This window comes from Manis javanica, chromosome 10 (genome assembly GCF_040802235.1).
Source record: "Manis javanica isolate MJ-LG chromosome 10, MJ_LKY, whole genome shotgun sequence".
Taxonomy (NCBI): Eukaryota; Metazoa; Chordata; class Mammalia; order Pholidota; family Manidae; genus Manis; species Manis javanica.
In genome coordinates, this window is record NC_133165.1 from 22,044,125 (window position 1) to 22,307,977 (window position 263,853).

The 263,853-nt window shown below is 40.2% G+C and overlaps 3 protein-coding genes and 1 pseudogene across 37 annotated transcripts; 2 read left to right on the forward strand and 2 right to left on the reverse strand.

The window, feature by feature from the left end:
- Positions 1 to 20,449: 20,449 nt before the first annotated feature.
- On the reverse strand, positions 20,450 to 177,920 carry LOC140843999 (eukaryotic peptide chain release factor GTP-binding subunit ERF3A-like). Of its 35 annotated transcripts, XR_012122025.1 has the most exons (9): positions 176,959 to 177,920; positions 175,683 to 175,784; positions 172,755 to 172,795; positions 172,578 to 172,653; positions 157,265 to 157,303; positions 157,104 to 157,145; positions 156,178 to 156,404; positions 155,144 to 155,177; positions 133,202 to 136,726 (listed from the first exon to the last, which is right to left on the reverse strand). XR_012122025.1 is itself a non-coding variant. In XM_073214848.1 (5 exons), exons 1-4 carry the CDS (start codon positions 177,286 to 177,288, stop codon positions 155,145 to 155,147), a joined length of 444 nt encoding a protein of 147 aa, XP_073070949.1. In that variant the 5' UTR covers positions 177,289 to 177,920; the 3' UTR covers positions 20,450 to 20,627; position 155,144. The 35 variants fall into 35 exon arrangements, 9 of the variants coding, with proteins under 9 accessions (XP_073070949.1, XP_073070944.1, XP_073070947.1 ...); XR_012122028.1 differs by lacking the exons at positions 133,202 to 136,726; positions 156,178 to 156,404 and adding an exon at positions 133,045 to 133,194; XR_012122026.1 differs by lacking the exon at positions 172,755 to 172,795.
- A 6,570-nt stretch (positions 177,921 to 184,490) lies between these two features.
- On the forward strand, positions 184,491 to 201,078 carry LOC140843839 (nuclear envelope pore membrane protein POM 121-like). Its single transcript, XM_073214250.1, has 10 exons — positions 184,491 to 186,903; positions 188,294 to 188,503; positions 188,825 to 188,965; positions 190,605 to 190,685; positions 192,249 to 192,420; positions 195,405 to 195,490; positions 196,077 to 196,147; positions 196,632 to 196,747; positions 196,875 to 196,977; positions 200,723 to 201,078. The coding sequence occupies exons 1-10, from the start codon at positions 186,707 to 186,709 to the stop codon at positions 201,076 to 201,078; spliced, it is 1,533 nt and encodes a 510-aa protein (XP_073070351.1). The 5' UTR covers positions 184,491 to 186,706.
- LOC140843681 (putative nuclear envelope pore membrane protein POM 121B) lies at positions 197,412 to 199,298 on the forward strand (annotated as a pseudogene).
- Positions 201,079 to 227,141: 26,063 nt separating the features above from the next.
- LOC140843840 (uncharacterized) lies at positions 227,142 to 255,089 on the reverse strand. The gene is made up of 4 exons (XM_073214252.1): positions 255,075 to 255,089; positions 253,543 to 254,467; positions 249,141 to 249,216; positions 227,142 to 227,435 (listed from the first exon to the last, which is right to left on the reverse strand). The coding sequence occupies exons 1-4, from the start codon at positions 255,087 to 255,089 to the stop codon at positions 227,321 to 227,323; spliced, it is 1,131 nt and encodes a 376-aa protein (XP_073070353.1). The 3' UTR covers positions 227,142 to 227,320.
- Between the last annotated feature and the right edge of the window lie 8,764 nt (positions 255,090 to 263,853).

Consider the following 263,853-nt stretch of genomic DNA (forward strand, 5'->3'; position numbering starts at 1 on the left):
TGATCAAAATATATTTTCCATATATTGGAAATCATTCATGGCTACTGGCTCATAGTTCCCAAAACCCTTGGAATTTCCTAAGTGCTGAGAGTGGTAAAGATGACTTACAGAAAGCACCTGAGGATGGGGGCTAGTGGTCAGTGGAGCCAGCCTTGTGATTAGGAGGTTGAAACTTCCAGTCCCATCCTGGAAACTTGGGGAAGGGGAGAGGGGGCTGGAGATTGAGTTCAGCCTCCAGTAGTCGATGATTTAATCAATCATACCTGTGTAGTGAAGCCTCTATAAAAATCCGAAAGGATGGAGTTCAGAGAGCTTCCGAGTTGGTGAACACGTAGAGGTGTTAGGTGACTGGGGTGCCTGGAGAGGGTATGGTAACTCTTTCCCTTTCCCCATCCCCTGCCCTATTCACGTCTTCCATCTGGCTGTTCCTGAGCTACATACTCTTATAACAAACTGGTAATCTAGCAAGTAAAATGTTTCCCTGAGTTCTGTGAGGTGTTCTAGCAAATTAATCAAACACATGGAGGAGGTCCTGGGAACCTCTGATTTATAGCCATTTGGTCCTAAGTATAAATAACATTCTGGACTTTCGACTGGCATATAAAGTTCAAGGAGGAAGTTATGGAAGCCTCTGATCTATAGCCGATTGATCAGAAGTGCAGGTAACAACCTGTGACAGGCATCCAGATGGCCAAGGGAGAGAGTGGGAGTGTCATAGAGGATGAAACCCTTACTGATGCTATCAATGGGTAGATAGTGTCTTAACTGAGTTAAATTTTCACACACCCTGAGAATTACTTGTTGATGTGGGGAAGGCTCCAACACATAAACACATTGGAAATGGGTGCAGGTACCTCTTACCGATATACCCCAAAGCACAATAAAGTAGATGTTAACATTTGTCATTACTGTTTCATGCAAAGACATAAAATTTGGCAGGTACAGTAAATTTCATCTTCCATCCCTACCCACTTCCTCAGTCCCTACAGAGAAATACTCACCTGAAATCAGTATATTTCAATCTGGTATATGTTTTGGTCACTTGGAAGATATATGCACACATTTATACCAATTGTGTTATTGTTTTTGTGGTTTAAAATGTTAAAAGATGGTATAATGTAAATACTACCTTGCAATTTCTTTTTAGAATTCAAAAATATATTTTTAAGATTTGTCTATACAGAATGCGGAATTAGCTCATTTATTTTAATTATTCTTTATTACTCAGCACTTTGTTAAAAGCATATGTTTAAATTGTTCTTTTACATATTCCTCTACAGAGGAATAATTATGTGGCTTCCATTTTGCCCCTATTATAAACAGTCACGCAATTAGCGTGCTTAAATACATTTCCTTGAACAATGATCCCTATGAACCCAGGAATGTAAATTACTAAATAATAAGGGATATGCAATTTTATAACCTTATTACATATTGTCAGATTACTTTCCAAGTGAATTGCACCCCATTGCTCTATTCCAGCAATGCAGGAGAGATTCTTTTCCCTGCAGTTTCATCAACACTTAGTGTTTTCAAATTTCCGAACTATTCCTGATCATACAGTTTTCACGGTATCTCGTAATTTTAATTTGCATTTCCTGGCTATTAGTGAAGTTGGTGAAGTTGACACTATGTTCACATTGACATAGTGTCAGTTCGATTATCTTAGTCCATAAATTACCTTTCCATATTTTTTGCTCATTTTGTTTCTGACAAGGGTTATTTTTCCTTTTTCACTTAATACATTTGTAGGAGATTTATATTCCCTAAACATTGAACTTTTATCAAGTATACGTGTTACAAGTATTTTTTCCCCAGGCTTTCCTTTGTTTTTCATTTGGTTGATGGTTGTTTTTGTTTGGATGATTGTTTAACAATATAAAATTTAAAATTCAATGTTATCAAATTTAATTGCTTTATCTGATGTCATAAAGATGTCTTCTATATTATATTGCAGTAATATTAACATTTACATCTTTAATCCACTTGGAATTTAATATATTGGTATGAGTTAGAATCTAATTAAAATTTTTCCCGTATAGATTGCAATTGTATTATATTTAATTTCTTATTTAATTTGGGCAAGATGCCATCTTTACAATTTTGAGTATTCTGATCCATGTTATAATCTCTCCATTTATTTGCCTTTTTTTAATTCCTTCCAATAATATTTTATACTTATTCCCATAGAGAATTTGCATTTCTTTGTTTTCATTAATTCCCAGAAATCTTACACTTTGGGATGATTTTAATGTTATTTTGATTAAGTGGTACTTCCTCATTATTTTATTGTGGTAAAATAATGCTATTGATTTCAGAAATTTTTCTCAGTTCCATCAAACTTGATTAACTATATTGTCCATAAATTATGAATGATTATGGGTGGGTTCCACTTCCATTTCAGTTTTCTATTACTATCTTGTACTAAATGGGATTTTCAGTACAAATGTATAGAGACATCCTGCTTCTAATTTTAAAGGTAATGCCTCCAGAAATCCAACTATAAGTATATTTTCTATGTATATTAGAATCACTGATCTTTATTTTACCAAAAAATGAAAAAAGAAAAGTCAATGCTTAGAAGAATGTATACATAGAATTATTCCACTCTAATGAACTTTGAGAATCTTATGGAAAAATCCATATGGTGTGTGTAAGTGCAAATAGAAAAGAAAACTCAGATAAGAAATGTATTTCTTTTCATGTTTTATTGTGCCACGAGATAATGCAGTCCTGACTCTGGAATCTGATCTGTCACACTGAACTCTATAAAGTGATCGGACACCATTATGACCTGTCGATGAGACCCAGTGGACACAGGGCCATGATTTACCTTCAGTGCGTAGCCATAGATAATTAGGAAAACCCTGGAAAAGAGCACTTTTGGAAGGATTTGATGAAGAAATGTTATGTTAGATAAATAAAAGGTAAGAATGAACACACCTTTTTAAATAAAATAATATATTTGATGGTTCTCCTATGACCCCAAATTTTATAATCATCTGTTTGGCATTTAACCTTTATATGTACGATTAAGTAAGCAGACCTCATACCTCAGTATTCCCTTGTAAGAGGAGAATATAGTGATATGAGGTAATTGAATTTTGTTCTGACCCTCTTTGGCCTCCGTGCAGAAGCAATTTGTGAATTATTTAGGAAAAAAGGAAAAGGATATTTGCCTCCAGAGAAAAATGCTGGGTGCAAAGAATTCAGTTCAGTGGCGCTGTGTCTTAGAATACATCTGCTTTCCCAGCTTGAAATGAAAATTGAAATGGAAATTTCTATTCATCCTTATGCATTAACAAGATCCCTTCCTTTCACTACCATGCTTCATATGTCCCAAACTAGATCAACAGCAGATCTAAAACTTTACAAATCATGCTGAACCAATAAAAGAAAGTAATTCCATTGTAAATAAATTTGACATGAACATTTGGGATTCTCAAACCAAAACCAAAGCAAATTAAGAGCCGTGTAGATGTTAATCTTAACATTTTTGTTGAGTTATACCTCTTTATATTTATACGACTTTTAAAAAGATCTATAGCTTATAGGCATAAGAATAGAGATGAAATTAGTTTTTAAAAATTGCTTTTTTTCTGGTCTCTTTTCTTTGGTTTTTAAGTACTTTTTTATGGTGTGATTACATAACTTACCATCTGAAAGAGTAAGAAAAAAATGCCGATATTATCATTGAGATTTAAAATAAATCTCAAATATGTCTAAAAACCACTGTTCTCCAAAGATTACAGATACACGGCTTTTTATAGCCATCAACAGTATTGGCATGTATGTGACAGCCGAAGGATCAGAATGAAAATGATTTAATAAAGAAACTCCAAACTAATGTAAAAAATGAAATTGCAGCCAGGCTGTCACCGCCTTAGAGAGTTGAGGGGCCAGCACGAAGCATTTTATTTCTAAAGCTTTGATTGGCCTGCCAACATGCATTTGTTCTGTCACCCTCAGGACCCTTCTGTTAGCACTGAAGTGGCAGGTAGCTCTTGATTGATGAGTGTTTGTGTCCATTTTATTATTTGTTGCATATTTCTTCCCTGACATATTTAACTAAAAAAAAAATTCATTTAACAGCTCTCACAATTAGGTGCGTCAACCCGTATGAGAATTGCATTTTGGTGTGTTTAGGACACTGCAGCAAAAACAAACATACCCACACACACCACGCAGCTCCCTTGGAGGTAAGAAACATAACGCCAACTCCATAACATGATTAATATATTCCTTTTGAAGAAAGGGGGAACAAAGAATTTAATAATAAAAATAACAAATTGTAAAGAAATCAGACTCCACAAAAACATTCTGAAATTGTTTCCATTTCTTTGGTAGTGTGCTATCTTGCTATTTCCTCGTCATAATTTATATTTGCAAAAGGCAAAGGAACCTCAAGACTTTCAATGGCAGCATTTGATTCTCTAAATGTTAGTGAGCGGTGTTTAGACACCACAGTGACTTCATAACCAGCGATAGGTATTCTTATTTCACGAGCTATTATAAGTTTGTACCTTGTTAATGCCATAAGCCAGACATTGCCAGCTCAGGGTACAGGTTGCAGCATATATATTGGCTTCAACCTGGTCTTTATCGTGTTGCTTGGCTGAATAAAATGCATGAGAAATATACTCTTCCTCAATTTCACTGCCCTGTAGTGATGGAACAGTATTTGTGTTAGGATTCTTTATGTTTCAGTTAAAAGGAAAGCAACTTAAACTGGCTTAAATGATACACTTAAAGGGGTGGGTTTTGCTTGTTCTTGGCTTTAATAACCAGAAGATCTGGGGGTTGGGTAGAAATCAGGATTGTCTTGCTTTAGCTGCTCAGGGTGTTGTCGCTCCGTGTGCCTCATTCAGGTTCAGCCACATCTTCAAACAGGCTTCTCTCCTGGTTGCAAAATGACTGCAGGGATTTAAACTTCACATTCTCCCACCCCATTGTCAAGAATTAGACACAAGGCTACCTTCTTTCTCAGAATCCACCAGAAAACTTCATTGTCCTAATTGAGTTAGATGTTCTTTCTTGAGCCAGTATAAAAGAGCATGGTTAACAGTCACCGAATGCGAACAAAACGAATTCAAGTGGATGGTAAGGCTTGTGAGTTAAGAATTAGTGTGTTGATGAGCATAATGAAGGAATTTTTGTGGGAATTGAATTAATTAGTATTTAAAGCCTCCCTGCAGGAAATCATATTTTAAAGAGACACTAGGAATACAGGAAATAAGCAGGATGAACTAAGGAGGGGGAAATTGGGGGTGTGTGTATATGTACTCACTTTTGCTTCCATATCTTTGTGCATACAGCTATAATGTGCTTAAAAATAACTTCCTCAAGTGTTTATTCTAAGCCTTATGCCAGCCTCTTTATAAGTATTACTTCATATCCTACAACAAGCCTGTCTGAAATTAGATATCATCTTTATTTTGTAGATGTGGAAACTGGGTTTCAGAGAGATGCAGTTTCTTTTCTAAATATCATTGGTAGAAAGTGGTGGAGGATCATTTGAATTCATCTCTTCTAATTTCAAGTCCATGGTTGTAACGGCTACATTATTATTGTACTCATGTTTTTTAGTTTATAAGTCAGTCTCTTATTCCTGTGAACTCCCTAAGGGCAGGGGTGCTCTCTGCTTTATTCACTACCATATTCTTAGTGCCTAAAATAAAGCTTGGCTTATAGTAGATGCTGAATTAACATTTAAACATTGTCGAATAAAGGACTAGAAGGTTTTGGCCAGCTTCAGGATTTGATTCTGGACTTGAAATATGGCACCAACTTTCATTTGCTATATGATTTACTATGATGTTCTGTGCCCCCTGTCTTCTCATTTTAAAAATTAGGGCAATTTATAGTACAGATATCATTGTCTTATTTTGGGCTCCTGAGATGACTAAATAAGACCTGTAAATTGGTCAATATGCCATTTGCTGAGAAAACCACTTACTGAATATTAACTATTGTTCTTTGTCGTCACCCTTATCAGAATCTTTTTCATCATCATGATCAGGACAAAGGGGCTTATTTGTGTGTCTTCTGAGGGATGCCATTTTCATGACAAATTTTTGAAGTGTAAGATCGTCCTTGATAGCATCAATAGTCTGTATCAATTGGATAAGTACGCCTAAGGAGAATATTTCTCTTACTCCTTAAGAACTTTCCTCATCAGAAGCCATTTAAAATTCTGTCTAATGAGGGCTTTTCCAGTAGCAACACAAAGAACTTAAGGATGCCTTTGATATCCAAATATAATATTTTAAATGCTGACTAGTAGGCCCAGGTAGCTGAGATAAATCGAATTAAATGTGATCTTAACCCAAAGTTTTTTTTCAGGCATTAAAATTTTTCCCTCTTCCCTGGGAAATTCAATTCTATTCACAACTATTTGTTGGATACATTTATATTGTGGACTATCTACACGTATATATATTTAGAACATGTTTGATTTGTTACCTTTGACACTCTGCAATATGGACAAATAAAGCCAAAGATTGGTGCTGAACACTTGAAAATCTATTTTTGCTGAGAGAGTTATGACATATATTTTTGTCATTTAACTTTCATAAAATTCCCAGTGGTACTACATTGGCAGGAAATAAGACTTTAAAAAACGGTGTTTCTATATCAAACAAAAATTTGTTGAGCTATGCTTTAAAGACCAGAACTGAGCTTCAAAGGAAAAACTTTTATTATTGGAAATAAAAATGGTAATCTATAGACAATCTTACACTGGCTGCAAAGAATGCTGTGACATTTCAGACATATGTACAACTTCCAACTCCATAATGAGTATATATATTTTGAGTCTATTTATATACAGTTCATTTGAAGGGCAAAAATGAGAAATTATGAACAAATGGTGGGGGTCCAAAACTGATGTCAGTTCAGTAATAATTTTATGCATTACTTAATACAATAATTGTAATACAACCCCCCACTGGGATGTCTGAACCTCTTTCTAGAATGTTACATAAAAACTCAGTGCTAAAAGACAATGGGAAAACTAATATAAAATGGAAAGAAGACATTTATTCCCCCCAAAAATCAGACTAGGAAATACTTCAAAGGCTGAAGGGCAGTGTTCACTGACCTGAATTTGCTGATCTGTGGAAGAGCTAAATCTGAGACAACATAGAAAATAGTCTGGACTGAGCATCGTCTACAAAGCTGGCTGGTTAAATGGCTTTGCTGTTATGTCACAAGGCAGAATGTCAAGGGTGACCCTCTGTTCTCAAAAGTGTTCTTTACCTCAAAGGCCCCTCAGAAAATGCCTGTGTGCTTTCTGGCATGAGTGGCCTGGAAAGGACCAAGGTCTCCCAGAGGCCTAAGACCAATCTGGTATCTTGACATCCCTCAAAATGAAGATGACCTTAAGCAATGTGTTGCATTGCCCTTAACACAATCCCAGCTACTGTGGATTTGGAGGGTTCATTTGAGCCTATTTCATGTCGTACTCATAATCCTGAAATTTAGCCGAATTCTATTTATTCTATAAATATTTACTGTCTATCTCCCATGACTGAGATTTTTGCCAGAGTTGGGTGTGCATGACAACAAACACAAACATGGTCTCTACCTTCATGAAACTCACAGTCAAATGGAAAAAGCAGGCATTGCATAAACAACCAAATAGATTAAAATTATAATTATGTTTCATAAGTGCTTTTATGAAAGAAATATGATAAATGAGGAAGATGCCTCTATCTCCTCCCCTCACATGAAGGACCTCTCATGCTGAGATTCTTTGGCAATCTGAAAGATCCCATTTTGAACTGCATATAGAAGATCTTTACTTCTGTATATTTAGTCTGCCTTTTACTGTCCACGTAAACAGTTTTGACTCTCCAAAGTTTACCTCTGAGGATGTGTGATTTGCTTTTTGTTAAAACCTGCTGCTAGTCCTGGCAAATGTCTGCTTTTCCAGAAGAAATAGAATTCAGCGACATCACCAGATAATTCTCTCCTATCTGCATTTATATTTATTCCGAAGTGCTGAAGATGTGGATTATATGTCATATATCTTTACATCCTTCCCAGCACAGAGCTGAATGCTTGTCAATAGGTGGTACTGATAGGTGCTGGCAGGATGTGGAGGAGACATTAAATATTCTATTTTATATGAAATGATGGCTTAAGAAAAGAAACATTAACAAGTATTTAGAGGAAGGGATTTGACTTCATATTCTTGGCATAACTCAGGAAAATCGCATTTGTATAAATGTTAAAATACTTAGAACATTTAAAAGGTGTCTATTAATGCAGTTTCAAGTGCCTGTTGATGACATTTGAATTCACGTGGACTATCACTGCAGAAGAGTTTAAGGAGTTACTGTTGAGATATGCTAATTGGAAAATGACTAGACAAAGAAAACCTTTCCTGTTCTTGTATCATGTAGAACTTGGACTTTTACCATTTTTCAAGCATAGCTTTCATTTCTTGAAATGGAAAATAATGTGCTTAATAATATAAATCTCCTTATACTGAGGCCACCTGGAGAAGTCTTGCTGGTCTGTCTGGATTCCTGATTCTCACTGCTTCAGCTGGAATGCTCTCCAGCTTTCATCTTGTCCGACCCACTCATAAATCTTGAATTTTATCCATGGGCAAATCACAGGCCCCGTGCAATGTTCCAGGCAGTCACCCAAGATCCCCTCATGCTCTGCTGAGCTCTGACTCCCCTCCATTTCCCGCTTACCCTCAGTTTAAGGTACTGCCATCTCAACAGGCTAGTCCTGGCAAATGACTGCTTTTCCAGAAGAAATGGAATCAGCAACGTCACCAGATAATCCTCTCCTATCTGCATTTATATTCATTCCAAAGTGCTGAAGATGTGGATTATATGTCATATATCTTTACGTCCTTCCCAGCACAGAGCTGAATGCTTGTCAATAGGCGGTACTGATAGGTGCTGCTGGGATGTGGAGGGGACATTAAATACTCTATTTTATATGAAATGATGGCTTAAGAAAAGAAAAATTAACAAGTATTTAGAGGAAGGGATTTGACTTCATATTGACCCCACCTGAAGTCACTAGCACCTCTCACATACGGATTGTGTTTCTTTTCTCAAGTCCAACTTGACACACCCACTTAGAGAGCACAATCTAGTTACTATGCGAGGCAAATAAATGCCAGCAGTGACCTCAGCCACGAGAATATGATCTGTGCTTCTCAGCTGTCTGCTGGCCTAACCTCACACCCAGCTCCTGCCAGAAAAAGATTAGCCTATCAATCCTAAATCCTTACCTCACCCCATGGCTTACTGAAATGAATATCCCCTGATTCCTGCTGGCCTTTTGCTGCTTTTGTCTCTTGCCAGCCTGGACATTCCTCAACTGGCTCAGTGAGCAGTCTGCCCTCTGTCCTGCTGCTTGGGGCTCTGACGTGCTGTATCTGCTCCTAGGTCTGTGTTTGCCTTGACGTTGGTATCTCTGAGGTACCTGACTCTTTGCTATGATCTGATTCTCATATTTCTCTCCTGTGGTCCCTCCCTTGACTTTTCCAGGTTTGATGACCAGCTTGTCCATGTTCTCAGCTGATACTTACAGGGCTGGCAGGGCAAAATAATTAGCATTGTTAAATAAGGGTGGGTACTGGGACTTCTGGTGCCTAAAAATTATGATTGGATTTATTAAATTATTATCGTATTTCCTAAGAAACTAAGTGTGCTCTTTAAACCATATGCGTTTAAAGGTATAAAAACTCCTCCTGGTTTAGAGCCAAACTCCATTAGTGGTGATTAATCATGATAAGAGCCCAGATGAAATGAAAACACTGTTTAGACTTCAAGGTGGGGAAACAAATCTCCCCGGATCACCCAGCAGAACTCCTCTGCAGGTATTTTTTTTTTTTTTTTTTTTGAGAGGGCATCTCTCATATTTATTGATCAAATGGTTGTTAACAACAATAAAATTCAGTATAGGGGGGTCAATGCTCAATGTACAATCATTAATCCATCTCAAGCCTAATTCTCGTCAGTCTCCAATCTTCTGAAGCATAACGAACAAGTTCTTACATGGTGAATGAATTCTTACAGAGTGAATAAATTCTTACATGGTGAACAGTACAAGGGCATTCATCACAGAAACTTTCGGTTTTGATCATGCAATATGACCTATAAACCATCAGGTCAAATATGAATATTCATTTGATTTTTGTACTTGATTTATATGTTGATCCCACATTTCTCCTATTATTATTATTATTTTTATTTTTAATAAAATGCTGAAGTGGTAGGTAGATGCAAGATAAAGGTAGAAAACATAGTTTAGTGCTGTAAGAAGGCAAATATAGATGATCAGATGATCAGGTGTGTGCCTACGGACTAAGTATTAATCCAGGCTAGACAAGGGCAGCAAGACATCCACGGATGCAGAAGATTTCTCTCAAAGCAGGGGGGGTGAGGTTCTGAGCCTCACCTCTGTTGATCCCCAAATTCTCACCTGATGGCCCCCCTGCGACTGTGCCTGTCTTAGGTTGTTCCTCCCTTGAGGAATCTTACCCGTCTCTGGCTAACCAGTCATCTTCCGGGGCCATACAGGGAAATGTAAAGTTGGTAAGTGAGAGAGAAGCCATATTGTTTGCAAAGGTTAGCTTTTTACTTCTTTGCAGATTTATGCCCTGTGGCTTCTATGCCCAGCACTTGTCTCGAGGTATCTTTACCACCTGGAGGAATTATGATACTCGGTAAATTCGATATGAGGCACGAATTCTATTTAAGGTTTGTAATTAGGAAGGAAGAAGAAAAGCTATAGATGTAGCATATGAAGGAAACTTGGGAGGATTGATTATTTCTTTGACATATCTTCTTGTATAGTACCTTAAGTATGTATAGGTTTTAAACTACTAACTAATTTGCACACACATATTAACATAATAGGAATACGGTGACATAAACAAAGCAAATCTATAATTACCAGCCATCTCCAGTGAAGCCAAGAAAACCATTTAGGCACCCTAGGCATTTGTGAAAATTTATCTATGATATGATGGATATTGTCCAACTGTACTTGAACCATCAGACAAATTAAAGCAGCCCATTTCTGGGATCTGTTCACATCCCATATGTTCTTTTAACCATAGATAGTCTATAGTCATGAGATTTTGGGGTGCTACAACTTGCACCCCTCCCAACTCCTGGTTGAGTTCCAACAGTACAGATCCAGTCAAATTCGTTGTCTCACTGTATGCACATGCCAGCCTAGACATCTCCCTCCTCCTTCTTATGGCAAGTCCAGGAGACAGTGGGCTGGATGCAGCCACAACCGCAGCATCGTCCGGATCCCTGTGGAGGCTTTTTGATGATCATCCCCCGGCACGAGTCCTCCAGAGAGTGCTGATGCCGGAAGCTCCTCCTCATATCGTATCTTAGTTCATTTTCTGGGTATCCAAGCTAGGCCTTGATCTTCTGCGTAGAAACAAACAGACCCTTTGCCCACACTTTGACATGCCCTCTATACCACTGTGCAGAACTCATTGGAGGTCAGCACACAGTAACTCCTTTTTTTTTTTTTTTTTTTAATTAAGAGAAAGGAATATTATCAGAAAAGAGTACCTCCATAGCTGATCATCTGACACCCTTTAAGTGATCAACATTAAGGATATTTAAAGCATGCGTTGATCTTTGATTTACCAATAGTTTTATCCTGTTAAGGAGTAATCCCCCTTTTCTTTCTTTCTTTCTTTTTTTTTTTTTTAAATTTTTAATCTACACTTACCTGAAGAATACTATGTTTACTATGCTCTCCCCTATATCAGGTCCCCCCTAACAACCACATTACGGTTACTGTCCATCAGCTTAGCAAAATGTGGTAGAGTCACTACTTGTCCTCTCTGTGTTGTGCAGCCCACCCTCCCCTTTCTCCCTCCCCCCCATGCATGCTAATCTTAATACCCCCCTTCTTCTTCCCCCCCCTAATCCCTCCCTGCCCACCCATCCTCCCCAGTTCCTTTCCCTTTGGTACCTGTTAGTCCATTTTTGGGTTCTGTAATTCTGCTGCTATTTTGTTCCTTCAGTTTTTCCTTTGTTCCTATACTCCTCAGATGAGTGAAATCATTTGGTATTTCTCTTTCTCCGCTTGGCTTATTTCACTGAGCATAATACTCTCCAGCTCCATCCATGTTGCTGCAAATGGTTGGATTTTTCCACTTCTTATGGCTGAGTAGTATTCCATTGTGTATATGTACCACATCTTCTTTATCCATTCATCTACAGATGGACATTTAGGTTGCTTCCAATTCTTGGCTATTGTAAATAATGCTGCGATAAACATAGGAGTGCATCTGTCTTTCTCAAACTTGATTGCTGCGTTCTTAGGGTAAATTCCTAGGAGTGGAATTCCTGGGTCAAATGGTAGGTCTGTTTTGAGCATTTTGATGCACCTCCATACTGCTTTCCACAATGGTTGAACTAATTTACATTCCCACCAGCAGTGTAGGAGGGTTCCCCTTTCTCCACAGCCTCGCCAACATTTGTTGTTGTTTGTCTTTTGGATGGCAGCTATCCTTACTGGTGTGAGGTGATACCTCATTGTAGTTTTAATTTGCATTTCTCTGATAATTAGCGATGTGGAGCATCTTTTCATGTGTCTCTTGGCCATCTGTATTTCTTTTTTGGAGAACTGTCTGTTCAGTTCCTCTGCCCATTTTTTAATTGGGTTATTTGTTTTTTGTTTGTTGAGGCGTGTGAGCTCTTTATATATTCTGGACGTCAAGCCTTTATCAGATCTGTCATTTTCAAATATATTCTCCCATACTGTAGGGTTCCTTTTTGTTCTATTGATGGTGTCTTTCGCTGTACAGAAGCTTTTCAGCTTAATGTAGTCCCACTTGCTCATTTTTGCTGTTGTTTTCCTTGCCCGGGGAGATATGTTCAAGAAGAGATCACTCATGTTTATATCTAAGAGGTTTTTGCCTATGTTTTTTTCCAAGAGTTTAATGGTTTCGTGACTTACATTCAGGTCTTTGATCCATTTTGAGTTTACCTTTGTATATGGGGTTAGACAATGGTCCAGTTTCATTCTCCTACATGTAGCTGTCCAGTTTTGCCAGCACCATCTGTTGAAGAGACTGTCATTTTGCCATTGTATGTCCATGGCTCCTTTATCAAATATTAATTGACCATATATGTTTGGGTTAATTTCTGGGGTCTCTAATCTGTTCCACTGGTCTGTGGCTCTGTTCTTGTGCCAGTACCAAATTGTCTTGATTACTATGGCTTTGTAGTAGAGCTTGAAGTTGGGGAGTGAGATCCCCCCTACTTTATTCTTCTTTTTCAGGATTGCTTTGGCTATTCGGGGTCTTTGGTGTTTCCATATGAATTTTTGAATTATTTGTTCCAATTCATTGAAGAATGTTGCTGGTAATTTGAGAGGGATTGCATCAAATTTGTATATTGCTTTCGGCAGGATGGCCATTTTGACGATATTAATTCTTCCTAGCCATGAGCATGGGATGAGTTTCCATTTATTAGTGTCCCCTTTAATTTCTCTTAAGAGTGACTTGTAGTTTTCAGAGTATAAGTCTTTCACTTCCTTGGTTAGGTTTATTCCTAGGTATTTTATTCTTTTTGATGCAATGGTGAATGGAATTGTTTTCCTGATTTCTCTTTCTATTGATTCGTTGTTAGTGTATAGGAAAGCTACAGATTTCTGTGTGTTGATTTTGTATCCTGCAACTTTGCTGTATTCCGATATCAGTTCTAGTAGTTTTGGAGTGGAGTCTTTAGGGTTTTTTATGTACAGTATCATATCATCTGCAAATAGTGACAGTTTAACTTCTTCTTTACCAATCTGGATTCCTTGTATTTCTTTGTTTTGTCTGATTGCCGTGGCTAGGACCTCCAGTACTATGTTAAATAACAGTGGGGAGAGTGGGCATCCCTGTCTGGTTCCCGATCTCAGTGGAAATGCTTTCAGCTTCTCGCTGTTCAGTATAATGCTGGTTGTGGGTTTATCATATATGGCCTTTATTATGTTGAGGTACTTGCCCTCTATTCCCATTTTGCTGAGAGTTTTTATCATGAATGGATGTTGAATTTTGTCAAATGCTTTTTCAGCATCTATGGAGATGATCATGTGGTTTTTGTCTTTCTTTTTGTTGATGTGGTGGATGATGTTGATGGATTTTCGAATGTTGTACCATCCTTGCATCCCTGGGATGAACCCCACTTGGTCATGGTGTATGATCCTTTTGATATACTGTTGAATTCTGTTTGCTAATATTTTATTGAGTATTTTTGTCCTCTGCAGGTATTTTAAGCTAAACAAGAGCACAGGGGTAATGTTTTGAAAATTATTGATGTACTTTTTTATTTTGCCTTTCAGGGTACAAAACCATTGTCTTAGTTTGCCTGTGGCAACAATATGCCTGGGAGAGATTAGGATTTGTTACAAGTCCTAATGCAAAGTGAAAGTGCCCAAAAAATAAAGATGAGAAAAGAATAAAAAAGTATGTTATTTTAAAAAAAGGCTCTTAGGGGTTGAGGTTAGTATTGGCAGTTTCCTCCTCTAAGATCAATTAAACTTTAGCAATTTTAGGAAGAAAGTTGCATTAGATTTATATTCCCCATATTAGCAAATAAAGAACTCATCCCGGAGTAGCCAGTTTCAGGGCTCTCCTGTAACTTGACCTACAGAACATAAACTTGCCCTCTACAAAGTCTCGGCCCATAACTTAACCTACAGAACATAAACTTGCCCTCTATGAAGTCTCAGCCTAGTGGATTTTGGAAAGAAGAGAGAAAGAGAGAGAGAAAGGAAAGTAAGCAACTAGTTGTGGATTCACATTTTCCTTTCTCTGGGATTTGGCCCAGAAGTACATACGTAAATAAACCTAAGTTGTCAACTTTTGCAGATCTTACATTTTTTACATTTCTTTGGCTTTTCCCGTTTCTCTGTTTCAGTAGCTTTCTAACGGGTGTCTTTTCTTCATGACTGTCTGTTCTAATCCTTTCCGTGCATGACTTCTAGATTGAACTTCTTAAATGAGGGGCCTGATCCTATCTATTACCCACTTCTCAAAACCATTCAGTAGTTTATCATTAGCTACTAAATTATATGAAAACCTCCCAGTCCTACATACAGGCTCGCAAAAATATGACTATTTACCTTTACTGTTTTATCGTCCCTTCATCTCTGCAAATGCCCCGTGGAATGGCCGGGAGTACTTTTTCAGTAAGGTGGTGCTGGCTTCTAAGTCCTGGTGCCATTTCTTTTGCCTGGAATGTCATCATTTCTGCTTTACTCTTTCCTCCTCCTCAAGTTCCTTATGTGTAAATTCAGTCTAAACACCACAGTACCTGATCTTTTGTAATGTATACGATAGATGCTTGTAAATATCTGTGAAATTAAATATCCAGTGTGGAAGTGGTATAGGGCTCATATCTGATGAAATCTAAGAGGGAAACGAGTGATTATCCTCTGGGTATAAAGGAGAAAGGCTCACAGGAAAAGTAGAAGTATGTTTTTCTAGAATGGAAAAACAGTAAAAACAAGTTCTGAAGATCCCTCTTGTGACTCTGGGGAGGGCACTGGCAGTGATGCTAGAGAAAAATGTAACAATGTGGATGCCCTGATACTTGCCATGAGCCTCTAAGGTCTGCAATGGTGATGGACCAACAGCGTATACGTACTAGCACCAGGAAGGCAGGGCACAGAGGAGATTTTAATGTAGACATTAAGAAGGCGGTTTCCTTAATTGCTACAACTTTTCTTATCTTCGCAAATTTCAAAAGAACAATTGTTTGCACAATCATCTGCTGTCAGAGAAGTGGAAAAAGACAATTTTCTGTCATTTTCTGTTAGTTACTGATATGATAAATGTGTTTTTGTGGGTGAAGCTTATCAATATATTTCTGTTCTATCAAAATACTGTAAGTGATACAAAGAGGATACAGACTTTATTAGGCTGATGTGCATTGCAAGTATCTAAGGACCAAGTAACTTCCTGAGCTGAAATGAATTTGGAGTTTATTGGCAGGGAGGGAGAGAGAGGAATATGTCTTTAGGTTTGACTGAAGTTAACACTTTTCATGTTTAAATGCTGCAAAATTTACAGTCAAAAGTTGTAAAAAGAATAGTTTTTGCATGGCTTATGGCTGGTCAGTTATTCAGGATTCACAAGGTAGGGAAATAGGTAAGAATCAAAGGCCAGGAAGACACTGAGGACCCTCTGTCAGGCGTGTTTTAATTCTGTTAAGGGGCTAGCAAGGCTTTCAGTCGTGTATCTGAAGGAAAGCCTCCCACCTCTTGATTAGAACAGCAATAAACAGCATTAGATCATTCACCGTTTAGTCATATGGAAAGTCTGTTAGCCAGTGGAATTCTTCTAAGGGTGGTTATCAGCATTTCTTGAGAAAAAAATAATTTGATTAGCCTGTGGAAGTAAAGTGTTGAGACCATAAGTACATACTGATGAAAAAAAATACAATTGCTAAATTATTGCGAAAAGGACACAGAAGTGAGCTTGCAGACACTGTAGAAGAGGAAGGAATGGAGGAAAATAGAATGAGGAGAACATCGAGACTGGTGTCTGAGTGAGGGAAAGGCCAACAGGATTCATAATGGCAGTATGTCCAGGAAGATAATTTCACATATAGAAGTACTGACATTAATTTTCAGGTTGCTGTGGAGTAGAGGGTATAAATGCCTTCCATTGAGTCTTTTATGGAGCCATCAGTTAACTGATCACTTATTTATTTATGTGAGTATTGTCTTTTAGGGTAACTCGGCGAGGCACTGAATTTTAAACCAAAGTTAACACAAAGGTAGCACAGACTGCTCCAAGAATGAGAAGATGAGAAATCAGCTGACATCTGGGATACAGGATTTTTAAAAGTCTGCGTCTTTTGGACCAGTGAGAGAACACACAGAGTTGACAAACACGGAAGTCCTTCTTGCAATTCAAACACGATACCCTCTTCTTTTTGTTGTACAATTTAACACTGCAGACATATTCTTAATTCCATCTCTTTGTCCCTTTCTGTTCTTATTTTGGTGCAAACTAGACCGGACTGAGTAGACCATCAATATGAATCATTTATTCAGTCAAAAATAGTAGGTATTCAGTAAACAATCTCTCATCCACACCCCTGACTCCCTTCAGTAAAAGTTCTTAGACCCCTCTGCTCCTATGATACTCGACATACCTTTGATTATAATATTTATCTTAGTGTTTTACAATAATTTGTTTTCAGTTCTACCTCATACTAGATTATGGGCCTCTCCGACATTATTTACATTTTTATTTACAGCAACTGCATTGCAGAACTAAACTGTTGGTCACTAAACTTTCTTGTGGCCATGAGTAGAAGCCTAATACCCAGAAAACACCAAACATAGCTACATATAATCAGGACTTTTCAGAAAACATGTTGAATGGATGGATGAGTAAATATTTTCTATTCCTAGCCATTCTCTGAACAATAATCTTAGTGCCTGTAATTTACTAGTCTGCCTATGGACTTGATGCATCATTTTGTTTTCTTTTCTTTTGACATCTGCTTTATATAACTTACTTGTGCATTTGTGTGTGAGGCTATGTTTGCATCTCTTCTTTCTCTATTCCTCCCCGAATCCCGCACCCCACCCCACCCCATATTGTAAATTCTTTCATGAGAGGAACTATGTCTTAGTCATTTATTTTCAACTCACCAGAATATCACATTATAACATTAATAATTTTAATTGGATTCTTATCAGAAGCATTCATTTTTCAATAACAAATGTCTCTTTAATTGGTGGAAGGAGAGATTGATTTTGGGTTTTGAACCAGGGAGAAATACCCTTGATTGTACATACAATGTTTTATCCTTTTCTGTTTTCAAGACTTCGTACCATCTTGGGCATATAATGGCACACTCAGAAATACTTTCCAAACCATTAAATTTGATTTCCCAGATGAATAAATTATTTTTGAGTAGTGCTTGAAAACTGAAGGTTTTGACTTATTTGGCATCTGGATTTGTCTGACAGATAATTTAAAGAGTCTCATAATTATAAAATATGATCGTTTATTGAGACAGATGTACACATGGTGCACCTTTTGAAATTAAATAAAAAGTGCCTGAGTCTAACGTCTGTGTTGAAGGCATTCATCACAGCAAGTCTCCCAGAAACTATTTGACACTTTCCTTAACTTCTACTTGAAATAATCTTTCACCATGCTTGCTCTATAAAGGTTAACTATTTGCTTTCAGAGATATATCTTAGATATTTGGTTTTATTTCACAATCCTGAATGTCCTTTACAGCCACGGTTTATTAGGGTAGATTATATATTGTATTAGTATTCATACTAAACTGATATTCAGGTAGTATTCAGACTAAGAGACTGCAATATACAAGAGCTTAAATTCTGAGTTTATTTTCCTTTGTATGTCCAGAATAAGCAGCTGAAGCTGGTTGGGGTGGCTATACTTTTCTATGTCATTCAGGGACCTAGTTTCACTCTTCTTATTTCTCCGTCATCCCCTAGAAAGTTGTTCATGTCCACTTTGTCAAGGCTGGATCATGGTCCACAATGGAACCGAAATAATTGAAAAAAGGAAGTCCAGAGCAAACATCTTTGTTTTTAAGGAGATTACCAGAAGTTACATAAGTTTCTCTCCCATCCTATTAACCAAACTTAGACACAGCACTATGCTTAGCTGCAAGAAAAACTGGGTATAAATATGTAAGCTGGGTGAACAAGTGACTAAGTAAAACCATGAAGATTCTATCATAAAAAGGAAAATGTAGGGGGGACAGATATTGGTGAAGAGTCTGAAGTTCCTCTGGTTACCTTCCATAAGTACCTTCTTCCTCCATGTAGACAATATTCTTTTCTTTCCTAAATGGGTAGCCAAGTGCCTTTAAGTTATTCTATCCATGTAAACATTGAGGCTAAACTGCATGTTGCATTTTCCTCTTTGTCAAGTTTGAACTTGGCCCTTTGCAACCTAGTAACTTATAAACTGATCCAAAAGGGATGTGTCCCTGACAACCAGTACACAGTGGTAGGCTGAGACAGAAGAACCACCATGGTAAGCAAAATAGGAAGAATGGGGACAGTTACTGCTCCATAGACATGACAACAGTTTGGTACGCCATAATTCTAAGGTAGTCATCTGGCACGGGGGTAAATTGCTCCACTGGTCTCTTTTCCTGATCTCTGAGTAGAACTCTCTGATCCACTTCGGAGTCCCCTGCTGCTTCTCTCTCAAGTCGAACTGGGTCCTTTTCTATCCATTACCTTCCTCTGCCACAGCTGAAGTCAGCACTGGCAGTGTGTCCTCCATGAGCACGTGCTTCAGAGACGGTCACTTTGGCGCGCATGTGGCTTCTTTGGCAATACCGTTCCCTCAAAAACTTAATAAGCTTCCAGCCTACTTGCTTGCAATACAACTCATGTACAAGTCACCATATTCAGAATTATTCTATCCATAGTTCTGAAGCCTCCGAGATCTTATTTACTGCATCCCTGCTTGAATCCACCCTCTCACTCTCATTTAAATACTGGTTCATTTAAGATTATCCAAAAATACAATCTTCAAGGAGGGAGTTAATCTGAACTTTGGGGGTATTCCCAGTGTTTGACTAGAAAGTCTTACTGGGAGAATTTAAAGAAAGGCTTTGAAGGACAGACTTAACTTCTGCTGTCTGGAGCACAAAAGCAGTTGACTTCTTGCCCTGTGAGGACATGTACTTTTCAGCAAAGTACATGGAATGCCACAGGCAGAAAGTGTCTCTATTACAAGCTCTCTCTCCTTTATTATCTACTTGTAAACTGGCCTCTTCACTCATAAGCTCCTTTCTTCCAGGGCTTTTCTAAAAGAAGCTAGGAGCCACCATCACTTACCAATATTCTGAATTTTCTAGAGAAAAATCTCAGCAAGTATGCTGTCCACCTTCCAGGTTCTCACAGCTTGTGTCTTAGTTTGGGCAGTTATAGCCAGAAATCATGGACTGGGCTGCTTAAATAACAAACATTTATTTCTAACAGTTCCGGAGGCTGGAAATCCATGATCCAGGGTTCCAAATGGTCTGACTCTGGTGAGAGCTCTCTTTCCAAATTGTAGACAGGTGTCTTCTTGTATCCTCACATGGCAGGGAGGGGTCATCTTTCTCATGCTTCCTCTTGTAAGGGCACTAATTCAATTCATACGGACTCCATCCTCATGAAATCAGAACCTCCCAAGGCCTTACCTCAAATACCACCACACTGGGAAATGATGGCTTCAATATAGGGGGACATGAATATTTAGTCCATAGTAAGTTGCATTTTTTCCTGTTGGTTTTCTTGGAATAAAATAGGTCACTAGCTTCCCAAGATTCAATATCTGTTTCCTCATCCATCTAATTGCTAAATTAATAAATACTTTTAGTATTTATTGTTGTAGCTTCTCTCATCCCTTACCAAATTTTTATGTGAGATAAGGTACAAGATACATCTCTATAATAAGTGAAGCAAAACTACAGTTATTTTAATTAAGACTGAAAGTTGTTTTCCCATATGCTATCCGACCAGAGAGTTCGTGGCTGGTAGAGTTAGTCTGCGACGGAAAATCACTCATGGATGTGAGTTTGCTCACAGGATGATATGCTGGGATGTCCCACCGTCGCCTCGGACATTGTTCTCTTCTGCAGAGAGGGAGTCAGAGAGAAGAGGAAGTTGAGAGTCAGTGACTTCATCTCCGAGGCGATGACCCTGAAGTTGCTAGTATCACTTGTGCTCACACCCTAATTGACCCCAGACTTAATCGCATGGCCACACACAGCTGCTCTGAAGGATGGGAAATGAGGTCTGCAGCTGGGTGTGCCGGCCTCGTTCAGGCTAAAGATAACAGGGTTTTATTACTTAAAAAAAGAAAGAAAAGAAAAATGAATTCTTGAGGGCAGTTAGCATACGATACTAATTTATAAAGAAAGCTTCATTGGACTCAATTCCAAAGCTTATTATCTATTACTAAAGATTGATTTTGTACTTCTGTGTTTCAGAATTGAAGCATTAGTAACAAATACCTCTTGGTGGTTACTAAGTGGGACATAGGAAAATTTTCCATCTTCTTGGAATGACGTCAAAAGCAATCAAGTAAAGAATTCTTAAAATTTACAGGAAATAGTTCTATCATAGCAATAACAAACACATTTTATCTACTAATTCTTAAAAGCATCCAATTTTTCTAGGAATACAATATCTGCTAGCTGATTTTGACTTTTTTTTTCCTAAGCCATTTATTTTGATCACTGCACATTTTATACTATTTTTTAATATATTCTCTACAAAATTCTCAATTGACTGCAAAAATGATTAACAGTAGGCTCCCCTGCTGTTCAACTCAGTCATTCATGACTTCACCAGATGGTTTTGCTTTTTGGGCCAATGATTTTTTTTTTCATATTTTTCCTCATCCCCTGGATACAGCCAAGATCCAAAATATGACACTCATTTTTAATTTCATAACTAAAATATAAAATATTATGCAGATACACCTTTCATTTTCTGCATATATAAACCTAATGATCAGAATGTTTGCTGTTAGTTGTGGGCAAGGTAATTTTAAAGTGTGCCTATTTTCATCAATTACTCCACACACTCCTGTTTATTCTTGTTATCTAAAATTTCAACTGCTATTAGTTTTTACATTTTATAATCTTCCCTTTGGTTATCCTATTACTTTTATGGATTTGCTTTATTTAAAGAAGTTTATTTAATGTGTTAGTCAAAGTCTGCTGAGAAAGCATGTCAGCTGTTATTCCTCTAATTATTTCTGATCTGTTTAAATAGTACATAGTCTGAGATACAGTTAAACTAAGACAGAGAAAGTAAACTGCCTGCAAATTTCTTCCATATTGTGATCTAGTTATGTCAGACTATTTCACAGAAAAAACATGAACCTTTTAACTGTTTCATTGGTCAAAAACATTTTAAGAAGTTGTTATCATCTTAGCATATATGGTCTTAGCAAAGATCGTATACTTTAATATTTTACTTTATTAATTGTTAATTTCTTATAATAGCAAAACATTCAAAGATTTTACACTATATTAGGTAAGCCTTTAACCTGAAGTCTTTTGCTCACTAGTGACCTCGAAAAGGTAAGTTTCAGTTATGAATCTGAAAGATTTTTCTGATACAGAAAACAATTTTGAAACTTGGTAAAAGCAAGTTTTCAATTATTTGTATTTTCATCAAAATAGAGAAATTTAGCTTCAGTACAAATGGAAATCACTTAGGTCAACTTTGACAATTTACAGATATAGAATCTGTGACTCCAATAGTTTAGATACCTTGTTTAGAGTCCCACCCTCAGCTGGGGTAAGGGAAGTCCGTACAGATTCATGGTCCTTGTGCATCCAATATCCATGCAGTGGTTTTTTTTTTTCCTTTGCCACATCTTTAGTTTCAAAATGTGAATTTTAGTTGCCTACATTGAATAATTGTCAGTAATCCCTATTATCTAGAGGTTAAATATATGAAATATGTATCATTCTCAAGCAACAGAAAATATTTGCTTTCATTAATCACTAATTTGCAAGAAAAGTTACTCTAAATGTGAGTTTGAAATGATTGCCTTGATTTTATCATCCAAAAAATAAGATTGATTTAAATGGCTATTTGGAAAAAGCAACTTTTACATGCTATTTTTTTAAAGTAAGTTTTCTTTGCTTTTTTAGTCACTGGTCTTATGCCTCCATATGCCTTTTCAATAAAGGGAGCAGACCAGAACTTACTACATACATTCCAGAATATATTTTCTTTAAAGGCAAGGATCTTGTGCATCTTGTACTATCATATATTTAGTGCATAACTAGGGATCTGACACAAAGTAGATAATGAATAATTGTGAATAATGAATACACACATACATATGTACACGTATTTATGAATGTGTTTATATATATGCATAGGTGCACATATAATAGTACACACACATACGTTATTTTTATAATGACCTATAAAATCTGTTGGTCTATTTAAAAAGTCATTAATTGCCTTCTGTTAAAATCATTGGTGACATTTATACAGTCTTAAAGTGGGAAGGGTTACTTGGAAAAGTGTGAAGGGAAGGAGAATAAGGTGTTGTGGTGAGAAGGAAAACGGCATAGACTGATCATGTGACTGCCAATAATTTGCTGTTGCTACATCATAAAATGCCAGCAATAAGAGGTAAGAGAAAAGGCTGGAGATCTTATAGGAAGCAGTTTACAAGCATTCTACCATCCAACGTAGCAGAGTTTTAGATGAAAGTTTTCCTTGATTCAGTCTCTCAATGTGTGTGTGTTTGTGTGTGCGTGTGTGTGCATTATAATATAAACATACACACACACACACACACACACACACACATATACATAAAGATACTGAGGTCTTACTCTATGCTGGGCACTGCTTGTGGTGTTTTGGCCAACAGAGCCAACATGATCCTTGCATAGAACTCATTATTATCTAATGTTTGGTTTGCTTTAGCAAAATGTTTTATATACACAAATTAGTTCTGTGATCCAGTTATTGTTTTTAATTCTTTTGAGTTCTTATAAGTATTTCCTGCAAGAACTGGGGGAAAATTCAGAATTTTGTGAAAATTAAGGATTGGTTCAGAGAAGGCTCCCTGTTTCCTTTGTGTGCCTTGCTCTCTCCAATGCCGGTAGGAAGGCTGGAAAGCTTTCACACTGACTGTCAGATAGTCTATCACTGGAGGTCTTCTGGACCAAAGACAGGCTGAGGCTGCTGTTACGGACTGAACTGTGTGCCACTCAGATTTTACATGTCGACATCCTAATCTCCAGTACCTCAGAATGGGACTATATTTAGGCATACAGTCTGTAAATAGCCAATTAAATTTAAAGATGGTCGTTGACATGGCCCTAACCCAGTATGACTGGTGCCCAAGAGAAGAAGAGATTCGAGCAGACACAGGCTCAGCAGGGATCATATGAGGGCGTAATGAGAAGACAGCCAGCCTCATGCTGAGGGATTGGCCTTGGAAGAAATACCTCCACAGACACTTTGATCTTGCACTTTTAGCCTCCAGAACTGTGAGAAAGTAAATTTCTCTCGTTTAAACTACCCAGCCTATGGCACTTTGTTATGGAAGCCTTAGCAAACCAATACAGCTTCCGAGGACACTGACATGGCATCTCTGTGCTGAATTCCAGTATGATCTCAGAGAACTGGGTTCTAAGAAGGCCAACGTCTCCCAATTTTTTTTCTTTTAATCTACAGCAGCCACAAAATGTTTCTCATAATGTGATGTCAATAGAGAGCAACTTCATAATGGGGCTTTAATTACTGTGGGTTAATTTAAAGCTCACTCATTAGCTTCAGCATCAGAAAGTTTTATGACATTAGGGTTTATCAGATTCGTCATGCTGTTTGGGTCTGGCCAGTTCTTTCTTGGGGGCATGTTCTGTGTATTGTAAGATGCTTAGCAGCATCCCTGGCCTTTACCCTCTAGATATCAGTGGCACTCCTCCAGTTTGGGAACAAAAAATGTTTCCAGAAATTGCTAAATGTCACCTTCTAGGCAGGATCACCCTTGCATGAGAGTCAGTGCTTCGGCCCGACTATCTAGACAGCGCTCTTTACCCATGTTCATTGGATGAGATTATTGGAAGAAGGTCACCGAAGTGCAACTGCATGAAAGAATCACTTCCCCTGTCTGCATGTAAACTAGTTTTGCCGATACCAAGGGTTCACTTTCTTTTTTTCTGACACTTTATTATTTGTTGAAAAATAGTCTAATTACAGTTCTTCTCCTCTCAGAGTCATAGTTCTAATTATTAGTCACATTGACCTTTTCTGTTAAATAAAAAGAAACAAATGTTACATCATAAACCATAAAAGCACTGGCATTAAATGCTAGTTGCAAAGAAGTCCATTCATTATATGCTCCCAAATTAGAATGGAACATCTTTGCAAGGACTTCATTTGAATATGTTAGAGATTCTCCCTATAAGATTTCTTTATTTTTAATGGAGGAGACAGCAGGATTTCATGACCAAAAGACTCTTTATGAAAAACTTAAATCAAACTTTATTTATTGCTTAATAAGTAGACTCCTGTGGAATTGGCATGCATACTCAAATCCTTTCTGACTTAAAATCTGTAAAAGTCAAATCATTCAAGTCATTTTGTGGAGTGGAGTGCACAGTGTAGACAGTTTTCTGACCACACTCATCAAAGCTGTGTCTGTGTTCTATTGGAGAGCTTGTGAACTGAAGGGGCTGAATGTCAGCCTGAGTTTCCTTAGTTTGATATTTGAATATTTTTGATGTGTCATATCTGGCTGCGGTGTTTCCTTGATGAAGGAGCTCAAATGTAAACTCTATTTCTTTGCTGACCAAATAGGTTTGTGTAGTAAAACAGCTATTACTTTATTTTAATTACTTTTCAAGAAACTCCTCTAGAATCCTTGTAGAGATTGTCTCCGATTGAAGATGAGTGACGCTCACATTGACTCTTCTGTGCATCTTCACATTGAATGATTTTCATTATTAAAATATATACATTTTCATTTAGGTGTTTTCAGTATAGGCTTTCAAGATCTGGGTTCAAAATAATTGATGATGGAAAAACTGTACTCTTTTTATGGAATAAAAGCTAATTAAGAAATCCAGAGGGAAATTTGAATGATTATCAGAATATAACAAGTTTGAGTTTAAAGTCTGCAAAGTTTGTGAAGAGTGTGTTAGTGAACCAACTCTCATACGGTGAGCAAATATTATGTCTGTGATCAGTAATTCCAGTGTCGAGTTAGTTTGAAAGGGCATAGAACACATGGTCCATAACAGAATCATTCTTTGTTGCAGATGAAATCAATCCAGCTGATTGGTTCCCAGTGTTTTCAAGAATAGTATACCCTTTAAGAAAAATGACAAATTCACTTTCCCATTATATTTATTCATGCATTTAGCAATGCATATTCATTAAGTAATTACAGTGAACTAGGTAGTCTTGTAGGTTTGGGATATAGTAGTGGACAAAAAAGTTCCTGCCCTCATGGAGTTTGCATGCTGCTGGAAGAAAAAGTGAATAAACAAAAAGAAAAAAAATTTTATTCAGTATTGTTATAGGTCCTCTATAAAATATTAAAGCAATGTAAGAGTGCTAGTGAGTACCTGGGTGTATGGTGGTCAGGGAAGATGTTTGTCTTAGTTTGGTTTGGTTCCATCTGTCAAGAACAGCCTGGAAGGGGCATCCTGGTTTAAAAGATTTATTGGAGGGAACGGGAGGTGTTCTCAGGAGAAGGGAGTGAGGCAAGCAGGGCAGAGCTGGGTGAAAAGCTCAGGAAGACCGTGATCTTGAGGGGAGGGTGCAGGTAGGCCTCAGGAAGCTCTGGAGCACATTGTCCCACAGAGCTGGTTGTCCCCTGATGTAGGGTGTGGGCTCTGTAGCCTGTGTCAGCTGATGGCTGACCGACGTGGGAGGGCATGGCCTAGGGGAAAGGGTCTGTTCCATTCCATTTGGCTGGGGTCTGTTATCTGGTTAAAGAAGGGGTAACTGGGGGCTCTCATGCAGCCAACACTAGCAGCAGCTGGGGATGGATGCACCAGCCTGATAAAGGGATCTGAGTGCCACGCACATATCTTAGAAGAAAAAAGATCACATGGGAGAAAGATAACTAAATCAGTCCCTGGAGAGAGAACAATGACTGCAGAGACCCTAGGGTGGAATTTTGCCAAAGACCCTGAAACTAGAGCTTGTTGGCATGAGGAATAACACCATGTCCAGTACAACTAGAATCACATGACCGAGGAAGGCTGGGAAGTGATGAGGAATTTAGAGGTGAGAGCAGATCATGTGGGAACTTGTAGACCATTGAGTCAGATGGGAAGTCTGGAGTTTTCTGAACAAAATGCATGATCTGGATTTAGTGTTTAAATGGTCACTTTAGTTGCTTTAGGGAAGACTAGACTCTAGAGAATGAGGATGGAAACTGCAGCATCAATACCTGACCTTTAGCATCCCTTTATTGAGCAACCACATGCTATAAAGAAGCTATTGTGAATTTATTAATGATTTTACATGTGATAATTATAATTGCATTCTTACAGATTTGTAGGTACTATGTATAAGCAGAGGTGGTATTCAAAATACTTAGGAAGCAGAATTACAGAGGTTCCAACCACAGTAGAAAAGTTGCATTTTAGTCCAATGTGTAGACAAGACACAGTATTTCTTTGTTCATTTATAGGCATTGCTTGGTAAACAGATTGTAGATTCCTTGGTAATATAATCTCTTGCCTTCTCAAATGCTCAAGGTTTTAATACAAAATGGTAATTTTTGGTCTCTTCTGAGAAAAGGGAACTCACCTTGGGTCAAGTGGGGTTCCCATATTCTATGATGAGAAATAGAGCTTGTTGAAAATGCCAGATATAGAATACATAGGAAGGCCTTAAATTAGAAAGTAAAAGTTTTTATAATCAGCAGGTAGGGATCTACAAATTGAAATCTGAGAGCTGAGCCTAAGGACCCATTTCCCTCTTAGGTCCTTTCTTTGTGGAAGCTGTGCTCCTGTAGACCTGCATGTAATATGTTAACTACTTGTTTCTTCTGTCTATTATGTAAGATTTCGTTCTTTCCAAGAATGGGGATCACATCTGTTTTTTTTATTGTTGTTGCATATTCAGAGTAGAGCACAGTGCCTAGCATTCCATACACACAGTCTGGATACCTGAGGATTGTACTAATAGGATACCAAATTAGATGACGGGATTGACGATGTAAAATGTGGATTTGGTTTGAAGACAAATGTTCTATGGGTCAAATCGGGGAAAAGAGCCTACTCCTCTAAACAACAATAGCTCATTGAAATAAACCAGGGGGAGAAAGACAAATACCATATGATTTCACTTATTTGTGGAATATAAATACAAAGAAAAACAGAAGGAACAAAACAGCAGTAGACTGATAGACACTGAGAAGGGACTGGTGCTTTCCATGGGGAGGGGTTACAGAGGGTGGGTGGGTGTGGAGGGTGAGGGGTATAAAGGGGCACAAAATTCTCAGTTGTAATGTAGGCTGGTCACGGGGATAGTACCGCATGGAGAATACAGCCGATGATTCCGCAACATCTTGCTATGTTGATAGGTAGTAGCTGTAGTACTGGATTTAATAATATGGGTAACTGTTGAATCACAGTTGTATACTTGAAACTAATTTAAGGTTGTATAGCAATAAAAAAAAAGGCAAATCTTTTCCCATTCCAGTAAATAACACTACTGTTTACTAGACTGCCCATGGAAGGAAAGGTGGTATTTTTTATTTACCTGACCTATCCACTTCCAATTCATCAGCAAGTCATGTTGAATCAGCCTTCAAAATACACAAGCCTGAACTTTCTTGCTAATTCTGCCTCTAAATCCTAATCCAAGTCATCCTTATGTTATGCCCCAAATTTCATCTAACTGGTCTTCCTTGACCCAGTCTTTTTGCCCTAGAATCTGTGCTCTACAAAGTAACTACGGTAACCTTTCAAAATGAAAACTTAGTTTGACTCAGTTATCCTGTAAAAGCTCTTCAAAAGCTTCTCTCATCATACTTAAAACAAAAAAATCTAATATCCTAATGATTGATGGCTTTGTAATCTTTATAATTATAACCTCACCAAGTTTGCCTTCAACTCTTCTCCCTTTTATGAATTCCGTTCTGTGCACACTGCCCTGCTCACTGTTTCCTGAGAAGCCCAGTCTTGTTCCTGCCTCGGAGTTTGCATTCCTTGCTGCTTAGGGTGTTTTTCCTCCGTGAAGTTGCATTGCTCATGTTAATAAGATTTCTACTTTGAGAGCCTTTCGTCACAGGAGCCTTTCCTGTCCACCCTCCCTGCAATAGCAACCAAACATTGCTTCCTATACCCTTTCCTTGCTTTATTTCTTCTTCATATTCCCAACAGATTTTGTATCATGTATTTTTTTGTCTAATAGGAGAGTAATGTCACTTACTTCCCATTAGAATGAAAGTCCACTAAGAGGAAATATTTTGATTCTTTTATTTAGAGTTTAATCATCAGAGTCTAGAATAGTGCTTGTTAACTGTCATACTCCAAAATATTTGCTTTCACTGTTAGCCTATTAGGGCTTAAAACTTCACAGATTCTTTCAATGCTCCGTCCTGAGGAACAGTAATCTGGTTTTCTCTGAGGGCTATTTCTGTCCTTTAAGACCCTAACTTCTATGTAACTGTTTTTTTTGTGTGTGTTTCTGTGTGGCGGGGGTGAGCATGTGTGTGTGTGTGTTAAGTTTAAAGCTGTTTATTTCCCCACAGGTGCATCTACAGTCAGTTTAGAAATATATATCCTGAGTAGTCTCTAAAGAATGCAAGTTACTTTCAATCCTCCAACCATTGAATAATGCACACCATTGGTAAAAGAAGAGTCATACACCACTGTGCATGTTAGTACAGAGTAGCTGTGTCAACTGCTACATGACAGTCAGTTGAAGGACAGACTAAGGGAAGCTGAGTTACACATTTCAGGGATAGAGTTTGCTGGGTACCACATTAAATATTTTATGTTACAGAAACTGCTTTGTCTAGTTTTCCTAATTCTATAATTTACTTATAGTAACTGAGCATGGACAGGAACGGGGATAGACTGCAATGGGTTAAAGACAACACATATTGCTTCCAAATGATTAGAGTGTCTCAGACAGAATTTTATATTAGTTTCAGTCTCTTTATTATATCCACAGGCACCTACATTCTTTTCATTAAAGAGCCTAGAGAGTCTAAATATAAATGTTCATTTCAGAATTTACAAAAAATATACATGATAGCTTCATCAAACATTTTTCTTTATTTCCATTTTTTTATTGTTAGAGGGATATCATGATTAGTAATGCATTTTATTATATTTCTTGGAACAAAGTTTAGGAGTTATTAGTAATAATATCCTATTTGAAATTTGTGGAATGTTTCCTTTTCTACCAACTTAAAGAGATTAAGGTATTGTTCTTTTAAAAAATCATTGACTGTACAAAAGATGTCAAATATTTCATAACAAAATAATTATAATTTACTTGCACAGAAGTAAAAAATTATGAAAAATAATGCTCTGCTTTTTGTAGACTGTATTAGACAATGGATGAAGAAAGCTTAATAATGACCTCTTTTGTTTGTGATGGAATCTCTTTTTATTTATTATGAACAGTTTTATTGAGGGAGAGTTCACATACCATGCAGTTTACCCATTTAAAATATATAATTTAATGATTTTTAGAATAGTCACAGAGTTGTACAACCAGGATTCATCAATTTTAGATCATTTTCTTCCTTCCCCCAAATACTCTATTGTACAAATCATTCAGCATCCGCCGGCTGCCTGCTGTTTTGCTCAACCACCCCCAACCTTCCTTAGCAACCACTAATCTGCTCTTTGCCTGTTCTACATGGTTCATGTAAATGGAGTCATGAATTTGTGGTCTTTGTGACTCAATTCTTTCAGTTAATATAATGTTTTCATGGTTCATTCATAATCATATTGTGAATCGGTACTTTGTTCCTTTTCATTGACAAATAATACTCTGTCGTATGGATGTACGGCACTTGATTTATTTAACTACTGATGGGCATTTGTGTTACCCCTAGTTTTCATGAATATGCTGCTGTGAACATTCATGTACAAGTTTTTGGGTGAACATGTTTACATGTTTCTGGAGTATATAGCAAAGGGATTACTGGGTCCTGTGGTCATTCTGTCTGAAGCTAATGATGTTTTCATATGCTTTTTGACCTATTCTTATTTCAGTGCTAGCTTTTCTGCCTTGCAATATGCTTTCACCTATTGCTATTGTATTATTTCTATCCTTCAGTAATCTTGGAAACCACATATTTAAATTTGTTATAAGTATGTATAAACTAAAATGATTGTGAGCCTATATGGACTTGTTGCATAGACTTTCCCAGATATTTATAGCCTGCCCAGAGACCAGTTTTGCTTATATTTCACTTAACTCTTTCCAGACAGATTTCTAGATATTGAAACTTCATGTCATTATTTGTATGATTTAACTACAGATTTGAAAAATTTATTGATAATCTCTTTATATAAATTTAAGCAGTTTATCCTGGATTTTCTCCACTTATATGTGCAGTTCTCTAATAACAAAACAATAAGTCTAAGAGGGAAGCTATTTCATACTAATAAAGATGATTGCACACATTAGAGGAATAGAGTTACACTTATTTTAAAAGAGTTGGCTGAATCAAGTTAATAACACCTTTGAGTTACTTAGACTTGATTTTAACAATGAAGTTATAAAATGAAAATATGATTCAAGCTACTGGGTTCATGAGGGCAGGAGTTGCTGATTTTCTCGATGACATTTAATTATAACTAATATCTGGAGCTTGGAGGAGGTACATTTATCTTTAATTAGAGATGCTTCTAATGACTCTGCTGTCATTTTCTGAAAGGAATATATGGGGTAGTTCAGGCTCTTAGCAACAAATATGTGCTTCTAATCTGTATATATATGAGATTTGACTTTTGCCATTTGAAAAGATATTTTAGATGTGGTACACATACACAATGGAATATTATTCAGCTATAAAAAAGAAGAAACCCTGCCCTTTGCAACAACATGGATGGACCTAGAGGGTACATGCTAAGCAAAATAAGCCAGGTGAAGAAGGACAAATACCATATGATTCCACTTATTTGTAGAATATAAACACAAAACAAAAATGATCAAAATAGCAGTAGACTCATAGACACTGAGAAGTGACTGGTGATTACCATGGGGAGGGGTTGCCTTGGGTATGTGGGGAGGGTGAGTGGGTTTTAAAAGGGTACAAAAGTTCTCAATCATGTAAATACAAGTTGCTCATAGGGATGGTAGTATAGCATGGAGAAAATAGCCAAAGATTCTGTAACATTTTCCTATGTTGCTAGGTAGTAACCACACTAGTGGGGGGTGAGGATTTAATAGTATGGGTAACTGTTGAACAAGTGTGTTGTATATTTGAAACCAGTATAAGACTGTATATCAACAATAGTTCAATAATAAAAAATAAATTTTAATATAATCATAATCATGGGTAAAAATTCCTTTCTTACCATATTTGATTCATATAATTCAAGTATTTTAAAACATTTCCTCTTGTGTACAGTACAAGGACTATGTTGTATGTTAGCTTTTTGTTAATTTTATTGAGTTATTCTCAGCAATAAGGGCCAATTCCTATGTCTTCCATTGGTGCTATGGAGCGTTATGACCCAGGTTTCAAAACTTCATCAATCTTCTCACTCATTCATGAGGACAAATGTATACAAAGAAAATTTTACTACAGAGACTAAAATTATAAAACATTTTTTCCCCAGAGTAACAGGCAAAATTTGTGCCAACAATTTTTTTCGTAATAAAAATTTTTACTTGATTTCTTTCCCTCCTGTCCTTAAAGGCTACCACCACTGAAGACATCCTCACAGACTTGGCTGATTGGCTTAGATGCATTCTTATGACACAGCTCCCCAAACCCAGTAATTAAACACAATTTAGCCTTGCAATATAGGTTATCCCTAATGTTTTCTTTGATTTTTATATGCTGTGGTGACTGTTCATGGTGGGAAGCTAAAAACATGCATCTGGTTAGATTGCGGGCTTTTATAAATTCAACCTGACTTGGCCCGTTGTGGCAAGCTAAGATGAATTTTTGTACAGTATCTGTTGGTATAACTCTGATTTCACCCATTGTTATTCTTTTTCTATAGATTTTTCATTCAGAGAATGGTGGAAGTATAGTTGTGGGAATGAACATACCAGATTTTGCAAGGTTGGGTGTTGCTGAGCAACAACAACAACTAGCTCTTTAGAGTTTCTTCATGTCTTGTGAAGAGGCATTGGTGACATTTGTTCTAGATATTTTTTTCCAAGGAAATTTATGTAGCAACCAGCCTTGGAAGACAAAGATTGTATTTCCTTCTGGAGGAGAGGACTGCCTTTTTTTTCTTTCCTATACAAGATTATATAATGTCTTTCTCTGGGCAAAGATTGGGCAGATTTGCTAGGGTCCCCTTTCAAAGATTATGGTTCCTGAAGCCCTGAGTTTCTGAGCTGCTACACATGAGTAACGTCTACCTGCATTGCTGCTCCTCATCCCTGTGGGACATGGGGGCAAAGGAACACAATGCAAACATGAAGCTGATGCTGCCTGCTGTTTGCTGTGGGTAATAAAGTCCTCTCTTTCTGACCCAGGAATCTTATATCTTCTGCCAGCACCTGTGTAACTGTGGCAGGCTGTGTAAATCTCACACCCTTCACAGTTCTTGGAAACCATGTGAGTTTTGAGGCTTTGTGCAGTCCTTCTCCAACACGGTTATGTGGGAGAATTAAACCCTTGTGCCCAATATATTTATTGTATGCAATGAACTATCTTTTCTCCTATGCATGTGGAATGGTATTATGTAAAATCGGAAAATTGAGAAAACAGTCAATCAAATTACCTTCTACAGGGCTTAATTTTCTTATGGAATCCAGTTGAGGACAGTCGTATATCCCAAAGGTAAATGTTTGACTTCACATCTTCTCTATTTGGCACTGTGAACATCTTTGGGCAGCACAAGATTGGAGATGGTTATTCAGATGGTAATAAGAAATATGATATTTTTCTTGTTGAGTCTGGCTAAAGGTTTATCAGTTTGTTTTTATCCTTTTCAAGAACCAGCTCTTATATTTCCTTCCTTGTCCTGACTTCGAGATTTCTTTGTTCTTTTTCTAGTTTGTTTATGTGTAGGGTTAGATAGTTTATTTGACATTTCTTTTGTTTCTTGAGGTAAGCTTGTATCATTATAAACTTCCCTTTTAGGAGTACTTTTGCTGCATCCCAAAGATTTTGAACTATTGTTTTTCTATTTTCATTATCCTCCAAGTATTTTTTTATTTCTTCTTTGATTTCATTGCTGATACATTAATTATTTAGTAGCATGGTGTTCAGTCTCCTCATGTCTGTGTTTTTGCTTTGTTTTTCTAGTTTATTTCTTGTAATTCGTTTCCAGTTTCAGACTGTTGTGGTCAGAAAAGATGCTTGGTATGATTTCAATCTTAAATTTATTGAAACTTGTTTTGTAGCCTAACACGTGATCTATCCTGGAGAATGTTCTGTGTGCACTTGGAAAGACTGTGTATTCTGCTGTTTTGGGGTGTAATGTTCTGCACATACCTGTTAAGTCCATTTGGTCTAATGTGTCATTCAAAGCTACTGTTTTGTTATTGGTTTTCTGTCTGGATGATCTCCCCATTGATTTAAGGGGGGTGCTAAACCCCCAGTTTTTGTATTACTGTCAATTTCTTTCTTTTTCATCTATTAATATTTGTCTTATAAAGGTGCTCCTCTGTTAGGTGTATAGATATTTATAATTATTATATCTTCATGCTGGATTGAGCCCTTAATTATTGTTTAAGATAAATGTTTTGACCCTTCATTATTTCAGGAAAATTCATGCCCTGGTAGAATCACACTTTAAAATTCAAACAAGAGCACATTGCAGTCTTTCGTTTTCATGAAACATTTTGGAATTATCTATTTCAAAAGGGTTTTCTCTTTGAAAATATAAAAGGCTGATTATTCCTTTTATTAATGAACCTAGATACATTAGGATTCTGACACCAAGGATAGACTGAAATTTTATTGGTTTAGATTTTGAATTTACATACAATGCCCTCAAGTAAGGGGAGGAAATATATTGAGCCACTGAACTACCCCTAAGAATGAGGACAAAGTTATGATGATGTTCTTTAAACAGTGGGATCAAATTCAGGGAAGGAAACTTGTTTTCTGTTCATTCTGAATATTCATAAAGTACCAAATACAACCTTAACTTTCTTCTTTCTATTTGTTAGTAGTCAAGAGATAATTTTTCTACTTCTCCCTTTTTGGAAGCTTCATTTTTTCTTCCCATATCACTTTTTGGTTAATTTATAATAAGCTTAGCTGAACTAAGTAAACATTTCAATAACTTTCAGCTAAACCTTGATGCCATAGTCAATTAACTGCGTGACTTATACAAGACCATAAACTGAAAACCAACTTGGACATATATCATCATTCTAACATCCTCTTTGTTTATTTTAATAATTGCTACCTTGCAGAGAATTTGGTTGTTAAAGGGGAAGGAGGAAGAAAAGTTTATAGATAACATACTTATAAACTCTACATAAATGACATAAGCAGTAAAAAAGGAAAAGACAATTACACTTGGATACAGAAAACATAAATATTAAAACCAACTCCATGACCGGGAGGCTGTGTGAACCTGAGCAACTCACTTAAACTTACTGGCCCCCAAAGTCTTCATCTGTGAAGTAATTTACTCTTGGGGTTATTCTTAGTATTAAATAAGAAGGTACATGTAAACAAACACCCTTTTAGAAAAGTATGGCTTTCACTCTAAAGAGGATATTAGTTTGAATTAATGCAGTTTTATCTTACCATTTTCTTATCTTTTTCATCAAAAAAGATCTCACAAATACTGCAGTAGGTTGATTAAAATCTCTAATTTGGACAAGGAAGGTTTCTAGGAAAATATGGACAATAGTCATGCTGATCTTATGGAGAAATATTCTTAAGATATTTTGTTTTCCTCCATAAGTGTATTTTGTTAGTCTCTTATTAGGCTGAAACTTCCTTGAGAATAGAGATATATCTTTAGTAATCTGACTTTATATGGCATGCTGAGAAATTTGTATAGAATTATGGAAACAGATCACTAACAACAAGGCATTATAGTGCCATTGAGAAATAATACCAGGGAAATTCATTATGGAAAATTATGTTAGATAAACATATTTTAATTAGGCATTAACTTTTAGACTGATAATAGCAGAAACACACTTAGATTAAATGAAATACAAGAGTATCTCATAATATCTTAAAGAACTATCACAGACTGAAAAGCAAGATGTTTTGTTGGCCTGATGATCAGGGTGAGTAACTGGAAGTCCAAGAGTAACCAAGGCGAGTATTCTTTCCATGTCCCTCTGTCTCCTATTTTTAACTTTTTGTGTATAGGTCTATTTCCTCTTTTTGTACAAAGGGGAAATGTGACCTCACCACAGGTGTTATTTGTAATTCAGGTTGACAGCAGTGGAATATAAACATGAGCAACTTTTTCCTGAATGCATCACCTCAGACAAGGGAAACAATAAAAAAATGAACAAATGGAGCTACATCATGTTAAAAACTTCTGTACAGCAAAGAACACCATCAGCATATCAAAAAGGCATCCTACAGTATGGAAGAATATATTTGTAAATGGCATGTCCAACAAGGAGTTAAAATCTAACATATATAAAGAACTCACATGCCTCAACACCCCAAAACCAAATAACCATATTAAAAATGGGTGGAAGATATGAACAGACACTTCTCCATAAGAAGAAATTCAGATGGCCTACAGGCCCATGAAAAGACGTTCCACATCACTAATTATCAGGGAAATGCAAATTAAAACCACAATGAGATATTAACTCACACCAGTTAGGATGGCCAACATAGAAAAGACTAGGAACAACAAATGCTGGTGAGGATGCAGAGAAACTGAAATCCTCCTACGCTGCTGGTGGGAATGTAAACCATGTGGAAAGCACTATGGAGGTTCCTCAAAAAACTAAAAATAGAAATACCATTTAACCCAGCAACTCCATTCCTAGGGATTTACCCAAAGAAAACAACTCAGATTCAAAAAGACATATGTACCCCTTTGTTTATCACAGTCCTATTTACAGTAGCCAAGATATGGAAGCAACCTAAGTGTCCATCAGTAAATGAATGGATAAAGAGGCATACATCACACAATGGAATACTATTAAGCCATAAGAAAGTCACAAATCCTACCATTTGCAACAACATAGATGGAGCTAGAGGGTATTATGCTCAGTGAAATAAGTCAGGGAGAGAAAGACAAATGCCAAATGATATTCCTCATTTGTAGAGTATAACAACGAAGCAAAACTGAAGGAACAAAATAGCAGCAGACTCACTCCAAGAAGGGACTTGTGGTTGGTTACCAAAGGGTAGGGGTGGGGAGGGCGGGTGGGGAGGGAGGGAGAAGGGGATTTTGGGGTATCATGATTGGCATACATAGTGTGCGTGGGGTAACAGGGAAGACAGTGTAGCCCAGAGAAGACAATTAGGGACTCTCTCGCATCTTACTACACCGATGGACAGTGACTCCAATGAGGTATTGGGGGGGGGACTTGATAATAAAGGTGAATGTGATAACCACATTGTTTTTCTTGTGAAACCTTCATGAGAGTGTATATCAATGATACCTTAATAAAAAAATAAAAACAACAACAACCTCTGTTGGCGAATGCCTCTTACCTCTCTCTTCAGCATTTTGCAGCCATAGCTCTGACATCATAAGGAAAGGGAAGGACAGTCCCCTCATCCAGAAAATGTACACCAAAGTCGATTTTTGATTTCTGATAGAATAAATCTATTTATTTCAGGGAAATAATTTTTCCATGGCTTCTGTTAGGCAAGAGTAAATATTGTTGTTTGTTGTTGGCCTACAGAGGTACAAAACATAATGGTATTTGCGCTTTGTAAATGTTTAGTCCTTACCACTTCCATGAATTTTATTTCCTTCTTGCAAAAGCAAATAATACTTAGTTTTGTGATTGCTTGAATAATATTCTCCTCATCTTAATTAATCTACCTAACCCTGCACATTGCAAATTTAGATTTTTGGGTTCTTAAGTGGAATATATAAATTAAAAAAATCAGGAAAAAACAAACAAAAGTGAGTGCTCCACACTGATTTATGTCACTGGTTTATCAATTTTATTTTTTCTTCTTCTTCTATATCCAACTCTTTATCTTGCTAACTCTTTATCTTGCTTATATCTAACAACATTCCTTTATGTTTATCAAAATAAAATATGCACATATTAAAAATAAATCAAATATTTCAAAGGGCTTACATGTCAGTTGGTGATAAATGCTGTGGGGGAAAAAAATGAAGAATAATGGGGTTGGTTTGGAGTGCCAGAAGTTGGGGTGGGTTTGATCAGTTTAATCTAAATTTTAAAAATCAATTAATATAAACTTTGCTTAATATAGCAGATCGAACAGAAACTTAATCTTCCCTCTCTTTGTTCTGAATGCATGGAAGGGTGAACATGCCCCTGCTCATGTGTACAAGGGGTCATCAGTTAAACATGTGCTCAAAAACAAGAGAAGTATGTCCATAGGACAAAGAAGAAAGGAACTCAGTAGTTTAAAGTACAAGGGGTCTGTATGGTCGATAGGAAGTAAAAATATGACTCAGGAATTGAAAGAACCTCAAAGCCTGGTCAGAAATAAGAGTAAGAATAAAAAATAAGAGCAGAGGTAGAGGTTTGTATTGTGCACACCTGGGATTTGGGGAGGAATCAGAGGCAGCAGCCCAGGACGGGGAGCTCAGCCTGTGTCTGCACGGAACTACCACCCACTGTGTCGTTACCAGTTCCACTGAAGCGAGGGACCCAGGCACATGGGAACCACAGAACAGAGAAGACTTGCATGAAGAAGTCCCACATGATGAGCATTTTGACAAAATGCGAAGCACACCAAAAAGCTAACCATTATGTGAAGGTCTTCAGAGACACTAAATAGGATCATCAAAGCTTGCAAAAATAAACAGTGAAACTATATAAAAGGCATTAAAGGAAATATGTATACAGTTCTTAAAGAAATAAAATGTCCCTGCAGTACTAACAAGGAGTTACAAAACAAGGACAGGCAGATGCATGAAATAATGAATTATATAAATTTTGAAAAGGAAAAATATTCTCTTTTGGGGAGAAGATCACTCGGGGAGATGAATAGTAAGCCCGTCAATTGAAGAGAAATGGTGTATTTAAAGATACAACAAAGCCAACCACAGGAACAGCATAAAGAGATGCAGAAACGAGAAGTTAAGAAACGGAAGATAGACTGATAAGCTCTAATATACACTTCATAGGCATTTTAAACAGGTAACTTTTAGGGGGAAAAAAAGAGAAAATAGTTGAAGAAATCATTGTTTCCAGAAACAAAAAAACATACAACTCTTCAGATTGAAAATATTCACTGAGCTGAGCAGGATAAATTTAAAAATGCGCACACTGAGAGAAAACAAGGATAACTGTATACCATCAATGATAATGAGAAAATCTTAAGCAAGGGAATATTTAGCTTACTTATAAAGGAAGATTAAGTTGACAGAAGCCTTATCCACAAAAATACATGCATGAAAACAAAGAGCTGGAGGAAAATAACTGTCAACCTGGAATTCAGTTCCCAATTAAGCCATCACCCAGGAGTGACAGTCAATAAAGATACACAAAGACTAAAAGCATTTATTTCCTGCAGACCATAACTGAAGAACTGCCAGAAGGGTTACTACAGTATGAGGGAAATGCATGTAGCAACAGTATAAAAATACATTAATAAAAAAGTCAAGCCTAAATATTTCCTGTAGGAGGAAAGGCAGTAATATATGAACAGTTTGAGATAGAAATTGCAGACTCTAGTTAACAATCGAATGTTCAGACAAAGGTTAAATTGTGTTAAGGTCCGTGCCTTTTTTGGGTAGGGAGGCAGGAGATAATCACTAATTTTAGGTATTGTTTACAAACTCTGTGAAGAGAAGTATGTTGTAATGTTAAGAACTAATTAAAAGAATAGAAATTACATTTTTTAAACTGTTACAAATGATAACAACTCAAGAAAAGAAGGAAAAGTGTGATAGATTATTAGAAATAGCTTGAAATATAATCACAGTAAGTGTAAAACTCACGTCTTCAAAACTCACGTCTTACAAGACTCTCAGAGCAACTCACATGATTGCATACTATTCAGCAGTTGAATGAATTTGATGTGTATCCCTCTGGATGAATCTCAAGAACACCGGTGAGAGAGAAAAAGGAAGTGTCCTTATTTTCCAACGTGATGCCATTATGCAAAGAACTCACACACACAAGAATGCTTTATGCAGTCTGTGTGGCTACAACTCCTGTTTCTTCTCATGCCCATTAGCACATGGACGACTGGTGAATAAGAAAATAATGCGGATGTTGCATTAATGAGTAAGTGATTTTTCCTTAACAAATTAATATTTTGTCCTACTTTCTGACAGTGGCTGAGTCCAAGTACAGTCAAAGCCCTCTAGCTGGACAGGAATTTAGTGCAGTATTTTACCTGATACCATTTTACTCCACGTTCTTCTCTCGGTCTGATTTTCTCAGTCACATCTTCCTCATTTCTTTGCCCAGTTCCTATTTCTTTTTAAAGCACCATCTCCAGGTAGCCCCCTAAAGCACATGCAATGCACATTTTCTGAATTCTCAATATCAAAATACATCTATATTCTATTTTGAATAAATTTTCTGCTACCACACAGAAGAATGTAGCAGGAAGACATGCGAACTCTCCTGGAAAGACTATATTCTTGGATTCCATTCATCCTCTATGGAAATTTTCCATTCTATTACTACAGTGCAGCATATGGCATCTAGAATTTACAAAAAGGCCCACACTCTCTTTTGTTGTACTGCAGGGCAGGGCAGGATATGAACTGTATATGTTCAGTTGATGACAGATGAAGTCTCATGGAGTAAAATTGCCTAAGTATAATTTTCCCAGTAATTGTTATTCATCCTAGACATTATGTTCTGTTTGCCTTCAAGTTGTAGCCACTCCTTTAAGACAGATCACCATTTCCCAGAAGACCTACCGAAAGACCTTATCTTCATCAAGGCACTTGCAAACTCCAGGGCTATCATAGAAAGTAAGGGCCCTTTCTTTTGGAGCCTAAGCTTACTCTTTGACTTCAAGCAAACATTTTTCCTTGAAGTTACTTGGGTTAACCTCAGCCACTATTCTCTGTACTTGCCTCATGATAACTTATTATTTTGCTTCTGATATTAGCACTCATGTGTTCTAAGTTCCTGTCAAGTTCATTCCATTTACTCCTCAGTAAGTTGTTTAGACAATTACTTATTCTTAGCCTGATATTAGGATAGCTATTGAATTAATGAGGCTTCAGATATGTTGCAGAAATGAATATCCCAGAAAAGGCAGTGGCTTATGACAAAAAAGGTTTATTTCTCCTTCCTGCTCCACGTCCTTTCTGGGTTAGTGGCAGTTCTACTCCAAGGCTGTGCTGCACACATTGTCTTTACCCTGGACCCAAAATAAAAGAGGAGCCTTGATCTGAGACATTGTGACTTCATGTTTGAGGAAAAATTGAATATAATAGAACCTTGCAATTGCTGTTAAAATTTCTTCTTGAGATGGACCATATCACTTGTGATTTCATTCTCATTTCACTGGCCAAGCCAAGTCACAATACTTGGTGTCCAAAGTTGGTAATGGATGATTCACAGGGAGCAAGCCACAAATATTTTGAATGATTCAGTTCTTTTCAGCTATTGACAATTCTATGGCTGCATTTCTGTTCAATTTCTCTTATTCAACCAATATTTCAGTAACATGTGAGTCACCTATGCCTTTCCTGTCTTCTCACCTGTCTTCTCATTTCAGTAACCCAAAAAGTCCTTCTAACTGACCTTCTGAGTTATTTTCGTATATGCTTCCTCTTCTTGAACTTTAGCACACCGACCTGGTCAGGCCCATGTCATCTCTGTCTTAGACAATCACTCTCATCTCTCAGCTGGCCCTCCTTCCATCAGTCCTGTGCCCCTTCACGTCCATGTTCCCTGCGCCCGCACACCGATCGTGACATCTCCTGCTGAATGAATGAGCCCTTGGGGTTTATGGGGACGTTCACGACGGGAGCCCTATTTCCTGGGTAGTCTTCTTGCGTCTCACTCTATGAACAGCCTCCTGCGCTGCCTCCCCACCATTTATTCATCTGTATAACTCCTACTCATTTTTGGAGACATTTCCAGCATCCATTGGAGAGCCCTTTTTAAGCTCCCATGCTCTCAGGGGTCCTGTAATGTACTGTGCTGCATGTATATTTGTGATTTTTTTTATATCCCCGTCTTCCTCACTGAATTGTAAACTCTGTAGAGTCAGGATCTAATTTTTACTCAGCTTAACGGACAGCAATTGCATCTTAATAATCTTTGTGCTCTTGCACTTAAAGTACCTGCACATAGTAGATGCCTAAAAATTTTGCTTCATAAATAAATGATCATAAGCCAAAAAAAGATATTCCCTTTTTCAAATACGAAAAACCTATAATAATTTTAGAGGAAGGACTTATTTTTTACCTGGATTGAACCAGGTATAATAAACATAGTGACTTCTTTCTCTAGGTTTTGGAAATGGAGAAGTAAGATATATAACAGCATTAGTAGTTTCTTTGGTATTTTCCCTAGTAAACAAAGGTATAACCCACAGATTTAAATATATTCCATACAGATTTGCCTATATGTGGAAATTCCCCATAAAATTTGTTTACTAATGTCCTAAGCATCTCTCTTGGTGCTCAAGAATCAAATACGTAATATGTCATGGTTAAAATACTCTTAACACAGACATAATCACAGGAGCCAGTGGTGAGAAAATAGTTATAAAGTTACAGATAATGTAGAATCTGTCTCTGGTGTACAAACTGCATCTTATGTCTGTTCTTCTATTCAAAGGTATACAGAAAACGGCAAGGACAGGTCTTCCAAAAATGTTGTACTGTTCCAATTCTGAACAGTAAGCATTCTTACATAGATGGCTTCCTGTTTTCTCTGGAGAAAGCATTTTCCTAGCAGTTATGTTGCACAATTATTTCGTTATCTGGCATGCATCAAAAACTTAAGAACAAAGACAAAAGTTTAAAAGTATTACAAAAATGTCCAATTGGAAGTACATAAACCTTTTATATAAATTTACATTTTGAAAGTATTAGTAATATACCAAAGATGAAAAGAATCCTTAAATTACAGTATATGTATTACTGTGGCTAAAATATTAGTTTGGGTCAGATTTAATAAAAAAAAATAAAAGATATGACTTCATGGGCAAAAATATTCTTATTTTTGTCAGTTATTTGTCTCTTTATCTGTACTAGTATATCTTTAACGATGCTCAGTTCCTCGGTACAACAGCAAGTAGACTGGGATACACGACTAACAGTCCAGAGACATTATTTCATTTACTTAATAAAAATTTGTTCAGCTTCTACTATATGGTAGGCTTTGTTATAAATGATGGTGATACAGCAGTGAGTGAGTAAAGTCTCTGTCCTATGGCTTATATTCTAGCGGAGGGAATCATACAATAACAACATAACATTTGTCAGACTGTGATAGGTGGTGTAAAGAAAAATAAAAGGGTAAGAAGATAGTGGTGGGCAGACTTCTCTGAAAGGCAGACATTTACACATACATGTGAATGAAGTGAGGAATGAGTCATAGTGGTACTGGGGAGCGGAGCTTTCAAGGTTGAAGGCACAGGGTACAGGATGGTCCTGCAATAGGAGCCTGCTTTGTGGTTCTTGTGTGGCTTGCGAATGCAAAGAAGGTAGAAGGAGTCAGGTCTTGAGGGTTTTGTAGACCGTGACAAGGACTTTAGATTTTATTCTGAGCGGCATAGGTAAGCGATGGAAAGATTTGAGAAAAAAAAATCTTTGCAAAGGCATGCCATGGGCACTTGTGTAGAAAATACACTATCAAGAGACGTTTGTATTGGTCCACACAGGCTAAGAAATAGAACTTTATCAGCATTCCAGAAATCTTTCACATGGCCCCTTTCTGCACTCAAAAAGTGGTCAAACTTTTAAATTCCTTTAATAAATTAAAGTTAACTTTTATTGATTCAATACCTGAGTATTTTTAAGGAATTAGGTAAAAGAGCAGCATATGAAACTGGCCTAGATAACATTTAAAAATTGTAACTAAAACAAATTAAAATTAATTTTATTGACACAATACCTGAGTATTTTTAAGGAATTAGGTAAAAGAGTGGCATATGAGACTGGCCTGAATAACACTTAAACGTTTCTATTATAGTTGGTGGTGTTGACTAAAACTAGAAGTTATATCAAAATATCTAAATGTTAAAGAGTATTTTCACATGGGAGATTTTTACATATGTAGTACACATTATGGAGGATATTATTGCTAATAATCGTATGGTAGTTTCTCCACTGCATAATATCTTTCAGACCCTCATTCTGGTTTAAGTATCTAATTGGATTTCTCCTCATGAAGCTTATAAAGTACAAATAAAGGTGTGTATTTGTTCTGAGTGAGTAATGGGCAATTTGATTTTCGTATGCAGTGTATTGTGTTCCTTATAATGTCAGTCATTATTCTATTTGATGTGTATAGCATTCTCAGATTGATATGTTTAAAATTAATGAGGCATTTGTCCTCCCTGTGAAGAAACTAATAAGGAAATTTTATCCCAATGAATTATGTAGACAGAATTAGAACAAATCAATTTTATTTTAGAGTAGATATTTTCTCAATTTAAAGGCATCCTAACTATTACTATGAATTGATGTGATGTTTTGAAAAAAAAAAAAACGGTGGGTAATTTCAGATCACAACCAAATAAATATGCTGAGAATGTTAGCAGCAAGATTTCATTCCTGTATCTTAAATTTAACAACAGTTTTCCTCCCAGTTTTTTCCTCCAAATGGATAATTCACTGAACGTTTTTACACTTACTGAGTGTCTTCTATGTGCCAGACTAGGTGAATATTCATTCAAAGGTCAGTAAGTATCTAGTTTGTTCTCAAGTCATAATTTATCCAAGAAAAATGTTGTATATACAGCTAAGAGGTGTTATAGCTAGTAAGGTTTGCCGCTAGCCAGTATAGCAACTTTGTGTGAGTTAGAAGGAACCCCACTTCTTCTGTGTTGGGTAAACTAGAACAGGCTCTTTCTTTTGGCAAAGATAGTCCTATCACTAGGTGTGTCAGAAAACTGATGGCATCTTTCAGCATAAAAAATGGTGCCCTCTGCTTCTCCCTCTGCTTTTCCCCCCCACCCTGGATGACGCAGCCCTGTGCCAGAACACAGGCTTGGCAAGCAGACTACTGGTTGGATCTATGCTGTCATTCTCTGCCCTGGGTACAACTGTAGATGACAGCCCTGTCATCAGTGGTTCTCACAGTGGAAACCCTAAACAGGCAATTATGCTAGGTAGTATTTTGGGAAGATTCTCCACATGTTAGGATATTTGAGTAATAAACATGAGAACTAGGAGGTAATTTCTGAACACCGTTGAAGAGAGAGGAAATTTCAGTAAGAAGGTAAAAGATGGAAACATGCCATTTTCACATTTTGAATAGTGGTAAGAAATTTGATAGGGCTGGAGTAAAAGATTCATAGTTGGGAGTGATAGGAATTATGCCTGGAAATAGTCTTCTGCTGATTATGAAGAGCTTAGAATGTACTGATAAACTTGGACTAAACAAAGGAGTTTTGGATTGTTTTTGGAGAAAAATTAGGTATTGATAGAAAGAATTGATAATTGAGTTATCAAAACATTCCATTTAGCACCACATATAAATAAAATAGAATTAAGACAGTGTAGCTGATAACTGATAACTGCTTTGACTTGCAATATGGCATACAGGGCCACTTATGGTGAAGATTGGAACATGTCATGAAGTTTAAATAACACCATTTAAAGTGTGAATCCATTGACTAATTTCAAATTTTCATAAGGATATTTCTCTAAAAAGGTCTATTTTATTATCATTGTCAAAGTAACATGTAACATGAAAAAATAAGCAGGTTATATGAATGAAGAATATGTGAATATAAAAACCAATGAATTATAAAGTCCTATAAAACTTTGAGAAAATGTCACCCTTAGATGGGCTAGTACATACTTAACTGAAGTTGCTGCACATATATGTTGGCTACATAATAGTTCTCATGCCAGTTTAGTCTACATAGATGCTTCTTAAAGAAAGATTATTTACTTATACTAGAAAAGGGTTGACTTTTGATAGTTATGGTAACTTTATAATCACAGACAATTTGATTTTTCTTAAATTCTTCTGTTTAGTACCATGCTATTTTACTTTTGATTGTTCTAGTACAAATTTATCTTCCACATTTTCACTCTCAAATTCTTAAAGTTTATTTTAAAATATGTGTTAAAGGTGAAAACATTGTGGGCTCAGATCGAAGTAGAACTAACTCATCGAGTATGTGATCCCACTCAAAATTTTCATCCGAAAAAACGTCCTCAAAAATAATAATGATAAATGATCTTAAGATATTTGTATTCCCCAGTATTCCAATATGAGTACTCATTCATTCTTTGTTGTCTTCTTTTCCTCTGTTTTCTGACTTTCAAAATAAATTCACTGTAAGGGAAGACCTTGGGATGATATTTTTCCCAATTACTTATTGTGCATCAAGCAGAATACTGAACATGTAGATCATTAAAGAAAGGTTTTAATTAATTTTGTCATAAAAATAAATATTTTAAAAAATGCAATTGAATAATATGGGAAAATTGGAGGTTTTCCTAAATCTTTCTCACCTCTGGGTATGTTCACTATTAGCTTTGGGGTATATTCCTTCATGTAATTTGCTATATATGCTATATGTATATACATATACAAATAAAATAGGAAGATTTGATTAGCTTTAAGATTGTTACTGCTCAAGTATTCGTTAATACTGATGTCTATAATAGACCCTGAAGCTCGACAGGGTTTTGTCTTGATTTGCAGGTTCAGAAACCATAGATATTTCCTAAATTAAGTCACATTGTATTCTGGATATGTTTCAGGCAAATTTTTGAGGTTCATTTAATCTGAGGTTCCTTGTGCTTAAAATTCTGAGATTATCAGCATATGTTTTGTTCTGTGAGTGATGAAACATTTGATTTAAATAAATGAATCTGTTGAAAAATTAGAAGGTAAATTGGAGAAGTATGAAATGGAGCCAAGGTGGTAGATTAAGAGATGTGTCTAGGGACAGGAAAAGTTCTCTAACAACACAGCCAAATTGTGTATATCATTCATTTCTGCTCAGACTGTACACAGATAGTTTTTGCTGAGAGTAAGTCTGAAGACCTAATAACAGTCTACTACAGATATCCCCCACTTCTCAAAAAGTTTGCATTAGACTACTTCACTTTGTCACTTTTACAAAAGACCTATATTAACGACCTGTTTTTACTAACTGAAATCTGAGGAGCATTTTCACTCTTACTAAAACAAATGTGACTGTACTAATGTAGGTTTTGCTAAAAGCAAAGTGATATATATGCAATTGGGAAAGAAGTCGAACACTCTTTGCTTTACATCATTTCCTCTTAAGAAAATTTTCACAGGAATGTTCTACTTTTGGATAGCAGGGGAAACCTGTAGCCCACAGTGGTCATGACCCAGGCCCTCTTTTCATCTCAAATGCATATTTTAAAAGATAATGAATTTGGCTAGATTCTTAGTTATTATCCAGTATAGAGTGCTTCCGTTAGAGCCCTTTTGCCACTCAGCCTCCTAGATCTCTGCACTTCCTCTGAATGCTGTTTTTGGGATGGGATCCATCATTGATCCAATCAACCATGTCCGTAGTCAAGGACCATTGTAGCACATTGTATAGTGAATGTGCATAATGAAATTCTCAAAATACATCTGGGATATGGGAGCATTTTAGGGACTTTTGGATAGGGGCAGCATAATTAATAGGCTCTATTTGTGGCCTTGCATTAGAAGATATTAACATGAGAGTGCAGATAATGCGGCCTCTTGATAAATTGAGTCACTGGCCCAACATCTTGCCCCCTCCAATATCCACGCTTTTTGCTATTTTATTTTTTAGGTAGAAGTCAATGTTTTAATAGATAACATTAGCATAATCATCTTTATATCAATGCAGTAATAAAATATAATGTTTATATAGAGGAAGGGACCTACAATGGGAAAAAATGCCAAAGGCTCATGAAAGTCAACATTTGGCCCTGTCATAAGCAGACGTCTGGGCTCAGGTAACCACGCTTTTATGCAGGCATATGGGGCACAAGTGGGTGTTCAAACTTCCTTCAGCCCCAGATCTCTCCCGATCATCTTCAGGACCCATTTCAACTGCTTTATTGCCCTTGCACAGTCACTCAGAATTTGATGCCAAAGGCAGTGTGCTTCTCTGGGGAAGCAAGCCCAAAGCCTTTTATCAGATTCTTAGAGGAACCCTAACCGAGATAGCATACCTGCTCAGCATCGCCATGTTGAAGTGAGAGACTCCATCATGACATAGGTGGTGCAGGAGATGATGTGACATGACTCAGGGAGGCTCTGTGATGATGCCAGAGACACTTAGTGGCATAGAGTTGTGCCCTGATGATGCAGAGAGGCTCTGTATGATGCTAGAAGTCTCATGGTAATGCAAAGAGATGCAGTGATGACATAAAAGGACTGTGGTCACCCAAAAGGTGCATAATGACTTGGAGAACTTTGCCACACGGGGCTTGCTTTCCACTTTCCTGCTGGGTCTCCAGACGGTGGGATTTGGATATTTGGATTATTTGGATACAGCCCCAACCTCTCAGGACTTGGCTCAAGGCTCTCTATGATCTAATCCACTGATGCCTTCTCTTTTGTGCTTAGGTACTCCTCCCCACAGAGGAGTTTTGAAAAACTATGTACCTTTGAAAAGCTATGTACCTGCTCACACACTTAAGTTGACATCTAAAACATGTTTTCTCATAAGTATAAATAGTTGCAAAGGAGGAAATTTCCTGCTGTTGTCAAAGCTATTTTTGCCTGTGCAGTATAAATAAAATTGACCATTTTGAGATGTAAGGTTCAGTGACATTAAGTGCATTCACAGTGTTGTGCAACCATAACCACCTTTCATCTTCCGTACTGCCCTTTGTTATCTGACCTCACAGATCCTTCCTGTAAAGTGCACCTCACCTCCTGACTTTGGGCCTGTACCATGATTTCCTTTGGCTAACAGCAAGCGGGCAGAAGTGGTAATGTGCTGGTTCCCAGACTAGGACTTGAAGGCATCGCATGTTTGTTTGCCCTCTTGCACCTGTGCTGTGGATGTGAAGAGAACAGTATCAAGGACAATGAGAGATGTGAAGTGGATCTGAATCTGACCTTCAGTTTACAGCCGCCCAACTAAGCCCAGGCTAAGTTAGCTGAGCACCAACTGATGTACTTGTGAATGGCCAAAGAAATATTTCCTTTTATATAACACAGAGACTTTTGTGGTTGTTATACAGCAATCTACGGCTTATACAGGCCTAAGCTTGGTCTGTGCAGTGCAGAGGGAGAGAACAGTGAACACCATGCTGTTTCTTGAGACACTTTCAATCCCTGGGTTCCCAGACATCGTATCTCTGGTACATTGTTCTGTTTCTCTGGCTGTTAACCTCAGTTTTCATTCTTGGCATTGAAATGCCACAGTGATTAATTTTTGTAGGTTTTCAGACTAACCTATTCATGCAAGAGACTCCACTTGGTCATATTTCATTATCTTTTTTTGAAAAAAATTGAGTTCATAAATATATTCTCCTTAGGATTTTTGCATCTATGTTCCTCAGATATGCTGGTCTGTAATTTTCCATTCTCATGCTAGTAAGATTTGAAATTAGTATTATGCTAATCTTATAAAATGAATGGAAAATTATCTCTGTTTTCTGAAGAAGTTTGTGTAAAAAGAGTTACATTTCTTCCTGAAAGATTTGAAAGAATTCACCAGTAAAGCTAAGTGGTCCCAGAGTTTCATTTTTGAGCAAGGTTTTATTCATGTATTCATTTTTTTTAACAGGCCTAAAACTAATCAGAATGTCTATTCTTATGCCAGGCATAATACTTTACAATTCTCCTTTTTTTCAAAAGCATCAAACTTATTGTTATACATTTGCTCAAAATATTTTATCTTTTAAACGATTAAGGGTCTATGGTGGTTACATTTTTTTATTCCTGAAATTGGTAATTTGTATTTTCTTTCTTTTTGCTTTGATCAGCTTTTGCTAGGGATCATCAATTTCCTTATTCATTTCAAAGAAATTATTTTTGGATCTGTTGTGTCTATTATATATCTGCATTCTATTTTATTGACTTCTGTTCTTATATGATTATTTTCTTTGAGCTCCTTTGTCTTTAATTTGCTAATCTCTCCTAACTTCTTGAAATGAAAGTCATAAGTAATTTATTTTCAGATTGTCCTATGATGTCCTGAAAGTGATGTTTTTTGGGTTTGTCTGTGTTTGTGTTCTGGCCATTGCAGAATGAGCCTTCCCCCGCCGGGATCTACCGTCTTCCCTCCCAGCGCTCGTCCTTTCTACACAATGTGCCCGTCTCAGTGACTGACAACACCAGTCACCTTCCTGTAAAAATCCAGAAACCTGTAAGCATCCTTGAATCATTCTGTTTTTTCTTCAGTTGCCACAACACATTAATTATGCAAACTAGTCTCTTCTAACTCCTAAATGTATCATTAATCCATTCACTTCTGTTTCTCCTCCTAAATATCCCTCATATCCATTCACTTTTCTTTAATTCTGTTTTACCAAAATTATTGAAATAGATTTGAATCTGTTTTCTCCACTTCCAGTTTTTCCTCCCTTTTATCTCTTTTAGGTATGATATGCTAGAGTGATTGTTTCTAATTAAAAAAAAATGGTCCTTCAATGGATTTTACTTTCTTTTAGTATATTAAAATAGAAATGAAGTCAAAATCTCTTCTATACGCTCTGAAGTTCTTGCATGACTTTGTTTCTTCCTGCTTTACCAGTCTCCTCGCTTGTCATGCTTTCATTTATTGTCTGTTCTTCAGGTAGAATACCCTTCACTCTTCAAATATGCCACCACTCTGCTTCATGAATCTTGTCACTCACACAGCCACTGTCTATATTAACGTGTTTTTCTTACATTTGTGAAGGGCAAAACCGAAAATCACTTTTTAAAAAAGCCCTTCTTTGATTCTCCAAACCTAGAACAGGTACTGCAGAATATGTTCTCAAATAATTTAATGTTTCTTCTGCCTAACACTTTTCCAAATTATCAATAAGGATTTGATGTAAAATTTTTCTACCTTTTCTAAAATGTGCATTTGATGAAAGAAGCAATCACATTTGAATTGTTACTCATTACGTTCCTAGTTTGCAGGCACAGCTTTGAACATAATATTATCCAATAGGTATCAAAGTTTTGATATTACTGGACCTATCAGAATCTTGCCTGTTCTGATGGACAAAAGATTTTGGAAAAGGAATGAAAATGTAAGTGAAATGATTCTGAGAGATTTATCAGGGGACATTCTTTGTATTATATTATATATAATATAAATACTATAGTGTTTATTATAATCACTGCATTATAATAAATATAATATTTGTATACAATATAAATAACATTGTCACCATAGTCACTTAAACTTGAGTTTAAGCAAAGGACTTCCCTAATTTCCTCTTCTCAGTGTCTTAGTTGTCATTCACAGTTTCTGTATGCCCATTATTCGCAAACCCTCCTTCTAGAACAGCTTCCTGATTTTCCCCTACATTCCACCGCTCTCATTTTGAGGCTTGGGGGTATAAACTGATCTCAATATACAGAAATTTATTGTATACTTTATACACAATAAATATTATTATACAAATATAATTTGTGTCATAAATTGCAATACACATCTATTATAATCATCACATTGTTATAATTTATATTATACTTACAATATAAATTGTTATATAATCATTGTATTATAAATACTAATTGAATAAGCATTGATAATAGATAAGTATAGTGAAAAGTAATGCCCAAATACTGACATTGAGTATTCATGATATACTTGGCACTCTTTTAAGTATATTACATATGTCACCTCATTTACCTACAGTAACCCCACAAGATAGTGACCAATTTTATAAATGAGAACACTGAGGCTCAGAACTGTATCAAGGCTACAATTACCAGTAATCATCAGAGGTGGTGTTTGAATTCCATATACCTTGCTCCACAGCCTCACTATTAATCACTAGGCTATATGCCCTTGAAGCACATGTTCCCCCTTAGGATCACAAATAGAAATACAAATCAATTGGTGGTTCACTGTTTTTTCTTTTCATTTTTCACGTTTATCAAATCTAGTAAAATGGCACCCTCTCTCCATGATTATGGTTTAGTTCCTGACGTTTAAAAATACTTAATTCTGTTGAAAGTATAGAGTTAAAAGTCAAAAATACATCTTGATTTAACCCAAAGATACTCTGAAAGAGCCAGCACTCTCATTGCAAGTGTGTTAAACAGCACAGGGAGAATTTTAAGTTTACATTTGGAGAGATATCTAGGCTTCAGACATGCCTGACTAGAAGCACTCAGGTGATGTCATTAGGACTCAATCGCTCTTTCTCTTTTGTGTTTTTATGGAAGCTCCTCCATATGGTGGCAAGATGGTTTCCAAAATGGTTTGCCTACAGCCCACTACCTTAGCAATCAGAAGGAAGGAACAACCATATCTTTTCCAATGATTCAAGCAAAAGGTTCTTACTGCTCTTACTTGGGTCACCTGTCCATCTGTAAACCAATCACTGTAGTTATGGTAATGAAGTAGTTTGATTGCATACATATGAATCATATGTACATCATCGGAATCATAGGTGAGATCAGTTTATACCCCCAAACCCCAAAATGAGAGTGGTGGAATGTAGGGGAAAATCAGGAAGCTGTTCTAGAATGAGGGTTTGTGAATAATGAGCATACAGAAACTGTAAATGACAACTAAAGATGCTGAGAAGAGGAAATTAGGGAAGTCCTTTGCTTAAACTCAAGTTTAAGTGACTGTGGCGACAATGCTATTTATAAGCTTAGAAATGGTAGTCCTAAAGAGAGCGAAGGTGACTGTCTCACACTGCAGTTTAACTCATGGCATTGATTACCTCTTGGAACCTAAAACTCTTTTTCAATAAATATAGTTATCTCCACTGAATACCAGTAATCCCTTCCTGAAAATCAGATTTTCTACATGCAAACACTAAGCAAGAGCCTCTTTCTCATTATTGTTAGGTGGAAAAAACAATGCATTTCATAAAAACTCCCACTGACAAATTTTCTAAAATGTAACTAAAAAATAGAGAAATGCCCATAAGTAAAAGATTATCACCTACAATGTAAGAAACTTAAAATATGATGTTCTAACTACCAGATAGAAGTTTAAAAGTACTTTATACATGACATACATGATGCTATCCCCTCCATTGGCACTTTTCCAAAATTTCACTTGATTCTGACCATCTAATACTTCTATTTTGAATGTAACTGAAGATTTTTCCTCAGTTTTTGTTAAGAATATTGTATTGAGTTTTGGGGACGAGAATTCACAATTTTTTTTCCCATCATATAAACGTTGGCTGAAGATGTTGCTTTCAGAGATGATTACCTTCTATGAAATTTGGTTTGCAGGGTTGTGTGTGTGTGTGTTCTGTATATTATAATATTTGACATTTAAAAAAATCCTTCCTGGCTGAGGAGATATTGGCCCTCCTGGGGCTAGCTAATAACCAATGAATAAATGAAACAGCCCTGTGTTTGTACCCTGAATTACTTCTTTACTTCTCACACACCAAGCCAATACCTCCCCTGTCATAAATCATCCCAGGGCCAGGTACCAGGAAACTAACCACCACTCCTTTAGCCCACATCCTGCCAGGATCACTCAAACTAGCTAATCCTAAACTTCTGCCCTGTCTTTCCCATGGAAACCCCAATAAAGACTGTACTACACTTCCCCTCATTCCTGTCTCCTGCTTCCTGACCACCCTAGTGATTTCCCCGCTGACCCTGTGGCATGTGGTGACTCTCTAGTCTGGGACCTATGAGTATAGTAACTTCCCACCAAGCCTTGTTCTCGTCTCCTGCTGTGGTGGTACTGACTTTATCATACCATATGCAGCATGGACATTTTTCAAACATAGGAATAGAGACACGAAGAAGCACTTTGCTAAGCACATGTTACCTGGAGAGATTTCTGCAGGGTTCTTATAAGTGTGCTTGTTTTGGAAACTTGAGAGGAGCCATTGTAGGAAAAAGACATGGCAACATAGAATAATGTATAGATACTGGCTGTATACTACTTGAGGCTTGAGATAATGCTTGGCAAAAACAGTGACAAAATATATATAACTCAAATACTAAAGTTTCAGAGTAAAAAAATGGACAGTATCTACTTTTTTCACAACTCTCCTAAACAATGTATAATACTTTGAAAATGAGCAGCCCTTGTTTAAGCCAAAATGTTAGAATAAGCAATTTAAGTATGGAGGGAAAGCAACTCGATATGTAAAAGTTTATCATATTAGGGTAAAAGTAAGAAAGTGTTACCAAAAACTACTAAAAAAAAAACTTTTTGTATTTATGAGCAATTGCACTTCTGCAATCCTTACGTGAGGAAAAGTGGTCATAGCCTGGCAAACTTGTCAGAAGGTAGCTGTGAAAAACAGTAGTGAAATGTTCAGATGGGAGCAGGTAGCTGAGTGAAGAAAGCAAAAAACCACACTTTAAACCACTTTAATAATAAAATAAGCAATTTTTTTTTACTGATACGTCTTTTTTTCACCTCAAGTGTCTCACTAAGGAAAGAGAGACACTTATAAGGTCTAACAGAAAGCATGAGAGGAGAATAATTACTTTTTTAGTATGCTGTGAGGAAAGAAGATGAGGTTTATTGTCACACAAGCCTGTACTTTTTTAATTTCCAGAGACCCAGGAAAGAAATTATTAGGGAGATGATGATGGCAATGTCATAAGTTCTATGAGACTTGGTCTCTTCATTGGTAAAATTATGTAATATCCCAGACATCATAGGGCTGCTGTGAATTTTAAATCAGATTTAAATTGGACAGCCTATGACTTTTATTAACATCAGCTCTACCATATCTTACTTATTTTAAAAATTAACTGTAAGCAGTCTTTACGTAACAACCAAAGAGATAAGGAGCTAAATTACTGTTCACACCCGTAGTTTGAAGGCTCTTCTCTTGCCGTTTTAGGTTTGTTTGTGTTTTCTATATCCATAGAAGGTAGGGGGAAGAAATATCAAACCTTTTTTCTAGACTTTCCTGAGAAATGAGTCCGTGCTTGGAGGATGTCACTGTTCACCCAGAGACATCCTCTGAAGTTGTTCTGGGATCGTAGGCAATTTCTCGATTGACAGGCTAATAAATTCAGCTTTAGATAGAGATTATTTTAGTGATCTCAGTTCATTCGTCAACCATAGCACTTTAGTATACATTTAGGACAACTCCATAAATGATAATCACATGAATATCTGAATATACTTCAGTTTTAGGCTCTGTGGGTAAAATTGCAATATTTCCAGAATCTCTCTCCTGGCCTTAGTGCATCTCCGTATCAGTAGGTTTTTCCAAGGGGTGGATAGAAATAGTCCATCTCCGTATCAGTATGTAATTACATTGGTGAGAGAGGGCACGTCTGGACCAGAGAGGCTGAGAGGGTCTCTTCTTTTGCAATCGGGTGGAGAGAGATATGGGACCATTGCCCCAGGGTTCTCCCCCTGGAGTTACAGGCTCTCTGAATGGTAACGTTCTAATTCTGTAAGGGGACTGTTAGAATCCAACAAGTGAATTTCATATATTCCGCCCACCCTCTAAATTCAGTGAGAATTGCTTTATTGCTTTATTCTCTACCTTAGGACAGATAGACAAGAGCATTTTATTTTATACGTGTCTGACTTCATTTGGCATTAGTGTAATCTCCAAGTTTCCACTTTATTTGGTCATCCATAAAATTGTTTATTCTGTGCTTTTTAACTAGAAACTTTGGAATTTTGGAGATTCTGAAGTTGTCTTTGCCCCCTGTTTTCTAGGATTTAGCAGCTTCCATATACCCAGTTCCTCTGTGATACATGGTTCCTGGCTCACAGTTCCTAAAACCCTTGGAATTTCCTGTGATAGGAACTGTAAAGGGCCTTTTTATTATGTTAATAATGTGACCTTCGGAAAGCCCTTTGGTAACTTAAAGACAGAGGGGATGGTTTCCAAGGGGACCAGCCTTGTGATTAGTGTTGAACTTCAGGGAGAGGAGAGGGGCTGGAGATGGATGGCCAATAATTTAATCAATCTTGCCTACGTAGTGAACCCTCCATAAACACCGACAAGGACAGGCAGAGTTCAAATGCTCCTGGGTTGATGACACGTGGTGACTTGGGGAGAGTCTCAGGCTTAGAGAGAACTTGGAAGCCCTGTGCCCCTTCCCCATATCTTGCCCTTTGTATCTCTTCCACCACACTGTGCCTGACTTACATCCTTTTATATAGTAAACTGGTAATCTTATCTGGAGATGGGCTGTTGGCCTAGTTTTGAGAAAGAATTAAAAAACAGATGCAGAAAAGCCACTGGACATTAAGAGTTTATTTGGAGATTTAGAGTTGAAAGAAGGTACATGCCCAGGGATTTGGGGCACAGGCAGACCCAGAGGGGGTCATGCAGGGAACAATAAGGAGCCTTTTTTATATGAAGGGAGATGCATATTCATTAAACAGGCATGACTTCAAAAGGAACAGGTGGATATTCCTGTAGTCTGGGCTTGCTCCACCTTCACATGGAGGAGGGGGAAATATTTTTACCATATTTGGTTCTCCTTGGAGCTGTCATGGTGTAGGGAGGAATGAATTTTACGATGTTAGTGAATGTTTATGTATTTGGAGGTGAAGTCAGGGCTATCTTCTTCTCCATGTTGGAACCAGCCAGGTTTGGTGGTCTGTTCCCACACTGGAGCAGCTTCTATAGAAGGTGTCGAATGTAAGCAAGTATCTGACTAAATTCCCCCTCCCCTCTCCCTGCTTTTGTCTGGCTATCTACCTACTCTAACAATCTAGTGAGGAAACAGAGTCTCTGAGTTCTGTGAGCCAGTCTAGCAAATTAACTACCAAGGAGGGGGTCTTGGGAATGTCTGATTTATAGCCATTTGGTTAGAAGTATAGGTTAACCGCCCAGGCTTGCAACTGGCTTCTGAAGTGGGGGAGAAGGGGTACTGACCCCTTAACCTATAGAACCTAATGCCATCTTTGGGTGGACAGTGTTAGAATTGAATTGTATTTTCAGACACTGTGTATCATCTAAGAATTGTTCATTGGTATGAGAATCCCTCTGTAACTCCAGGGGGAAAATCCCAGGGCAAAATACCTTTGAAACTGAAATCAGTCAAAGGGAGAAATAAAGTTAAGAAACCCGTTTATTTCTTACAAGCAGTTGTCCCATATCTCTCTTGACCAGGCTGTAGCGGAAGAGAGCTCCACACAACCTCTCTGGTCCAGATAAGCCCTTGCATGCCCTTGTAATTACCTATTGATACGTGGGTGGACCACTCCTCTGCACCCCTTGAAATGCCTATTGATATGCAGATGCACTAAAGCCAGGCAAGAGATTCTGGAAATATTACAATCTTACCCACACCCCCTTACACCCACCACACCCATAAGCCCGTACACTCATACTGTAAACCAGGAACTGAAAAGAGCCTCCTCATTATTTGGTTTCCGTTTGTACCTTCTGAACTGCCAGGATTCCTCATGGTGTTGCTATATCCAAGGCTAAACTCTGAAACAGAGACCCCTAATGCAAATGCTTTACCTCTTAGTGGAGAACACACTTCAGTGATCACAGGAAAGTACGGCAAAGGGAGCACTCAGTACATAAAGAAAAGCTGATAGTGAGGTCACATAGCCGTATCTTAACAGCAGCCTTTTGTAGAAACTGCTTCCAGGAACCAAGAGCAGAGTGGAATTCAGACTGAGAGAGAACTCCAGGCTGGTTGCCCCTAAATCATCTGCCCATTGACTTATTCTGTCAATAACTTATAATTTACCCCAATAAAGATTTTTTCCTCAGATAAAGTTAAGTAAATGTCATAATGTTCTTCCTCTCTTTTGTTTTTTTCTTCTCTCTCTCTCTCTCTCTCTCTCTCTTCTTCTTCTTCTTGGTTCAATTTTTTTTTTATACAAGCAGGCCAACTCCTTAACAACTAACAGTAGGTTTCTAATACGAGATTTGGAAAGGGACGTGAACCAATGGTAAAGAGAGTGAAAGGGGAGAAAGAAAACAGAAATTCTGTAGCTCCCCTCACTAACTGACCTTCTCTTTTGGCAGTAACTCACAGCAATGCTCAGAAAATGTATATGGGTAGGAAGTTTAATTTTCTTTAGAATAAATACAAAATTACATCTCACACAGATCTGGTAATTTTTTTTTCTACTTGTGGCCTGCAGATAAAATAACACATTGTAGTTGTAGAGATGTTTCATTTGAAGAAGATGAACAAGGATCTGTACCTAGAAGTCTTTTCCGTAATCCATAATGAAAGTATTCAGTTTCCTAAGGTTGTTTTTATTCTTTCATCTCACCAAAAGACAACATCCTTATTTAGTTTTTTCAGGTTTCCTGGTAGGAGATTTAAAGCTTTATGTGAGCAAGTCAATACTTTCCTTTGAACGTCTTACTGGTAAGCCTTCCTTTATGAGACACATGATTAGGCCTGAATTTCAACAAAAAAAGATTCATCAAACCCATCTTTGGGTTTCTTTCATTTGAAACACTGAGATTTTATATAACATTAGTATAGTAAAGGTTTTTCTTCTTCATAAAAGTCACCTGGATGTAATATAACTTCTCTGCATTCTTTCAGTTTACTTTTGTAAAAAAAGGTACTTGCCTAATGAAAAGAAAAAAATACCCTGAATTCTGTTCTAATGATTTAACTTTTATCAACTCTCTTGGTCTTTTACAAACATTCTAAGATAAATTAATTGGTGAGTCATTAATATAAAAAAATGCTTAACCTCTGGTAGGCTAAATGAATATTTAAATTAAACATTTTAATTCAAAAAAATAAAATTGTCTATCTTGGCTAATTCGTTTAAATTCAATTTAACTTTTGGTTAGTTTCATTACTTGTGAGATGCAGATAATAGTCTCACAGTCTGTGGACTGTCATTACATTGGTGTAACTCCGGGGGAGTCGGGTGGCCCTCCACCCCTGTTAACACCTATTGATACAGAGGTGGATTAAGTCCAGGTGAGAGATTCTGGAAATAATGCAATTTTATTCACAATTGGTTTCAATTATTTCTTTTCAAGATTATGGCATAGGTTTTCTTTATTTTTCATGAACAAAAACTATGCACTACATACACACTATGCATGTATTTAGTATATCATTTGTTTCTGCAGAAAATATTTAATACTTCTTTGAGGTTTCATCATTTCCCTTTTTTTGACTGCTCCTGGTTCAGCAAATTTTAGTAAATCTTGGGGGTCAATATGTTACTTGGTCATGTTTCACTGTACAACAGGACCATGAGCTTTCTCCTCACCAAGCTTGCTTTTCTTTGTATGTACCTCTGTAAGTTTGGGTATTTGGGTATACTAATGTGACAGTGTTTGTCCGAGAGGTCATGGAGGGGATGTGAGGACAGGTTGACCGGTGAGCTGGACGCAGGCAATCAGACGCTTCCTTGGCACCTCCCCTGTTCTTGGAATGTGTGTTCTGCCCAGCATCCCCATGGCCAGAGCTATTACAGTGAAAAAAACACGAGATAGTAATGATGCCGGGGTTCTTGTTCATGTAGCCGAAGAATGAGCTTCACAAACACTCAAGGTAGGAGAGCAAGGTACAGGCTTTTATTTAGAGATAAAGGAAAGGACAGAGCTCCTAGCTCATGCCAGGAGGGGACAAGAGAGTCCCTAGTGGTGCATTGTCTAGGGGGTTTTATAGGCAGTTGAGGATTTTTTGAGAACATGAAAAAACTTAGGGGTGGGGACTTGTTAAGTGGTCCCTGAATATTAAAATTTAACTTAACTGTAAGGAATTTCCTGCCTTGATATCTCTCTGGGACACCAGCGCCTTGGTCTGGGTACACATCAAAAGGCTGCCTGCCCAGCCCCCAAGGTGGGCTGAGGTATTGTCTACTTGCTAAAGAATCTTGCCTCTTGAACTTCCTGGGTGTTAAAACACAATCTTTTCTTTAATATGGAATTCTTCCTGCCTTTAACCATGCCGTCTACAGCTGGGTCTGCAGGCTAAGTTAGTTGCTCAGTTTGCAGAATCACCTCCTTAGATATGAAGGAGGAAAGACAGCACATAGGCCTGGGCCTTTTAGTATGCTGAAGTGAATCTTACACTGGGTTAGAAATGATTAGCATCATAAAACATGTGCTACTCTTCTTTATCCGGGGAACATTAACTGATTTCACTTAAGAATGATTCTAGAGCTTAATGTTTACAATAGAGTTTTAGCAGGGGGGTTTCTTTGCATGTAGTTTCTCTGACTGCAAATATCCCGCCCTGCGCCCTCCGGAGGCCCTCACCCTACTCTGACTACATCCATGGTCCCTGTCTCAGTAACATGCTGTTTAAACCATCTGTACTGTACATGTGACTTACTGCTATTAGAGCCTCTGTATAAACTTTGAAGATTCTGGTGGGCAGATTTGGAGATCTACTTGTTTGTCTTGCAGCCACTGAAGACAAGCCTCATGTGCAAGTTCCTGTAAGTCTGGGGAGAGGAAATCCTGGGGCAAAATACCTCTAAAACCGAAATCAGTCAAAGGGAGAAATAAAGTTCAAAATCTGTTTATTGCTTACAAACTGCAGTCCTGGCCTTTCTCTCTTTCCTGCTCCAGCAGAAGCAAAACTGGCCCTCCCCTCACCTCTCTGGTACAGATAAGCCCCCCTTGCCCAGGTAATTACCCATTCATATGGAGATGGACTTCTCTCCACTCCTAAGGAATGATGCAAATGCACTAAAGCCATACTTCTTTCCACCTCTGACCGCCTATTGATATGCAGATGTATTAAAGCCAGGCAAGATCTTCTGGAAATGTTACAATTTTACCCACAGTTCCCTTTCTTATTAAAACTGACACCTACCAATCTGGAGTGATCTGCCTCTCTCTTTGATCTCTCCTTGCCCTCTGTGTACAGAGGCCAATTTCAGATTTCACCCGGCAAACTCAGTTTTTTTTCTCAGTATTTCTCAGTATTTGCTCACTTAGATAGATAGTAAGCAAATCTGAACCTAATCAATACTGGAGAATGAGATAAATCTTTTTTGATGACTGGCTAAAGTTAATGATAACAACTCATTAATTAAAATGTTATATAAAGGGTACTCAATAAGTGAAGGGCCCCCACCAGTAAGATGGCAAACTTCCGGCTTCTCTTCGGGGTCCTCGGTTCCCGCCAGCGCCACCTGAAGCCCAATCACCTCTCGCCCCCCTCCCAATCCCAGCACCTAGCCAACAGCCACCAGCCCCGTAGAAGTAACACCACAATCACCCTATGCCCCTTCCTATATAACCCAGCACCTTTCCCTAATAAAGCGGAACTCTCCGGTGAATTGCTGCTGTGTGTCGCTCCTTTCCTTTCAATAAGGATGATCATAAATAATATAACAGGAGAAAAATACAAAAGTTTAATATGGAGATACTAAGAAGTTAAGACTCAAATGTGGTTTATTTATGTTTCATTAACATCCAATAAGGCAGTCTCTGTAGAAAGGGTTTTTCTTTTTATATGTCATTAAAATTAATTTTATTGTCAAGATGTCTTTGATATGACCACTGAGAGAATTCCTTCTTCTGTGACCTATTCATGAAAGCTACTGACAATTTTCTTTTGTATTGTTCCATCCCAGTTTCTCATAGAGAATTTCAGTGTACTGCTTATTTAAAAAATAATTTATTTTTTAATGAACTCTTTAAAGAATTACTTACTTATAGAAAAATTGTGGAGATAATAAAGAGAGTTACATTACAACACACCCCAGTTTTCCTAATTGTTAGCATCTTGCTTCCATATGGTACATGTTACAGTTAATGCACAGATATTAATACAGTATTATTAAGGTCGTACCTTATTCAGATTGCCTTACTTTTTACCTAACATCCTCTTGATGTTCCAATATCCTATCCAAGATGCCATATTGCATTTGGTTGTCATGTCTCCTTAATCTCTTCTTGACAGTTACAGGCTCTTAAGACATTTTTCAATTCTTTCTTTTTAAAAAAATGTTTTAATGACCTTGATAGTTTAATGACTAGTGGTTGGATATTCTGTAGAATGTCCTTAATTTGAGTTTGTGATATTTTTCTCATAATTTCTCTAGGGTTTATGTCTTCTTGAGAGGAAGACCATAGAGCTAAAACTGCATTGTCATCCCATTATATCCAGGATACATATTATCTGTGTGACTTACCACTGTTGGTATCACCCTTGGTCAGTTGGCTAAGGCAGTGTTTGCCAAGGTTCTCTCTAAGGTTGCTCCTTCTCCCCAGCCCCTTTTCAATGTCTCCTCTTTGGGTAGAAGTCGCTGTGTGCAGCACATGCTTAGAATGGGGATTTATGCTCCACCTCCTGGAGGGTGCAATGTGCACATAAATTATTTGGAATTCTTCTGCACTAAGATTTATCTCTCCTCCCTCGCTTGTCTTGATTATATCAGTTGTTTCTATCACTCTGAAATCATGTGTATCATTTTATACTTCAGTTATTGAATACTACTTAATTTAATCTGTTAGCAGATTGTTTTCAGCTTTGGCCATTGGGAGCTCTTTCCGTGGGCTCCTGTGTCTCTCTGACATACCCCCGTCATTGTGTGTGTGTGGTTTTTTTTTTTTTTTGTAAACTCCCTTTCTGGCCCTATCAGTTGTTGTGGGCCCACCTGGTGTATCTGTTGCTCCTAGTCCTGACTTCCGCTGCTGTCCAGGGAGCCCTGGTGCCTTGTTCTGAAGACTGATATTAGAAACCATGCTCTACCTGCTACTCAGAGTATGATCATTGCTAGTGGTTGTAGTTCTTTCTAGGCCTTTCAGCTGAAATAGCACAGAAATATATGTGTGTGTACTAATGCTTTATATATGTATATCTACAAATATTTAAGTGTAACTATATGTCTCATACTCATGGTATCTCCAACACCAATCCATTACCACATACATCCTTTTAGCCTCTTCCCCTTTATCTGTAAGATAGTCATCAAGCAGTGAGAAACCTGGCTCTAACATCTGCCATCTATTTGCTTAACCACTCAATACCAGGAAACAGGTATGGCAGTAACAGAATGGTTAATGTCTGCTACACTGGGAAATGACTTTATTGAGTATAGCTTAGTACTTATGTACTGTTTCCTTTGCCATTAGTTGTACAGACTCCACTTTTCAGCACCTTGAACTCCACTCCCTAGTTGGATATTTTTTTCATACATTGGTAATACAAGTATTTTGTCACATTCTGCATTCCATCCTTGGATCCTCCAACCTCCTAAATTATGTTTCTAAAAATTTCCATGTATTTTTTGTTTTGATAAAAACATAATGTTATGTGACAAAAAAAAAGATTGTGATTTAGAACAGCATGGCAAAAACCTCTTCCCCAAATCACATAAAACATGAAAGTACAGCAAATACAACCAAACCTGAAAATGACCTGCCGAGCCGAGTACCTACATCTGGAGAAGAAGAGAAGACCCTACAGAAAAGGGTGAAGTGGCACAGCTGTGATCCGGCAGGACCCAAATCCTCTCCCCACCCCAGCCCACGGGCGGAAGGGAGAGGCAGGAGCAGGGAGGGAGTCGAAGCCCAGGACTACTGAACACCTGGCCCTGGAGATCTGCTCCAGGAACACGAACCCACATTACACAGTCCCTGGTGATTGGTGGGGCTGGACCACAGAGAAAGGTGTGAAGAGCAGGCATGCTCTACCGGCCCCTCTGAAAAAAAGCAAAGTGGGCAGTTTAAAAGACTTCCCAGCAGCAAGAGGGGCAAGGATCACACAGTGCACTCTGCCTGGAGAAAGGTCGGCTGGACAGTACTTCCCCAGCCCGCCCTCACTCCAAAATGTTGGGAGCCCTCAGGAGGTTTAGATGCTCCACCCCCCTCACTGGCAGCACAGCCCCGAGGCTCCCGACTGCAGCATACATCCTACTGACCTGCAGTGGAACCATACGTTACCCCTGGGGAGGCAGAGGGAGGACCCCAGCTTTTTCAACCCCAGTTTGGGCCCACCAGGGAACAAGCCCTGGGAGCTCTTTCTTCCTGGCAGGCATTTGTCCGGCTCGCCAGCAGTCCCTGCCATAGCAGCAGGCTGGACAGAGGGTGGCTCTGCCCACAGCAATCCAGCGATGCCACGTGAAGTCTCCTCCCTGCACAAGTGGCTCACTTGACCAGGATGTGGAGGCAGATGTTGCAGCCAAGGAAACACAGGGAGACCCTTTGAGATTTCTTGGCCCTGTTTTGGCCACAGAATTACTGTGGGAGCCAGTCCTGGGAACTCAACCCTAATGGCAGGCACCTGTTCCACTCACCTGCAGCCCCTGCCATTGCTGCAGGCCAGGTGTGGGCAGCTCTGCCCACAGCAACTTCACTGGTGCAGCTCTGAGTATTCTTCCTGCATGGGAGATCAGCAGAAGGCCCACACAGCCCGCATGAAACCAGATCACTACAAGCCAGACAGAAAGGTGCCCTGCCCACTGCATGTGGCAGCTGGGAATCCTACCCAGGAAATGGAGCTTCTGGGCACTAGAGGGTGCCTTCTTCATAAAGCTCTTACTCCATAGGAAACCCTGAATAAATGAAGAGGCAGAGGAATTTGGTCCAAACAAAACTACGGGAGCAGAAAGAGGGCTGAGTGAAACTGAAGTCACCAAACTTCTTGACGAAGGCTTCAAAGTAAAAGTCATGCACGTGCTCACAGACCTACAGAAAAATATTCAAGATCTCAGGGAGAACCTCCATGAAAAAGATACAAGACTTCCAAAAATTCAGTCAGAACTGAAGAATACTGTATCTGAAATGAAAAATGCAATGGAGGGAATTAATAGCAGATTTACAAAAGTTGAAGAAGTTGTAAGTGATTTGGAAATTAGAGAGCAAGAAGACAATGAAGCCAAAAAACAGAGAGAGAAAAGGATGTGTAGGAATGAAAGAATAATAAGAGCTGTAATATAGAAACCCCACCAGGCTATCAGCAGAATTTTCAGCAGAAGCTTTACAAACCAGAAGGGAATGGCATGATAGGTTTAATGTATTGGAACAGAAGGGCCTCCAACCAAGAATACTCTACCTGGCAAGTTTATCACTTAAATTTGAAGCAATGATTAAACAATTTTCAGATAAAGAAAGGATGAAGAAATTCACTACCACTAAGGCAGCCCTACAGGATATATTGAAGAGACTGACTGCTCTGGGTGGAAATGTCCCTAAGGCTAAATAGCTGTTGCCAGAGAAAATAAACTCACAGTAAAGGTAGTAGACCAATTGATTATGAAGCAAGTACAAAATTAAATCAACCACTCACAAAGTCAGTCAAGGGATACACAGGAAGTGCATAATATGGCACTAATACATAAAGTGTGCATGAGGAAGAGGAAGAAGAGGGGGGGAAGTACTTTTAGATTGTGTTTGAAATAGAGTAATCAGTGGTCTAAGATAGTTAGATAGAAAGGTAGCTGCCCTTGAACCTTTGTAACCACAAATATAAAGCCTACAATGGCAATGAATACATATCTATTGATAATCACCTTAAATGTAAATGACTGAATGTACCAGTCAAAGGCACGAGTGGTGGAATGGATACAAACAACAAGACCCATCTATATGCTGCCTGCAAAAGACTCATTTCAGACTCAAAGACATATACAGACTAAAAGTGAAGGGACAGAAACAGATATTCCATGCGAATAATAGGGAGAAAAAAGCAGGAGCAGCATTACTTATATCAGACAAAATAGATTTCAAAACAAAGAAAGTAACAAGAGACAAAGAAGGGCATTGCATAATAATAAAGGGGTCAGTCCAAAAAGAGGATATAACCATTATAAATGTATGTGCAGCGAAGTAGAAGCACCTAAATATGTAAAACAAATACTAACAGACTTAAAGGGGGAAACAGACTGCACAAATTCATTTTAGGAGACTTTAAGACACCACTCACACCAACAGACAGATAAAACAGACAGAAAATGAGTAAGGAAACTAAGGCACTGAGCAATACATTAGAAAAGACGGAACTAAGAGTTATATACAGAATATTCCACCCAGAAGCAGCAGGATACACATTCGTCTCAAGTGTACATGGAACATTGTCCAGAATAAATCATATACTCGGCCACAAAAAGAGCCTCAGGAAATTGAAAAAGACTGAAATTGTATCAAGCAGCTTCTCATACCACAATGGTACAAAACTAGAACTAAATTACAAAAAGAAAACAAAAAAGCCTACAAACTCATGGAGGCATAACAACATGCTCCTAAATAATCAGTGGATCAGTGACCAAACTAAAACAGAGATGAAGCAATATATGGAGACAAATGAAACAATTTAACAGCCCAAAACCTGTGGTGTGCAGTGAATGCGGTTCTAAGAGGAAAGTACATAGCAATACAGGCCTACCTTAAGAAACAAGAACAATCCCAAATAAATAGTCTAAACTCACAATTAAAGAAACAAGAAAAAGAACAAATGATGCCAAAAGTCCGTAGAAGGAGGGACATAATAAAGATTAGAGCAGAAATAAATAAAATTGAGAAGAATAAAACAATAGAAACAATCAATGAAACCAGGATCTGGTTCTTTGAGAAGATAAACAAAATACATAAACCCCTAGCCAGACTTATCAGAACAAAAGAGAGAGTACATACATAAATAGAATCAGAAATGTAAAAGGAACAACAATTGTCATCACAGAAATACAAAGAATTATTAGAGAATACTATTAAATATTATATTCAATAAATTGGACAACCTAGAAGAAATGGACAAATTTCTAGAAAAATACAACCTTCCAAGACTGACCCATGAAGAAACAAAAAATCTGAACAGATCAATTTCCAGCAATGAAATTAAATTGGTAATCAAAAAACTACCCAAGAACAAAACCTCTGTACCAGATGGCTTCATTGCTGAATTTCATCAAAAATTTAAAGCAGAGCTAATTCCCATACTTCTCAAAATATTCCAGAAAATGGAAGAGGAGGGAATACTTCCAAATTTATCCTATAAGGCCAGCATCACTCTAATACCAAAATCAGCAGAGGCAAAAATCCTCAACAAAATATTAGTAAACCAAATTTGAAATTACATCAAAAAGGTCATCCATCATGATTAAGTGGGATTTATTCCAGGGATGCAAGGATGGTACAATATTCATAAGTTATTCTGTATGACATACACACCAACAAAAAGAAGGACAAATTCACATGATCATCTCAATAGATGCTGAAAAAGCAATTGATAAAATTCAACATCCATTCATGATAAGAACTCTTAACAAGATTGGTATAGAGGGCAAGTACCTCAACATAATAAAGGCCATATATGATAAATCCACAACCAACATCATACTTAACAGCAAAAAGCTGAGAGCTTTTCCTCTAAGATAGGGAACAAGGCAAGGATGCCAACTCTCCCACTTTTCTTCAACATAGTACTGGAAGCCCTAGCCATGGCAATCAGGCAACACAAAGAAATAAAAGTCATCCAAACTGGTAAAGAAGATGTTAAAATGTCCCTGTTTGCAGATGACATAATATTATACATAGAAAATCCTAAAGCTCCACCAAAAAACTGTTAGAACTAATAACTGAATTCAGCAAGTTAGCAGAATACAATATTAATACACAGAAATATGTCGTATTCCTATATACTAACAACAAATTAGCAGAAAGAGAAACCAGGTAAACAACTCCATTTATGATTATATCAAAAAGAATAAAATACCAGGAATAAACCTAACTAATGAGGTGAAAGACCTTTTCTCTGAGAACTACAAGACACTCATGAGAGAAATTAAAGAAGACACCAATAAATGGAAATCTATCCCATGCTCAGGGACAGGAAGAATTCATATTGTCAAAATGGCCACCCTGCCTAAAGCAATCTATAGATTCAAGGCAATCCCCATCAAAATACCAACAGCATTCTTCAATGAACTAGAACAAATAGTTCTAAAATTCATATGGAACCACAAAACATCCCAAGGAGCCAAAGCAATCATGAGAAGAAAGAACAAATCTAGGGTGAATATGCTCCCTGACTTCAAGCTGTATTACAATGCCACAGTAATCAAAACAATTTGGTACTGGCACAAGAACAGACCCATAGATCTATGGAACAGAATAGAGAGCCCAGATAGAAACCCACACATATATGGCCAATTAATATACAATAAAGGAGCTATGAGTATACAATGGGGAAAAGGCAGCCTCTTCAACAAATGGTGTTGGTGAAATTGGACAGCTACATGTAAGAGAGTGAAACAATTATTGTCTAACTCCATACACAAAGGTAAACTTTAAATGGATCAAAGACCGGAATGTAAGTCATGAGACTATAAAACTCATAGAAGAAAACATAGGCACAATTCTCTTGAATGTAAATATGAGCAACTTTTTTCTGACCATATCTCCTCCGACAAGGGAAACAAAAGCAAAAATGAACAAATAGGACTACATCAAACTAAAAAGCTTCTGTACAGCAAAGACACTATCAGAAGAACAAAAAGGCATACAGTATGGGAGAATATATTTGTAAAGTACTTATCTGATAAGGGGTTAATATCCAAAATATATAAAGAAGTCATATGTCTCAACACCCCAAAAACAGATAACCCAATTAAGAAATGGGTAGAGGGCTTGAACAGATACTTCTCCAAAGAAGAATTACAGATGGCCAATAGGCACATGAAAATATGCTCCACATCACTAATCATCAGGGAAATGCAAATCAAAACCACAATGAGATATCATCTGACACCAATTAGGATGGCCCCTTTCCAAAAGATAAGAAACAACAAATGGCAAAAATGTGGAGAAAAGGTAACCCTCCTACACTGTTGGTGGGAATGTAAATTGGCTCAGCCACTGTGGATAGCAATATGGAGTTTCCTCAAAAAACTAAAACTAGAAATACCATTTGACCCAGGAATTCTACTCCTAGGAATTTACCCAAAGAAAACAAGATCCCTGATTCAAAAAGACATATGCACCACTAGGTCTATCGCTGCACTATTTACAATAGCCAAGATATGGAAGCAACCGAAGTGTCCATGAGTAGATGAATGGATAAAGAAGATGTGGTACATGTACACAATGGAATATTAGCCATAAAAAGAAAAATCCTACCATTTACAACAACATGGATGGATCTAGAGGGTAGGTATTATGCTCAGTGAAATAAGTCAGGTAAAGAAAGACAAATACCAAATGATATCACTCATTTGTGAACTATAAAAACAAAGCAAAACAGAAGCAACAAAAAAAGCAGTAGACTCATAGATGCTGAGAAGGGACTCGTGGTTACCAACAAAAAAGGGTTGGTGAGGGTGGGTGGAAGGAAGAAGGGAATTAAGGGGGATTATAATTTCCAATTACAACATAGGTAGGTCACTGGGATGGCAGCACAGCACAGAGAATACAGTTAATGACTCTATAACATCTTAGTTTGTTGATAGTGACCACAATGGAGGGGCGAGGTCTTTATGATATGGGTGAATGTTGAATCACTGTTTTGTTATGTGAAACCATTATAAGATTGTATGTCAATTATACTTTAATTAAAAAAAACCATGTCATGTATTCCTAACTACAGCATTGTACAGAATACTTTCACCCTGCTAAAAATCTTGTGCCTCACTGTTTCAGCTCAACTCCCTTCCCTGTGCATCCCTGGAAAACTGCTAATTCTTTTTACTGTTCTATAGTTTAATTTTACCTTTTACAGAATATCATTTAATTAGAATCATCGAGTAGTGTCATTGAAGAGACTCTGAATTTGTAAACTAGAGCAGATCTTCAGGTTGGATGAAAGTCTGTGACTGTTGTGACACGCTAGGGCACTGTTCTGAATCAAACTAGTAAAACACAAAGAATTGTGAAGCACCGGACAGAGACTGCATCTTTTAAAATCATTTAAGTCCCTAAACCCAGAAATGTCCTTAGTAATTTGGGTTATATAAGTCAATAAATTACATTTCACTTTTTATGTTATTTTCATTTAAGTTGCTATGTCTTGCATCTGAAAGGATCATTACACTGGCTTGAAGTTGAAATTCACAAGTACAGATGTTCCAAATCAGATGCATTAATTTGTCCTTTAGTAGCTTTTCATATGGTCAGCTAAGTAGCATCTTCCTAGAGGATGTATAGCAGCTGCGATTTATGTACTCTAGGATTAATGCTTCTTCTAAATCACGCTGGGCAGATTGATTGTACATGAGACAGATGGTACGGGAGTGTTTCTGACTCCTTTGCCTTCAAATATTTCCTCTCTCCCCACCCCTTTATGTAAACTAACAAAGGCCAGTTTAGAGATACTACTGAAACCTTTGTTGACTGTTCCACTGAAAATACCTCAGTGATGGAAATTTCAGTTGTAGAGGAACAGCTAGAACAGACCTGAAGGGGAAAAGTGTTTCATCAGCTAAGTTCTCAGTAAGGCAGAAATCATACTGCTTTTACCAATTTCCTTTGTCTACAGAAAGGGTAAACCTGCTGAGAAGCATCTATGAAGACAATGTACCTAAATCTTCTCCTTGTTACTTCCTGTGATATCTGGAAATCTTTAGAAAATGCTTCCACAAAAAGTCCTTCCTTGCACAGATACAATGGGAAAGAATTGAGAGAATCTGATTATTTCCTTTTGTCATAGCTCCTCATGTGACCTGCAGAGGAATAAATATCTTGGAATAACAAACCTGGATATAAGATTTCATTGAGAAAAGTTTTATACACAGTTAAAATATAATTCCCATACTCTTCTTTTATGGTCAAATTCTTCTATGAATGACAACTCTGCTCGAGTGTATTATTGATAAGAGCCTGAGTCATTAAAGCTCATGCTGTCCTATTATGGATGTGTGGACAAAATTCTTAATTGCATTTGTAATCCTTATAAAAATAATTTTACCATGTTTTTTCATGAGTTGGGATAAAAATGTATTATTTTAATTTACTCTCTAAACTGCAAAATGAAATGACTAAACCATCTATTGTTTAAAGCTACGGTTTCACGTTTATATTTAAGATACCTTTAAGGAAACTCTCATATACTTCACTTTTAGTAAAAAAAAAAAAAAGGTAAAAGTCATTTACTTTTAAAAAAACAATTTAGGATTCATCCTTTTAACTTATCACCTTAAAACAAAAGCCTTGTTCTTCATTGGAAAGCCTTTCTTCCTTGATAGAAATGTAATTTTACTTTAGCTACACTGACATTTGAATTTGTATGCATTCATTAAACATTCATTTTGGTATAAATAAAATGCGATCTGTATTTTAACAAAGGAAGCTTTCATGGATGAATAACTTCACTTGGCATTATGACAGCTATTGAGAATTGGAAATTTCTGCATTAAAAATATACTGTCTGAAAATATCTTTATCAAAAGAAAGAATCAAATAGAATAACTTTTTAAAAGAGTAGTTTTTAAGTGTTTTTAGAAATTCAACAATTTCAAGTTTCTAAATATACCATATTTTATGACTTCTCTGGGAGAGTAGGTTAATTAGAAAGATATCATATCCTTGACCAGAATATTCTGTTTTCTATACATCTATAATGTCTGTACTCTCCTTTTCTCCTAGACCAACTTCCTTTGTGTTCTGAAAAGACCTTTGTCCTTCTGTATTTTTAGGGCATAGCCCTGACCTTCTGTTTGTACAACAATTCATGGTACAATTCTCCTGACCTTTCCTTCTGTAGTTCATTGTTCAGCATACTTAATTTACTTGCTTTCTTGACCAGAGACCATCTCACACATTTCACCCTGGACCTGGGCATATTGTGTGAAAACCTTTATTCATTTGTCACGTGAGTGCTCAGATGCACTCTTTGAACCACATCAGCATGTGAGAGAATACATACCAGAGTACCTGTTAGTTTAGACTGTTGTATTGTTCTCTGAAAGTCTACAACCTAGCACAATAACTGGCACATAGTAGGCACACAATAACATTTGCTGAATGATAATGTGTTCTTTGTGAGTGTAAAGAGAAAACTCAGGAGAGGTAAGCATAGGTGGTACAGCAGGACTGTATATAAAAAGGAACATGGGTGAAAAGAGAAGTTAAAGGGAGAAAGAACAGTAGGACCATAGAAAATAGCAAAGTGGATCCTACTATATGCTTTTCCACACAAGGAAGGCAAGTATAAGCAAGGAAATGTACAGTGATTAAGGGAATATTTGTTGAATACCTGCGGTGCCAGGCATTTTTAGAATGTCCACGTATTCATCATTAACTTGACAGGTACTTATTGAGTACCTACTATATGTCAGACACTGCTTTGGGTTCTTGAGATCCGCCACTAAACAGAAGAGAGAAAGACTCCTGCCTCCATTTTAGGATATATTAAATGTTATTTTAATAATCATAATAAATAAAGAAATGATATACTATTAGAAAGGTGAAAAGAGCTACGGGGAAAAAATTAAATCTGTAAGCAGGATAAGAAAAATCAGCTGTACTGAGTGTGAGGTCTGGGTAGAGGGATGGGTGGGAGCTAGTGAAGCGTATGTCTGCAGGAAGATCAGCCTGTGTATTGGGAGCACTTAAAGCAAAGAGCCTTAGGAAAGAGCTCTCCTGGGTCGGGGGGCACAGCAAGGGGGCCAGAGGGGCTGGAGCAGAGGAGCAAGAGGAGCAGCAGCCAGAGATGCCGTCGGACTTAGCGGTGATGCACAGCGTGGAGAACAGATGATGAGCCTTGTGAGGTAGGTGGCTTTCCCTCTGAGTGAGACAGCCATAGGAAGGGTTAGAGCAGACGGCTAGTTTGTCTGTCATTTAAAAAATATTGTCTTATTCAGTCCTTATAAAAACCCCGTGAAGCAACGTTTCAATAAGAATTATTTTAGATGCAGGTAAACCAACCGGAATTGGATTTCATATTAAGCGTTTATTTTTCCTCCTGAAACAGTGGGTCTGGAGGGAGGTGTTTCTGACGATGGCTTAGTGAATTAATGATGCTTAACTCTGTGGGCATCACTATGAGCTTGTCATTTTCCTGGTCTTCCTGTCATACAGGCTTTTAAGGTGGTTGCTCTAATTCTAGGTATTCCATCTTCACACAACTGTCCTTCAAGACAGGATGAGAGAAAGCTTATCACTCTTGATCTTGCTCTCCTTTTCATTTTTATCAGGGAGTGAAGTCTTTTCCAGAAATCTCAAGTATCTATCCAGTGAGGCTCCTTTGGACAAAACTGGGTCATACCACTTATCAAAAAATAAACCAATTACTAACTGGCAAATGGGAAAAGGATTACTGTCAATCAAGGTATGTTATCTGGAATAAAACTGCTACTTGGTATCCGCATAAAATTAAAGTTGTGTTAATCAAGAATAAGGAGAAATGGCTGTTGAGTAGGCAAGTGATAGTGTCTTCCAGAGGCAGTAGATTTTATCATCTGTATTTATGGGTAAAGATAAAGATTCAGCTAGAAAGGGCAGAGCAAGGATTGAACCCCAGGTCTGACTAGTTACAAACTTACGATTTTTCTTTTTTGCTGGCCCATCCATAATTATGCCACAGTGCCATGTGGGATTGTTGTGGAGGGAAATGCTATTAACTCACTGCTGTCACATGAACATTTTAATGCTTGCTGACAAGAGAAGCATATCTTCTTTTTCAAACAGACCCATTTGTACAGCCAAATATTAAAGGGTTGTGGGTAAGAAGAATCTGTCACAGTGGTCTAGCTGCAAACCACAGAACCCTCTTTAGCTAGTTTAATCAGAAATAGAATTTAAAAAATTATGACTGATTACAGAATCCATGGAGGCTACACCATCAGAAATATTATTCAAGTCATTTTAATAGCCTTTTGGCAGGTACACTGTCTTTGTACCCCAGTCCAAAAGAATGGGTGATTGTTGGACATCTCCACAAGGATACCTACCACTTCTATGAAATCTTTCACTGGACACATGGCTTTTCAAGTTTAGTTTGTCCAAGGATAGTCTCCTAAGGAGTGTCTTGTTTGCAGAGGGAAGGACACATGCCTGTGTGCTATCTGCTAAGGGAGGTGGGAAACAAAATCTTCTGGAAGAAACTGTGAAAATTGGTGTTTTTTCTTCCTTTTCATGTTTGGTAGAATATATCAGTGAAACCAGCTGGTACTGGTTGTTACTTTTTTTTGAAGTTTTGAACTATTAGATAAATGTCTTTAATATATATGGACTGTTCAGATTACCTATTCTGCCTTGTGTGAGTTGTGATAATTTCTGCCCTTCAAGGAATTGGTCCAATTCATCTAAGCTATCAAATTTGTGGATGTAAAACTGTTGTAGTGTTAATTTGTTACTCTTTTAATATCCATATTATCAGTAATGATGACCTCTCTTTCATTTCTAACACTGGTAATTTGTAACTTCTTTATTTTCTTGGTTTGCCTAGCTAGATGTTTAAAAGGACCAATTTTAAATATCATGTTTCTCTATTATATTCTTGTCTTCATTTTCATTCATTTCTCCCCCAAATTTATTATTTATTTTCTTCTACTTGGTTTGGGCTTTAAATTACTCTTCTTTCTCGAGTCTCCCATCGTAGGAGCTTAGGTGGTTATTGATTTTAGCTCTTTGTTCTTTTGCAATGATAGAAATTTCCCTCTATGCCCTGTTTGCACTGCATCCCACAAATTTTGATGTTATATTTTCAGTTTTCTTTAGTTCAAAATATTTTTGTTTCCTTTGAGACTTATTTTTGACCATGTGTTAATTTGTTTAATTCCCAAATCATTTCAGATTTTTCCACTATCTTTATGTTACTGATTTGTAGTTTAATTAATTAAACATGATTTACATGGTTTCTATGCTTTTGGATTTGTTGAAGCATGCTTTAGGTTCCGGCATGTGATCTATCCTGGAGAATACTCCATGCAAGTTTGTTAAGAATGTGTACTTTGCTGTAACTAGATGGAGCTGTCTATAAATGTCAATGATATAAATTTGATAATGGTGTTGTTCATATCAACTATGTTCTTAATGAATTTTAGCCTGATTCACATATCAGTTACTGAAAGAGGGGTTTTGAAGTTTCCAAGTGTACTAGTAGACTTGTCTACTTTTTCTTTGAGTTTTATATGATTTTTAACTCATATATTTTGGTACTTTGTTAGGTGCATGAATGTCAGTCGTTTTGTAATGCGCCACTTTCTCCCTGATAACTTTCCTTTGTTTTGAGTTTTCTGAAATTAATATAGATACTCTAACTTTCATTTGTTAATATTAGCTTGGTATCTCTTTATCTTTTAATTAGTATAGTCAGACCATTCACATTTAAAGTAATTATTGACATAGTTGAATTAATATCTACATTTTTGTAACTTTATATTCATCACGTTTTTTATCTTTTTTTCTTTTATCCTTACTCCTTTTTCAGCTTTCTCTGTTCTTAATTGAGTACTTTGTTTCCATTTTCTCTCCTTTTTTACCATATCAGTTATACTTCATTGACAATTTATTTTTGCCGTTTGTCTTAGAGGTTGTCATATACTTTTGTAACTGTTTCACGCCTACCTTCAGGTAACACTATGTGCTTCACATATGCTGCAGGTTCCTGTAACAGAGTATTCCCAATTCACTGCTATCATTCATTTCATTTATCCATGTTAAAATACTTTGTCATTATCACTTAAACTGTTATTTTTTTAGATTAATTAAGAATGAGAAAACTATATATAGTTTATGTAGTTATAAAACTAGTTACCAGCATACCTCCTTTTATTGCACTTCACTTTATTATGCTTTGCAGATAGTGTATATTTTAGAAAGTAAAGGTCTGTGGCAACCCTGTGTTGGGCAAGCTTGTCAGCGCCATTGTTCCAACAGCATTTGCTCACTTCATGTCTGTGTCCGTTTTGTTAATTCTCACAATATTTAAAAATTCTTCATTGCTGTTATGTTTGTTATAGTGATGTGTGATCAGTGATTGTAACTCAGTGAAAGCTCAGATAATGGTGAGCATATATTAGCTGTAAAGTATTTTAAAATTAAGGTATTGCATTGTTACTTTAAATATTAGCTATTGCACATTTAACAGACTACAGTGTAGTATAAGCATAACTTTTACATGTACTGGGAAACCAAAAAATTCTTTTGACTTTGACTCTCTTTATTGAGATATTTGCTTCATTGTGGTGGTCTGTAATATGTCTCAGTATGTTAGAGTTACTCCTGTATCATACCAGAGTTCTCTTAGTGTGTTGATAAGATATGGAGAAGGGGGAGCATTCTCTAATTTTATACCAATCTCAGCTTTTTAATTGTCCTGTTTTCCCTACAATATGACTTCACAAGTGTTTTTAGTTTTTTTTTTCTCTTTAAGTAAGTGTGGCAGGAGTGGAGAGATGCCTTTCTCTGAGCTCTGAAGAGTCTGGGGATGTCTTTGCCTCTGATAGTAGGCCTTTATTATGGAGAAAACTATGGGCCTATCTCACAGTGTTAGATCTGGAATGGATCTGTCTTGGTTCTTCACACTGAAATGGACTTTCTGGAGGTGGATCCCATGTATGTGAGACCTCTCCTAGGTTTAGTCCCCAGGAGATTTTCATTTTTCACTCTGGTCTACATTACTTCTCCCAGTGCAGCAAAATCAATGTCAAGTTTTCCTACCAGTTTATGGGTCCAGTGGCTTCTGTTCCAGGTGAGCTGACCTTGACTGTCTCTTACTGAATTTGCCTGTGTCTTCAGATTTTGCCATGGTGGTTTAATCTGTAACACATAGTCTCTAATAGTTTAAGAGCCAAACAGATTTTCAGTTTGCTCGGCTTTGTCTTGTTGTAAGGCATGAAGTGATGACTTATCGGCTGGCTACTGGGATCAGATCGTTTAAAGTCTGTTGTCTAATGTCCTCTTGATGGCATTTAAAAGAGCAAAGACAAGGTTTTTACACAGACTTTTTTTTTTCTACACTTCCAGTATTCACCAGATGCCTACCACCCTGTTCCTTTCATTGATATGTCCTTTCCTTACTTAAATTTGGCTAGTCAGTTTGGTGGTAGACAAATCCTGGCAGCTGTTTTTCTAAGGGGAACATTTCTTTCTGATCAGGGTTATTATGTGAGTTATTGTTTTAACAGTAATACATAATCTTATCACTTTATTACTAAATTTAGATTAATTTCCCAGAGGATACTGTATTTTGATCCTACCTCACATGCCATTTTTCATATTGGGCTGCCTATCTTCAGAATCTTCTGGGAGAAAAAGTAGAGAAACTCAAAGTCAATTGATTTGACTTTCGTTAGGGAAGTACTCTGATTAGGGAAGTATGCTGAAGCTCTTCATTTAATGAGGTTTGAAGGTTGTCTTAAATTCCACTTATTCATTCTCCCTTTTCTACTCTAGTATATAGGGGAGTGTGACCCAAGAGTGGACAGTTGGGTGCCACAAAATAAGTTGCCTAGTAAGAGGCAACAGGGTCAGAGCTTTTCACCCTAAAGGAAATACTTTTTGACAGTTTTGTTTATAAAAGAAGTCAATAATTCTAACAGGATTTATAGTAATATTGTTGGCTTTTTCATAGTATGTATAGTATTACTGAAATATGTAAATGTAAGAAGTCTATTTTAATAAGCTCTTTTTAAAGGTCTGAATGTGCCCTTTTGATGGGAAGAATAAAAATAAAAGATAATTAGGCTGACCGCTGTGAAAGAACTCACATTTCTACCCTGGGCTAGAGGGAAACATTCTGCCTGAGTTACACAGCTTGATTTATCCAAGAAAATTGCGTTTATAGTAGTACTAGCACAACGAAGCATAGGAAATAATGTCATGACCTTAAATAAGAATCTAAATCTAATAAGAGCCTATTATAATATAGAATATGATTTAGAAGATGCATTTTAATAGCACTTATTAAATTTAGCACATAAGAAAATCTGTACTTGGAGTATGTTGTTGAAGCTCTTGAAAACAAGTAGAGGACTTTGACTTCTAAATCATAGCATTAATATTAGAAGATATATTAGTTTTTTGATCTCCCTGGATTCTTGCCTCACTGCACAATCTCTGCCCATGGGTTAAGCTACATGTAAGACATGAAACCAATCAAAACTATGGACAATTAAGCATCACATTGAATTTGTGGGTGGCTCTACTCTGGCCATGATAACTGAACTTCCTGTAACCAGAATCGTGTTCTGTTTATACGTCTCTTCTAAGGACTTGCCTTGTCCTCTGGCATCACAGCTCCATTTATATTTTCTAGTAGCTGACTTGCTGTTATGACACATCAAATTTCCAAGGGATTGGATTCCTACTCACACATTTTATCCCATCTTCTGTTGACGCTTCTGAACTTCCACTGTTCTCTTCTCATCTTTGCTTAGATGGAAAGCCTGGTTCTAGTATTCATTTTCGTTTGCTTTCAACACTCAGTTGGGAGTTATGATTACATCTGGACCCTAATTTTTGAAAAGTCTCAATCATAAGAAATTAAAAACTGACTTTTAATTTGGAAGGTGAATTCTGGAATTTGAAGTTTGAATTGATCTTTAGGGTGACTGTTTTGGGAAACAAACAAATGACACTTCCTGCAGTAAAGCAAATAAAGAAAAGACACGTTTGTGGTTCTCTAAGTTATATAAATGAAAGTTAAATATCCTCTATTGAAACAGGTGTTTGAGGCTGGAAGTGCCCAATGGTTTGATCTATACTATGTATGTTTTATAGAGAAATTATTAACTGTTGCAGTTTTAGTAGTTTCTCCTTTAAAGAGTGTTTCTTCTGGAAATAAGTGTGGGTTTATAGTGCCTTATGACTTTATTACTTATTTTTGCTCTTGAGAAGATAAGTTGCCTGCATTTTTACCATATTGCTCACAGTGATTTGGAAACAAAAACTGCCAAGACTAAGGGAAATGTAGTTCTGTCCCTCTCTTTAGAGGAGAAACTGAAGAGGAACTGGGTGTCACTTAGTCATCTTAACATAAATTACCTTATCAATTCCCTAGGTGTAGACTGACTAGCAAAAATGCCTTGGTATCTGGCTGTTAAACAATGTACGATTTGGTTGTCCCAGTGGAACCATGGGAAAGATAGTCCCTTTGCACAGAGGATCTGCTTTTCCCTTACAAAAGTGGCTACTTCTGATGTCAGTCCTCCTGGGAAAAGATTGCTCCCAGGATTATGTTGCAGAATAGGGAGGGGTTAGTGAAGGAGAGAAGTTAACGTGGTCAGGAGGTAATCACAGCTACTGTCACCATTGTGGGAGGTTTGCACCCAGGAGCAGTGGGTGGTTATAAAAGCAATATTATTTTTTGTATATACTACAGAGAGAGTAGAAGAGATTTTGAGGGTATTTAATTATGGGGAAAAGTTGGTGGTAGAGGTGGTAGTGGTGGTTCTGGAAATTCTGGAAATAAAGACTGTGGGGTCTGACTCAATATAATTTGAATACTTAATGAAAATAAGACATTCTTTTGTAATCAGAGCAAATGATGCCTGGAAATTTGAACTCTACACAATCCTTTTCGGCATTAACGGTCTTGTTTTAGTCTTAGTTCTAGGCTATGCCTCAATGTCAGAATCCATCTTAGGCCTACTTATAAGCTATTACTTCTAATTTATCAAATGAAGTTTGATATTTTTACTTTAGATATCAAATAAAGTTTCTGGATTTTTTAAAAATTCTAATTATCTAATGAAGTTTAAGGACTTTCTTTACATTGCTCCTTGAGTTCATTCACAATTTGAGGGTCCAGTGTAACTTTGGTTCACATAACAATGTGCTGAAACACTTTCTCCTCTGTGAAATCTTTCATGGCCCCACTTAGGGAAAAGTTATTTTATCTTTTGATGGTCCATGCTATTTTTCCTGACTCAATTATAAGAGAGCCCATATTACTGTTCTTTTTTGCATATTCTATGTATCCTGTGCATATTCTATGGATCCTGTAGTTATACCATTTTCTGAAAACTCCTGTTTTCTAATTTCCTGTTTGTTTACTCAGCAAATATTAATTACTTTCTGTGCTCTTTTTCTCCTTCCCCTAGCACTCAGCGCAACACAGAACACACGCACAGTCAGTGCTCAGGAAGTGGGGGCAAAAAGCTGGCAAAAGCAAATATTTTCATTTCCTCAAGCTCCTTGGCATAGCTTCCTTCAGTATGTCCTTAATGGTCAGAATGGAAAACTGACATAACGGTGTCTTTTTTTCATAATTAAAAAAAAACATCTACACCTTGAAACCATCACTTGGATATTATCTTATTTCTAAGTAAATAATGAGATATTTTTTTAATATGGGATAAAACTCTTCACTGATTAGAGAAAGCTAGTCTGCTAATAGTTATGAGTCAGAAGCAGAACATATTTATCTACTCCTTTCACAGAGATCCCAAATAACAAAAGTTGCTGGTGATGCTTAGGAATATTTAAAAAAAGGAATTAAAATGCATCTAACTAGCGATCCCTTCAGCGGCTGATGGCTGGTTTGGATGAAACACTGAGGAACTACTCAGGGCTCACAAATACTGTTGACATTGCAGGAACATTCCCTTTTTTACAGAAGAAATATAGGTACAATAAAAATAACCACCAATATTGCAGAGGAGATGGAAGAAAATGTAATATGAAAACAAAATAGGAGTTTTCAAAACTGTGTGAATTTGTCACAAATTTTGAGCTTCTCATGTTTAACTGAAGTTGCATCTAGGCTTTCCACAATTTTACCTTCTTCTGCAAAGTACTAATTGAACAATTCATGGATCGAAATAGAAACCTTGTACAATTATGTGTTTAACAAGTAATTAATTTGATATTTCCTGTTGACCTCTTCACTCCAAGCTTTGTTATCTATATAAACTTGAAGCATTTTATTGCTTATTTTATTTTTAACAATGTCTCCCCTAGAATAAATTAAGGAATAACGACATGGAATGTTTTTAAACTTAAAATTGTTCTGAAGCTTTATGTACTATGAGATTATGGTTATATGAGCTTTTAAGCATTATTTCTCTTTAGAACAACTATTATCTGTGTGCTGGTTGTGATAGAAGGTATTTACAGAAAACCTTCAGTCATTGGAAGCCCCAATATGTGGGGAAATCGTGGATGAATGTTTGAAACAATTATAAAGAATGAAGGTATTATATTTCCTCTGAAAACCATCTACAATGATATCAATGAATGGAGTCAGCATAATTATTTAGATGAGATATCTATAGTGGGGACAGATACAGTGTGGGGTTAATTTCTAGAGTTTCCCACCTGGCCTTAGCGTGTCATATATACCACTGCTTCCTGCAGCCTCCAGGGCAAGGGGTGGAGAGAGGCAGTTCTCTCCTTCCATCCACTGCACAGCTGGTCTGGTGTCTGCCCTCAGAGTCCCTCCCAGAAGGGGAGGGTGGAGAAGTGAGTGGGCGCTGTGGCCGCCAGGGCTGCAGGACAGACTGGAGAGCACCGAGCCGGCTTTAGCTAGATGGATGGGGGAGGAAGGAGAGAGCGAACGAACGTAGCCGGGCCCCCTTGTGAGCAGTAAAAGGGTTTCTCCCAGCCTTGCCTTTCACTTGAATGATTTCAGTCGCACAGGTTTATTCACCCCTGTCCAGGAACACGCTCCCCCGTGGAGCTACATATAGCATACAGAAAAAAAATAATTTGCAGTAGAAGAAAATAGCATTGTAAAAGCAGAGAGCCTACAAGACAGAGAAGGCAAGTAGATGCTTCCTATTTGTAGAGGGCAACACAAAAACTCCTAATAGGCAGGATCCATAATAGAGCTGCCATCTCTTCCACTGGGTTAATTGCATTTCGCTGAATAGATGAACTCCCGATTCACCAAAATGGGCAGCTTCATGTACCCAAAAATCTCTGAATCTGTTCAAAGCGGGACGGGGAGCTGGGGGGACAGGGAGGATCAATATTAACATATTAAAGAGTCACAATTCTTCTTTTTTTTTTTCTTCTGAGTTTATTAACTGGAAAACACAAAAGTGAGGTGCTGGGACTTGCTCCTATGGGCCTGTGAGAGCCATTTGCACAGGTCTTCACAGCTGTACATCTAACGATGCAATGCTGTAATTAGCCATGGTGGGGATATTTACATGACAAAAATGACAAATGCTACCCATCAGAGTTTTTGTTTCTTGTTTTTTAAGAGTTGGTTTACCAGAACACCACTGCAAAAGATACAGAAACAATTAGAACCTTGAAATTAAAGTCAATAATTTATCATATCTCCTATCCAATTTCTGAACTCATTCTCTCCTCTCCACCAGGTTTCCTTCTGCCTGTTTGGATAAAATGCACCCACCTCTGTCTGACATACAGACAAATCATGCATCCAGCCCTGTGTATTTCCCCCAGTGCTTTAGACACTTGGAAACAGTCCATGTTTTCCTGCCTCCTTGAACTTTAGCATATGATGATCTCTCTGCTTAGGACAGTTTTCTCCCATGTTTGCTTCTCACGAATCCTACTCGTTCTTGAAACTCAGCTATGGGATCTGTCACTCCACTGGGAAACCTCTTCTTGACTTCCTCCATCACTACCATGAACTGAATGAAGGATTCTGCTTTATAATCCATTGTAGGCTCTGATTACCGTTATTATAGCAGAGTTATGTCACAGAGTCTGTATTAGTATTCTGTTGCTATTGTAACAAATTACCAAAATTTAGTGGCTTGAAATGACATGAATTTCTTCTTACAGACCTGGATGTCAGATACTTGAAGTGAGTCATGGCGGGCTAAAATCAGGGTGTTGGGAGGGCTCTGTTCCTTTGTTGAGGATCTAGGGGAGCCTCACTTTCTCATTTGTAGAAGCTGCCCATATCTTTCATCCTTGGGCATCTTTTCATCTTCAAAGCCAACAATGGTTCTTAGGTTTTTCTTACATCCCATCACTTCTGCCTCTCTCTTGTAAGGACATTTGTGGTTACATTTGGCCCATCTGGATAATCCAGGAAAATCTTCCTATTTTAGAATAAAATGATTAGTAACTTTACCTTTGTCACTGTAACTTACCTTTGTAATATAGCATAATATCATAAATTCTGGGGATTGGAACATGGACCTTTTTGGAAGGCCATTTTTCTGCCCAACACAGTCATAAATATTATTGAACTTGCATGTATACAGCCACAGCTTCCAGCACTGCATAAATGTTCAATGCAAAATTTTTCATTAAATTAGTATTCACAAAGTCATCAAGTTTTTCATAGAATCATGCAAGTTTAAAATTAGAAACAACCATAAAGATCAGTTATTTTCTTGAGCTATAGTAGAGGTTCTAAAGGTTTATTGATTATGTATCCTTTCGTAAGTTTTTGTTCTTGCCCTTATAAAACTCCCATTCTTACTCTGCTATATAAAAAGTTATTGAATACATAGCAAATGATGACAACATATTTAGAAGTCCTCAACCTTAATAAAAGCCTGCTGGACAAATCTTCTTAAACCCCTGTTTAAACGTTTCCATGAACTGCAAGTAAATTTCAAGAATCTGTTAACCATTCTGTATAGTTTTCCAGCATTCATCAAAAGTGTAGCATTCTCTAAACAGAAATCTGACCTAGAGCATAGCCTAAACAGTTATTTACAATTAATTTTAGTGTCTTGCTAACACATAAGTAAATATGCCATGTTTGAGTTCACAGAAAAAAATCTGTCTTTAAGTCCCTACTCTTTAAGTAAAAAATCAAAAGACTTTTTTTTTTACAACGAGACATGGATTAGCAATTTAATTCAAGCTGATATCCCAAAGCTAGTCAGAAGGCTACCATAAAATAAAGAAACTTTAAAGAAATATTTTGCCCAGTGGTCCAGAGATATATAATATAATATATAATATACAATATATGATATATATCTGTATATGTCTAAATGTATCTAACGTTCTCATAATATATACTATATCTGTATATGTCTAAATGTATCTAACATTCTCATCATTGAATACATTTTTACTTGACAAAAAATTACCACTTAACTCCACAGCCCTCCATAGCTTCTTTGATTTTGTGGAATTGGAGAAGCTGATTGCAGGTTGAATGCATGGATTAATGTAATTGAACATCAGTCTTACTATTCAAAAGACTTCTTACACAATGTTTTAACACTGTGTTACCTAATACAAGTCTACTGGTTTCAGTAATGACCACAGTATGGTTCTGGAAAGGCAAATTAAAAGAGGACATAAAAATTCAAAGGAAGTCAGTCAACACTGTTTACAAAGACATGGGATTCTTATATTGGCAAAATCAGTTTATTCTTAACAAAGCTAGATGAATAGTCAGCCACTGGATAATTTCTGGACTTTTTTATATCTTGTCAAGTTTAAAGTAACTTGAGATGATGTTGGATTTCTTTGAATATATGTAGTAGACCCCACCCCCACCCCAACCGTCCTAAGTATTAGGATTGAGAAAAGCTCTCTCTGTATGATAGGACTTGTCTCTCTCTTTTTTTGCAAATAATCTTTTGTTTGTTTCTCCAGGTTATTGTCTTCAAATTGTTCGTATTAACCACAAAATGGTCAAGCACTCACTCTTGTTTCTATAATCTTCCCTGTTCTGGTACATAGTTCCTCACTGTATAGGTTTGTCCTTTACTTCTTTGGTTTTCATGCCTGTAGAATTGCTGGGTAACTATAAGCAAAACTGTAAACTTCTTGATCACAGCATAATGAACCAGGGAATCATGAATGTTAAAGTCAGGGAAAGTTATTGAACTGTGAGCTTCAATTTCATAAAAAAGAATGTAAAATAATAATCACAGTTCTAGCACCCACTAGTGATCAAAAAATATCTATTATAATTTCCTTTCGAGAATGATTGAAAAGTACAATAGTGACACTTTTCAAACACAGGAACAAGGATGGGTCCATGAGGAAAAGTCAAGTGTTAACTGTAAAAGGCAAGGGTGCATATGAATATTCATGAGTGCTTTCACTGACTACTTACAGTTAGGAAGAGAATACCCTGAAGACAAAGGATAATGGTAATGGCATAAACAGAAGTCCCCAACTGTTTCATCCCATAATGCTTTACACAAAGGAAATTTGGGATAATTAGTGATTAACCTACCATCAGCCATCACAGAAGATGATAATTTTTTATTCTGGTTATAACTATTAAGTATGATTACAGAAGATGATTTTATAAAAAATTCATTTTTCTTATGGAATTAGTTCCTTTATTTCCTGAACCGAAACCTGTAAAATGAATAGCAGTTTATTTCTGTGATTACTTTCTCTGTAACAGAAAGGGGGCATATGGTCAATTTTAGATTGATTACATAGAATTGTTTTTATAGTTCAATTACATTTTTGGGTGAATACCAAGTCATGCATAGCTTAAAGTTAAAGATAAAATTCATGTTCCCCATGTTTTAAGGCACAGATTTTTTTCTCAGTCTGATTAAAATATCCTATTTATTGAGCACCTACTGTGAGTAAGAAACTGCCCTAGATGGTTTATATTCATAATTTCATTTACTGTTCATGGCAGGGCTCCTAAATGTATGATGCTATGCATTGACCTTTTCCAAGTCACACACCCAGAAGATGGAGTTGATGTCCCAGTGCTATGCCTTCTGACTCCTAGTAGAGGCTCCTGCAGGGCCTCACTGACTATTTTAGCCCGAGGCCCTCCATTATTTGGAAAGAAGCTATCAAAATCTCCTTAAGGTGGAATTATGCTGTTAAGTGGTTAAGCTGGAACATTTCCCAGAATTTCCTTCTCTACACAGTTTGGGTCAGGGTTAACCACAAGAGGAAATGCGCAAAATTTGGAAGGCAGAAGCAAAGCAGTATCCACTGTGCTCTGAAGATGCTGAGCGCCAAGCATGGCCAAAGCCCACCAAGCTGTGCTGACAGGCTAGTTTGCCTTGTGGGACAGCCGTCAGGCCCTCAGCTTTTGTGAGTCCTGGGCCAGGGAAGGGAGCAGATCTGTGGTGTAGGCACCAACTTTTCTGCTTATCACCCAGATCCAGAAAGCAGGAGTGTGGGGAAAGACAGATGTAGTCTCTGTTTGCTCATGTGGGTCGCAGTGTTTCTTGAGCATGCCAAATTTTTCTGGCTTTCCCCTGGTTTGTGTCAACTTTTCTCCACGTCATGCTAACCTACGGTGGTCTTAGGGCCACTTCCTGGCTTGAAAGAAACAACCTTCTGTAGAGTTCTCCACCGGCCCCCATATACTGGGCAAAGTTTAATGTTGATAAGAAATCACTTACTCTGCATCATACCTAGTGGTTCAGCCTCCCTGATGCAACCATGACTATCATGCCTGTAAAATGTCTGGCAATGATCATGTAGACAGATTATTTCTGAAATAATCAACAGAATCTCTCTGAAACAAACTATATCTCCATTACATTACAAGTTACACAGTAATTGTTTCCCTTCCTTAAAAGTGATTTATTTCAAAAGCTAAAGCAATCTAATGCTCATTCTATCAAACAACTGCATTGAACATATTAGAGTCACAGTATAATTTACATACTTGTATTTACATTCATGAAGCCAAAATACCAGTTTGTATTATTCATTAGCTCTTGACTATGAATCTTCTATAAGTCTTCTAAATTAATTTGCATAGGATCAATTCTAAACTTTGCTATTGACTGTGTTGTGCTTTGTTATTAATTACGGTGATTGGCTTCTAATTGCTCCATCTACTTATGCCCCTACTCAGCTTCTGCATTACTGACAATTACCCTGCCTTTAACACTACAAGAAATGTACTAAGTCTACATTTAAACTTACTTTAAACTCTAAAGTCAGGTTAAAGTAAATATTTAAATTCTATGTGCTGGGTCATGTCTTATTTTTTGCCCTCCAGATTAACCAGAAATAGCTGAATTTAGTATTTCATTTGAAATTTTTGGATTCTCCATGAACATGGATCTATGTAATGTCAGATAAGAATAAGAATCTCCTAGTATCTGAAAAGAATTAAGAAATAGTGCTAGGTACTAAAATGCAACTAATATGCACTTCTCTTTTCCTTATTTTTACCCTTTGTTTACATTTCTTGAGTCTCCATATTTGTGAAGAAGCTAAGACATGTAACTTTGACAACAGAGCCCCATTAACCTGGTGTTAATAAGAACTGGTAAAGGAATCAGAAACTGAACAGCTTCATTATGTGTCCTCAGTGTTTAAAAGCCTTCTCCATGCATTAATTTAATACTCATAAGAAATGTGTGGGTTAAGCAGTATTAGCCTTATTTCAAAAATGAGGAAATTGAAACTTAGTGATTTTAATGACAAAATCACAGAGCAAAGAAATGATTGAGTTAAGATTTGAATTTTGTCTCATCCATTTTTGAATATATTTTTTGTTTTTTTTATTAAGGTATCATTGATATATAATCTTATGCTCAAGTTTGCATGAGCAATATTGTGGTTACTACACTCCCCCCTATTATCAAGTCCCCACCACATATCCCATTACAGTCACTTTCCATCAGCATAGTAAGATGCTATAGAGTCACTACTTCAATTTTTGACTATGTTTTTTATTCAATTTTTTTAATGGAAAGCCAATGATATACTGGTTCTCAAATTTTAGAATATATTGGAATCACCTGGGGAGCTTGTTGAAACACAAATTGTTTCCAATTTCAGAGTTTCTGATTCAGTAGATCTATAATAGGATACAAGAAATTGCCTTTCTAATATGTTTTCAGTTGATAATTTTACTGCTGACTTAAGAACCACACTCAGAATCTTTGCTATTGGTGAACAGACTGTTGGTTACTATAAGGGAGAGGGGTTAAGGGAATGGGTGACATAGGTGAGGGGGATAAAGAGAGGTACAAACTTGAAATCATAAATTAGTCACAGGAATGGAAGTGTAGCATAAAGAATATAACCAAATTGTAATATGAGCATTTAGTAATGTTTGCTATTATCTAATGACCTTGTTCTACATCTGAAACCAAGATTATATTGTATATTAACTACATTGCAATTAAAAAAGATACAAAAAATAGACTATAATGGAGAACTTTACTTTAAAAAAATTTCAAAACACATGCAAATAAACAGTTGATATAATATATATTTTAATATACTTTGTTTTTTAGAACCATTTTAGATTTACAGAAATATTGAGAATACAGTACAGAGTACCATATACCACACACCAACTTCAATTATTGAAAGTTTATATTAGCATGATGCATTGTTATAATTAATAAACCAATAGTATGCATTATTTTTAACTATGGTTCACAGTTTATATTTAGATATTTTTAGTTCTTAGCTACTATCTTTCTTGGTCCTAGAAAGCACATTTGTTTTTGAATACTTCCTTACTTTATGTTTTTGTTTTTTGAACATTTCCTTGCTTTCTGGCACTACAAGTTGCTCCAGATTCATCTTGTATTCTTTCTTTCTTCGGTCCTAGAATCAGACATTCCTCCATGTATCCCTGGTTGCTTTTTCTAGAGAATGGTATTAGAGACCAAGAACTGGGGGTAGAACAATTCTGCTGCCTTGTTTCTCTTAGATTAGATCATCTGACAAAAAAAAGAATACTATGCCAATAACTGTGTTTATGTATATGTTAGCTTAGACTGCCATAACAAAATACTACAGCTTGGGCAGCTGGAAAACTGAAACTCATTTCTCACAGTTCTGGAGGATAGAATTTGAGAACAATGCTCTGACTTGGTCAGGTTTTGGTGAAGGCTGTCTTCCTAGTTTGCCAATGGCCACCTTCTCACTATAGCCTCACATGGCCTTTATTAAGTGGGTTCACACAGACATTTCTCTTTGTCTTTTCAGAAGGCCACAAATCCCATCACTAGGGAGCTTCTCTCATGATCTAATCTACCCTAGCTACTTGCCAAAGGCCCCATTTTCAAATATTGCCAAACTGGGGTTAGCACTTAAGGATAATAATTTGGGGGGTGCCATCCATGGCAGCTGCAAAGCATAGAGGCTTACATCTGTGTGCTCGGCCACTGGGTTCTGGCAGTGGAGACAGGCCCAGCAGCCAGGAAGCAGGAAACAGCACTTTCCTACTCCCAGGGGCTGAGCAGCTACAAAGAGTGGAGCTTCTGGGCACTAGAGGGCGCCACCTACAAATATAAAATGTCAAGGGAACCTGGTTCAAACCAGACTCCCACAAACACCAGAAAAAGGGTCAAGTGAAACAGAACTCATCGATCTTCCTGAAAGAGATTTCAAAATAAAAATCATAAACATGCTCATGGAGGTAAGAAAAATATTCAAGAACTTAGAGAAGAATTCTGCTCAGAGATCCATTCATTATGGAATACAGTATCAGAAATTAAACATACAATGGAGGGATTTAAAAACAGATTAGATATAGTGGAGGAGATGGTAAATGGAATAGAAATTCGAGAGGAGGAGTACAAATAAGCTGAGGAACACAGAGAGAAAAAAAGGATCTCGAGGAATGAAAGAATATTGAGAGAACCATGCGACCAATCCAAACAGAGAAATATTTGCATTTTAGGAGTACCAGAAGAAGAAGAGAGAAAAAGGGATAGAAAGTGTCTTTGAGGAGGTAATTGCTGAAAACTTCCCCAATCGGGGGAAGGAGATGGTGTCTCAGGCCATGGAGGTGCACAGATCTCCAAATACTAGGGACAAAAGGAAGACAACATCAAGACATATAATAATTAAAATGGCAAAGATCAAGGATCAGGACAGACTATAAAAAGCATCCAGAGACAGAAAAAAGATCACATACAAAGGAAAACTCATCAGGCTATCATCAGACTTCTCAACAGAAATCTTACAGGCTGGAAGGGAGTGGCATGATATATTTAATGCAATGAAGCAGAAGGGCCTGGAACCAAGAATACCGTACCTGGCAAGATTATCATTTAAATTTGAAGGACGAATTAAACAATTTCTAGGTAAGCAAAAGTTGAGAGAATTTACCTCCCACAAACCATTTCCACAGTGTATTTTGGAGGGACTGCTATAGATGGAACTGTTCCTAAGGCTAAATAGCTGTCACCAGAGGAAATAAAACCACAGTTAAGAAAGTAGAACAATTAATTGCTAAGCAGATGCAAAATTAAATAAACTACCCCCAAAGTCAGTCAAGGGATAGACGAAGAGTACAGAATATGACACCTAATATATAAATAATGGAGGAGGAAGAAAAAGGTGGGGGGGGAAACCCTTTAGATGGTGTTTGTAATAGCGATGTAATAGTGAGTTAAATTGGACTGTTAGATAGTAAGTAAGTTACCCCTAAACCTTTGGTAACCATGAATCTAAAGCCTGCAATGGCAATAAGTACATACATATCGATAACCACCTGAAATGTAAAAGGTCTGAATACACCAATCAAAAGACAGACAGTCACTGAATGGATAAAAACACAAGACCTGTCTATATGCTGCCTACAAGAGACTCACTTCAAACCCAAAGACATACACAGACTGAGAGTAAAGAGATGGAAAAAGATATTTCATGCAGCTAATAGGGAGAAAAAAACAGGTCCTTCAGTACTTGTAGCAGACTAAATAGAGTTCAAAACAAAGAAAGTAACGAGACAAAGAAGGTCATTACATAATGATAAAGGGGTCAGTCCAAGAGGAGGATATACCCATTATAAGTACATATGCACCCAACACAGGATCACCTACATGTGTGAAACAAATACTAACAGAATTAAAGGGGGAAATAGAATGCAATGCATTCATTTTAGGAGATTTCAACATGGTACTCACTCCAAAGGACAGATCAACCAGACAGAAAATAAGTAAAGAGACAGAGGCACTGAACAACACATTAGAAAAGATGGACCTAACAGACATTTACAGAACACTCCACCCAAAAGCAGCAGGGTACACATTCTTCTCAAGTGCACATGGAACATTTTCACAAATAGGTCCATAAACTATGGAAAATTTTCACAAATAGGTCATAAACAAAAAGAACCTCAATAAATTCAAAAAGATTGAAATTGTACCAACCAGCTTCTCATACCACAAAGGTATGAAACTAAAAATAAATTATATGAAGTAAATGAAAAATACAACAAACACGTGGAGGCTTAATTATATGCTTTCTAAATAACAAATGGATCAATGACCAAATAACTACAGAGATCAAGCAATATATGGAGACAAATGACAACAATAATGCAACACTGCAAAATCTGTGGGACCCAGCAAAGGCCGTGCTAAGAGGGAAGTATTTTGCAATACAGGCATACCTCAGGAAAGAAGAACAATCTCATATGAAGAGTCTAAACTCATAACTAGCAAAACTAGAAAAAGAAGGACAAATGAGCCCAAAGTCAGTAGAAGGAGGGACATAATAAGGACTAGAGCAGAAATAAATAAAATCATGAAGAATAAAACAATAGAAAGAATCAATGGAAGCAAGAGCTGGTTCTCTGAGAAAATTAACATAATAGATAAACCCTAGCCAGACTTATCAAGAAAAAAAAGAGAGTCTACTCACATAAACAGAATCAGAAATGAGAAAAGAGAAATCATGATGAACACCACAGAAATACAAAGAATTATTAGAGAATACTATGAAAATTTTTATTCTTATAAACTGGATAACCTAGAAGAAATGGACATTTTCTAGAAAAATACACCTTCCAAGGCTGACACAGGAAGAAACAAAATCTGAATAGACCAATTACCATCAACAAAACTGAATTGATAATCAAAAACTACCCAAGAACAAAATACCTGGACCAGATAGCTTCACTGCTGAATTTTATCGTTTAGTGATGACCTAATACCCATCCTCCTTGAAGTTTTCAAAAAAGTAGAAGAGGAGGGAATACTACCAAACTCATTCCACGAGGCCAGCATCACCCTAATACCAAAATCAGGAAAACACCCCACAAAAAAAGAAATTAAGAGACCAATATGACTGATGAACATAGATGCAAAAATCCTGAGCACAATATTAGCAAATTGAATGCAAAAAAACGTTTGAAAGATCATACACCATGATGAAGGAGGATTTACTCCAGGGGTGCAAGGATGGTACAACATTAGAAAATCCATCAACATCATCCACCACATCAACAACAAAAAAAATCCCACATGATCATTTCTATAGATGCTGAAAGAGCATTTGACAAAATTCAACATCCATTCATAATAAAAACTCTCAACAAAATGGTTATAAAGGGCAAGTACCTCAACATAATAAAGGCCACATATGACAAACCCACATCCAACATCATACCTAACAGCAGTTGAGTATGAGGAGGAAGCTGAAAGCTTATCCTTTAAGATCAGGAACAAGATAAGGATGCCCATTCTCCCCACTTTTATTCAACATAGTACTGGAGGTCCTAGCCACGGCACTCAGACAACACATAGAAATAAAAGGCATCCAGATTGTCAAGGAAGAAGTTAAACTGTCCCTGTTTGTAGATGACATGATAGTGTACATAAAAAACCCTACAGATTCCACTCCAAAACTATTAGATCTAATAAGTGAATTCAGAAAAGTTGCAGGATACAACATTAATACACAGAAATCTGTTGCATTCCTATACACTAGTGATGAAATAGCAGAAAGAGGAATCAGGGAAACAATTCCATTCACAATTGTATCAAAAAGAATAAAATACCTAGGAATAAACTGAACCAAGGAAGTGAAAGACCTATACCCTGAAAACTAAAAGACAATCATGAGAGAAATTCAAGAAGATACCAGTAAATGGAAACAACATCCTGTGCTCTTGGATAGAAAGAATTAATATTGTCAAAATGGTCATAGTGCCTAAAGCAATCTACAGAGTCTATGCAATCCCTCTCAAAATACCAATAGAATTCTTCAATGAACTAGAGCAAATAGTTCTAAACTACATATGGAATCACAAGAGACCCCGAATAGCCAAAGCAATCCTGAGAAGGAAGAATGAAGCGGTGGGGGGTGGGGGACAGGGATTACGCTCCCTGACTTCAAGCTCTACTCCAAAGCCACAGTAATCAAGACAATTTGGTGCTGGCACAAGAACAGACCCATAGACCATTGGAACAGACTAGAGAGTCCCAATATAAATGGAAGCATATATGGTCAATTAATATATGATAAAGGAGCCATGGACATACAGTGGGGAAATGACAGTCTCTTCAACAGCTGGTGTTGACAAAACTGGACAGCTACATGCAAGAGAATGAAACTGGATTATTGTCTAACCCCATACACAAAAGTAAACTCAAAATGGATCAAAGATCTGAATGTATGTTTTGAAACCATAAAACTCTTAGAAGACAACATAGGCAAAACTCTCTTGAATGTTAACATGAGCAACTTTTCCTGAACGCCTCTCTTCAGGCAGGGGAACACAAACAGCAATGAACAAATGGGACTATATCAAGCTAAAAAACTTTTGTACAGCAAAAGGACACTGTCAGCAGAACAAAAAGGCATCCTATAGTATGGGAGAATGTATTTGTAAATGACATATCCAACAAGGGGTTAACATCCAAAATATATAAAGAACTCATACACCTCAACAATGGAAAAGCAAATAAACCTACTAAAAAATGGGCAGAGGATATGAATGGACACTTCTCCTAAGAAGAAATTCACATGGCCAACAGGCACAGGAAAAGATGCTTCACATTGCTAATTATCAGGGAAATGGAAATTAAAATCACAATGAGATATCACCTCACATCAGTTAGGATGGCCAGCATTGTAAAGATGAGCAACAACAAATGCTGGCGAGGATGTGCAGAAAGGGGAACCCTCATACACTGCTGGTTGAATGTAAACTAGTTTATCAATTGTGGAAAGTAATGTAGAAGTTCCTCAAAATCTGAAAGTAAAAATACCATTTGACCCAGGAATTCCACTCCTAGGAATTTACCCAAAGAAAACAATTTCTCAGATTCAAAAAGACATGTGTGCCCCTATGTTTATCATGGCATATACTTATATTTACAGTAGTATATGCTGTATATTGTAAATATATGTCCCTGTATTTACAATAGCCAAGATATGGAAGCAACCTAACTGTCCATCAGTAGATAAATGGATAAAGAAGATGTGATACATATACACAATGGAATACTTTACATCCATAAGAAAGAAGCAAATCCTACCATTTGCCACAGCATGGCTGGAGCCGGAGCATATGATGCTCAATGAAATAAGCCAGGCAGAGAATGACAAGTACCAAATGTATTCCTTTTTTTGTGGAGCATAACAATAAAACAAAACTGAAGGGACAAAACAGCAGCAGACTCACAAATTCCAAGAGGGACTAGTGGTTACCAAAGGGGAGGGGTGGGAGAGGGAGTGGTAGGAGATTGAGGGGTATTATGATTAGTACACATGGTATGGGGTGGGGGCAAGGGGAAGACAGTGTAGCACAGAGAAGACATGTAGTGACTCTGTAGCATCTTACTACACTGATGGACAGTGGCTGCAATGGGGTAGGGGAGGCAACTCGATAATAAGGGTGAATGTAGTAACCACATTGTTTTTCATGTGAAACTTTCATAAGAGTGTATATCAATAATACCTTAAAAAAACTCGAGGTTGGATACAAACAGTCCACATAATTCCCCATGTGTGGGAATGGATACCAAAGATATGGGATAATGGTGGAAGGACCATGAAGTTGATCAGACTGAATTTATTGATATGGGCACATGAAGCAAAGATTCTGTATTTATTGTTAAAGTTCAGGGAGTCAGAGGAGCTCTGACAGTTTATTTGGTTGGTTAGTTGGACTTGGACTAAAAGATGTCTCACCTTGGGTCAATTAGAAACTCCATACCCACCTTGGTTTAATGTAGGTGAAGGGATTCAGAAGGTTAGGGAGATTGGAATGTTAGAATAGATTTGTCATTTTAAGAACCATTCATCCACACTGGGAGTGTCAAGAATATACTTTTATACATACTTTCCACAAATACTATGAGAAATAAATTTGTTGGGGTTGGAGGCGGGGCTCTGGCATCTGTGAAGAACTCTGTGATTGCTCTTCTTTACAGGGCAGACCTTAGAGTGGGAAATGCAGTCACTGAATTGGGAAGCCTAAAGGCAGTGGGGGTAAGCGGATCCCAGGCTGGCAGGCACCAAGTGGCCACCCGCAACCACCAGCAGCAGGATGGCCGTGGTTCCTGTAGGGGGCAGCAGCGTCCAAGCAGCAATCAGAATAGTCTGAACTGTGCAGACTTAAACGGCATTGACTAGTTGAACATGGTGTTCCTAGAATTAAAATAGATAGGAAGACTACTAAACTTTTACTTAGTCTGTATAAGCAGAAAAATCCTAGGCCAAATGAACAAAAGTCTAACATGAAACATAAAAACAGAGTCACGGCCCCTCAATCGATTCCCAAACTTGATCCAATTTACAGACCCAGAACCCTCTGAATGAAAGGAAAGCTGGGTCCCCTTGAGGAAGGGGAACACTACAAAAATTTTATTGCGAATCCTGCTCTCAGTCTTCACCAAAGGGATTATGACCTGTGGAATAGATACTTAGTAAAATACATTAGCCAAATGTGTAATAGCAAGATATTTATCAATTGATGATTTGATGGACTTAGTAAGTTCATTCAAGTTGTAGTAAGCCACTGTGAGGCTCCATTCATTCTTTTCAGGTTGAACAACAGGCAAAATTGAGCTGCCAAATGGGAAAGCAGTATGAGAACGAGTCATTAAATAGGCCATATCTGTAATAAGTTTGAATCCTTGAAGGTCAAGTTTTAATTTATATTGGGACACATTAACTATTTACTGGGTATCTTGAGCTTCCAACACCCATAAAAATGTCTTCAATATTCAGGCTATAAAGGGTAGATAATTAATTCAAGCTCTCATCTCTGACATCCTACAAGAAACTAAAATTAGTGCCCCAGGACCATTCCCAAAGACAGTGTAGACTGCAAAGAGAGCTAGAAAACTCTACTTAGTAAATTAAAATCATATTTGGAGTTAATAATGGAATCAGTACCCTATCTCATTGATTAAATCAGACAACTTTGAAAATAAACATTAGGCAACAAAAGACTGCCACAACATTATGTTGGCAGATTGGTCTTGTTACTCCTGGTTTGGGTGATTTCACTGGTTTGCTCTCTGGAGGCCCAAGTCCTTCAAATAAACCTTGTTTCAACCAAGCATAGCAAATGTGGCGGTCATGCAGATGAGTATGGCTAATGCAAGCCCTTCAGCCCGAAGACCTTGCTGGCTTTTCCGTCACCAGCGGAACTGACAACAGAGACAAACAACCCATAATGATTATCTAAATTGGGGGTCTGACTGCAAGCTGATGGTAGAGGTTCAGTCACAGCCACAGGTATTTTACTTAGCAAACAGTCTGTACCTATTAACAGCATATGCCCAAATCAGTCCATATAACTCAAAACCTGTTTTCAACACAACCCCTGTCATCTGTTATCTAGGCAAAGCCTTGGAATGTTGAGAGATTTTAGCTTCCACCAACCTTAAGTGGATTTTCAGTTGTGTTGGTAGGGTTCCAATGCTTTAGTCTAATTATTAGAGTGTCACAGATTGAAGTGTCACAGATTACAGCAGTGACACATCACTTTTGTTAGCAGTACAACCATAAAACCCCTTGAATTAAAAGCTATTTGTGAATCAAGCCCCCAGGCCTAATGTTGCCTTCAAATTCCAAATGTATCTCAGCCTTGTTAGACCATTAAGTCACAAAATTGGGATCCACATCAGCCTTAGTGCATATCTACTTGGGAAGAGTACCCCAGTCCCATATCCCCGAAGACCCTACCCTGGCCCTGGAACTCACCACTAGGGATGACTTTACCCCAGCCCCAGTCATCACTACTGGAGATGACCTGGCCCCCTGACCTGGAGATAACTTTACCCAGAACACGTGGACCACTGACCCACCAACATCCATGGACTTCCTCTTCTAAGGTCTGGCCAATTGAACAAAGGGTATTTATTACGTTTCTTCCTTCAGTATAGGGTTTCTATTACATTTCGTGAACTCACTCTTTGCTTATCCCATGATCTGCTATACTCCTTATTCTCTGCCAAAACGTACACCTTTACACTTCTGTGCCTAAAGGAAGATTAGAGTGGGCACCACTATCTGTGCTACTGTATATATATATAAAACTACTGCTTTCCCCAGGAGCAACTACCTCATTTAAAGGTCTACACCTCAACCCTCTGCAAGAGGATCTCTCATTCTCCAGCACCCGCTCATGTTCCACCCCTCCAGCTTTCCACCGTGACCTCCCACCATGTCTCTGACCCTGACCATCACAACTCTCCCTTCCCTTTGGCTACAAAAAATGCCATTAACCTTTACATATACCTTACTGAACTGTCAGGTGATGCAGCCCAACAATAACTGCTGGACCTGCCACTTTGACATGAGATATTATTGATGAAAAACGTACCTGATACCTTTATGAACTTTACAACTACATCAAGATATTGTTAGAGACCCTAGAAATTGCAGACCTGTTTTCTTGGCTATTGCAATATAAATGAATAACTTGTTTTTGGGCTAGTGTATAAAGGACTCCTTATGCTTCCACTTGCTTTTTTCCTTTTTTCTCTCATAATAAAATGCTTCTTATTCTGTTTAGGGCATCTTGCACCTACTTTCTGGAAGCCTAGTCTGTTACTCAGGTCACTCAAATACTTGAAATAATTGAGCTCAAAAGTTATGTCAAGATTCAAGGGGTGAATTTGAATACAGATTTTTTAAAAATGCTGTCTTGACCCACTCTTGAGTTCCTGGCTAGAGGCCAGTTTTCCTTCTTGAGCAGGTGATCAAATCCATAACCCAGCCACTTCATGGGGCTCACATATTCTGGGGCCACTAGTCACCTTCAGTAATTGCTCAGAGGACCAGGTACCAGACAACTAGGAGTAGCAGGAATGCCCTCGGCCTAAAATTATTCGAATTGGCCACTCCACAGAGATCTTGGGAAACCTAGCCAACCCCATCCTGGTTGCCATATATAAATTGCCACCTGTACAGCTACAGCTCGCTGTCACCCTGTCCCTGGGTACAAACCCCAGTTTGACCCTAGCTGGCAGCCTTCTCTTGTTTGGAACTCTAAGTAAGAAGAGTTTGGCCTTTCATCTATGTGAGTGTCATTGTGTTGTGCCCTGCCATCAAAAGAATCTTTACATCTTTTTTTAAATTTTTTATTAAGGTATGATTGATATACACTCTTATGAAGGTTTTACATGAGAAAACAATGTGGTTACTACATTTACCCATATTATCAAGTCCCCACCCATAACCCAATGCAGTCACTGTCCATCAGTGCAGCAAGATGCCACAGATCCACTGTGTGCCTTCTCTGTGCTACACTGTTCTCCCCGTGATACCCCACACCATGTGTACTAAACATAATACCTCTCAATCCCCTTCTCCCTCCCTCCCCACCCGACCTCCCACACCCCTCCCTTTGGTAACCACTAGTTCCTTCTTGGAGTTTCTGAGTCTGCTGCTATTTTGTTCCTTCAGTTTTGCTTCATTGTTATACTCCACAGAAGAGGGAAATCATTTGGCATTTGTCTTTCTCTGCCTGGCTTATTTCACAGAGCATAATGTCCTCCAGCTCCATCCATGTTGTTGCAAATGGTAGGATTTGTTTCTTTCTTATGGCCCAATAGTATTCCATTGTGTATATGTACCACATCTTCTTTACCCATTCATCTACTGATGGACACTTAGGTTGTTTCCATATATTGGCTATTGTAAATAGTGCTGCGATAAACATAGGGGTGCATATGTCTTTTAGAATCTGAGAAGTTGTATTCTTTGGGTAAATTCCAAGGAGTGGGATTCCAGGGTCAAATGGTATTTCTATTTTTAGTTTTTTGAGGAACCTCCATATTGCTTTCCACAATGGTTCAACTAGCTTACATTCCACCAGCAGTGTAGGAGGGTTCGCCTTTCTCCACATCCTCGCTAGCATTTTTTGTTCTTAGTCTTTTTGATGCTGGCCATCCTTACTGGTGTAAGGTAATATCACATTGTGGTTTTAATTTGCATTTCCCTAATGGTTAGTGATGTGGAGCATCTTTTCATGTATCTGTTTGCCATCTGAATTTTTTCTTTGGAGAACTGTCTCTTCATTCCTCTGCCCATTTGTTAATTGGGTTATTTGCTTTTTGGGTGTTGAGGCATGTAAGTTCCTTATATATTTTGGATGTTAACCCCTTGTGGGATATGTCATTTACAAATATATTCTCCCATACTGTAGGATGCCTTTTTGTTCTGTTGATGGTGTCGTTTGCCATACAGAAACTTTTTAGTTTGATGTAGTCCCATGAATTCATTTTTGCTTTTGTTTCACTTGCTCTAGGAGATGCGTTCAGGAAGAAGTTGCTCATGCTTATATTCAGGAGACGTTTCCCTATGTTGCCTTCTAAGTGTTTTATGGTTTCATGACTTACATTCAAGTCTTTAATCCATTTTGAGTTTACTTTTGGGTATGGGGTTAAACAATACTCCAGTTTCATTCTTCTGCATGCAGCTGTCCAGATTTGCCAACACCAGCTGTTGAAGAGACTGTCACTTCCCCATTGTGTATCCATGGCTCCTTTATCGTATATTAATTGATCATATATGCTTGGGTTTATATCAGGGCTCTCTAGTCTGTTCCATTGGTCTATGAGTCTGTTTTGTGCCAGTACCAAATTATCTTGATTACTGTAGCTTTAGAGTAGAGCTTGAAGTCAGGGAGCATAATGCCCCCAGCTTCATTCTTCCTTCTCAGAATTGCTTTGGCTATTCGAGGTCTTTTGTGGTTCCTTATTAATTTCAGAACAATTTTCTCTTGTTCCTTGAAGAATGCTGTTGGTATTTTGATAGAAATTGCATTGAATCTATAGATTGCTTTAGGCAGGATGGCCATTTTGACAATATTAATTCTTCCTATCCATGAGCATGGAATGAGTCTCCATTTATTGGTATATTCTTTAATTTCTCTTAAGAGTGTCTTGTAGTTTTCAGGGTATAGGTCTTTCACTTCCTTGGTTAGGTTTATTCCTAGGTATTTTATTCTTTTTGATGCAACTGTGAATGGAATTGTTTTCCTGATTTCTCTCTCTGCTAGTTCATTGTTCGTGTATAGGAATGCCAAAGATTTCTGTGTATTAATTTTGTATCCTGCAAGTTTGCTGAATTCAGATATTAGATCTAGTAGTTTTGGTATGGATTCTTTGGGGTTTTCTACGTACAATATCATCTCATCTGCAAACAGGGACAGTTTAAGTTCTTCCTTGACAATCTGGATACCTTTAATTTCTTTGTTTTGTCTAATTGCTGTGGCTAGGACCTCCAGTACTGTGTTGAATAGAAGTGGGGAAAGTGGGCATCCTTGTCCTGTTCCCGATCTTAAAGGAAAAGCTTTCAGCGTCTCACTGTTAATTATGACTTTGGCTGTGGGTTTGTCAAATATGGCCTTTATTATGTTGAGGTCCTTGCCCTCATACCCATTTTGCTGAGTTTTTATCATGAATGGATGTTGAATTTTGTCACATGATTTTTCAGCATCTATGGATATGATCATGTGTTTTTTGCCTTCTTTTTGTTAATGTGGTGGATCACGATGGATTTTCTAATGTTGTACCATCCTTGCATCCCTGGGATGAATCCCACTTATCATGATGGATGATCTTTTTGATGTATTTTTGAACTTGGTTTGCTAATATTTTGTTGAGAATTTTTGCGTCTATGTTCATTAGGGATATTGGTCTCTAATTTTCTTTTTTTTGTGGTGTCTTTGCCTGGTTTTGGTATTAGAGTGATGCTGGTCTCATAGAATGAGTTTGGAAGTATGCTCTCTTCTTCTATTCTTTGGAAAACTTTAAGGAGGATGGGTGTTAGGTCTTAACTAAATGTTTGATAAAATTCAGTGGTGAAGCCATCTGGTCCAGGTGTTTTGTTCTTAGGTAGTTTCTGGATTAGCAGTTTAACTTTGCTGCCAGTAATTGATGTGTTCAGATTTTCTGTTTCTTCCTTGGTCAGCCTTGGAAGGTTGTATTTTTCTATAAAGTTGACCATTTCTTCTAGGTTATCCAGTTTGTTAGCATAAAATTTTTCATAGTATTCTCCAATTTTCTTTGTAATTCTGTGGTGTCCATAGTGATTTTCTTTTCTCATTTCTGATTCTGTTTATAAGTGTATAGACACTCTTTTTTTCTTGATGAGTCTGGCTAGGGGTTTATCTATTTTGTTTATTTTCACAAAGAACCAGCTCTTGCTTTAATTGATTCTTTCTATAGTTTTATTCTTCTTGATTTTATTTATTTCTGCTCTAATCCTTATTATGTCCCTCCTTCTACTGACTTTAGCCTCATTTGTTCTTCTTTTTCTAGTTTCATTAATTCTGAATTTAGACTGCTTTTATGGGATTGTTCTTCTTTCCTGAGGTAGGCCTGTATTGCAATATACTTTCCTCTTAGCACAGCCTTGGCTGCATCCCACAGATTTTGCGGTGTTGAATTATTGTTGTCATTTGTCTTCATATATTGATTGATGTGTGTTTTTATTTGGTCATTGATCCATGGGTTATTTAGGAGCATGTTGTGAAGCCTCCAGGTGTTTGTGGGATTTTCCATTTTCTTTGTGTAATTTATTTCTAGTTTCATACCTCTGTGGTATGAGAAACTGGTTGGTACAATTTCAATATTTTTGAATTTACTGAGGCACTTTTTGTGGCCTAGCATATGATCTATTCTTGAGAATGTGCCATGTGTACGTGAGAAGAATGTGTATTCTGCTGCTTTTGGGTGCAGAGTTCTGTAGATGTCTCTTAGGTCCATCTGTTCTAATGTGTTGTTCAGGGCCTCTGTATCGTTACTTATTTTCTGTGTGGTTGATCTGTCCTTCAGAGTGAGTGGCATGTTGAAGTCTCCTAGAAACAATGCACTGCATTCTATTTCCCCTTTTAATTCAGTTAGTATTTGTTTCACATACATAGGTACTCCTGTGTTGGGAGCATAAATATTTATAATGGTTATATCTTCTTGTTGGATTGACCCCTTTATCATTATGTAATGTCCTTCTTTGTCTCTTGCGACTTTCTCTGTTTTAAAGTCTATTTTGTCTGATACAAGTACTGCAGTTCCTGCTTTTTTCTCTCTATTAGTTGCTTGAAATATCTTTTTCCATCCCTTCACTTTTAGTCTGTGTATGTCTTTGTGTTTAAAGTGAGTCTCTTGTAGGCAGCATATAGATTGCTCTTGTTTTTTTATCCATTCAGTGACTCTATGTCTTTTGATGGGTGCATTCAGTCCATTTACATTTAGGGTGATTATCGAAAGGTGTGTACTTATTGCCATTGCGGACTTTAGATTCGTGGTTACCAAACCTTCATGGTTAACTTCCTTATTATCTAAGAGTCTAACTTAACTCACTTAATATGCTATTACAAACACAATCTAACGGTTCTTTTCTTTTTCTCCTCCTATTTCTTCCTCCTCCATTCTTTATATATTAGGTATCATATTCTGTACTCTTTGTGTATCCCTTGATTGAGTTTGGGGATAGTTAATTTAATTTTGCATTTGCTTAGTAATTAGTTGTTCTACTTTCTTTACTGTGGTTTTATTACCTCTGGTGACAGCTATTCAACCTTACGAACACTTCCATCTATAGCAGTCCCTCCAAAATAGACTGTAGAGATGTTTTGTGGGGGTAAATTCCCTCAGCTTTTGCTTATCTGGAAATTGTTTAATCCCTCCTTCTAATTTAAATGATAATCTTACCAGATAAAGTAATCTTGGTTCCAGGCCCTTCTGCTTCATGGCATTAAATACATCATGCCACTCCATTCTGGCCTGTAAGGTTTCTGCTGAGAAGTCTGATGTTAACCAGATGAGCTTTCCTTTGTATATGATCTTATTTCTCTCTGGCTGCTTTAGTAGTCTGTCTTTATCCTTGATCTTTGTCATTTTAAATACTATATGTGTTGGTAATGTCTTCCTTGGGTCCCTTGTGTTGGGAGATCTGTGGATCTCCATGGCCTGAGAGACTATCTCCTTCCCCAGATTGGGGATGTCTTCAGCAATTACCTCCTCAAAGACACTTTCTATCCCTTTTTCTCTCTCTTCTTCTTCTGGTACCCCTATAATACAAGTATCATTCCATTTGGTTGGTCACACAGTTCTCTCAATATTCTTTCATTCTTAGAAATCCTTTGTTCTCTCTGTGCCTCATCTTTGTAGTCTTCTTCTCTAGTTTCCATTTCATTTATTGACTCCTCCACCTCATCCAATCTGTTTTTAATACCCTCTATTCTGCTTTTCAACAATCGGATCTCCCACTGAAATTCATTCCTGAGTTCTTGGATGTCTTTCTGTACCTCCATGAGCATGTTAATGATTTTTATTTTAACTCCCTTTCAGGAAGAGTCATGTGGTCCATGTCATCTGTCTCAGGGGTTATATTAATTTTGCTCTGTACCAGATTCGTTTGTCATTTCATAGTTGTATATGGTGCCATCTAGTGTCCAGAAGCTCTACTCTTGGGAGCTACTCAGCCCCTGAAGCAATGTCGCAGGTCACAGGGGAGTGGTGTTGGTGCCTGGCGGGAGGGGGGGGAAGATCTGTTTCCTGCTTCCCAGCTGCTGTGCCTGTCTCCACTGCCTGAACCAGTGGGCCGAGCACACTGATATAAACTTTTGTTGCAGAGCAACTGCATATGGATCCCTGCTTTCCACAAGCAGCTGGAATCTCAGTCTCTTCAGGAATTCTGCCCGTCTTAGCTTTCCAACCCTGTAATCGTGAGAGTATCATGAAAGTACCATGAAATGTAGGTTTGTGCTCCCAGAGCAGCTCTCCGGAGTTAGATAGTCAGCAGTCCCAGGCCTCCATTCCCTCCCCGCTCTGTTTCTCTTCCTCCTGCTGGTGAGCTGGGGTAGGGGAATGGCTTGGGTCCTGCTGGGCCACAGCTTTGGTACATTACCCTGTTCCACGATGTCTGCTCTTTTCTCCAGGTGTATGCAGTCTGGTGCAGTCCTGTTTCCTGTTGCTCTCCCAGGGTCAGTTGTATTAATTATAATTTTGTATTACATGAAGTTTTAGGAGGAAGTCTCTCTCTCACCTCTCACACTGCCATCTTTAATCCCACAAATCGAATCTTAACATTTTATTAAAAAAAAAAAACTTGTAGGGTTCCAGACCAGCTCCACAATATGACACTTTAAACCTGCATGCCTATAATAACTACACCAGAGTTGCTAGTTTTTTTAGTGACCTCCATGTCCACTTTTCTGCTGGTGCCAACAGAGAAGCAAAGGGAGTTTCAGGAAACTTATCACCAGTGTGAATTATAAGCCTCCAATAAAACTAGAGACAACAGTAGTGATTGAAAGATCCATTCAGGAAGTGTAGAAATACAAAAGTTCTGATCTCCCACAAAATTTTAGGCAATGGTTATCAACTCTGGCAGCCAACTGAATCACCAGGGGAGATTTTACTAAATACCGTGCTGAGGCCCCAACCTGGAGACTCTGATTAGATCCAGGTGTTCACATTCGTGAGGGTTTCTCAAGTGACTCAAACATGATGAAGTAAAGGAATCATTAATGAGATAGAAGAAGCTAACCCTGGGCAACAGAGATGCAAATTTAAATGGGTGCTATATTAAAGAAGATCAGAGAACAACAAGCAATAAAAAGTAGCTGATAATCATTAAAGGTTAATGTATGATTATCTCTGTATCATAATTGATTGTTCAATTGGTTGTTCAATGATAATGGACATCCTTCTGTCATATAGTGTCACTGCTTGGTATTGTCTACCTAGAAAATTCTTTTATTCCCCAATATTCCTTGTATTTAGGGCCTGTGTCTTGATCTTACTAAGGGAATGTCACCAAAAATGATGTGCACCACTCTTAGGCCAAGGTAATTAAGGAGAAGTTTGTATTGTCTCCAACCACTTTCTCTGGCTAGTTGTCAGCATGCAGAGTAACCTTCATTCATGTTAAATGTGACATTGTGTCATCCTATGTCCATGTCAGGACACTACCCCCCACCTCCAACTTAGAATACCTGAACTAGATTGTTATATTCACAAGAAATGTAGTTCCACTGTATCAAGCCACTGATATTTCATATGTGTTTATTACCACAAATAACACTTTAATCTACAAAATTTTAATGATGGGGTGCTGCAGTCTAAAGTGTGTGGTCATGGCTGAGTGGTTGGGTGGTTTTCAATAAAGAAAAATATATAAAGCTGAGTAGAAGTTAGGACGTTAGGACTGCCTAATGATGCTGTGGGAAAGCCGTTTCCTTTACTAACTTCGAAGGCAGCCACATGCCTAATGAACCTAAAGACTGTGGAGAAATTGTTATGAAGAACCAGCATGTCATAGCCTGTGTTGGCTATTACTCGGTTGTCTTTAGCAAGATATTACAAGAAAGATACGAGCTTAGGCAAGAATTGGTTCATTTTCAAACAAAAACAAATTATGTGGTTGTAGATGAAACATTAATATTTTTACATCATTAATTTCCAAGCTTAATATTGCAGATTTTTTAAAATAATCATTTCATCTATGGTAGAACAAAATAAAAGATATGGGACTCAAATAATAAAATAATACTTTCATAATGCTTTCTCTTAGTTTCTTTCATATTTTAACTCATCAATATACATGGTTTAAAAGGATTATGGTGAGAGTAATCTATACCTATAATGGGAAAACTATGCAAATGAAAGTTATGGCAAAACATACTGCCCTTAGCACTCTTTTTTTATAATTCAAAAGGGAAATAACTGTCATGGAGTGTGGAAAAGAGTATTTGTTGGTTTTTGTGAACCATCTCTTTTTGCACAGAGCTTTGCAATTTATAAAGTAATTTTATAATCTCATTTTGTATTTTAATCCAGTGCATGAAAGAGAGAGGACAGGAGTAACACTAATAGGAAGAAGAGTTTTATGCTAGGATTGAACATGAGCTTTGATATCGCACTGTCTGCTTCCTAATCCTCAATCTTCTACCTCTGTGACTTCAAATAAATTACTTAACCTCTCTTGAGTATTCTCAACTGTAAAATGTGGATACTTAATATGACCTCAGAGGTGGTTGTAAGGATTAAATGACCTATATACACAAACATTTAGAAGAAAGCCTGACCCAGGGAAAAGACTCAAAATGTATTAATTATTATCAGCTATTATTTTCAGCATAGTAGAATTATGACCTGAATAAATTAATTTACTAAAGATCACATAAATGAATAAATGTATGCATATAGAGTAGTCTCAGAATATCTAGACTTCTCATTTAGGATTTTCTTTCTTCTGTATAATCACCTGCATTTTGGATGAATTAATATAAAACTTACTAATTTTATAACTACAAGTTGTTTAAACTAAGAGATTTACATATCATATGGAGAAATATTACTTTTGCTTACCGGTGTATCTGTTTCTCCTAATTTCCTGGGCATATGGAAACTTACTTCCTAGCATTTTTTTATAACTGGCCATGTGAGAGGTTTTAGATAATGGGCCAACAGCAGAAGGGATGTGTGAATTTAAGAGTTGGCCTGTGATTTTCTGGGTTTTATTTCCCTACCACAGAAATAGAGGATATATATATTGGGATGGAGTGCTTAATATAGAAACAGCCCAGATTGCTTAGCTACTTTATGGAGACCAGTTACCCTGAAGTGTCACCCACTCAGCCAACTTAATGTGCATGAAATAAATTTTATTTAGGTTGATATTTAAATTTGGAGGTTGTTTACAATATAATCAAATTGATCTTATCTAATACATTATATTTTCATTAAGCTCTTTTAATATTGACTAACTTAGATCTTTGTTCAGCTCAGAAATATTTTCCTGTATTTTCTTTCTTTGATAATTATTTTCACTTTGCTTTTTCTCCAGTGTAGGTAGAGAATAAAATTATGCTTAGATTCCTTGTTCTGGATTCCTGCCATCTTTTAGCTCATTTATTTATTAAATTTTCACTTAACACTATTTTAACATTTGTTTGATTTCTGAAGTTTGTATTGTTAATTTCTTGTCTGCTGCATTATATTACATAGTATATATCTTTCATATATCCATTCCCCTAAGGTTGGACACTAACTACTCACTGCCTTGCTAAGGCCTACTCCTATGTGTCTCCTATGGACTAGTGGAAGAATTCTCAGTTGTGTTTATATAGAAATGTGTTTCTTGGTTTATATGCATGTTAAATTTCACTGAGGTATGGCCAGAATTCTCATGAAAATACTTTTCCCCGTTGATAGAGTTGCCAGTAATTCATGAAGGCTCCATTTGCTCATATTTGCTAAACTGACCTCTACTTTTGAAATATTCCCCACTGTAATGTATGTAAAGCAAGTTATCATATGTTTTATTTTTCATTTCTATGCAGGAGTTGGTCAGATCTCTATATACTTGTTAGACATCTGCTTGCTGTTCTGTAAATTGACATTTCATACCTTTTGTCCTTCTCTTTTTCTTGTTGATTTGAAAGCACACATTGTGTATTGGGTTTACACATTGCAGCTGTCTTCTCCCAGTTGACGTGTGTTCATTCATTTAAAAGAGTTTTTAATTTTAATTTAATTTCTAGGAGCACTTCTTGATTTATTTTCTCTTCTAATTTTACTGGTACGATTTTCAAAGTATTTGCTCAGATACTTTGATCATGGTTTATAATTTGGCAATTATTTTCTTAAACTTGAACAATCATTTTGGGGATTTTTATTATATCTTCTCCATATTTTTAGATATAGTATCTTCTTTAACTCAGCTGAAAATACTAATTGGAAATCTTCTAAAAATTTATTGTTTCCAGAAATTTTTTATAAATAAGGCATTTTATTTTATTTTAAAGGATAAACCACCAGTTTGGTTATTAGTCTCATTACATACTTCTGATTAATTTTATTTTTAAAATGCTATACATAACTAATGAAACTGTGTTTTAAAACTTTAAGGTAAAATATCCCACTTTGTAGGCTCTGTTCTTCCTATCTTTTCCTGTTCCTTTATATGTAAATCCCACTTGCTCCTTAGTCATTTTCTTCCATCAGGGGGCTTCTTTAATTCTCCTAATGTGCCTTCGGTGCCTGTCTCTTCTTGTTACATAGCTTCCTGAATCTACTCTTGCTATAACGTCTTTTTCATTCTGACTAGCCATTTACTTACCTACTTCTACTGTTAGACATATAAGCTCTTTGAAGAAAAAAACTGACTTTATCTTCCCCTCAAAACTTATCTTATTGCTGGACATACACTTGGTTCCCAGCAAAAATTTGTTGAATAAAAAATAATTCAACAATTTTTTATTGGATGGCTATAGACATACAAGCTTCAAAATGGCTTTTGATTTGTACTGATTCAAGTCTGTTTTCTTTCTTATTTGGTCAGCTAAGACAGAATCAAGTTGTTCATTGTGAATTTCTTTCTAGACATATAGAAATCAGATTTAGGAACAAAATATTCCAAATAGAGTAACATAAGTGCTCTTAATGAAACTCTTTTCAGAAACATACACATTGTTGTACACACACACACCAGGTAGCAGCCTTTTGTGACAATCTTTCTATATGTCTTAATTATTGATTTATTTATTGTTGAAATCTCTTTGATGTAATAGTTTTTTTTTTACTTCCCTTAGAGAAAGGCATAAAATCTATGAGGCTATACAATGGTGTGTAGAAGAGGATTCCCTCAATAGAAATGCTTCCTAATATTTTAAGTACACATATAAGTCTTACTAAAATATTTAAGGAAATTTAAAAAACGAAAACAAAAGTAAATAAGCAAAGTGGGACCCTAGAATTTGTGTTGCAAAGGTTTCCATCTCTTTAAAAACTATTCTTTTGAAGCTAAGTCTACAAATGGTTATGTTTCTTTAATCTTTTGAGGTTAAAATAATGACTTGGATATTTTAGAAGAAGTTCCTTTAAAGTCAGTTAAATATATCTGATTTGAAAATATGCAGCATATAATGCTGTGGGCATAAACCCATGACAGGAATACTCATAGTTCAAAGGGGTCCCTTAGGGAAAGATTGTAGTATTGGTAAAGACACTTGGGAGAGATACATCTCTGATATCAAAGAACAATTTTCTAGTATGAAAAGGAAGGAACTAATTGAAAAAATATGTACTTAGGACTGAAGGACAATCTTTGTTAGCATAACCATATTTAGAGTAACAGATAACTGGAAAATGATTTTCAAGTAGGTTTGTACTACAACTTAGACTAGAAGTATGTTCATTGGTGAGCTGAGTTTGACTATTTCTCACAAAGAGATGATGCTACCCTCCATACACTTTAAGTGAGCAATTGCCCAATTTCCCCATTTTCAGGAAATCTAGTTTTACCGTATAATCATATATGTGAATGCTGTTTTTTGCTTAGTCTTAATGTGATTTCGGGCCAATGAAATATTCCATTTGAACCTCCTGACATGAGGTAGCCTGAGACAATGGAAACAACCCTAGAATTGAAGTCAGAATATTTGTCTAATTCTTCATTAGATCCTTATTGGACCCTCCAATTATCAGACCCATAGTTAATCACTTATCTCTATTAACCCCAGCTTTTTCATGTGAAATGATATCAGAATCACTGCCTGGCCTTATCAAAGGATGTAACATTGTTGGAAGTTTTAAACTGTAAAATATTTTTAAAATATTATTATCAATAAGAAATTGTCAAATATTAATTTGACTAAGTTTTTCTTTTATTTTAGTTAACTACATTGACTATTTCTCTGGTACTATATATATATATAGAGAGAGAGAGAGAGTGGGAGAGAGAAAGAGAGCTTACTTAATTGTGGGAATGGAGTGTGGAAATCAGTAAGTAATAAAGCATGCTAATTCTGCTGAGAAGTTGTAAATATATCTGCTTTATCAACATGGAACATTGTCAATCTGAAAGTATTGTTTGATTCCTAGATTTACTAATTTACTGAACCCTTGAGGAAAGTAGCTTAATGACATGTACATTTAGCTTTACTAATGGGTTCTTGTTTTGGTTTTTGTTTCGTGGAGGGTGTTTTGGGTCAAATAGAAACATTAAAAAGCAACTATTGCCCCTTTATCACCATTATTTCATAAAATCAAAATAATCTGAGCATCTTCCTCTTCTCTCAAACAGGAATATAACCTCAAGTTAAAGGAGCGTCTGGATGAGAAGGCACAGTGTACTTGAGAGGATGAGGGAAGGAAGACCATATGACTCGGAGAGAATAGTTAATTTTAAGGGACATTTGTGGCACAGGAAGATTGAGTTTTGTAGCATGAAGAGAGCAGGTATCAAAAAAGAGAAAAGTTCCCTACTATTACAGTGATGAGGGATTCTTTTTAAGATAGGGAGCAAAGTGGGTGAGACGTAAATTGATTTCAGCAGTTTATAATCCGGTTTCTAACTGTGACTGGCAGGACAATTTAGATTCTACACAGATAGGATTCCAGAAATCCAGCATAGATGCAGGAGTTTGATTACGTTGGTCTTTTGGTTAAACTGGGGGGACTTTCTTCACCTCATTTCCTCTAAAAAAATCTTTTCCAAATAAGATTACATTGAATAGCTGTTTCTCTTGCAATATACTAAACTTCATTTTTTATTTAATGCATAACTAATATATAATTATAACCTGCCAGAGATAGTTAGATATTTTATCATTAGTTGGAGCAGTTACCTCGTCTGTTAAAAAGAGTACTGAAATGGAAATCAGGAAATTTGTTTTCCACTCTTAATTGCTAATTGGTTGGCTTTATGTAAGTTATTTGATCTTTCCAGAATAGAATTTTCATAATATATGCACACCATGCTTCACAGTAGAGGTTTTTCATAATTTATTGTTGAAATGAACCGAGTCAGATCAAGAAGCTCTGAAAGTTGGACTTGATTTTTGAAGTTCCCGCTGTCTCTAAAGTTCTATGATGATTCATTTAATCTGGACCTGTGGTTTGCTTTCCCTCCACTATATACCAAGTTCTACTTGCATCTTTCATTTGTGTATTAACAACAGGCTGGCCAGTTAGTTTTTCTTATCACTTGGAGTGATAGTTGTGTCAGAACATTTGTCATAAATTTTTACTGCTTTTATGACTTTGTCTTTCCTACTGCTTATAGACACACACGAATTTGGGGCTTTCCAAGATAGTTCAGAAATATGAACCACCTAGTGTGTGTGTCTTGGGGGCACTGACACATTTTCTGACTCAGCTCCATTTAGAACTTGTTCTTTTACATTTCCTAAAAATACATATATGTAGAAGTACACACATACATGAGTACACACATACATATTTATATGTATCTCTCTGTGTGTATAATATATGTTAATAGAATGTGTTTTCATCTCTATGAATATTTACATATACATAAATATATTTCCTTTCCTAAAATGCAACTTCTCCAATATCCTCATTTTACATATGAATATCCTTAGGCAAATGAAAATTAAAGGATCTTTCTAAAGTCATATAGCTTATTACTAGGAGAGTATAACTTATTTACAGAAACCAACCTGCATGCTTTTATGAAGTACCATTTTATTTTTAAAGAAAGTCTGTTTATGTTGCAAATTTAAATAGTTATAGAAAAAAGGGCTAGCCAGAACATTAATTTTGTTTAATCATAGCAGCATACATTTTATTTTGGGTTATATGAATAGATCAGAGATGAAACATCATATCAATTAGCTATTGCTACCTAATGAACCACCTCAAACCTCGGTGGCTTAAAACAACACACACTTATTTAATCATGATTCTGTGGTTTGGCAGTTTTGTCTGGGCTGAGCTAAGTAGTCCTTTTGGTTTTGACTGAGCTCATTCATGCATCTGTGGTCAGCTGACAATTGACTGGAGGCTGGCTGATTTGAAATGACCTCCAGGTAGGATGATTTGAATGTGCTTCATGTATTTGCATATCCTCCTAGACTTGTTCACAGGGTAGGCAAAGGAACCTAAGAGTAAGAGGGGAAGCACACAAAATCTTTAATGGGCCAGGTTCAAAACTGTCCTGTTACTTCTGCTAAGTTTTATTGATCAAAGTGGGTCATAAGGCCAGCCCAGATTTAAGGGGTGGAGAAACATGGCAAAGGAGTTTTGCAATTAAGAGTTTGCAACTCAAAGGGATAAGGAATCATGGTCATTTTTGCAATTTGGTATGAACAGCCTTTTTGTAAAAACCAATGTATATAATAACACAACTAATTAATAGCCTTTGTCTGGAGGAAGGATTGGGCAAATTATGACTGTGGGCCAAATTTGCCCCACTGTTTTTGTAAATAAAGTTTTATTGGAACACAAACATGCACATTCATTCTCATATTGTCTATGAATGCTTTTGTACTACAATGACAGATTTGTATAGTTGTGACACAGACCACATAGCCCACCAAGCTTAAAATATTTATTATGCTACCTTTTCTATGAAATATTTATTGATCTTTGGTAAGTTCATTTGTTCAAGTTTCTTCAATAAATAAATTCAATTAAAAACGTTAATAATTTATTATGCAATATAAAAAACAAATTCTGAGATTCTATTAACTAAATTTGCTTTATAAACAATAAGATGGAAACTTAATAAATGGTACATTCTAAATAAAAATCCTGGCTAGTTCTACAGCATGGTACAATTAGTCCATTGACATAAAAAGTCTATGGTGGCATCAGAAGAAAAAATAAATTGGTTTTAGAAAAACATGGGATTGATGAATCAAAAAAGAAAATAGGATGTTGAGGTAGGCTTATCAAATAAACCAATACACAGGTTTCTGCAGTTCTAGCTGAATATTTTTTTATGCTTACGATTAGTATGAGTGCAGCTTAAATTAGTTATAAAGATATGTTATGATGGAATAATAGAAGACTAAAATTATTAGGCTAGAGGTCATTGGCCAATAGTATCCCATCAAGTAGATTTTTTTTTTTTTGCCTTTTGCAATGGGACAAATTTTCCTTCATATGATAACAGATAGATTTGATTAATTCTTATTAGAGGATCATGATATAGCAATGTGTGAACATTCCATTTTCAGAAAATAATTTGTACAATTTACATCAAAGGGATTCAGTGAAAGCATTTTTTTTCAGTTTTTGCATTTGACTATGTCATGAAACTTTTGCTTTACATAAGTGCTTATTACTTTGAATTACTGCTGTCAGAGACTGAGAGAGCCCGTCTTCCAGGAATCTCATTAAGAAAGGAAAAATAATTGGGGAATCCTCATAGTTCATCATTTTGAGTTAAAAGGAAAGATAAATAAGTTCTGGGGATGTAATATACAGCATGGTGATTATAGTTAACAATACTGTATTGTATATTTTAAAAGTTGCTAAGAGAGTACATGTTGAAAGTTCTTATATGAAAAAACTAGCTACGTGAAGTGATGGATGTTGAGTAAACTTACTGGGATAATTATTTCACAATATATACATACAGCAGTTCCTCAACTTATGATGGGGTTACATCCCAATAAACCCACTGCAAATTGAATGTATCTTAAGTAGAAAATACTTTAATACACCTGACCTGCTGAGCATCATAGCCTGGCTTTCCTTAAATGTTCTCAAAACACTTACATTAGACTACAACTGGCAAAATCATCTAACACAAAGCCTATTTTGTAATAAAGTATTGCATATCTCATGTAATTTATTATACTGGAAGTGAAGAACAAAATGGTTGTATGAGTACAGATGGTTGCATGTATCGGTTGCTTATCATTGCAATTACTTGGCTGACTGGGAGCTCTGGTCCACTGATGCGCCCAGCTTCATGACAGGGTATTGTGCACTATATCAATAGCTGGGGGAAATATCAAACTTCAAAATCCGAAGTACAGTCTCAACTGAATATCTGTTGCTTTTGCACCACTGTAAAGCTGAGAAATCCTAAGTCAAATGATAATAAGTTGGGGACCATCTGTATATCAAGTCATTATGTGTACACTTTAATACAAAATTGTATACCAGATATATCCCAATAAAACTGGGGGAAAAAAGATTTATTCCTCTCCAAGAAAAGGAGGTGGGAGATTACTTTATGGGAGAAACCAGGCCATGTTCTTGAAATTTGATCATGGATCCGTTTTCTGTTTCCTCCTCTAATACATGGAGACTCCCTGCTACTTAGAAGCAAGAATTAGTTCAAGAACAAGTGTCTCACTTGCAGAACGCTGAAGAAACAGTGTCAAATTTCACAAATTATATATTAAGTAGAAAGTAGAAGAATTTTATCACATACTTTCTCTTTATCCATTGAGATGAAAAAAAGTATTATTCTATATAAATCTATTAATATGGTGGATGACACGTGAGAATATTCTAGTATTATTAATCCACCATTGAGTATTGAGGTAAACCTGATGTGGTCATAGTGTATTATTTTGTTTATCAGCTCTAGTGCCCTAGGATTTTGTTTAGGATTTTTGCATGTATACACACAGGTAAGGTGAATCTATTCACCTTAAAAATCTCTTTCTCTTTTATAATGTCTGTGCCAAATTTATGTCATTATTCTAGTCTGCATGGAATGAATTGGGCATATTATCTTTTTTCTCTCTTCTCTGGAAGAGATTTCAAAAGTTTGTTTCTTGAGTTTCTTAAAGTTTAGTAAAATTTGCCTTTAAAACCATATAAGCTTGCCATTTTCTTTATACAACGATTTCCCACTGTGACTAAAATTCTTAATAGAAAACCATTAATGATGTGTAATTTTTTTAGTTATATTTTAGTAGATTGTAGGAATTTCCAGTTACTCCAAGCTTCCAAGATTTTACCATAAAGTCCTTGTTGCATTGTTTTTAAATAGAGTGCTGAGATATGCCACCTAGATTTCCCTTCAGGACTAAAGAATTTGTCTAAGGTGCTTCTCTACTTGTTTAAGGTGTGGCTTTGTGACAACCATTAGCAATCAGCCCATTTCAGAATTGACTCAGCAGAGAAGAGATGCTTCAACCAAAGTAACATGCCCTTTATGGGGCAGCCTGAATCCCCTGACTGATTAGCTTGTGGATGTAAAGGCCTCTTATCTGAGCTGGTGACCTAGAGGACAATCCCAGCTTCAAGTCTCACTATAGGTACCTGAGGCCTTATTGAAGCTGCATAGAAGCCCAGCTTCTCATTTAGCCCAATTCTGCTTCATTATCTTCCCTTCCACATGATAATCCTAAGAACACTCCCTAATATATCCCCCAGAGACTAAGCACCATCTCCAAGTTTACTCCCCACTGTGCCCAACCTAGAAATTTGGTACCAGAAATGATCCAAGAAACAAGATGCTAAAATGACATTTTTAAGCCAGATGACCTGCTTGTTATCTATCTGGCATTAAGCACCTTGTCACTGGAGGCTAGTTACCTAGTAGTTTGAGGAATGATGGGATATTCCTGCCTCTTATACTTCTTACCAGTAAAAATGAAACACAGTGACTGGCAACCCTCTTAGTCATCTGGAGGCAGTATGTTCCACATGTGGAAATAATGTGCCAGCCTTATATTGGGGCACAAGAAAGGCTTACAACTCTGGGAGAGATCAGACAGAAAGAGCTTGGCAGCAGTCCAGACCACAGTACACCCTGTGGCATTAGAGGTATAATGGTGGGAAAAGGCCTTCTAAGGAGTTTTTGGAAAGCCATATGGAACAGTCATAAACAACAAAAAAAATGGTTCTAGTGTAATCCACAGCAGAAAATTATATGCCTTTTAAGTAATAAGCTCCTAGTGTGTTACCAGGCCTTGGGAGAAATGGGGTGTCTGCCCATGGGGCACACAATAACCATGAAGCCTTAAGACATCAAAAGCAAGACTTGGAAATTTTAAAAGAAAACAAAGGTGAGTATCTGATTTGGAGTCAGGAAGAATTCCTAAGATGCAAATAGGAAAAATATCTGTAAGATTGACATATTTAACTATTTTAATGTAAGGTGTTTTGTTCCTAAAGAGACATTTTGAAGAAAGTGAAAAGTTACAAATTGTGAGAACATGTTTGCAACATAAAACCAATGGTAGATTATTATTGAGATTATATAAAAATCCATAAGGAAAGGCAACAATCCAAAAGAAAAATGAGCAAAACATGAAAAATTCATTTTACAGATGAGAAAACCTATTTGGCCCCAAATCAAAATAGAGTCAAACCTCATTAGTGAACACGGAAATGGAAAACAGTTGAAAGATGACATGTGATTGCAAACAACAAGTCTGACAATACTAAATTTTGGAGAAAATGGGGAGTAAGCATTTCTTTATCCACCGCTGATGGGAAAGTAAATTTATACAGCCGTCTTTGAAAACAGTTTGGTATTGTCTTATAAACTGACCATTCATATTCCCTACAACCTAGCAAATCTTTTCCTAGGTATATGCAAGATGGACTTTTGTACATGCTCATGGAGAGATGTACAAACATGTAGTTTTTAGTAGAAAAAATTGGGAAAAACTCAAATATTCATCATCAAAAATATGGATACATATATTATAATATAGTCATGAAATGGAATAAGTTATGATTATATAAATGAAGTCAAAGGAAAGAATTTTAGCATCACAGTTTTCAGCAGAAAATAGGAAGTCTCAGATTTCAACCGTAATGATACATATTCCATAATTTAAAATAAATCCGGACTTAACAATTTATTCTGAGAAGTGTTTTATTTAGAGTTACATGTATATCTGATAAAATGAGAAAAATAATAAGCAAGGAATAAGAAGAAATCTGGAATATTGGAGAGGAGGTAGGGTGTAATGGAGGAAAGGAACTCGTGGGTAGTGTTACTTCTTTTTAGATGTTCGTTTCTTTGCTTGGGTGGTGGGTTCACAGATACTCATTATATTCACATATATTGAAAATAAATCAGTCAATTATTTTAGTTTTTTTCTTGCTGTGTAATAAATTGCTACAAACCTAGCGGCTTATATAATCCACCATTTGTTAGCTTACAGTTATTTCAATTAGAAGTTTGACCTAGTGTGGCTACTCTCTCCTCAGAGTATCTATCGCAAGGCTAAAATCATGCATCATCTAGGCTGAATTCATGTGTCTAGGCTGTAGGGAAAAATGTCCTTCCAAGATCTTTTGTGCTGTTGGCAGCATTCAGTTCTGTGTGGCTGTAGGACTGGCTTCTTCATTTCCCTGCTAGCTGTCAGTTGAGGGCCTTCTCAGTTCCTAGAGACTGCCTGCTGTCCTCAGCTCTTCAGGCTGTCAAAGAAACGCTGAATACCTCTCAGGCTTTGAATCTTTTCCTTTTCTGCAACTGAATGGAAAAATGCTCTGATTTTTAAAGGGTTCATATACTTTCTTCAGGCCCACGTGGATAATCACCCTATGTCAAGGTCAACTGTGCCATCACACAACCTAATCACAGGAGTAAAAATCCACGACATTCACAGTTTGACAGATTATGCAGGGCATGTACTTCAGATGGGGGGAGTCTCAGGGGCCATTTCAGAATTCTGCCTTCCACATCAATAATCCCATAAAGTAGACTGATGAGAAAGCAATAATTACTATTATGGACAACACAGGTCCATTCTAAGAGAAAGTGAACAAACAAACAAATAAATAAGGCTTGTATCTATAATCTGATTGATGTCTGAACCTTTCTGTTAGTACTTTACTAAGTTTTGAAGTTTAAGATTCTCTTAAGGATGAAAAAGTCTCCTCCGAACTTTGGCCAACACTTCCTAAATAAAAATGAGCTTTGATCTAAACCATTAACTTCGCTAGGCAGATGGACTAAGTCTGTGAAATCTGCGACTGTAGCAGATGTAACCCGTGTAGCAGAATGTGGCTTCCTCTAAACTATTATGACTGTAGTACTGTAGAGATCATTTTCTCAGTGCTTTTTACCTTTTAAAGTATGTTTTAATTTATCAAGGGCATGGGATGTGGAAATAAAATAATTCTAATTCATCATTACATCATGGTGCTGAGGAGCTTGACTTCCTAAATTCAAATCCTGATTCTGTCACTTATTTGGGTGACCTTGGACAAGTCATTTAACCTCTTTATGTCTAAGATTCTTTATCTACAAAACGGCAACAATGTCTTAGTTTCTAGAGTATAACCTAGATATTCACAGAAAGAATGTGACACATCATATAGACTTTATAAATATGACTTATAATTATGCTCATAATCATTTCACTATGTAGGTTTATTTAAAAGTATCCTATACACATGACACCAGTGCTTTAGTTATTGATTCCATCAGGCCTTCAAAAAATACCAAACAAAACATAGCTTCCTCAGTGTGTTATAATGTTAACCATATTAGGTGTTCCATTAACATATTGTAGTATTCTCATGCTGTTGTATATGCCATTTTTAATTTTGATTCTCTGTGGCCAAAAATTCCTTCCTTTTTCCATTTCTTCAAATGGCTTAAATGTCCTCAGTTGCTATCTGATATTCTTTAAGTAAATTCACTGAGGTTTTGCCAAGCCCCTTCTGAGTTTTATATATGTTTCCTGGGGATTTTTCATTAATGTCATATACTGTGAACTGACCGGCTATTTGTTGTGATCTGGCTCACTTTCCTATCGATGGCTTATTCTATATTAAAAGGGATGAGCAAATTGAGCCTGTGAAACATTTTTGTTTTGCTTGCTTTTTATACCTCCTTTCTATGAAGGAAAATTTTAGTATACTTCTCATTTTAGTTTTATAAGATATTTTGATAAAATGCTGCAGTACTTTATAATCAAACACGAGAGAGGTAGAACACGTCACCACTGAAGAAGTCAGCATTTCCTACAAATCTCTGCGCCTTGGTTTTTAAAGGTTTCATGAACCCGGAGTGGCAGCGTTCCCTTTGCTTAGTTATAACACAATGATGTGTTTCTTTTTTCTGTCAGGAACTGGTGGTATGACAAACTCAAGGGAGTAAATGGTGAAACGAGAATTAGAGAAGCCAAGCCAATTTCCTGTATGAAATTACATGCCCTATGCTCAATATCTAGGTCAAAAAACATGATTTAAGAAAATCATGAAAAGAAAAAATGTATCTCAAATTTATGCATCTCAAAATTATGAATTCTCATAAAATTAACTGAGAAAATAGAAAATAGAAAACACGAATTTCTGGAGTTCTTTCTTTTTTGAGATGAATATTGAAGTTTCAATTCTAGGACTTAAGAAGTAGAAAGCAAGCAAGTTACCGTTTATTTATAGACATTTGCTTAGAATTTAGTGCTGGAGGTGGAGTTTACTGTTGTATGGGGTACCCAGCCTCTGGCATGTGGATGTACATGCTGACAGACACACAAGATGAGGGTCAGTTGGGCTCAAGGGAGACCTCAGTGCTGGAAAAAAGTAGAACTCTGCCATTTGTATTAAGGGCTTAGTGTGGAGAGGATGTTGTTAACATGGGTTGTGAGATACCTAAGTGATGGGAGACAGAAAGGAAGGATAGAGCCTCTTGGAGGCTTTACAGGGTGGAATTTACTTTGTCACTATGTTAAGCAGCACTAAGTGGAGTACGCATTGGTGGACACACTAGTCTTTGCAAAGAGGGAACTTCCATTACATAAGCTGGTAGAGTTAACAAGTAATGACTAACCCCAACCATTTCGGAGTAGATAAACTGGTTATCCCATTCCTTTTGATGCTTTCCCACTTTTTGATGCCAAATGATGCAAGCTGAAAAAATGAGGGGAATGAATCTGTGACTAGGTTTTCTTTCATTGCATCTTTAAATTAATCCCAGCCCAGAAAACTAGAATAGAAAAAAAAAGTCATTCCTTGGTTGTTAGATTAAAATGTGTGTTTTTTGTGAACTTGTAAAACACTGAAAAGTTGTCATGCCTTAAAAATTTTGGGGACAAACCTCTAGGGCTATGCTCTCCAATAGAAGTGTAATGAGAGTAGCAAAGTGATCCACATGGTTATTTGAAATTTTCTAGGAGTCCCATTAAAAAAGTAAGAACAGACAAAAATAATGTTTATATTTTATTTATCTCAGTGTATACAAAATATCATTTGAGAAGATAACAAATTATTACTGAGACATTTTACTTTCATATTTTATACTAAGTTCTGGAATCTTGTGTGCATTTTACCCTTGCCACACATCTCAGTTTGGACAAGCTCATTCCAAGTGGTCAAGACCACATGTGGTAAGTGACCACTGTACTGACAGTTTATCTCTGGGGGATAACCAGCCCATTTTCTATGTAGCATCCATGACAAAGAGGAAAAGAGATTTTGCCACTGTTACTGCTAATCAGTTACTGGCTTAGGCAAAGCTAAGTGTCTTTTTCCTGTACTGCATGGCTAATACAACCCACTAGATGAACTGAAAAGATACTGTATTTTCTCAACATATATTTCAACTGATAGAGTAAAAATATATTTTTGAAGATGTGAATTATTTAACTCAGGATGTGCAGAAAATATGGCAACTGCTTTTGGAAGACACAAAGATATTTTATTTATAGGCAACTAAACACAAAATACCATATCATGAAGAGTTTTTTAGTGATAGATTTTAAATATAATATTAAAGGATGTTTTAATGAAATCTGAAAATAATAATTCTGTGTGCTTCATTTCCTCACTTTTACCGAGATGCTACATGACAGATTTAATTGTGTGTTATTGAAAAGTGTTGTCTTTGTCTAGGGGATTTACCAGGCAAGACTCTGAGTGGTAAGGTACAGAAATTATTTCCTTTGAACTTACTAAATAAAGAAGGTGGGCATTATTCACCACGTGATCAGGTGTTCTGGAATGCGTGGGATGCTAGTGTTAGTATTGGCACTTCATAGCTCCTATGATGGCTGGGAAATTTGTCTGCCTGTTTAAAGAGATAGATACTCAACTAGAAGCTCTTTTTAGCCCCTCCTGCTTATTTAATGTGTCGTGTGAAGTCACTATGCAAAGAGCCAGGCATTTTACTTTATCTAGACTGTCAGATTCTTCATGACAATAATCATTTATTTCAGGAGTCTGCAGCTGTGGAAAGGCACATTTAAACAAACTACAAAACCTTTACAATGTAGATATAAAACAGTGCTGTCCTATAGTAGATGAGGGTGGGTCAGATTTATATACATTGGATAAAAGCAACACTGGAAACTAAACACTTATAAACTGCATAAAGTAAATAACTGTCTGTAATTAGCTGTGCTAATTTTTAGCTCAGAATTAGGATTATAGTATTTGTATTTCATATTCTTTACCCAGCTTTACAAAAATATTTTAAAGGGATTTTGCATAAGCTTCCATGAGTTGTCCTTGTTTGTTTTTCTTGTATAAAGAAGTATATTTTGGATTATGTTTTGTATTATTTGGCATATATTTCTATCTGGATTGTTTTTTTCATGTTTGGAGAGTTAGGGAAAGCTAAAACATTTTGAAGGGCAGATGGCAGCTGGTTACTAAATTTGCTTGCTGTATACTAAGTCCAAAGAAACACTGCAAGTGGATCAGATTGTAAGAAGTGGACTGGCCCTCATGTAGAATATTTGAAAAATTATTTATTGCTTCTATTCTTTAATTTTCTATCCATTCCCAAACACCTTTCTGTTTAATAACCTAAAACTACTGGCATATGAATATACTGGAAAATAGTACTTAGAGTTCAATGTCAGGCTCCAGCTCCATTTTATTTTTTACAACACTCTTCACCACAAAGCTAGACCCTTGGCACCTAAACACCCAGCTTTGACCCTATTAAAAGGGCTAAAACTCATTTAAATCAGTAGATCCTTGTAGCTCTACCTTTAATTCCCTGTTTCAGGAATTTTGTTTGGTTCTGTAGATCTGCACCGACCTCTGCATTGTGCTAATGACCTGAATTATACTAGCAAAGATAAACAACCTCAATCCCCAGTGATATAGCAGCTTTTGTTAAAATTTATTGACAAGATGTTTTGGTGAATTTAAGGTGGAACATCAATTTTCTTCTATTTCATAATTACCCAGTGGAGAAGTTCTATAAAAGAGAAATCTCATTTTCTCCAATTTTTATAATGTTCTACTATTTTCCTAACTTTAGTGAAGGTGTTAGAATATATAAAACAAGATTCCTAAACATTCCTCAAATCCTCATCCTGTGGTCTACAGCCTTAGAGTTCTGCTTTCCTGTCCCCTGTACATATTTTCCCTGTCACAGAATGTAACTATCAGAGATTGAGGAGGGAGTACTGATTGTGTGTGCCTCATTTTTCTTCTGTATAATAGTGTCTGATATACTGTAAGGAAGGTAGTGTTGTCTCAAGTTTACATGTAGAGAATGTTACATCTTCAGAGGTTAGTAACTTGCCACAGGTATCACAAATAGTAAATGTGTGAATCTGACCACTTCTCACCATCTCTGTCACTCTCACCTCATTTGTCATCTCTATCTTGGATTGTTGCAGCAGGCTTCTTAACAGAAGCCAGGATAATGCTTTAAAATGTAAGCTAGATAAAATAATTTTTTCTGCTTAAATCCCTTCATTGACCTATCATCTCATTAATAGCCAAAAGCCAAAATCTTAAAACGGTCTTCATGAACCTGGTCCCTCACGCCTCTCTAATTTCATAGCCTACCACTCTCAAATTGCTAGCAACTATCCTGAGGCTACTTAAGGCCTGAGAGTGGAGCCAGTATGAATACACAGAGCCAAGAAATTACAAAGACTTAAACTTGGTGGCAGAGTTTGCTAGTTGTCAATTGTTATATAATATATCATCTAAAGACTAAATGGCTTAAAGCAACAATAACTGTTCATTACTTCTCACAGTTTAGTGGGTAAGGAGTCAATGAGCAGCTTGGCTGGGATGTTTTGATGAGGGGGTCTCATGCACTTGCAGTTTCAGTCATATATTGACTGGTGTTGCAGGCATCTGAAGGCTTGACTGAGGCTGTAGTGGATTTACTTGGAAGTTTGATTACTTACATGGGGGGTCAGTTGGTGCTTCTTGCTGTCCAGAGGTCACCATTTACTACTAGATGGTCTTCTCCACAAGACTGCTTGAGCTTTCTTACAACATGGTGGTGGCAAGCTTCCCTGAGAGTGAATGGTCCAGAAGGCCAGTGTGGAAGGCTCTGTGTCCTTTACACACTGCCTTGGAACTTCCACCTAGCTATTTCTGTATAGTTCTACTGATCACATACGTAAGCCCTCATTCATTGTGGGAGGTCATGAATAATAGGCTAAAATCACTGATAACCATCTTTGCAGCTGGCTACCACACATAAGTTGAGTCTTGGATAAAACTGTGTATGAAACTTTACAGAACTATTCCTCTTCACCTAGGTCGGGTTGATGCTTACGTCAGTTTTGACACATGGCATCCATCTGGTACTTGGAATCCCAACTGATTCTATTAAAAGTTTAAGAGCTTTTAATCACAAGAATAACTTAATCAAATTATACCTCTTCAACTATAAAATAGGACACAACTAATAATCATTAGATAACCTTGAGGATGGTCATATTTATTTTGCCTAAACTATGAAAATGGATATAGCATGACTTATAATAATTAAAATGTTATTAGGCTTTTAGTTTATCTGAGCTTTTGAAAGGATATTTGGAGTTATAGTCCCTTAGGTCACATGATGGCAAATGTTGGAATGCAACTTTATGGCCAACTTATATTAGTTTTTTATTAGGGTGTGAAGCTTTTGAAGTAGTTCTTAGAATGCTTATTCTTATGCAAATATTTCTTGTCAGCTTGGAATGTAGGCTTGATATTTTTTCATTTCTTTGCTGCTTTATGTTAGGTGTTATGTTATAAACTAATTATTCTACTGTCATGAACATGTGGGACTTGTCTCTACTATGTTCAACATTGTTCTATTGTTTTAAGACAAAGAAGATGATTTTTAGGGACTTTTTAGCAAAATATACACTATTTCTGTAAAGCTGTGTCTATTCTTTAATTAATGCCCTTTTTTTACACATCAAAGAGAATATTATAAACCTCATGAAGCAGATGTAAAATGCAAAAGGAAAAAAAAGATTACTTAATATTTTAAGTTTTTAATTTTTTAATATATTAATATTATTATTTTTAAGGAACTTTTTTTCATCCTGTCCACAACTAAATAAACTACACTGTTAATTCCTCTTGCATGAACACTCAGGTACTGAAATTTAAATCAACTAAATAGAAGACTATTTTATAAGTATTAATTTTAAGAATGTGATACAATTTTAAGATTCTTTTGCAGATCATTGAAGTCTCTCACCCATATTATAATAAAGTAATAACTGAAACTTTTAAGAAAATGGAATGAACCTTTAAATGATCCTCTATTCCATTTTATTTTATTTTTAATTGTCCTCAAACCTTTATTGTTGGTATACTCCTTTACGCATTTGATTTGCTTGCTTTTGTCAATGCAATTAAAATTTTGGCAAATTTGTAAAAGAGGCTAAGAAATTGCTGTGAACAGGAAGGCAGACATAAACCAGAAATAGCCATTTTGGTAAATTTGATAGCAGAAGAGCCATAATCTTCCAAGCTTTTGTTGGAAAAAAAATGGGTTTGAGAATGTAAGGGTGTGTCTAGCCAGCTCTAAACGAAGATTACATGAGACAAAGAAGCTGGAAGCCATCATTACCACTCTTTCCACTTAGCAGCAAATACTTTGGGAGTAAATAAACAGGGACATATGTCTGTGAAAGGTAGGGTATAAATGAGCACTTCCTAGAATTTCATGTAGGAAGAAACAGCAGGGCGGGGAAAGTGTTGTCTAGCACAATTTAGAGATATCCTGTGTAAAACAATAATTTTGTTATGACAGCCCTTAGCCAGATTCTGACCTGGTGAGTTTTCTGCCTGTATTCATAGTCCTTTCTTGTGGTACAAGCTTCTCTACATCCTACTGCTAGTCCCAGGTCAATGGTACTTCTTGTGACGTGATTCCCCATTTGGAGTTGAAATGAAATGATACCACTTTGACCCAGAGCAAGATGAGGGAGTGAGTCAGCCAATCAGACAGTTCTCATGAGTCCCCATCCACAAAGGACCGTGTAAAATTAATAGGGTGCTGAGACACGGCTGGTAATGTAATGGGACGAATAAAATTGTATTTACGAAACCTCCTCTAAGGGACGATGACCTTGCATCTTCTGTGAACTGCCTTCTGGGAAGGATGATTCCAGTATCCACTGGGCTTTCGTTTGGACGAGAGGGATCTGAAAGCTTTGAGCTGTTACCAAACGTCTTAGAGTAAAAATGTGAAGCAAACTCTTGCATTTCTCCCTTCTCCCACACATACTCAAAACCTCCCATTAAAAAATATTAAAAATAAATTTGAGACTTTCAGTTTAAAGTTTTTCCAAATTTCAGCCTGCTTCCAGGGCTCTCCTTTGTAGTCCAATCTTGTCTGATTTCATGGTTCAGTGCTGACTTGATTCTCCATCTCTGGCACTTAATGTCTTCTTTGTTTCCTTGTTTCATGCTGTCTTCTCAGCCCTCACCAGTAATGTACCGTGCATTCTCACTAAATTTCAACTTAGATGACATTTTCTACAGAATGTTTTTCTTGAACCTCCTTGACTTGGTTAGTTGCCTCTGCTATCTGATCCCCCACTTAACCCTTGGCACATTGTACTTCTTATCAAAATCCTTTTTATCTTGTGGGAGTAAATTCTAGTTTCATTGTCTGACTTGCGTCCTGAGTCATATATCCTGTGAGGGTCTGTTTATCATGTCTACTTTGTTCACTATTTTATTTTCAATTATTAGCATGGCAACTCTAATACATTTTTGTCAGATGAATGAATAACTGATTCCAAAGAATAGGACCTCTTAAGTCTTCCTGGAATGAACCTTTAGATTTGATATTTTGGAAATTCACAGACTGTTCCATTGCTTATTGCTTCTCACATGTGGCTGCTATGGAAACATGGACCCGGACTGCCAATTTTAAGAGTGTTAACTCTGCCCTGAGGAGTCTCGCCTGTACTTCCTTTAAGATTGACAGCTATAGGTCTTCCCTTTTTCTGTACCATGTGAACGATGACATTTAACTGGCCATGATCAGGTGAGGGCCTGAACTTTATGGAAAACCCCTTAAATTATATACGAAAGAATGCTATTTCCTGATTATGGTGAATTTCTGCCACTACCCTAACCAGAAGAAGTCCCTCAGCTTCATGTGAGGTACTGCAGTTCACCAGGACACTACCCTGAGGTTTGGGGCTCTTGTGTGGTGTAACCCTTTTGTGTATGTTCCTCAAGAACCTATCGCAATGGTAGGCATCTGGGCAAGGACTAGAGATCTTGGATTGTCGCTGTATCTTTCAATTTCTCTCTTGCCATAATGATAGGACTAATAATAACCAGACCACAAGGAATAATACAGATTAAAACAAAAACCAAAAAGCCAGGGGTGACAAATTTAAGCTAGGGCAAACATGAAAATGTGAATGTCCAAGATTATGGCTATCATGGTTTGAACTAGGGAAAGGCCAGGGACAGGCAGGGATACTCATGGAAAGACCTGATGGTTAGACAGATCTCATTCCACAGGGTGACAGGAGTTGGAAGGTGCTTCGCTGAAAGATGAATATTTATCTCTTACCCATCTTTCAGATAGGACACTATCTAAGAACTATGGGGGCTTTTAGAGAAAAGTCTTTGTTTTTTTTCATTTAAAGAGGTAAGGCAAAATTTTGGTAAATGTGTTATTGTGCTGGGTCTTAGAGAACGATGGTGATGGTGGTGGTGATGATGACTGCTAACAATTAATAAGTATTTATTAGGTGCCAGGGATTTTATGGAGTGGTTTATATGATTTGTCTAATTTAATTATAAGACCGACTCTCTGATGAAGGATTGTTACTGTGCTCATTTACAAGTAAGTAAACTGAGTAACAGTGCTTAAGTTAGTAATCTAAAACAAGTGACAGGACCAGGACCAGGACTTTAAACTAGAATGTCAGATTCCAGAGAACCCTCTCAGGTTACACATGTCATGTAAAGGGCATCCTGAAGAAAGAACATCACGACGAGAGACAAGAGAGTTATCCACTCAGGCTGTGAACAGAGATCGTGTGAGTTTGACAGAATCGTAAGGAAGAGAGACCAGTGGCAGATGAGATTGGAAATGTAAGTAGGGCCAGTTGCAGAGGACTTGATCATACTAAACAATTTGTACTTTTTGTTTTGGGTGTAGAAATGAAAGAAATGCTCCAAAGGGAAAACACGAATTGAGGTATTAACAGTGCCACTTGTATTACCCTGCCTCCTGGTCCTCTGAAGCATCTATCCATTATAAACAAAGAGAAACCTTTCATTTTCAGAAGTCATTATGAGAATCAGCATTGCTTTTCTTAATGTTTCAAAAATAGGGTGAACTTCAGAATAAAAAACAGGAGGTACAAAGTTCAAAGATGGTTAGGGCTATCATAGCAGTTACTCCCCAGGAACTGATAAGGTGAAATTTCTCTAAACACTTAGAAAAAAAACTGTGGCCAACTTTGAAATGGGCAAAAAGATCCTTTAGTATCTTTTCAAAAAAATGTTAGCCATTGTCTGGTGGGTCCTTCTGGAGTTATCAGATAGTATATGGACCTGTGCCTTTAATTGTCTTTGAGATGTTTTACACCTTTATAAATTGTAGAAATTAATAGTAATGCAAATGATTCCTGTCTGTAGAAATGCAGTTCAATTTTTTTCTGATGGAGATGCAACTTTTTATTGCCTTATATGTATATTGAACATTGTTCCATTTGATGAACCCATTTCACTTTCTTTATTGCATATGTGTCTGTTCTTTAATTTCTCCTGTGAATCATTTGCTTTTTGTTTTTACTTCTTACTGCTTCCCTTGTTATAACATGATACATTTTATTTGTGTACATTTTATATTTGCATGTCATAATTTTTCCCTTAAAAATTCTTTAACATTTGTAATTATTACATTTGTAGATCAATGTTGAAAATTTGATTACTCTTTATACTACAAATCTTGCAATTGCTGTTATTACTGGCCTATTTATCCATGATGAATATCAGTAAAACATTAAAATTAAATTGAAAATAATGACAATATTAGTAATAATTAATGTTCATTATTTTATTTCCAGGGGCATTTTCATTCATTATCACATTTAATTTTTACAAAATATAATGGAGTAAAAATTGTTATTAACACCATTTTACACACAAAAATAATAATGCTTAGAGTTTAATAAATTTCATAATACCATGTAACAAGTAAAAGTTTTATGCTTTAACAACTGGACCACATCTTTGAAACTATTAAGACCTTAATCCACAAGACCCACTCTCGTAGCAGTGCCACTGTTAATGAAACATAGTCCAACAATGAAATACAAATCTAAAACAGCTCATTATATCTTCTTGATTTACTCAATGTATTGTGGGTAAAATGGCAATATTTTCCCCCTGGAGTTACAATACACACAAACTTACCACAATAAGCCAAGGTATCTTTTTTATTCTACTATTCATCAGAATTATTTCAACTATAAGAGATAGCCAAACGAACTTCAATTAAAAAACAAAGTGAAAGGAAGTTTTATTCATTACAATGAAAAGTCAGTGAGGTGAACTAGCCCACATATGGTATGGCTGATTGAAAGAGCTAATACAATGTTTTTTGGGTTTTCTCTCCATCTCTTACCTTAGTTTTTCTGCTTGGCTTCATCTTCTTCTTTAAAGGATTAAATCTACACCCTCAGGAGAGAGGGCTGTCTGCAGCTCAAGCTTTAAAATTTATAATTCCAGAAAAGGAAAAGGCATGTTTGTTGCCAGCTCTAGCAGAACAGTGCAAAGGAGGCTTTTGGAAGTGTGTTCCGCTGTACTAGATTACCAGATCCACACCTGTTACGTTTCTAGTTTATCCAACTTCCTGGAGTCACGTCCTTCCCTAAGCATTAGCCTACAGGGGTGGGTGCAGGGAGTCTCTTGTTCTTCTATCCTGCCATTCTCTCCGACTTTCTTTTAATTCTGCTTGACGACATTTCAAATAACCAGTCTAATGGCAGTAGAAAATTCAATGAAGAGTAAGACGAAAGAAAAACATGATGGCAAAACCCATGCAAATGAACATATGAGGACCCATCCTACTTTCTTGTCTATGTAGGGGAATACTTTGAGATTCTATGTTTCCTTTATAATTTACATCTAGGAGAAGAAGTTTCAAAGGAACCATAGTACTGGCTGAAAAGAATGAGAGGAGACATGTAGGAGATGGTTTGGATTTGAGAGGTAGCAGCAGTAAGAGCTATGTTGACAAATCAAGGTCCTGCTTTTTGATTTGATATTAATCTCCTTGAATCAATTCATCTTATTTTTTAAACACTTTTTTAAATGATTTTACCTTTACCTATATTCCCAACATCAGAAGCATATCCAAAGTGCTTTGATGTAGGTTGAGTTAATTAGCTTTAGTTCAGTGATGTCATAGTATGTTAATTAACACCTCCCTATCCATCTAGCTCACACCCTTAAGTATTAATAAATATTTTATCATTTGTGGTTTCCTGACATAAATTGTCTGAGTTGAATGATGTGAATCTTAGTATTTGTAATTCTCTGGGCTTAAAATATGGTGAATGTAAGCTATTTCCCCTACAGGGGACCATTAAAGGCTTTGAGTCAAGTAATTGATGTGATCAGTGAGATATTTAAGCAGAGTAATCTTGTGTTTGTGAGAAGAATGGTCTGGAGAAGAGGAAGCTGGATGATAGGAAAAGTGGTTAGGAGACCATGTCAGTAACAGGTAAGAGGTCATGTTATTTGCACTCATTTTTGCAGGGACACTGAAAAAGAAGGTATCAATATCAGAGATGTATTCGAGGTAAACTTGACAGGGCTGGACAAATAGTGAACTGGGGTTTAGGCAGCAAGTAAGACAGAGATAACTTTCAAATACTGATGTTTGATGACCAAGATTGACGGTGGCTTCTTTCCTCTTGACATGAAACACAACTCCCTCTCTCAGTCTTTATAAAATATGAAATACAGGTATTAAGCAACATTCTCTAGAAGAGTTAAAATTGGGCACTTCTTTGTGTAAAATTTTCATGATTTTCTATTACTTAGGAAAAAGATTGTGTCTTACTTTCTGATGGTAAATCTGTGGCCAGGAGTCAAAAACACATACAAAGCATTCATGCAAATAGAAACAGCATGAATTAACAGCAGGAGAACTTTATGAACTAATCCTAGGGCTTGGCATAATAAATTTTTTTTTAATAATGTCAAAAACTTATGTCAAAAAAAAAATCCAAATTTACTATTTGGATTTGAGTGCACAAACTTTGGAGGTCTTATGATTAACTATGATGGATTATCTGCAAAGATGGCTGCAAACAATTCCTTTTATTGCCACGTAATATTCTTCCCATCTAGCAAGGGAGTCCATTCCTGTCCTCTTGAGTCCAGGCTGGCCATGACTTCCCTTGACAAAAAGAATATAGTAGACATGACATAGTATGACTTTTGGCACTCACGTTAAGAGACATTACAGTTTCCATATTTATTTTTTGGAAACCAGCCTTTGTGTGAAGAACCCCAAGGTATCCTGTGTGGAGCCTGTGTGGAGAGAGATAAGCCCTAGGGAATGAGAGCTCACAAGGAAGGCCCCTGAAGAATGACAAGGCTGCTTCAATCAAAAGCTAGTACGGAGCCCCCCAAGGTGAGTAGGTGAGACCATATTGAATGGACCAGCAAGAGCAGAACTATCTAAGCTAGCAATACATGGAGCAGAGATGACCCTTGCAGCCTCTTGCATGTTCTTTGTCAGAGGAGCAGATAACTTGTATTTTTAGTTGGCCGTTTTGAACCTTGAGTTGTAAGCCTTGTCTTAAGGATGTGTTTTTCTAGCAAAAAGCTAGGACTAGCTTGTTTTCCTAAAGTCATGGGGCATTATTTTAGCCTTAAGCTGCAATTAAAGAGAAATCAAGCTGTATTTGTTTAGGCCACTGTCAGTTTGGAGTTTCTACATCATAGTGCTGACAAAGACTCTCCTGACAAGACTTTAGTTAGACTCCTCTGAGCTCTCTTCTCAGCTTTGGCCTCTGGGTCTGTCCCATCCTTGCCACACCTGCATTGCCTACTCTTTGCAAGAATTCTGCTAAATCAGTTAGCAAGAATCCCCCCACTGCTGATAGGAGATGAACCCTGGTATCTGATCAAGTTCCTCATGCCCATCTTTGATGTGTAAATCCTTGACCTACCTTCAGCAAGAACCCTGTTTTCACCTAGCAGACTCCCCTTACCACTGATGTTCCCACTTAATAATTTCTATCTACTGACTCCCTCACTCTTTTCCTTGGTCATGAATCCTCTATCTTTGTTGTATTTAGAACTGAGCAGATCACTCTCTTCTATTACAATAGTCTTGGCTGCAGTTGCAATAGTCCTGAATAAAGTCTTCTTTATCATTTTAACATGTGTAAGAATAATTTTTTTCTTTAATACTACTAAACCTAATATTCTCTGATTTGGGGCCTTCCTTAGAAAATAATGTCAAGCCCTCAGTGATGATCGGGCATCTTGACTAAGTTTAGAAGAGATTTTTTTCTTTTCTATTGTCCGTTTTTATTATCTGCATTAATGGAACCCATAAGCCTTTGGAACCCCATCAATAGGAAATATCTGATTCTTTTTACTGAAGAGGTAGGGAACATGATGCAGGATACACTTTTCTAGTAAATGAGTTTCTATTTTAAGAACTAGCTGTTCAAGAGAGTGTGTTTTGATTGGCCTGGCACCTATTGTGGAGCTTACTTGAAGCTGAAAAATGTACAGTGAAAATAAATTTGTATCTCAGACAAATTTGGGATATCTATTTACTTTTATTAATTTCTGTACTGAGTCAACCCATTAGTTTAGTTCCAGAAATTTCCCCTCCAACATAATCATCAGATAAAAACCAAATTGTTTGGTTTTGGCTCTAAGCCATGTTTTTATAGAATTCACTGAACATTTCGAGATTTCCTTTGTGTTATCTCTCTTCTCTCTTTGGTTTTCCTAGCTTTTGATAGATACAGTCTTTTATTTGATCTGAGAAAAATAAAGAGCATGGACTCTGGTCACAATAAACCTTGCAGGGTACGTATTTAGGAGAATTACAGGGAAATAGTGCTTCTGGGTCAATGGAAGGAAAATACAAAATCAATTTTAAATAGGAAGGTTCTATGTCAGTTAATATAAATATCCTTGAAATGTCAGAGGTTCTATTGGGAAATTTTACACTTTTTAGAAGAAATTGTGATTTTTAGTGCCAGAAATATTCTATCAATATCCTAATTTTTCAATAAAGCATAGACTCATACATAACATGTACACATGAATATATACTATAATAGATTAAGTGAAAGATTTAGGTCACCCTTTGGACAAGATAAATATTATTGTGGATATCACTAATTATAGCATGAGATAAAAGAATTCAGGGGGAAAAAAGTCCAGTTGTAGATACACATTGGAATCAAACCCCATGGAGGTGGTGATTATTAAAAAAATGAAATTATTGTTTTCCAACTTTAGAGGCAAAAATTAAAACTGATAAGTGCAGACAAAATTTATCATGAATGGACTTGCTTTTTTCTATGATTGCTATTTGCTTTAGGCAATCTTTCTAGAAGAACACAGAATATTTGCAAGATAGGGAAAAAAATCTATTTCAAAGTGACTTACAGAGTAGAAAACTAGGTGAAAAGATCATGGGGTAGCAACTGGAGACTGCATGGTGGCCTTGTAGTGAGGAACTGGGTCATTGCTGATGTTGCCCTTATCATTAATTTCATACTGGTTTGCAATGAAATTTTTTTAAAAATCTGGTTTCCAGTCATGTTAAAGAACTGGAGCAATCATCCAGCTAAAACTGTTTCTACAAATGTATTACTAGCTTGAGCTTTCTGGATAGTTCAAATCTTATTCTCTTTGCATATGTAGATCATTATTTTCCTGTTATTGAGGTGAGACATGGGAAAGCTATTTTTTAGCTTTGTTTTAAGTATGTCTGATGTATGGCAAGTGGCTCTTTATAGAATAATTATTCTTTACAACTGGTTCTTAGGCAAAATGCTAAGTCCCTGCTCCATTTGCTGTTGTGTGGGACCTGCCCATTCCGTGTTATCCTGGAGGCTTTGTTCACTTCTGGGAGCTTGTTGGTCCCCGGTCCCTGAACATATGCTGTCATAAGAATGCGCGCTCTGTGTTTAATTGCACTTACCTTTGTGTAATTCGCCACACACACAAGGCAATTCTTTCCCAAATACAAATTATGAAATGAATGTCTTATGGATATATATGATGAAAACAAATCCTTGGGATGTGCACTTTTATTTTGAATTAATTAATTAAGAGCAAAATCCTGAAGAAAGCAGCAAATAGAGAACTGGCAACTTTGTGGGCTGTGCTATCATCACTAGTTGGTTCCTCCGGGAATTAACAGCTAGCAGCAAAAATCCACTCTGTGAATATATTATGAATCATTATTTATTCCATTTAAACAGAATCAAAGTAAAGAAAATATATCAAATGCATATCTAATTATGATTGTTTATCATCTTCTGTCTTGACCTACGTCTTCATGTTAACCCATTCACCCTAGCAGAGAGGAAACAGGAGACAGACTTGTTTCATCCAGGTCTCCTTCGACATCATTTATCTCAGTTTCATTACTGACAGGGAATCTGTGTTCTCTTTCCTTTTCCTTAATTCTTGAATTCACCTTCAGAAATTATACCGGGAAGTGGTTGGGGAATTTCTTAGCCTCCTTTTTTATTCTCTGCCAATGTATGTGGGGAGAAGAAGTCTTCCCACTGTTACCAAACTTTATAAATTTCTTGAAATCAGGCAAAGTGTTCCACTACACGATGACTCTATTATGATTATTAATTATTTTTAAAGGACCCAACATTGCATTAATTGCCTTTTCCATGATATATTAAAGGTCACTCAGAAGAATATCTAAAACGATATTTCCATTTCAGTTTTTAAATATTTCAAAGTTAAAGTCACTTCAGAACGTAAAACAGTTTAAGGATTCCTACCAGAAGCCAACAGTGTGTTTTAAGTTGTAGGGATGTGATTGCAAAATCTAGCAGGTGGTGATATTTCATTCTTTGGATCTTTGAGGGTCATGTGTTTAGTTAGAATCTCCCTTCTTCATGTGGTACTCCTGAAAACTTTAAAATTATTTCCTTTTCCCCCCTAACATTGCAAAAGTAGTGCTGAGTATAAGAAAAAACACCTTTACCATCACATTTACCCATTTAATGTATTTGTATTTCACCTCCTTCTTTCCTATTAAATTATTAAAGTGCTGCTTAAATCATTGCCCCCACCTTTTCTTTGGATCCCATTCCTTGCCCCTTATTTTTCCAGGACACTGTTTCTGCTATATCTCTGTTTTCCAGCTCCCACTCTAGTTCCATGCTGCTCTTTATAGCAGAACTCCTCAGAACTTTATAGCAGAACTCCTCATTACCTGCCTCTGCATCTTTTGTTTACGTTTCCTCCTGAATCTGTTTCAGGTGGACTTTCCTCAACCAACTCCACTGAAACAGATCTTTTCATTGCCATCTGTAAGTCTGAATTGCCAAATCCAGTGGCCATATCACCTCACAGCAGTCAAGCAATGGTATTCAGCCCATTTGATCCATTTTTCTTTTTAAAACACTTTCCTCAGATGTCTTGCAGGACATTATTCTTTCATTTTTCTTCTTATATAACTGGATACTCCTTCTTAGTCTCCTTTGCTCTTACCTCTCTACTCCCTAAATATTTATGTGGTCAGCCCTTAGACCACTTTTTGGTCTATTTATATAAGCTTTGTCAGGTGACCTCATCCTATTTCATGTCCTTAAATACTATGTGTACATTGACAGATCTCAATTTGTATTTCCAGCGCTGATCTTTTTCCTGAAGTTTACATTGACGTACCTGATTTGTTATATTTATATTTAGGTGTTTGAAGTAGTACCCTTAAGTTTTCCAGTGTCAAACTCATGGTTTCTATGTTCCAAATTTGCTCCTTCCATGATGCTACCCTTCAGTACATGACAACAGAATTCTACCAACTTGGAGTTATCTGTATCTTCTCTCCTATTATAATCCAACCTAATCTAATTCTGAAATACCTTTAAAATAATACTCCAAAGCCAACCACTTTTCATCTCCTCCACTGTCACCATACTATAAGCTGCTACAGTTTATCACCTGTATTACTGCCATAACCTAATTCATACCCCTGTATCTATTTGTGGTGTTATAAAAAAATTTAGAAAAAAGGACAAAGAAAGTAAGGTATATATTCTGTGGGTATCAATTAGATTTAAATAAATCTAAGGTATTTTTTCTTTTCAGCAGATTGGAGTTTGGTTTTCAGTTTTTGTTGAAACTATACAGAAAAGGAACTCCAGAAATCTACACAGGGAACTCCTTGAGTCTTTGAGTACTGAACTGTGCAAGTCAAGAGTAAGATTCCACAGGACCTTGAAAAGAATGAAAAATAGGGAAGAACCACCATGAGAGATCTTGAAACTGAATACTTACCAGGGCTGGAACAAGGCTAAGAGACCAGTGAGTCTGGTCAATCAGAATGAAGAGATCATGTTAGGAACTCAGGAAATTCCATAGAGAACTCAGGTATGACAAAGAAGTAGAGCTAAACATACAGTGGTAAACATGTTGGTAAATATAAAAGAATTTATTATATTTTCATTTAAAATAATTTCCTTAAAAATTTTAAATGTATTTTCCTTTAAAGCAAAATCAGAGCAATGTGTATGGGGTTTGTAATATAGGGAGGAGTAAAATTCATGACCGTAATAGCAAAAATAATGAGATTAGAGACTGTGATAAATTAAAGATACATATTTGCTAATAGAATACCTATTTAGAGATAATTAAGTGAAAGCTGAAGAAAGATATAATTTAATACCCCAAATTTTCAATCCAAATGATTGAAGGAAACAAAAAGAAAACAAAATAAAGAACCTATGAGATAAATAGAAAACTGACTGTAAAGGTACATAGACTTAATGCCACCTATATCAATAATTATATTAAATGTAAATACACCAAAAAATGACAATTGTAAGGCAGTGACCCCCAGAAAGGATAAAACAAGGCAATTCTCAACTGTATACTTTCTGTAAGAAACACACTTTAATTATACACAGATAATTTAAAAGTAAAGGGATAAGAAAGTATATACCATGTAAACTCTAGGAATAAGAAAGCCAAAGTTCCTATATTAATATCAAACAAAGTTGACATTAATATAAGAAATATTACCAAAGATAAAGGTGGTATTTCTCAATGACAAAATAATAAACTAATCAAAAAACATAATAAGCCTAAAAGTGTAGGCCCAAAATGTGAAAGATTTAAAACAGATGAAGCAAACACTTGCAAACCTGAAAGGAGAAATAGATAAAGCCACAAGTAAAGCTGGTAATTTCATATGTCTGTGTTAGTAATAGAAAAAGTAGAGAGAAAATCAGGAAGTAAGTACAATACTTAAATGACACTATTACCCAATTGAACATAATTAACATTTATAGAATTGTGCATCCAGCCACTGCAGAATACAATTACTTTCAATTATACATGGAATGTTAACCAAGACAGACCATATGCTTGTCCATAAAAGTCTCAATAAATCTAAAAGAATGGAAATCACTCAGTATATTCTCTAACAACACAAAATAAAATAGGAATAAAAAAAATATATCTGGAAAACCCCAAATATTTAGAAAGTTTACAGAATACTTCTAAACAACTCATGAGTCAAAGAGGAAATTACAAGGGAAATTAGAAGCTATTTGAAACTGAATGAAAAAGAAAATACAACCTATTAAAATTTGGGGGTTGCAGCAAAAGCAATATTTTGAGGAAAATTTGTGCTTTGGATACTTACTTTAGGAGAGAAGTTTGAAATCAGTGTCTAAGCTTCTGAGTTTGTACCTTAAGAAGCTCAAAAAATAGTAAATTTACCTAAGGAAGTAGAAGGAAGGAAACAATAAAAATAAGAATAGAAATAAAAAGAATAGAAAACTATGGAAGATGGAGATAACCAATACAGTAATCAGCAATCAACTTGAATGACAACACTCAAGTCTCCTCAAATTAATAGTCACAAACATCCAGCATATTAATTATATGCATGTATCACTAAGCTTTCTCTGATTTCGTTTATATGTCATTTGGTTTGAAAGGTCATTACTTTGACAGAAAGTGTTCCAGGAAAGGAGATGTTATTTTTATAATTCCCAGATTAGATCTACTGTCTAAAGACCTTATTAGGCTGAGACAGTTGGTTAGAATTGTGAACCTGTAAAATAAATAGTTTTTGGCTTTGATACCTATAAAGGAAAATAGTTTTGCTAGAAATGTGTAGGCTGAATCTATCTGGGTTTTTAGAAATAGGATAGAACTTAACATAAGTATTCATTTACTCTACATGGAGGTGAGTACTGCCAAATGATGGCAAGAGCCGAGCCAGTCAGGGTCTCTGGCAGTTTAGCACACTGTGGAGCTTTATGGAAACACAGATGCTTGTCTAAACCCAACCTGGCCCCCAAGGGTGTTGCTTTACCAAGCCCTCCAGGCGATTCCTAGGAAGCTAAACTATAAGAAGCACCAACTTAGAACATCTCAATTATGGTAGTTATTATTGTCTGCTAGACTTTTAACCAAGTAGTCTAGTATGCATAAACCTCAGGAATCTATTAGATTTCTAACAGAAAGTCAACGGAAGTTTCAACAACCCTTCTCTGTCTTCGGACTTTGAGACAGGACAAGTGAATATTAAGATAGATTTGATTGGGAAGAATTTATGTTCTGTGGTTCAAATGAGATGTCCTAAGAGCAGGTTTCTTTATTCTCTTAGAAACATGTTAAACAATGCACTAATGCAATCCCTCCCCCCACCCCCCTTTTTTCTTTCCTGTTTCTTTCTGCTTTCTCTTCCGTATCTCCTGTTTATGGAGGAACACCACCACCTGATGACAAAATGCTACTTGCTTTTTAATCCAAATATAATGGATAATCTAGGAATCAAAAAAATCCTTTCCCATAGCATTATAGTATCAGTCAATATTATAAGTTTTAAACCGAAAGGCATATAAACAAAATCAGGGAAAGCTCGGTGATGCATAAATTTCACATACTGTGTATTAATATGCTGGACATTTGTGACTATTGCTTTGGGGGTCTTGAGTGTTGCTATTCAAGTTGATTCCTACTTTCATTAAGATGCCATTACATTTTTTAAACAGTTTGGGCATTTGGGAACCATGTGGAAATCACATATTCTGCACAAAAAGCTCCCTTTACAGCTCATTTATTTTTATATCTGAAGTCCCTTGCTTTTGATGCGTGTTTTATTTACGCTGATGAGATTTGTTTAGTGTGCAGTAAGTGACAGAGGGGAGAGGAAGAGTCCTAGGTCGCCCTTTCTAACCTTTCACATTCTTGTCAGACTTAATGTTAAAAGCTGTATTTCTTACCCTTGCAGAGGAAAATCAAAAATGTCGTGTGTCTGCCAGCCACACTGAAAGTAAACTAGTTATGCAGCAAAACTCTTTTCAAAATATAATTTCACTGTATAATATCATTTGAATTTGCATCCTGCAAAAGAGTGATTATCAGTTGTATGGAATTTAGTAGTGTTAGCTTTAAACTGGGAAAATGCAGCAAAACTATAATTCTATGATCACTCAGAACAGTATATACTGATAGAACTTCCCTGCACTCCTGCTCAACTGTCATTCATTCACCCTTTGCATAGAAAATGGGAATGACTGATTCCTCTGGGAAACAAAACTTACATGTTTTGTACTACAAGGAAAATAATAATAACAATGTTTCTCTCTTTATAAGGCCCTCTTCTTCTGAATGAGGTGAAGTGGTTTATGCATAGGATCTGCAGAATCCTCCCAGGATCTCAGAGAGGAAAGGAGCAAGTTCTGTGTACTTCTGTCTTAAATATCTAGAACACAGATACAAAACAGCAAGCAGAGCTACCAAGAAAATAGTTGATTTTTTAAAATCCAAGTCTAGTATACTGTTTGTGTTATTTCTAATTGAATGTGAGGAAATGTGCATTAAGCTGGAAGGTTATAAAACTAAATTATATATGTTACATGGATAGAACTGAGAGTGTTTCTGTATTAGGAAAACTAGAAAACTGACCCCGGTTCTTGGCACAGAGAAGGTGTTCAGATTTATAGAACAATGTGCAGGAATACTAAACATATGGTCAGGGCCCCACAATCAGTTGTTACAGACCCAGAGCGCCTATTTAGTTTCCTCCTTTAAGAAACCACCTTGTTCAGAAATTAACTCCATGAAGTGAATCTTTAAAGAAGGTACATAATTGCAAATGCCAAACCATTTTTATAATTATTTTTATTCAAAGGAGTAAAGGGAAATGTGCATCAGGCAGGTAGATGAGCTCTTTTGAAATTACAGTGAAACATAGCAGGCAACACGGTAACTACCTCTGACAACTGCATAGGCAGGTATACTTTACATTATATGCTTTGAGATCTTGAAAACTGATGTTTTTTCCCAATTTAATGATATTTTCTAGTGATTTCAATTCATTTCAAATGTCTTATATTTGTGGGAATTGAAGGTCTAGTCTTATAAATTAGTTTGACATTTTTTGCTGTGAACATTTTTCACTAGTTATTGATTTAGAAATAAATATGTTTTGCTGAAGTGACTCTGTGCTTCTCCTGTTATTTATATTTTAATAATATTTACTAGCTTTGAAATATAGTAAAATATGGGCTAAAAGCAAAAACAGCCTATTATATCCCATACAAAGAACATCATTTTAACATGACAGTAAATGTGTGTGATTAAAAATTCAAAAAGTATGGAAAGCTTTAATATGAAAGGTGCTATCTTCCCTTGAAAACAGTTTGGTGGTTCCTCAAAAATTAGAAATTGAACTACTGTAAGATCCAGCAATGCCACTTCTGGGGATATATCCAAAGGAAATGAAATCACTTTCTCATAGATCTGTACCCCCATGTACATTGCAGCATTATTTGTAATAGCCCAGTACCAGAAACAACCTGAGACCATCAATGGGGGAATGGATACATATACTTACTCTTTAACTGATTTGTGTGTTCATTTTAAAAATATTTCTTCCATTTATTAGATTATCATTTTCTTTGAGTTTCATAAGGTGAAAGTTCAGTTCATTGAATTTGAACCTTTCTTCTTAGTTGATTTATGAAACTAAATTTTCTTAACACTGTTTTTGCTGAATTCCACACATTTTATTTTTTTGGCCTTTTCATTTAGATTCAGCAAAAATGTTTTCTGATTTCCTTGGTGAATTCAGCTTTGATACATGACACAGCTTGAACTATATTGTTTAATATACTATTTTAGGGACTTTCTAATTAGTTTGTATTTATTGATTTTTAATTTAATTATGTTGTAGTCTGAGAATATATTCTTGTAAAAGTTCTATCCTTAAAAATTTCCTAGGGACTGTTGTGTCTATGCAAAAAAAAAATGTTTACTTGGCAGGTTTTTGGTGTATATTCTATATCAATCAGATCATGTTTACTGTTACTATTGTTCAAGTATTTTATGTCCTTATTTATTATCTATTTTATCAGTTTTGCAAGAAGACTTTTAGAGTAATTGATTGTAATTGTGGATATATGTATTTCTCTTTTCAGTTCTATTTTTATTTTTAAGCTCTGTTATTTGATTAAGTATTTAGGATTGATATGTTTTCTTGATGAATTAACACCATTATGAGTTGTCCCTTTTTATCTCTGCTAATACTCTTTTTCTTGAAGCATGTTTACCTTAGATTAATACAGCCTCTCCAGCTTTCTTGTTCTTGGAAAGTGCATGATGGACATTTTCCTTCTTCTCACTTTCAACTTATATCTGATTTTTTATATATGGGCAACTTATAGTCTGGTCTTATTTTATAGCCAGTGTGACAATATCTGCCTTCTAATTAGTGTGTTTAGACTTTTTACATGGAATTTGATAATTACTAGGTGAGATTTCATTGTGTCATTTTGTTTTCTGTTTATCCCATCTATTCTTAATTACATTTTTTCCTTTTTTACTGCCATTATAGTTGGTTTTATGTTTCAGCTTGGCTAGGCCATAGTCCTCAGTTACTCTACCCTTCACACCACTGACCAATGTGCTGCTGTCTGGGTATTTGTAGATGTGGTTAACATTTACAGCTAGTTGACTGTAGGTAAAGGGGATTATCCATAATAACTGAATAGCCTTCATAATCAGTTGAATAAGAATGAAAACAAGAAAAGAAAAAAAAAAGGTTTCCCTGAAGAATAAACACCCCCCTGTGGACTGGAGCATCTCTTCCTGCCTGAGAATTTCCTGCATGTCATCCTGTCCTACAAAATTAAAACTTACCTACTTAGCCTCCACAATGGCATAAACCAATTTCATGACATAAATTCCTATCCCTGTCTGTATGTGTATCTGCTTATGTATACACACACATACATATACACACACCACATACACATACATATATATATATGTATAAATTGTTTCTTTCATAGAAACCTGGCACACATTTTCCTTCTAAGAGCATCTCTAAAGGAACAGAATCTTAAGGATGTTTTCTGAATTGGTTCTGGGTTTATTTTTTTATTTTACTTCTATTTTTTATTTTCATATTGTTAATGTACAATTACTTGAACAACATTATGGTCACTATACTCCCCCCATTATCAAGTACCCACCACATACCTAATTACAGTGACTGTCCATCAGCGTAGTAAGATGCAATAGAATCATTATTTGTCTTCTCTGTGTATACTGCCTTTCCCGTTTCCCCCCACCTCTGCATTATGTGTGCTAATCATAATGCCCCGTTTTCTCCCTTATCCCTCCCTTCCCACCCATCCTCCCCAGTCCCTTTCCCTTTGGTAACTTTTAGTCCATTCTTTGGTTCTGTAAGTCTGCTGCTGTTCTGTTCCTTCAGTTTTTTCTTTGTTATTATATGCCACAGATGAGTGAAATCATTTGATACTTGTCTTTCTCCGCCTGGCTTATTTCACTGAGCATAATACCCTCTAGTTCCGTCCATGTTGTTGCAAATGGTAGGATCTGTTATCTTCTTATGGCTGAATAATATTACATTGTGCATATGTAGCACATCTTCTTTATCCTTCTTTAAGTGATGGACACTTAGGTTGCTTCCATTTCTTGGCTCTTGTTAAGTAGGGCTGTGATAAACATAGGGGTGCATATGTCTTTTTCAAACTGGGCTGCTGCATTCTTAGGGTAAATTCCTAGGAGGGGAATTCCTGGGTCAAATGGTATTTCCATTTTGAGTTTTTTGAGGAACTTCCATTCTGCTTTCCACATGGTTGAACTAGTTTACATTCCCACCAGCAGTGTAGGAGGGTTCCCCTTTCTCCACATCCTTGCCAACATTTGTTGTTTGTCTTTTGGATGGTGGCCATCCTAACTGGTGTGAAGTGATATCTCATTGTGCTTTTAATTTGCATTTCTCTGATGATTAGTGATGTGGATCATCTTTTCATATGTCTGTTGGCCATCTGAATTTCTTCTTTGGAGAAATGTCTGTCTGTTCAGCTCCCCTGCCCAGGTTGGCTTATTTGCTTTTTATTTGTGGAGGTGCATGAACTCTTTATATAATTTGGATGTTAACCCCTTTTCAGATATGTCATTTATGAATATATTCTCCCATACTGTAGGGTGTTTTTGTTCTACTGATGGTATCCTTTGCTGTACAGAAGCTTTTTATTTTGATATAGTCCCACTTGTTCATTTTTCTTTTGTTTCTCTTGCCTGGGGAGATATATTCATGAAGAAGTTGCTCAAGTTTATGTCCAAGAGATTTTTGCCTATGTTTTTTTCTAAGAGTTTTATGTTTCATGACTTACACTCAGGTCTTTGATCCATTTTGAGTTTACTTTTGTGTATGGGGTTAGACAATGATCCAGTTTCATTCTCTTACATGTAGCTGTCCAGTTTTGCCACCAGTTGTTGAAGAGGCTGGCATTTCCCCATTGTGTATCCATGGCTTCTTTATTGTATATTAATGACCATATATGGTTGGGTTTATATCTGGTCTCACTAGTCGGTTCCATTGGTCTGTGGGTCTGTTCTTGTGCCAGTACCAAACTGTCTTGGTTACTGTGGCTTTGTAGTAGAGCGTGAAGTCAGGGAGCATAATTCCCCCTGCTTTATTGTTCCTTCTCAGGATTGCTTTGGCTATTTGGGGTCTTTTGTTGTTCCATATGAATTTTAGAACTATTTGCTCTCATTCATTAAAGAATGCTGTAGGTATTTTGATAGGGATTGCATTGAATCTGTATATTGCTTTGGGCAGGATGGACATTTTGACAATATTAATTCTTCCTAGCCAAGAGCATGGGATGAATTTCCATTTATTAGTGTCCTCTTTAGTTTTTCTTAAGAGTGTCCCATAGTTTTCAGAGTATCACTCTTTCACTTCCTTAGTTAGGTTTATTCCTAGGTATTTTACTCTTTTTGATGCAATTGTGAATGGAATTGTTTTCCTGATTTCTATTTCTGCTAGCTCATCGTTAGTATGTAGGAATGCTACAGATTTCTGTGTATTAATTTTGTATCCCACAAATTTGCTGAATTCAGATATTAGATCTAGTAGATTTGGAGTGGATTCTTTAGGGATTTTTATGTACAATATCATGTCATCTGCAAACAGGGACAGTTTGACTGCTTTCTTGCCAATCTGGGTGCCTTTTATTTTTTTGTGTTGTCTGTTTGCCATGGCTTGGACCTCCAGAACTATGTTGAATAAAAGTGGGAAGAGTGGGCATCCTTGTCTTGTTCCTGATCTTAAAGGAAAATCTTTCAGTTTCCTGCTGTTAAGTATAATGTTAGCTGTGGGTTTGTCATATATGGCCTTTATTATGTTGAGGTACTTGCCCTCTATACCCATTTGTTGAGTTTTTATCATGAATGAATGTTGAATTTTGTCGAATGCGTTTTCAGCACCTATGTATATGATCATGTAGTTTTTGTCCCTCTTTTTGCCGATGTAGTGGTTGATGGTAATGGATTTTCGAATGTTGTGCCATCCTTGCATCAGTGGGATGAATCCCAATTGATCATGATGGATGATCTTTTTGATGTATTTTTGAATTTGGTTTGCTAATATTTTGTTGAGTATTTTTGTATCTATGTTCATCAGGGATACTGATCTGTAATTTTCTTTTTTTGTGGTATCTTTGCCTGGTTTTGGTATTAGGGTGATGTTGGCCTCATAGAATGAGTTTGGGAGTATTCCCTTCTCTTCTACTTCTTGGAAAACTTTAAGGAGGATGGGTATTAGGTCTTCACTAATTATTTGTTAAAAGCAGCAGTAAAATCATCTGGTCCAGGCGTTTTGTTCTTAGGGAGTTTTTTGATTGCCAAATCAATTTCTTTGCTGGTAATTGGTCTATTCAGATTTTCTTTTTCTTTCTGGGTCACCCTTGGGAGGTTGTATTTTTCTGGAAAGTTGTCCATTTCCTCTAGGTTATCCAAATTACTACGATATAATTTTTCATAGTATTCTCTCATAATTCTTTGTATTTCTGTGGTGTCCATACTGATTTTTCTTTCTCAGTTCTGATTCTTTTCATGTGTGTAGACTGTCTTTTTTTCTTGATAATTCTGGCTAGGGGTTCATCTATTTTGTTTATTTTCTCAAAGAACCAGCTCTTGGTTTCATTGCTCTTTTTCTATAGCTTCATTCTTCTCAATTTTATTTATTTCTTCTCTGCTCTTTATGTCCCTCCTTCTGCTGACTTTGGCCTCATTTGTTCTTCTTTTTCCAGTTTCAATAATTGTGAATTTAGTCTGTTCATTTGGGATTGTTCTTCTTTCCTGAGGTAGGCCTGTACTGCAGTATATTTCCCTCTTAGCATGGCCTTGGATGCATCCCACAGATTTTGCAGTGTTGAATTATTGTTGTCACTTGTCTCCATATATTGCTTGATCTCTGTTTTTATTTGGTCATTGATACATTGATTATTTAGGAGCATGTTAGTTAACCTCGTGTTCATAGGCTTTTCCATTTTCTTTGTGTAATTTACTTCTAGTTTCATTCCTTTGTTATCTGAGAAGCAGGTTGGTACAATTTCAGTCTTTTTGAATTTACTGTGGCTCTTTTTGTGACCTAGTGTATGATCTATTCTTGAAAATGCTCCATGTGCACTTGAGAAGAATGTGTATCCTGTTCCTTTTGGATGGAGTGTTTTGTAGATGTAGATTAGGTCCATCTGTTCTAATAGGATGTTCAGTGCCTGTCTCTCTTCACTTATTTTCTGTTTGGTTGATCTGTCCTTTGGAGAGAGTGGTGTGTTGAAGTCTCCTAAAATGAACTCATTGTATTCTATTTCCCCCTTTAATTCTGTTAGTATTTGTTTCACGTATGTAGTTGATCCTGTGTTGGGTGCACAGGTATTTATAATAGTTATATCCTCTTGTTGGACTAACCCATTTATCATTATGTAATGTCTTTTCTCTCTTGCTACTCTCTTGGTTTTGAAGTCTATTTTGTCTGATACAAGCACTGCAACTCCTGCTTTTTTCTCACTATTAGTTGCATGAAATATTTTTTTTCCATCCCTTTACTTTCAGTCTGTGTATGTCTTTTGTTTTGAAGTGAGTTTCTTGTAGGCAGCATATAGACTGGTCTTGTTTTTTTTATCCATTCAGTGACTCTATGTCTTTTGATTGGTGCATTCAGACCATTCACATTTAGTGTGATTATCAATAGGTATGTACTTGTTGCCATTGCAAGCTTTAGATTCTTGGTTACCAAAGGTTCAAGGGTAATTCCCTTACTATCTAATAGTCTAATTATACTCACTTCATGTGCTATTACAAACAGAACCTATAGGTTTTTTTTCCCTCCTTTCTCTTCCTCCTCCACTCTTTGTGTGTTATGAATCATATTCGTTACTCTGTCTATTCCTTGGGTGACATCTATTTAGCTTTAAGAATACTTCCATCTATAGGAGTCCCTCCAAAGTGCATTGTAGAGGTGGTTTGTGGGGGGTAAATACTCTCAGCTTTTTCTTATCTAAAAATTGTGTAATCCTTCCTTCAAGTGATAACCTTGCCGTGTATAGTATACTTGGTTCAAGGCCCTTCCTTCTGCTTCATTGCTTTAAATATATCATGCCACTGCCTTCTGGCCTGTAAGGTTTCTGTTCAGAAGTCTGATGATAGCCTGATGAGTTTTCCTTTGTATCTGATCTTTTTTCTCTCTCTAGCTGTTTTTAAAAGTCTGTCTTTATCCTTGATCTTTGCCATTTTAATTATTGTATGTCTTGATGTTGTCTTCCTTGGGTCCCTTGTGTTGGGAGATCTCTCCACCTCCATGGCTTGAGAGACTATCTCCTTCCCCACATTGGGGAAGTTTTCAGCAATTACCTCTTCAATGATGCTTGCTATCCCTTTTTCTCTCACTTCTTCTTCTGGTACCCTTATAATATGAATATTATTCTGTTTGGATTGGTCACACAGTTCTCTCAATTCTCAGAGATTCTTTTTTTTCTCTGTGCCTCAGCTTCTTTGTATTCCTCTTCTCTAATTTCTATTCCATTTACCGTCTCTTCTGCTACATCTTGTCTGCTTTTTAAATCCCTCCATTGTATGTTTCATTTCAAATATGGAATTTCTTAATGATTGAATCTCTGACTTAAAGTCATTCCTGAGTTCTTCAATATTTTTCTGTACCTCCATAAGCATGTTTATGATTTTTATTTTGAACTCTCTTTCAGACAGATTGGTGAGTTTAGTTTCATTTGACCCTTTTTCTGGGGTTTGTGAGATTTTGGTCTGAACCATGTTCTTTTGACATTTCATATTTCTGTGTAGTGCCCACTAGTGCCCAGAAGCTCCAGTCTCTGGAGCTGCTCAGCCCCTAGAGTGAGGTTGATGGTCATAGGGGAGTGGAGCTGGTGCCTGGGGGGAGGAGAGATCTGTTCCCTGATTCCTGTCTGCAGTGCCTGTCTCCAGTGTCAGAGCCAGTGGGCCAAGCACACAGGTGTAAGCCTCTGTACTTTGCATCTCTAGCTGTTGTAGGCAGGGCCTCACTGTGGTGGCCTGATGCTAGCACAGTGACTGCAGCTTTGGGAACTGGTGCCTGTAGGCTAGGAGGAAGGTGCAGGAGGCAGCGTGTCACAGTGGGTGGGGGCCTCGGAGCTGAGTAAGCAGCCAGGGGTTGGGGCACCTGAAGCTCCTCAAAGTTCCCAATCTGCTGGGCAGAGGGTGCCCAGATGACCTTGTCCAGCTCTCCCCTCACCTGCGCAGTAAGCTCCATGCAACCCCCACCCATTCAGCAGCCCTCTTGCTGCTAGGAAGCCTCTCAGACCGCCTGCCTTTCCTCTAACACAGAGCGGCTGGCTGTGGATCCCCATCCTCCACAAGCGGCTGGATTCTCAGTCTCTCAAGCACTCCACCTGTCTGAGCTCCCCAACGTCCAGACCACAGGGTGTAGGTTTCTGCTCCCAAAGCAGCCCTCCAGTTCCAGGTTTTCAACAGTTCTAGGCTTCCACCCCCTCCCTGCCTCCGTTTCTCTTCTTCCTGCCAGTGAGCTGGGGTGGGGGAAGGGCTCGGGGCCCGCTGGATGAAGGCTTTCGTTAGTTACCTGGTTTCTGCTCTGTTCATGAGGTCTGTGTGCAGTCTGGTTCAGCCTTTTTTCTTGTTGCTGTTTTAGGGTTAGTTGTATCGACTAACTACATGTTTATACTGTTTGTAGTTTTGGGAGGAGTTCTCCGTCTTACCTCTCGCTGCCATCTTGAATCTCCATTGGTTCTGGGTTTTTTAATTTGGTTATCTAATACAATTAGATTCAAAGGCACTAAAGACTGTTTCCAGTGGTAAAGAAGACACTGGTAATCTAGGATATGATGTGACAATAGGTGAGTAAAATATCATCATTGGGGACTACTAATTAGACACTGTATGGACTGAATATTTGTGTCCTCCAAAAATTCATATGTTGAAACCTAATCCCAGCTGTGATGGTATTTGGAGGGTGGGGACTTTGGGAAGAAATTAGGTCATGAGGGTGGAGCCCTCATGAATGGGATTACTGCCCCTAGAAGAAGGTGCCAGACCATTGGCTTACTCTCCTCATCCCAGACTTTTAGCCTCCAGAACTGTGAGAAATAAAGTTCTGTTGTTTATAAGCCACTTCATCTGTTTCTTTGTTATAACAGCCCAACAAAGAATAATGTGCATAGAAGACAAGTTGGCCATGTGTTCAAAGTTAAAAGCAGCATTTATATATTTAAACTCTTTATGTGAAAGTGATAGTATTTAATACATATAAGGTCAGTGTCTGAGAATAATAGGTCAGTTATGCTAAACATAAAATATTGAAAAGTGGAAGTTAAGTATATTAGTTCATGTTAGTTATATTATTTTCATTATTTCTATTTTATTAATTTACCTTTTCTTGTATTTATTCTTCTTATTTATATTCAGCCTGCTGCTTCTGCTATGTATAATACATTTTTCAAGCTGAATTTGCAATTTCTTCATGGTGTTTAATTACAAGTTTTACCGCAACTTCTCCTCCAGGTTGAAATACCCTCAAGGCATATTCTCAAAACGAGTGACAAATAATGTGTTGATATGTAGCATGTGATGTTTCAGTGTGTATATAATATGTTACCGCAGGTTTTAAAGGTAAAGTTTGGATAAACATGTGCAGAATGATCCAACCATCTTCTCTGGTTCCCATGAGCTCTGTGACATATCTTTTGGTGAAATAATCTCTTAGGACCCTCTCTTCCAATTATAAAATATATTTATTCTAAATTTTCATATTTTAAGAGAAGTCTAAATGGCAAAAATAAATATAGCATGGCTGGTAACTATTCATTGATCTGCTTTATTTACCACAACTCCAGCTTCATGTATAATATGTAGTTTTTATATTGAAGCTTTACACTAAGATTAGTCTCTACATTTTCTGAACAGTGGAAATAGAAGAGGGGTTTAATATGACAGCTGTTGATTTAGTATGCTCTAACGGGGTGTGAATTTTCTTCTTGACTGTGTGCTTCATACTTTGGAAAGCACTGAGCATTTGCCTGAGGCCTGTAAGGATCACACTTTTGGTTCAAAATGCCAGAATATGTATTGTGCAATTCTTTGTGCTTGATTTAAAATAAAAGAAAATCCTGTGGAAGTTTCCCTCATTAATCTACCCACTTTGATTCAACAGATTTCTCAGAGCTATGAAATGATTTGGTGACATAAGTAAGCCTAATGGCCATCAATACTTGAAACCGGAGGGTAATTTATTTTGACTGATCTCGTTATTCTAAAGCATGAATAACCAAGGACAGAACTTCTCAAAATTAAACTTCCTTGTTAGTCCCACTTATAACATTTCTCTGTTTCTTATTCCAGTATTACCATGAAGAATTCACCATTATCTTTATAGTTTTAATAAGGAAGAAATGTTTATTTAGGATTAATGTGACATTTTAAAAATCAGCAAAGCTATCTGCTGTTTCTTTCACAAAGTTTTCACCTAGTAACGATTCACCATCTCTTCTGCAATGTAGGATTTTCATCTCGTGCATGTGAAGCAAATCTGTATCTCTAAATCTCAGATTTTCATCTTTCTTTCATAAATCATATCTAATTTTCCTTTGTCTTCTGGACATAGATTCCTTATTGGGCACACACCTCAAAACTACTTCTTTCTCCTTAATTTGTGTCTATAAGCTCAATATTTTCCCAATCATCAAGACTTTAAAACTGAGTTAATTCTTCCTTCTCACCTTCCTCTTGCTGGTTTCACTGTCCTGTGCATTCTGATTGCTTCTTAAATCTAAGCTGTGACGTTTGATGTCTCCTGCTGACTTTCATTACTTTATACTTGGTCTATTTAAATAATGTATTTTTTCCTTGTGATCCAACTTTAATATTACTGCTTAATTGTTTTCAGCAATGTTCAGTTTGTTACCATGCTCCTGCTTGAAAAGTGTCCATTCCTTCCCACTGCCTCCTAAGGTGCATCAGGTCAGGCAGGATCCTTGGGACTCTTTCTGCTTCCCGGGTTAGTCTTTTGTAGAAGTTTCAGAGAGGGGACGCCTATGCGGCTCCTGTTAGTTAACCTTGTCTTCTCACCACCCAAAGTTATGTCTGGAGACTGTTTGCATAAATCTGGGCTCTGAAGATAACAGGGCTAACACAACACAGAAGAAACAATACAGGGAGTGGCAATGGCTGATTGCCCACATCTCTGAAGTGAGGCGGTCATGCAGATGGCCGAGATGCCTCATTGGAACATGGGATTTTACCCAGAGAGTAATCACAATGATTTTTAAAAACCGAATTAGAGATAAGGAATAACTGCTTAGCTAGTCACTAAAACAAGCATTCTCTTTATGCAAGAGTGATATCAAAAATCTTTTACTGCTGAGGAATCTCATTTATCCCAACTGGGCTCCTTAGGACTTGAGTGTCTGAACACAGGAAGGGAAAGATAACTTGTGGTGGTGGCAGCTCTCTAACCTTTGAACAGAATCATAACTGGTAAGAAAAAGCCAATTTAATGCATTACTATTCTGAAATTATCTTGTGAACTGAGATAAAGATCTAATACAATACAACTTTAAGATTTATATAGGGTTCTCCATAATATAGCCTACTCATTTTCCAGGGTCACTGCCCATAATTTCTTTACAAATGCACTACATTCCAGCTTTGCTTAATCATGTGCCCAAACTCTACTTACTGCCTGGCCAGGTTGTCCTCGGCGGTCGGTAGGCTATTTAATAGGGGAAGGACAACCTCTCCATCAGATACCAGTTTAACAATGCATTTCAAGTTCACAAAATCAACAAAACATGTTTTGGGAAGATAAGATGGGACTATTTGTGTCCGTTCTCAGAAGACACTATGGAACTTAATGCCCTCCTTTCATTGCCCATTGGCTATAATCAGTATCCTTCCAACTCCACTCATCTGGTTCCAATGTAACTTATAAGATTAGGTCCAAATCTAGTTTTTTAATCTTCACCATAATTTAGAGATTTCTAAACTATTTTAATCATGTTCTGTAGCATTTGAATCTATCAGGGCTTTCTTCCAGCTCTTTTCATATGATACAACATAGCTCCTTAAAACAAGAGCTGTTTGATTCTAATTTATATTTCTTCCAGGGCATCTTGCCCATAGTAGGTTTTCAATAAGCATTTACTGAGTTGAATGTTGCACAGATTTGTAACTATATCTAGTACATTACATTTTTAGTAAGCAAAAAAAGGGAAAAATAAGGAGGTTCTTTATAAGATAAAAACATGATAAAATTCAAGATATATGTAATTTGGACTAGGATTTATGAAAATGACTTTGTAAAACTTTTCTCTACATTTTTAAAAAAAGAGATAATAGTCATTATATTAAATATGACAGCTGCAAAAACATATCTTAATGAAAAATTAGGTGTGTTTTCTGTCTAAGGGCAAAAATAGAATACCAGAATATATTCATAAGCAATTTATTGAAAAAAAAATAAGTGATTTATATTCTTATGTAAATATTACAAATCACTATTATATTTTCACTAAGATTTATAGGTGAAATTTTTGAAGAACTTTAGTTTTAAAAATACTAAAGTACAAGTAAGTTTCCCTCTGGAAAATACAATGAATATTTTGTGAAAAAGACAATTACATTGAAAAATTGAAATGTGCAGAATGCAAACATGTTACTTTGGTACCCAAATGATGATATAAGATAAATGTTGAAAATGCTGAAAGTAGTCAATTGATTTGGATAAATGAAACTCACAAAGCATTATAATTATATGTTAATAGTGTTGAAGAAAACTTCAGGAAAATCTGTATAAACTTATGAAATATGTTCATTTCAATACTCATGATATCTGACAAACCAAATTGGCAATCTACCTGTTGCTAAAATCAAGATGATTTTCTTTGCTATAACATTGAAATACAATCAAACTTGATAATTTACTCTGACCCACAGTTTACTGCATAATAGAAATAAAAATTCCAGCTTGTGGAATTGGACAGAAGGGATTTATGCCTCCCTCAGTGCCAACCCAGTTACTCAGAGATGCAGGATCTATGAGATCTACTGAACAATGCCATACAAGATAGGATGTAGCTTTCACTGTCTCCTCACATTCATCCTGTAGGATTATAAAGGCGGAATTTAATAATGTGAACCAAGATGGGGGAAGAAAAAGGTCCCTTTTTCGCATAATAACTAATTGGACATATTTTATTAGAAGCTCATTCTTGCCATCTGTGCGTCTTCTGCTCTCTGCATGACTTCCCCACTCTTCTGCCCACAGCCCACTCCTCCAAGAATGGGTCTTAAAGCAGCTGAGTAACTGAAAACCTGTGCTAGAGTCTAAGATGAAAAAGAGGCAGAAGCAGTAGAAGAAAAACTAGAAACTACCCTTAAGGGAAGTGTGGATTTCCTAGTGACAGGAATTGAAAATGTCCTCTAGCTGACATCAAAGGACATGTTAAAGAAAGGCATGGCAGAAGGGGAATCTAATAGGGTAGAGGAGCCACACATAAAGTCTCATCCTCCTATAGAGTCCATATGATCTACTTCTAAATCTCCAAAAATGCCACCAAATAAACTGTCAGTGACCTATCCTTTGATCTAAGCCAAGCTTATCTTACTGCAATACAGGAGACTTAAACTTGCCACCTTGGTATGTTTCTTGGTAGTGCTTCTGAAGAATATGTGTGTGGATGGTGTTGGATTGTCAAGGCTATAGATTTATAAGGTTTTGGTATCTGGTATTAGACAAGTGCAAGTTCATTCATATAGCAACTTCATTATATTGTGTGAAGTTTACAGCAGAATTGTTTAGGATTGGTGGACACAGTGAAGTAAGTGTTTGATGAGTATTTTGATAGGCAGGAGTTTTGCCCAGTTGAGATATATTGCCCTAGTAAAGGGGGCTGTTTACCCTAAGGAGAAATCTGTCGTTCTGAGGGAGAGCTTTCTGAGCAGTATGTTGTTCAGAAAAATCTTTTTTTAGGAAGTTCCTGAATTAAACAATCAAGTTAGTCACAGATTTATCTGCTTGTTTTAGAATGTCTTTGAGTAGTAAGGTCTTATTAATACCAGTTTCTGAAATAGTTCTTGATTCTATTAAGCTGTGTGAGTACAGGCAAGGTATTTTAAACATGAATTTGAAAATTCCTCTCAAACCTTAAGTTAAGGCCTATGTTAGACATTATTTTCTACTCTCTCTGTATGTGTAGACATGTATAAGAATTTTTTAACAATAAATAAATCACGAGATACTAATATAATTTCTCAAAGAAGCATATTTTCAATATATAATTTTACATTTTGTATCTTGAAATGAGAATTTTATATAATGGTATGTATGTATGTGTGTGTGTGCATGTATATATATATACATGTATATAAAAAATGAGAATTAGACAAATTTCAAACTAGAAAAGTATTCTCATCTTCATCTTTAATGCAAATAGGTAAAAAATTTAAATATGTAACTACTTCAGTTATTAGGGAAATACAATGAACTAAATAGAGGAAAAAGTTGACATAAAAAACTAAAAGCAAAAAATTATAAAAGGCATCATAATGAGTAAAATTTAGCCCAATCAGAAAATACAAAAAGTACATATTCAAATTCAGTGAGATGCCTTTGTTTAAAAATTACCAAAGATTCAAACATAAGAGTGTCCAGTGATATTTACAAATTTTGAATTGAGACATTTATCCATTGTTTGTGTGACTGTATTTTGTTGCAACTGTTCTAGAGTGCTATTTGGCTATTTTGACCAAATGCATTAAGCATATATTCCATTTCTAGGAATACTCCCCTACAAAACAATCAGAGATGTATATCAGATTTGTGTTGAACAAAGGTCATTATAGAAGTGTCTGTGTATGAGTAGGGTTCCAGCCATCATAGCACATTCTAAGAAGCAGAATAGAGGAGTGAATGAAGAGGAAGGGTAAGGAATATGCACCAGTTTTCCCTTGCAGTTGCAGGAAGAGTTCTCTTACATCTTACTGTGTAGCCCTTTGTCACGTTACATGAGAGGCTGGGAAATGTTTTCGTTTTAGTCAGCTGTGTGTCCTGCTGAAAATCAGCAATTCTATTGTAATGTGAGAAGGGGAGTCTCTTTTGCATTGTTTTACTGAGCAAATTAACTCCCAATTTGTCTCAGTCTCTCCAATCTACTCTATTCTCTCCTTAGAATAACTAAAAGGCTCATTAAAATTTCTTCCAAACAAAGTTACTATTTTCTTTAAAAATAACAAGCTACTATCCTACAATTTAGATGACTATAGTCAACTTGTTAAAAATAACATTCTTTTTTATTTAAAGATACATGTTAAAAACTTGAATTATACAATATTCTGTTTTATATTAAATTGTAAACACATGTGGATATAATTCAGGAAATAAAACAAAAGGCTAACAATCATTTTTTGTATAGTAGGATAAAATGATTTTTGCATAGTATGTACATATTAATTGTTTATATAGTAGGATAACTGGCCTTATACTTAATACATTTTTTACATGTTTTTAAAATAGACACAGTAAAAAACCAGGAGAGAAATATCAATTTCCACATATAATGCCAAGAAATAAACTTATTAATTTGTCATTTATCTTACAAAATGTATTTAGTTATTTTATATTCCCTGTACCAAACTTTGTATACAAACAACCATGGTCTCTCCCTACAAGGTACTTAAACTCCACTGGGAAATGCAGAAACACCCAGGTAAAATTCCACTAGAATGGCTGGGATACACTGGGTAGACATATGCATAGATTGGTATTAATTACAGTTCTAAGCGGATTCATTCTCCCCAAACTGTGGGGATCAGAAAAATATTTGCTCTGAGTCTAAATGTTGAAAAGAAGGGTAGGAGACAAGAAGGTGCCTGTGTGAAGTTGTAAAGGTATAGTTTAAAAAGTTATCCTATTGCAAGAGCTGCATATATACTTACATAACTATTGGAGTGCATGTGTGGGTGCATGAATGTGTATGTGTGCATACACACAAGAGCAAGCATGTATGTGTGAAATAGAGTAAGACTTGGGAGGCTTTCAGAGGGCCAGGAGAGCATGATAGATCATCTCAAGAAGTCTGAATTTGTTGTGAAAGGTTTGTGTAGAGAGTGAAAGATTCCAAGCAGGTAAGTGCTGCCATAAGATTTGCATTTTAGCAAGTGTCTCATCTGATGCCCCTTTGATATGCAGTCCATCTATGGATAACATTAAAACTATACAGGAAAAAAAGCCACACTCAGAGGGGGGGGCATGCCCAAAACATTCCATTAAATTCACTCTATTATTTAACAGAAAATACTTACATTATTCGTCCTCCAATGGTTGACTTGCCAGCATCTAAAAGTAATCAACAATGTGTAAACCAGGTGTAAAAGACAAAAACCCCAAATACCAACAATTAAATACACCAAATCATTTAGCTGATATAATTACATCTTGCAACAGCCACTGAAATGATAGGAATTTGGGGCACACGCTCTGGCTAGTTACCTTCTTCTTCGTAAAATGAAGCTGCTAAGATCCCCTGCAGTTCAACAATGACTGAGAACTGCTTTACTGATAAAGAAATGAATTTTTGGACAGATTCCTCCCTGACCGTTAGCTTAGAGCACATCAACCACAGAATATAAATCACCCCAGCAGAGCCTCAGTGGACAGCAAGAGCAGAGCAGGACTGAGAGCTCCATTTAGGTGGCCAGCCTGCCTTTCACTCTTAGCAGATACAGGTGTGCTTTTACAAATTTCAAAAGGGTCCTGGCTACTGAAAAAGAAGAGGGGAAGCCAGAGATCAAGAGAAGAAAAAAGGACACATAATCCTGTATTTTCCTTTCACAATTTTGGGAGTAAGTCAGACAGAGAACACCTGAATAAATAAAGTAGGGTGTTTTGTGCTAAACCAGCAACCTGACTAGCATGCAGAACTCACTCCAATTAATTTCTTACATTACGCAAAATCAAACTACTTAGTAAAGTCAATCCTATAAAGTTAACAGAGTAACTGAAGCTCACACACAAAAAATAGGCACATTTTCTAGAATGTTAATAAATGTCATAATATGCTGAGCCATCATCAGTGGTCTAGAGACCAATTATGCATCATACAAATATACTGTAGCTTATTTTCTTCCAGCTTCTATTCCATTATATAACTGTTAATTGGCCCAACCTTCAAGAACAAAGTGCTGGCAATTTTTTGCCAGCTAAAAAATCAAGTTAAAAGTCAAGACATTTAGATCAATTCCAGTTTCACTAAACATCTCCAAGCAGCCAAGTAAGATGTTCTGTTTGTTGTACACAGTAACTCTGGTCATTTCTTATTGCTGTGAACGCAACTTACCTACATGCCTAATGAATGCTACATTTACAAGTTCCTTCTTAGGAGCACCTGGTGGTGCAACCACAGATTTGGGTTTTGGTATCTCCTCTTCCTCCTCCATCATCTCCTGGGCACTTTCCTCTGGGGCCTGCCACCTCCCAAGCAGCCACCCACTGGCTCTGCTTCACTGATTCCTTCTTTGTGCTCCCATGATTCTTCTGGAGACATTTCTGTCTCCCCATTTTCTACTGAAATAAGGTATTTTAACTCAGTATTCTGGTAAAAAATTTAGAGTCTATACTTTAAAACACAGATGCTTTTAAACAACAAATAGAACTTTGCATATTTAGTTCCAGTTTCCAATGTCTAGTGACACATAGGAAAGTATCTTTCACAACAGAAATGGATAATAGCTTTCAAGCTGGCCTCACTGCTGACACCAGAGCTGACTCAGAGACTACGAGAGATTTCTATTTTTATAAAGCTTCATTTCATAAGGACAAACAAAATGTGAACAGCGGATGTATCGTTTGTAACAACCCAGTAACTCCATCATCAAAATGCCCTGACAGTGGAAAAAAAGGGAAAGTTTAAAACCAGAACACAGGATTTAGGGGCTCTTTTCTTTTCCCTCTACAAGTAATATCTTTGGTATCAAATTTTTGTAAATATAAAACCCTTAAAAATAAGAAAGTTACACAAAGGAAGGATTTCTCACAAAGTAAATGGAACAAGTATAACTATTTAAACTGACTAGCATTCTTCCACCCAATTCCTCTATATTGACAACTACTAAATTTATCATGGCATGGTTAATCCAAACACAAAGATTCAATGTCAGTGTTAAATGTAGGCATTACAATAATCATAACACTTACATGTGCACCTTAAATCTTGAGTGAAAGAGTTTCATAATATTATATTAATATGGTCAGAAATTTTCTTACCAACAGGTTCTGAAACTTCCATGCTAACAACTGAATTTGAACCTAGACAAGAAATTGAGATATAATATATATTTACAAAACAATATTTAGCTTTATACACTACAGGCAACTTAAATGTTTTCTCAATTAGATATTCAAAGAGTCATATTATAGATGCTTACCTTCACATGATTGTTCCTCTTGAGAAGGTTCCACAGGTGCTATTTAATAGAAATAAGTTCTATTAAAAATTGAAGCTATACATCTATTTTATTTATGTTCTAAAATACACTAAAAACCTAAGTTCAATAACCCAACAAAATCTCAATAATCCAGAACTAACTAATGGCAACTAACTCAGGTTTTCAAACTATAAGTCTGTTTAACCTACGTGTAAAAATCTACCAATCACAGCCAACTTTGAATCCTTTTAGTAACTGAAATGTACTTATAAAAGTATGCTTATTCTCATATTTTGCTTCAAAAACTTTTCTGTCATATATTTAAAGAGTATTCAGCAGCATACACAGATTAGATTAATGATTTTGCTCAACAAAGACACATTACTTCTCTAGTTTCTCTTGGTAGCTGTAGTCAAAGAAGGCTATGATTAGCCCTTTTAAAATTCTATAATCATACATGTTTTACCATCAAGATCCTTGAATAAATTCTATTTGATACCAATAAAGTAAAAAGGACATTCGTATAAAGTCCCTGAAATATGAATGGGCCCTTGCAACATCTCAGAAAAGATGATTAAAATGACACTGGCTTTGTCTCTCTACTAGAATTCTAAGATCAAGCAACAATCCAGTTTCCACAATTGTCACACTGAAATCTATTTGATATCACTGAAAGAGATGTATGAGAAATATATACTGACACTTAAAGGTTTAAATTTCTTTTTATATCTGAAAGCCTAATGATACTCTGGTATGAAAGTGCCCTTGCTTTAAAGAATCTCCAAGATGCAGAAAAGACACTGAACAATTTGAAGTCACATAAATCCTGCACGCCAATAAACACTGAATTCATAATCTGCGAAAGTTATATTTAAAATCACTCCCCTGGAGTGTTAAGACCTGTAAGTCAAGAAAAGTTTTCAGCCCAATCTTCTATAACATGCAGTAGTGAAGAAAGGAGTATCTTGCCCCTGAAAGGTAAAGGGCAACCAACATCTCTTGAGAAGTGACATACTTAGTGTCACTGCTGCAGATGATCCCATACAGTGGTATTTGGATGACCTTAAAATGGAAAGACACCTCAGCCAGCAACACCAGCATGGCTCCCACCGCGGCACAGTGCAGCTGGAGAGGCAAAGCACAGAGGTAACAGGGGCAACACCGGACAGGTGCAGGAAGGTAGAGTGAATGGTCTAAGACACCCCAACCTATGCGATTAGCAGGATGTTAACAGAAATGGAAAAAGCATTTGAACTAGGTTTGGAAGGAACAGTAATTCTACTTCACAAAAGATTTTTTTTTCACTTCCTATTTCAAAGAAAAGTTTAAAGGTATAGTAAGGAAAAATTACTCAACTTCCAGAGAAAGTCAGGCAGTGCTCGGAGATCAGGCTGACGTGCCAACCTCAGGATGGAGGAGGCGCAGACACTGGTGCTGAGAGGCCAGCACTGGGCTGACTCCTGGCTTTAAAGCCTAGAGTGCCACGTACAAGTGGTGAGAGGCAATTATTTCACTGAATCATGGAAATGACATGCCAGCTGCCTGACAGGATTGCTCAGAGCACTGAATGAGAGTATGCATTTGTTTAGTTGCAATTAAAGAACTCCTCGCACCTAGGAGATATTCAGCAAGTGACTCCCCACTCCCTAATATGTAATGAGCCGTCAGTTCAATTCTATCAACTAACATATACTGCACATCTATTATGGGCCAGACAGGGATAGAAACACTCACAAATCCACACAGTGCTGGAGGCAGGGTTGGAGGTTGTGGCAAGTTACCCTAAATCCACTTAAATTTTTATTGCGCCCTCCTGTGCTGATTGCTATCTTATTTAACCACCCCTCCAACCCTATGAAGTAAGCGGTAACTTAGCTAACATTCTGACGTATTAGAATGGGCTTCTCCAAGTTACACAAACGCCACCTTGCCCTTCCTCACACAGCCCCTGCTGAAAATCCCTTAGTAAAAGTAAACCAAGTAAGTGATGACACCGGATGGTCAAGCACTGTAAGGCAAGGAAGACTGAGACAATCAGTATGGGGGGCTCTCCATCACTTATAAGACATGCCAAACTGCAAATGGGCTTTATAAGACCCAACAGTACACACACCTCAACACCTGGTTCTACAACCAACTCTTAGATTTACAAATACACAATACATGCCTCAGGCTGTAAGGCACCTCTCAGGACAGTGACATCAGTCATAAGACTATCTCTATGGCTGCATAATGCAGCATAATAAAAATCTATTCATGGTTTTATTTTTCAAAACACCCTACATTTGTAACACATTTGTCTTCAGTTTGTACAGCTTACAGAGGCAGAGACAGGGTCAAGTACAAACAGCAATTAAGTTATTAATATACACATAATGATGACATTAAAGGGCCTCAAAATCAGAAGCTGACAATAGTTACCCCAGGATGGAAGAAAAAAAGCTTATCTTTGCATTCAGACCATGGATCACATTACAATTCAAATAGCAATGGTGGCAACATCTGCGAACTGATGACTTTGGAACAATGAACCAGAAAAATCACAGCTACAGCAACATGTTCTTTACACTGAAACTTGTCAGTGTATTTGTACCCAGTCTCTTCTCTCACACACATACGCATTCACACACATCTCCAACCCTTTCTCATTCTACTCCTATTATTCATAATATACATCACATCCAGATTTACTGGCTACTAATGCGCATAGGCTTGTAATTCTACCAGGTCCAAAGTCACTTTTTCATGGCTGGCAAACATACCCATTGGGGCTTGATTACCAAGTCCTGCACGCTTCGTATCTGCTAGTCAAGGAGAAGTTAGTAAACCTCCCAAGGAGTGAAAGCAGTTTCATACTTTCTAATGGCATCTCCATGTGCAGAAGATACATCCTCATCAGGAGCACACCCTCATCAAGTATTCAAAAAAGAACAATTCTAATTAGGTGGGAAAGTTTATCAGAAGTGTTCTAGTTAATAAAACTGCCATACCTCAAACTAAAAGAAACTAATGCTATTGTTTATGATAAAGGAAGATTAATGAACTGGCTATGATACAAGGTATATTACCAAAAATTTTAAAACAAGTGAAAGATTTTACCAAAAGACAGTCAGGCAACAGAACTGCCTATGGTTTAACACAAATGATAATGTGAATCCTAAAACTGTTACTTAAAATTTGATAATGGTGCAATAAGCCAGACACAAAAGATCACGTGTACAATTCCATTCACATGAAATATTCACAATAGGTAAATTTATACACTCAGAAAGTAAATAGTTGATTGCCAAAAGCTGGGAAAAGGGGAGTGTTAAATGACTGCTTAAAGAGGATGATTTCCTTTGGAGGCGATGAGAATGTAGTAAGCTGCACAACGCTGTGAATGTACCAAATGCCACTGAACTGTCCACTTTCAAATGGCTAATTTCATGTCATATGGATTTCACCTCAATTTTTAAAAACAATTTTTTTTTAAAGATTTGATTATGGATCAAAGGACTTTAACACAGAGACTCTTACTTGGCCAGTTCATGGGTACAGTGAAGGCCACACTAGTGGTGGGCTGTGAAAGCCAGGTTTCAATTCAAGTTATATTTTAAATATAACGTCTGGCCAACTCTTAAGGTGCTTAATCCACATAGTCCATAAATCAGCAATTTAAGTGTGTACTGCTTTAGATATATAAAACTAATCTTTCATCTCTTTACACACAAAACAACAATATGTAAAAGTCATCCTACTTAAATTTCTTAGTCCTGGCAGCTAAATGGTGTTCACTATTAATAAATAAAAACTTCAGTGCTGTTGCAAACGTCACAGTGTCTTACACTACACTGAAGTAAGAAACTGTGTGACAAAATTCTGTCCAATACAAGCTTCTGCAATCATGGAAAAGTTCTGTTTCTGTGCAGTGATATGACCGTCACTTAGCCACATGTGGCTATTAAGCACTTGAAAGGAGGCTGTGACCAAGGAACTGACTTTTAAATTGAAACATTTAGTTTTAATTTAAAGAGCCGTTATGTGCAAGTTCTAGATCCTCTTAATGATTATACTCAGTTGTACAAAACCTTCCACTTTTATCCCACCCCCCACACACCCCATTACCCAGCTTAGGATAGTTCTTCTGAGATACTCTAGGGTGGGATCCTTCTTGCAGCTGTAAGCACACCTACACACAGATCTCAGTTCTGGTTCCCTAAGACATTAGAAACTTCCAGAATGACTGTGGTTTTCTGAAACACAGAGCCTTTTCCCACCTCCTGTAAAGTCTCCACAGGCTGAAACGGTGTACATACCGAGTAAGTATGTAATTCATTGGGCCTGGACTGCAGCCGTTTCTTTTGGTTTTCATAGGTCACTAGTTCCTTATAGTCTTATCACTTCAGTATTCTCACCATCTGTAGCAGTCCACCTATATATTTACTGCATTTCCATCAGGGTTCAATAGACTAAAAACAACTTTGTATGTGTCAGCTTTCCAAGAAGGGGTTAGAGAAACAATACTGAAGAGATGCTCAAGTACAATTTGCGTAAGGAACTAAAAATTCTCTAGCAGCCAGATGACCATACACTCCCAACCAAATCCGCCTGCCTGAGGTATTTCTCTCCCACAGACAATACTGAGAACCAGTAAAGGCAGACATCACAGCCAAACGCCCACACAACACATGAAATGTCCATGGTTTTGCCTTAACTACCTATACTCTCAAAATAAAAAGGTACAATGCTATAGCGGTGAACAGAGCTGTTTCAAATGATCTCACATTATTTCCTAAAATGTAGGAAGAAGTAATTTCAAAGTAGAGCATTGCCTACTTATCACAATGTCACCCTGCTACTACTGAGACAGAACAGGGAGGCGGTGCCATAGGCCACAATCTCATGGACTCAGTTTCTGAAAAAGTGTCTCAGCCAAAAAGACCTTTTCATAGCAAATAAGAGGGAGAAGACTACCTGTGTTATTACTACTAGAATAAGCTTTGAAATCAGATGTAGAGTCTATCCCTGGCTCCTCCACTTACTAGGAGATGTCAGCTCATTTATTTAGCTTTTCTGAGCCTTATTTTCTTATCTACAAAAGGACTCAACATAACCTCAAGAGATTGTTGTGAAGATAAAAGCATATGAAGCAGGTAACTGCTCAATAAGTTTATTATTACAAGCTTTTCAAAGCCCCATATTAACAAAACTTTTGAAGAATAAACACAAGAAAGGCAAATTCTAGGGCCTCTCTCAGGAAATCCATGCTGGTTGGTGGTCAAGATGTTAGCCCCAGGGATGCCCTTCTCCCCTGTCAACAGCACAGTGTAATGGAAAGGGCAATAAACTAGCAGTTGGCAAACAAATTCCAGACTCCACTGTCACTGAATCAGTCACTGAGTAACTGTACACTTCAGTTTCTTTCTCTGACAAACCTGTACTACACTGCCAGGGTCACTTTCAGCCCTAACATTCTACGAACTATTCATTCACTAAAAGCAATGACACACATCCACCTGAGTGGGCTTTCTGCAGAGTAACTAAGATCCACTATGTTTTTCAAACAGCCCTAAAACATAGGTTTATTTATAATTTATACCCCATTTACTTCAAAAATACTGTAGGTGAACTTAAAATACTTTGCAGACAACCAACCATCCAAAGGAGCTGGACACACCACTGAGTAGTACAATGGCCCACTGTGCTTCTATAGAAACGGTCAACCCAGAAGCTGCCCCAACGACATTCTAAGGCATGCACTTTCTGCTTGTTTCAAGGCGAGTGGCTTACAATTACCGGGATGGAATGTGGTTTGGATTGGGTGTAACCACTCTTTGGTTAGGCTGGTGAAAGATGCTCAAGAAATCCTTACTGTTTCTCTCACCTAGAAAGCAGAATTATGATGGGGAACTGGCTCCACCTGGAGTACTGTGACAACTACATTTCCTAAAACAAAGTCACTTAGAAAAAAATACACCTACAGCATAGCCTGCTTTGTTATAAACTACTGAAAACAAGGACACCACTTTTAAGAAGCTTTGGTATGAATACACAAATGACAGCTTAAAAAGAAGCCTAAGGATGTCAGAATAATCAAGAACTTTCACCTAGTGGCCATATTCTTGCTTCCCAATAATTTAAGAACTGTGAATTTAATGATGAAATTCTTAATTAACATGCCCAATAGACATACCAGTAAAGAAAAGCTGCTCCAAAGAGCGTCTATTCTCAATCAAAATTTCATAATGGCAGTAACTCACTGTTAGGTATGAGCACCAAGCAGTGTAAAAAGGTAACTGATGCTCTACTCCAGCAATTTCCTAGCAAGCTGAAATAAAATACCGAAACACAAGAAACGTAAATTTTATGTGAATTATATCTGAACTTAAAAAACACTTATGGTGCAAGATGGCGGCGTGAGTAGAGCAGTGGAAATCTCCTCCCAAAAACACATAGAGCTATGAAAATATAACAAAGAAAAATCTTCCTAAAATAGAGACCACAGGACACAGGACAACATCCAGACCACATCCACACCTGCAAGAACCCAGCGCCTTGTGAAGGGGGTAAGATACAAGCCCCAGCCCGGCGGGAACCGAGCGCCCCTCCCCCCGGCTCCCGGCGGGTGGAGAGAAACCGGAGCGGTTTTTTTTTTTTTTTTTTTTTTGGCGAGGGCTTTTTGGAAGCCTTAGAGGGACGGGCCCCCGTTGCTGGGGAGTCAGGGTGGTGGGACCGGTGAGGAGGTGCCTGGGAACGGCGCCGGAGGACAAAGAATATCCCGTGTTTCTCCCTGCGAGACCTGGGGGCGGGTGCCTGAGACCGGTGCCTGAGGACGGAGGAGGTCGCGCGTTTTTCCCCTTTTTTTTTTCTCTTTTTGGCAAGCGCTTTTTGGAAGCCTTGAAGGGACGGGGACCCCAGTGCTAGGGAGGCACGGTGGCGGGACTGGTGAGCGGGTGGCTGGGACCGGCGCCTGAGGACAAAGAATATCCCCCGTTTTTCCCTGCGGGACCGGTGGGCGGGTGCCTGAGACCGGCACTTGAGGACAGAGGAAATCGCGCGTTTTTCCCCTTTTTTTTTTCTCTTTTCTGCGAGTGCTTTTTGGAAGCCTAAAAGGGACAGAGACCCTGGTGCTAGGGAGGCAGGGCGGCGGGACTGGTGAGCGGGTGCCTGGGACTGGCACCTGAGGACAAAGAATATCCCGCATTTTTCCCTGTGGGACTGGTGGGTGGGTGCCTGAGACCAGCACCTGAGGACGGAAGAAATCGCGCATTTTTCCCCTTTTTTTTCTCTCTTTTTGCCGAGTGCTTTTTGGAAGCCTTGAAGGGACAGGGGACCCCGGTGCTAGGGAGGCAGGGCGGCGGGACTGGTGAGCGGGTGCGTGGGACCAGTGCCTGAGGACAAAGAATATTCAGCGTTCCTTCCCTGTGGGACCGGTGGTGGGTGCTTTTTGGAAGCCTTGAAAGGACAGGGACCCTGGTGCTAGGGAGACAGGGCAGCAGGACCAGTGAGAGGGTGCCTGGAACCGGCACCTGAGGACAAAAAAAAAAAAAAAAAAAAAATCGCTTGTTTTTTCCTTTTTTTTCCTTTTTTTTTTCTCTTTCTGTTCCCTCTCTCATTGTTGCTGTTGTTGTTTTGGTTTGGAGAGTGCTTTTTGGAAATCTTAAAGGGGCAGGACAGGTCACTTAGACCAGAAGCAGGGAATCTGGGGATCTCTGGGCACTCTAACCCCCTGGGCAGCAGGGAGCACAGAGGCCCCTTACGGAGATAAATAGTCTCCTGGCTGCTCCCCCTCCAATGGGGCTCCACCATTTTGGAGGAACAGCCCCAGCCAGGCCAAGCCCACAGCAACAGCGGAGATAAACCCCAAAGCAACTGGGTAGGAAGCAGAAGCCCTGTCTGCGCAGAGCTGCCCAGCACAAGCCACTAGAGGTCGCTATTCTCCCAGGAAAAGGCTACAAACCAACAAGAAGGGAAGCTCTTCCAGCGGTCACTTGTACCAGCTCTGCAAACTATCTCTATCACCATGAAAAGGCAAAACTACAGGCAGACAAAGATCACAGAGACAACACCTGAGAAGGAGACAGACCTAACTAGTCCTCCTGAAAAAGAATTCAAAATAAAAATCATGAACATGCTGACAGAGATGCAGAAAAAAATGCAAGAGCAATGGGATGAGATGCAGAGAAAAATGCAAGAGCAGTGGGATGAGATGCAGAGAAAAATGCAAGAGCAGTGGGATGAAGTCCGGAAGGAGATCACAGATGTCAGGAAAGAGATCACAGAAGTGAAACAATCCCTGGAAGGATTTATAAGCAGAATGGATAAGATGCAAGAGGCCATTGAAGGAATAGAAGCCAGAGAACAGGAACGTATAGAAGCTGACATAGAGAGAGATAAAAGGATCTCCAGGAATGAAACAACACTAAGAGAAATATGTGACCAATACAAAAGGAAAAACATTCGTATTATAGGGATACCAGAAGAGGAAGAAAGAGGAAAAGGGATAGAAAGTGTCTTTGAAGAAATAATTGCTGAAAACTTCCCCAAACTGGGGGAGGAAATAATCGAACAGACCATGGAATTATACAGAACCCCGAACAGAAAGGATCCAAGGAGGACAACACCAAGACACATAATACTTAAAATGGCAAGGATCAAGGACAAGGAAAGAGTTTTAAAGGCAGCTAGAGAGAAAAAGGTCACCTATAAAGGAAAACCAATCAGGCTAACATCAGACTTCTCAACAGAAACCCTACAGGCCAGAAGAGAATGGCATGATATACTTAATGCAATGAAACAGAAGGGCCTTGAACCAAGGATACTGTATCCAGCACGACTATCATTTAAATATGATGGTGGGATCAAACAATTCCCAGACAAGCAAAAGCTGAGGGAATTTGCTTCCCACAAACCACCTCTACAGGGCATCCTACAGGGACTGCTCTAGATGGGAGCACCCCTAAAAAGAGCACAGAACAAAACACACAACATATGAAGAATGGAGGAGGAGGAATAAGAAGGGAGAGAAGAAAAGACTCTCCAGACAGTGTATATAACAGCTCAATAAGCGAGCTAAGTTAGGCAGTAAGATACTAAAGAAGCTAACCTTGAACCTTTGGTAACCACGAATCTAAAGCCTGCAATGGCAATAAGTACATATCTTTCAATAGTCACCCTAAATGTAAATGGACTTAATGCACCAATCAAAAGACATAGAGTAATAGAATGGATAAAAAAGCAAGACCCATCTATATGCTGCTTACAAGAAACTCACCTTAAACCCAAAGATAAGCATAGACTAAAAGTCAAGGGATGGAAAAACATATTTCAGGCAAACAACAGTGAGAAGAAAGCAGGGGTTGCAGTACTAATATCAGACAAAATAGACTTCAAAACAAAGAAAGTAACAAGAGATAAAGAAGGCCACTACATAATGATAAAGGGCTTAGTCCAACAAGAGGATATAACCATTCTAAATATATATGCACCCAATACAGGAGCACCAGCATATGTGAAGCAAATACTAACAGAACTAAAGAGGGAAATAGACTGCAATGCATTCATTGTAGGAGACTTCAACACACCACTCACCCCAAAGGATAGATCCACCGGGCAGAAAATAAGTAAAGACACACAGGCACTGAACAACACACCAGAACAGATGGACCTAATAGACATCTATAGAACTTTACATCCAAAAGCAACAGGATATACATTCTTCTCAAGTGCACATGGAACATTCTCCAGAATAGACCACATACTAGCTCACAAAAAGAGCCTCAGTAAATTCCACAATATTGAAATTCTACCAACCAATTTTTCAGACCACAAAGGTATGAAAGTAGAAATAAATTCTACAAAGAAAACAAAAAGGCTCACAAACACATGGAGGCTTAACAACATGCTACTAAATAATCAATGGATCAATGAACAAATCAAAATAGAGATCAAGGAATATATAGAAACAAATGACAACAACAACACTAAGCCCCAACTTCTGTGGGATGCAGCGAAAGCAGTCTTAAGAGGAAAGTATATAGCAATCCAGGCACACTTGAAGAAGGAAGAACAATCCCAAATGAATAGTCTAACATCACAACTATTAAAACTGGAAAAAGAAGAACAAATGAGGCCTAAAGTCAGCAGAAGGAGGGACATAATAAAGATCAGAGAAGAAATAAACAAAATTGAGAAGAATAAAACAATAGCAAAAATCAACGAAACCAAGAGCTGGTTCTTTGAGAAAATAAACAAAATAGATAAGCCTCTAGCCCAACTTATTAAGAGAAAAAGAGAGCCAACACAATTCAACATAATCAGAAATGAGAATGGAAAAATCACGACAGACTCCACAGAAATACAAAGAATTATTAAAGACTACTATGAAAACCTATATGCCAACAAGCTGGAAAACCTAGAAGAAATGGACAACTTCCTAGAAAAATACAACCTCCCAAGACTGACCAAGGAAGAAACACAAAAGTTAAATAAACCAATTACAAGCAAAGAAATTGAAACAGTAATCAAAAAACTACCCAAGAACAAAACCCCGGGGCCGGACGGATTTACCTCGGAATTTTATCAGACACACAGAGAAGACATAATACCCATTCTCCTTAAAGTGTTCCACAAAATAGAAGAAGAGGGAATACTCCCAAACTCATTCTATGAAGCCAACATCACCCTAATACCAAAACCAGGAAAAGACCCCACCAAAAAAGAAAATTACAGACCAATATCCCTGATGAATGTAGATGCAAAAATACTCAATAAAATATTAGCAAACAGAATTCAACAGTATATCAAAAGGATCATACACCATGACCAAGTGGGGTTCATCCCAGGGATGCAAGGATGGTACAACATTCGAAAATCCATCAACATCATCCACCACATCAACAAAAAGAAAGACAAAAACCACATGATCATCTCCATAGATGCTGAAAAAGCATTTGACAAAATTCAACATCCATTCATGATAAAAACTCTCAGCAAAATGGGAATAGAGGGCAAGTACCTCAACATAATAAAGGCCATATATGATAAACCCACAGCCAGCATTATACTGAACAGCGAGAAGCTGAAAGCATTTCCACTGAGATCGGGAACCAGACAGGGATGCCCACTCTCCCCACTGTTATTTAACATAGTCCTGGAGGTCCTAGCCACGGCAATCAGACAAAACAAAGAAATACAAGGAATCCAGATTGGTAAAGAAGAAGTTAAACTGTCACTATTTGCAGATGATATGATACTGTACATAAAAAACCCTAAAGACTCCACTCCAAAACTACTAGAACTGATATCGGAATACAGCAAAGTTGCAGGATACAAAATCAACACACAGAAATCTGTAGCTTTCCTATACACTAACAACGAATCAATAGAAAGAGAAATCAGGAAAACAATTCCATTCACCGTTGCATCAAAAAGAATAAAATACCTAGGAATAAACCTAACCAAAGAAGTGAAAGACTTATACTCTGAAAACTACAAGTCACTCTTAAGAGAAATTAAAGGGGACACTAATAAATGGAAACTCATCCCATGCTCATGGCTAGGAAGAATTAATATCGTCAAAATGGCCATCCTGCCGAAAACAATATACAAATTTGATGCAATCCCTCTCAAATTACCAGCAACATTCTTCAATGAATTGGAACAAATAATTCAAAAATTCATATGGAAACACCAAAGACCCCGAATAGCCAAAGCAATCCTGAAAAAGAAGAATAAAGTAGGGGGGATCTCACTCCCCAACTTCAAGCTCTACTACAAAGCCATAGTAATCAAGACAATTTGGTACTGGCACAAGAACAGAGCCACAGACCAGTGGAACAGATTAGAGACCCCAGAAATTAACCCAAACATATATGGTCAATTAATATTTGATAAAGGAGCCATGGACATACAATGGCAAAATGACAGTCTCTTCAACAGATGGTGCTGGCAAAACTGGACAGCTACATGTAGGAGAATGAAACTGGACCATTGTCTAACCCCATATACAAAGGTAAACTCAAAATGGATCAAAGACCTGAATGTAAGTCACGAAACCATTAAACTCTTGGAAAAAAACATAGGCAAAAACCTCTTAGACATAAACATGAGTGATCTCTTCTTGAACATATCTCCCCGGGCAAGGAAAACAACAGCAAAAATGAGCAAGTGGGACTACATTAAGCTGAAAAGCTTCTGTACAGCGAAAGACACCATCAATAGAACAAAAAGGAACCCTACAGTATGGGAGAATATATTTGAAAATGACAGATCTGATAAAGGCTTGACGTTCAGAATATATAAAGAGCTCACACGCCTCAACAAACAAAAAACAAATAACCCAATTAAAAAATGGGCAGAGGAACTGAACAGACAGTTCTCCAAAAAAGAAATACAGATGGCCAAGAGACACATGAAAAGATGCTCCACATCGCTAATTATCAGAGAAATGCAAATTAAAACTACAATGAGGTATCACCTCACACCAGTAAGGATAGCTGCCATCCAAAAGACAAACAACAACAAATGTTGGCGAGGCTGTGGAGAAAGGGGAACCCTCCTACACTGCTGGTGGGAATGTAAATTAGTTCAACCATTGTGGAAAGCAGTATGGAGGTGCATCAAAATGCTCAAAACAGACCTACCATTTGACCCAGGAATTCCACTCCTAGGAATTTACCCTAAGAACGCAGCAATCAAGTTTGAGAAAGACAGATGCACTCCTATGTTTATCGCAGCACTATTTACAATAGCCAAGAATTGGAAGCAACCTAAATGTCCATCTGTAGATGAATGGATAAAGAAGATGTGGTACATATACACAATGGAATACTACTCAGCCATAAGAAGTGGAAAAATCCAACCATTTGCAGCAACATGGATGGAGCTGGAGAGTATTATGCTCAGTGAAATAAGCCAGGCGGAGAAAGAGAAATACCAAATGATTTCACTCATCTGAGGAGTATAGGAACAAAGGAAAAACTGAAGGAACAAAACAGCAGCAGAATTACAGAACCCAAAAATGGACTAACAGGTACCAAAGGGAAAGGAACTGGGGAGGATGGGTGGGCAGGGAGGGATAAGGGGGGGGGAAGAAGAAGGGGGGTATTAAGATTAGCATGCATGGGGGGGAGGGAGAAAGGGGAGGGTGGGCTGCACAACACAGAGAGGACAAGTAGTGACTCTACCACATTTTGCTAAGCTGATGGACAGTAACCGTAATGTGGTTGTTAGGGGGAACCTGATATAGGGGAGAGCATAGTAAACATAGTATTCTTCAGGTAAGTGTAGATTAAAAATTTAAAAAAAAAAAAGAAAGAAAGAAAGAAAAGGGGGATTACTCCTTAACAGGATAAAACTATTGGTAAATCAAAGATCAACGCATGCTTTAAATATCCTAATGTTGATCACTTAAAGGGTGTCAGATGATCAGCTATGGAGGTACTCTTTTCTGATAATATTCCTTTCTCTTAATTAAAAAAAAAAAAAAAAAAAAAGCAGTTACTGTGTGCTGACCTCCAATGAGTTCTGCACAGTGGTATAGAGGGCATGTCAAAGTGTGGGCAAAGGGTCTGTTTGTTTCTACGCAGAAGATCAAGGCCTAGCTTGGATACCCAGAAAATGAACTAAGATACGATATGAGGAGGAGCTTCCGGCATCAGCACTCTCTGGAGGACTCGTACCGGGGGATGATCATCAAAAAGCCTCCACAGGGATCCGGACGATGCTGCGGTTGTGGCTGCATCCAGCCCACCGTCTCCTGGACTTGCCATAAGAAGGAGGAGGGAGATGTCTAGGCTGGCATGTGTATACAGTGAGACAACGAATTTGACCGGATCTGTACTGTTGGAACTCAACCAGGAGTTGGGAGGAGTGCAAGTTGTAGCACCCCAAAATCTCATGACTATAGACTATCTATGGTTAAAAGAACATATGGGATGTGAACAGATCCCAGAAATGGGCTGCTTTAATTTGTCTGATGGTTCAAGTACAGTTGGAAAATATCCATCATATCATAGATAAATTTTCACAAATGCCTAGGGTGCCTAAATGGTTTTCTTGGCTTCACTGGAGATGGCTGGTAATTATAGATTTGCTTTGTTTATGTCACCGTATTCCTATTATGTTAATATGTGTGTGCAAATTAGTTAGTAGTTTAAAACCTATACATACTTAAGGTACTATACAAGAAGATATGTCAAAGAAATAATCAATCCTCCCAAGTTTCCTTCATATGCTACATCTATAGCTTTTCTTCTTCCTTCCTAATTACAAACCTTAAATAGAATTCGTGCCTCATATCGAATTTACCGAGTATCATAATTCCTCCAGGTGGTAAAGATACCTCGAGACAAGTGCTGGGCATAGAAGCCACAGGGCATAAATCTGCAAAGAAGTAAAAAGCTAACCTTTGCAAACAATATGGCTTCTCTCTCACTTACCAACTTTACATTTCCCTGTATGGCCCCGGAAGATGACTGGTTAGCCAGAGACGGGTAAGATTCCTCAAGGGAGGAACAACCTAAGACAGGCACAGTCGCAGGGGGGCCATCAGGTGAGAATTTGGGGATCAACAGAGGTGAGGCTCAGAACCTCACCCCCCCTGCTTTGAGAGAAATCTTCTGCATCCGTGGATGTCTTGCTGCCCTTGTCTAGCCTGGATTAATACTTAGTCCATAGGCACACACCTGATCATCTGATCATCTACATTTGCCTTCTTACAGCACTAAACTATGTTTTCTACCTTTATCTTGCATCTACCTACCACTTCAGCATTTTATTAAAAATAAAAATAATAATAATAATAGGAGAAATGTGGGATCAACATATAAATCAAGTACAAAAATCAAATGAATATTCATATTTGACCTGATGGTTTATAGGTCATATTGCATGATCAAAACCGAAAGTTTCTGTGATGAATGCCCTTGTACTGTTCACCATGTAAGAATTTATTCACTCTGTAAGAATTCGTTCACCATGTAAGAACTTGTTCGTTATGCTTCAGAAGATTGGAGACTGACGAGAATTAGGCTTGAGATGGATTAATGATTGTACATTGAGCATTGACCCCCCTATACTGAATTTTATTGTTGTTAACAACCATTTGATCAATAAATATGAGAGATGCCCTCTCAAAAAAAAAAAAAAAAAAAAAAAAAAACACTTATGGTATTAACAAAGAACAGTACCAGAAAATGTATCTCTAGGTTTATGATTAGGACAAGATTGAAATGAGTTACAAAGGGCACCTATGAACAACTCCTCTGCTCAGCTTTGAAACCCTCTCAACCATGTTATGTCTTCCAGTAGAGTAAATTGGGGGTCTGACCTCTTTCTAGACTCCAGGACCACGATTAATTCATCTTGTGGTGTCACTTCAAGTGCCCAGCACAGTATCCTGCGTTCTGTAAACACAAAAATGTTTGTTCATTAATTGCTATACATCATTCTGAGCACAAACTAGACTTACATCTCAAAAAATTCCATTCTAATACTGCCAACTCACCACAAAAGACTATCGAATCCTTTTCATTCCTTTCTCTTCGACTAGAAAACATTAATATTTTAACACTTTAAGACATTTCCTCCCCAGCAAACAAAAACAAAACAAGGCTTAAAATTTGTCATCTTCTCTACTTCCCTAACTCGCCCTCAGAAATTTTAATCACTACCTTTTCTTGCAGTACAATTCCAGAGAAGGTGAAAAACAAGGGACAGAACAAAGCCATGTACAAAACCTGCAGTAAATAAAAGCTGCTCCAAAGAGGGTCTGTTCTCAATCAAAATTTCTTACCAGTTCAAATAGCTGCTCACAAGGAAAGCACTGGTTCATGTAATGCCTTCACTTACTCCCTAAATCCTCACGCTGGAGCCATAGCAAGCATGTAAAGTCAGGAAATAAGAGCCCAAATCTAATAATTGGTTAAGTCAAGGTAAGAAATAACTAGCTAGAAAATGAGGTAGGAAAAGAAATAACACTCCTGGAACAATATTTTCCCCTCACCTTCTCTGCCTACTTTACTTACTGTCCCACTGAAGACTTTGTTACTGCAGGGATTTCAGTCTCATGGGAAAGGGAAAATCCAGTCAAGAACATCATCTATCTTCTGTCTAAACTTATCTCTCAGTCAACAGGTATCACTTAAAATCATAATAAAGCCCAAGAGCCCTTCTGAACAAAACAATTACATAAGATTCTGCACTCTACTCTGGTGACCCTGAAGAAGTCACTTTTGAGACTACTCAGTGATTAGCAAGCATCCACCACGTACTTGTGACGGCTGCATTAACTTTGTGCATATACTAAGAACCACTACAGTGAATTCTGTGATGTGTGAGTTATATCTCTGTCACTAAAAAAGGAACATTCCTTCCCCACTAAAAGACACCCATCAAAAACCAAGTATGTTCTACGAAACAGAACATTTCTCTTTAAAATTCAGGTTCCATAATACAATGTGCTATGTTTTGGAGACAGTTCCACCTCTGAGAACTGCTGGTTTTATTCTATATTCATTTTTACTGGCAGAGTTCTGAGAGATGTTAAGGGTGCGATGGTGGAAAGGACACCACACCATTACTACAGAAGCCTGGATGCTCTACAAGTCCAAGTGCTATGCTCTGAAATGTTTGTGTACCCCCCAAAATTCATATGTTGAAATTCTAATGTCCCAAGTATTGGACTTAGGTGGGGTTTTTTGGAGGCCATAAGTCATAACAGCAGAGCCCTGACGAATGCATTTCACAAACAGCTCCTTTATAAAAGAGGCCCCCGGGAGCTCCCTTGCCCCTTCCGCCATGTGAGAACAAGAAGCCAGCAATCTGATCTGAGAGAGGGAAGGAGGCCCTCATCAGACCAGGCTGGCACCCTGATCGTGGTCTTCCAGCCTCCTGAGCTGTGAGGGATAAATTTTGTTGTTTACAGGCTACCTAGTCTGTGGTACTACACAGCAGCCCAAATGGACTAAGACACCAAGTAATCCTGAATTAAATCGCTAAACTTACTTCTCATTCAACAATAAAAAAGAATGAACTGTGTGCAAATTGAAACTCAAAATAAGTAAAATAAGTACATTCTAGTGTAGAAAATGTTTGTTCTCTTACGCACAATCCTTGTCTTCCACATTTTCATTCATTTCAGGACTTCTACTTTAAAGAGCATCACGTAGTCAATTTACTTGGATCCGCAGAGAATTGAACTTCAATGAATTACACTTGGTTACATTTAATTTGTATTCTACTGAATCATTCCGTTGGAAACCTGTATTACTTTTTCAGAGAGCTAAGATCAACACTGAATCCCAAGTTTTGACTTGGGATGGCTGGAAACAGGCATAACCACCCAGCAGCCTTCTGACACTGTGCAAAAACATTTACGGCAACTGGCTGCTCAAGGAACCACCTGAAAAACCCAACTAGCCTGTTTTCAGGAGAAATGACAGATATTCACCCTGGACAGGAACAGTTAGGAAGTCATTCAGTGTTCTACCTCTAGACTTCCTCCTTCAAGAGCTCTTCCTCCTATCCAGCTTAAAAACAGGGACCCACAACAAATCTCAACAAGGGCTTAACAACCAAAGAAAACATGCTCCCCTTCTGTTTATTTCCTCACTATAAAAAAACTTGCAACTTTTATGGCTCCCCCTTTGTAAATTTCTGAGGGCAAGTTTCAATTTTTTCCTCTGCTTCTTCCACGCATAGTTCTCTGCTATGATGGTGGTACTTTATGGACCTATATGGGCTCAAACATGCAATCCAACAGTCCCACATCTCTCTGGACCTGAATTTAGAAACCATTCTTTTCCAATAGACAACCCTAAGGAGGACACTTTTAAAAATATGAACTGGCATTTTGTAGAAGCAGTTGACAAAGTCAGTAACACCAAAATAGTTTGATAAAACTGAAAAAAACTGACCACCAAGTAACAAAGTACTTTTCTTATAATCGCTTTCTTACATATTTTTACATCTCCACTTCTAACAGTGTCACAGAGAGAAGGATTAAGAAGAAACCAGCAAGTTGGCACATGCCAGTAAGAGGAAAGACAGCTCTCCTACCTAAGAGGTAAAGACTCGTCACCCAACAATGCCTACTCCAGATCACTGCTCTGAGGATGGCTGTCCCTTCCTGACTCACTGGCTGATGGGTGGACAAGCTGGAAATGGAGTTCCAAGTCTAGCCAGAGTGGTGCTGGTGGCTCCAGAGTGAGGAGGGACGTCCAAAAAAGAAACAAGAAAATGGCTGGATAAAAGGAATCTGCATGATAAGGTATGGGGAACCGCGCACTTTTAGGGGCTGGTAAGTGAACTTTATTTAAGTAGGCCAAACTGCTTGATCTAAGCAAAGAAATAAAAACTAAGTTTCCTTGCTCAAAGGCAAAACATCAAGAAAATCAAACAACCAAATTCAAAGTGTGCTCATATATGTACTTACTTCACAGAAGTACTTCTCCAAGCTCTCTGCCTCTAATACAGAAACTGTAGCAAGTTTCTGAAGAAGCTAAACTCCCAGAGCACTTTCATGATGTCCACTTATCTAGGAAATACAACATGGAACTTCAAAGAGAAATCAACAGTCTATTCTCACAAATTGCCAAGAACATCTGAGATCTGGTTCTCCAATACCCTGGCTCACCAAGGTACATTCCTTTCTCTCTTGAAGCCAATATTGACAGTTCGTAAAATAAGCACTTTTTTATACAGGGGAGAATAGTTAACTTCACTCACTTGACATTCCCACAACATCAGTACCTGAAAGCATGTCATCCTATCACTTAAGCAGCCCCGAAATACAGAAAGCTTTTCAAAGACCAAACCTGACTTGAAAACACACAAAACAGTCTACTAGCTATGGTCAGAATGGCACGTGACAACTATTAAGCTGTACTACCAAGTATCTGAACAGGCTAATTACTGACACGTGAACATAAAGAGTGACTTACAATACCACGCAGCCTGAATACGCTATCCGATTTTGACGAAATTAAAATTCTAAACGTGTCACTAAGAAGACAAGTCCCACTTAAGAAAAAGAGAACACAAATCAATGTAGTTTCCTATACACATTACGGGAGGAACTCTTACTTTTGACACTGTTAACTTTACAAGCTTACACAATGCTTTACAAAACTAAAAGATCTATGAAGTGATGGCCAACAGTTTCTGCCAGATCACAAGACTGCAATGCATCTTGGGATTCCTTCAGGGCACTTCAGTGCCAGATACCCAAAACGTTATTACAGTTTCAATCATAGAAATTGGAGCAAGAAACGCTCTCTCTAGGTATAAGGTGAAGGGAAAACTCGGGCGCTCGTCCTCCCAGCTCCTCGGGTCTGGCTCGCTCAATGCCCACCCACCTCCTGGTTCCAGTTGTCCCACGTCTGGGCCTCGTGGCACTGATGGCCGCGGTCCCCTCTCCGTCCCATACGGTTCTCAGTTCTAGTGGGTAGCTGCGGCCCCCGAGGAAGGGACGAGCCCCAGATCCCTCCCCGACACCCGGCTACGGCTCCTCCAGGCCCTCCGCCGCGCCTGGGCCGCCCCACCCAGGGCTGCCCGCGCCCGGCGTCGCTGTTAGCGCCCCACGTGCCGCCAGGCCCCGAGGCCGCGCGTCCCCCGCCCTGCGAGGCGAGCTGCAGAACCGTCCCCCCCCCACCCCACTAAGCTGGGCTCCGGCCTCCCGCTCGGCTGCTCCCGCGTCCCGGCCCCTTTACCAGAAGGGCATCCCGCGCCACTGCCGGCTCCGTGGTGGTTGGCACTGGCGATGGCTGGGCCGGGCCACGCAGGAAGGACGGCACGAACTCGGCGGCGTGTACGTTGGGGACGAAGGGTTTGGCGCTGACGTGGAGCTGACGGCTGAAGGCCGCGCTGAGGTGCTCACGCTGGGCCTCGGCGGCTACCGCCGCCAAAGGGCCTCCGGCGCCGCCGCACGGGCCGGACCCGGGGGCTTCCATGTCCGCCTGGTCCCAGCAGTCGGGCACTGAGTCGCTGCTGCTCCCTCGGCTGCTGCCCCCGCCGCCGCCGTCGCCACTGCCCGGATCCATGATCGGGGGCGGGGGGCGGGGGGGCGTGTGTGTGGTGAAGAGAGGGCGGGAAATGGAGGCGGGGACGACGGGCCGGGGAGGAGCAGGCCGTGCTGACCCGGGGAAGTGGGAGGCAGAAGGGCTGGGGGGTAGCAACAGAGTCCCCGGCGTCACCGCCGCAGCAGCTCCAGTCCCTACTACGCACTCGCGACAACCGCGACGGCGGCGGCGGCGGCTCAACCCTCCTCGTGTGTGCGAGCCGATGTCCTTCCACCCAACCCAGGCACCTCTGACTGCCTCACCGGCCACCCCACGAACGCGCAGATTGACTCCTCGCCGCCTCCCGTACCTTCGCCTCAGTAGTTCTCAGCCCCGTTCGTCCCCGCTTCCGGCTAGGAAGCACGGACGGAACTACGAGTGCCGACAGCGCCCGCGCGTCCCCGATGCGGTTTCCCGGGGGGGCCGATGGGAGTCGGAGTTCCGTGGCCCGGAGCAACGGGAAGAGGCTCCGGTTCCCGGCAGGCAGCGCGAAGACGCGAGACCTGGTCGCCCTGGCGGCCCCACCTGTCACCGGGTGGGGCAGCGGCAGGGGTGAGTCTTGGCGTGACTCCGTGCTGGGCCTCCGATCCAGAGCCTTTCAGCCCTCGGGGGCGGTCCACTCTGTCCTGTGAGGCTCAGGATGAGGGAAAACCGACAGCAGTTCTACGGGGGGATAAAGCTTTCAACCCCTGGACACCTGTTGAAGAGACTGTCATTTCCCCATTGTATGTCCATGGCTCATTCATCATATATTAATTGACCATATATGTTTGGGTTAATGTCTGGAGTCTCTATTCTATTCCACTGGTCTGTGGCTCTGTTTTTGTGCCATTACCAAACTGTCTTGATTACTGTGGCTTTGTAGTAGAGCTTGAAGTTGGGGAACGAGATCCCCCCCGCCCCCCACTTTATTCTTCCTTCTCAGGATTGCTTTGGCTATTCGGGGTCTTTGGTGTTTCCATATGAATTTTTGAACTATTTGTTCCAGTTCGTTGAAAACATCTTAGCCATTTTTAAATGTACAATTGAGTGGTATTCAGTATATTCACGTTGTTGAGCAGCCATCACCACCATCCGCCTCTGAATTCTCCATCTTTCCAGATTGAAACTCTATGCCCATTAAACCCTCACTCCCCAATCTTCCCTCCTGCCAGCCCCTGGCAACCACCATTCTGCTTTCTGACTCTATGAATTTGATTACTTTAGGAATCTCAATACAAGAAAAATCATACAGTATTTATCTTTTTGGGACTGGCTTCTTTCACTTAGCATAATATCCTCAAGATTGATCTACAAGACACACTGAAGCATGTTATCAGAATTTCCTTCCTTCTTAACGTTAAACAGTATTCCATTGTACGGACAGACGGCATTGTGTGTTTACCCATTGCACATATTCTTTTATTTAATTCTCACCACAGCCACAAGAGTCAGGTATCTATACTGGACACATAGTATCTCCTGCTCAGATGACCTCAGTGCCCTTGTCCTGGGCCTTCAGCCACTCCCCCTACCTGGATCTGGGTCTGGCTCCCCTTATAATTTTCAGACCTGGATGAAACCCCACTATCACACATGGTTGCCAAAGCGGCAGCAGGAGGCACACGGATTCAGGGCCGCGGTCTCCTAGAGGGAAACAGTACATAGGAGGAAGCTGGGCAAAGTCCCTATCTTTCTTTCCTCGTGGTCCTATGGGCCGTTCAGAGGCACATCTTCCCCTCTATTGGTTTCCTGTGGGGGCTGTAACAAACTGCCACAGATGGAGTGACTTAAAACAACAGGAACTTACTCTCCCATTGTTCTGGAGGTCTTCAGTCTTAAATCAAGGGGCTGTACCCCCTCTGAAGCCTCTAGGGGAGAAATCTTCCTTGCCTCTTCCAGCTTCTGGTGGTCCCAGACATTCCTCAGCTGTGGCTGCATCGCTCCAATCTCTGCCTCTATCTTGACGTGGCCTCTTCTCTGTGTGTCTGTCCACATTGTCCTCTTCTTTCTCTTAGGAAAACACCAGTCATTAAACTTAAGGCCTGCTCTAAATACAGAATGATTTTTAGACTGAGATCATCCACTATTTACATTTGCAAGGACCCTATTTCCAGGTGGACAAGAATTCTGGGGGACACTGTTCCATCAGTTATACAGCCCACCTGAACAAGTGCTGCATGGGGAACAGGCAGCACCTGCTTTGTCCCTCCCCAGCTCATCCTGCCTCAGTAGCTGCTGAGGTAACTCACTGCATTAGTGTTCTAGGGCTGCCGGAATCAAAGCCATAGACCATGGGGCCGAGACAACTGACATTTGTTTCTCACAGTTCTGTAGGCTGCAAGCCCAAGCCTAAGGGGTTCCAGGTTTGGGTCTCCTGAGGCCTCTCTCCTTGGCTTGCAGATGGCTGCCTTCTCACTGCCTTCTCACTGGCCCTTTCCTCTGGGCATGCCCATCCCTTACATGGGCATCTCTTCTTATATGGACAGCATTCAGGTTGGATTAGGCACACCCTAATGTCCTCATTTTAACTGAACCACCTTTTGAATGACCTCATCTCCAAATACTGTCACAATCTGACCTATGGGGTCTGGGGTTAGGACTTGAATATATGAATTTCAGGTGGGGTGGGAAACAACTCAGCCCACAATACTCATTGTTTGCATTACCTCACATCGTCCTTGCTGAGTGCTTCCTGGAAGACCCCAAACTAACATCAGACTCTCTTCCCCCAAACCCACACGTACCTCTTTCATTCTGTATATTAGCACCATGCCTTTTCCTTAATAGCACTTCCACAATTGTATGTACTTAATTTATTACATTTTTTTTCTGTTTCCCCGACCTGATGGAAAACTGCATTAGGGTAAGAACCACATATAAAATGAATTCACTGTTATGCCTTGATGCCTGGCATAGTGCCGAGTATGGAGTGGGCATGTGACCAATATTTATGGAATGGGAGGATATTTTTTTGCCTCTCAAATCATCTAATAATACAGATACCACTGTCTGCATGCTCTGTGTCTTGCGATTGTTGGTGGCAGTCAATGATTTGAAAGGAAGAAATCAAACTTCCCTGAAAAGACATGGTGAACCTTAAAACTGCAAATAATCAGGACACCCTGGAAATCAGAGTGAAGCCACTTTGAAAAACTCTTAACACCTGACAGACAGTGACACTTCGGACAGTGCTGATGAGACAGGGGCCTTGGGTGTAGTCAGAGTAGGGTGAGATCCTCTGGAAAAAGTAAGGCAGGATATTTACAGTCAAGGAAATGTAACAATATAAAGGATATCAGACTAGGAATATAGACATCTTCAGTGAGATCAGTTAAAGGTCAAAAGGCTAGGAGCAACTTGGCCTGGAATGTCTGAGTGTTCCGCAAGGGTACCTCAGCATAACCCGTGACTTCACTGTAAACAGCCCTAGCAAACAGACAACAACCCAGCCCACCTTGGGGGCAGGGCACATGGTACAAGTCTGCACCCCTAGCCCTTTACCCACATTCCTGAAAATCCTCAATGAACTATAAATCCCCTAGACAACGCACCACCCTGGGCTCTCTTGTCCCCTCCTGGTGTGAGGCAGGAGCTCTTTCCTTTCACTTTATTTCTCAATAAAAGCCTCTCCCTGGCTCTCCTACCTTGGGTGTTTGCTAAGTTCATTCTTCAACTTTGCAAACAAGAACCCTGACTTCACTAAGAGAAAGCAGGAGTTCAGAGGAGCTGATTTTCAAAGGGAATCTTCGTGGGAAACTAGCAGAGGACCCGGAGGGCTGGCTCCAGTCAAATTAGCCTTTTCATGCCTACAAGCAAACAAGGCTTCTGAGGGACATTGAGAAATCTAAGTTAGAGGGAGAGAAGAGAGGGAGAACATCTTTGCCTCGGAATCTGCCATTGCAGGACTCACTCAGCAGGGTTTCCTAGCTTTGTATTTCTTTACATTCTGGCTCTGAGCTGTTTTATCACCTTTAGCCCAAGGCCAACTTCCCCACACTCTGGTTTAAGTGAAAGAAGAAATGAAACTGTCTGCAGCTTATGGGTGAGCTAAAGAGCCAATGTACCTGGCTTGGTGTTTGCTCTTCCTTTGTGTTGTTAATTTTGTGTTCTTTTAGGTTTCTTCCATTTTGGACTGCAATACACAATAAAGGGCTTGTTCAGTAATATTAAGTCTCATAAAGAAGTTTCTGGTGGCAGTGAAGAGGCAGTACTGCACAGTGATTAATCCATGGATTTGGACGCTATATTGGTCAAGATAGATGAGGTCATGGTGCAGTAGCAAACACCACCCAAATTCCATTCATGCAATTTGGTGGTCGTAGGCTGCTCAGGCTGCTAGAACAAAATATCAGAGGCTGAGTGGTTTAAACAACAGAAACTTATTTCTGACAGTTTTGGAGGCTAGGAAGTCCAAGGTCAAGTGGCCAGCAGATTTGGTGGCTGCTGAGAGCTCTCTTCTTAGCTTTCAGTGGCCAACTCTTTAATGTGTCCTTCCCATGGCATGATAGCATTCAGGAGAATAAGTTCTCTGGTGTCTTTTCTTATAAGCCCACAAATCCTTCATGAACGTGTATCAACTTAATCACATCCCAAAGGCCACACCTCCAAATATCATCACAATGCATTTTGAGGGGACACAAACATTCAGCCTGTAACAGTGCTCCTCCTTGGTCACCTGGGGCTATGCTCCGATCATTCTCCCATTGCAACCCAGGCCCACAGAGCCATAACCACCTGGGACACTGCCATTCAGCAGAGCAGAGGGAAAGAGAATGCTTTCAGCTACGCACTGGCCTCTGCCTTCAAGAGGCACATGTCCCTTCTGTTAACATTTCCTTGATCAAAAGCAAGTCACAACAGTGGAATTCAGTCAGAGCAGAAGAATGAAAAAAGGGGTAGATAGCTTCAGGGACATATAGGATAACATCAAACAGACTAATAATATTTGCATTATAGGGCTCCTAGAAGGAGTAAGACAGAGAAAGGGGCAGAAATCTTATTTGATGAAATAATGGTTGAAAGCTTCCCTAACATGGTGAAGGAAACAGACCTGAAGATCCAGGAATCCAAAAGAGTTCCAAAAAAGGTGAACCTAAAGAGATCCACACCAGGACACATTAATTAAAATCTCAAAATTTAAAGACAAGAGGAGAATATTAAAAGCATCAGGAGAAGAGCAACTGGTTATACACAAGGGAACCCTCAAAAGACTATCAAGATTTCTCAGTGCAATTTTGTAGGCCAGGTGGAAGTGACATGATATATTCAAAGTGCTGAAAGAAAAAAAATTTCAAGCAAGGATATTCCACTCAATAAAGTTATCATTCAGAATTGAAGGAGAGAAAGATTTTTTTCCAGACAAGCAAAAACTAACAGAGTTTATCATGCTAAACTGCCTTATAAGAAATACTAAAGGGATCTCTTTAAACTGAACAGAACGGGCAATAATTACTAACAGGGATGCATATGAAAAATACATTTCACTGGAAAAGTAAGTATATAGTAGAGGTAGTCGATTTTAACTACTTATAAAGCTACAATGAAGGTTAAAAGACAAAAGTAATAAAAATAATTATCACAATTATTAAAGGATACACAAGATACAAAGACATAAACAGTGACATGAAAAATATAAAATGTTGGGGGAAGGAGAGTAAAAATGTTTTAGAATGGGACCAAACTCGAGTTGTTATCAACTTAAGATAGGTGGTTATAAAGGCAAGTTGTTACATGTAAGCCTCATGGTAACCACGAAGCAAAAAACTATAGTAAAGACACAAAAGAGAAAGAGAAAGGAATATAAGCATACAACTAAAGAAACTCATCAAACCACAAAAGAAGAGAGCAAGATGGTGTTGGCAAAACTGGACAGCTACATGTAAGGGAATGAAACTGGATCATTGTCTAACCCCACACATAAAAGTAAACTTGAAATGGATCAAAGACCTGAATGTAAGTCATGAAACCATAAAACTCTTAGAAAAAAACACAGGCAAAACCTCTTGGACATAAACATGAACAACTCCTTCAAGAACATATCTCCCTGGGCAGGGGAAAGGAAAGCAAAAAGGAACAAACGGAACTGTATCAAGCTGCAAAGCCTCTCTACAGCAAAGGACACCATCAATAGAACAAAAAGGCATCCTACACTATGGGAGGATATATTTGTAAACAACATATCCAACAAGGGGCTGACATCCAAAATACATAAAGAGCTTATGCACCTCAACAAACAAAAAGCAAATAATCCAATTAAAAAATGAGCAGAGGGTCTGAACAGACACTTCTCCAAAGAAGAAAAACAGATGGCCAACAGGCCCATGAAAAGATGATCCACATCGCTAGCCATTAGAGAAATGCAAATTAAAACCACAATGAGATACCACTTCACACCAGTAAGGATTGCCACCATCCAAAAGACAAACAGCAACACATGCTGGCAAGGATGTGGAGAAAGGGGAACCCTCCTACACTGCTGGTGTGAATGTAAACTAGTTCAACCATTGAGGAAAGCAGTATGGAGGTTCCTCAAAAAACTTAGAACTACCATTTGACCCTGGATTTCCTCAGCTGGGAATTTACCGAAAGAAAACAAGATCAAAGGTTCAAAAAGACATATGCACCCCTATATTTACTGCAGCACTATTCACAACAGCCAATATATGGAAGCAACTTAAGTGTCCATCAGTAGATGAATGGATAGAGAAGAGGTGGCACATATACAAAATGGAACACTATTCAGCCATAAGACGAAACAAATCCTACCATTTGCAACAACATGGATGGAGCTACAGGGTATTGTGTTCAGTGAAATAAGCCAGGTGGAGAAAGAGAAGTACCAAATGACTTCCCTCATTTGTGGAGTATTAACTGAAAGCAAATGTGAAGGAACAAAACAGCAGCGGATTCACAGACTCCAAGAAGCGACTAGCGGTTACCAAAGGGGAGGGGTGTGGCAGGGAGCAGGGAATTCAAGGGAAATCTGAATGGTGCACCTGGTGTGTGTGGGCTCACGGGGAAACAATGTAGCTCAGAGAAGCCAAGTACGGACTCTGTGGCATCCTGCTACGCTGATGGACAGCGGCGGCAATGGGTTATGAGGGGGACTCGATTCTATGGGTGAATATAGCACCCACATTACTTCTCTTAGGAAACCTTCAGAAAGAAAAAAGAAAAAAAGAAACAGAAACTTCACATTATACCAATTGAATTTTATAAAAGACTTCAATGCTTTCCTTTCCTGTTCCTTTTTCTTTTTCGCTGTCTCGCCAACGGGTGTCCTGCTGATTACCTGGTGCCCGCGGCGGCCGCGTTGGCCGAGCTGGCTGAGAGGGGGGGCCACCGCTGCCTGGGGGAGCCTGAGCCGCGAGCCCCGAGCTGCCTGCCATTCGCGCGCCGTCTCCTGGCAACTAGGGAGCGCGCGCCGCCAGCGCACAATGCTCGCCCGCCTCTAGCCCAGGCGCGCAAGCGAAGGCAGGCAGTCTAGCGGTGAGAGCCGCGGAAGCCGCTCCGCCGCCGTAAAGAGCTCGCTGATCTTCCCAAATGGGAGGGGTTTTGAGCAAGCTCTGCCCCCCGCAGCCCGCCCCCGTTCCGGAGGCCAGGAGCCGGCGCCCGGCCTTCCTCGGAAGCCCCGCCCGCCCCGCAAGCCCCGCCCCGCCGGCTCCCTCAGCCCGCCGGGATCGCATTCCCCCGTCAGTATCCACTCGTTTCCTCGGGTCCCCTCGGAGGCCTCATCGCCGGTAAGACACGCTGACCCTCCCCAGACCCAGGAGGACTTGACTTTGAAAGTTTTTTTCTCAAGTCCTAAGTGGGTTCTGTGCCCTTTTCACCTCTTCAAACACCTTGGTGCGCGTCCACCTGCCTCCCTTTAGCCTTTGCTGTGAGATGTGCTGCCAGAACTGTTTCCTTCTTTCAGTTCCTTTTTTTGGGTCATTTTTCTATTCCTTTTATTTTTAATTTTTAACTTTTTTTGGTATCATTAGGGTACAGTTACATGAGCAACACGGTGGTTACTAGACTCCCCCCATTATCAAGTGCCCCCCGTTATACCCCGTTACAGTCACTGTCCATCAGCGTGGGGAGATGCTGTAGACTCACTACTTGTCTCCTCTGTGTGCTATACTGCCCTCCCCGTGCTCCCCGCCTACATCATGTATGCTGACCCTAATGCCCCTTATTCCCCTCTCCCTCCCTTCCCACCCACCCTTCCCAGTCCCTTTCCCTTTGGTATTTGTTAGTCCAATCGGGTTCTGTGAGTCGGCTGCTGTTTTGTGCCTTCAGTTTTTTCTGTTCTTATGCTCCACAGATGAGTGAAATCATTTGATACTGTCTTTCTCTGCCTATCATATTTCACTGAGCATAATACCCTCTAGCCTCATCCACGTTGTTGCAAATCTTTCTTTCAGTTCTTAAAGCTCTGAACTTTAATACAGTATGAGTTTAGCAGAATACCTGGTAAATCATTTAAAATATCCCTGCTTCAGGTGAGAATACCATCTGTCTGTTTATTGCAGCACTATTTACAACAACCAAGGTATGGAAGCAACCTAAGTGGCCCTCAGTAGATGAATGGATAGAGAAGAGGTTGCACATATACAAAATGTTACACTATTCAGCCATAAGAAGGAAACATCCTACCATGTGCAACAACATGGGTGGAGCTAGAGGGTATTATCCTCAGGGAAATAAGCCAGGTGGAGAAAGACAAGTACCAAATGATTTCCCTCATTTGTGGAGTTTTAAATCAAAGCAAATCTAAATCTGAAGGAACAAAACAGCAGCAGACACAGACTCCAAGAAGCGACTAGCGGTTACCAAAGGGGAGGGGTATGGCAGGGAGAAGAGGATTCAGGGGTATTATGATTGGTGCACCTGGTGTGTGTGGGCTCACAGGGAAACAATGTAGCTCAGAGAGGCCAAGTACGGACTCCGTGGCATCCTGCTATGCTGATGGACAGCGGCGGCAATGGGTTATGGGGGGAACTCGATTCTATGGGTGAATATAGCACCCACATTGTTTCTCTTGGGAAGCCTTCAGAAAGAAAAAAGAAAAAAAGAAACAGAAACTTCACATTATACCAATTGAATTTTATAAAAGACTTCAATGCTTTCCTTTCCTGTTCCTTTTTCTTTTTCGCTGTCTCGCCAACGGGTGTCCTGCTGATTACCTGGTGCCCGCGGCGGCCGCGTTGGCCGAGCTGGCTGAGAGGGGGGGCCACCGCTGCCTGGGGGAGCCTGAGCCGCGAGCCCCGAGCTGCCTGCCATTCGCGCGCCGTCTCCTGGCAACTAGGGAGCGCGCGCCGCCAGCGCACAATGCTCGCCCGCCTCTAGCCCAGGCGCGCAAGCGAAGGCAGGCAGTCTAGCGGTGAGAGCCGCGGAAGCCGCTCCGCCGCCGTAAAGAGCTCGCTGATCTTCCCAAATGGGAGGGGTTTTGAGCAAGCTCTGCCCCCCGCAGCCCGCCCCCGTTCCGGAGGCCAGGAGCCGGCGCCCGGCCTTCCTCGGAAGCCCCGCCCGCCCCGCAAGCCCCGCCCCGCCGGCTCCCTCAGCCCGCCGGGATCGCATTCCCCCGTCAGTATCCACTCGTTTCCTCGGGTCCCCTCGGAGGCCTCATCGCCGGTAAGACACGCTGACCCTCCCCAGACCCAGGAGGACTTGACTTTGAAAGTTTTTTTTCTCAAGTCCTAAGTGGGTTCTGTGCCCTTTTCACCTCTTCAAACACCTTGGTGCGCGTCCACCTGCCTCCCTTTAGCCTTTGCTATGAGATGTGCTGCCAGAACTGTTCCCTTCTTTCAGTTCCTTTTTTTGGGTCATTTTTCTATTCCTTTTATTTTTAATTTTTAACTTTTTTTGGTATCATTAGGGTACAGTTACATGAGCAACACGGTGGTTTCTAGATTCCCCCCATTTTCAAGTGCCCCCCTCCTTATACCCCGTTACAGTCACTGTCCATCAGCGTAGGGAGATGCTGTAGACTCACAATTTGTCTCCTCTGTGTGCTATACTGCCCTCCCCGTGCTCCCCGCCTACATCATGTATGCTGACCCTAATGCCCCTTATTCCCCTTCTCCCTCCCTTCCCACCCACCCTTCCCAGTCCCTTTCCCTTTGGTATTTGTTAGTCCAATCGGGTTCTGTGAGTCGGCTGCTGTTTTGTGCCTTCAGTTTTTTCTGTTCTTATGCTCCACAGATGAGTGAAATCATTTGATACTTGCCTTTCTCTGCCTATCATATTTCACTGAGCATAATACCCTCTAGCCCCATCCACGTTGTTGCAAATCTTTCTTTCAGTTCTTAAAGATCTGAACGTTAATGCAGAATGGGTTTAGCAGAATAATTGGTAAATCACTTAAAATATCCCTGCTTCAGGTAAGAATATCTTCTGTCTGTAAAGTATAGGAATCTGATAGGTTTTGTTACTTTTCTGTCTTTGGACCAATAAATTGTATCAGCTGACCTCAAAGAGGTGTACCCAGGAAACTCCTGAATGGATATAACTTGGCTGATAAAGATGATTAGATTAAAAAGACTTTTATTTTCATTTAGTCCCAGTTGAGTTATAACAACAAAATTGAAAACTTCAGTGACAACACTAGATTCTTGATAAGTACATTTATTAGAAAAGGTGAACATTCAGGTTTTTAAAATGTTTGACTTTGGGTGTACATTTCTGATGACTTAGCATAAGAGATTGAAGGATTCCTGTAAAATTTGTCCCTGCACGTCCTTATGCACACTTTTCTTCCACTGTAGTTTGACTTGTGTGGGCTGTTTTTCAATTTCCCCCTGAAAGTTGTTGAATCCATTGCAGGGACAGCTGTTAAGTACCTGCCACTTTCTGCCCTTAGGTGGAATGGGGAAAGTTGCCATAAAAATGCTGTGTTTTGTATCGCTTAGAGGCTTAAGCTCTCTGGAAAATAACTGAACCCACATGGTTCTTAAGGAATTTAAACTTTCTGTCATTCTTCTAAGCTGCCTTGATTCCATAATGTGTCTCCCATTCTCCACAGGGTCTGTGGGACTTCACCACACCACTTTGGCATAACACGTCCAAGACGATACCCAATCCATCAGGGCTGGTATTCCTGTGAGCTTCCCACGCTGTGCTGGAATGGCCGTCACAGGAAGCGTGTGCTGTCTCGTGGTAGTTCCAGAGTGGTGTGCAGGCCTTCGACAGTGAGGATCGCTCCTCCCGGGAGCAACCTGACTCGTCTTCCAATGTAAGCATTGCTGGAGGAAAAGACTCCCAGTGTGTCCACTTTATTCTCCTGCAGTTGTTCATCTGAGAGAATAACTGTAACCCAAAGGAAAGGAAGAAGCTCCTTATGTGAGGGAGAAATCTGAAGTTCCAGTTATTGAGCAGTTTTTTATTTTCTAGGTTTTTCCCAAGACTGTAGCTTAACAGCTAAGGGCCATTTGTGTGAGTGTATAAATTACCCTTTCGCTTGTTGGATAGCTTCTGATTTCCAGCGCCTGAAGTTCATGCTATGGAGCATCATGATCAGAATATCTTAATGCAAGAATCCTGTTTTCTGTTACAGAGCAGCGCAGATCCCTAAGGCCCCAGACCCGTGGTCAAAGGAGGCTGTTCTGCTTGCCCTCGAACGTTGGAAGAGGAAGAAAAGGACAGTGGAGGAGGAGGAAGACCAAACATCTGCTGCTGGTCAGGAGGACAAAAGAAGGTAACATGCCCTGCAGAGTACTCAACGTGCCTCTCACGGGGGCTCCTGGGATTTGTTGAAAGAGAGATCACTCCCCAAAAGAATCAGAGGCCACTTCCTGTATGTGAACAGCAGGTCCTCTTCTTTGGCTTTCATGGAAGAGCTTGGTAACAAGCGCTTTAATACTATGCCTTTCGTTAGGCACAGGTTACATACATTTTGTAATATACCTTTTCCGTAAGTACTAGAGAAAAGCCGACAGTTACTGGCCACATCAGCTTCATACTTTTGATATAAATGTGTTAAATTTTATTTTGAGAGAATGCTGAAAGTCTTCCCCTTGTGGTGGTCAGTTATTTGGGTGATCATCAGCTTAGGTGTCATGTTTGTGCTGAAGGAAATACTTAGCAAAGAACAATGAAGACTGGAGTATGGTAGCTTTATGAGTAATGAGAATAAAACCAGTTTCATTATTTGATTTTTGAAAATGTAATGAAAATAGAGGAAGCAGTCTGTTTCCTCGATGGAAAGAGAGGAAGTTGAAGGCCCTGAGTAAGCTGCAGAACTGCTTGTGGCTTTCCAAGGAGTCAGTTAAGAATTTTCTTGTAACTCAACAAATTCCAAGACCCATCATGTGCCGGAGCCTACTCCAGGTACTGTGGATAGAGCAGTGAGCAAGACAAAGGTCTCCTGGGACTTGGGCAATCAATGAAACAGGGTAATTATAGATTGTAAGTATATAAAGATTTTTAAAAAGCAGTGCTATAAGAGGGTCATGAGAAAGGGGGAGCTCTCTATATAAGGTGGTCAAGGAAACATGCTCTGAGGAGACAGTGGGCCCTACATTTGAGAAATAGAACCATTGTCCTCATCAGTTACACCAGGTTAGCCATAACCTGCAGGTTCACAGCTGGCCATCTTTGATAGAGTAGATGGCGACATTAGGTAAGGAAATACTAATAAATGCAAGTGTGTTCATTGGAAGATTGATTGGAAGTAACGTTGGAAGATCAGGTAATGAATACTAGGGATATGCTTTACAAGTGAGCAGTCTGAGCTCATGTCAGCCAACTAAGCAGGAGTGGCAGAGAGAGATGGTGTGGTGGAGGTCAGAGAGAAAATAACTATTCTTATGGTCAAAACAAGTTTCTCATGTTCTCTGGGTTGGTAATTTGTCTAGACCCCAGTGAGCCTATAACTGAGGGCTCTGTGTTGTCTTTCCCATAATTGGAATGAGCAGTGATTATGTGCACCATGCGCAGGCCCTTATCTGTGACCTGTGAAGTTCTTCTCTTACAGACTCAACTAAGTGAGAGCACTGGGGGATGTGTGTAGGTGGGTCGCTATAGTGTTTTTTTGTCTTTAGTTTACAGATGGTAGGATATTAAATTTGTGATTGCAGTGCTCTGGTGAGAAGTTAGCAAATAATCAGTATACCTGAATAGTTCAAAAGGTCTTGATGCATTTTTATACTTTTCTGATTAGATTAGAACAGTCCTAGAATAAATTGACCTTCCTGAATCTTTGAGATCTGAGGCAACCTTTTCTTGTCTAGCATGAACCTATGTTCTGTAGAAAGAGTAAAAGATCCCAGGAATATGAGAGTATGCTTTAAAGGAGAGGTCTTATCATCTAACTGAGGGTTTGTGATTTGTCACAGGTGCCATGACAGCAGTGGGAGTGGCCATTCAGCTTTTAAGCCCGAGGTGGCCAACGGAGTCCCTGCTGCTTTTGTGCCTGAGTAAGTGAGAATCCATCTGGGTGAGGTTTCCTGTTTGGGAAAGGGTCATTATCAGACTTACTGACCTGTAAGTTTTCCTCTTTGAAGTCAGAGAGGAACATTTTGAGTAACTTGCCACAATAACTATTTTGTCTAATTCCTTTTACTATTTTTTCTTTAATATGCATAAAATATGCTAAGGCTAAGAGGGTTTGTAGATACACTGAATAACCAAGTATGTAACAAAAAAATCACAAGGTTTGTGCAATGGATAGAATGCAGCAGTACAAAATTTAAGAAAAATGTGAGATTTCTGCCTTTTAGCTTAATTATATTTGAGGAAGAACTGGCTGGGAGGGAAAGAGGCTGGAAATGTGCGTGAAAAGGCTTGGGTAAGTTATGTTATTAAATTCAGTCAGCGCTATGATACGGCTGCCAAAAAAGCTTAACATGCTCCTCCCCTGGGGTGATAGCAGAACAAAGACTAGGAGGAGGCCGGTCAGTGGTGGTCCTAATGCCTTAGTCCTGCTGTCCGCGGAGGGCTGCTGGTTGGCTGTGCTGCCCTGCAAGGGGCCGCAGACACAAACCGAAATTCACTGCGAGAGAGTGAAGCAACTCAAGATGTCACGGGGTGGTGGTGGGTGAGGGGGTTCTAAAGGTACATAAGCACTAGCTCAGAGGAGAAAAACCTCAGGGGTGTAAAGAAATACACCCCTGGTGGGAGTGTATTTCTGGAGGGAGGGAAGGATAATGGCCTGCAAAAATCTGAAGGACTATCACATGAAAGGAGGACAATTGGCTTGGCTCCAGATGGGATCCATAGGCGAAGTAAGTGAAAGAGAAAGTATGTTTGCATCTAGTGCAGGGATAAACTGCTCTGTGGTTGACATTCATCAGCCAGGAGACAGTGAGCTGTCTGTGCTGTCACAATGGTTGGATGACTATTTCACAGGAAAGATGTTTAGGGAATTTCTGTTTCAGTTTGAATCTTAGAAAAAGTGGTTGGTTCCTCCTAAACTTTTTTTTAACACCTTTATTGAGGTATAATTGACATAAATAAACTGTGCCTCTTTGAAGTGTACCATTTGATCAATTTTGACATGTATCCTTATCAGAATTATTATCCTATAAATTTTCCTCTTTGAAATCAGAGAGGAACATTTTGAGTAACTTGCCACAATAACTATTTTGTCTAAATTTCACTCCCACGGAACCATCACCACAGTCAAGATAATGAACATCACCATCACTGCCAGAAGTTTCCCCGTGACCCTTGGTGAAGCCTTAAAATCTCCCTCTCATCCTGTCCCTGTTGCCAGGCATCCATTGGTTCCCATTCTGTCACTATAGATTTGTGTGCGTTTCCTAGAGTATATATAAATAGAATCATACTTTTAATTTTTTAAATACTGAGCTTTCCCTTTCCGACTTTGTGAGACATGTTTAGCTGAATTAACAGTAAAATTAACAACATTATCCTTTTCCATTGCGTTAGAACAGTTTTGTGACCGTGGATGAAGCCTTAAAAAATGTTGGTGCCTTTCAGTAGCACATCTGTGTTTTCCCCTTTTATTTCCCTGTTAGGCCTGGGCCTCTGAAGAGAGGCCTCAGTTCACAGAGCTCAGATGGCGAGCTGTGTAAGAAAACCTGCACCTCTGCTGTGAGCTGCTCGAAGGGCACGTGCGCATGTGGCATCCGTATGTCCAGCCGCAATGCCATTACCAGTTCCTACACTTCTACTGGAGGCATCTCTCAGGTACACACACCTGGTGGTGTGGCAGAAGTGGGTTCTTTGCATTTATTAGTTGATTATGCAGTGTTTACTAGCCACCTTCTGTCAGATGCTGAGATCACCTCTAAGCTAACAGCAGTTACCAACCCTTGAATGATCGCTATGGACCAGTGGAACAAACTAGAAAGCCCAGAATGCCTATGTGGAAACCTGACACAAGACAGAGCCATTATTATAGATAAATAGACAGAGGATGAATAATTCAAAATATGGTACTAATTTGATTAAAAAGGTAGAATGAGTCTGAATTGCACTGGGTCATAAATTCATCCTCTAGGCACTGGGAATTTAATGAAAGTTTTAAAAATAAGTGGTTATAATTATTTTTAGAAAGGATGTAGTGTAGACTGGAGAACAGATCAACTTTTGCTACCAGAATGACTTGGGTTCAAATCTTGGCTTTGGCACTTAGTAGCTATAGACTCTTGGGCAGGTAAATGACTTAAACTCTCTTTTTCTCATCTCTAAACGATTGTTATAAAGATTGAAGGTAATGTTTGAAAAGCACCCATTACAGTGCTTGTCAGTAAGCAGGCACCCAATATATAGGAGCTGGAAAAAAAGTAACACATGCATGAAGGAGGTTTTTGAGAGGAGAAAGAATTTGACATAAGTTTTCATCCATACAGAAGGCTCTTAGAGTAATATAAATGACACATTAATGATAAATGACAAATATAAGAGATGAAGGCCCTGGCTAAGCAGTTATGACAATGTGGAGCATAAGAGTACGAAGCTGTACCTGGATCTATTCTGCACTAGGCCCTCTGCTGAGCACTGTACACACATTTCCTCAATCAGTGATCCCAACAGACCTGACATACATAGTCATTGCCCCTTCTTACAATTTTATATCAAATGTCATACATACACAAAGGAAGGAAAAATATCATAATGAACCTCCATGTGGCTCCAGCAGTTAACAGTGTTTGGTCAGTCCTGATCCATCAACACCCCCACCCCAAATTGGTTTTCCTCTTGTGTTTTTAAGTACAAACACGTTGTTTCCCCTATTGGTACTTCCGTGTACTTTTAAAACTTTTTGAACATTAATAACCACAATGCCTCTATTCCTCTGAATTATAATGACTTAATGTTAGTTATCATCGCTCCAATTTGCCCTTCTTACCCTCCCTCTCTTATTACAGTTACTTTGAATCAGGGACCAAAAATCAACTCATTGTGTTTGGTTCACATGTCTCTTAGACCCTTTTTTTAAAGTATTAAAGCATTAAAGGTATTTAATTAATATATGTAACAAAAAAATCTGAAGGTAAGGTTGTACACTTATGGAAATAATGATTTTGACCTACTTCATAAGATAGTTGTGAGGCAGTACATGTAAAGTGTTCATGCGTCTACACTGTCCATAGTAAGCGTTCAAGAAGTGCCACCAAAACAAGTACTGAAATTTACATTTCAGGGGACTTAATTCACACTCAGAGCTTCAGACTTAGCATTATACAAGGTTGTATCTTACGGCCTAACAAGCAGACAGGGTAAAAATAATCAACTTTTTAACAGGCCTGGGCGGAGCGATGATGCTCGGAGCTTCGCACCAGGGGCGGGGCGCCAGGACGCCGGGGGTGGGCGGGGCGAGGGACGCACCCACCGCCTGTGGGTCCCCTGCGGACGGGGTCCGCGTTCCCAGGGACAGCCACGCAGCCGCGCCGGAAACCACCGCCGCGTCACGGGCAGCTGCGGGGTCGACCGCGGGAGGCGCGCGTGCACTGGGGCCTCTGCCTCCCCGGGCACGCTGCTGAGGCCGGGCAGCCGGCCTGGCAAACTCCTGCGGTGGCAGAACCCCTCCGCGGTCCTGGGGCGCGCCAGACACACCCCCGGGGTGCGCGGGCCCCGCCAGGATGCCGGCTATCCCGGCTGCCGTGCCCCGGCTCCCAGCGCCTCAGCCCGTCCAAGGAGCCGCAGGCGGCAGGTCGCCGGCCTCACAGCGCGGCCTCCCTGGGCGCTCCGAGCCCGCGCGGCCGGCGCCCCCTGGCGGCTTCCAGCTGTCAGGCTTCCCACGCGGGTGTCCCCGCGGCTGCTGCCACTGCCGCCGCCGCAGGCGCGGAGCACACGGGCTGGGGCGGTGTCCGCGCGCGCCCTCCCCCGCAGCAGGGACGTCAGGCCTCTCTTAGACTCGATCAACGGTAGTACTACTACGCTTTTTCTTAACTTTTGAAAAGTCTGAGTCATTATGTTCTATAGAATTTACTACATTCTGGATTTTGTTTTCGTCATGGTGCCATTTTGACAATTACTCTATCCCTATTTTCCCTGTAAATGGGCAGTTGGCTCCTGAGGCTTGATGAGTTTCGAGGTCAGTGATTTGGGCAGAGGTGCTGCTGTGCACTTCTGATCGCATCACATTGGGAGCACGTGCTGTGTGGTTGCCTCCCACTGGGCTCAGGTGTCAGTCTGATCGTTCACTTTATTGTTCCTATGAGCTTTTCACCTGATGATTTTAGTGGCGATTTTTTGCCTTTGTCTATGTCCATTGTGGCAAAATGGTGATGTTCTAATTCTGTCCTTCCCTCTGCATTTGTTAACTGAAGGTCTGTGTAATTCTAGATAGAAGAACAAACCCTATCTATAGGAGTGGCAGGATAATAAGCAGGCACTGTTGTCATAGTTAACTCCAAAGGTGACCAGTATGATTCTTGCTGTGTTATCTTTATGAACTGATGATATTTTATAAACATTTCATGACACTCAGTATAGTGTAGCTGCTCTTTCTGATGCAACTTTTCCAACTTTGGCCAATGACAACCCTTTCAAAAAGTCGCAATTGACTCACTTTTCAGAAGCCCCACTTCAGAAAGAAATGTTTTTTTAGTCACTTGAAAAGGAGACATTATATACAGTGATGGATTAGAGCCACCGAATTATGTTGAAGGTCAGATCCTATGTTATTCCCAAGGTCAGTCACGTGACTTGTGTTTGGCTTTTAGCTCTGGAAGAGGCGTCCCAGTGCCTCACCCATCTCCAGCCCAGCCTCCCGTTCACAGACACCAGAGAGTCCAGAAAAGAAAATGAGGTAATTGGTGATTTGCTGTGTGGATTAATGAGAGGGTGGGAAAGGAGGGAAATTTACTTGGCTCTTAGGCTTTCTGAGACTCCGATTTGGAGAATCAAAATAGTTCACATCTAAAGGGCAGAGATGGTGCCGCCCTGAATCGCTTTTGTCTCTTGCAGTCGTCACATAGTGTGACCACACCGGCCTCTGCTTCCGCTCATGCTGCAGTGTGAGGGGCTGGGGCGTAAGAGGAAGGGAGTGAACAGAGTGACTGATGGGGGTGGGCAGCAGGCTTCACATTCTAGACCCCAGCTGACCCCCTAGGTGCCCAACTAGAATGCCACTTTCTTAGAGATAGAGGTGTGACTAGGACTCTCAGAAACTTGGCAGGTTGTATGTAAGGTTCTGAAGATTGTTTTCTGCTTGTTTTAAGACAAAGGTGTCTCTATGGCTTCTGTGAACTGCCTCTCTTCATTTCTTTAGGAATTTTCTTTGCTTCTTTTTGTTGTCTTCTTTTTGTTCTAGACTTTGGTCAGTTGGTAGTTAGGAGGGTGTAAAAAGTTATCCAGTGCTTTTCTAAACTTAACTGTGCCTCTTCCTCCTACAGAGAAGAGGACGGTCCTCAGGGATCTGACTCTTCTGCTCCGCCAGTAAACAAGGAGTCCCAGGGAGAACAGGGTAAGTTGATGAACGCGTGGCATGTGTTGGCAGTAGTGTATGGAGGGCGCATGGACCACAACCCACTGGCAACATGTACTGAGCCTTGATTTGTGTGGGGCTTGGTAGTTACAGAGAGAGAGATGTTCCTGTCCTTCGGGGTTTTTGGTCTGGTAAGGGAGAAAGGTTGCCCAGACTTGTATAGCATAACCCAGGCCAGCTGGGGGGTTTGGGGTAAGGTAAGCCTAGGTGGGGGAATCTGAGCAGACCAGGCAATTTCTGTCCAGTAAACAACAATGTGCACATATTTGGCGCAATGACCACTTCACGTTGTCTTGACTGTTAGAAATAATCTTGCCAACACCATCCAAGTGCCCAAACCATAGAAGATAGAATCTCAGAGACACCTAGTGAAAGTTCAGTATTAAAAACTAGGCTGGATAGACATACCTCTCCATTTCAGGAAGAGAGCAGGAAGAAAGTAAGTCTGATACTTTATTTGCAGATACAACCACATGTAGGGAGCAGAACTGGGATTCTCCACCTACACCCAGCAGCTCCCAGACACGCAGACGCGAGTTTCCCCTGGTGCCCTCCAGGCGAGGGATCCCACTGATCTTGGTATGATCTGTCCACCCACCCCTGCCCACCCCAGTCTGGCTCCCCTGCATCTCAGGAATGGAAGGGTCGGTACAAGTTTCTTTCACTTCCTTCTGACTGGGTTGGCTTCTCCTTTTTCTCTTGGTAGCCTCCAGCTCCCTCGATCAGCGGCTCGATCATGGTCAAAGAGTATTACCAGGAGAAGCAAGCTCAGTCACAGTGGCTGAAGAGGATCTTCGAGGATAAGACTGGTAAGGAATATGGGTTAATTTCACACTCCAGAGACAGTTCGCAGAGTCATATTTGTTGACTCCTGAATCCCTGGCCCAGCAAGGCTTCTAGAGCACCAAATACCATCACGTTTGAGATACCATAGTTGACATTTTCTGTTCTTCTTCCTAGAATCTGCTGCAGTGGCAATGTTTGTGGGGGAGGCATTGTGTATTTTCCTCTGTTCTTGTCCCCGCCATGACAAAGAATTGAAGGGCAGAGACACAGTAGTGCAACAGAGTAAAAGTTTTATTTAAAGTTACTTAGCCAGAAAGAAGTGCAGGTGACCTCAGAGAGGGAGGAGTGCCCTGAAAGGGTGGAGAGCAAGACTTTAAGATTAAAAGGTCACACACTTAGAAAGTGTGGGTGACTTCAGAGAGGGAAGTGCCCTGAAAGGTTGGGAAGAGTTGAAGTTATGCACTTAGGAAGTGCAGGTGACCTCAGAGAGAGGAGTGCAGCAGCCTGAAAGAGGGAGTTTAAAGTTAAAAGATTACGCACTTAGAAAGTGCGGGTGACCTCACATAGGAGCACAGTGAAAGGTTGAGGGTTCCCCCTTTCAAGGATTTTTCAGGAATGTGACAGAGGGCTAGTGTGTGGGCTTAAGTGGTCTCCAGTATCTTTGATGAGACATTAAGTTACTCATCAGTCCTCTAGGTAATTCTGCAGAATTAGCTAATCAAGACTGTCTGCATTTCCTCCAAGGTGGGCAGAGTTATTTGTTTGCTAAAGAGTATGTTAAGAATCTTTCTTCTGAAACTTCCTAGTTTTTTTTTAAAATACAATTTTGGCTTTAAGGTGGGATCTCCCTGTCTTTACTTTGCTGTTTATAGGTGGGCCTTTTAGCAGGCTAGAGTGAATCATACAATGATCTAATGGATACAATGAAGACATGGGCTGTGCTCAGATACTTTTATCTGGGAAATATTCAAACCTTCAAGGCCAAGTTTCTCTTGACCTTTTGAGCTTTAACTGATTAACTCACTAACTCTGAATCTTTTCTGGATTTCTAAATTTAACTGGTTAACCGAGTCCTTTCTAGGGGGCTTTGCTGGCCCTGTACTCTTTCCACCCCACTCATATGTATTTCCCTGCCTAACAGCCACACCCATGGCCCTTTCACCCCTGCAGACACCTGGGCTTCTGGGCCCTCTTGGCTCTTCACAGCCAGGGTCCCTCCCTGGCCCTCCTCTCAGATTCCAGGTTCACAGCCCCTTTCTCGGGGCTGACCCCTGCCTCTCTCACAATACCAGCCAGTGATGCCACCAACTCACCTCCAGCCTCTCAGGCTGAGACATCTGCCAAACCCCAGGCCCCGCCTGCCCCAGGCCCCACCCTGAAGCCCAGTGTTCTCTTTGGAATGCTGAGCAGCCCACCTGCTAACCCTTCTGCCTTGGCAGCTCCTGCTGTGTCTTCAGCACGTCCCATGTTCAAGCCCATCTTTGTGGCTCCACCTAAAAGTGGGAAGGAGGGTCCTGTGCCATGCAGCCATTCCCAAGTCACAACGGAGGCATCTTCCAGCTCTGCCCACACCCCGGCTACCAGCAGCCTCCCCTCACTTTCAGTCCTGTTTTTAGCAGCACAGGGCTACCTACATCTTTGCCCTTGTCAACTCCTTCCTCCTTCAGTCAGACAACTACTTCAGGCACTAGCACGAATACCCCTCTGTTCCCTGGCCCGGCCAGTGTCAGTGTCCCCTCAGCAGCGGCTTGGGGGACCACCACCAGCACAGCCGCAGACTCTGCCCGGAAGCCTGTCTTTGGCTTTGGTGTGAGCAGTGTGACCAGCACTGCGAGCAGCATGACCAGCCCCACTGCTTCCACTGCCCAGCCTGTCCTCCTTGGGTCCCCCCTTGCCTCTGCTGCCAGCTCTGCCCAGCCATGGGCTCCATACTCCAGTTTGGCAGGCGCTGGCCACGCCTGCTCCAACAACAGCCATCACCTTCAGCCACTCCCTGCCTGGCGCCATCCAGACAGCTGCTGGCAGCAGCACCGCCAGTTTCGGTGGCTTCAGTGGCACCCTCACGACCTCCGCCCCCATCGCCCCGAGCCAGCCTGCACTGACATTAAGCAGCACCCCAGCCTTCAACATTCCCTTTGGTTCTGGCACCAGGCCCCCCATCCCATCCTATCCCGGAGTCACCCCACAGCACACGTTCGGAGCCACTGAGAGACAGCAAATGTGGACTGCCAGCCAGCACTGGCCCCCAGCTTCAGCAGCTCCTTTCCTTTTGGAAGCTCAGCATCCCTGGCCCCACCCCAGCCAGCCTTTGGCAGCACCATGTGGTCAGGTTTTCGTGGATTGAAACCCGCAGCCTCTCTTTTTGGCACCATCTCCAGCACCCAGTCAGCCTTTGGCAGCACCACAGCTGTTTCCTCCAATTTTTTTTATTTTGTGGCATTATTAATCTACAATTATTTGAGGAACATTATGTTTACTAGACTCCCCCCTTCACCAAGTCCCCCCCACATACCCCATTAGTCACTGTTCATCAGCGTACTAAGATGCTGCAAAATCACTACTTGTCTACTATGTGTTGCACAGCACTCCCCATGCCCTCCCCAAATTATACATGTTAATCATAAGGCTCCCTTTCTTCTTCCACCCCTTCTCCCTCCCTTTCCACCTATCTTCCCCAGTCCCTTTCTATTTGGTAATTGTGAGTCCTTTCTTGGGTTCTGTGATTCTGCTGCTGTTTTATTCCTTCTGTTTTTCCTTTGTTCTTATATTCCAGAGATGAGTGAAATCATCTGGTACTTGTCTTTCTCCATCTGGCTTATTTCACTGACCATAATACCCTCTAGCTCCATCCATGTTGATGAAAATGGTAGGATTTGTTTTCTTCTTATGGCTGATTAATATTCCATTGTGTATATGTATCACATCATCTTTATCCATTCATTTACTGATGGACACTTAGGTTCCTTCCATTTCTTGGCTATTGTAAATAGTGCGATAAACATAGGGGTGCATCTGTCTTTTTAAAATTGGGCTGCTGCATTCTTAGGGTAAATTCCTAGAGGTGGTATTCCTGGGTCAAATGGTATTTCTATTTTGAATTTTTTGAGGAACCTCCATACTGCTTTCCATAGTGATTGAACTAAATTACATTCCCACCAGCAGGGGAGGAGGGTTCCCCTTTCTCCACATCCTTGCCAGCATTTGTTGTTGTTTGTCTTTTCGATGGTGGCAATCTTTACTTGTGTGAGGTGATATCTCATTGCAGTTTTAATCTGCAATTCTCTGATGACTAGCGATGTGGAGCATCTTTTCATGTGTCTGTTGGCCATCTGAATTTCTTCTTTGGAGAACTCTCTGTTCAGCTCCTCTGCCCATTTTTTAATTGGATTATTTGCATTTTGTTTCTTGAGGTGTGTGAGCTCTTTATGCATTGTTGATGTCAACCCTTTATTGGATCTGTCATTTATGAATATATTCATTATGAATATATTCTGCAGGATGCCTTTTTGTTCTATTGATGGTGTCCTTCCCTGTACAGAAGCTTTTCAGCTTGACATAGTCCTATATGTTCATTTTTGCTGTTGTTTCCCTTGCTGGGGGAGATATGTTCATGAAGAAGTCACTCATGTTTATGTCCAAGAGATTTTTGCTTATGTTTGTTCTAAGAGTTTTATGGTTTTGTGGCTTACATTCAGGTCTTTGATCCATTTCGAATATACTTTTGTGTATAGGGTTAGACAGTGATCCTCATTTCCTTCTCTTTTGCAGCCACCACCTCGGAGTTTGAAGCTACGACCCAGACCACCAGCAGCGGTGGCAGCACAACCTCATCCCATGTCACATCTGGGGTGTCAGCAGGCCCTGCTGTCAGCGGGGACTTTGGGATGAGCGTGTCAGACCCCCACAGCAGCTCCACCACTGGGGTATTCAACTTTGTGGCAGGATGGAGTGGGAGAACTGGTGGCACGGCCCCTTTCTGGGGATGCCTGAGTCAGAACTCCCTTGGTGCAGCTGGCCAGAGCACACTGTTTGCCATCTACGTGGCCAGGACACCTCAGGACACATCTGTGCTTGCAGGTGAGATTTGGAATGGGCTCGGTCTGCTGAGCCAGGTGCTGTTTTAAGTACCAACATAGTCTGCACTCTTGGAGGTCTACGCTGTAGTGAAGAGACAGATGTTATCTGTAAACAGTGTCAGGTAGCAGTGTAACTCATGACCGGAGGAGCTATGTAGGTAGGCAGTGGGAGCCTTTCTGAGACAATAGTAAACTGAGGCCATGGCCACAGTTCCAGAGTTGGGAGCAGGGACAGGGGCTGGGGGTGAGGGCCTTCCAGGCACAGGATCAAAGGCCCAAACTCAGAGACGAGCTTATGTTTTAATGAGCAGAGAAGAGCCAGGTGTGGCTATAGCTTTAGAAAGGAAAGTGGTATAAAATGACGTTAAGAGACAGGCAGTAAGGAAGATCATTCACGGCCTTTTAAAATGTTTTTTATTTTTTGGTATAAATCTACAATTACATGAAGAACATTATGTTTACTAGGCTTCCCCCTTCAACAAGTCCCCCCCACGGACCCTATTATATTCAATGCCCATTAGTGTAGTAAGATGCTGTACAATTACCATGTGTCTTCTCTGTATTGCCCAGCCCTCCATCTGCCCCCGCCCACATTATATATGCAATTTGTAGTGCCCCCTTTCTTTTTCCTGCCTTTATCCCTCCCTTCTCACCCTCCCTGCTCAGTTCCTTTCCCTTTAGACTATTTCAATAGGTAGTCCAATCTTGGGTTCTGTGATTCTGCTGCTGTTTTGTTCCTTCAGTTTTTCTTTGCTCTTATACTCCACATATGAGTGAAATCATTTGGTACTTACCTTTCTCCGCCTGGCTTATTTCACTGAGCATAATACCCTCCAGCTTCATCCCTGTTGTTGCAAATGGTAGGATTTGTTTTCTTCTTTTGACTGAATAATATTCCATTGTGTATATGTACCAGATCTTCTTTATCCACTCATCTCCTGATGGACATTTAGGTTGCTTCAATTTCTAGGCTATTGTAAATAGTGCTGAGATAAACATACGGGTGCATCTGTCTTTTTCAAACTGGGCTGCTGCATCACTTAGGGTAAATTCCTACAAGTGGGATTCCTGGGTCACATGGGATTTCTATATTGATCTTTTTAACGAAGCTCCATACTGCTTTCACAATGGTTGAACTAATTTACATTCCTTCCAACAGTGTAGCAGGGTTCCCCTCTCTCCACAACCTTGCCAACATCTGTTGTGGTTTGTTGTTTGGATGGTGGCGATCCTTACTGGTGTGTGGTGATATCTCATTGTGGTTTTAATTAGCATTTCTCTGATGACAGGCGATGTGGTGCATCTTTTCATGTGTCTGTTGGGCACCTGAATTTCTTCTCTGGCCAACTGCCTGTTCAGCTCCCCTGCCCACATTTTTATTGCAATATTTCCTTTTTGTTTGTTGAGGTGTTTTAGCTCTTTATATATTCTGGATGTCAACCCTTTATCAGATCTGTCATTTAGGAATATATTCTCCCATACTGGAGGATGCCCTTTTGTTCTGTTGATGGTGCCCTTTACTGTAGAGTAGCTTTTAAGCTTGATATAGTCCCATTTGTTCATTTTTGCTTTTCTTCCCTGGAGAGATATGTTCACGAAGATGTCGCTCATGTTTATGGCCAAGACACTTTCCCCTGTCCTTCTCTAAGAGTTTTATGGTTTCGTGGCTTCCATTCAGGGGTTCGACCAATTTTGAACTTACTTTTGTGTATGGGGTTAGACAGTGATCCATGTTTCCCCCTTTTTTGCAGCCATCAAGTCCGGCTTTGGAGCAGTGACCCAGAACACCAGCTGTGGGACCCGTGGTACATCAGGGTTTGGCAGCACCATCCCAGCGCCCTTGACATCCAGGGTGTCAGCAGGCCCCACTGGCAGTGGAGGCTTTGGGACGAGCGTGGCTGCCCCCCACAGCAGCTCCACCACTGGGGCACTTGGCACTGCCTCAGGACGGAGTGGGAGAACTGGACTCAAGAACCCTTTCTGGGGTGCCTTGGATCCAAGCTCCCTGGGTGCGGCTGGCGAGAGCACACCATCTGCCGTCCATGTCGCCAGCACGCCTCAGAACACGCCCGGGTTTTCAGGTGAGGTTTGGAATGGGCTCAGTCTGCAGTGCCAGGCGCTGTCTTAAGTGCTGACACAGTCTCCGCATTCGGAGCTGTATGCTGTGGTGAAGATTTAGATGTTATCACAGAAGTTATCTGTAAACAGCGTCAGGTAGCAGTGTAAGCCATAAACGGAGAAGCTATTTAGGTAGTCAGCGGCAGCCTTTCTGAGACAATATCAAACTGTTGCCATGGCCGCAGTTCCAGAGTTGGGAGCAGGGACAGAGGCGGGGGTGTGAGGACGTTGCAGGCACAGGAGCAAAGGCCCGAAGGCAGAGAAGAGCTTATGTTTTCATGAGCAGAGAAGAGCCAGGTGTGGCTAGCGGTTATAAAGGAAAGTGGAATAAAATGACATTAAGAGACACGCAGAAAGGAAGATCATTCACGGCCTTTAAAAAAATTTTTTTTTTTTGGTATCTATCTACAATTACCTTAGGAACGTTATGTTTATGTGGCTCCCCTCTTCACCACGTACCCCGCACAAACCCCATTAGAGTCACTGTCCATCAGCTTAGTAACATACTGTAGAATCACTACTCGTCTTCTCTGTGTAGCCTAGCCCTCCCCGTGCCCCACCACATTATACATGCTAATCATAATGCCCCCTTTCTTTTTCCCTGCCCTTATCCCTCCCTTCCCACCCATCTTCCTCAGTCCCTTTCTCTTTGGTAACTGTTAGTCCATTCTTGGGTTCTGTGATTCTGCTCCTGTTTATTTCCTTCAGTTTTTCCTTTGCTCTTATACTCCAGAGATGAGTGAAACCATTTGGTACTTGTCTTTCTCCGCCTCGCTTATTTCACTGAGCGTAATACCCTCTAGCTCCAAGCATGTTGTTGCAAATGGTAAGATTTGTGTTCTTCTTATGGCTGAATTATATTCCATTGTGCATACATTCATCTACTGATGGACACGTAGGTTGTTTCCATTTCTTGGCTGTTGTCAATAGTGCTGCGATAAACATAGGGGTACATCTGTCTTTTACAAAACGGGCTGCTCTATTCTTCGGGTCAATTCCCAGGAGTGGTGTTGCTGGGTCAAATGGTATTCCTACTTTGAGCTTTTTGAGGAACCTCCGTATTGCTTTCCACAATGGTTGAACGAATTTACGTTCCCACCAACAGTGTAGGAGGGTTCCCCTCTCTCCACAACCTTGCCAACATCTGTTGTGTTTTGTCGTTTGGATGGTGGCGATCCTTACTGGTGTGTGGTGATATCTCATTGTGGTTTTAATTAGCATTTCTCTGATGACAGGCGATGTGGTGCATCTTTTCATGTGTCTGTTGGGCACCTGAATTTCTTCTCTGGCCAACTGCCTGTTCAGCTCCCCTGCCCACATTTTTATTGCAATATTTCCTTTTTGTTTGTTGAGGTGTTTTAGCTCTTTATATATTCTGGATGTCAACCCTTTATCAGATCTGTCATTTAGGAATATATTCTCCCATACTGGAGGATGCCCTTTTGTTCTGTTGATGGTGCCCTTTACTGTAGAGTAGCTTTTAAGCTTGATATAGTCCCATTTGTTCATTTTTGCTTTTCTTCCCTGGAGAGATATGTTCACGAAGATGTCGCTCATGTTTATGGCCAAGACACTTTCGCCTGTCCTTCTCTAAGAGTTTTATGGTTTCGTGGCTTCCATTCAGGGGTTCGACCAATTTTGAACTTACTTTTGTGTATGGGGTTAGACAGTGATCCATGTTTCCCCCTTTTTTGCAGCCATCAAGTCCGGCTTTGGAGCAGTGACCCAGAACACCAGCTGTGGGACCCGTGGTACATCAGGGTTTGGCAGCACCATCCCAGCGCCCTTGACATCCAGGGTGTCAGCAGGCCCCACTGGCAGTGGAGGCTTTGGGACGAGCGTGGCTGCCCCCCACAGCAGCTCCACCACTGGGGCACTTGGCACTGCCTCAGGACGGAGTGGGAGAACTGGACTCAAGAACCCTTTCTGGGGTGCCTTGGATCCAAGCTCCCTGGGTGCGGCTGGCGAGAGCACACCATCTGCCGTCCATGTCGCCAGCACGCCTCAGAACACGCCCGGGTTTTCAGGTGAGGTTTGGAATGGGCTCAGTCTGCAGTGCCAGGCGCTGTCTTAAGTGCTGACACAGTCTCCGCATTCGGAGCTGTATGCTGTGGTGAAGATTTAGATGTTATCACAGAAGTTATCTGTAAACAGCGTCAGGTAGCAGTGTAAGCCATAAACGGAGAAGCTATTTAGGTAGTCAGCGGCAGCCTTTCTGAGACAATATCAAACTGTTGCCATGGCCGCAGTTCCAGAGTTGGGAGCAGGGACAGAGGCGGGGGTGTGAGGACGTTGCAGGCACAGGAGCAAAGGCCCGAAGGCAGAGAAGAGCTTATGTTTTCATGAGCAGAGAAGAGCCAGGTGTGGCTAGCGGTTATAAAGGAAAGTGGAATAAAATGACATTAAGAGACACGCAGAAAGGAAGATCATTCACGGCCTTTAAAAAAATTTTTTTTTTTTGGTATCTATCTACAATTACCTTAGGAACGTTATGTTTATGTGGCTCCCCTCTTCACCACGTACCCCGCACAAACCCCATTAGAGTCACTGTCCATCAGCTTAGTAACATACTGTAGAATCACTACTCGTCTTCTCTGTGTAGCCTAGCCCTCCCCGTGCCCCACCACATTATACATGCTAATCATAATGCCCCCTTTCTTTTTCCCTGCCCTTATCCCTCCCTTCCCACCCATCTTCCTCAGTCCCTTTCTCTTTGGTAACTGTTAGTCCATTCTTGGGTTCTGTGATTCTGCTCCTGTTTATTTCCTTCAGTTTTTCCTTTGCTCTTATACTCCAGAGATGAGTGAAACCATTTGGTACTTGTCTTTCTCCGCCTCGCTTATTTCACTGAGCGTAATACCCTCTAGCTCCAAGCATGTTGTTGCAAATGGTAAGATTTGTGTTCTTCTTATGGCTGAATTATATTCCATTGTGCATACATTCATCTACTGATGGACACGTAGGTTGTTTCCATTTCTTGGCTGTTGTCAATAGTGCTGCGATAAACATAGGGGTACATCTGTCTTTTACAAAACGGGCTGCTCTATTCTTCGGGTCAATTCCCAGGAGTGGTGTTGCTGGGTCAAATGGTATTCCTACTTTGAGCTTTTTGAGGAACCTCCGTATTGCTTTCCACAATGGTTGAACGAATTTACGTTCCCACCAACAGTGTAGGAGGGTTCCCCTCTCTCCACAACCTTGCCAACATCTGTTGTGTTTTGTCGTTTGGATGGTGGCGATCCTTACTGGTGTGTGGTGATATCTCATTGTGGTTTTAATTAGCATTTCTCTGATGACAGGCGATGTGGTGCATCTTTTCATGTGTCTGTTGGGCACCTGAATTTCTTCTCTGGCCAACTGCCTGTTCAGCTCCCCTGCCCACATTTTTATTGCAATATTTCCTTTTTGTTTGTTGAGGTGTTTTAGCTCTTTATATATTCTGGATGTCAACCCTTTATCAGATCTGTCATTTAGGAATATATTCTCCCATACTGGAGGATGCCCTTTTGTTCTGTTGATGGTGCCCTTTACTGTAGAGTAGCTTTTAAGCTTGATATAGTCCCATTTGTTCATTTTTGCTTTTCTTCCCTGGAGAGATATGTTCACGAAGATGTCGCTCATGTTTATGGCCAAGACACTTTCCCCTGTCCTTCTCTAAGAGTTTTATGGTTTCGTGGCTTCCATTCAGGGGTTCGACCAATTTTGAACTTACTTTTGTGTATGGGGTTAGACAGTGATCCATGTTTCCCCCTTTTTTGCAGCCATCAAGTCCGGCTTTGGAGCAGTGACCCAGAACACCAGCTGTGGGACCCGTGGTACATCAGGGTTTGGCAGCACCATCCCAGCGCCCTTGACATCCAGGGTGTCAGCAGGCCCCACTGGCAGTGGAGGCTTTGGGACGAGCGTGGCTGCCCCCCACAGCAGCTCCACCACTGGGGCACTTGGCACTGCCTCAGGACGGAGTGGGAGAACTGGACTCAAGAACCCTTTCTGGGGTGCCTTGGATCCAAGCTCCCTGGGTGCGGCTGGCGAGAGCACACCATCTGCCGTCCATGTCGCCAGCACGCCTCAGAACACGCCCGGGTTTTCAGGTGAGGTTTGGAATGGGCTCAGTCTGCAGTGCCAGGCGCTGTCTTAAGTGCTGACACAGTCTCCGCATTCGGAGCTGTATGCTGTGGTGAAGATTTAGATGTTATCACAGAAGTTATCTGTAAACAGCGTCAGGTAGCAGTGTAAGCCATAAACGGAGAAGCTATTTAGGTAGTCAGCGGCAGCCTTTCTGAGACAATATCAAACTGTTGCCATGGCCGCAGTTCCAGAGTTGGGAGCAGGGACAGAGGCGGGGGTGTGAGGACGTTGCAGGCACAGGAGCAAAGGCCCGAAGGCAGAGAAGAGCTTATGTTTTCATGAGCAGAGAAGAGCCAGGTGTGGCTAGCGGTTATAAAGGAAAGTGGAATAAAATGACATTAAGAGACACGCAGAAAGGAAGATCATTCACGGCCTTTAAAAAATTTTTTTTTTTTTGGTATCTATCTACAATTACCTTAGGAACGTTATGTTTATGTGGCTCCCCTCTTCACCACGTACCCCGCACAAACCCCATTAGAGTCACTGTCCATCAGCTTAGTAACATACTGTAGAATCACTACTCGTCTTCTCTGTGTAGCCTAGCCCTCCCCGTGCCCCACCACATTATACATGCTAATCATAATGCCCCCTTTCTTTTTCCCTGCCCTTATCCCTCCCTTCCCACCCATCTTCCTCAGTCCCTTTCTCTTTGGTAACTGTTAGTCCATTCTTGGGTTCTGTGATTCTGCTCCTGTTTATTTCCTTCAGTTTTTCCTTTGCTCTTATACTCCAGAGATGAGTGAAACCATTTGGTACTTGTCTTTCTCCGCCTCGCTTATTTCACTGAGCGTAATACCCTCTAGCTCCAAGCATGTTGTTGCAAATGGTAAGATTTGTGTTCTTCTTATGGCTGAATTATATTCCATTGTGCATACATTCATCTACTGATGGACACGTAGGTTGTTTCCATTTCTTGGCTGTTGTCAATAGTGCTGCGATAAACATAGGGGTACATCTGTCTTTTACAAAACGGGCTGCTCTATTCTTCGGGTCAATTCCCAGGAGTGGTGTTGCTGGGTCAAATGGTATTCCTACTTTGAGCTTTTTGAGGAACCTCCGTATTGCTTTCCACAATGGTTGAACGAATTTACGTTCCCACCAACAGTGTAGGAGGGTTCCCCTCTCTCCACAACCTTGCCAACATCTGTTGTGTTTTGTCGTTTGGATGGTGGCGATCCTTACTGGTGTGTGGTGATATCTCATTGTGGTTTTAATTAGCATTTCTCTGATGACAGGCGATGTGGTGCATCTTTTCATGTGTCTGTTGGGCACCTGAATTTCTTCTCTGGCCAACTGCCTGTTCAGCTCCCCTGCCCACATTTTTATTGCAATATTTCCTTTTTGTTTGTTGAGGTGTTTTAGCTCTTTATATATTCTGGATGTCAACCCTTTATCAGATCTGTCATTTAGGAATATATTCTCCCATACTGGAGGATGCCCTTTTGTTCTGTTGATGGTGCCCTTTACTGTAGAGTAGCTTTTAAGCTTGATATAGTCCCATTTGTTCATTTTTGCTTTTCTTCCCTGGAGAGATATGTTCACGAAGATGTCGCTCATGTTTATGGCCAAGACACTTTCGCCTGTCCTTCTCTAAGAGTTTTATGGTTTCGTGGCTTCCATTCAGGGGTTCGACCAATTTTGAACTTACTTTTGTGTATGGGGTTAGACAGTGATCCATGTTTCCCCCTTTTTTGCAGCCATCAAGTCCGGCTTTGGAGCAGTGACCCAGAACACCAGCTGTGGGACCCGTGGTACATCAGGGTTTGGCAGCACCATCCCAGCGCCCTTGACATCCAGGGTGTCAGCAGGCCCCACTGGCAGTGGAGGCTTTGGGACGAGCGTGGCTGCCCCCCACAGCAGCTCCACCACTGGGGCACTTGGCACTGCCTCAGGACGGAGTGGGAGAACTGGACTCAAGAACCCTTTCTGGGGTGCCTTGGATCCAAGCTCCCTGGGTGCGGCTGGCGAGAGCACACCATCTGCCGTCCATGTCGCCAGCACGCCTCAGAACACGCCCGGGTTTTCAGGTGAGGTTTGGAATGGGCTCAGTCTGCAGTGCCAGGCGCTGTCTTAAGTGCTGACACAGTCTCCGCATTCGGAGCTGTATGCTGTGGTGAAGATTTAGATGTTATCACAGAAGTTATCTGTAAACAGCGTCAGGTAGCAGTGTAAGCCATAAACGGAGAAGCTATTTAGGTAGTCAGCGGCAGCCTTTCTGAGACAATATCAAACTGTTGCCATGGCCGCAGTTCCAGAGTTGGGAGCAGGGACAGAGGCGGGGGTGTGAGGACGTTGCAGGCACAGGAGCAAAGGCCCGAAGGCAGAGAAGAGCTTATGTTTTCATGAGCAGAGAAGAGCCAGGTGTGGCTAGCGGTTATAAAGGAAAGTGGAATAAAATGACATTAAGAGACACGCAGAAAGGAAGATCATTCACGGCCTTTAAAAAAATTTTTTTTTTTTGGTATCTATCTACAATTACCTTAGGAACGTTATGTTTATGTGGCTCCCCTCTTCACCACGTACCCCGCACAAACCCCATTAGAGTCACTGTCCATCAGCTTAGTAACATACTGTAGAATCACTACTCGTCTTCTCTGTGTAGCCTAGCCCTCCCCGTGCCCCACCACATTATACATGCTAATCATAATGCCCCCTTTCTTTTTCCCTGCCCTTATCCCTCCCTTCCCACCCATCTTCCTCAGTCCCTTTCTCTTTGGTAACTGTTAGTCCATTCTTGGGTTCTGTGATTCTGCTCCTGTTTATTTCCTTCAGTTTTTCCTTTGCTCTTATACTCCAGAGATGAGTGAAACCATTTGGTACTTGTCTTTCTCCGCCTCGCTTATTTCACTGAGCGTAATACCCTCTAGCTCCAAGCATGTTGTTGCAAATGGTAAGATTTGTGTTCTTCTTATGGCTGAATTATATTCCATTGTGCATACATTCATCTACTGATGGACACGTAGGTTGTTTCCATTTCTTGGCTGTTGTCAATAGTGCTGCGATAAACATAGGGGTACATCTGTCTTTTACAAAACGGGCTGCTCTATTCTTCGGGTCAATTCCCAGGAGTGGTGTTGCTGGGTCAAATGGTATTCCTACTTTGAGCTTTTTGAGGAACCTCCGTATTGCTTTCCACAATGGTTGAACGAATTTACGTTCCCACCAACAGTGTAGGAGGGTTCCCCTCTCTCCACAACCTTGCCAACATCTGTTGTGTTTTGTCGTTTGGATGGTGGCGATCCTTACTGGTGTGTGGTGATATCTCATTGTGGTTTTAATTAGCATTTCTCTGATGACAGGCGATGTGGTGCATCTTTTCATGTGTCTGTTGGGCACCTGAATTTCTTCTCTGGCCAACTGCCTGTTCAGCTCCCCTGCCCACATTTTTATTGCAATATTTCCTTTTTGTTTGTTGAGGTGTTTTAGCTCTTTATATATTCTGGATGTCAACCCTTTATCAGATCTGTCATTTAGGAATATATTCTCCCATACTGGAGGATGCCCTTTTGTTCTGTTGATGGTGCCCTTTACTGTAGAGTAGCTTTTAAGCTTGATATAGTCCCATTTGTTCATTTTTGCTTTTCTTCCCTGGAGAGATATGTTCACGAAGATGTCGCTCATGTTTATGGCCAAGACACTTTCGCCTGTCCTTCTCTAAGAGTTTTATGGTTTCGTGGCTTCCATTCAGGGGTTCGACCAATTTTGAACTTACTTTTGTGTATGGGGTTAGACAGTGATCCATGTTTCCCCCTTTTTTGCAGCCATCAAGTCCGGCTTTGGAGCAGTGACCCAGAACACCAGCTGTGGGACCCGTGGTACATCAGGGTTTGGCAGCACCATCCCAGCGCCCTTGACATCCAGGGTGTCAGCAGGCCCCACTGGCAGTGGAGGCTTTGGGACGAGCGTGGCTGCCCCCCACAGCAGCTCCACCACTGGGGCACTTGGCACTGCCTCAGGACGGAGTGGGAGAACTGGACTCAAGAACCCTTTCTGGGGTGCCTTGGATCCAAGCTCCCTGGGTGCGGCTGGCGAGAGCACACCATCTGCCGTCCATGTCGCCAGCACGCCTCAGAACACGCCCGGGTTTTCAGGTGAGGTTTGGAATGGGCTCAGTCTGCAGTGCCAGGCGCTGTCTTAAGTGCTGACACAGTCTCCGCATTCGGAGCTGTATGCTGTGGTGAAGATTTAGATGTTATCACAGAAGTTATCTGTAAACAGCGTCAGGTAGCAGTGTAAGCCATAAACGGAGAAGCTATTTAGGTAGTCAGCGGCAGCCTTTCTGAGACAATATCAAACTGTTGCCATGGCCGCAGTTCCAGAGTTGGGAGCAGGGACAGAGGCGGGGGTGTGAGGACGTTGCAGGCACAGGAGCAAAGGCCCGAAGGCAGAGAAGAGCTTATGTTTTCATGAGCAGAGAAGAGCCAGGTGTGGCTAGCGGTTATAAAGGAAAGTGGAATAAAATGACATTAAGAGACACGCAGAAAGGAAGATCATTCACGGCCTTTAAAAAAATTTTTTTTTTTTGGTATCTATCTACAATTACCTTAGGAACGTTATGTTTATGTGGCTCCCCTCTTCACCACGTACCCCGCACAAACCCCATTAGAGTCACTGTCCATCAGCTTAGTAACATACTGTAGAATCACTACTCGTCTTCTCTGTGTAGCCTAGCCCTCCCCGTGCCCCACCACATTATACATGCTAATCATAATGCCCCCTTTCTTTTTCCCTGCCCTTATCCCTCCCTTCCCACCCATCTTCCTCAGTCCCTTTCTCTTTGGTAACTGTTAGTCCATTCTTGGGTTCTGTGATTCTGCTCCTGTTTATTTCCTTCAGTTTTTCCTTTGCTCTTATACTCCAGAGATGAGTGAAACCATTTGGTACTTGTCTTTCTCCGCCTCGCTTATTTCACTGAGCGTAATACCCTCTAGCTCCAAGCATGTTGTTGCAAATGGTAAGATTTGTGTTCTTCTTATGGCTGAATTATATTCCATTGTGCATACATTCATCTACTGATGGACACGTAGGTTGTTTCCATTTCTTGGCTGTTGTCAATAGTGCTGCGATAAACATAGGGGTACATCTGTCTTTTACAAAACGGGCTGCTCTATTCTTCGGGTCAATTCCCAGGAGTGGTGTTGCTGGGTCAAATGGTATTCCTACTTTGAGCTTTTTGAGGAACCTCCGTATTGCTTTCCACAATGGTTGAACGAATTTACGTTCCCACCAACAGTGTAGGAGGGTTCCCCTCTCTCCACAACCTTGCCAACATCTGTTGTGTTTTGTCGTTTGGATGGTGGCGATCCTTACTGGTGTGTGGTGATATCTCATTGTGGTTTTAATTAGCATTTCTCTGATGACAGGCGATGTGGTGCATCTTTTCATGTGTCTGTTGGGCACCTGAATTTCTTCTCTGGCCAACTGCCTGTTCAGCTCCCCTGCCCACATTTTTATTGCAATATTTCCTTTTTGTTTGTTGAGGTGTTTTAGCTCTTTATATATTCTGGATGTCAACCCTTTATCAGATCTGTCATTTAGGAATATATTCTCCCATACTGGAGGATGCCCTTTTGTTCTGTTGATGGTGCCCTTTACTGTAGAGTAGCTTTTAAGCTTGATATAGTCCCATTTGTTCATTTTTGCTTTTCTTCCCTGGAGAGATATGTTCACGAAGATGTCGCTCATGTTTATGGCCAAGACACTTTCGCCTGTCCTTCTCTAAGAGTTTTATGGTTTCGTGGCTTCCATTCAGGGGTTCGACCAATTTTGAACTTACTTTTGTGTATGGGGTTAGACAGTGATCCATGTTTCCCCCTTTTTTGCAGCCATCAAGTCCGGCTTTGGAGCAGTGACCCAGAACACCAGCTGTGGGACCCGTGGTACATCAGGGTTTGGCAGCACCATCCCAGCGCCCTTGACATCCAGGGTGTCAGCAGGCCCCACTGGCAGTGGAGGCTTTGGGACGAGCGTGGCTGCCCCCCACAGCAGCTCCACCACTGGGGCACTTGGCACTGCCTCAGGACGGAGTGGGAGAACTGGACTCAAGAACCCTTTCTGGGGTGCCTTGGATCCAAGCTCCCTGGGTGCGGCTGGCGAGAGCACACCATCTGCCGTCCATGTCGCCAGCACGCCTCAGAACACGCCCGGGTTTTCAGGTGAGGTTTGGAATGGGCTCAGTCTGCAGTGCCAGGCGCTGTCTTAAGTGCTGACACAGTCTCCGCATTCGGAGCTGTATGCTGTGGTGAAGATTTAGATGTTATCACAGAAGTTATCTGTAAACAGCGTCAGGTAGCAGTGTAAGCCATAAACGGAGAAGCTATTTAGGTAGTCAGCGGCAGCCTTTCTGAGACAATATCAAACTGTTGCCATGGCCGCAGTTCCAGAGTTGGGAGCAGGGACAGAGGCGGGGGTGTGAGGACGTTGCAGGCACAGGAGCAAAGGCCCGAAGGCAGAGAAGAGCTTATGTTTTCATGAGCAGAGAAGAGCCAGGTGTGGCTAGCGGTTATAAAGGAAAGTGGAATAAAATGACATTAAGAGACACGCAGAAAGGAAGATCATTCACGGCCTTTAAAAAAATTTTTTTTTTTTTGGTATCTATCTACAATTACCTTAGGAACGTTATGTTTATGTGGCTCCCCTCTTCACCACGTACCCCGCACAAACCCCATTAGAGTCACTGTCCATCAGCTTAGTAACATACTGTAGAATCACTACTCGTCTTCTCTGTGTAGCCTAGCCCTCCCCGTGCCCCACCACATTATACATGCTAATCATAATGCCCCCTTTCTTTTTCCCTGCCCTTATCCCTCCCTTCCCACCCATCTTCCTCAGTCCCTTTCTCTTTGGTAACTGTTAGTCCATTCTTGGGTTCTGTGATTCTGCTCCTGTTTATTTCCTTCAGTTTTTCCTTTGCTCTTATACTCCAGAGATGAGTGAAACCATTTGGTACTTGTCTTTCTCCGCCTCGCTTATTTCACTGAGCGTAATACCCTCTAGCTCCAAGCATGTTGTTGCAAATGGTAAGATTTGTGTTCTTCTTATGGCTGAATTATATTCCATTGTGCATACATTCATCTACTGATGGACACGTAGGTTGTTTCCATTTCTTGGCTGTTGTCAATAGTGCTGCGATAAACATAGGGGTACATCTGTCTTTTACAAAACGGGCTGCTCTATTCTTCGGGTCAATTCCCAGGAGTGGTGTTGCTGGGTCAAATGGTATTCCTACTTTGAGCTTTTTGAGGAACCTCCGTATTGCTTTCCACAATGGTTGAACGAATTTACGTTCCCACCAACAGTGTAGGAGGGTTCCCCTCTCTCCACAACCTTGCCAACATCTGTTGTGTTTTGTCGTTTGGATGGTGGCGATCCTTACTGGTGTGTGGTGATATCTCATTGTGGTTTTAATTAGCATTTCTCTGATGACAGGCGATGTGGTGCATCTTTTCATGTGTCTGTTGGGCACCTGAATTTCTTCTCTGGCCAACTGCCTGTTCAGCTCCCCTGCCCACATTTTTATTGCAATATTTCCTTTTTGTTTGTTGAGGTGTTTTAGCTCTTTATATATTCTGGATGTCAACCCTTTATCAGATCTGTCATTTAGGAATATATTCTCCCATACTGGAGGATGCCCTTTTGTTCTGTTGATGGTGCCCTTTACTGTAGAGTAGCTTTTAAGCTTGATATAGTCCCATTTGTTCATTTTTGCTTTTCTTCCCTGGAGAGATATGTTCACGAAGATGTCGCTCATGTTTATGGCCAAGACACTTTCCCCTGTCCTTCTCTAAGAGTTTTATGGTTTCGTGGCTTCCATTCAGGGGTTCGACCAATTTTGAACTTACTTTTGTGTATGGGGTTAGACAGTGATCCATGTTTCCCCCTTTTTTGCAGCCATCAAGTCCGGCTTTGGAGCAGTGACCCAGAACACCAGCTGTGGGACCCGTGGTACATCAGGGTTTGGCAGCACCATCCCAGCGCCCTTGACATCCAGGGTGTCAGCAGGCCCCACTGGCAGTGGAGGCTTTGGGACGAGCGTGGCTGCCCCCCACAGCAGCTCCACCACTGGGGCACTTGGCACTGCCTCAGGACGGAGTGGGAGAACTGGACTCAAGAACCCTTTCTGGGGTGCCTTGGATCCAAGCTCCCTGGGTGCGGCTGGCGAGAGCACACCATCTGCCGTCCATGTCGCCAGCACGCCTCAGAACACGCCCGGGTTTTCAGGTGAGGTTTGGAATGGGCTCAGTCTGCAGTGCCAGGCGCTGTCTTAAGTGCTGACACAGTCTCCGCATTCGGAGCTGTATGCTGTGGTGAAGATTTAGATGTTATCACAGAAGTTATCTGTAAACAGCGTCAGGTAGCAGTGTAAGCCATAAACGGAGAAGCTATTTAGGTAGTCAGCGGCAGCCTTTCTGAGACAATATCAAACTGTTGCCATGGCCGCAGTTCCAGAGTTGGGAGCAGGGACAGAGGCGGGGGTGTGAGGACGTTGCAGGCACAGGAGCAAAGGCCCGAAGGCAGAGAAGAGCTTATGTTTTCATGAGCAGAGAAGAGCCAGGTGTGGCTAGCGGTTATAAAGGAAAGTGGAATAAAATGACATTAAGAGACACGCAGAAAGGAAGATCATTCACGGCCTTTAAAAAAATTTTTTTTTTTTGGTATCTATCTACAATTACCTTAGGAACGTTATGTTTATGTGGCTCCCCTCTTCACCACGTACCCCGCACAAACCCCATTAGAGTCACTGTCCATCAGCTTAGTAACATACTGTAGAATCACTACTCGTCTTCTCTGTGTAGCCTAGCCCTCCCCGTGCCCCACCACATTATACATGCTAATCATAATGCCCCCTTTCTTTTTCCCTGCCCTTATCCCTCCCTTCCCACCCATCTTCCTCAGTCCCTTTCTCTTTGGTAACTGTTAGTCCATTCTTGGGTTCTGTGATTCTGCTCCTGTTTATTTCCTTCAGTTTTTCCTTTGCTCTTATACTCCAGAGATGAGTGAAACCATTTGGTACTTGTCTTTCTCCGCCTCGCTTATTTCACTGAGCGTAATACCCTCTAGCTCCAAGCATGTTGTTGCAAATGGTAAGATTTGTGTTCTTCTTATGGCTGAATTATATTCCATTGTGCATACATTCATCTACTGATGGACACGTAGGTTGTTTCCATTTCTTGGCTGTTGTCAATAGTGCTGCGATAAACATAGGGGTACATCTGTCTTTTACAAAACGGGCTGCTCTATTCTTCGGGTCAATTCCCAGGAGTGGTGTTGCTGGGTCAAATGGTATTCCTACTTTGAGCTTTTTGAGGAACCTCCGTATTGCTTTCCACAATGGTTGAACGAATTTACGTTCCCACCAACAGTGTAGGAGGGTTCCCCTCTCTCCACAACCTTGCCAACATCTGTTGTGTTTTGTCGTTTGGATGGTGGCGATCCTTACTGGTGTGTGGTGATATCTCATTGTGGTTTTAATTAGCATTTCTCTGATGACAGGCGATGTGGTGCATCTTTTCATGTGTCTGTTGGGCACCTGAATTTCTTCTCTGGCCAACTGCCTGTTCAGCTCCCCTGCCCACATTTTTATTGCAATATTTCCTTTTTGTTTGTTGAGGTGTTTTAGCTCTTTATATATTCTGGATGTCAACCCTTTATCAGATCTGTCATTTAGGAATATATTCTCCCATACTGGAGGATGCCCTTTTGTTCTGTTGATGGTGCCCTTTACTGTAGAGTAGCTTTTAAGCTTGATATAGTCCCATTTGTTCATTTTTGCTTTTCTTCCCTGGAGAGATATGTTCACGAAGATGTCGCTCATGTTTATGGCCAAGACACTTTCGCCTGTCCTTCTCTAAGAGTTTTATGGTTTCGTGGCTTCCATTCAGGGGTTCGACCAATTTTGAACTTACTTTTGTGTATGGGGTTAGACAGTGATCCATGTTTCCCCCTTTTTTGCAGCCATCAAGTCCGGCTTTGGAGCAGTGACCCAGAACACCAGCTGTGGGACCCGTGGTACATCAGGGTTTGGCAGCACCATCCCAGCGCCCTTGACATCCAGGGTGTCAGCAGGCCCCACTGGCAGTGGAGGCTTTGGGACGAGCGTGGCTGCCCCCCACAGCAGCTCCACCACTGGGGCACTTGGCACTGCCTCAGGACGGAGTGGGAGAACTGGACTCAAGAACCCTTTCTGGGGTGCCTTGGATCCAAGCTCCCTGGGTGCGGCTGGCGAGAGCACACCATCTGCCGTCCATGTCGCCAGCACGCCTCAGAACACGCCCGGGTTTTCAGGTGAGGTTTGGAATGGGCTCAGTCTGCAGTGCCAGGCGCTGTCTTAAGTGCTGACACAGTCTCCGCATTCGGAGCTGTATGCTGTGGTGAAGATTTAGATGTTATCACAGAAGTTATCTGTAAACAGCGTCAGGTAGCAGTGTAAGCCATAAACGGAGAAGCTATTTAGGTAGTCAGCGGCAGCCTTTCTGAGACAATATCAAACTGTTGCCATGGCCGCAGTTCCAGAGTTGGGAGCAGGGACAGAGGCGGGGGTGTGAGGACGTTGCAGGCACAGGAGCAAAGGCCCGAAGGCAGAGAAGAGCTTATGTTTTCATGAGCAGAGAAGAGCCAGGTGTGGCTAGCGGTTATAAAGGAAAGTGGAATAAAATGACATTAAGAGACACGCAGAAAGGAAGATCATTCACGGCCTTTAAAAAAATTTTTTTTTTTTGGTATCTATCTACAATTACCTTAGGAACGTTATGTTTATGTGGCTCCCCTCTTCACCACGTACCCCGCACAAACCCCATTAGAGTCACTGTCCATCAGCTTAGTAACATACTGTAGAATCACTACTCGTCTTCTCTGTGTAGCCTAGCCCTCCCCGTGCCCCACCACATTATACATGCTAATCATAATGCCCCCTTTCTTTTTCCCTGCCCTTATCCCTCCCTTCCCACCCATCTTCCTCAGTCCCTTTCTCTTTGGTAACTGTTAGTCCATTCTTGGGTTCTGTGATTCTGCTCCTGTTTATTTCCTTCAGTTTTTCCTTTGCTCTTATACTCCAGAGATGAGTGAAACCATTTGGTACTTGTCTTTCTCCGCCTCGCTTATTTCACTGAGCGTAATACCCTCTAGCTCCAAGCATGTTGTTGCAAATGGTAAGATTTGTGTTCTTCTTATGGCTGAATTATATTCCATTGTGCATACATTCATCTACTGATGGACACGTAGGTTGTTTCCATTTCTTGGCTGTTGTCAATAGTGCTGCGATAAACATAGGGGTACATCTGTCTTTTACAAAACGGGCTGCTCTATTCTTCGGGTCAATTCCCAGGAGTGGTGTTGCTGGGTCAAATGGTATTCCTACTTTGAGCTTTTTGAGGAACCTCCGTATTGCTTTCCACAATGGTTGAACGAATTTACGTTCCCACCAACAGTGTAGGAGGGTTCCCCTCTCTCCACAACCTTGCCAACATCTGTTGTGTTTTGTCGTTTGGATGGTGGCGATCCTTACTGGTGTGTGGTGATATCTCATTGTGGTTTTAATTAGCATTTCTCTGATGACAGGCGATGTGGTGCATCTTTTCATGTGTCTGTTGGGCACCTGAATTTCTTCTCTGGCCAACTGCCTGTTCAGCTCCCCTGCCCACATTTTTATTGCAATATTTCCTTTTTGTTTGTTGAGGTGTTTTAGCTCTTTATATATTCTGGATGTCAACCCTTTATCAGATCTGTCATTTAGGAATATATTCTCCCATACTGGAGGATGCCCTTTTGTTCTGTTGATGGTGCCCTTTACTGTAGAGTAGCTTTTAAGCTTGATATAGTCCCATTTGTTCATTTTTGCTTTTCTTCCCTGGAGAGATATGTTCACGAAGATGTCGCTCATGTTTATGGCCAAGACACTTTCCCCTGTCCTTCTCTAAGAGTTTTATGGTTTCGTGGCTTCCATTCAGGGGTTCGACCAATTTTGAACTTACTTTTGTGTATGGGGTTAGACAGTGATCCATGTTTCCCCCTTTTTTGCAGCCATCAAGTCCGGCTTTGGAGCAGTGACCCAGAACACCAGCTGTGGGACCCGTGGTACATCAGGGTTTGGCAGCACCATCCCAGCGCCCTTGACATCCAGGGTGTCAGCAGGCCCCACTGGCAGTGGAGGCTTTGGGACGAGCGTGGCTGCCCCCCACAGCAGCTCCACCACTGGGGCACTTGGCACTGCCTCAGGACGGAGTGGGAGAACTGGACTCAAGAACCCTTTCTGGGGTGCCTTGGATCCAAGCTCCCTGGGTGCGGCTGGCGAGAGCACACCATCTGCCGTCCATGTCGCCAGCACGCCTCAGAACACGCCCGGGTTTTCAGGTGAGGTTTGGAATGGGCTCAGTCTGCAGTGCCAGGCGCTGTCTTAAGTGCTGACACAGTCTCCGCATTCGGAGCTGTATGCTGTGGTGAAGATTTAGATGTTATCACAGAAGTTATCTGTAAACAGCGTCAGGTAGCAGTGTAAGCCATAAACGGAGAAGCTATTTAGGTAGTCAGCGGCAGCCTTTCTGAGACAATATCAAACTGTTGCCATGGCCGCAGTTCCAGAGTTGGGAGCAGGGACAGAGGCGGGGGTGTGAGGACGTTGCAGGCACAGCAGCAAAGGCCCGAAGGCAGAGAAGAGCTTATGTTTTCATGAGCAGAGAAGAGCCAGGTGTGGCTAGCGGTTATAAAGGAAAGTGGAATAAAATGACATTAAGAGACACGCAGAAAGGAAGATCATTCACGGCCTTTAAAAAAATTTTTTTTTTTTGGTATCTATCTACAATTACCTTAGGAACGTTATGTTTATGTGGCTCCCCTCTTCACCACGTACCCCGCACAAACCCCATTAGAGTCACTGTCCATCAGCTTAGTAACATACTGTAGAATCACTACTCGTCTTCTCTGTGTAGCCTAGCCCTCCCCGTGCCCCACCACATTATACATGCTAATCATAATGCCCCCTTTCTTTTTCCCTGCCCTTATCCCTCCCTTCCCACCCATCTTCCTCAGTCCCTTTCTCTTTGGTAACTGTTAGTCCATTCTTGGGTTCTGTGATTCTGCTCCTGTTTATTTCCTTCAGTTTTTCCTTTGCTCTTATACTCCAGAGATGAGTGAAACCATTTGGTACTTGTCTTTCTCCGCCTCGCTTATTTCACTGAGCGTAATACCCTCTAGCTCCAAGCATGTTGTTGCAAATGGTAAGATTTGTGTTCTTCTTATGGCTGAATTATATTCCATTGTGCATACATTCATCTACTGATGGACACGTAGGTTGTTTCCATTTCTTGGCTGTTGTCAATAGTGCTGCGATAAACATAGGGGTACATCTGTCTTTTACAAAACGGGCTGCTCTATTCTTCGGGTCAATTCCCAGGAGTGGTGTTGCTGGGTCAAATGGTATTCCTACTTTGAGCTTTTTGAGGAACCTCCGTATTGCTTTCCACAATGGTTGAACGAATTTACGTTCCCACCAACAGTGTAGGAGGGTTCCCCTCTCTCCACAACCTTGCCAACATCTGTTGTGTTTTGTCGTTTGGATGGTGGCGATCCTTACTGGTGTGTGGTGATATCTCATTGTGGTTTTAATTAGCATTTCTCTGATGACAGGCGATGTGGTGCATCTTTTCATGTGTCTGTTGGGCACCTGAATTTCTTCTCTGGCCAACTGCCTGTTCAGCTCCCCTGCCCACATTTTTATTGCAATATTTCCTTTTTGTTTGTTGAGGTGTTTTAGCTCTTTATATATTCTGGATGTCAACCCTTTATCAGATCTGTCATTTAGGAATATATTCTCCCATACTGGAGGATGCCCTTTTGTTCTGTTGATGGTGCCCTTTACTGTAGAGTAGCTTTTAAGCTTGATATAGTCCCATTTGTTCATTTTTGCTTTTCTTCCCTGGAGAGATATGTTCACGAAGATGTCGCTCATGTTTATGGCCAAGACACTTTCCCCTGTCCTTCTCTAAGAGTTTTATGGTTTCGTGGCTTCCATTCAGGGGTTCGACCAATTTTGAACTTACTTTTGTGTATGGGGTTAGACAGTGATCCATGTTTCCCCCTTTTTTGCAGCCATCAAGTCCGGCTTTGGAGCAGTGACCCAGAACACCAGCTGTGGGACCCGTGGTACATCAGGGTTTGGCAGCACCATCCCAGCGCCCTTGACATCCAGGGTGTCAGCAGGCCCCACTGGCAGTGGAGGCTTTGGGACGAGCGTGGCTGCCCCCCACAGCAGCTCCACCACTGGGGCACTTGGCACTGCCTCAGGACGGAGTGGGAGAACTGGACTCAAGAACCCTTTCTGGGGTGCCTTGGATCCAAGCTCCCTGGGTGCGGCTGGCGAGAGCACACCATCTGCCGTCCATGTCGCCAGCACGCCTCAGAACACGCCCGGGTTTTCAGGTGAGGTTTGGAATGGGCTCAGTCTGCAGTGCCAGGCGCTGTCTTAAGTGCTGACACAGTCTCCGCATTCGGAGCTGTATGCTGTGGTGAAGATTTAGATGTTATCACAGAAGTTATCTGTAAACAGCGTCAGGTAGCAGTGTAAGCCATAAACCGAGAAGCTATTTAGGTAGTCAGCGGCAGCCTTTCTGAGACAATATCAAACTGTTGCCATGGCCGCAGTTCCAGAGTTGGGAGCAGGGACAGAGGCGGGGGTGTGAGGACGTTGCAGGCACAGGAGCAAAGGGCCGAAGGCAGAGAAGAGCTTATGTTTTCATGAGCAGAGAAGAGCCAGGTGTGGCTAGCGGTTATAAAGGAAAGTGGAATAAAATGACATTAAGAGATACGCAGAAAGGAAGATCATTCACGGCCTTTAAAAAAATTTTTTTTTTTTGGTATCTATCTACAATTACCTTAGGAACGTTATGTTTATGTGGCTCCCCTCTTCGCCACGTACCCCGCACAAACCCCATTAGAGTCACTGTCTATCAGCTTAGTAACATACTGTAGAATCACTACTCGTCTTCTCTGTGTAGCCTAGCCCTCCCCGTGCCCCACCACATTATACATGCTAATCATAATGCCCCCTTTCTTTTTCCCTGCCCTTATCCCTCCCTTCCCACCCATCTTCCTCAGTCCCTTTCTCTTTGGTAACTGTTAGTCCATTCTTGGGTTCTGTGATTCTGCTCCTGTTTATTTCCTTCAGTTTTTCCTTTGCTCTTATACTCCAGAGATGAGTGAAACCATTTGGTACTTGTCTTTCTCCGCCTCGCTTATTTCACTGAGCGTAATACCCTCTAGCTCCAAGCATGTTGTTGCAAATGGTAAGATTTGTGTTCTTCTTATGGCTGAATTATATTCCATTGTGCATACATTCATCTACTGATGGACACGTAGGTTGTTTCCATTTCTTGGCTGTTGTCAATAGTGCTGCGATAAACATAGGGGTACATCTGTCTTTTACAAAACGGGCTGCTCTATTCTTCGGGTCATTTCCCAGGAGTGGTGTTGCTGGGTCAAATGGTATTCCTACTTTGAGCTTTTTGAGGAACCTCCGTATTGCTTTCCACAATGGTTGAACGAATTTACATTCCCACCAACAGTGTAGGAGGGTTCCCCTCTCTCCACAACCTTGCCAACATCTGTTGTGTTTTGTCGTTTGGATGGTGGCGATCCTTACTGGTGTGTGGTGATATCTCATTGTGGTTTTAATTAGCATTTCTCTGATGACAGGCGATGTGGTGCATCTTTTCATGTGTCTGTTGGGCACCTGAATTTCTTCTCTGGCCAACTGCCTGTTCAGCTCCCCTGCCCACATTTTTATTGCAATATTTCCTTTTTGTTTGTTGAGGTGTTTTAGCTCTTTATATATTCTGGATGTCAACCCTTTATCAGATCTGTCATTTAGGAATATATTCTCCCATACTGGAGGATGCCCTTTTGTTCTGTTGATGGTGCCCTTTACTGTAGAGTAGCTTTTAAGCTTGATATAGTCCCATTTGTTCATTTTTGCTTTTCTTCCCTGGAGAGATATGTTCACGAAGATGTCGCTCATGTTTATGGCCAAGACACTTTCCCCTGTCCTTCTCTAAGAGTTTTATGGTTTCATGGCTTCCATTCAGGGTTCGACCAATTTTGAACTTACTTTTGTGTATGGGGTTAGACAGTGATCCATGTTTCCCCCTTTTTTGCAGCCATCAAGTCCGGCTTTGGAGCAGTGACCCAGAACACCAGCTGTGGGACCCGTGGTACATCAGGGTTTGGCAGCACCATCCCAGCGCCCTTGACATCCAGGGTGTCAGCAGGCCCCACTGGCAGTGGAGGCTTTGGGACGAGCGTGGCTGCCCCCCACAGCAGCTCCACCACTTTGGCACTTGGCACTGCCTCAGGACGGAGTGGGAGAACTGGACTCAAGAACCCTTTCTGGGGTGCCTTGGATCCAAGCTCCCTGGGTGCGGCTGGCGAGAGCACACCATCTGCCGTCCATGTCGCCAGCACGCCTCAGAACACGCCCGGGTTTTCAGGTGAGGTTTGGAATGGGCTCAGTCTGCAGTGCCAGGCGCTGTCTTAAGTGCTGACACAGTCTCCGCTTTTGGAGCTGTATGCTGTGGTGAAGATTTAGATGTTATCACAGAAGTTATCTGTAAACAGCGTCAGGTAGCAGTGTAAGCCATAAACGGAGAAGCTATTTAGGTAGTCAGCGGCAGCCTTTCTGAGACAATAGCAAACTGTTGCCATGGCCGCAGTTCCAGAGTTGGGAGCAGGGACAGAGGTGGGGGTGTGAGTACGTTGCAGGCACAGGAGCAAAGGCCCGAACGCAGAGAAGAGCTTATGTTTTCATGAGCAGAGAAGAGCCAGGTGTGGCTAGCGGTTATAAAGGAAAGTGGAATAAAATGACATTAAGAGACACGCAGAAAGGAAGATCATTCACGGCCTTTAAAAAAATTTTTTTTTTTTGGTATCTATCTACAGTTACCTTAGGAATGTTATGTTTATTTGGCTCCCCTCTTCACCAAGTACCCCGCACAAACCCCATTAGAGTCACTGTCCATCAGCTTAGTAGCATACTGTAGAATCACTACTCGTATTCTATGTGTAGCCTAGCCCTCCCCGTGCCGCACCACATTATACATGCTAATCATAATACCCCCTTTCTTTTTCCCTGCCCTTATCCCTCCCATCCCAGCCATCTTCCTCAGTCCCTTTCTCTTTGGTAACTGTTAGTCCATTCTTGGGTTCTTTGATTCTGCTCCTGTTTATTTCCTTCAGTTTTTCCTTTGCTCTTATACTCCAGAGATGAGTGAAACCATTCGGTACTTGTCTTTCTCCGCCTCGCTTATTTCACTGAGCGTAATACCCTCTAGCTCCAAGCATGTTGTTGCAAATGGTAAGATTTGTGTTCTTCTTATGGCTGAATTATATTCCATTGTGCATACATTCATCTACTGATGGACACGTAGGTTGTTTCCATTTCTTGGCTGTTGTCAATAGTGCTGCGATAAACATAGGGGTACATCTGTCTTTTACAAAACGGGCTGCTCTCTTCTTCGGGTCAATTCCCAGGAGTGGTGTTTCTGGGTCAAATGGTATTCCTACTTTGAGCTTTTTGAGGAACCTCCGTATTGCTTTCCACAATGGTTGAACGAATTTACGTTCCCACCAACAGTGTAGGAGGGTTCCCCTCTCTCCACAACCTTGTCAACATCCGTTGTGGTTTGTCGTTTGGATGGTGGCGATCCTTACTGGTGTGTGGTGATATCTCATTGTGGTTTTAATTAGCATTTCTCTGATGACAGGCGATGTGGTGCATCTTTTCATGTGTCTGTTGGGCACCTGAATTTCTTCTCTGGCCGTTCAGCTCCCCTGCCCACATTTTTATTGCAATATTTCCTTTTTGTTTGTTGAGGTGTTTTAGCTCTTTATATATTCTGGATGTCAATCCTTTATCAGATCTGTCATTTAGGAATATATTCTCCCATACTGGAGGATGCCCTTTTGTTCTGTTGATGGTGCCCTTTACTGCAGAGTAGCTTTTAAGCTTGATATAGTCCCATTTGTTCATTTTTGCTTTTCTTCCCTGGAGAGATATGTTCACGAAGATGTCGCTCATGTTTATGACCAAGACACTTTCGCCTGTCCTTCTCTAAGAGTTTTATGGTTTCATGGCTTCCATTCAGGGGTTCGACCAATTTTGAATATACATTTGTGTATGGGGTTAGACAGTGATCCATGTTTCCCCCTTTTTTGCAGCCATCAAGTCCGGCTTTGGAGCAGTGACCCAGAACACCAGCTGTGGGACCCGTAGTACATCAGGGTTTGGCAGCACCATCCCAGCGCCCTTGACATCCAGGGTGTCAGCAGGCCCCACTGGCAGTGGAGGCTTTGGGACGAGCATGGCTGCCCCCCACAGCAGCTCCACCGCTGGGGCACTTGGCACTGGACTCAAGAGAACTGGACTCAAGAACCCTTTCTGGGGAGCCTTGGATCCAAGCTCCCTGGGTGCGGCTGGTCAGAGCACAACCTCTCCCGTCCACATGGCCCAGTCACCTCAGAACACATCTGGGATTGCAGGTGCGGTTTGGAATGGGCTGTGTGTGGAGTGCCAGTTTCTGTTTTAAGTGCTGAGAGTGTCTCCGCTTTTGGAGCTGTATGCTCTTCTGCACAGTTAGATGTTTTTATATAGTTTATCTCTAAAGAGCTTCAGGTGTCAGTGTTCCTCATCACCAGAGGAGCTCTTTTTGGTAGTTAGTCGCAGCCTTTATGAAACAGTAGCGAACTGAGACAATGGCCGCAATTCCAGAGTTGGGAGTTGAAACATCGGCTGGGGTTGAGGACTTCGTCGGCACAGCAGTAAAGGCGCGACGCAGAGACAAGTTCATATTTTCATGAGCAGAGAAGTGCCAGTGTGGCTAGAGGTTTAAAAAGGAAAGTGAGATAAAATGACATTAAGTGACAAGCAGAAAGGAAGATCATTCGTGGCCTTTTAAATTTTTTTTTTTTTAACAATCTACAATTACCTTAAGAACATTATGTTTATTTGGCTCCCCCCTTCACCAAGTACCTTGCACAGACCCCATTAGAGTTACTGTCCATCAGCATAGTAACATACTGTAGAATCACTACTTCTATGCATAGCCTAGCCCTTCCCGTGCCCTCCCCACATTATATATGCTAATCATAATGTCCTGTTTCTTTTTCCCTGCCCTAATCCCTCCCTTCCCATCCATCCTCCTCAGTCCCTTTCACTTTGTAACTCTTAGTACATTCTTGGGTTCTGTGATTGTGCTTCTGTTTTGTTCCTTCAGTTTTTCCTTTGCTCTTATGCTCCAGAGATGAGTGAAATCATTTGGTACTTGTCTTTCTCCGCCTTGCTTATTTCACTGAGCATAATACCCTCTAGCTCCATCCATGTTGTTGCAAATGGTAGAATTTGTTTTCTTCTTATAGGTGAATTATATTCCATTGTGCATATGTATCAAATCTTTCTTATCCATTCGTCTACTGATGGACACTTAGTTTGTTTCCATTTCATGGCTGTTGTCAATAGTGCTGCAATAACTATAGTGGTGCATCTGTCTTTTTTCAAACTGGACAGCTGTATTCTTAGCATAAATTAGTTGGTTTGGAATTCCTGGGTCAAATGGTATTTCTATTTTGAGCTTTTTGAGTAACCTCCATATTGCTTTTCACAAAAGTTAAATGAATTTACATTCCCAACAAAAGTGTAGAAGGATTTCCCTTTCTCCACAACCTCTCCTACATTTGTTGTTGTTTGTGTTTTGGATGGCGGCGATCCTTACTGGTGTGAGGCGATATCTTATTGTGGTCGTATGACGTGGTACAGCCATGCCAAGTCGAGCAGGTCCTGAAGTGCGGAAGGGGGGGCGAAGAAAGGAAAGAAAGACAGAAAGTGCTGGGAGGGCTGACGCTCCTGTGTGTCGCCAGCAAAACTTTATTGAAGGTCCAGGGTTTATATAATGCAGTGGGGTTACATGATTCCAGGACATAGCATTATCCAATAGACAATCAAGCAGAGTATTGACATCAGCGGTAGCCAGGCAAAGGTAGGCTCAGCAGGGGTCCAGTTAGTTGCTCATGGAATGCGTAAGCAGTATGTTCTTTGTTCTCCATTAACCGCCACATCAGCAAGTGGGGGAAGGGCATAGCCAGAAGCAGGGGCGCTGTTTCCACACATCTTCCAGGTCTCCCTATTTTCAGAGTGAGGAGTCTTGGCTCACCTTCAAAGACAAGATATGTTTTTGTGGACAGGTAACTTCCAAGGACTGCACCAGTTGTTCTCAAGCTTGTGCTTTCCCGTCCTGCATTCAGATGTGGGGGAAGGTGCTTTCCCATTCTGCCTACAAACATGTGAGAAGACAAAGTAAAGAACACCATCAGTCCCCAGCAGTCTTAATTGGCCTTTCTCTGATGATAAGCAATATGATGCATGATTTCATGTGTCTATTGGCCATCTGAATTTCTTCTTTCGAGAACTGTCTGTTTAGCTCCTGTGCCCATTTTTTAATTGGAATATTTGCTTTTTGTTTGTTAAGCTGTTAGCTCATTATATATTTTGGATGTCAACCCTTAACCAGATCTGTCATTTATGAATATATTCTCCCATACTCTAGGATGTCCTTTTGTTCTGTTGATGGTGTTCTTTACTTTTCAGAAGCTTTTAACCTTGATATAGTCCCATTTGTTCATTTTTGCTTTTGTTTCCGTTGCCTGAGGAGATACATTCAAGAAGATGATGCGGATGTTTATGTCTAAGAGATTTTTGCTGTCTTTGTCTAAACGTTTTATACTTTCATGGCTTACATTCAGGTCTTTGATCCATTTCAAATTTACTTTTGTCTATGGGTTTAGACAATGATCCATGTTTCCTCCTATTTTGCAGCAATCACCTTGGCCTTTGCAGCTATGACCCTGACCACCAGCAGCGGGACCAGTATGTCAGTGTTCAGCGGCACTACCTTATCACCATTTACATCCAGGGTGTCAGCAGGTCCCGCTGGCAGTGGAGGTTTTGTGATCAGTGTGGCTGCGGCCCACAGTAGCTCCACCACTGGGTCATTCGGACTTGGGTCACGACGGAGTAAGACAACTGGTCTCAAGAACCCTTTCTGGGGAAGGTTGAATCCAAACTCCCTGGGTGCAGCTCGCCAGAGCACACTCTCGACTTGCCACGTGACCAGGACACCTCAGGACACGTCTGAGATTGGAGGTGAGATTTGGAATGGGCTCAGTCCGCAGTGCAAGGCGCTATTTTAAGTGCTGACCCAGTCTCTGCTTTGGTAGCTGTATGCTGTGGTGAAGATTTAGATGTTATCACAGAAGTTATTCATAAACAGTACCAGGTAGCAGTGTAACACATGACTGGAGGAGCTATGTAGGTAGACAGCAGCAGCCATTTAGAGACAGTAGAAAACTGAGGCCATCACCGCAGTTCCAGAGTTGGGAGCAAGGACAGCGGCTGGGGGTGAGGATATTACAGGCACAAGAGCAAAGGACTGAAGGAAGAGATTAGCTTATGTTTTCATGAGCAGAGAAGAGACCAGTGTGGCTAGAGGTTAACAAAGGAAAGTGGGATAAAATGACATTAAGCGATAGGCAGAAAGGAAGATCATTCACGGCCTGTAAATTTTTTTTTCTTTTTTTGGTATCTATCTACAATTACTGGAAAAACAGTATGTTTACTTGGTTCCCCCATTCACCAAGTACCCCGCACAAACCCCATTAGTGTCCCTGTCCGTCAGCCTAATATGATGCTGTACAATCACTCCTTGTCTTCTCTGTGTAGCCTAGCCCTCCCCATTCACCCCATTATGTATGTGAATCATAATGCCCCCTTTCTTTGTCTCTGCCTTTATCCCTCCCTTCCCACCCATCCTCCTCCTCAGTCCCTTTCCCTTTGGTAACTGTTAGTCCATTCTTGGGTTCTGTGATTCTGCTGCTGTTTTTTCCTTCAGTTTTTCCTTTGCTCTTATACTCTAGAGATGAGTGAAATCATTTGGTACTTGTCTTTCTCTGCTTGGCTTATTTCACTGAGCATATTACCCTCCAGCTCCATCTATGTTGTTTCAAATGGTAGGATTTTTCTTCTTATGGCTGAATTATATTCCATTGTGCATATGTATCACATCTTTTTTATCCATTCATCTACTGGTAGACACGTACATTTTTTCCTTTTCTTGGCTGTTGTAAACACTACTGCGATAAACATAGGGGTGCATCTTTCTTTTTCAAACTGGGCTGCTGTATTCTTAGGGTAAATTCCTTGGAGTGATATTCCTGGGTCAACTGGTATTTCCTTTTTGAGCTTTGGGGTACCTCCATATTGCTTTCCACAATGGTAGAACAAACTTACATTCCCACCAACAGTGTAGGAGGGTTCTCCTTTCTCCACAAACTGACCAACATTTCTTGTTGCTTGTCTTTTGGATGGTAGCTTTCCTTACTGGTGTGAGGTGATATCTCATTGTGGTTTTAATTTACATTTCTCTGATGAGAAGCAATGTGGCCCATCTTTTCATGTGTCTATTGGCCATCTGAATTTCTTCTTTGGAAACTGTTCAGCTCCCCTGCCCATTTTTTGATTGGATTATTTGTTTTTTGTTTGTTGAGGTGTGTTAGCTCTTTATATATTTTGGATGTCAACCCTTTATCGGATCTGTCATTTATGAATATATTCTCCAATACTGTAGGATGCCCTTTTCTTCTGTTGATGGTGTCCTTTACTGCACAGAAGCTTTAAAGCTTGATACAGTCTCATTTGTTCATTTTCGCTTTCCTTTCCCTTGCCTGGGAAGATATGTTCATGAAGAAGCCGCTCATCTTTGTGTCCAAGAGATTTTTTCCTGTTGTTTTCTAAGTGTTTTCTGGTTTCATGACATACATTCAGGTCTTTGATCCATTTCAAATTTACTTTTGTCCATGGGGATAGACAATGATCCATGTTTTCTCCTTTTTTGCAGCCATTACTTCGGCCTTTGCAGCTATGACCCTGACCACCAGCAGTGGGACCTGTAGCTCCATGTTTGGCAGCAACACCTCATCACCATTCCCGTCTGGGTTGTGAGCAGGTCCCACTGGCAGAGGGGGCTTTAGGATGAGCATGGCTGCCCCCCACAGCAACTCCACCACTGGGGCACTTGGATCTGCATCAGGACGGAGTGGGAGAACTGGTCTCAAGAACCCTTTCTGGGGAGGGTTGAATCCGAACTTCCTGTGTGTAGCTGGCCAGAGCACACCACTTCCCTTCCACGTGGCCAGCACACATCAGAACACGTCTGGGATTGCAGGTGAGATTTGCAATTGTCTCGGTCTGCAGTGCAAGGCACTGTTTTAAGTGCTGACCCAGTCTCTGCTTTGGGAGCTGTATGCTGTGGTGAAGATTTAGATGTTGTGACAGAAGTTATTCATAAACAGCAGCAGGTAGCAGTGTAACTCATGACCGGTGGAGCTATTTAGGTAGACAGTGGCCGTCTTTCTGAGACAATAGCAAACCGAGGCCATGGCCGCAGTACCAGAGTTGGGAGCAAGGACAGCGGCTGGGGGTGGGGACGTTGCAGGCACAAGAGCAAAGACCCAAAGGCAGAGATTAGCTTATGTTTTCATGAGCAGAGAAGAGGCCAGTGTGGCTAGAGGTTTACAAAGGAAAGTGGGATAAAATGACATTAAGAGACAGGCAGAAAGGAAGATCATTCATGGCCTTTAAAATTTTTTTTTCTTTCTAGGTATCTATCTACAATTACCTGAAAAACACTAAGTTTACTTGGTTCCCCCCTTCACCAAGTACCCTGCACAAACCGCATTAGTGTCCCTGTCTGTCAGCCTAGTAAGATGCTGTACAATCACTCCTTGTCTTCTCTGTGTAGCCTAGCCCTCTCCATTCACCCCCACATTATGTATGCTAATCATAATGCCCCCTTTCTTTTTCTCTGCCCTTATCCCTCCCTTCCCACCCATCCTCCTCCTCAGTCCCTTTCCCTTTGGTAACTGTTAGTCCATTCTTGGGTTCTGTGATTCTGCTCTGTTTTTTCCTTCAGTTTTTCCTTTGCTCTTATACTCCAGAGATGAGTGAAATCATTTGGTACTTGTCTTTCTCTGCTTGGCTTATTTCACTGAGCATATTACCCTCCAGCTCCATCTATGTTGTTTCAAATGGTAGGATTTTTCTTCTTATGGCTGAATTATATTCCATTGTGCATATGTATCACATCTTTTTTATCCATTCATCTACTGGTAGACATGTACGTTTTTTCCTTTTCTTGGCTGTTGTAAACACTACTGCGATAAACATAGGGGTGCATCTTTCTTTTTCAAACTGGGCTGCTGTATTCTTAGGGTAAATTCCTTGGAGTGATATTCCTGGGTCAAATGGTATTTCCTTTTTGAGCTTTTTGAGGTACCTCCATATTGCTTTCCACAATGGTAGAACAAATTTACATTCCCACCAACAGTGTAGGAGGGTTGTCCTTTCTCCACAACCTCGCCAACATTTCTTGTTGCTTGTCTTTTGGATGGTAGCTTTCCTTACTAGTGTGAGGTGATATCTCATTGTGGTTTTAATTTACATTTCTCTGATGAGAAGCAATGTGGCCCATCTTTTCATGTGTCTATTGGACATCTGAATTTCTTCTTTGGAAACTGTTCAGCTCCCCTGCCCATTTTTTGATTGGATTATTTGCTTTTTGTTTGTTGAGGTGTGTTAGCTCTTTATATATTTTGGATGTCAACCCTTTATCAGATCTGTCATTTATGAATATATTCTCCCATACTGTAGGATGCCCTTTTCTTCTGTTGATGGTGTCCTTTACTGTACAGAAGCTTTAAAGCTTCATATGGTCCCATTTGTTCATTTCACTTTCCTTTCCCTTGCCTGGGAAGATATGTTCATGAAGAACTCGCTCATATTTGTGTCCAAGAGATTTTTTCCTGTTGTTTTCTAAGTGTTTTATGGTTTCATGACTTACATTCAGGTCTGATCCATTTCAAATTTACTTTTGTCTGTGGGGTTAGACAATGATCCATGTTTCCTCCTTTTTTGCAGCCATCACCTCGGCCTTTTCAGCTATGACCCTGACCACCAGCAGTGGGACCTGTTGCTCCATGTTTGGCGGCAACACCTCATCACCCTTCACGTCTGGGTTGTGAGCAAGTCCCACTGGCAGTGGGGGCTTTAGGATGAGCATGGCTGCCCCCCACAGCAATTCCACCACTGGGGCACTTGGATCTGCATCAGGACGGAGTGGGAGAACTGGTCTCAAGAACCCTTTCTGGGGAGGGTTGAATCCGAACTCCCTGTGTGTAGCTGGCCAGAGCACACCACTTCCCTTCCACGTGGCCAGCACACATCAGAACACGTCCGGGATTGCAGGTGAGATTTGCAATTGTCTCGGTCTGCAGTGCAAGGCACTGTTTTAAGTGCTGACCCAGTCTCTGCTTTGGGAGCTGTACGCTGTGGTGAAGATTTAGATGTTGTGACAGAAGTTATTCATAAACAGCAGCAGGTAGCAGTGTAACTCATGACCGGTGGAGCTATTTAGGTAGCACTGGCCACCTTTCTGAGACAATAGCAAACCGAGGCCATGGCCGTAGTACCAGAGTTGGGAGCAGGGACAGCGGCTGGGGGTAAGGACGTTACAGGCACAAGAGCAAAGGCCCGAAGGCAGAGATTAGCTTATGTCTTCATGAGCAGAGAAGAGGCTCGTGTGGCTAGAGGTTTACAAAGGAAAGTGGGATAAAATGACATTATGAGACAGGCAGAAAGGAAGATCATTCATGGCCTTTAAATTTTTTTTTCTTTTTAGGTATCTATCTACAATTACCTGACAAACACTAAGTTTACTTAGTTCCCCCCCTTCACCAACTACCCTGCACAAACCCTATTAGTGTCCCTGTCCGTCAGCCTAGTAAGATACTGTACAATCACTCCTTGTCTTCTCTGTGTAGCCTAGCCCTCCCCATTCACCCCCACATTATGTATGTTAATCATAATGCCCCCTTTCTTTTTCTCTGCCCTTATCCCTCCCTTCCCACCCATCCTCCTCCTCAGTCCCTTTCCCTTTGGTAACTGTTAGTCCATTCTTGGGTTCTGTGATTCTGCTGCTGTTTTGTTCCTTCAGTTTTTCCTTTGTTCTTATAGTCCAGAGATGAGTGAAATCATTTGGTACTTGTCTTTCTCCCCCTGGCTTATTTCACTGAGCATATTACCGTCCAGCTCCATCCATGTTGTTGCAAATTGTAGGACTAGTTTTCTTTCTATGGCTAAATTAGATTCCATTGTGCATATGTATCACATCTTTTTTATCCATTCATGTACTGATGGACACTTAGGTTCCTTCCATTTCTTGGCTATTGTAAATAATGCTGTGAGAAACATAGGGGTTCATTTTTCTTTTTCAGGTTTTTGCCTGTTTTTTTTAAGAGTTTTATGGTTTCATGACTTACATTCAGGTCTTTTATCCATTTTGTATGTACTTTTGTGTATGTGTTAGACTGTGATCCATGTTTCCTCCTTTTTTGCAGCCACCACCTCGGGCTTTGGAGCTATGACCCAGACCACCAGCAGTGGGACCAGTAGTTCAGTGTTTGGCAGCACTACCTCATCGCCCTTCACGTCTGGGGTGTCAGCGGGCCCTGCTCACAGTGGGGGCTTTGGGATTAGCATGGGTACCCCCCACAACAGCTCCACCACTGGGGCGTTCGGCTTTGGGGAGGACAGAGTGGGAGCCCTGGAGGCACGACCTCTTTCTGGGGCGGATTGAGTAAGAACTCCCTGGGTGCAGCTGGCCAGAGCACACCCATTCCCTTCCATGTGGCCAGCATGCCTCAGAACACGTCTGTGTTTGCACATTAGATTTGGAATGGGCTCGGTGCCGGAGTCCACCTCCAGCTGAGGTGTGGGTCACGAAGGAAAGGACAGCGTCGGCGAGTGCGATCAATGAGGAGACGAAACACCCAATGAAAGTTCTAACATCAAGAGGCAGGGTCTTTATTTTTGTATCTTTTTACAGTTTACATAATTTTGAACATTTTTTAAAATTATGAATAATACAATCCTTTTTCTGTCAGTTTACATAATTTCAGCTTATTACCCTTAAGGAAATATCACCATTTCTTCTAATAGTAGCCATTTAACATTTAATTTTTACTTTCCCCTAGTCTATTGTGATTAGTAATTCATGTAAGCTACGTGCTAGGTGTTAAACAGAAAATGGCGTAAGACAGTGTGTCAGTTAAGCATGTGGGGTATGATTTTTATTTTAAGCATGTAAGATTATATAGACTTTGAGATATGTGTCTAAGGTATGTGTCTAAGGCTATATAAAGTTTAAGCAGGTTATATAAAATGCAAGCTGTATGCCTTTTGGTTATTAAGTGTAACTATATTATTAATTAAATGCTATCCGACATGTGGGTTGAGGCTTACATCTAAAATCTAGGGCTGGTACTCCTGTCACCCTTTCCTTAACATTCCTATGAATACAATAAAAACACCTTATTCTTTTATAATATTCATTCCACAATTTCAGATGTTTACACCTTTCCTCCTGCATCTACAGGCACCAGGGCCTTGCAGTCAGTCCTCTTTATCCTTTATATAATAACATTAAATCTGCTCTTACTACCTTACTATTAATATAGTAGTATTTTATAAATTTATCATAAACTTTTATATATGGGATATTTATAAATATAAATTTTATTTTGCTCATAAATTCTTTCTATGAGGGGGTTACCAGAGGTGTCTTTTAATATTATAAGCAACATAAGGGGGGCTCTGGGCAGTGGAGACTATTAATCTTTATTACTTTGCTGTTTCATATAAGTTTCTTAGGAGAATGGGTTTTTCCATGGCCTACGTTCCAATAACTCCTTCTCTGCCAATATTCTAAAGAAATCCCGGTTAGTCATGTTTGAATTGTTACAAAGGGGAAGACAAACTGCATCTAGGTTTAAGAGAGGCCTGGGCTGTTCTGCCTCACTTATTTGTGGCAGTATGCCTGGAACAATTGGTCCCGTAACAGTGCTTTCATTTCCAGAATTGCTGCTTTGATCAATATTTTGGGTTATGTTATTTACTAAAGATGAATAATCTTAAGTACATAAGATTTCCCATATATGAGCCCAATCACCAACATCATAACTGCAAAAATAAGTGCAGGAATTAGCAGGGGCCAGCTATGAGGTTTCCTGTTTTCAGGATTCCTCCTCATGCCTGGACCTTGTCAAACACTGCACCAGCTCGGTCTACAGTGCCAGGTGCTGTTTTAAGTGCCGACACAGTCTCCGCTCTAGGAGCTGTAAGCTGTGGTGAAGAGAGAGATGTTATCACAGATGTTATCTGTAAACAGTTTCAGGTAGCGGTATAACTGATGACCGGAGGAGCTATTTACGTAGTCAGCAGCAGCCTTTCTGAGACAATAGAAAACAGAGGCCATGGCCATAGTTCCAGAGTTGGGAGCAGGGACAGCGGGTGGGGGTGAGGATGTTGCAGGCACAGGAGCAAAGGCCCAAAGGCAGACACAAGCCTAATGTTTTCATGAGCAGAGAAGAGCCAGCTGTGGTCAGAAGCTTAAAAAGGAAAGTGGGATAAAATGACATTAAAAGACAGCAGAAAGGAAGATCTTTCATGACCTTTTAAAATGTTTTTCTTACAGTACTAATGGAAGTCACTATAGAATTTCAGGCAGAAGGAAGTGATTTTATTTGCCATGTGGAAGATGCATGATGAGTACTTTGGGCCCTGGTAGCTTCCATTTTCCTCACTGAATGTAAGAGCTCCTTGGTGTGGGTTAGGGGGGAGATGTATACCAAGGAGGGCCTCTCAGTAGTCATTTTGGAGAGGGGGAGAAAACGCCGTGTGAGAGCTGTGCCGGGCAGTTCTGACGTCTGGGAAATTGTGGTTAGGAATTTGAAGCAAGGCTGGTCAGCACAGTTGTGTCTGCCCAGCAACATTCAGTCTTGAGGTATGGACCTAAAATCAGTGGATAGAGAGTAAACCCAACCTGGTTAAATGGCACAGGGAGCAGGAGGGGCAGGGGGCTGACTACAGGCCCTGATGAGGCAGAGGATCTGGAGTGGGTGCGGTTGGCACGGGAGCAGGGACAGCACTGTGTTCGCAGCTGAGATCTGGGGGCAAGAGCAGTTGCTGGTTGCGATAAGGTGTGACCCCCAGAGGTTGGGTGTGGGGGAAGATTACAGGCAAGGTCAGCACCTCGAGGGGCACCCTCCCCACCTCAGGCCTAGACAGATACAGTTACATGTGAGAGGATCTTCCCAGAGAGCCGCTGTGGAGGGTAGCCCAGCACTGGGCAGGAGCCTCCATGAGGGCAAGCATGTGCAGGAGACCGAGTTCAACTGGGCCTGTGGGAGGATGGGGGCTGACTGTGGGGTGGGGCTAAGGTGAAGTAGAGGAGAGGTGGCAGGCAAATGGGGAGGAGACATAACATTAGTCCTGAGAGAAGAGAGGTCCCCTCAGTGTCCCCCTCAGCTGCATTGTGGTGCCTAAGGCAGTGCAAAGGTTCTCCTCAGGTGCCCAAAGGACAGCTCAGGCTGTACTGCAGTGGGGGGTGGGGGGGTGGGTAGGCTCACCTGGAGCACAGAGGTTAGGACACAGTCACCTTGTGTGCGTCCTTACCAAAGGGTGAGTGGGATAGCGGTGTGGGCTAAGGGATCCTGTGGGGATGCGTTTGCAAGCAGGCCTCCCCCCAGTCCATTACCACCTGCTTGACACCTTTTGCTTTTGGGCCTAGTTTCCAGTTCTTTGCAGTCTCTCCATTCTAGGCACATTCACACCCACCTTTGGTCAGAACACCCCTGGAGTAGGTGCATCGGGCAGCAGCCTCTCCTCTGTGGTGTGCCCAGCACCTGCCCAGGGCTTTGCTGGACATGGAACCTTTGGTAAGCTGCAAGTCTCTCTAGGCAGGGTGACCTGCATATTCCTTGAAGATGGGATAGGGTTGTTGGGGAAGCACTGTCTATTTTCCTTGGTCCTTGTCCCCACCGCAAAAAAGAATCAAAAGGCAGAGACACAGTAGTGAAGCAGAGGAAAAGTTTTATTTAAAGTTACTTACAGAAAAAGTGCATGCAACTTCAGAGAGAGACAGCACCCTGAAAGGTTGAAAAGAAAGTTTAAAGTGAAAAGGTTATGCACTTAGGAAGTGCAGGCGACCTCAGGGAGAGGAGTGCCCTGAGAGCTTGGGGGATCCCCCTTTTAAGGATTCTTCAGGAATGTGACTAAGGGCTGGGGTTGCAGACCTGTTAGGTGGTCTCTGAATAATACTTAGAACTAACTTAACACAAGCAACTTCCTGCTGTGATTTCTCCCTGGGAGCCAGAGCCTTCTTGGTCTGGGAGCATATCAAACAAGACTGCTTCCCCTGCCCCCGAGGGTGGGCTGAGTTATTGTCTGTTTGCTAAAGAGTAAGTTAAGAATCTTCTCAACTTCCTGGGTATTAAAACACAATCTTATTTTTAAGATGAAATCCTTCCTGCCTGTGACTATGTTGTTTATGCTGGGCTTACTTGCCATTATTAATTGCCCAGAATGCAAACTACTTGATTAGGGCCAAAGGAGAAAAAAAAAAAAAACAGCATGTAGGTTAAGTCAAAAAAATAAGCTGGGCCTGCATGATTAACACAATAAAGCCATGGGCTATGCTGACATATCCTCCTTTCTCTGGGGAATATTCAAACATTCCAGGCCAAGTTGCTCCAGGCTTTTTGAGTTTTAACTGATCCACTCTGGGTCATTTTTAGTGGGCTTTTTCCTGGCCTTATTCTCTTTCCATCCCACTCATATCTATTTTCATGCCTAACAGGGTGTGGTCCCTTCCTCTCTGGGAAAAAAACAGGCTAATAAGCACAAGAAAGATGTGACCTCACTGGCAGTCAGGTGCCACTGAGGAGCCATTTCTGGCAGAATTTCTCCCAAGCCACTGGAAAGCCAGGTGGCCTCCTGCATCCCAAGGAACCCAGCCTGGGAAGCCCTGTTGAAGCACCCAGTGTTCTGTTGGCCTGGCCCTCCACAGGGTATGGCACCCAGAGAAGCAGTCTCTGGTAGTAGCCTCCCTGATGAAGTCCTTTTCCATTGGTGTAGGATCAGGGACCGAAGAATTCCAACAGAAAACACAAGCGATAAGCACATTTACAAGAGGTAGCCTACATCCCTTGCCCCCATCCTGGACCCCTTACCTGGATAGGGAGTTCGAAATAAAAATCATCAACATTCTAATGGAGGTATGGAAAGACATTCAAGAACTCAGGAATGAATTCAGGTCAGAGATCCAACCGTTGAAGAGCACAATGGAGGGTACTAAAAGCAGGTTGGATATGGTGGAGGAGACAATGAATGAAATAGAAACTAGAGAAGAGGAATACAAAGAAGCTGAGGCACAGAGAGAAAAAAGAATCTCTAAGAATGAAAGAATATTGAGAGAACTGTGTGACCAATCCAAGCAGAACAATATTCGCATTATAGGGATACCAGAAAAAGAGAGAGACAAAGGGATAGAAAGTGTCTTTGAGGAGGTAGTTGCTGAAAACTTGCCCAATCTGGGGAAGGAGATAGTCTCTCAGGCCATGGAGATCCACAGATCTCCCAACACAAGGGACCCAAGGAAGACAACACCAAGACACATAGTAATTAAAATGGGAACGATCAAGGATAAGGACAGACTGTTAAAAGCAGTCAGAGGCAGAAATAAGATCACATACAAAGGACCCATCAGGCTAACATCAGACTTCTCAGCAGAAACCTTACAGGCCAGAAGGGAGTGGCATGATGTATTTAATGCTATGAAGCAGAAGGGCCTGGAACCAAGATTACTTTATACAGCAAGATTATCATTTAAATTTGAAGGAGGGATTAAACAATTTCCAGATAAGCAAAAGCTGAGAGTTTACCTCCCACAAACCATCTCTGCAGTCTATTTTGGAGGGGACTGCTATAGATGAAAGTGTTCCTAGGGTTGGATAGCTGTCACCAGAGGTAGTAAAACCACGGTAGGGAGGGTGGAGCAGCTGATAGCTAGGCAAATGCAAAATTAAAATGACTATCCCCAATGTCAATCAAGGGATAGACAAAAAGTACAGAATTTGATACCTAATATATAAAGAATGAAGGAGGAAGAAAAAGGAGGAGAAATAGAAAAGAACTTTTAGATTGTGTTTTGTAACAGCATACTAAGTGAGTTAAGTTAGACTCTTAGATAGTAAGGAAACTAACCTGGAACCTTTGATAACCACAATCTAAAGCCAGGGTATTATGCTCAGTGAAATAAGCCAAGCGGAGAAAGACAAATACCAAATGATTTCACTCATCTGTGGATTATAAGAACAAAGGAAAAACTGAAGGAACAAAACAGCAGCAGAATCACAGAACCCAAGAACGGACTAACAGTTACCAAAGGGAAAGAGACTGGGGAGAATGGAAGGGTAGGGAGGGTATAAGGGCGGGGGAGAGGGGGTATTATGATTAGCATGTATAATGTGAGGGGTGGGGGAAAGGGGAGGGCTGTGCAACACAGAGAAGACAAGTAGTGATTCTACAACATCTTACTATGCTGATGGACAGTGACTGTAACGGGGTTTGTGGGGGGACTTGGGGTAGCGGAGACCCTAGTAAACATAATGTTCTTCATGTAATTGTAGATTAATGATAACAAAACAAAAAAGAAATGGGTCTAATTTAGGAGGGATTAAAAATGAAAGGCCTTATCCTACAGTAGGGGAGAATATATTTGTAAATGACCCATCTGATAAAGTGTTAACATCCAAAATATATGAACTCATGTGCCTCAATACCCAAAAAAAACAATAACCCAATTAAAAATTTGGGGGGGGGCGGGGACATGAACAGACACTTCTCCAAAGTAGAAATACAAAGGACCAACAGGCACATGCAAAGATCCACATCACTAATCATAAGGGAAATGCAAATTAAAACCACACTGAGTATCACCTCACACCAGCCAGGATGGTCACTATCTGAAGACAAGAAATAACAAATGCTGGTGAGGATGTGGAGAAAGGAGAACCCTCCTACACTTTGGTGGGAATGTAAATTGGTGCAAGTGCTGTGGAAAACAGTATGGAGGTTCCTCAAAAAACTGAAAATAGAAATACCATTTGCCCCATTAATTTCCCCCCCCCCCCCAAAAAAACAAAATCCCTGATTTGGAAAGACATATGCACCCCTATGTTTATTGCTGCACTATTTGCAATAACCAAGGTACAGAAGCAACCTAAGTGTCCATCAATAAAATAAAAGATAGATAAATTTAAATAGAATAAAGGATAGATAAATTTATCTATAGGATAAAGAAGATGTAGTACAAATACATAATGAAATATTATTCAGCCATAGAAAGAAAAGAAATACTGCCATTTCCAACAACATGGATGGATCTCGAAGGTATTATGCTCAGGGAAACAAGCCAAAGACAAATACTGTATGATTTCACTTATTTGTGGAATATAAAAACAAAGCAAAACAGAAGGAATAAAACAGCAGTAGACTCAGACACTGAGAAGTCACTAGTGGTTACCAAGCTAGTGGGGAAAGAGGCTGAGGGGGATAAAAGGACACAATAATTCACAATCACAATATAATTTGGTCAGAATAGTACAGCATGGAGAACATAGTCAATGATTCTGTAACATTTTTCTACATTGATCGACAGTAATCACACTACAGGGGGTAAGGATTTAATCATATGCAAAACTGTGGAACCACTGTGTTGTATATTTGAAACTAAAAGACTGTATATCAGTTATACTTCAATTAAAAAAAAAAAGAAAAGCCTTTTAATTAAAAAGATTTTTCAGTATTAGAATACATTACTAAAGGTCAACCATGGTGTTTCCATATCTTCTAATCTTAGCGTGTTAGCCAACCACCTATCTTTGATTATAAATTTAAGGAGTTGATGGATTAGAAAAAAACTTTCCCCCATGCACCTAATTCAAGAACTGCTTTTCATTACTCCTAAGAAAATTATACTCAAAGCAGACTGACATTTCCTATGATCTAGGATTCTGTATTAGTTTTTATTAAAAAATCTAAAACACAGCTTTCATATATCCATTTATGTTCCTGGTGGTGATGACAGAAGATTTTAGAGAAGACCTAAATTCCATCAGAAAATACTAACAATGATCACCCTGCAAAAATTACTTAACATCAGCTTTCCCTACAAGTAATGTCATTTTATTATTAATTTTTCTTAAGTTGGGTAACCTGTTTTATCTTCTTTGTGTGAATGTTTGCAGTGCCCAAAATATTCCATTAAATTCACTCTATTATTTAACAGAAAATACTTACATTATTTGTACTTACTTACAATACTTGCCAGTATCTAAAAGTAATCATCAACAATGTGTAAACCAGGTGTAAAAGACAAAAACCCCAAATAGCAACAATTAAATACACCAACAACTGAAGGCATCATTTAGCTGATATAATTACATCTTGCAACAGCCACTGAAATGATAGGAATTTGGGGCACACGCTCTGGCTAGTTACCTTCTTCTTCGTAAAATGAAGCTGCTAAGATCCCCTGCAGTTCAACAATGACTGAGAACTGCTTTACTGATAAAGAAATGAATTTTTGGACAGATTCCTCCCTGACCATTAGCTTAGAGCACAGCAACCACAGAATATAAATCACCCCAGCAGACCCTCAGTGGACAGCAAGAGCAGAGCAGGACTGAGAGCTCCATTTAGGTGGCCAGCCTGCCTTTCACTCTTAGCAGATACAGGTGTGCTTTTACAAATTTCAAAAGGGTCCTCGCTACTGAAAAAGAAGAGGGGAAGCCAGAGATCAAGAGAAGAAAAAAGGACACATAATCCTGTATTTTCCTTTCACAATTTTGGGAGTAAGTCAGACAGAGAACACCTGAATAAATAAAATAGGGTTTTGTTTTGTGCTAAACCAGCAACCTGACTAGCATGCAGAACTCACTCCAATTAATTTCTCACATTATGCAAAATCAAACTACTTAGTAAAGTCAATCCTATAAAGTTAATAGAATAACTGAAGTTCACACACAAAAAATAGGCACATTTTCTAGAATGTTAATAAATGTCATAATATGCTGAGCCATCATCAGTGGTCTAGAGACCAATTATGCATCATACAAATATCCTGTAGCTTATTTTCTTCCAGCTTCTATTCCATTATACAACTGTTAATCGGCCCAACCTTCAAGTTAAAAGTCAAGACATTTAGATCAATTCCAGTTTCACTAAACATCTCCAAGTAGCCAAGTAAGATGTTCTGTTTGTTGTACACAGTAACTCTGGTCATTTCTTATTGCTGTGAACGCAACTTACCTACATGCCCGATGAATACTACATTTACATGTTCCTTCTTAGGAGCACCTGGTGGTGTAACCACAGATTTGGGTTTTGGTATCTCCTCTTCCTCCTCCATCAACTCCTGGGCACTTTCCTCTGGGGGCCTTCCACCTCCCAAGGAGCCACCCACTGGCTCTGCTTCACTGATTTCTTCTTTGTGTTCCCATGATTCTTCTGGGGACATTTCTGTCTCCCCATTTTCTACTTAAATAAGGTATTTTAACTCAGTATTCTGGTAAAAAATTTAGAGTCTATACTTTAAAACACAGATGCTTTTAAACAACAAATAGAACTTTGCATATTTAGTTCCAGTTTCCCAATGTCTAGTGACACATAGGAAAGTAGCATACACAGATTAGATTAATGATTTTGCTCAACAAAGACACATTACTTCTCTAGTTTCTCTTGGTAGCTGTAGTCAAAGAAGGCTATGATTAGCCCTTTTAAAATTCTATAATCATACATGTTTTACCATCAAGATCCTTGAATAAATTCTATTTGATACCAATAAAGTAAAAAGGACATTCGTATAAAGTCCCTGAAATGTGAATGGGCCCTTGCAACATCTCAGAAAAGATGATTAAAATGACACTGGCTTTGTCTCTCTACTAGAATTCTAAGATCTAGCAACAATCCACTTTCCACAATTGTCACACTGAAAATCTACTTATGATATCACTGAAAGAGATGTATGAGAAATATATACTGACACTTAAATGTTTAAGTTTCTTTTTATATCTGAAAGCCTAATGATACTCTGGTATGAAAGTGCCCTTGCTTTAAAGAATCTCCAAGATGCAAAAAAGACACAACAATTTGAAGTCACATAAATCCTGCACACCAATAAACACTGAATTGATAATCTGCCAAAGTTATATTTAAAATCACTTCCCTGGAGTGTTAAGACATGTAAGCTAAAGTTTTCAGCCCAATCTTCTATAACATGCAGTAGTGAAGAAAGGAGTTTCTTGCCCCTGAAAGGTAAAGGGCAACCAAGATCTCTTGAGAAGTGACATGCTTAGTGTCACTGCTGCAGATGATCCCATACAGTGGCATTTGGATGACCTTAGAATGGAAAGACACCTCAGCCAGCAACACCAGCATGGCTCCCACCGCGGCACAGTGCAGCTGGAGAGGAGAGGCTAAGCACAGAGGTAACAGGGGCAACACCGGACAGGTGCAGGAAGGTAGAGTGAACGGTCTAAGACACCCCAACCTATGCGATTAGCAGGATGTTAACAGAAATGGAAAAAGGATTTGAACTAGGTTTGGAAGGAACAGTAATTGTACTTCACAAAAATTTTTTTTTCACTTCCTATTTCAAAGAAAAGTTTACGGGTATAGTAAGGAAAAATTACTCAACTTCCAGAGAAAGTCAGGCAGTGCTAGGTGATCAGGCTGACATGCCAACCTCAGGATGGAGGAAGCGCAGACACTGGTGCTGAGAGGCCAGCACTGGGCTGACTCCTGGCTTTAAAGCCTAGAGTGCCACGTACAAGTGGTGAGAGGCAATTATTTCACTGAATCATGGAAATGACATGCCAGCTGCCTGACAGGATTGCTCAGAGCACTGAATGAGAGTATGCATTTGTTTAGTTGCAATTAAAGAACTCCTCGCACCTAGGAGATATTCAACAAGTGACTCCCCACTCCCTAATATGAAATGAGCCGTCAGTTCAATTCTATCAACTAACATATACTGCACATCTATTATGGGCCAGACAGGGATAGAAACACTCACAAATCCACACAGTGCTGGAGGCAGGGTTGGAGGTTGTGGCAAGTTACCCTAAATCCACTTAAATTTTTATTGCGCCCTCATGTGCTGATTGCTATCTTATTTAACCACCCCCCCAACCCTATGAAGTAAGCGGTAACTTACCTAACACTCTGACATATTAGAATGGGCTTCTCCAAGTTACACAAATGCCACCTTGCCCTTCCTCACACAGCCCCTGCTGAAAATCCCTTAGTAAAAGTAAACCAAGTAAGTGACGACACCGGATGGTCAAGCATTGTAAGGCAAGGAAGACTGAGACAATCAGTATGGGGGGCTCTCTCATCACTTATAAGACATCCCAAACTGCAAATGGGCTTTATAAGACCCAACAGTACACACACCTCAACACCTGGTTCTACAACCAACTCTTAGATTTACAAATACACAATACATGCCTAAAGCTGTAAGGCACCTCTCAGGACAGTGACATCAGTCATAAGACTACCTCTATGGCTGCATAATGCAGCATAATAAAAATCTGTTCATGGTTTTTTCAAAACACCCTACATTTATAACACATTTGTCTTCAGTTTGTACAGCTTACAGAGGCAGAGACAGGGTCAAGTACAACCAGCAATTAAGTTATTAATATACACATAATGATGACATTAAAGGGCCTCAAAAATCAGAAGCTGACAATAGTTACCCCAGGATGGAAGAAAAAAAGCTTATCCTTGCATTCAAACCACGGATCACATTACAATTCAAATAGCAATGGTGGCAACATCTGCGAACTGATGTTTTTTGAACAATGAACCAGAAAAATCACAGATACAGCAACATGTTCTTTACACTGAAACTTGTCAGTGTATTTGTACCCAGTCTCTTCTCTCACACACATACGCATTCACACACATCTCCAACCCTTTCTCATTCTACTCCTATTATTCATAATATACATCACATCCAGATTTACTGGCTACTAATGCGCATAGGCTTGTAATTCTACCAGGTCCAAAGTCACTTACTCATGGCTGGCAAACATACCCATTGGGGCTTGATTTCCAAGTCCTGCACGCTTCGTATCTGCTAGTCACGGAGAAGTTAGTAAACCTCCCAAGGAATGAAAGCAGTTTCATATTTTCTAATGGCATCTCCATGTGCAGAAGACACATCCTCATCAGGAGCACACCCTCATTCAAAAAAGAACAATTCTAATTAGGTGGGAAAGTTTATCAGAAGTGTTCTAGTTAATAAAACTGCCATACCTCATATTAAAAGAAACTAATGCTATTCTTTATGATAAGGGAAGATTAATGAACTGGCTATGATACAAGGTATATTACCTAAAATTTTAAAACAAGTGAAAGATTTTACCAAAAGACAGTCAGGCAACAGAACTGCCTATGGTTTAACACAAATGATAATGTGAATCCTGAAACTGTTACTTAAAATTTGATAATGGTGCAATAAGCCAGACACAAAAGATCACATGTGCAATTCCATTCACATGAAATATTCAGAATAGGTAAATTCATACACATAGAAATTAGATTGGTGGTTGCCAAAAGTTGGGAAAAGGGGAGTGTTAAATGACTGCTTAAAGAGTATGATTTCCTTTGGAGGCGATGAGAATGTTTGAAACCTTGAGGTAGTAAGCTGCACAACGCTGTGAATGTACCAAATGCCACTGAACTGTTCACTTTCAAGTGGCTAATTTCATGTCATATGGATTTCACCTCAATTTATGGATCACCTTGATTATGGATCAAAGGACTTTAACACAGAGACTCTTACTTGGCCAGTTCATGGGTACAGTGAAGGCCACACTAGTGGTGGGCTGTGAAAGCCAGGTTTCAATTCAAGTTATATTTTAAATATAACGTCTGGCCAACTCTTAAGGTGCTTAATCCACATAGTCCATAAATCAGCAATTTAAGTGTGTACTGCTTTAGATATATAAAACTAATCTTTCATCTCTTTACACACAAAACAACAATATGTAAAAGTCATCCTACTCAAATTTCTTAGTCCTGTTAGCTAAATGGTGTTCACTATTAATGAATAAAAACTGCAGTGCCCATCGCAAACGTCACAAGTGTCTCACACTACACTGAAGTAAGAAACTGTGTGACAAAATTCTGTCCAACACAAACTTCTGCAATGATGGAAATGTTCTGTTTCTGTGCAGTGATATGACCGTCACTTAGCCACATGTGGCTATTAGGCACTTGAAAGGTGGCTGTGACCAAGGAACTGACTTTTAAATTGAAACATTTAGTTTTACTTAAAGAGCCATAAGTGCACAGTTCTAGATCCTCTTAAGGATTCTCCTCAATTGTAACACAAAACCTTCCACTTTTATCCCACCCCCCACACACCCCATTACCCAGCTTAGGATGGTTCTTCTGAGCTTCCTCTAGGGTAGGACACTTCTTGCAGCTGTAAGCACACCTACACACAGATCTCAGTTCTGGTTCCCTAAGACATTAGAAACTTCCAGAATGACTGTGGTTTTCTGAAACACAGAGCCTTTTCCCACCTCCTGTAAAGTCTCCACAGGCTGAAACGGTGTACATACCGAGTAAGTATGTAATTCATTGGGCCTGGACTGCAGCCGTTTCTTTTGGTTTTCATAGGTCACTAGTTCCTTATAGTCTTATCACTTCAGTTTTCTCACCATCTGTAGCAGTCCACCTATATATTTACTGCATTTCCTTCAGGGTTCAATAGACTAAAAACAACTTTGTATGTGTCAGTTTTCCAAGAAGGGGTTAGAGAAACAATACTGAAGAGATGCTCAAGTACAATTTGCGTAAGGAACTAAAAATTCTCTAGCAGCCAGATGACCATACACTCCCAACCAAATCCGCCTGCCTGAGGTATTTCTCTCCCACAGACAATACTGAGAACCAGTAAAGGCAGACATCACAGCCAAATGCCCACACAACACATGAAATGTCCATGGTTTTGCCTTAACTACCTATGCTCTCAAAATAAAAAGGTACAATGCTATAGCGGTGAACAGAGCTGTTTCAAATGATCTCACATTATTTCCTAAAATGTAGGAAGAAGTAATTTCAAAGTAGAGCATTGCCTACTTATCACAATGTCACCCTGCTACTACTGAGACAGAACAGGGAGGCGGTGCCATAGGCCACAATCTCATGGACTCAGTTTCTGAAAAAGTGTCTCAGCCAAAAAGACCTTTTCATAGCAAATAAGAGGGAGAAGACTACCTGTGTTATTACTACTAGAATAAGCTTTGAAATCAGATGTAGAGTCTATCCCTGGCTCCTCCACTTACTAGGAGATGTCAGCTCATTTATTTAGCTTTTCTGAGCCTTATTTTCTTATCTACAAAAGGACTCAACATAACCTCAAGAGATTGTTGTGAAGATAAAAGCATATGAAGCAGGTAACTGCTCAATAAGTTTATTATTACAAGCTTTTCAAAGCCCCATATTAACAAAACTTTTGAAGAATAAACACAAGAAAGGCAAATTCTAGGGCCTCTCTCAGGAAATCCATGCTGGTTGGTGGTCAAGATGTTAGCCCCAGGGATGCCCTTCTCCCCAGTCAACAGCACAGTGTAATGGAAAGGGCACTAAGCTAGCAGTTGGCAAACAAATTCCAGACTCCACTGTCACTGAATCAGTCACTGAGTATCTGTACGCTTCAGTTTCTTTCTCTGACAAGACTGTACTACTGCCAGGGTCACTTTCAGCCCTAACATTCTACGAACTATTCATTCACTAAAAGCAATGACACACATCCACCTGAGTGGGCTTTCTGTAGGGTAACTGAGATCCAATATGTTTTTCAAACAACCGTAAAACATAGGTTTATTTATAACTTATACCCCATTTACTTCAAAAATACTGTAGGTGAACTTAAAATACTTTGCAGACAACCAACCATCCAAAGGAGCTGGACACACCACTGAGCAGTACAGTGGCCCACTGTGCTTCTATAGAAACGGTCAACCCAGAAGCTGCCCCAACGACATTCTAAGGCATGCACTTTCTGCTTGTTTCAAGGCGAGTGGCTTACAATTACCGGGATGGAATGTGGTTTGGATTGGGTGTAACCACTCTTTGGTTAGGCTGGTGAAAGATGCTCAAGAAATCCTTACTGTTTCTCTCACCTAGAAAGCAGAATTAAGATGGGGAACTGGCTCCACTTGGAGTACTGTGACAACTAGATTTCCTAAAACAAAGTCACTTAGAAAAAAATACACCTACAGCATAGCCTGCTTTGTTATAAACCACTGAAAACAAGGACACCACTTTTAAGAAGCTTTGGTATGAATCCACAAATGACAGCTTAAAAAGAAGCCTAAGGATGTCAGAATAATCAAGAACTTTCACCTAGTGGCCATATTCTTGCTTCCCAATAATTTAAGAACTGTGAATTTAATGATGAAATTCTTAATTAACATGCCCAATAGACATACCAGTAAAGAAAAGCTGCTCCAAAGAGCGTCTATTCTCAATCAAAATTTCATAATGGCAGTAACTCACTGTTAGGTATGAGCACCAAGCAGTGTAAAAAGGTAACTGATGCTCTACTCCAGCAATTTCCTAGCAAGCTGAAATAAAATACCGAAACACAAGAAACGTAAATTTTATGTGAATTATATCTGAACTTAAAAAACACTTATGGTATTAACAAAGAACAGTACCAGAAAATGTATCTCTAGGTTTATGATTAGGACAAGATTGAAATGAGTTACAAAGGGCACCTATGAACAACTCCTCTGCTCAGCTTTGAAACCCTCTCAACCATGTTATGTCTTCCAGTAGAGTAAATTGGGGGTCTGACCTCTTTCTAGACTCCAGGACCACGATTAATTCATCTTGTGGTGTCACTTCAAGTGCCCAGCACAGTATCCTGCGTTCTGTAAACACAAAAATGTTTGTTCATTAATTGCTATACATCATTCTGAGCACAAACTAGACTTACATCTCAAAAAATTCCATTCTAATACTGCCAACTCACCACAAAAGACTATCGAATCCTTTTCATTCCTTTCTCTTCGACTAGAAAAACATTAATATTTTAACACTTTAAGACATTTCCTCCCCAGCAAACAAAAACAAAACAAGGCTTAAAATTTGTCATCTTCTCTACTTCCCTAACTCGCCCTCAGAAATTTTAATCACTATCATTTCTTGCAGTACAATTCCAGAGAAGGTGAAAAACAAGGGACAGAACAAAGCCATGTTCAAAACCTGCAGTAAATAAAAGCTGCTCCAAAGAGGGTCTATTCTCAATCAAAGTTTTTTACCAGTTCAAATCGCTGCTCACAAGGAAAGCACTGGTTCATGTAATGCCTTCACTTACTCCCTAAATCCTCACGCTGGAGCCATAGCAAGCATGTAACGTCAGGAAATAGGAGCCCAAATCTAATAATTGGTTAAGTCAAGGTAAGAAATAACTAGCTAGAAAATGAGGAGGGAAAAGAAATAACACTCCTGGAACAATATTTTCCCCTCACCTTCTCTGCCTACTTTACTTACTGTCCCACTGAAGACTTTGTTACTGCAGGGATTTCAGTCTCATGGGAAAGGGAAAATCCAGTCAAGAACGTCATCTATCTTCTGTCTAAACTTATCTCTCAGTCAACAGGTATCATTTAAAATCATAATAAAGCCCAAGAGCCCTTCTGAACAAAACAATTATGTAAGATTCTGCACTCTACTCTTGTGACCGTGAGGTCACCTTTGAGACTACTCAGTGATTAACAAGCATCCACCACGTTCTAGTGACGGTTGCATTAACTTTGTGCATATACTAAGAACCACTGAATCATACACTTAATGGTGAATTCTGTGATATGTGAATTATATGTCTGTCACTAAAAAAAGAAGAAAATCCCTTCCCCATAAAAAGACATCCATCAAAAACCAAGTACTATGAAACAACATTTCTCTTTAAAATTCAGATTCCATAATACAATGTGCTACGTTTTGGAGATAGTTCCTCCTCTGAGGACTGCTGGTTTTATTCTATACTCACTTTTTACTGGCAGAGTTCTGAGAGATGCTAAGGGTGGGATGGTGGAAAGGACACCACACCATTACTAGAGAAGCCTGGATGTTCTACAAGTCCAAGTTCTATGCTCTAAAACTTTTGTGTCCCCCTCAAAAATTCATGTGTTGAAATTCTAATGCCCCATGTATTGGACTTAGGTGGGGTTTTTTGGGGGCCGTAAGTCATAACAGCAGAGCCCTCACATATGCATTTCACAAACAGCTCCTTTATAAAAGGCCCCCGGGAGCTCCCTTGCCCCATCTGCCATGTGAGAACAAGAAGCCAGCAATCTGACCTGAGAGAGGAAAGGAGGCCCTCATCTGACCAGGCTGGCACCCTGATCACGGTCTTCCAGCCTCCTGAGCTGTGACAGATAAATTTTGTTGTTTACAAGCTACCCAGTCTGTGGTACTGTACTACACAGCAGCCCAAATGGACTAAGACACCAAGTAATCCTAAATTATATCACTAAACTTACTTCTCCTTCAACAATAAAAAAGAATGAACTGTGTGCAAATTGAAACTCAAAATAAGTACATTCTAGCATAGAAAATGTTTGTTCTCTTACACACAACCCTTGTCTTCCACATTTTCATTCATTTCAGGACCTCTACTTTAAAGAGTATCACGTAGTCAATTTACTTGGATCCACAGAGAATTGAACTTAAATTACACTTTTTTACACTTAATTTGTATTCTACTTAATCATTCTGTTGGAAACCTGTATTACTTTTTCAGAGAGCTAAGATCAACACTGAATCCCAAGTTTTGACTTGGGAGGCTGGAAACAGGCATAACCACCCAGCAGCCTTCTACTTAAGGTGGATGACGCTGTGCAAAAACTTTTATGGTGACTGGTTGCTCAAGGAACCACCAGAAAAATCCAACTAGTGTGTTTTCAGGAGACACAACAGATATTCACCCTGGACAGGAACAGTTAGGAAGTCATTCAGTGTTCTACCTCTAGACTTCCTCCTTCAAGAGCTCTTCCTCCTATCCAGCTTAAAAACAGGGACCCACAACAAATCTCAACAAGGGCTTAACAACCAAAGAAAAGATGCTCCCCTTCTGTTCATTTCCTCACTATAAAAAAACTTGCAACTTTTATGGCTCCCCCTTTGTCAATTTCTAAGCGCTAGTTCCAATTTTTTTCTCTGCTTCTTCCACGCATAGTTCTCTGCTATGATGGTGGTACTTTATGGACCTGAATGGTTCAAACATGCAATCCAACAGTCCCACATCTCTCTGGACCTGAATTTAGAAACCATTCTTTTCCAAATAGACAACCCTAAAGAGGACACTTTTAAAAATATGAACTGGCATTTTGTAGAAGCAGTTGACAAAGTCAGGATCACCAAAATAGTTTGATAAAACTGAAAAAAACTGACCACCAAGTAACAAAGAAAGTACTTTTCTTATAACCACTTCCTTACATATTTTTACATCTCCACTTCTAACAGTGTCACAGAGAGAAGGATTAAGAAGAAACCAGCAAGTTGGCACATGCCAGTAAGAGGAAAGACAGCTCTCCTACCTAAGAGGTAAAGACTCGTCACCCAACAATGCCTACTCCAGATCACTGCTCTGAGGATGGCTGTCCCTTCCTGACTCACTGGCTGATGGGTGGACAAGCTGGAAATGGAGTTCCAAGTCTAGCCAGAGTGGTGCTGGTGGCTCCAGAGTGAGGAGGGACGTCCAAAAAAGAAACAAGAAAATGGCTGGATAAAAGGAATCTGCATGATAAGGTATGGGGAACCGCGCACTTTTAGGGGCTGGTAAGTGAACTTTATTTAAGTAGGCCAAACTGCTTGATCTAAGCAAAGAAATAAAAACAAAGTTTCCTTGCTCAAAGGCAAAACATCAAGAAAATCAAACAACCAAATTAAAAGTGTGCTCACATATGTACTTACTTCACAGAAGTACTTCTCCAAACTCTCTGCCTCTACACAGAAAACTGTAGCAAGTTTCTGAAGAAGCTAAACTCCCAGAGCACTTTCATGATGTCCACTTATCTAGGAAATACAACGTGGAACTTCAAAGAGAAATCAACAATCTATTCTCACGAATTGCTAGGAACATCTGTGATCCGGTTCACCAATACCCTGGCTCACCAAGGTACATTCCTTTCTCTCTTTAAGCCAATATTGACAGTTCCGAAAATAAGCACTTTTTTATACAGGGGAGAATAGTTAACTTCACTCATTAGACATTCCCAGAAGATCAGTACCCGAAAGCCTGTCATCCTATCACTTAAGCAGCCCCTAAATACAGAAAGCTTTTTAAAGAACAAAACTGACTTGAAAGCACACAACACATGCTACAAGCTATGGTCAGAATGGCATGTGACAACTATTAAGCTATAATACCAACTATCTGAACAGACTAATTACTGACACGTGAACATAAAGAGTGACTTACAATACTAAGCAGCCTGAATAAGGTATCCGATTTTGAAACATTTAAAATTCTAAACGCGTCATTAAGGCGAGAAGTCCCACTTAAGAAAAAGTGAAAACAAATCAATGTAGTTTCCTATACACATTACGGGAGGAACTCTTACTTTTGACACTGTGAACTTCACAAGCTTACACAATGCTGAGGACTAAAAGATCTCTGAAGTGATGGCCAACAGTTTCTGCGGGATCACAAGACTGCAATGCATCTTGGGATTCCTTCAGGACACTTCGGTGCCAGATACCCAAAACGTTAATTACAGTTTCAAAAATAGAAGTTGGAGCAAGAGACGCTCTCTCGCCTAGGCATAAGGTGAAGGGAAAACTCCGGCGCTCGTCCTCCCAGCTCCACGGATCTGGCTCGCTCAATGCCCACCCACCTCCTGGTTCCAGTTGTCCCACGTCTGGGCCTCGTGGCACTGATGGCCACGGGCCCTGTCTGTCCCATACGGTTCTCAGTTCTGGTGGGTAACTGCGGCCCCCGAGGAGGGGACGAGCCCCAGATCCCTCCCGTGTCACCGACACCCGGCTACGGCTCCTCCAGGCCCTCCGCCGCGCCCGGGCGGCCCCACCCAGGGCTGCCCCCGCCCAGCGCCGCTGTCAGCGCCCCGCGTGCCGCCGGGCTTCGAGGCCGCGCGTCCCCCGCCCTGCGAGGCGAGCCGCAGACCCGTCCCCCCACCCCACCAAGGTGGGCTCCGGCCTCCCGCTCGGCTGCTCCCGCGTCCCGGCCCCTTTACCCGAAGGGCCTCCCGCGCCACTGCCGGCTCCGTGGTGGTTGGCGCCGGCGCCAGCCGGGGGTGGCGACGGCTCGGCCGGGCCACGCAGGAAGGACGGCACGAACTCGGCGGCGTGGACGTTGGGGACGAAGGGTTTGGCGCTGACGTGGAGGTGCCGGCTGAAGGCCGCGCTGAGGTGCTCACGGTGGGCCTCGGCGGCCGCCGCCGCACAGGCCCGACCCGGGGGCTTCCATGTCCGCCTGTTCCCAGCAGTCGGGCGCTGAGTCGCTGCTGCTTCCGTCGCCGCCGCCGCCGCCGGCACTGCCCGGATCCACGATCGGGGGACGGGAGCCGCGCGCGTGATGAAGAGAGGGCGGGAAATGGACGAGGGGGCAACAAGCCGGGGAGGAGCAGGCTGCACTGACCTCGGGAAGTGGGAGGCAGAAGGGCTGGGGGCTAGTGACAGAGTCCCCGGAGTCGCTGCGGCAGCAGCTCCAGTCCCCACTCCGCACTCGCGATAAGGGCGGCGGCGGCAGCAGCTCAACCCTGCTCGTGTGGGCCAGCCGATGTCCTTCCACCCAACCCAGGCACCTCCAACTGCCTCACCGGCCACCCAACGCCCGGCGCAGATTGACCCCCTCACCGCCTCCCGTACCTTCGCCTCGGTAGTTCTCAGCCCCGTTCGTCCCCGCTTCCGGCTATAAAGCACAGCCAAAGACGGAACTACGAGTTCCGACAGGGCCCGCGCGACCCCGCTGCGGTTTTCCCGGGGGCCGATGGGAGTCGGAGTTCCGTGGTCCGGAGCAACCGGAAGAGGTTCCGGCTCCCGGCAGGCAGAGCAAAGAGGCGGGGACCTGGTCGCCCTCGCGGCTCCGCCTGTCACCGGGTGGGGCAGCGGCAGGGTTGAATCTTGGCGCGGTTCCGTGCGGCGCCTCCGATCCAGAGCCTTTCAGCCCTCGGGGGCGGTCCACTCTGTCCTGTGAGGCACAGGATGAGGGAAAACCGACAGCAGTTCTACGGGGGGGATAAAGCTTTCAACCCCTGGACATCCCTTCCTTCCCTTTTACCAGCCTCTGAGCGTTCTCTGTCGCACAGTCTCCCTACCTTCATTCTCTTCCCACCTTTCTTCTCCCCGCCTTGAGCAAGATTTTGTCCTACATTAAGACGCCCAACTTAGAGCGTCTCTCATTTCATGTATTCATTTGGTAGAAGAGACAATAAACCGTAAGACATTATAACAACCTACAATGTGGCTAGTAAGGCGCTCGGGTCCAGGCTGAGCGCCAACAGAGGGCATTATTAACTGGAAACCCTTGACGATTCACTGTCTGTTTGACGAGTCTTCCAAACTTTTCCATCCCATCCTCCTCCCGTCCAGGGCTTTGCAAATTAAACAGGATTGCCATATTCCATGACGTACCCAGCTGTACCCAACTATTAGGGTGAGTTTGGTGCGTCTAGCTTCTTTATGCACCATTACATGAAGTGGTTTTCTTTTGAATGAATAGATTTGCTCTAAGTATAACCGCAGTACTTCACTGACTGCATCTCACCGTGACTGGGTTCATTTAGGTAAATATGGGAAAAGCACGAATGAAAGACAAAGATAAATACTTAGACCCAACTGCATGAAGTAGGAAAATAACGTTTCCCTGAGCATCTGTTGTTTTCCTGTAATTCGCTCATGTGGAGTCCAAATCAGATAAAAACATTGTCGAGATTTTTCTGCAAGGAATCTAGACAGAGTGCAACTAACCTTCTAAGAATTACAGAGCAAAGGCTTGGACACATGGAAAAGATGGTTCTTAACTTTATGTTAAGGTCCAGATCTCGATTTAGAGGTGAATTTTATTTTTTAATATCTGTATTTTAAAGATAAAAGGGAATTCAGCTTAATGAGGTAGGTCAAAAATGAAGCTGTCAGGTATGCATTAAAATAAGTCTTACACTAAAGTGGTTTGAAATTGTGTTTAACATTAAACCGTCAATGAAGGGTCCCCACCAGTAAGATGGCGAACTTCCGGCTTCTTTTCGGGGTCCTCGGTTCCCGCCGGCGCCACCTGAAGCCCAATCACCTCTCGCCCCCCTCCCAATCCCAGCACCTAGCCAACAGCCACCAGCCCCGTAGAAGTAACACCACAATCACCCTATGCCCCATCCTATATATCCCAGCACCTTTCCCTAATAAAGCGGAACTCTCCGGTAAATTGCTGTTGTGTGTCGCTCCTTTCCTTTCATTGGTGCCGAAACCCTCTTCCCTGAGCTATCGCAGTGCCATTGACCGTGATCGTCCGGCAAGGCCCTGACGCTCGGGGACGAGGAGGGAACGCTCCCCGCCTCAGGCCTTCACGGCTGCGGCGGACCCTCAGGCCCCTCCTCCAAAAGCCATAAACCCCCACCTCAGCTGAGACTTTTTAAGCAAAACTTCCCCGGGGTGGGCCACTCTTCCCTGAGCTATCGCAGTGCCATTGACCGTGATCGTCCGGCAAGGCCCTGACGCTCGGGGACGAGGAGGGAACGCTCCCCGCCTCAGGCCTTCACGGCTGCGGCGGACCCTCAGGCCCCTCCCCCGACAGCCATAAATCCCTGCCTCAGGCCCTCACGGCTGCAGCGGACCCTCAGGCCCCTCCTCCAAAAGCCATAAACCCCCACCTCAGGCCTTCACAGCTGCAGCAGACTCTCAGCCCCCCCCCAACAGCCATAAATGAGGTGACTCCTTTGCGGATGAGAACGCTCCCTTTCCCGCCCCCTCCTCCTTCTGTTCCGTCCGCCGAAACCTGTTCGGCCCGCCGAAAACGCCTAGCGCTAGGTACCTCGTGACTCCGGCACTCTGCCTTCTTAGGGAAGTTTGGGTGACGACCCACACTTCCCAAGAAATTCCGACTCGTATACGAGTTTCCGCAGACCACCAAGGATCATCGGGGACGCCCTTTGTCTCCTTGTGGTCTGCCTCCAGTCCGAGGATCCCCGTTCGTCTTCCCCTGTTTGTCTCCTTCTCTGTCCTTTAGCCATTTTGTCTCCTTGTGGTCTGCCTCCAGTCTGAGGATCTCCGTTCGTCTTCCCCTGTTTGTCTCCTTCTCTGTCCTTTAGCCATGGGAGCCTCCTCATCCCTCCCTGAAAGTTCACCTCTTGAATGCCTGCTTAAGCATCTGGCTACCCTCTCCCTGACGCCTGATATAAAACCAAAACTTCTCCGTAAATATTGCTCCCAAGATTGGCCGACATACCCCCTAGACAATAACAACCAATGGCCCGCAGGGGGAACTCTTGATCCTAACATCACTCGCAATCTCTTTAACTACTGCCAGCGCCTGAAAAAATGGAAGGAGATTCCCTATATCGAAGCTTTTCGCCTCCTAGCTCAAAATCCCAGCCTCTGCACCACCTGCTCCCCGCCCCAAGTTCTCCTAGCCTGCAAGCCGTCTCCCTCCCCTCCACACACTCCCAGTCCCTCTTCAATTACCTTTGACCCGGCCGACGAGCCTCCGCCATACAGACTTCCCCCTTCAGCCCCTCCCCCTCCTACCACCCCTCCACCCTCCCCCGCCACCCCCGCCCCTTTCCCCATGGCAGAAGCCTCCCGTCCTCTCCCTTCCCCTTCTTCTCCTACAACAGCACCCCCCCTTCCTCTACCGCCGCCACCGCTGCCGCTTCCCCCGCAGCAGAAGCTTCCCATCCTCTCCCTTCCCCTTCTCCTTCTACAACAGCCTCTCCCCCTTCCTCTACCGCCGCCACCGCTGCCGCTTTCCCCGCGGCAGAAGCTTCCCATCCTCTCCCTTCCCCTTCTCCTTCTACAACAGCCTCTCCCCCTTCCTCTACCGCCGCCACCGCTGCCGCTTTCCCCGCGGCAGAAGCTTCCCATCCTCTCCCTTCCCCTTCTTCTCCTACAACAGCCCCTCCCCCTTCCTCTATCGCCGCCGCCGCCTCCACCCCCGCAGAAGCCTCCCATCCTCTCCCTTCCCCCTCCTCCACCATCTCCTCCTGCACCTCACCACCTCCTCCTCTGTCCCCCTCACCTTCCCCCCTCCCGCAAATCAAGCCTGAGCCTTTCAGCCCCCCTCTAACTAAGTTCCAAGAGCCTCGTCCATTTTTGCCCCCTCAGATTCGGTCCCGAGAGCCTCCCAAAATTATCGCGGCTTTGCCCCCATTACCTGTTTCCCCTGCACAGACTGAGCCAGAACCCTTCAGTCCCCCTCAGACTCGGTCCCGAGGGCCTCCCAAAATTATCGCCCCGCTCCGGGAAGTAGCAGGATCCGAAGGCATCTTGCGTGTTCACGTCCCCTTCTCCTTAGGAGATTTAGCCCAACTAGAGAAACGCCTAGGTTCCTTTTCCACTGATCCCACGACCTACATCAGGGAGTTTCAATGGACCCTCCAGTCTTACAGCCTCACGCATCATGACATCTTCATGCTCCTGGCCAATACTCTCCTCCCTGAGGAGCGTAGACGAGCTTGGGACTTCGCCCAAATGCATGCTACCGAAACCCACAGGACTGACCCCACCTGTCCCCCTGGTCCCACTGCTGTCCCCGAACAAGACCCACACTGGGATTATAACACCGCTGTGGGTCTCCACTCTCGAGATATTTTTGCCTCCTGCTTAATAGCAGGTCTAAAAAAGGCAGCTCGTAAAGTAGTCAATTTTCAAAAGCTCCAAGACATAATTCAAAAGAGAGATGAAACCCCCTCCGAGTTCTTAGATAGACTCACTCAAGCCCTATTACAGTATACCAGCCTGGACCCAGAAACACCTGAAGGAAGACAGGTCCTTATGACATACTTCCTAGCTCAAAGCTACCCCGACATTAAAGCTAAACTCAAAAAGTTAGAACAGGGCCCCGCTACCCCACAGACTGAGATCCTAACAGTGGCCTTTAAAGTCTTCCATAACCGGGAGGAGGAGAAAGAACGCCGTAAACAAAAAGCTGATCAGGCCAATTTCCAGATGTTGGCCCAGCTGATAAAACCACAACCTGGGCGCCCCTCTACAGACAAGCCCCCCCAAGGAGCTTGTTTCAAGTGCGGAAAAGAGGGACATTGGTCAAGGGCGTGCCCCTCCCCCAGATCTCCTACCACCCCATGCCCCAGATGCCACAAAAAGGGCCACTGGGGGTCTGATTGCCCAACCACCCGAAGGGGAGGCTGGACGAACAACCCCCATCCTAAGCCCACCGTAGTGGGGCTGGCAGAAGAAGATTGACGGGGCCCGGGGGCTTCTTGCCCGACCATTTCCATCACCAAACAGGAGCCCAGGGTTACTTTAACAGTAGACGGTCGCCCCATCTCCTTCCTCCTAGATACAGGAGCCACCTTCTCAGTCTTGCGAGAATACCGGGGCCCTACCACGCCAGCCATTACTCCTATAGTCGGGGTAGGAGGTAAACAGATTTTCCCATTAAAACCCCCCCCCCTTTTATGCACAATCCTAGACAGTCCCATACCTTTCTCCCACTCCTTCCTAGTTATGCCCCAGTGTCCCATCCCCTTACTAGGACGGGACATCCTTTCCCTCCTCCACGTTTCCATAACTATATCCAATCCCACAGCCCCCAGTACTCCCTTTCTGATGGCCCTCATAGCCGACAGCCCCCCTCTACCCAATGAAAGCTCCAGTTCTGCCCTTATACACCCTGTAAATCCCAAAGTTTGGGACATTACAAGCCCCTCCATGGCCCTATGTCCCCCTGCCTCTATCAAATTACGTGACCCCTCTCAGTATATCTGTCAGGCCCAATACCCCCTAACCACTTCAGCCCTCATAGGCCTCCAACCCATCATTCAAGATCTCTTAAACAAAAACTACCTCAGACCCACTCACTCCCCATTTAATACCCCCATATTAGCTGTTAAAAAAAACAACGGATCTTTCCGCCTTGTCCAAGACCTTCGCCTCATCAACATAGCCGTTGTCCCTATCCATCCCTTAGTTCCAAATCCATACACCCTTTTATCGCAGATCCCTGCTTCTGCATCCCACTTCTCAGTCCTAGATCTCAAGGACGCATTTTTTTCTATTCCCCTAGACCCCTCCTCCCAAGATTTTTTTGCCTTCACCTGGACGGACCCATACACCAGACATTCTGTTCAGCTTACTTGGACAGTTTTACCACAAGGCTTCCGAGATAGTCCCCATATTTTTGGACAAGTCCTAGCTCAAGACCTCAAACAGTTTCACCATGATCACCCCGAGTCCACTTTATTACAATATGTAGATGATCTTCTGCTCTGCAGTCCCTCGTGGGAACAGTCTCAACTTGACACTGCGTCTCTACTTAACCTTCTAGCTTCCAGAGGTTACCGAGTATCCCCTGCCAAAGCTCAAATCTCTTCCCCTTCTGTCACTTACCTTGGATTCCTTCTGTCTCAGCAAAGAAAGTCCATTACCTTAGACAGAAAACGACTCCTCTCTGACCTGCCCGTTCCCAAAACCAAGACAGAAATCCTTTCCTTTCTAGGCTTGGCTGGGTATTTTAGAGCGTGGATCCCTAACTTCTCCCTGTTGGCAAGACCCCTATACGACCTCAGCAAGGGCCCCCCTGAAGAACCATTATCATCCTCACCCCGACACTCCTTCATTAAGCTCCGTCAAGCCCTTGTAAAAGCTCCAGCTCTCCATCTCCCTGATTTGTCAAAACCCTTCTCATTATACATTCATGAGAGGTCCAGTCAAGCTCTAGGAGTCCTAGGCCAATATTATGGCCCATCCTTTGCCCCAGTAGCTTATCTCTCCAAGCAATTAGACCCCACAGTTCGGGGATGGGCCCCCTGCCTACGGGCATTAGCCGCTGGACAGCTCTTGCAGAAAGAAGCTCATAAACTAACATTCGGAGCGCCACTTACCATTCTGTCCCCACATCACCTAAAAGATCTCTTAACCTACAAAAGTTTACAGACTCTCCCCCCCTCCAGACTCCTCACCTTACTGTCCTCTTTCCTCCAAAATCCAAACATTTCTTTCCTCCCCTGCCCGCCCCTAAATCCGGCCACTCTTCTTCCTCTACCCTGCTCTCCTCATACTCCCTCGCATGATTGCCTAGAAGCCCTTCACAACTTCCTTCCATGCCACTCCACGATCTCCGAAGGAGCCCTCCCACACTCCGACCTCATCTGGTTTACTGATGGGTCCTCCTTTAAACATGAGGGCATCCACTACTCAGGATATGCAGTAGTCTCCCTCGAAGATGTCATTGAAGCACGAGCCCTACCCCCTGGTACAACCAATCAGCAGGCTGAACTCATTGCAGCCACCAGAGCTTGCACTCTGGCCCGGGACACGTCTCTCACATTGTACACTGACTCCAAGTACGTATTCCACATTCTCTTGTCCCACGCGGCAGTATGGAAAGAACGAGGCCTCCTCACCACAAAAGGGAATTCCATAACTAATTCAGCCTTAATTACTAAACTTTTAGAGGCTTCACAACTCCCACACCGACTAGGCATAGTCCACTGCAAATCACATCAAAAAGATGACTCCCCCATTGCAAGAGGTAACAACAAGGCCGACAGAGTAGCCCGGTCAGTTGCCCTATCAGAAAACGCACCAGGCAACAATCCGTCTGCCCTTGCAGTTTTAGCCTTATCACAAGATGCCCTCTGCTCTCAGGACAAAGAGTCTCTCTTCCGCCTCTTACATGACCTGTTCCACCCCAGCCCCCAATCCTTAATCCATTTTTTACAATCTTTTTTTCCTCTCTCTCCTGAAGACAAAACCCTACTTAACCAAATAACCTGCAAGTGCACCATCTGCCAACGCACTAACCCTAATACCCCCCTCAAAGCCCGACCCTTCCCGGCTCATCAAGCAAGGGGTAATGTCCCCGCTGCAGATTGGCAAATAGACTTCACTAACATGCCCCCTGTACGACGTACCAGATACCTACTCGTGCTAGTAGATACATTTTCAGGATGGGTTGAAGCTTTCCCCACCACTAACAAACGAGCATCCGTAGTTGCCTCTATCCTCCTCACCCAGATCTTTCCTAGGTTCGGGATGCCCACTTCCCTCCAATCAGATAACGGCCCTGAGTTCACTGCCCAAATTATCCAGAACCTCTCCAAGTCGCTCTCGCTCCCCTGGCATTTACATTGTCCTTATCGACCACAAGCTTCAGGAAAAGTAGAAAGAGCCAATAGGACTCTAAAAGACATCCTGACCAAACTATCTCTAGAACTACACCTTGACTGGGTTCGCTTACTTCCCTTAGCTCTACTCCGCATTCGAGCCCTCCCAAAAAAACCTTCCTTCTTGTCACCCTTTGAGATCATGTACGGCCGCCCGATTCTACCCCCGGGGCTCCCTTCCCACAAAGGACCAATTCCTCCCAATATAGCCCTTCCACTACTCTCTCTCCTCCGCACTGAATTGTGGAAATATCAAGATTGGCTCCTTCCTGATCCATCCGCCTCCCAAAATCCTCCTGTCTTACAGCCCGGCCAACTAGTGTTTTATAAGCCACCACAGGATCAGCCCTCTCTCACCCCGAAATGGGAAGGTCCACACCCAGTTATTCTCTGCACCCCCTCGGCTGCCAAGCTCTCACTGCCTGATAACTCTGTCACCCCTTGGATTCATATCTCCAGGTTGAAACCAAATACCCAAGACTCACCTTCTCTGGACACCCAAGACCCATCAGTCACAATCCAGAGTCCTTCGGACACAGCCCAAGACGCTGTCTACTCTACCACGCCTCATCCCTCTGATCCCTTGAAGCTCCGCATCTCCCGTGCACCCCCTTTGCCATCCATACCTGAATCATGACTTTTTCCTCCTTTACTGCTCTCTCGCTTTTTTCCCTCATTCCTATTGTCTTCCCTGCCGCCCCATCCTCCTTTGTATGGCGATTCAAAGTCAAGCAGACTTACACACAGCATCAAACAAAAGTTACTGCCCTCATTGCCACATCAGACTGCCCTCTGAAAGGCTGCTCTGAGCCTTTGTACCTCCACTTTTCTCCCTCCACTGAAGTATTCATTTACAGCTACCTTTATTCTCCCTACCTCTGCTTCCTCTATGACCAAAGACAAGCCTATTGCAGGCGATGGCCAGACACCTACGGGGGATGCCGCTACTGGTCTTGCACCATTCACTACATGGGTGACTTCCAGTACCCACAGTATTACTCCTCCAACCGTTTCATGAAATATCCCAACGGCTCATTCTCCTTATCAATCCCAGATCCCTGGGACTCTCGATGGGCTGCTGGAGTAACAGCCTCAGTTTACTACAAGGGGTCCTCGACCCCCCACGGTACCCTTCATATCTCTCGAGAGTATGTTCCCTCTCGCTCCCAGATCTCTCAAGTTGCATCAGATATCAGACATTCCGAAAAGGTCATTATCCAAACTCTTGACGGCGCCTCTTCATCTTATTCCTCCTACTCTTGGTTACAGCTCATTCAAGACACCACCATCTTTCTCAACCACACCCTCAACACCGCCAATTGTTTCTTGTGCGCATCACTACAGCGCCCACTGCTGGCCGCCGTGCCCCTTAATATTTCCAACTACTCCTTCCATGCAGAAGGACAACCCCTCCGTCCCCTGGCAGACATACCCCTATGGGAGCCAGAATACCCAGATAATCTCACCATCCACCACTGTGTAGGCCCAACTCCACCCCCCTCCAGTGCACTTCACTGCCTCTCTATCTACACCCCTACCTCCGGCTCCAAGACTTTTACACAACCGGGACACTTCTTTTGGTGTAATGGCAGCCTTTTCAACTCACTGCCTCTCAATTCCGATACACCCTGCATTCTCGTCACCCTAATCCCACAGCTTACACTTTACAGCATGGCAGAATTCCTTGAGCTCCAACCTCCCTTGCACTCGCGCACAAAAAGGGCTGCTTTCCTTCCCATCATGGTCGGTATCTCTTTAATCACCTCAGCCATTGGGGTGGGGTTTTCAGGAGGAGCCTTGGGTCACTCTCTATGGGCAGTTAGAGATCTCGACGCCAAACTTGAGGGAGCCCTGGCATCCACTGCCGATTCCCTAGCCTCTCTCCAAAGACAAGTCACTTCGCTAGCTAAAGTCACCCTTCAAAACCGGTGGGCCCTAGATCTGCTTACAGCCGAGAAGGGTGGCACCTGCGTCTTCCTCCAGGAAGAGTGCTGCTATTACATCAACGAATCCGGCATTGTAGAAACTGACATCACCAAACTCACTGACCTTGCCTCCAGCCTCCACTCTGCTTCCAATTCCAACCCATTCTCGTCAATACTAACAAACCCCCTCCTCACCTGGCTCTGGCCCATTGCAGGCCCCATAATAGTCATTCTTCTTGTCTGTCTCTTCTTACCCTGTATAATAAAGTTCATCAAATCCCAA

Coding starts and splice junctions, on each gene's coding strand:
- LOC140843999 (XM_073214841.1), bottom strand. CDS start 177,288: ATGGATCCGGGCAGTGGCGACGGCGGCGGCGGGGGCAGCAGCCGAGGG. Junction 157,146..157,264: donor AGAGGAACAATCATGTGAAG/GTAAGCATCTAT, acceptor TTTCTTGTCTAG/GTTCAAATTCAGTTGTTAGC. Junction 156,402..157,103: donor GGAAGTTTCAGAACCTGTTG/GTAAGAAAATTT, acceptor TTATTTCAGTAG/AAAATGGGGAGACAGAAATG.
- LOC140843839 (XM_073214250.1), top strand. CDS start 186,707: ATGGGAGGGGTTTTGAGCAAGCTCTGCCCCCCGCAGCCCGCCCCCGTT. Junction 196,148..196,631: donor GGAGTCCCAGGGAGAACAGG/GTAAGTTGATGA, acceptor CTTTATTTGCAG/ATACAACCACATGTAGGGAG. Junction 196,748..196,874: donor GAGGGATCCCACTGATCTTG/GTATGATCTGTC, acceptor TTCTCTTGGTAG/CCTCCAGCTCCCTCGATCAG.
- LOC140843840 (XM_073214252.1), bottom strand. Junction 249,217..253,542: donor TGGCGCGGGAGGCCCTTCGG/GTAAAGGGGCCG, acceptor TTGTGTTTACAG/AACGCAGGATACTGTGCTGG. Junction 227,436..249,140: donor GTCCTGGAGTCTAGAAAGAG/GTCAGACCCCCA, acceptor CTCTGAAAATAG/GGAGACCTGGAAGATGTGTG.